Consider the following 288,358-nt stretch of genomic DNA (forward strand, 5'->3'; position numbering starts at 1 on the left):
GAAGCTTGCTGTATTTGATTTCGTATATGTGTATGTATGTGTGTGTGTGTGTGTGTTTTCTGTTTGTGTTTTCTTTCACAACATGAATAATATGGAAATGTGTTTTGTATGAATGTGCATGTATAATCCATATCAAGTTGCTTGCTTTCTTAGGGAGGAGGAAAGGGGGAAGAAAAGAGAGATTTTTGGAATTCAAATAATATTGCTTTTACATGTCATTGAAAAAAATATTAAAAACAAGTATCCACTAAGTATTCACTTTTCAGAAAGAAATTTTTATTATAAAATGAATATTCTTCATCTGTACTGTGAAAAAAGACAATTTCTTCTTTTGGCTCAAAAATCCTTTAAATTTCTTTGGGTTGACAAAGACAGGGTGCTTTAAGGTATGCCCTGTGCTCTGTCGCTCACACAATCACACAATTTTGCAAAAAACTTCTTTTAATGAACTGAATTTTTTTTAATAAACATGATTACTTTTAAAACAATTTCAAAAGTTTTTTATCTATTTTCTTATTCATATTTCTTTATAGAAGTCATTGTCTAGAAAGCATGCTGCTATATGTACAAATTGCATGTTGTCACATACTTCTTTTGTCCTAATGTTGATTTGATTCCATCTGTGTAGAGTTCAATAAAATTTGTCATCATTATAGCATTTTTGTAACCTCATTATATCCATCCATTTTTTGTAACCAAAAATAAAATAAAATCCATCAATTATATTTTAAAAATTCTCTTGATGTGGCAATACTATTAATATGTTTGCAAAGTAATAAAAAATCCTTTTCTATTACTATTTTGTTGCTTTTTATTTTCAGATCCAAATTCTCTCTCTCTCTCTCTCTCTCTCTCTCTCTCTCCTTTCAGTGTCAACAGCATTTATTGTTGTGTTGTTTCAGCTCTGTCTGACTCTCCCTTGACCTCATTTGGGATTTTCTTCACAAAGATATTGGAGTGCTTTGTCTTTTCCTTCTCTAGTTCATTTTACAGATGAAGAAACTGAGGCAAACAGAGTTTAAACAAGTCACAGAGTTAGTAAATATCTGAGACTGAATTTGAACTCAGGCCCTCCTGATTCTAGCAACATTTTTTCCCCATTGTACCTCCTAGCTGCCCTATCAATAGCATAACATACAAATGTAATCAAATGAGCATTTTAAATTTCTGTTGATTTGTCTTCTCAAAATACAAAAAAAAAGATTTTATTTTTTCAAGTAATTGATTTCAAAAAGCCTTTAGGTTTATTGACAATTCTGTTTATCATATTATCTATAAGCATAAACATTCAAAACTGTTTTGTGTTCAATTCACTAAACTTCCTTTCAATAATAGTGAATAATATTGGGCAAATTGCAACCCCTTTGCCTCTCAGTTTGTTTATCTTGTAAAATAAAAGGGAATGGACCTGACTCCAGGTCACCTAGCTGCCCCAGATAATGAAACTGCTTTTCACTTACTAAATCCTCATATATTAGAACCATCTTGCCTCCATTGTGTTGTTTGTCTTTTAATTTGAAATAATACTAATGATATTATGGAGTGATGTCTTGAATTGTGCATGAATTGGATAAAGTGAGGTAGGTTGCACAAAGTCAACAAAGTCCAGTGATAAGCCAAAAGTCCAAACAACTGGTACACTGGGTAGAATTTCTGGGGAGAATATTTGGGAGAACATAAACAAGAATTGCATATTTTGAGAAAGTATGACTGGGTTGTGATTGTATGGAAGGAATAAATACTCTGTGATATATTTTTTAGTTACATTTTATTTCTGCAAAGAGGGCCCCACATGAGTAATGAAGGCTACATCTGATAGTGATACTGCCCTTATGTAGCTCAAGGGGAAGCAGAATAGATATATCTAGCTTCTTCTCCCCTAACTTTCTCCAAGGAAAGTTCTCATTCTTACTAGGAGAAGAGGTAGAAGGATGAATCCAGATGCTACTCTCCTTTCCTCAGAGAGAGAGGGGTACTAGATTAGAATTTTATGTATACATGTATATAAATATATATATATGTGTGTGTGTGTGTGTGTGTGTGTGTGTGTGCATGCATATATTTACTCCCTTAAATATTGTTTGTCTAAGGGACATGATTGGGTTCCAGCTGACTTTTGGTTACTTTACCATTTTGGGAGGGAGAACTCCAAACTCTTTATCCAAAGCTTGAACCCTTGGATATCCAAAGTTTGATCCCTTTTCCACCAAATATGATTTGCACAATGAATATATCCATCTGAAGTGTGGTTGTTGTCTTTCATCTTCTTTCCCCAAGATGACTGAACTCTCTTTAAAAACTTGAAGCTGGGGGCAGCTAGGTGGCACAGTGGATAGAGCACTGGCCCTGGAGTCAGGAGTCCCTGAGTTCAAATCAGACCTCAGACACTTAATAATTACCTACCTGTGTGGCCTTGGGCAAGCCACTTAACCCCATTGCCTTGCAAAAAAAAAACCAACCTAAAAAGAAAAAACTTGAAGCTTGACCTGTCTCAAGGGAGACTGCTTCTGACTCTAGTCAAAGTTTAGAGGGGCAGAACCCACAGAAAGACTTAGTGAAATAATTTCCCAGTCCAAGACAACTTAGAAGTTCTGCAGGAAAGGTCTGTTTCACTGGGGCTAGGGGTTGGAAAGAACTACAGCACAGCACAGCAGAGTCAAGTGCCTGGGTCCCTGGGGGTGCCCGGGTCTGTGGCAGAGGGGGTGGTTTCCAGACCTCTTGGCCAAGGGATCACTGGGGACAGCCAGAGGGGTGGTGAGAAAACTCTGCCACACCAGAGTGAGTGGGGAGTGGAACACCAGCTTCAAATCAGCCCTTTGGTGAGAACCTGCAGAGAGAATTGGGGAAGCCACCCAGCACTTCCAAAGTGCAGCCCACAGATAGCAAGGGGGTGGGGGAGACTGCAGAGGTCTCTCTGCTCTCCCTAGAGCAGGACTCAGCTGTTTGTCCACACTCAGATATAGGCTGTAGTCTGGGCACCCATACCACCATAACCAAGTAGGTACCCTCATCACAGTTCCAGGGTAGAGGGAAGGATCTGTCGTCATCCACATACCAGAGCATAGACAAGAGAGCCGTTAGAGCCTCTCATCAGATCTTGAAGGAATTATGGTCCCTGTGGGGTGTCCCAAAGCCCCCAAAGCCTTGGAAGTGTGATAACTCAGTCATCAGCTGGCAAACAACAGAAAAAGAAGAATCTGAGAAAATTACTTCGGTCCCATGGAGGATCAAAATATATACTCAGAAGATGATAAAATTGAAGATTCTGTATCCAAAATATCTAAAAGAAATAGAAAATGGGCTCAGGCTATGGATGAGCGCAAAAAAGACTTTGAAAAGCAATTAGGGAGGTAGAGGAAAAATTGGGAGGAAAAATAAGAGTGATGCAGATAAATTATGAAAACCAAGTGAGCAGTTTGGTGAAAGAAATACAAAAAATACTGAAGAAAATAATATGTTAAAAATCAGTTTAGGCCAAATAGAAAAGGCAACACAAAAGGCAAATGAGGAGAAGAATGCCTTAAAAAGCAGAATTGGCCAGCTGGAAAAGAAGATTAAAATAGCTCTCTGAAGAAAATGACTCCTTCAAATGCAGAATGGAACTAAAGGAAGCTGATGACTTTGCAAGAAATCAGAAAGAAATAAAACTATACCAAAAATCCCTACAAAAATTAGAAGAAAATGTGAAATAACTCATTGGAAAAACAACTGACCTCGAAAACAGATCCAAAAGAGATAATTTAAAAATTATTGGGTTACCTGAAAGTCATGACCAGGAAAAGAGCCTAGACTTCATTTTTCAAGAAATAATACAGCAAAATTGTTCTGAGATCCTAGAAGCGGAGGATAAAATAGAAATTGAGAGAATTCACCAGTCACCCCCTGAAAGAGATCCCAAAAGAAAAACTTCCAGGAATATTAGAGCCAAATTCTCAAACTCCTAAGTCAAAGAGAAAATACTACAAGCTGCCAGAAACAATTAATTCACCTACCTTGGCTCTATAGTCAAGATTACACAGGATTTGACAGCTTCTACCTTAAGGGCTCGTAGGGCTTGCCCATATGATATTCCAGAAGGCAAAAGATCTTGTTTTACAAGCAAGAATCAACTACCCAGCAAAACTGAGCATCCTCTTTCAGGGGAAAAGATGGACTTTTTTCTTTTAGGTTTTTTGTTTTGTTTTGTTTTGTTTTAGTTTTTGCAAGGCAATGGGGTTAAGTTGCTTGCCCAAGGCCACACAGATAGGTAATTAGTAAGTGTCTGAGGCCAGATTTGAACTCAGATACTCCTGACTCCAGGACTGGTGCTCTATCCACTGTACCACCAAGCTGCCCCTAAAGATGGACTTTCAATGAAACAGGGAAATTTCAAACTTTCCTATTGAAACAACCAGAGCTGAACAGAAAATCTGATCTCTAAGCACAGGACTTGGGTGAACCATAGAGAGGGTGAATAAGAAGGACTAATTATGAGGGACTTAATGATGTTGAGCTGTTTGTATTCCTGCATGGGAAGAAGATACTGATAACTTATGTGAACTTTCTCATTTATAGGAGCAGTTAGAAGGAGCATATAAGACAAGGCACAGGAAAGAGCTGAATATAATGGTATAATGTAGTAAAAATGATTGGAGTCAATGGGTGATAAAGGAAAGTACTGGGAAGAAAGGAAAGGAAAGAAAGAAGGGCCTAAGATATTTCATGTAAGAATCAAGAAAAAGCTTTTTCAATGGAGTGGAATGGGGGAAGGCAAGGGGGGAATGATTGAGCCTTCATTCTCATCAGAAATGACTCAGAGAGGAAATAACAAACACATTAAGTAGAGTATAGAAATGTATCTTACCCTAGAGAAAAATGAGAGGAAAGGGATGGGATAAGGGGGAATGGGGGGGAGGGAAGGGGGGAGTAGGCGACAGAAGAGAGGGAAGATCATGGGAGAGGGTACTTAGATACAACACACTTCTGAACAGGGACAGGATGAAAGGAGAGAGAGAATAGAATAAATGAGAGTGGGGAGGAATAGAGTGGAGGGAAATACAGCTAATAATAGCAACTGTGGGAAAAATAATGAAGCAACATCTCTGGTGGACTTAAGATAAAGAAGGCAACTTACCCCAGAGACAGAGATGTTGAAATCTGTACAAAGACTAAAGTACACTTTTTTCTCTCTCTCTCACTATTGAGGTTTCTCATCTTTTTTGGGGGGGGAGGAGAGGGGGCATTATGTTTATTCTCACAACAAGATTATTGTAATAATATAAAATAAATAAACAAAAAAAGGGGGACTGCTGAGAACTTAAACGCTTTCTCTCATCAATTGCCCTCTGTTCCTCATGCAGAATAGGACCTTCATCTCCACTACTAAGGAGACAGTCTCCTACCAAGAACTTTGGGACAGGGGTTACATTCCATTTTTGTGAAGCTCTACCTTCTCTCCATCTCACTTTCCCCTACCCTCATTGAGAAATGAGAAAAATAAGACCCCCTGGTCCATTGAAATATTAAGGTAGTTTGTATTTGTTTATTGTTATTAACTGAAATCATAAAACAAATTGTTAAAGATGAAACTCCAAAAAATGCATTATAATATTACCACTTAGTATTTGGGGAGGCAAGATAATGTCTAAAATGTTTGTTTGTGCAAACAAAAAATTTAATGTCTCCTTTTCCTTTTGCTATTTGCACTATGTCTATATTTCTAAATTCTCTACCTGTATCTGAGTGTGGACAAAGAGCTGAGTCCTGCCCCAGGGAGAGCAGAGGGACCTCTGCTTATTGACAATTCTGTTTATCATATTATCTATAAGCAAAAACGTTCAAAACTGTTTTGTGTTTGATTCACCAAACTTCCTTTCACTCATAGTGAATAATATTGGGCAAGTTGCATTTATCTACAGAAATGTTTGCATTTTCGCATCATAAACCATCACTGTTTTAGTAAATAAAACTCAACAAACTAAATAACTGATTTGACTTTTTAGGAAATATACATATATTATCAATGAAATATTTAACTTTAGCAATTATTGTATTAAATGAAGTGTTTAATAAAGTCTTTATAGTCAATGACAAAACAGTTCATATTCCTGATGCTATAGAATCATAAATTAGTACTGAATGAGCTGTAAATTTCAACCTCATGTTCAAAGAAAAGGAGTTTTTTCCTCATATCTTTTTTAGAGATTAGTTCATTCTTTGTAATTTTGCGACATTTATTTTTTATTGTTTTATGATCTCTATTACTATAAAAGATACTACCATTCTCCCAGCTCTGGGAATCAATCTGGATTTCTCACTGTCTTTCATCCTGTCACCCTCACCTGACTTCCCTACCCCCTTTCCCCCCCAATTCAATCTGCTGCCAGTTTTGAATTCAACTTTGCATCATTTTAAATTTGCCCCATTCTTTTCTGGACATGGCCACCATCATCACCTGGATTATTGCACTAGCCAACTGGTGGGTCTACATATCTCAAGTCTCTCATCACTCCTTCTCCCTTCAATCACTAAAATGGTTTTTTCTAAAATGAAGGTTGAACTATATCACCCCTTAAACTCCAGGGGCTTCCTATCATCTCCAAGATCAAATAATTCTCTGGAGTTCAAAACCCTACATAATTTAACAGCTGTCAACCACCTTTCCAGTGTTCTTACACATTATATCCTTTGAGGTATTCTTCTTTTGATCCAGTGATGCTGGCTTCCAGGTTGTTCCCTAAATAAGATTTGCCATCTCTTGACATCTAGGCATTTTCTCTTACTGACCTCCATGTCTGGAATGCTCTTCCTTTTCTTTGTCAATAGGCTTTTCTTTAAGTCCCAAGTAAAATCCCACCTTCTACAGGAAGGCTCCTCAACCCCTCTTAATTCTACTGCCTACCTTCCTATATGGAGATTGTTTGTAGGTATTTGTTTACCTGTCAGAAGATTCCAGGAAATCTCTTTCCCAAGAAACTTGTTATTTTGAGGAATTACATCAATTTTGGTATTCACACCTTTTCAGTACTAAGGTACTCATTGACTATAGAACAGAAAGGAGGAGTAAAGAACTACTCCAAGTCTTCCTTTTACTTTTCATTTCACACCACCTTGGCCTCTTAGATCTCCCAGTCAAACCTTCTTCTTCATCCTTCCTCCTATTCTGCTTTTCAGCTTTCTATTAGGTATTATCTTCTCCCATTAGATTGTAAGATCCTTGAGGGAAGGGGCTATCTTTGTTATTTATATTCTTATCATTTAGTACAGACTTTGGTACCAGTTGACCATAATAAACATTTATTGACTGACCATCCTTAAGGGCAAGGTCTGTCTTTTGCCTTCCTTTGTTTCCCTGTGCTTAGCAGTGACCTGAAATTAGTAGGGTACTAATCTTATAGGCTGACTGTTCTTTCATTTTTATTCAGTCTTTCTGACCCTACTTGATGTTTTCTTGGCAAAGATAATGGAGTAGTTTACCATGTATTTCTCTAGCTCCAGCTGAGATAAATTGGGTTAAATGATTTGCTCTGGGTCACACAGCTGGGATGTACCTGAGACCAGATTTGAATTTAGCAACTATACACTGTCACTTAGCTGCCAGGTTTTTTTCATTTATGCTATTGTTAATGTATTTATTGTTTTCTTGAATTCTTCTTATTTCTCTATACATCAGTTCATATGAGTCTTATCAATTGAGTAAATCTTGGTTAGAGAAATACACTTTATAATTATTATAATGTTCTCTCAGTATCTTACATTTAAAATTACTGAAGGCAATATACTCTTCTACCTCCATTCTAAAGTTCAAGTTATTGAAATGAAGTTAATGAACTTTTAGTACAGTACCTTGCTCCTCCCTAGTAAGGATAAGCCCCATCAACAAATCAATGATCCCTGCCTTAGTCTAAAAGGATTGTTTTTGATCTACATCAACATATCTTTCATTATCTCTTTTCTGCTCTCTGAACTACCTACCCTGACCCATGTCTCTTTGTACTTCCTTCTTAAAAGCTCACCCTCTACTCAACTGAGTTGCTTATCTTCCAGTGAAGTTAGCCTACTCTGGGGAAGCATCATCCTCCAGGCAATTTTGTCTTCTAACTCCTTCTTTCATGGTGACTTGTGTTGTCCATGTGGATGTTAGGGGCAACTAGATGATGCATTGGATAGGATCGTGGAGTCAGGAGGATGAGAGTTTGAATCAGGCTCAGACATTTAACACTTCTAGCTGTGTGACCTCGAGCAAGTCACTTAACTCTGATTGTTTCACATCCAGGGCTATCTCCAGTCATACTGATTTATATCTGATCACTGGACCCAGATGGCTCTGGAGGAGAAAAAGAGGCTGATGACTTAGCACAGCAACTCCTCACTCAAATCCAATTTATGTGCTTGTCATGGCATCACCCCCTTAATGTCATGGTCTTTTTTGAGAATGAAAGACATCACCATCATCATGTGGATGCTGCTACCGGCTTTCAGCTGCCATTACTTTTTCTTTCCCTTAGCTATTGCTAACCACAGCAATACATAAATAAACCTTTTTGCCCTTAAAATTTTGTCTGGATCTGAGTCAGTCTTTTACATGAATTCTGTCATGTTCTGTCTAAACCTTTAGCCAGCTACATCCCCCCCAACAATAGCCATTCCCTAATTGATAGCATCTATTTTGTTTGAAGAAACTATTTTTGACTAGTGGAATAAGAGTCAGGGAGAAAGTGGCACTGGAAAAGAAGAATTTCAACAGGTTGAGAGGGGTGTGGGAAGTATCTCCTTCATATAGAGAAGCAAAATAGAATCATGATCAGTAGTTCATCTTAGCTGGAAAGTTGTTTGTTCAAAGGGGAATACCATAGAACAAGCCTGGGAAGCTATAGAGCCAGACTGTGGAAGAGTATCAGTATCAGGCTAAGGAGTTTCTGTTATTTTATAAACAATGGGGATCCCCTGAAGGTTTTGAGAAGGGGGAGCTATGTCATCTGACATGTTAGGAAGACTACTTAGGCAGTGAAATATAGGATAGAACTGAACAGAGGAAGAAAACTAGTTGAGACCATTTCATCTTCTAGGTGAAATTCCTGACCCTTCATTCCTCCAGATAAATTTCATTACTATTTTTTCTTGCTCTACAAAGTAATCCTTCAGTAATTTGATGGATATGGCACTAAATAAATTAATTTAAGTAGTATGGTTATGGAGGATTTTTTTCTCCTCAGGAAGTGGAGGAAGAGAAAAGAAATGCTTGCTAATTGAAAAAAAAATTTAAGTCTCTTTCAATAGTTTCGGTGAAAGGCAATTAGAGTCTAAATGTGGGTGGCAATGTGAACTGAAAGGAAAGTTGGGATTGAAGAAGTAATGTTGAAGTTCCAAAATGATAGATTGTAGAAGCTGAAGGAGGAGGGGAAAATCATAGATATGGAAACCAAGATGAAACCAAGATGACTGGTGGTGCCACAAAAGAAATTGGATTAGTATGAGAATCAGGTTTTATGGGAAAGATGTGAAATGTTTAGGGTATGGAATTGACTGGAAATTTAGGTAAAGATGTTGCTGGTGTTCTGAAATTTGGAACTGGAGTTTGGTTAGATCTGGTGATGTAGATAAGGGACACAATTGAAAAGAGATTGATAAAGGAAGCCATGGGAGTGAATGTTTGCCAAAGGAGAGAATATAGAGAAAAAATTAAGAAAAGCTGAAATTGAGGAGCATGAGAACATTGATTTAGAGCTGGACAGGAGAATGTGTTCGTTAACTTTCTTGAACTTCTGTACATGTGTGAAATGATGAAGAAGATAGCAATAGTAATGTTACATAGTGGAGACTTGCAATCAGGAGGATCTAGGTTCAAGGTCTGGTCCTGTCATTTATTAGCTTTGTGATTAAGAATGATCTCTCTGACTTAGATAATTCTTCTTCTTTTTTTTAAGGTTTTTGCAAGGCAAATGGGGTTAAGTTGCTTGCCCAAGGCCACACAGCTAGGTAATTATTAAGTGTCTGAGACTGGATTTGAACCCAGGTACTCCTGACTCCAGGGCTGGTGCTTTATCCACTGCACCATCTAGCCACCCCTCAGATAGTTCTTTAAGACTATATATATATAATAGATTTTTATTAATATCTCTTATTCTTATAATACCTAGCTCCCCCCATGTCCCTATATCTCCCATTGCCTTCTAGAGTTATCCCTTATAACAAATATTTCTTAGGAAAAAGAATTCTAATCTGATCACCACACTGAAAAAAATCTGATATAATATCAATGTTCCACTCTATGGATCCCAACTTTTGCAAAGGAATACATGAAGAAGGGTGTATCATTTTTTTTTTAAATCTCTTCTTTGGAGCCAGTTCTGATTAATTGTGAGATTGTTCTTTCACTTAAATTATTGTGGTCATTGTGTATACATTTTTTTCCCTGGCTCTAAATTCTTCTCTTTGCATCTATTTATCCAAGTTTCTCCATGCTTCTTTATATTCATCATGTGGGTTGCTTCTTACAGCATTGTAACATTCCGTTTCATTCACACCACAATTTGACTAGTCATTCCCCCTAACTGAAGGGCATCTACTTTGTTTCCAGCTTTGTTGCCACAAAAAATGCTGCTATAAACATTTTGGGGGTGTGTGTCTGCTTCCTTTCTCTCTCTCTCTCTCTCTCTCTCTCTCTCTCTCTCTCTCTCTCTCTCTCTCTCTCTCTCTTTTCTTTCTTCTTTTTTTTTTAATCAATTACCTCTGTGTCTACCAGTAGAATCCCCAGGATCTTCTTGATGTAATATTTGTCTACCAAGATCACAAAGTTGTTTTGAGTGAGGCATTTCTTTGTGTAAGTACTATAAATATGAATTATTACAATCAGAAAAGGTGCAAGACAAGGAAAAATCAGATGGGACAGATGAACCAGAGAAGAGAGATTATCAAGGAGACAATGGTTAAATGTGTCATGTTGAAAAGGGATAAGGAAGATGAGTAATTGGAAGAAGTCATTGGGCTGGGCAGTTGGTCATTAATGACCTCGGAGAGAGAAGGTTCAGTAGTGGTAGGGAGGGAAGCCAAATTGTATTCTTTCTAAAAGAGCTGAAAAGAAAGTTATTTTTAGTAGACAATAGAATATGGAATGTAGGTATTCTTTTGCTTTTGAGGCTATGGGAGACCTGAACATGATGGTTAAGAAGAGTTTGAAATTAAAGAATGGATAAGGATGCGGAAGGAAATGAATGGGATGGGAAGGGGTCCTGGGCACAGATTATCATTGGCAAGTAAAAATATCACTTTATCCTATTAGGCAACCAGTTTACCAATACCCTAAAAGGCAATGGGAAACATTTTTTGCAACATCGAGTACATTAATTTGGTTAATTCGTCTTAGTTAAATGTGCAGAACTAGGAGGGAGGGGCCGAGGCATGGCCAGCAGGGAGGCTAGAGGTGGGTGTAATCGGCCCAAGATGATCAAATTGTGAAGTCATTCTGGTTAAGTGGGAGTGCCATGCGGTAATGATACATTGCATATTCCCCGCGCCTTTGGTCTAGGAGCCTCAAAGTATTTTGCAAACATTAACGATGCATCACAATCCCCGTGAGGAGCAGGTGACTTTTTTTAATCCCCATTTTATTGAAGCGGGTTGTGGGGGCTGCCCGGCTCTCGGCACGCCCCTCCCCCCCCGGCCCTTCTCCGGAGGAGCACATGGCCGCGGCACCGCGGGGTGCGGGTCCCGGGGCGGGGGGGGGGGGGGGCACCGGACCCCGCGGCCCGGCCTGCAGCTCTCCTCGCGCCTCCTTTCCGGATGACCTCATTGCGGCCAGTAAAGGCGGGCACTCGGGGGGGTGCGTGGAATCGTTGGGCACGGAGGCCGCGGCGTGGGAGCGGCGCGCGGGGCACGCTCTGCGTCCGTCCGTCGGGGCGCCCCGTGGAGCCTGGGCTCCCTTTTTCCCCCCCTTTTCCCTCCCAAGCACGCGGCCCGCCATGGCAGGCGCGCGGGCGGGCGGGCTCGGCGCTCCCGGCCCGAGCTTTTGGCGCCGCGCGCTTCCCGCGCTCTCTGCCCTCTCCCCGGCGGCCCCGGGCACTCCGACACATGCGAGCACGCACGGCGAGCCCTCCGCGGGAGCCCAGCGCGGGGGCGGAGCAGAACTGGCGGGAGCGAGGGAGGGAGCGAGCCAAAGGCGCGAAAAAGCCGCGCAGGCGCGGCCGGCTCCCCGAGGCGGAGCGCGCGGGGGTGAAACTGACACTTTGGGCCAGTCTCTATGGGGCCGCTCGTGGCCGCACGTCACCGCGTTGCCGGCACGTCACGCCGGCTTGACGCTCCCAGTACAAAGTGTAAGTTTCAATTTTTTGATCCCCCCTCGGTCAACTCTCCCAATATTGTGGGGAGAAGCGGGAGCGAAGTCGGGGGGGAGGGGGGTCGGGGTGAGGAGAGTCCGGCCCCCGGGCCGCCGGGATCTGCTCCCCTCCCCCGTGATCTCTCCCCTCCGCGGGTGCGCGGGGGGCCGCGGCGGCGGGGCCGCGAGCTGCCCCGCTCCCCATCTCCACCTCCCCGCCGCCGATCCGCCCTCTCCCCACCCCCCCCAACGGCGCGGGCGGCGGGACCCGGCGAGCCAGGTGTGGGGCGCCGAGCCGGCCTCGCGGCCGGGGGGCGCGTGTGCGCTTCCACGCGGGGCCCTGGGCGGGAGGGGGGGGCGCCGGGATGCCGCCGGGCGCGGAGCCGCACGCGGGAGGGTTGGGGGGGGACCCCGGAGGATGGAGTTGGGGGGGGGTGGAGGTCGGCTGGGACTTGAACGTGTGTGGGGGGCCAGTTGCGGAGTTGCGCCGGGCCGGAGCCCAGGCCGGCCGCGGGGGAGGGGGAACCCGTGCGGCCGGTCTGGTCCCCTGGGCGGGCCCCCTCTGCCCTGCCCCCCGCCGCGCCTCGCCTGTGTGTGGGCGCCGTGCACTCGGCTGGGTGCCTCCTCGGGTCTGGGCTCCGTGTGTGTGTTGCACATGTGCAGTGGGTAGACCTTGCCCCCCCATCCTCCTGCCCCCCACCCCCCCACCCCACGCCGCGGCTCCTCTTCATTGTAGCCGCTGCAGTTGGCGGTGGGCTCCGGGGCTCCGCTGCGCTCCTGGCCTGGCCCTGGGGGGAGGGCACGGAGGGGAGGAAGACGTCTTCAGGTGAACCGACTCCCCGCCTTGAGATGTGGGGTTCCAGCGTGGCCCGGGGCTCCGGTGCTCACCCCTTGCCTTCCGGCCTTTGCAGATGGGGAAGGGTCCCCAGGATGGGACTTAGGGGGCTGGGAGAACTCTCCAGCCGGTTGGGAGGTGGTAGGCCGCTTTCTAGCCCCCCAACACCCCATCAGCATCGCTGCGCCCTTTTTGAGGAAAGGGGTCCGAGGGAGGAGGGTCAGGACGGCGCCTGTTGCCGGGGGGTGCCCGGGGCTGCAGGGGAGGACTGGGGGTGCGGGGCAGGGCTGCAGCTGCTGCTCGTGTCTGTCCACGGGGCCTGAGACGCGCCACGGCGCCCGGAGCCGCGCTGGCCTGCCTCAGCCAAGCCCCCGCGGGGCCCCGGAGGCAGGGCCCGGGGTGGCCCCCCACCAGCCCCGGACGCTGAAGCCACCGGCCGGGCGGAGGGCTCGCTGCCAGTTGGGTGCTCCGGGCGGCGGGGGGGCGCTCCGAGGTCCCGAGGCCTAGTGACAGGTCAGGAAGATCCAGATCCCACATGGACCTGGGGCTTGTGGACTGGACCCCGGGCTGGGTCTTCTTTGTGGCCCCAGAGCAGTTACCTTAACCCTACAGCTCCCTGGGAAACACACCTGTCAGAGTTATCAGCGGCCCAGGACTGGGCCGGTGGCACTGACAGCAGACTAGAGGGGGGGCAAGGTCCCCCCAGTCCTCCCTTCCACCATTCAGTGGTTTTTTAGGAGGGGGCAGGGGAAATCACATCTTTATCTTGGCAATTGAGTCCATTCTGGATATTATCAAACAAACAAATAAATAAACATGTATCTATATATGTATCTATACATATATATGCATACATATATATGTATATATAGACAAGACATGCATGAGTTTGGGGCTTGGAGTTAGCGAGTTTACTTGTATCCATCATATCTTCTCATGAGGGGCTCTTATTGCTCATAGTCTTGTTCCAGATATGTGGAGAGGGCAGTGTTTATTACCCTGTTTCAGTAGCTTGGTACTGCAAAGCTTGAGGTGTTTGCTGTTTGGGGAGGACTGGAGTTTGTCCATCCTGTTTGGAGGAGATGCTGACATTTCCCCATTACGTGCCCTTCATAGTCAGGCCGCTTTTGTAGATTTGTTTCAGGACTAAATATATGAATGCATTTGGAATGGGGTTTGGAGGGAGAAATGTATCCATTTAAACTTAACAAACTATTTTACAACCATGATCTTTTACTGAATTTGTGTCTTCTTTTGCTTTTTTTTTATTTACTAGGAGATTATTGTTTCTTCTCTGGATAGTGAACATCTAAAGAATTGATTTCAAGGATCTGGTAACATGGCAAAAGATGTAAGTATATGTGTTTAATGTTAAGTTTAAGTATAATGTTAATGCTTAGCTTCTTAGACTAAGCAAAAAAACAGTGGTGAATTTTAGATGATCTTGTTAACTTATTTTAGGTTGGCAGTAGGTAAATTGCATCAGCTTATGTTTTTAAGACTTTCAAAACATGAAGAAAATATGATTGAGTTAAAAATGGTCTTAGGGAACATGACAACTATCATATAGGATTGTGAGACATGTTTCTGCATCTGTGCTTATTGCTCTGATGTACCCTTAATAATATGTGGTGTTTAAATATCATTATTTTTACTTAAGACTTTTGGGTCCTATTAAATCTTTTAATTGGAATTCTTTCTGTGCAGCAAGAGACAGGTAACTATTGACTGACAATTTGAGGGATTTATAACAAGTGTAAAAATCATGGAAAATTTTTGCTTAATTCATTTGGTATAAAATTGAATAAATTAAACGCTTTGATCAATAGAAATTGGGCTAGTAAGATAACATTTTTAAGGTTGAACCTCATACAATTCTCTGAGGTACTATTGATATTCTCCATTTTACAATTATGTATATAGACTTAGAGAGATTAACATGGTCACATAGGTAGTAGGAATTAATTTGAAAGCAAATTTTATCTCTTCCAACTTGATCCCCATCCTTTAATCAAAGTCTTCTATAAAGTATAAAGTGTTTATTGTTTTTATTACCTTATTTTCTCCTTCTGAGGGGTGAATTTGAATAGAGAGCGCTGGCCTTTGAGCCAGGAAGACCTGGGTTCAAGTTTTGTCACTGACATGCACAGGCGGGTGGTCCTGGGTAAGTCAAGCAACCTCTCAAGGTTGGAGACACCTTTTTATGACTATCAATTTCCAAGAAGATGGTAACCTGCATAGTGTAAAGGGAGTTTGTCCATGATGAATGATCTGGTCTCTATTCCTATCCCATTCTTTCCACCTGACTTGCCTCTCCGAGTAAAAGGCATTGTGTTGACTGAATCTTATATTCGGGGGGGGGGGGGGGATGCCAGATGTTTACCTAGATTCCATGTTTACTATGAAACACATTTTTGTACATTTTTTCTATCCTACTGCTCCTGGGATCATAATATATTTCTGAGTCATAGATCTTGAGGTAGAAATGACCAAATAGCCTTCTAGTTCAATACTCATTTTATAGGTGAGGAAATCAAGGCAGTGATTTGTCCAAGGTAACACAGGTAGTACTCATAACTAATGTCCTCTGACTCCATCGTGGATACTTTGCCAGTCCTAAAAATTACTAGTTCACCCAAGCACCTTATTTCTTAAGGTCCTGATCATAAATATTTTTATCAAACAGACTTTGTCCATACTCAGTGTCTGGGCAAAGACTATATAGTTAGAACACAGACAAAAGCTGTAGTTGAGGTGGCCCTGCATTTTTAGAAGTATCTTTGGGTAAGTTTTCTTCCCCTCAACATAGCAAATGTTGCAGTTGTTAATAATCCCTCCAGCAATTTGATTTATTAAAAGTACTTTAGGGGTGGCTAGGTGGCGCAGTGGATAGAGTGCTGACCCTGGAGTCAGGAGTACTTAAATTCAAATCTATCCTCAGACACTTAATTACCTAGATGTGTGGCCTTGGGCAAGCCACTTAACCCCATTTGCTTTGAAAAATCCTAAAAGAAAAAAAAAAAGAAAAAAGTACTTTAATAAAGAAATATTTGATTACCTACAGTGGGCAAGAATTATACTGGAGCATTGTGAGATAGTAAAAGATAGACATATCCCTGACCTTGAGGAAGTCACACAAAAGTTGGAATAAGACACATGCAAGAAAGCAAAGAACTATCCCTTTTGATCTAGATATATATATTAGCTAATTTATTCCTTTTCTTACCCTTGATACAGTCTTTCAAGGATGTCAGTTGTTAACTAGACTAAACTAACAAATTCATGTTGTAAGTCATTGGGAATTATGGGAGGCAGAAAGCTTGGTCAAAGCAATTTTTGTGTAAAAACTTTTTTGTCTCTGTTTAAAGGGGGAAAAAGTCACCCATTTTCTTTAATTCTTCATCTCTGTTTTTAAACTATGTTAAAGCTTCTCTTTAACCAATTGCTATCTCAGGTATAGATGAAGTACTTAAGTTTTGGCAGTGTCAAGCTCTCAATATGAAGCACTGTGTGGTATATTGGAGAGTACTAGATATTGCTCCATCTACTGCTTACCTGTTATCTTTTTTATTTTTTGGGAAGGCAGTAGCCCAAGGTCACAGAGCTAGGCAATTATTAAGTGTCTGAGGCCGCATTTGCACTCAGATCCTCCTGCTTCCAGGGCCGGTGCTCTATCCACTGTGCCACCTAGCCGCCCCTTACCTGTGTTATCTTCGGTCATTTTTGTTTCTAGGCCTCAATTTCCCTCACTTGGAAAATAAGCATGTCAATCTAATTGATCTATTAAGTTACTTTCAGCTCAATCCTAAAATCCCTATGAACAAATTAAAAATTCCCAACAATGAATTCAATTTATGTAATTCAGTTGAGAACATGAATGTTCTAATTTGAATTATAGCATTGGTTCTCTTCACATATCTGCATTTTCGAAGCTACCTTAATAGAGGGAACACAATGTTTTTGTTTTTGTTTTTTTTTAGATTTTTGCAAGGCAGTGGGGTTAAGTGTCTTGCCCAAGACCACACAGCCAGGTAATTATTGTCTGAGGCTGGATTTGAACTCAGGTACTCCTGACTCCAAGGCTGGTGCTTTATCCACTACGCCACCTAGCCACCCCTCAACACAATGTTTTTATAGTGCATTTTGTAGCTATATATAAGGGACTATCTTAAGGGATATCACTTAAAAAAATTCTTTTTTTTTTCAGCCTGTACCTAATAGCCTAATTCAGTTCATTTAGTACAACAGCAGAATGATGAGTAGTTTGTTTATTTAGGACCATATTCTAGAATTGTCACCCTCTTGCTTAGATTCATTTTACCACCATCAAATACTTTAAAAAAATGCAGTTGTACTAGAGGAAGTTTGATGGTTCAAGTTTTTACTGGTGCATTGATTTAAGAAAACACTTACTGAGCATCAGCTGTGGGTATGGCTTGAGATATGAGGTCTTATAAGGGATAGAAAGATGCATTTGATAAGGTCTGTGTTCTCAAGGTCTTTACATTGTAGTGAAGATACTGTCTACTAATAACTATTGCCTTTTGTCATTATTAGATTCATGAAAATACATTAAGCCAAATAATGTGCTGGAAGGTCTAGAGGAGTTGATACTGCTGAGATTTAAACAAATGCTTGCATAGTTGCTGACCATTTGATCTGAATTTTTACCATTTGGTCAAAAGACAACATAATGATATTTAGTGAGGTTACAGTGAAGTTGGTTTAAATTTATTTATGACATTGTTATGAAATAATGTGGCCTGAAACACTTATAAATAAATTTGATCTCTTTTACACAAACTGAATATCATTTCTTCCTCACTTTAAGAATTTTTATTTCCCCCTATAAACATTTCTCCCCCCCCCCCCCCCAACTCCTGTGGTTAGGGATGATCTGCAGGGAAGGGATTTGGGGCTGGGAGAAGTATTTGTAGGGGAAAATGAAAATGACTTAAAAATGAAAACTATCAAAAATTTTTTTTTAAAAAGACTTCAAGTGAGGAAGAGAGAATAGCCAGTTTGTGGGCTTTAGGGAAGACTTAATGGATGACATTTGAGCAGAAAAAGGCAGATTTTCAGTAGGTGGATGTGGGTGGGGAAGGAGGTTATTCCAGGTGTAGAGAGAGAATGCAGACAAAGCTTGGAAGATAGAGGAGTGGGAGAGATGTTTGAGGAACAGCTGATGGTCCAGAGTAATGTCATAGAAGGATGAATTGGAAAGGATGAGTTGAGGTGTATTGTCAGGTGATTGGAATGTCCTCTTCAGGAGTTTTTTCAGTAGGCATCAGGGAGTGACATCAAAATAGTGTTTTAGAAAGATGAATCTGGCTCCAGTTGGCAGAATGGATCAGTGGAGATAGGAAGATCAAGTATGAGGTGGGAAGAAATAAAGGCTAGTGTGAATTCAATAGAAGGGAAGGATGCTAGAGGCTATATTATGAATTTGAAAGGATTTGTGTACTGGTTAGATGGAGTCCTCCAACTCCAGGGAGAAGTAAAAGAATTCTGGGTAAATGTGTACATTATTAGAAATATGGAAGGAGGGAAGAAGTGGATTTGGGAGGAAGATGACAAATTCAATTTTCAAGGTGATAATTTTGATCTGCTATTAGGACATTTAAGCAGAAATATCCAGCAGATGAATGGAAATGGGCAGGTCTAGAGCTCACTATAATTGGAGATAGTGTTAAAGGTATATTTGGGTATCCTTTTGTAAAGTTGCCTGAGATGGCATGAGATCTCCAAGACAAAGAATATAGAGCAAGTAAGAGAAGCGACTCAAGGTTGGGAGTATCCTGGATGATTACAGATTTAGAAAGGGAGGTTAGAGACCATCTGGTCTTCAAACCCTTCACTTAATAGTGGAGACTGAGGCAGGCACAGGGTTAGTGATAAGCCCACTGTTACATGGAGTTGGAGACAGTATAGGATCTCTGGTCTCTGACTCCAAGCTCAGCCCACTCTGTTTAAATATTGTGCTACTTGGTAATGTGAAGATGCTGAATTAACTGATCCACAGATGTTTTATATGCCTTACAGGCTATGGAGTGGTGCTAGATACTATAATTTAGAGACAATGAATGAACATGGAGTAGAAGAGTTGTTCTTTGTTCACAATCATCTTATCAGTTTATTATACATAAACTAACTTATACGTAAGTCTTAATTTCATTTATTTTTACTGTTCCTGGTGTCATTACCCAAGGTAATTGACTACTCTAAGGACTGAAATTACTTTTAAAATATTTTTTTAGATGTGATGAGCTTGCTATGACTAGAGTTAACCATTTAATGTGTTCAAAAGTTCTTTAGTAGTTTGCCATGAAGAAAGATGTCCATGGTGGCTAGGAGATTTCAAAAGTAAAAGCCCTGACCTACCTATAGCAGATGGAGAAATGCTATTATAACCACCATTGGAAACCGGTTAGAGTCTGAAGCTCTTTCTTGTGAAGGCATCTATGGCCTCATCATTACCGCTAGATTCCAGTGTCAGGAAGATTACATTCTTGAGCTTGTGAAATGGTGAATGCAAAGGACCTTAAATGAAAGGGGAAGCAAGCCATCCCTTGGCAATTTGTCACATTCATGCTTTTGCCAAGAACTGGGGAAAAGGTAGCAATTTGAAATGAAAGTGGTAGGTACTTCTCAGCTACCTCCGGACAGTTTGTGACATTTCTGTCTAGGAGGTAAGGAAGTTAGGCAATTGCCATGATACCCTGTCTGAAGGGCTGTTCTGTGTCTCAGGTTACTGTGCCATAATTGTGAAAGCTGTTCTGTGAGGACAGTTTTGTATCCTGGATGACTAAGAAAATCCCCAGCTGACATGTATGGCATTATGTGAGGGTTGGATGGCAGCATAGTAAAGACAGCATCAGGTCAACATTTGGATTATGATATATGATGTGACCAAGAGTATACAAATAGTAGACTGAGTGTATTTTTAAAAATGTGTGCGTGTGTGTGTACACATGTACACATATTGGTGGTCTTGTCACCCCATTTAGGATTTTCTTGGCAAAGATACTAGAATGGTTTGCCATTTCTATTTCCTGCTTATTTTACAGATGAGGAAACAGGGGCAAATGGTTAAGTGACTTGGCCAGAGTCACACAGCTAGTAAGAGTCTGAGGCCAGGTTTGAAATCAGGAAGGTGAGCCTTATATCTACTGCATCATCTAGCTGCTATATACATATATATATATGTAATATATGCATTATTAGATATTATTTTACTAGCTTACATAATAAGAATTGTTGCTGAAGAAATAAGCAATAGCCTTGCTATCTCCTTTCGGTCTTTTCCATAAATGATTTTATGAATAAATACTACCTCAGCAATTCCTGTTCGATTATTTCTTTTCGTTAAGTGCCTTTAAGCAAAAGGTTAAGAGTATACCAACTCTGGGGCAGCTAGGTGATGAAGCAGTGGATCAAGCAATAGCCTTGGAGTCAGGAGGACCTCAGTTTAACATCTGCCTCAGACACTTGACACTTACTAGCTGTGTGACCTTGGACAAGTCACTTAACCCCATTACTTTGCAAAAATCAAAGCAAAACAAGAGTTTTTGACTCTAGTCCTTGAAGGTTTAAATATTGAAGAAATTTTTCTACTTGATAACTTTACTGATTCATAAAGCTTATTTGTTTTGATAATAACAGCCAACATTTACATAGTACTTTTACAAAGCACTTTATATCTGTTATTTGACTTCATCATAGACTGAATTCTGAATTAATTTTGAATGTGTTTGAAGCCACCAGTGAAATTTGAAGCCTAAAAGTTCCTCAGAACATGAACAATCTGAGAATTAGTGGTTACTGAAAACATGAGGTATATGTTGACAGCAACACTTCATAAACTATTCACTTATGTTATTTATTTTCACTTGATATCTTAAAACCAGTTTGAAATTATATTTTTTCACTACTTAGGAGGCAATTCATGCCTGATATTTAGTGAAGGCGAATTATTGGGCAGAATTGAGAAGCAGATTTTGATTCATTGTTAAAAAGAAATTTCTAAATATTAGAGCTGCCCAAACAAAATGGATTTCCTTACAAAGCAATAGTAGGTTTCTTATTTTTGAAACTGGTCAAGTAGAGATTAGATACTTAATTGTTAGGAATATCATAGAAGACATTGCATGATTGGTTGGAAGGTTGTATTAAATGACCTGTAAGGTCTCTTCTAGCTCATAAAGTTCTAATTTTGGTAATAGTTTTGGAATGTTAGCAATTCTTGAAATTCCCTTGTGATCCCAACTTTGCTTGAGGAAATTTTATATTTGTGGGTTGTTCTTGGCTTGTTTTTTTTTTTTTGTTGCCTTGTAAATGTGAGATGCTGCTAATGTGAAATACAGCTTTCATACTTGAATAAAATCACGAATTAAATGTGTTGATGATAATAATCTTGATACTTGAAAGGGCTGTATTTCAATACCATCATAGACATATAGAGCATGATAGATAAGAGTTTGTAGTAGTTTTAGTTTTTAGGAGTTCAAAATTATATTTTTGCTGACCATTATTTTAATTAATTTTTTAAATTTTATTTGCAAAAGCTATTGAATTATCTGCCACTACACTTTTCAATTCTTGTCTGAAAATAGTTTATAATCTGGAAATCCTCTGCTCAGGTTACCTTTGGAATATTGGCATTATTATTTAGGGTGTTTTGTTTCCTTTTTTTTTAATTTAATATCTTTTTATTCTCATTTTGTACAAATAATGTTTTTTTATACATTAATAAAATATTCTTGTTTAAGAGTAAACAAAATACCCCCTCCCCCAAAAAATATAGACTCGCTTGAACGATAAACTAAAGGGGAGAGAAAAAATTAAAATTAAAATTAAAAAAAATAATAGTAATAATTGTAGGTATGGCCAGGTGGCACAGTGGATGGAGCACCAGCCCTGGAGCCAGGAGCACCCGAGCCCATATCTGGCCCTGTACACCCAACAATCACCCAGCTGTGTGACCTGCAAGCCACCCCAACCCCACTGCCGTGCAAAAACCATAAAAAGAAAAAAAAGACCTAAAATAAAATAGTAACAATAGTGGGGTGGCTGGGTGGCGGACAGAGCACTGGCCCTTGAGCAGGAGCACCTGGGTCCAAATCCGGCCTCAGACACCCAAGGATCACCCTGCTATGCAGCCCCAGGTAGGCCACCCAGCCCCATTTGCCCTGCACCCCCCCCCCCAAATAATAATAAAAAATGTGCTTCAGTCTGTGTTCCAACACCACCAACTCTGTCATGGGTGGATCATATTCTTTATGATAAGTCCATCACAAAAGTTACTTTTACATTTTTCCCACCATTGCCATTGCTGATCGCAACTCCCTCCTTTTGTATTTCTCCACTACCATGTACTATATTTTCTCTCTCCTTTCACTCTGACTCTGCTGTAGGGTCGCTGAGTGGCACAGCAGACAGCTCCCTGGTCCTGGGGCCAAGAAGCCCCGAGCCCCCCTACCACCCCTTAGGCCCAGCATCTACCTGGCCCTATGGTCCCGGACAGGCCATCCAATCCCAGCCCCTTGCAAGAAGTAAAAAGGAAAATGTGTTATATCTGACCATTGGTCCATCCTCTCCTCCTTCATTCACATCCCCACCCCTTCCCCCTGTCCCCCCCTCCTTCTTACTCCAGATGCCTATACCCCATTGAGTATATATGCTGTTTCCTCTCCTAGCCACCTCTGATGAGAGCGAAGATTCCCTCATTCCCCCTTGCCTTACCCCCTTCCACATCATTGCAATAGCTCATTGTAATAAAGAAAAATCTTATTATATGAAATATCTTGACCTATTTCCCCCCTCTCCTTTTTCTTTCTTCCATTACATTTCCCTTTTTTTCTATTGACTCCATTTTTACACCATATTTTATCTTCAAATTCAGCTTTCTCCTGTGCTTCATCTATAAAAGCTCCTTCTGCCTGCTCTATTAACTGAGAAGGTTCATATGAGTATTATCAGTGTCATTTTTCTTTACAGGAATATATGCAGTTCATCATCATTAAGTCCCTCATGTTTTCCCCTTCTCCTCCAATCTCCATGCTTCACCTGAGTCCTGTATCTGAAGATCAAACCTTCTGTTCAGCTCTGGCCATTCCAACAGGAACATTTGAAATTCCCCTGGTTCATTGAAAGTCCATCTTTTTCCCTGGAAGAGAACATTCAGCCTTGCTGGGTAGTTGATTCTCGGTTGCATTCTAAGCTCTTTTGCCTTCCAGTATATTATAATCCAAGCCCTACGAGCTTTTAACGTAGTTGCTGCTAAGTCCTGGGAGATCCTGATTACAGCTCCACAGTATTTGAATTGTGTCCTTCTGGCTGCTTGTAATATTTTCTCTTTGACTTGGGAGTTCTGGAACTTGGCTATAATATTCCTGGGAATCTCTTTCTCCGGGGGATCGGTGGATTCTCTCCATTTCTATTTTGCCCTCTGCTTCTAGGATATCAGGGCAGTTTTCCTGTAGTAATTCTCTGAAAATGATGTCAGGGCTTTTTCCCTGATCATGACTTTCAGGTATTCCAATAATTTTTCAATTATCTTTCCTAAATCCGTTTTCCATATCAGTTGTTTTTTTCAATGAGATGTTTCACATTTTCTTCTAATTTTTCTTTCTCTTGGTTTTGAAGTATTGTGTCCTGATTTCTCATAAATCCAGCAATTTCCTCCCTGAGTTCTATTCTTTGTCTGAAGGATTTGTTTTCCTCAGAGAGCTTTCTTATCTCTTTTTCCATCTGACCCATTCTTCTTTTTAAAGCATTCTTTTCCTCAATAACTTTTTGAACTGTTCTATCCATTTGACCTAAGCTGGTTTTTAGCATGCTATTTTCTTCAGCATTTTTTTGGATTTCCTTGACTACGCTGCTGACTTCATTTTCATGTTTTTCCTGCATCTCTCATTTTTTTTCCTAGTTTTTTCCTAACTCCCTCATTTGATTTTCAAAGTCTTTTTTGAGCTCTGTTATAGCCTGAGCCCAATTTCTGTTTTTCTTGGAGTCTTTAGATGCAGGAGCTTGTGCTTCCTCATCTTCAGACTGAGTGTTTTGATTCTTCTTGTGCTCACAGGCAAAATATATCTCAGTGGTGTTCCTCTTGTTTCTCTGCTTGCTCATTTTCCCAGCCTTAGCCTGTTTTGGGGGTGCTTCCTGAGCTTTTGGGACATTCCCACAAGGGTCTCAGTGTGTGAGGCTCTGTCCTCCCTCCTGGTCTGTGAATGACCATATGCGCCCCCCCCTGCCATGGGGCTGAGGTGGGGGGGGGTCCTGCTGTTCTATGGGGGGGCCTGGGCTGCGATTAGGATCTGAATGTGGTCAGAGCCCCAGAGTCCTGTTCCAGGGGCAGAGGACAGAGCTCTGCAGTCTCCACTCCCCTCCCTAGGATCAATGGACTCATGCTCTGGGGGCTCCTGCTTACCAGCTTCTGCTTCTGGTTCCTGGATCTGGACTGCCTTGGCCATGCTGCTCACTGTGTGCCCTGGGGGCTGGGCTTCATGTGCTCGCTCTGGCAGAGGTCCCCCCGCTGTTACCCCAATTTGTGCCTGGTGCTCCCTGGGGCATAGGTCAGGAAACTCCCCTGCTGCTGGTGAGCCTTGGGTTCTGTCTCTCGAAAATGTAGTTAGAGTCCTTAGTTTAGAAGTTTTATGAGAGAGAGCGCCTAAGACATGATTCTCTCTTGTTGCCATCTTGGCTCTGCTCCCTCGGTATTTTGTTTTCAAAAGAATGTTGAAACCCTGGAAAGCAACCAGAATGGCGAGGTATGTAGAGACTGGAGAAAGAAAACTTTAGACAAGATAGCTACCTGCAGTTATTGGAAGAACTGTTAGATTCATTTTGTTTGGTCCTAGCGAGAATGCAAGGTGTAGGTAGAGAGGCAGATTGAGGCTTGATATATAGGAAAATATTTCCTACCAGTTATAGTTGTCAGAAAGCAGAATGGCCCATAGGGAGTAGGTTCTTTCTCATCATAGTCTCTCACCATAGATGATCCCTTGTTGGAAGTGGTAGAGGAACTTCCTGTACCAGTATAGGTTAGACTGGATGACTCCTGACATTCCTTCTAACATTCTAGGACTCTGGATTTTTAATGGTTTTTGAGTTTGGTTGGTATCCGACACTTTCCAGTACCTTAAAACTTTTGACAGTTACATTTTGACCTTTGAAGTTCTAATCTTTTATTGTGTGTTATTCTAGTTTTCCATTTTGCAGATTTAATTCCTTTCCCATGGATTAAAAACAAAAAGCCCAACAGAAAAAAGGAGCATATGGTATAGAAATACTGCAAGGAGCTAGCACAGTCTGTTGGGTGTCAGACCCAATCTCTGAGTCACTTACTTCAGTTTCTAAGAACTCTATGCCATCATGGTCTTTGGAAGCATTCGTTGGGGGGGGGGGTCACTGTCATTGTATTTATGTAGAGACTTATCATGCTTGTTGTTATTGTTGTTTGTCCTTGTCCTTTCTCAAAGAAGACCATGACAAAACACATGAATTGGATTTGAGTGAGGGGGATGCTGTGCTAAGTCACCAGTCTCACTTTCTCCTGGAGAGCTATCTGGGTCCAGTGCCACTAGATAGGGATCAGTTCGACTAGAGATGACCCTGGATATGCTGGAAGACTTCGACCTTTTTAAGCTAGGGTCTTGAACAGCTTTTAGTTTGACTTTGGCTACACCCATTCAGTGATTAAGGTCAGAGAAAGAAACGAGACAGCAAAATTGTCTCATTAACCTAGTTAAAAAAAATCAATCCTGGTTTCTGGCAAAACACAGAAACAAATGTTATTTACATTCACTATTATCAGGACTTAAAAAGTGACCAACAGTGGGACTTAGCCTGGGACCTATTGTTGACTGGTCTATGAGAGCCTGAGTGATTTGAGGCCTGTAAACCCCAAGACTTTTTTTTAAGGTTTTTTTTTTTGCAAGGCAAATGGGGTTAAGTGGCTTGCCCAAGGCCACACAGCTAGACCATTATTAAGTGTCCAAGGCCGGATTTGAACTTGGGTCATCCTGACTCCAGGACTGGTGCTCTATCCACTGTGCCACCTAGCCGCCCCAACCCCAAGACTTCTTGCCAGGTTTCATGTGATCAAAATTTTCATTCCTTTGGGCAGAGTACCAGCAGGTAAGGGTGTGATACCCTATGTGAACAGAAAGAAGGGAGAGAAGAGGAGACACTGTGACATCATGGCATTTATGTGCAGAGTCATCATGGAGCCACCATTATGCTAGTTGGAGAACTGTCTTGGTGTCACCGAAATGTATTTATATGGAGAGCCATCATGGGACACTTTTCTTCTAAGTACTGCATTTCTCCATGTATAAGACACTTCCATGTATAAGACACATCTTAATCCTGGGGCTTGAAATTTAGAAAAAACTATTATATAAAGTCATTGAAATCAAGTTTTATTCATCCTAAAATTCCTACATTTCCTCATCACTGTTGAAGCACCCATCCACTGGCTCCTCTACATCTGTGTTTGATGATGAATCACTATGTTAGGAGAGGTTCTAACTGCTCTCCTGCCTGTGCTATGGTCTGGGGTTGAACACAAGCACTACCTGGGCAAGTCTGGTATATGGACATACGTTTAGTTCATTCCATTTCATGAAACTGAAGCACCAGTTGTGTCTTCCTTTGCAATCAGTCACTTTTTTTGTTAGCAATTCTTCTGTCCTCATTCTGAACCAACCATCTTTGTGGACACAGGAATTCCACTGACCCTTTGCTCTTCAAGCCTTCTCTTCAATTCCCTCTCAAATCAGACCATTTAGCTGACTTGCCTCGCATAGCCTTCTTCTGTCATGGCATTTCAGTTGGATTTTTTCTTTCCAGAGCCAGTCTCGGATTGTTTCCTCAGTTGGAGGAAGACCGAACTGATGTTCAGCAGCATGATTTCCATTCACTTTTGCAAACTGGATCACTTTGAACATGTATTCAGCACTGGATAAAAATCTTTTCTGAGTCATTTCTGAGCAGAATGTGGCAAATTATAATATACCAGTAACAAATGTGAAAAAATGAGTGCAAAGACAACAAGCCGAGAGAAGCAGGGCATGCAAGTAAAAAAAAAAACAATGAGCACAAAAACAAGCATAGAGAAGTGGGAAATGCATAAAAAATCTACAACCACTGTATAAGATGCTCCCAGGTTTTAGATCCCAAATTTTTCCAAAAAAGGGTATATTTTATACATGGGGAAATTTGGTACTTTGAATCTGTCTGTCATGGTTTAGCAAGTAATGAAACTTCTTTTCTGCTTAACCCAGATATGATTTCATTATGATTTTATTTAGAATGTTAAGGATAGAAATCATAGAAGACAAAATTTAGGGATAAGTTTCAAAAGGTATAGAGCAATAATGTTAAAAATTCTCATTCCTCTCTCCCTCTGTCTCTTCTTTTCATCTTCCTCTCACCTTGTCCCACTTAGATTACTAAAAAACACTGAATCATTCAGATAAGAGATGAACCTAAGTCTTGCTAAATTGTATACTGAAGACAAAGATAAAAATGGATATAGTCCCTGCCCTTCAGGGGCTTGCATTCTATGGTGTGTGTTGTCTGTGTGTGTGTGTGTGTGTGTGTGATGTAACTATAGACAGTGAGCACTGATACACCATCCAAAATGGGACCTGAGCTATTCTTGTTTTTGTTTTTGTTGCTTTTTTTTTTTTACAAGGCAAGTGGGGTTAAGTAACTTGCCCAAGGTAATACATCTAGGTAATTATTAAGTGTCTGAGGCTGGATTTGAACTCAGGTCCTCCTGACTCCATGGCTGGTGGTCTATCCACTGCGCCACCTAGCCACCCCCACCTGAGCTTAATCTTGAAGAAAGCCATGGATTCTAAAGGATATAGATGAAGAGGCGTAGAAGCATGGAAACTGGAGATGGCATATTGAATTTAAGGAACAGGTAGTAGGCCAGTTTAATTAGAACAAAGAATGGGTAAAAAAAGTAATATGAAATATTTCTGGGTTGATTGATGAAAGCCAGATTGCAGAAAACTACTAGTCTGAGGAGTTTATAGTATGTCCAAGGAACCACTTAGGTTTTCTGAGTAGGGAAATGATATGGCCCTACCTGTGTCTAGAGATATTAGTTTGGCAGCTGTGTGAAGAGTGGACTTGTTAGAGAAGTTGGAAACAGGGAGACCAATTTGGATGCCATTACAATATTGGAGAAGAGGTGGTTGGGGGGGGGTTCCTGATCAGAGTGGTGACTACTTGTATGGAGAGCTAAAGGAGTTGACTAGGAAAGACTTAACTGGAAAGTAAGGAAGAATTAACAGGCAAGGTGATGGAGAGTAATCAGAAGGATGTAGTTTCTGTAAAAGAAATAGCTCATTTTGGACAAGGAATGGGAATGTAAGAAAATGAATTGCATTTTAGAAAGGCTGAGTATTAGATACCTTTAGGACTTTGAGATCAAGATGTCTGTTAGGCAGCTGGTACTGCTACCTCTAAGTTCAGGAGACAGATGAGCCCTGGCTATGTAGTTTGGGTGTCATCTACATAGAGATAAGTGCATTAAGAGGTGGGAATAAGGAAAGGTTCCAGTAGAACCTGGCAATTACCTACATTTAAGGGGTGGGAGTGGTCCAACACCTAGGAAAATTAGGAGGGAGCTGCTTGAGGAACCAAAGGAAGAGGAAAAGATTAGGATAAACATTTATTAAGCAGCTGGTTGGTGCAAGACAGTGTTAAGAGTGCTGAGGATACAAATAAGAAAAGACAGTCCCTGCCCTCAAGGGGAAGCTGGAAGAGGGGGTAGAAGTGACAAAAAGTACCTGGCCTAGAGACATGATGAAGATCATGATGATGATGATGATGATGATGATGATGATATTGAAACCAAACAGCAACTGGTGGCAAATGAAGAGAGAAGCCTTTTGTAAATGGTGAAGCACCTGAGGTTGAAGTCGGTCACTCTGAAGATTTCTGGTGATGGGTTTATCCTGGACAGGTCATGATGAAAGTAATAAGTGAAGGGAGGGAGCGGCTAGGTGGCGCAGTGGATAAGAGCACCAGCCCTGGAGTCCGGAGTACCTGAGTTCAAATCCGGCCTCAGACACTTAATAATTACCTAGCTGTGTGGCCTTGGGCAAGCCACTTAACCCCATTGCCTTGCAAAAAAACTAAAAAACTAAATAAATAAATCATGAGTTTAAAAAAAAATAAGTGAAGGGAGGAGAAGGAAATGCTTGATCCTGTCAAGATGTCACCATTTGGCCAGAGGAGAATAGTGAGTCTAAGAACAAAACACATATTAGCAATGAGAGGGATTGGAAGCATGTAGCATGAGAGCCAACCTCCAGAATGTTGGTGAAAGCTGTGAATACCCTTGGAATTAGGGGAAGCAGGTAAGTTGCCAGAGGATACTTGGGCTCAATGGCCACTCCTCAGACCTGGGGTGGTGGCACTGCTTCCACTGGCTTGAAGGTTTATGGAAATCAGAGATTGGGTCTAAAGTTTGTATCTGGAAGTTGTCTTCTTGCTGTCCTGAGGCATTAGAGAACCCTATGTGGATAAGAGTCCGAAGGAGTAGGGGTGATCATGCATTGTGAATGTCAGCCGTTGGAAATTGTGGGCAATCTGAGGAGGATCCCAGTCCATTCAAGTCTAGCGTGCCACAGGGGGGATGCATGATTGTATGTAATAGCTGAAAGAAGTTTTTAAAAAATGATCCTGCAGAGGAAATTATATGAATGTAGGTCTGAACAATTCTTTGGTGGGCTTGTTCACCTTTGATGTTGCTAGCTTCTCCTTAGAAACTGGTGTCCTGGGGAGAAAGCCAACCAGGCCAGATAAGCAAAAGTGGGGTGTCAGATCACTTCTGAACAAAGATGGCCAGCGCCATATGAGATTTCCTGGGAGTGGGGAGGTTTTGAACTTTGTAACCTGAACATTTGTGCCCACATGAGAAGAGGGACCCCGCTTTGCTCTGTTTTTGATAATCTTTGGATTATTCTTCAATCTTTAATGGAGAAAGGGAGGAAATAGTTTCAAATTTTTTCTTTCCTAATTGTTAAAAGACTCCAAAATTAATTTTTGGTTCAGGTACATCTAATGGAAGAACTAACCAAAGCTTATAAGGCAAAGTTGATGGTCTCCACCCAAGAGATAGTGAGAGGGTACTGAAATCACAAAGCCTTTATGGTAACTAGAGAGCATCCATCCCAGAGTGAAGGAGCTTAATTAGTGGGATTATCAGCAGTGTGGAGATCAAGTGGTGAAGAAGTTCCTCATGAAGAACTTCAACTTCACTGATGGAAATAGATTTAGTTTAAAAAAAACCTAGGAAAGGTAATGGTATTTTTCAAGTTGAGAGTCTGAAAATGGTCAATCCCTGTTGGGACTGAAGTTGGAAACATCAGACTCCATTATGTTTACCTATTAGTTTTTTCTTTGGGTGTGACTCCCATTGCTTTCCTTTCCTTGTCTGGTATGATCAGATTTCTTCAGAGAAATTAAAGCATCTTCAGACTTCTTACTGTTTTTTCCCCTATGTTTTTCTGTAAATTGTTGGTCTGTTTTCCAGAATGCCCTGGTTACTCTTGTTTTGTAAAAATGGGATTTCCTGTTTAATCTATTCTTGATTATTGGACACAACCTAAATTTAATCAAAATTAAATCTTCCTGACAAGTCTTGTCATGTAACTCCCTTATTCAGAAGGCTTTAGTCCTATCACATTGTATTGTGTCTAAGTGTAAACTCCTTCCTTTGGCATTCAAAGCCTCCATGATCTTACTCTATTCCACCTTCATATTCTTATTTTGTGCTCTCCTCCTCCACATATTTTATATTCCTCTAAACCAGAAGTCCAGCTGTTTCCTGATCTCAGCATGACCTCTGTATATTTGTGTATGCCACTCCCCACGACTGGAAGGGATTCTTTCACTTCTCCACTTGCTGAAACCCCTTCTTTCTGGCAAGCCCAGGTGTCCCCTTCTCCCCTAAAGGCCCCCCCCCCCCAGCTCCGGTGAGGTGAGTACCACCTCCTTGAACTCTGCTCTTGATGAGTCCTCTTTAGAGCTCTTAGACACATCTTGAGTGACAAACTGCCTGAATGACCTTGGTCCAGTCACTCTCCCTAAACTTCAGTTTTCTCATCTGTCAAGTGAATGTTTAGACTAAATTGTCTTCTACACTCTCAGCCTAGGTCTGATGATCCAATTGGGCCTTATTTACTCAGCATTTTGTTCCTCATAGTTTTATTTCTGTATAGTTCCCCCCTTCTTTCCCATTCCCCAAGAGTGTAACTTTCTTTACCAAGGCAGTTAATGCATTATTTTTTCATCTTTATATCTTGAGGGTCTACCTAGCATGGCACTGGGTGTGTAATGAATATTTGTTGAAATGAAAGTTGACTCTTTTCATCTTGCCCTCAGGGGAATGTAAGCTCATTTTAGTAAGAATTTGAGCAAAATATAATTAGAAGGCATATCTGTATTTAATTTATTTTCACATTACTGCAATAGTCTTGTTGTAAAAGCAAACATAATCCCATCCTCGCCCCCCCCCCCCAAGATAGAGAAACCTCAAGAAAAATTAAGTGAGAGTTTTAAAAAGTATACTTTAGTGTATGTTCAGAAACTATCAGCTCTGTCTCTGGGATGGACTGCATTCTTTATCATAAGTCCATCAGAGAAGTTGGTTTAATATTTTTTTCTTCCATAGTTGCTCTTGCTAAGCTGTATTTCCCTTCATTCTACTCCTCCCCACCCCATTTATTCTATTTTTTTCTCTCCTTTCATCCTGTCCCTCCCTGAAAGTTTAGAAAGTAAATCTGGAAGAGTTACAATGAATTTTGAAATGAAATTAAAATCCACTGTTGGTAAATTTAAAAAAAGGCCAAGTACCTTCATTTTATTTTTAAGTTGCTTTTTTATTTTTCAGGCAAATGTTTTTTAAAGTCAGTCTATTTCTCCCAGTAATGTCTCCCATCAATTTAGTACTAGCTAGTATTTATATAGTGCCTGCTATGTGCTAGACGTTGAACCAGGCCTCATATCAAATATAATCTTCATTCATCCTAAGTGACTTGCCCAAGGCCACACAGCTAGGTAATTAGTAAGTGTCTGAGGCTGGATTTGAACTCAAGTCCCCCTGACTCCAGGGCTGGTGCTCTATCCACTGCACCACCTTAGCTATCCCTCGTTGTTGTTGTTGTTCTCAAAAAGGACTATGGCATGTGGGAGACGATACAAAGACATTTTGAGTTAGTCACAGTAAAGGTGTAGTAGTAGTAGTAGTAGTAGGGGCAGCACCAACCTTGGAGTCAGGAGGACCTGAGTTCAAATTTGGATTCAGACTTAATAATTACCTAGCTGTGTGTCCTTGGTCAAGTCACTTAACCCCATTGCCTTGCCAAAAAAACCCAACTTAATAAAATATGGTTGTTGATACTTTTGCTTTCTTTGAAAACTGCCTCTTATACTTTGGCTTTTTATCTATTTGGGAAATAGCTCTTAGTCTAAATATTAGCATCAATTTCTTATTTTTGTTGGAAATGAGACTTACTAGAGAAAATTGTTTAAAATATTTTTCCCAGTTAATTATTTATCTTCTAATTTTTACTACACTAGTTTGTTTATACAGATGTTCTTTAATTTTATATAATCAGTATTGACCAATCCTCTCTATTACTTATTTAATCATTAATTTTTCCTCCTAGCCATAAGTCTGAAAGATAATTTCTTCTTTATTTCTCTTATTTACTTATGATTTTTTTATATCCAAGTCATTTATCTATTGAAACTTATTTTGGTATATGATTGAGGTAGTAGTCTAAACCTAATTTCTATCTCTTCTGGCCAGTTTTCCCAGCAGTTGTTGTCAGATATGAATCCTTCACCCATCTCTTTTCATTTACCCAACACTATGCCACTATTTCTATAATTCCATATATTGTTTACTTTATCATTGAAAAGGATCAACCTCTTTTTTAGCCCACTGTTGACAAAAGTTGATCCTATATGTGCTTATAGATTAAATTCTCATATAAGAATGATGAAAACTTGTGTTTTCTGTGTTTTGAGTGACTATCCTGAGATTTCAAGAAGAAGGTATGAAATGATAAATCTGCCTTGCTGGTGAAGAGTGTAGGATGTGGGGTCCGGGGACCTGGATTTGTCTTGCCACTCACGCCCTCTGTTTCTGTAAAATGAGATGACCATTTTTCTCTTATAGCTCCAGCTCTGATTTGGCAAGTCTAAAAGAGATGTTCTAGTTTGCTCTGAAAGGAGCAACCCATGCTATAAAGGCATTTTAATTATTGTCAAAAGCAGCCAGGTTAATGCCTACTCACATCTGGTTTACTCCAAGCTCCTTTCTTATGACATGCTCCAGCTGAAGTTATACTTGATTTAAGCTCTCTTCTCCACATTAGTAGGTGGTACTTTGGCGGTGGTGGCAGTGGTGGTGGTAGATGAAATTTTAAAAAATCATAAGTTCTCAATAGTTTGATACTTGTGAATTAGGAAATCTAAATTTTTAGAAAGCAATTTATTTACCTTCATATTAAAATCACAGAGTGATAGTGCTGCTTAAGTAATCTTAAAAATGATGGAGTTCAAACACTATTTTATTGATCAGGAAACAGGCCCAGAGAAATGGAAGGTCTTAGAGCAAAGAAGAGCTGAGTCTGAGAGCAACCCAGCTTGCAGATCCTCTAGGTGGGACAAGATGGAGCTATCATTGCTCTCTTTTGTTTTTATATCACCTTCATTCTCAACCTCAAACCTCCCCTCTCTTCCTCACTCAAGGAACCATCTTTTCTAGCAAAGTTTTGGAGTGTCCTATTTTGCCATTGTTCTTGTTCTTGTTCCTCCTTCATTTTTAGAGAGGACCAGTGACATCACTCACTAGTTGGTGAATTGGATTTTTAAGTGAGACAACACTGCACAAAGCTGTCAGCCTCCTTCTCTCTGAGTCATGGGAGTCTGGACCGTACCTCATACCCAGGAAAAAGCCTTTTTACAGCGGAAGGTGGAAGGTGCCCTCTTCTTTGAACCAAGCTTAGTTATAATATGTGCTTATTTTTTTTTTTTAATTTACTTTGTTGGTGTCATTGTATCTCTTTCCCTTGTTCTGCTTAAGGTTTTCTCTGCTTTTCTAGTTATGTTGGTAGCTGTTTTGAACATAGTGGTATTCCATCGTATTTGTGAACTATATTTTGTTGAACTGTTCCTGAAATGATGGACTTCTCCTTTCTTTTCTGCACCAAAAGTGCTGCTGCAAACATTTTGATATTTATTGGCTCTTTTTACTTTGTCTTCTTTGAGTTATATCTCTAGTAGTGACTTCTTTCTATAAAAGAGTATGGGTATTTAGTCACTTAATAAAATAAATTCTACATTACTTTCCAATTTACAGCTTTACCAGTAGTGTACTGGTTTACCTGTGAGAACAGGTATTTTTAACCTTGATTTTGCAGCATCTTTATTGACGTATTGTGAAATCAATTAGAAACAAAATCTGAAAGTAAAATTGATCTTAATTTTAAAAATAAATTTTTAAATAATATCTTAGGAATAACCATGATTACCATAAACTACAAAGGAGCTTGACATTACTTGTCAAAGAGCTAGCCTATATTGGTAATGGTATATTGTTGGGAAAAGTAGAAAGTCATATGAACTTCCTTTTTCTATGACTCTGAGCTCCCCATCCAGTAAAATCTCTGAAAATATTTTCTTCTGTGATATGAAATTATTTGTATTTCTTATAGAAACTCCCTGATTGTTGGCAGTCAGTAGTATGTGGAGAGATTTTGAGTAATAGCAAAGATTTGAACCAGCTCAGGAATTGTAGATAACATATACTAGAGAGGTGGTTATATTTGTTAGGTTTATAGATTGGTGGCCCATCTCTGATGGCATATTTGCCAATTGTTAGTTGGGTCTCTCCACCTTTCATCTGTAAATTCTGTGAGACAGAAAGGGATCCCCAGAGAAAGAGCCTTAGAATTTCTGACCTGGAAGGAATCTTGGAGATCACCTGTTCAATAGGTGAAGAAAGGGAATCCTGGAGTAGAAGTGACTTGCTCAAAGTCATGCTGTTAATTAGTGACAGAAGCTAGAGTACATAATTCTCTACAATCTGTTCCAGTATTTTAAGAATGAATACTTATTGTCAGGAGATTTTGCTTTCCTCTAACACATGATCGTTTGGTGCATTTAGCCTTTGGTGAAGCCCTTGGACGTTTAATGGAGTGATTCTGCCCATTCTGCTCTGTGATTATGAGTGTAGTTTTCTTTACTCTGCTGGCAACATCCTGTTTTGGGACTAACATTTAACCCAATGATTCTGCCTATCTGCAGTAACGTTAATGAACAGCATAGTATCATTGATGCAATCTAAAATTCTTCCTACTACATTGTAATTTTGTATTATAATTGTTTGGTTTGTGGTGTTCTGCTCAATTGACCACACAAGTGACTTGGATCTGAGAAGAAAGCAACTTGAGGGGTTGGTGAAGTTTTCTCAGTTGTATGCCTTTGACCACATTCCAAGAGCCTTGTCACCAGAGCGATAGATGTTTTGGTCTAAATAAACTTCTCCTACTAAGGTGCAAGAGGGACTGTGGTTTGTTTTATGTGGTGGAGAACTTATAAGGGTGAAACCCCTTGAAGGGTCTCCTACCAAAGTTTAGTTAAGAAAAGTCAGATAATGCAATGTTAAGAGCTGCTCCCTGAATAAGAATGTACCTTATATGAAGAAAAATTTTTAAGAGGACAATGTAAAGCACAATTGCAGCTGTTGTTTCTTAAATTATTTAGTGACAGAAATAATATCTGGTATTTTACCAGGTAGCAACTGCTTTTAGACTTGGCAGATTGATGGAATGTGGAGGAAGTCTGGGAGGTGCTCTCTGGAGAGTCTGCAGGTATCATTGATTCCAGGTGTTCTCTTTGGGAGTCCTAAGTGATGGGTTATTTCCTAGAAGAACTTATTATGGGAATCCCTCAAACATGGTGTCTTGCTAAGTTTTCTGCATTAGCAATTTAGATTCCTTTGTAAGGAAAGCTCCATCCTTCTGGAATTTTAAGGCAGATTACTAGTCTGTGAACCTGCTCTCAGAATTTTCTATGACATTATTTGTTTACTGCATCACCATACCAATGTACCTCATCCTTTATTAGATTAGGAAGGTGTAAACATCTTGATAACTTTCCCAAGGTGGGAAAAATCAGCCAAAAAAGTAAAAAAGCAAAGCCTAAAAAAGTTTGCCAACCTCATTGTTTGTTTGCTGCCTGATCTTGGTGCTGTACAGTTTTGCCTTTCAGAAATTTTATTGATATTTTCCCCACTGTTAATATCAATAAGAACAATTTAAAGTAATGAATCTTAGCAAAAATAACCAAGATAAACAAAGATTAAGAAAAAAGAAAGTAAGATCAAAAGATGATGGTTTAAAGACTGTTAATGGGGGCGGCTAGGTGGCATAGCGGATAAAGCACCAGCCCTGGAGTCAGGAGTACCTGGGTTCAAATCCGATCTCAAATACCTAATAATTACCTAGCTGTGTGGCCTTGGGCAAGTCACTTAATGCCATTGTCTAGCAAAAACCTAAAAAAAAAGTTATGCAAAAATCATCCACTATACTAGTTGGGCCTGGCCATGTATGTTACTTTTAGTTTTTATGGTTGTAATTTGTTAACATTTAATAATATGGAATCAACTTTGCTCTTTTTTCTCTGATTTGAGTTTTGCTGATTTTTACTGTTGTCTTTTTGCAGTTTGGCTGCTCACTTTATTCTTTTTATTGCCTAATCTGGTGGTCTTTTTTCACTCCTTATCCTTCTTGCACTCTCTGCTTCATGTGAGCCTGTGTTTTCTCCTCCTGTTATGTTCCACTGTTTCCTCCTGGTTCTCCTTGTGCCTGCTTGACTCCACTTTTTCATTCTCAATTTCCATTTCATCATCCAGAAGGGCTCCCTCCCTTTGAGTATTCCAAAGTCCTGAGCCCCTTATCTATTCTGTCTCTACACCAGTCTTTCAGTGTGACCTCTTCAGATTCTTTCAGTCTTATTAAATCTTTTCTCTGCAGATGTCTCACAAACTAATATATCCAAGTCCTGGTCTTTTTCCTGAGCCTGAAACCCATAATCACTACCTGTTTTGGACATTTCAAACTGGATGTCTTAGAGACATCTCAAATTTGATATATTCAACACTGAACTCAGTATTTTTCTCCGCCAGATCCACCATCTTCCAGATTGCACTATTTCGATTGAAAACACCTTCATTCTTTCAATCTCCCAAGTTATATATATATTTTTATATATATATATGTATGTATGTATGTATGTATGTATGTATATATATATATATCTGACAAAGAAGAGTGCGGAGATGGGTTTTTGCTGTTTCTATCTCCATCACTGTACCTTGATCCTTTTCTATTCAAACACCCATCATCTTAGTTCTCTTAATTATTTTTGCTACCTAAAGTTTCTTCCCTATTGTGCACAAGAAGTCAGTAAAACCTGAGTTCAAAATTCTTCCTCAGATACTAGCAGTCTGATCCTGCACAGGTCTCTGGACTTAGTTGCCTTTTTTCCTCAATGAAGGGTCTGGATCAACTCTAGAGCTAAACTCCATCTTGCATACAGATACCAGATTTTTCTTAGGTACAGCTCTGACCATATTATTCCCCAATTCAGTAAACTGCAGTGATTTCTTGTTGCCTCAGGATAAAATACAAATTCCTCTGTTTGACATTTAAAGCCCTTTGCATTCTATCCCTAACTTATTCCTAGACTCATTATGCATTACTCCTAACAATCCTGCCAAACTGGTCTTATTTCTGTTTCTCACACATGACCCTCCAAGTCGTGTCTTTGTATCTTTGCTTTGGCTATCTCCCTTCCCTGGAATGTATTTCCCATTTATTCCTACCTCATGGGAATCCTTGTCTTTTTTTTTAACACATACAGTTTATATCACTTAAAAGATTTTTAAAAATTCTGATCTTAAACCAATAAAATGAGCATTTATATATATAATAGGAAAAGATTACGTGGGACCTCGGAATCTTTATTATGTATTGATTGATTTTCTTTGAAATTATACAATAAATTCAACTTGTAACTTTCAACAGGCTGTGCATTTCCTGTTGAAAACTTCAGTGATCCTTTCTCTTTATGGGGCTCTTTTCTTTTTCCTACTCATCTTCAAATTGAGGGGAGAAAGAAAAAAAAATCCTATAACAAGTCCCTTATTCCACCTTCCACATGACAACTTATCTGATCTCCAGCCTGTTGGTAGCCTCTCTGCCCTGACAGTAGGTAACATTTCATTCTTTGTATTTGAATCCCAAAGGTCTAGCACACTCTATGACTCATATTGTACCATATATACTTAATAAATAGTTGTTGATGTATTGACTGATTCGTATTGACCACTAGTATTGCTAGGTGGTTAGCAGAAAGAATAATAGTGTTAGAAAGACTCATCTTCCTGAATTTAGATCTGATCTGACACTTTGTACCTGCCTGACCCAGGTAAGTCAGTAAGTCCTGTGTGCCTCATCTATAAAATGAGTTGGAGTAGGAAATGGCAAATCACCCTGGTATCTTTGCCAGTGTCTTTGGGTAATTGCCCTCTTAATTGTATTTTTTTTGGTCACTTTGTAGCGATTTTAGATGTAAGACTTTTAGCATGATCAACCCCGTGGCCCATCTTCACTTCAGTAGACTGATGATGCTGTGTACTTTTCATCATAGGAGGCCAATATGTGGATGTTTCACTTGACTGTATTCATCTGTTAGAGGGCCAACTTCTATTTGTGCAGAAAGGGATTGCTGAGCTAATGGGCAATGGCAGAGATGCAAAAACAAGAACACTAACAAAACATTTTTAAAATAGAGAAAAATGTTTCAGAAAGGGGTCCAGAGCCAATTCTGTCTCTACTTTGTTAAAATATGCATTGATTTTTTAAACAAACTGCATATGACAACAAGATCATGGCAGTGAGGGAGTGCAGTGGAGATTGCTGAATCTGGAGCCAAGAAGTTCACCCCTGGCCTCTGAGATTTTCTTGTTGTATGACCCCCAGTGGGCCTCTGTGTTCTCACCTGACAAAAGGGAATCATAATGACACCTAGCTCTCAGGGTTGGTTCTGAGGATGAGAGGAGATGATAGTTATAAAGCACTTGGCCAACCTAAAGTGGCCTACTAGTTATTGTTATTTCTACTATTTCTTTAGTTTTTTGTGTTTTTTTTTTTTTTTCAAGGCAAATGGGGTTAAGTGGCTTGCCGAAGGCCATTATTAAGTGTCTGAGGCCGGATTTGAACCCAGGTACTCCTGACTTCAGGGCCGGTGCTTTATCCACTGCGCTACCTAGCCGTCCCTTATTTCTACTATTTCTTAAAGCACTGAAGCAGTCCGTTATATTCTTCAGCTGTTCCCCAATTCATGGACACCCCCTGATTGTTTCTAGGTTTCCTTGATATGTGTTTAGAGCACGTATAAAATATTATAAAGGCAATGAATTTTGACAGAGCCACTGTATTTTAGAATTTCACAAACTTGGCAGTCCAACCACTCTATATAAATGAGGAAATTGATGTTCAGAGGGGCCTAGTGACTCAGGCAAAGTTACACAGATTTACTGAGCATCAGAAGCAGGATTCATAACGAGGTCCTCTGACTGTACAGCCAGTACACTTTATTTAATTTACCACACTGCTTATAAATGCATGCTGCTATTAATTTTTAATAGTTGCCTGTCATGGTCTTTACTATTTGGATTTTCTTTAGAAGTGCCCTAGCACATTTTAACATTTACTAAAATTCACAACAGGATAACGACAAGGAAAACAGGAGGTTTGAATACCTTCATTTTTTGTCTGTACAGAAAAATTCAGATGAAAACAGGTGAGTAAAATCCAAAGTGTTATTTAGAAATACATATTGGTTCTAGATAATGAGAGTATCTAGAGAACATCTTCTAGACTTGATACATATTTAAGGAAATGATAAACATCTTTGCTGAGTCACTTAAAGACTTTTTATTTAACAAGATTAGCAACGATAATATAATGCTTCTCATTCTACATTTATTTATTAAACATCTACTATATTCACAGCACTATGCTGAGTACAAGAGGAGATTAAGGAGTCTCCAATCTAGCATTTAAAAAAAAAGGATGCTTACTGAGATCGCTTTCCTGGTACCTTCCTAAAAGGACCAGTCTACACTGGCTGACCACCAGAGCAAGGTGGGGAAGATCTTAGCTTAGGGACCCTCAAGGCTGGTTGCAGAGACTATGTTGGGAGCACATGCTTTCATCTCTCCCCCCTTTCAGCCAGATGATAATAATAATTATACAGCTAGACCATGAGAAGGAAAAAGGGGTGGGGCAGAGAGAACCTGGACAAGAATTGGAATGGTTATCATTGTAGGACAGTGTACCTGGCCTAGAGATAAAAGGACTAGAAGGGGACTTTATTAATCTCAAAGGTTACTCAAGTCACTGAACTTTATATCTCTTGATGTGAGAAAAGTGGGGCAGCCAGTTGAGAGCAGCTAAGAGGGCCAGAATTCTGGGAAGGACTTGAACACAGAAAGAACCTGAACCACTAAAGATTATGAGAGGAAAAAGCTATTTTATTTTTTTTAATTTTTAAAGCTTTTATTTGAGTTTTACAATTTTTCTCCCAATCTTACTTCCCTCCCCCCACCCCCCACGGAAAACAATATGTCAATCTTTATTTTGTTTCCATGTTGTACACTGATCCAAATTGAGTGTGATGAGAGAGAAAAATCACATCCTTAAGGAAGAAACGAAAAGTATAAGAGATAACAAGATCAGACAATAAGATATCTATTTTTTTTCTAAATTAAAGGGAATAGTCCTTGAAATTTGTTCAAACTCCATGGCTCTTTATCTGGATACAAATGCGGACAACTCCATTGTGGACAGTCCAGAATTGTCCCTGGTTGTTGCACTGATAGAACCAGCAAGTCCATCAAGGTTGAACATCACCCCATGTTGATGATACAGCGTTTTTCTGCTTCTCTCACTCAGCATCAGTTCATGCAAATCCCTCCAGGCTTCCCTGAAATCCCGTCCCTCCTGGTTTCTAATAGAACAATAGTGTTCTATGACATACATATACCACAATTTGCTAAGCCATTCCCCAATTGAAGGACATTTACTTGATTTCCAATTCTTTGGAAACAGGGCTGCTATGAGTATTTTTGTACTAGTGATGTTTTTACCCTGAAAAAACTAATTTTTTTACGTTTTTGCAAGGTAAATGGGGTTAAGTGGCTTGCTCAAGGCCATGCAGCTAGGTAATTATTAAGTATCTGAGACCGGATTTGAACCCAGGTACTCCTGACTCCAAGGCCCGTGCTTTATCCACTATGCCACCTACCCGCCCCTGAAAAAGCTATTTTCTTAAAAAAAAAGGGAAAAGGAAAGTAAAAATTGTCTGAAATACAGAATAATGTGTACTACTAAGCTAGGAGAGTAGTTCAAAAGATAACTAAATCCATAAAAGAAATTAGGAATGAGAATAGATAGATTAGTACTTAGACCTTTTATTGCAGAATTTTAAAATTCAATTAAATTAGAAAAACAAATGAATCCATGATGGAGAATATCTCTACAGAAAGAAATGAAGATAAACAGATTTGGAATGCAAAAATTTTGAAGTGGAGGAAAATCTGGAAGAGAAGCAAAAGGCAACAGTAATAAAAAAGAACTCATGAATCTACAATAGAAACTACAGTGATTGATCTTGACTTCAGAATGAGAAGGGAACACTTACTGATCAAATTTCTCAAAAATGAAATATCATTTATTATCTCATTTGATCCCACAAACCCTGGGAGTTAGATGATCTTCTTATCCCCATTTTATAGATGAGAAAACTGAAGCAAATACGTGAAGGGTCTTTTTCAGGGTCATATCACTAGTAAGCTATCTGAGACTGGATTTGAACTCAGGTCTTCCTGATTCCAGACCCAGCACTTTATCCATTGGGCCACCTAGATGCCAATGAAAGAACATGACATCCAAAAGCATCATTGCATAGAGAATATGAGAAAATTGCCCCAAGCTTCTAAATAAAATAAAAACAAGAATCAACAGATTTTTCTATTTGACCTACAAGGGGGAAAACATCCGTACTTCAATCTCCAAGTTACATAATGGTTACATTTAATGATGTCAATGAAAAACATTTTCTAGAAGCTACCAGAAAGACTTATACATTAAAAGAGAGGCAACCCAAGCAACACAAGATTATTTTGGATCCATAAGAAATCAAAAAAGTATATTGTGAAAAATAAAGGAGTTGAGATGGCAACTCAAAATGGCATACCCCACAAACTTGAACTTTAATCATTGTGGAATGCTAGAAATCCATAGTTCAACAAAAACAAGGCATTTGAGAAAGTTCTGTTTGACATATTTATAAATGTAAACAGAAATGTACACACAAAATTATACTGACTGGGTGGGTTATAAATTTGTTGTGGATCCCAGCTGGGTCCTTTTATGCTTTCCTTCATCTTCTTTTCCAGACCTTCTTTTCTCAAACCACGCATATAAAAAGATTGATGTTATCAGTTCTGAGCTCCTTTTTCCCAACTGTTCATGTCAAATCATTTCAACATTGCTCTAGTTTCAGAGGAAGAGTTGGTCCTGATTTTTTTCTTAAATAACAGATTTTTAGGGATTTATTTCTACATCACCAAGATTTTCCCCTGAATCTTCACTCTTCCCTATCAGCTTTTTTTTTTTTTTAGGTTTTTTTTGGCAAGGCAGTGGAGTTAAGTGGCTTACCCAAGGCCACACAGCTTTATAACAAAGAATTTTCTAAAAGAAAAGGAAAGAAAACAAGACCAGTCAACATGTTGAATTAATCTGATATTCTATACAATCTTTCATGCCCATGGGCCTTCCCCATCCATTTATTTATTTATTTGTTTGTTTGTTTGTTTTTGCAAGGCAGTGGGGGTTAAGTGACTTACACAAGGTCACATAGCTAGGTTATTATTAAAGTGTCTGAGGCAGGATTTGAACTCAAGTTGTCTTGACTACAGGACCAGTGCTCTATATCCCCTGTGCCACCTAGCTGCCACCCCCCCCTTCCCATCTTTGAAAAAAGAGTGAAGGGGTGTATATTTCTTTCATTCTGGTTGCTTGTAGTGTGTTTTCTTTGACCTGGAAGATCCAAAGTTTCTCTTCTGTTTCTACAAGTTTCCATTTTGGGATTCTTTCTGGAGGTAGCCAGTTGATTCATTCTATTTCTTCTTTGTACCCTAAGGGTTCTAAGAGATCTTAGCAGTTTTCTTTTTAAGATTTCTTGAAATAGGATTTTCTAGATTTATCTTTGGTCATGATGTTCAGAAGTCTAGTCATTCTTACAATTTTCTCTTCAAGTTGTTTTCTAGGTCAGTTGTTTGTGCTGAGGTAACAGATTATTTTCCTACTCTTTTAGCCTTTTGACTTTGTTTTAATATTTCCTGTTGCCTCATGATGTCATGGGTTTCTATTTGGTCCATTCACATTTTCAGGGAGTTTGTAATTTGGACAAACTCTTGTACCTCTAGTGTCAAACCATTATTTCTCTTTCCAGCCCCCCCCCCCCCCATAGTTCTCATTTCTTTTTCATTTTTCCCACAAGAACTTTATTCCATTTATAAAACATTTTTTGACTTTTTTAAAAAAGTTTTTTATTTCTTTTAGGAATTCTAGTTTATGCCCAAGCAGTATTTTTCTCTGAGACTCATTTGTAAATTGTTTGGAGTCATTTGCTTTTTCTGGGTTTGGGTCTGGAGTGTTCCTGCTATCCAAATAGTATCATTGTGGTGTGTATTTTTTAAACTCATTCTTCCAGTCTATTCCCTGTGTTTTGGGATTTGATTTTAGGGCTACCACATTTCTTGAGGGCAGGTCTGTTTTTCATTGACATCAGATGATGCACTCACCCATATTCTAGGTTATTCCAGGGCATCAGTGAAACCCTGGGCACTTGCAGACTCCCACAAGGGTCTGACCAGGGCAGGGTCTGAGTGCTGCTCTCTCCCTGTGGTCTGAGCAAGAATAGACTGCTGCTGCACTGAACTTCCCTTGGCCAGCTGGAAAGCTCTCTTGGTTCAGAGGCTGTCCTCTGGAATAGGATTCTTTCTCTGGTTACCCTTTTCTAGGCTGGGCTAAAGGCTGGAAGTGAGAGTCTAGGGTCTGAGCCACATTACTACTACTCTCTCCCTAATTTTCAGGTCTGTGGTCAGGGGATAGAGTGCTGCTCCTGGAATCAGGAAGACTCATTTTCATGAATTCAAATCTGACACATACTAGCCACATGACCTTGGGCAAGTCACTTAACTCTTTTTACTTTATTTTCCTCATCTGCCAAATGAGCTGGAGAAGAAAACAGCAAACCACTCCAGTAATTTTGGCAAGAAATCCCAAGTGGACCATGAAAAATTGGACAAGATTGAAAAACAACAAAAACATCAGCTCATTTTCAGTTTCTCCACCCTTATTCATTGACACCTTTACTAATGTTGTCATATATCTCCCCCATTCTTAAAAAAAACAACTTTACCATATTAAATGACTATTCCTCATTTCTCCTCTTTAATAGCTTGATTATTTTAAAATTTTTCTTTTTTTTTTGTTATGAACTTAACCATCATATAAAAAAGAAAAAATGGGGGATTGTCTTTGAAATCATGTTCTTGTTTTGTGCAGTTTGTTTCAAAAGTGTATGACATTTTAGGGCGGCTAGGTGGCGCAGTGGATAAAGCACCGGCCCTGGAGTCAGGAGTACTTGGGTTCAAATCCATTCTCAGACACTTAATGTGTCACTTAGTACTTAGACCTTTTATTACAGAATTTAAAAATTCAATTAAATTAGAAAAACAAATGAATCCATGATGGAGAATATCTCTAGAATATCTCAAAGCCACCTAGCTGTGTGGCCTGGGGCAAGCCACTTAACCCCATTTGCCTTACAAAAACCTAAAAAAACCTGAAACAAACAAAAAAAGTGCATGACTTTTAACTAGATAGTGACAGAATTGGCTTTAATTATGTCCTTTTCTGAAGTCTTTTTCTTCTATTGTAAAAAATGTTTTTCTTTTCATTTTTGTTGTCTGTCATTGCCTATTAATTCAGTTATTTTTGCAAATAGAAGCTTTCCATTGAAATAAATGAATTTAGTCAAGGAAAATTGCAACATATTGGTCACATCTAAAAATGTATGTATCCTATTTAGTCTACCACCCCTGATGAGGAGCAGCAGGCATGCTTCATCATCAGTCTTCTAAAGTCTTTAGCCATGGTGTTGATTAGAGTTCTGATGTCTTTCAGAATTATTGTTATTATATCAACTTGATGTTTTGCTAATTTTTTTCTACATCAGTACATACAAGTCTTCTCAAGAAATTATACATTTTTTACAGGACAGAAAATGCCTTCATATTCGTATACTATAATTTAGGCATTTCCCCTTTGATGAAAATCCATTTTATTTGATCTGTAGATCAGATTCAGTTATCAAGATCTAGAACATATTGGACATAGTGGCATAGAGTTCATTCACTGAGCATCAGTTCATGCAAATCCCTCCAGGCTTCTCTGAATTCAATGGGATAATTCTTAACTGAATATGGTATAGAGGTGATTCTAGAAAACAATGAATACTTTTGATAAAATGTTGAAAACTTTTTGCACAAACAACCAGAACTGGAAGAAAAACTTAACTTTATATTGAGAGCTTTGTCTTTGCCTCTCTTCTTGTATCCCCAGCTCTTAACACAGTGTGGATTCTCATTAAATACTTATTGATCAACTGTTGCACCTGATGTCTCTGTTTAAAGTATTGACATCCAAGCTATAAATAGGTAATCGATACAAATACATAATTATAATATCCGTTTCCTAAAAGATCAGTGACCAGAGGATATGAACAGGCAGTTTTCAAGTAGAGAACGAGCTATCAAAAGCCACATGTTGTCCGAGCTGACTTAGTGTTTTGCAGCCCTGACTCAGACTTTTATTTCTTACTTTGGCAGAATTTCTATTTCAGATACCAATGTATATGTCAGGATAAACTTATCTGCATGGCTGAATAAGGCAGAACATTTTTGTAACCTTGGAAAAATTAAATCCATCAAGAGTGGTTAAAAATGAGCTTGAATGAGGTAAAAGGTAAAGTCTAAAAAAAAAAAAGATTTTCATGAAAGCAAAGTGCCCAGGGAGCCAAGCATGGTTTTAGGACTAGAGCATACATACAGTAGGTGCTTAATAAATGCGTGTGGACTCGACAACAGTAGTTTCCCAGAAGGTAGATACAAGCTCTCTGACCTTATTCTGAAGTTGAGAAAGCCCAGACCCAGAGTGGATGTGATTGTGCACAATACAATGAAAGGCTTCTCTTGGATGCCTTGTCTTCTAATGCCAAGCTCTGAAACTTCCCACAGGCTCCTCTTTTGTGATCACAGCAAAAGTTTGGTCATTGTTTTGAAAACTGGAGATCAATTGTAGGTAAGACTATTGGCTTCTCATTTAAGTAGGCATAAATTCAGTTTCTTGTTAGTAGTAGACTTGGTCTTTGAGTAAAATATATTTGGTCATTTAAATTTAAGATTAATTGTCTTATTTAACATTTCATTACCCTTGGAGTACACTCAGGGTGTTAGGGGCAGTAAAAAATGTAGGATCTTCAGTATCTTTTCTTAGCATTTTTCCTGTAAAGTGAGTATCTCTGTAGCCTTTGCTAATTAGAAAGATGCCAGATCTAGGAATGAATTGTTTCAGGAGTTTTAGCAAATCTAGCAGAATCTCCTTTGTGCTAGAGTTGGGCTTCCACAACTTCTAAATGGAAACAGAATAGCTTCCTAGAACAGCAGTCAGGCATTGGAGTAAAATAAATCCATGCACTTAAAAAGATTCCCTATAGTGAACTTGCTCTGACATACTTGTCCATATTATGGGCTCAGCAAATAGTACAGATTTTACAATAGAATACAGGTTTTTTAGTACTAATGTACTACAGGGGGGAAAGTGGCTTCTTTATATCTGGAGAGGAGAAACTTAGGTATTTATATCTTCAGCATTCACACAGTTCTGGGCTTTGAAATTGTCTCCTAAGACCATAAACAAGAGGTGAATTCTATCCCATGAGATTCCATCTCAGAAACCAAGTTCCATTGATTTTAATTAAAGCAAGGTGCTCTTATAGTTAATATCAATACCAGGAGGTTTGGAATTGTGTCTAAGACAAAAGTCAGCGTTTTAATAAATATATCAATGATTGTCCACCAATAACTATCCATAGCCCAGAACATCTGTGCCCTGGAGAGTAATCCCCTCCAATAATCTATCAAGTTCAATACAAATCTGAGTTTAGAAGAATATGACCATAGGTATAGAGCCAACAGTCTCGTTACACAGAGGAGGAAATTGATACCAGCTCCCCCCCCCCACTGTTTTTTTTTCCTATTCTATCATGTTACCTAATCTAAAGTGTCCAATTAGAAGTTTATTTCCTGGTTGTAGCTTTTACAGATTCAAAATAAAGAGTACCAACATCTTTGAAAGGAAACCTGAAAATAATTAGAAATCTCAATTCCTTGAAATGGGATTGGCTTTTCAGAAATACTTTCCTGTTCTAAACAATTTCTTGTGAATCTTTTTTTTTTTAATTTTGATCTTCCTGTTCAGTTTTCTGAATTTTCAATAATTGAATGAGCTTAAATAATTCTTTTTGTCTGATTTTTGTGACAGTTGAAACTCCAAAAAGTGGAACCATCCATCTTCTAAAATATTTCCTCTTTCATTTGTTTAGTTAAAAACTAAAGGCAATAGCTCCTAGGAGGGAGGAGCTAATTGAAAAAAAAGCTTCTATCTGTAATATACCTAGAATACAGTTCATCTCAAGATAATATAGTAAAACACTTTTTAATTTTATCTCTTCTCATTTAAAAATTAATCTTGTATTGTTATATGTGTATATGTGTATCTGTCTATATCTGAATAAGAGAAAAACCAAATTCTTTCCAGCATTTCCACTCAGTAACAAATCTAAGTGGAAGTTAAGTAGCAAAATTCAGTACTTGACAGGCTGTCTCTCAGTGCTAACTTAATTCTTTGTTTAAAAAAATTTCCTGTGGTTTCTTTAATCAATCTATTTTTTGCATCTCTTTCCCTTTCTTTTTGTCTTCCTCTCTTTTTCTTTATCTTTTTCTTTTTCTTAGAATAATCCTGAGCATAAAAATATGACTTTACAAAATTTCCCTAATTGAGGGGATAAATAAAGGTAAAATAAAATAAAAATTTTTTTTTTTTACTATTTTGCATTATTAATGGGTTACAAAGGAGTCACCACATTTAGACTTTGATACCATGGGCATGTTCCCATGTGCTTTGTGAAAAAGAACAATAGATCTACAGTGCCAAAAGCTGGATTCTAACTGTAACGACTCTTGTGATTGTAGGCAATTCACTTTATTTCTCTGGGTATCAGTTTCCTCATTTATAAAATGAAGGTGCTGAATTAGGTTTAAGTTCTTTTCCCAAGGTTAAATTTATAATCCTATAATCCTAAAATGTCAGGAAAACTGGCTACTAAAGCTAGTAGGCATTGAAGAAATAAGTGCTGGAACTTTCATAATGTTGAAAACATTGATACCTTGTTTTTTACAAGATATCCTAGAGATTCCAAAATAATAGAAAAATAGAATCACACAAAGACATTGCAGTGGGGAAGAACAAAAATGCCTTTTTCATCTTTGTATTATCTTTTTGAGAATGATCTACTTATTGAGAATCTTTAATAAGGATGAGAAGTAAATAGATTTTTTGCACAAAATCCGGGATAGCAGACTACTTTTTGTTTGTTTCTTTTTTTCCAGGTCAGTGGGGTTAAGTGACTTGCCCAAGGTCACACAGGTAATTATTAAGTGTCTGAGGTCAATTTTGAACTCAGGTCCTCCTGACTCCAGGGCCAGTGCTCTATCCACTTCACTACCTAGCTGCCCTTGAAAACTACTTAAAAGTCATGCAGTTGACTGTGCAGAGAAGTCATAATTCCATTGTTTTTGTTGTTTGATATTTCTCTCCACCCCCTCAAAAAAGTTTGAATAAAATATAGTTTATTGCTTAATGCAGAGAAAACTTTATTCAGCAATCTTCTCTTGGGTATTCTCACACAAGGAATATAATTGTCAAAAATGACCTTCTAATGGAAGATATTCTCTACAGGGTCTACCAGAAGGAGAGATTCCTGAAAATAAATCCTTGTTTGTTTGGGGTGATAATTGGGATTAGGGGACTTGCCCAGGGTCACATAGCTAGTCAATGCCTGAGGTCGAATTTGAACTCAGTCCTTTTGACATAAGCCAGAGAACTATCCACCTAGCTACCTCCCAGTGACACCTGGAAAGATGAAATTTTTGAGCACTTAGAAGGGTTGTATAGAGTGCTTGCAGGGCTCTTCAGAAGGCAGAAAACAGAGGACCAGGTGGGTGGAGAGGTTCTGTTCTGAAATTTTTAAGAGAAAGTGTAGAAGTGGGGGGGGGGGGGCGTGGAACTTGGCATTTCTCACAGATGAGATGTGTAAGAAAAATAACACAACCAGGGAGGAAGGCATGGGAGGGATAGGCATCAGAGGAACCTGAGTCTTAAAAGCACACCCACAGAATGGAGGTAGGAATTCAACCACTCAGTAGGAAAACAAGTAGGAATATGGAGGAGGTTAATAAGGGAGAGATTAGCTTCTGATACCAAAGTGGAATTAAAAGGAGAAAAGAAAAAAAGGACTAGATTTTAAAAGGAGTTCTCATCAGCTGGGGAATGTGTAAATCCTACCATGTAAATGTAATGGATTATGGCATGAGGAAGAAACAACAGAAGAGAAAATTTCAGTATTTGTCTGCAGGTCCCTTTGGGTTTTAACCACTGTCTACCTTTCGTATGCCTATCTGTATACACACATCTCTCTTCAGTAGAAAATAAGCTCATTGAGGTCAGGAACTGTGCTACCTTTATCTGTGTAAATGCTTGTTGGATTTATTGAGTGACTTGGAAAAAGTTTTCAGAGTTTGTGGAACAACTTGGACAATATAACCCAGGTCTCAACTTGAGTAGGCTATATTTGTTTTAAAAATAATTGTTTAATACTCTTTTTTTCTTTATACTCTATATTTTCCTTTGTGTCCTTTCTTAATCATTATTTATATAAAGAGGAGGGGGAAAAATTAGCAAACTCCATTAACATATGGAAAAAGTTTTTATGCAAAGTTCAATGTCCGCAGACCCTGCCTCTATAGAGGATGGAAGGAAGGAGGTATTTATTACTCCTATCTTTTGGGGAATAAAGGTTGACCAGTATTATTTTGCAGCATTCAGTTTGGATTGTTTTGCTCTGGTTGCTCTTTTAATTCATTATTGTTGTAATCATTTTGTATATTGTTTTCCTGATTCTGCTTAAATTCAGTTTTTATCTGTTTGTCTCTCCTTGCTTAACTATATTTGTCATCTTTGTAATTTATTTAGAACATAGTAATATTTCATTATATTCATGTGCTACAATTTGTATAGCTACTCTCCAGTCAATGGGTATCTACTTGTTTCTAATTTTATATTAAAAAAAGTAATACACTGATTTTTAATGTTAGTGTTTTCTATGACAACAGCTTTAATTTGGCTTATTAAATTTACTCTACCAAAAGAGGGAGGAATTCTAACTGGTTGAAGATCCTTGGAATTGTTTTATTCTGTTTTATGAAGGGAGGGGAAGCATACAATGTAGTAAGTATTTGTCAGGTGCCAGAGCCTGTGCTAGGCCTTGGGCTTATGGGGAGATGAACTTGGGTGTTGAGGGAGGTTCTTGGATGAAACAGCAGTTTAGACAGTTTTGCAGTTTGGACAGTGGAGGTGTATGTGACTTGCTTGGGGTTGAGGGGGCTGGCCGCTCTAATGGGAGAAGAGGCTGATTGTCCTAGGTTCTCAGAGAAGACCCCGACTTGGGGTAGTAAGGAGGAGAAGCCAGGCTCAGGAAGGAGAGTTTGGACTGAGAAGACCAAACAGCAGTTGGATGTCCAGGGAACTGATGTGGAGAATTATGAATGTAGCTTTAATGCTGTTAAAGTCTTGTTGATGGTGGAGGCCTGTTTGCTCCTGAGATATAAGCTGACCCCCTGGACACTGTTGTTTATGTCCCGTCCCCCATTTTCCCCTTCACTTAACCTTAGCCTGCACACTGGTGCGACAGGAAATGATGGGTTGAACTTGGGGATTGAGCATCTTGGGATATGAAGGACCAGTGAGGGGCTTGCCATTGGAAGATACCTGGCCAAGGTGTAAGACCACTCCCCAAATAGCACCCTATGTCCAACTTACTTCAGAAGGGCATTTTAACAGGAAGCGCTGCTCCTTTGAGGGCTTTGCTTCTTCTGGCCTCCCATCCAAGTCTTCTTTAATGCACTGGGGGCCTCTCCCCATGTGGCTTGGTTAAGCTAAGTCCCAGGACTGCCTGCCCTTCTCTCTCTCTCTCTCTCTCTCTCTCTCTCTCTCTCTCTCTCTCTCTCTCTCTTCCTCCCTCCCTCTCTGTTTCTGTCTATCTGTCTGTCTGTTTCTCTCATACACATTCTCTCTGTCTCTCACTCTCCCTCTCTGTCTGTTTCTCTCATACTCTCTCTGTCTGTCTGTCTCTCTCATTCACTCTCTCTCACTCACTCACTCACTCACTCACTCACTCACTCACTCACTCACTCACCTGGCCTGTCCCTCAGGGTGCTTACTGCTTTTCTTATTAATTTTGGCCTGTATCCTTTGTAACAATGTTTTGCTACAGTAAAATCCTAGATAGCTGCAGATTCCTTTACTTTTTCAGTGGCCTTAAATCTTCTGTCTTCAGTCCCTAAATCTTTAATAATTGGCAACAGAATCACCCCCCCCCCCCCAAGCTTTGAGGGGAACTACAGAATGAAGCAACCACCCAGACTTGGCCGTGCCATCCAGAGAGTTGGGAGCAGAGCTGGGAGGGGAATGGCATAGCATGTTGATATTATTCGAAGGTTTGTAAAACCTGTCAGAGAAATTACATTCTTGGTTTGAAGTTGTATTTGGATAGTTAAGCATATTTTTAAAATGATAAATAAGATAATCCATTACATGGTATTGAAACCAACTAAAATAGGTAATTTGAGAATTAGAAGATTAGAAAGGGTCAAATAGAAGCTTGTCTTTGAAAAAAGTTGAGGGATAGTCAACAGCCCCCAGAATTTTTCTTTTTCTTTTTTTTTGGGGCGGGGAGAACCCTGTACTTTTCTCTCCTTCCCTTCACTGAATAAAAGAAAAACAATTTTTATAACAAATATACATAGTCAAGCAAAAATTCTCGTGATAACTGGGTCGGAAAATGTGTCTCCTATTCTGAATCTTGAGTCCCTGGGAATTTTTGATCTAATTGTTCTCAGTTTGAGAAAACACTGATTCTCTGCTAGCTTCATTAAGCTATAAGCAATAATATTATTTGTTTCATTATAAGATATGCATGTCCTAAAGAGGCTTAAAGTTTTCTCAATATATATCATTTTCTAGCTGTGTCATATAGCAGTTCCCTTTCAGGCAAACATTTAATATTTTTATTTATATCTTAGTCCATGGAAATTTACTTAAGATGTTAGTTTGTGTGAAGAAAGAGACCAAATAACAGTAAAATGAAGTCTTTTTTTGAAAAGAAGAGTGAACTTCTGCAGGGGTGAATACAAAATATTACATAAGAATAAAAAAGTCATCTGTATGCAAGGTGTATAAGTGGCAAACTGAGTAGGAAACTAACCTCAAAGCCAAGAAAGACTGGGTTCAAGCCCTATCTCAGTCACATAATTGACTTTTTGACTATGAACAAATCACTTACCTCTCTTAAAACTAAAATTATAGAGAAAAGTGTTGACTTGCTTTTGTACTCAGGTTCCTCATCTGGGGGTCCCTTGATCAGTGGTATTAATTTAAATCCTTAAATCCTACTTAAAGAAGAGAAAGAGGACATATGACTGGCTAAATACAAATGGACTAATAAAAGCCTATATATGTAGCGCAGCTGACCACTGGCTGGATGTGAGTCAGCTATTGTACTCTTTAAAAAAGAAGGTCAAGTTGATATAAGGATGTTTTAAACAAGAAATTGACATTAGTTTGGAATTAATCTCCTATACTTAGATTTGGTCAGATCTTTTTTAGACTATTATGTTGTAGGTCTAGGCTGAAATGTTTTAAATAAAATTTGGGAAAATAATAGAAGAGCAATCTTTTTAAATCAAGTATGGAAAACATGGACAAGGAGGATAGATTTGAGGTTTGGGATTTATATTGGGACCGCATGTTAAATTAATCTTAACATGATAGGATTATCTTATCAATGATACTGCTTTTTTGTTTAGTTTCTTAGAAAATTTCATTAAAATATACTGCAAATGGAGTGGAACGGGGAATACAAGGTGGAATGAGTAAGCTTCATTCTCATCAGAAATGACTCAGAGAGTAAATAACATACACACTTAATACCTAGAGAAAAATGAGAAGAAAGGGATGGGAAAAGGGGGAATGGGGGGGGGGAGGGAAGCAGGGAATAGGTGATAGAAGATAAGGAAGATTAAGGGAGAGGCTACTCAGATACCACACACTTTTGGAAAGGGCCAGGATGAAAGGAGAAAGAGAGAGAGAATAGAATAAATGAGAGTGAGGTGGAATAGAGTGGAGGGGAAATACAGCTAGTAATAGCAGCTGTGGGAAAAATATTGAAGGCTTCTCTGGTGGACTTATGATAAAGAAGGCAACTCACCCCAGAGACAGAGCCATTGGAATCTGAACACAGACTGAAGTAATTTTTTTCCCCTCTGTCACTATTCTTGAGATTTCTCATCTGGGGGGGGGGTATGTTTACTCTTAAAACAAAATTATTGTAATCATGAAATAAATAAACCAAAATCATGTTTAAAAAATTGAAATAAAATATACCACAAAGGGACTAGGACAGATGTAATTTCTTTTTTAGTCCTGCTCTTTCATATTACTGTCAGTCAGTCAATAAATTGATAACCTCATGTGCCAGTTCCTATAATAGGTTCCTGGAGATAGAGAGGCAAAAAGCAGTACCTGCCTTAAGGAGTTCCAATCTAACTGGGGAAAGAACAAGCAAAGTAACTATCAATAGAATAAATCAAAAATAATTAAGAGAGGGGAATGAAGAAAGTTGAGGGAAAGCTTTCTTTAGATGATGGAATTTTAGGTGGGTCTTGGAAGAAGCTAGTAGGTAGAGATGACAGAATGCATTCCAGAGAAAATGCCTGAAGCTGAGATAATGGAGATTTTTTTTTTTTTTGTTTGAGGAGCTGCCTGGAGGCCTGAATCACTGGGTTGACCAATAAGTGGAGGGAAGAGTTAGGAAGCCTGGAAAGGAGGCTAGGAGCTTGGAACACTGAGCAGAGGATTTTGTATTTGTTCTGAGAGGTGACAGGGAGCTACTCCACTGGAGTTTTTTAAGTAGCAAGGGTGACCACATGATTGGACCTATGTATAGGAAAATCACTTTAGTGGTTCAATGTAGAATGGACTTGAAATAATGAGTAAGTTGTTGAGTGTCCCTCTAGAGTGGTGGCAGTGTCAGAGGTGGGAAAGGTCTGTATGGCTGTTTTTGAGAGATGTCTTTGTCTACAGCTTAGATTGAGATTTCTGGAGGTTGTGCTGTTTTCTATAGTAATGTGGAGGCGGAGTGGGGGGGTGAGTAGAGAGGGAGGGGAAGGTATTCATGGAGAAAATAATGAGTTCTATTTTGGACATTATCCAGTTTGAAATGTCTGAAAGGCAACTTAGATTGATGCAGGACTGGAGGTCAGTAGATATGAGAATCATCAGTATAGAAAACTTAATTAAATCTGAGGGAGTTGATGAAGTCATCAAGTGAAGTGATATTTAGAGAGAAGTGAAGCTGGTTCAGGACAGAACCCTGTGGGGCACCTACAGTTAACAGAGTGTGATCCAGATGAAAACTCAGAAAGGCCACAGAGAAGTGGTCAGATAGAAGTGGAGAACCAGTTGTCCCAGAAACCTTGAAAGGATGATATCAGGATATCAGGAAGAAGATGATCAATAGTTTTGACAGGGTCATTGTCAGCCAAGAGGTTGAGGACAATGAGGAAAGACCACTGGATTTGGTAACTAAGATATCATTTGTTAACTCTGAAGAGAGCGATTTCAGTGCAGTAAGTTCAGGAGTCACATTGAAAGAGGTTAAGAAGAGAGTGAGAGGGAGGGAAAATGGAAGGAGTAAGTCACAAAGGGCAGAAGAGATGTAGGATGGGAGTGAGAATGAGTAGCTCAAATAGGGATTTTGCAGTAGGGAAGGAACTAAAACACAGCAAAGGAGAAAAGAAATGAAAAGTGGGGACAACAGAAAGGACAATCTGTTAGAGGAATGGGATGGAATGGGATCAAATGGTCAGGGCAAAAGAGAGAGTGGCAGAAGGCACTTGAATGAGGAGCACATAAATTGGATTTGAGTGAGGGCATGCTATGTTAAGTCACCAACCTCACTTTCCCCTCCAGAGCCATCTAAGTTCAACTGGACAGATATGAATCAGGACAACAGGAGATGGCCCTGGATGTGAGGCAGTCGGAGTTAAGTGGCTTGTCCAGGATTACACAGCTAGTAAGAGCCAAGAGTCTGAGGCCAAATTTGAACTTTTGATTCCAGGCTGGTGCTCTGTCTGCTGTCACATGAAAAACTGAATGGTTAGGGGTGTTTGAGAGTCCAACAAAGAGATGTCTGGTTATAATGTATTTAGAAGGGGAAATGGTTGAGTGATTTTCTGTAAGCTTATGAAGTTATTATAAGAGAACATATATCCTTTATATCCTCAGAATAAGAAGTATATTTAAACTATGAGAGATTTAATTGGACATAGGAAAAACGAGGTGTAAAAACACACAAGCATGCTATTGAGGTAAGTTGTGCCAATCTTTTTGGATATTTAAGGACTATTAAAGCATGTTGTCATGCTTGTAGGCATGAAGGAGTTAGATTTGTTAATCTCTGGAAAGCAATTGCTGTTTTTGATTTTTATCATTCTAATTGTTGCCTAAGTAGTCCAGTAGCAATGATATGCTTTTACAGGAAAACTAATGCATTGTTGGCAGAGAGGAGACTTATACAGCCATTCTGGAAATCAGTTTGGAAGTCAATAAAGTGACTCATGTCCACACCCTTTGACCCAGAGCCTATGAACTCCAAGGAGGTCATTGATGAAAATGTTCATGTAAGCCAGAACATTTACAGAGTGTTTCTTGTGGCATCAAAGAATGGTAATGAGAGATGCCCATTGAAGGATGGCCAAATTGTGGTACATGATTGTAATGAAATGTTACTCTGCTGGGACATAATGAACATAGAGAAACAGGGAGAGACATACCTGTACTGCTATAAAGTGAACTAAGCAAAGCCAGGAAAACACATCTACAATGACTACATCAGTGTATATGCAAAGAACAACAACAAAGCATAGGTAAATTTTTGGAAATTATGAAGAAACTTGACTCTGAAGAAGTCACCTCTTTTATGGAGTGGATATGCTCATGGTTCATGAGTATGGAACATTTCTATATAATGTCAGATTTTTGTTTTTTTTAATATATTGATCTCTTTACATTTCTAGGAAAAAAATCACTCTTTTAACTACAGAATTTTTTGCCTATGAAATTAAAAAAAAATTTAGAGGCGTGACTAGGTGGCACAGTGGATTGAGCCCTGGCCCTGGAGTCAGGAGGAACTGAGTTCAGATCCAGCCTCAGACACTTAATAATTACCTAGCTGTGTGACCTTGGGCAAGTCACTTACATTGCTTTGCTAAAAAAAAAACCCTAAAAAAATTTAGAGCTCTTATTTTCTTTCCCTTCTGCAGTCCAAGAAAACCTTTCTAAATATCCCTAGTTGATTATGACCATATTATCATTGTTACAATTTTTCATTCTACATTTTGAATCCATCCATGCTCTGACAGGGAGTAGTTGTGTTGTTTTCATCTGTAGTCCTGTGAACTCCTGGTTTATCATTGTATTGATCAGTAATAAAAGCTTTCAAAGTTAATTTTTCCTCTATAAAATTGTTATTGTATAAATTTTTCTCCTAGTTCTTTTTATTCCACATCTCTTCATAGAGGTCTTCTCAGTTTTCTCTGAAACTGACCTCATGATACTCCATTATATTTGTATGCTGTAGTCTAAGTTTTCTCTAATAGGATGATACTCCCTTAAAATTCCAATTTTTGACTACTACAAAAAGAACTGTTATAGTTTTTTATCTGTTGGACCATTTCTGATATTGATTGACCATGGTTGCTGATTTTATTTCAACTTTGTGGGGAAAGAGAGGGATAAAGGGGGATAAAGAAGAGATCTAAATCAAGTGAAAGCAGAAAATATTCATAAAATATATCAAAAAGGAATATCTTTTTTTTTAATTTTAAAGATTTTATTTGAGTTTTGAGTTTTACAGTTTTTCTCCCAATCTTAACTTCCATCTCCCCCCCCCCCCCGCCCCATGGAAAGCAATCTGTTAGTCTTTATTTTGTTTCCATGTTGTACATTGATCCAAATTGAGTGTGATGAGAGAGAAATCACATCCTTAAGGAAGAAACAAAAAGTATAAGAGATAACAAGATCAGACAATAAGATATCCTGTTTTTTTTTTCTAAATTAAAGGGAATAGTCCTTGAAATTTGTTCAAACTCCATAGCTCTTTATCTGGATACAGATGGTATTCTCCATTGCGGACAGTCCAAAATTGTCCCTGGTTGTTGCACTGATGGAATGAGCAAGTACATCAAGGTTGAACATCACCCCATGTTGCTGATACAGTGTTTTTCTGCTCATCTCACTCAGCATCAGTTCATGCAAATCCTTCCAGGCTTCCCTGAATTCCCATCCCTCCTGGTTTCTAATAGAATAATAGCATTCCATGACATACATATACCACAGTTTCCTAAGCCATTCCCCAATTGAAGGACATTTACTTGATTTCCAATTCTTTGCCACCACAAACAGGGCTGCTATGAATATTTTTGTACAAGTGATGTTTTTACCCTAAAAAAGGGAATATCTTACAGGCTTCTTAACTAGTAGAGTCACTTATGCAAGGCAGTGGGGTTAAGTGGCTTGCCCAAGGTCACACAGCTAGGTAATTATTAAGTGTCTGAGGCCAGATTTGAACTCATGTACTCCTGACTCCAGGGTCAGTGCTCTGTCCACTGCGCCACCTTAGCTGCCCCAGAGTCACTTTTGAAGAAACATTCTTCATGGATTCTTATTGCATATCTTTTTGCATGTTGTTCCTCCCCCATTAGACTATGAACTGTTTTTTGCCTTTCTTTGTGTCAGCAGGAATTATTAATGTCTGAAACATAGTAGGCGGTTAATAAATGCCTGTTGAATTTAATGTTGTAGTAATGTTAAATTTAATAATGTAGTAATAAAATTGACCTGCTTCTCCTCACTCTTCTGAATGTCATTCTATTTTCATTTGTGCATTTTTTAAACACATCGTTTTTTCATTGTTATCTTTTCCTTTCCCTTCTTTTTGTATCATTCTTAAAGATCCACTCCCTCAGAAGTTCTCTCTGAAACCAAACAGCACATTGACTATCCATTAATGTAGGCACACTTTTTGTGTCTCCAGTCCATTATTTCTCTGCCAAGAGTTGGGAAGTGCTTGAATGGTTGCTGATTAGAGTTCTGAAGTCTTTCAAAGTTGCTTTCCTTTACATTATCATGGTCTTATGTAATCTCCTGGTTATACTCATTTCGTTTTGTGTTCACTTCATATATGTCTTAGCTGGATTTTCATATTCTTATTTCTCATGGTGCAGTAATATTCAATGATATTCTTACAGCATAGTTTCTTCAGCCATTCCCTAATTGTTGGGAAGTTACTGTTTCCAGTAACTTGAGACTACAAAACATACTGCTATAAATATTTCTGTATATGTGAACTTTTCCCCTCTATCTTTGACCAGTGTTATCTCTGGGTCAAAGAGTATGACCAATCATCTACTTCATTTACCTCCTTTTATTTGTTTTACTGATGAGAAAGCTGAGGATTAGAGATGTTAAATGCCTCGGCCAATTCACAGTCATATCTGAGACATTTGAACAAGTATTGCCTAACCAAAAGAATAGGGTCAATGAGGTTTTTGAAAATGTCATCTGAATCTAATTCTTCCACTATAGTATACGAGAGTTCCATCTTTTGACAGAGTTCTCCTATGTTGATCTGAAAGAATTAAACTCAGTTGAAGCATTTTCAAAAAAACCTCACATTCACTGAACATATTTTTAGTCAGGCAATACTAGTTCAAATGGTATTGTTTAACTCTTTATGATATTCTAAGGCAAATCTCATTTCAGAGTAATGTTTCTGTTTTTCCAGATTAAATCTACCTTATCTATTGAACAAAAAAAAACTAACAGTAATCCTGAATAATCCTATTTTTGAAGTATTTTTAAATTCCCTTTATGGAAAGGAGAGTTTGCATTTCCTTTGTGGTTATGACATTCATTATGTTATGTCATCATTTCTATTTCAGTAATACTCTCTGTAGTTTAAGATAAAGTATTTTGTTTAAGATATAGTAGTTTTTAAAAGATATAGATAGTGAAAATAATCTACAGAATTATTTAACTTTTAAATCAAATAGTCTATTTTATATGTCTTATAATTTAATTGAAGGTTAGGACCAGTTAGTTCAGTTTCTATTTCCTTTATGTATAATGCTTGGCCCAGTACTTTAAAAAAATTCCATTATATGTATGATGTTTTCCTAGAAACTCTATCTAATGGTAGCACTTTGAAAGACTATTGGGTAATTCTCTTAGTCATTTAGCAGAAGCTTAAGAAATGATTAAAGCAAAGAAAAGCAACATGCCAGTGAAACTAGTGAAAAATTGGAGTTGCTTGTATTCAAATGGTTTATATTACTTAGGGAGGTAATGTTTCAGGAGAGTTTTTTATTGCTTCCTTCAGGACTGTACATTCCCATTATACTATAAAAGCAACTTTATATTTTAAAATCATTACTGGTATAAATTGTGTTTATATATTTGAAGAATACTACAAGATGTTGTTGGCTAAATCAAACATAATTATCTGCTGCATAATTTCTTTAATAGAGACCAAATCTAGATAGAAATTACTTGTCTACTCCCAGTTATTTTATTTCTTTTTTTAGGTTATTTATTTATTTATTCATTCATTCATTCATTTATTTATTTATTTTAGGTTTTTTGTAAGGCAAATGGGGTTAAGTGGCTTGCCCAAGGCCACACAGCTAGGTAATTATTAAGTGTCTGAGACCAGATTTGAACCCAGGTACTCCTGACTCCAAGGCTGGTGCTTTTATCCACTATGCCACCTAGCCCCCCCAGTTTTTTTTTTTTTTTGCAAGGCAAATGGGGTTAAGTGGCTTGCCCAAGGCCAAACAGCTAATGTACTCCCAGTTATTTTGATTGTTTGAATGTCTACATGACAATGAAGACCGGATGGTATAAAGTTTCTGATCCCACAAGACTAGAGGAGAGAAAAAGTTGAAAAAAACCTAAGTGTCTATAGCAAGACCATTTCACAATCCCTTTTTCTGTGCTTGCATCACAGCATTAGTAGATTGGTGATGGCTGCTTCCTCCCAAGAAGGTCCCTCAAGGCAAGATGGGGAGCACCCACAAGCGGTTTTTCAGGAGCTCCTAAGGACAGAGCAGGAGTGAGAGGTAGTAATAGAATAGATTCTCGATAGAAGAGTTACAAAGATCAAAAATATTTCATTCTCAATAGGCATTGAGAGTGAGATAGCTTCTGGGCCTTGTGGGCATTCTGCTATGTTTATTTTTCTTCCATGCATGTACGAAATATAGGTAAGGGCTAAGCTAGCCTCCCTGCTTTATCAGTCAGTAATACAGTACAACAGTACCATCAGTGGTTAAATCCCTTTAGAGGGAAAGACCATCATGAGGAGAGTCAGAGAGGATTCCAGATTGATGATAAGAAAATGGATAGTGTGAAAATATCACTTAAGTCAAAGAGATAAAGAAAGACCTGGAAAGTTTCAGTTTTTGGATGAGGAACCTGGATTTTAAGAGAGGAAAAAAAGGGTCCTGTGCTCCAGGATCATAATGTGTTGAACTACATCTATTTCTGGTTCCAGGAAGAAAATATATATGATGTAAGCAGTGAATTCTTATTGCAGGGCAGAAAGGTAGCATAGGTGTTCACTGTTGCCATGACCAATCAGGAAGTTATTATCTTCCTGCAACTCTTTTCCAGTATACATTAGTTTGTGTATCAAAGTACTAGTAGGAGGTTAGTAATTGTTGGACCATTTTACCTGAGAAGAAACAGGGAAGAAACATCTGGAAAGCTTTTAAAAACACTCTCGATAATGTATGCATATATTTCTGGTGGTATATGTGAGAATAAATAGAGCTTTAAGAAGAGTATGGAAGTTGTCTAATGAAACCTTAGATAGGCAACTGAATAATTTGGTGGACATAAGTTAATTTTATTCACTGCTGCCAATTAAAAGTAGAGATATTAGAACAACAAGGAGGAAGACCTGAGATGCAAAATAATACTACCTAAGATATGGGATTTGGTTTTGTGGGCTAACCTCATTAAGGTACAAGAATAAATGAGTTTTTGGCAAAGGATAATCTACACTTAATGAAAATGCAAAGAATTTACTTGACTGAAGATTTGCTAATCTGTTGGTAGTAGGCTTTAAAAGGATAGTTTGGAGAGATGCCAAAACTACTAATAAAGAAGAACATAGTGATTTGCAGGAGAAAATAACTGTACAGTAGACTAGATCTCAAATGTTAATTAATGAGCAGTGTTAGTAGGCTGTACCTTATAGCCCAGGTACCATGTCAAGCACTGGATCTGAAGTTAAAGAAAAAATAAATGGTAACTTGGAAGGGGAAAGCAGAAGTCCCAGCTGGTGGGATGAGGAGAGGTCTCTTGCAGAAGTTTGAATTTGAGCTTATTATTTAAGGAAGCCAGGGAAGCTAAGAGACAAAGGAAAAGAGCAAAGTATCCCTGATGTTTGGTAAGGGAAACAAAGGGAGAGGGTTGTGGGCAAGTAGGCTGAGTTTAGCCAGATTGTAGAGAAGAGTAAAGTAGAAGACTCAGAAGGTAGGAGACAACTGGGAGCAGAGGTTTTAATGCCAAATGGAAGAGTTTACTGGGAGCCACCAGAGTGCATTGAGCAAGGGAGTGGAGAAATGTGGAGAGACTTGACACTGGGAGAAAGTCCAGGTCAGAGGTGATGAGTATTGGAAGTTGGATTGCTTTTGTGGTTATGTGTGAGGTTAGATGGAGATGAATATGAGCTGAGCAATATTGTGAAGGTAGAAATGGTCAGATTTGGGCAATAGATTAGATATATGGAGTGAGTTGAGGAATTGAGGAGGACAAGAATATTTTGAACTCAGTTGACTGGTAGGATGGGGAAGTTTTACATAGTTATAGGTTAGGAACAGTTTTAGGAGAAGATTATGAGTTCTATTTTTTTTTTAAATTTATTTTTTTATTCTCATTTTGTACAAATTTTTTTTTACATTAATAAAATATACTTGTTTACAAGTAAACAAAATACCCCTCCCCCCATGAACATAGATAGACTTGCTTGGGCGAAAAAGTAAAGGGGAGAGAAAAAAAATTAAAATAAAAAAAAATAATAGTAATAATTGTAGGTATGGCCAGGTGGAGCAATGGATGAAGCACCAGCCCTGGAGCCATGAGCACTACCATGTACTATATTTTCTCTCTCCTTTCACTCTGACTCTGCTGTAGGGTCACTGAGTGGCGCAGCAGACAGATCCCTGGTCCTGGGGCCAAGAAGCCCTGAGCCCCCATCCCACCCCTTAGGCCCAGAATCCACCTGGCCCTATGGCCCTGGGCAGGCCATCCAATCCCAGCCCCTTGCAAGAAGTAAAAAAGAAAATGTGTTATATCTGACCACTGTCCCCCCATGGTCCATCCTCTCCTCCTTTATTCACATCCCCACCCCTTCCCCCTGCTCCCCCCTCCTTCTTATTCCAGTTGTCTATACCCCATTGAGTATATTTGCTGTTTTCCTCTCCTAGCCATCTCTGATGAGAGCAAAGGTTCCCTCATTCCCCCTTGCCTCCCCCCTTCCATATCATTGCAATAGCTCATTATAATAAGAAAAAAAAATCTTATTATGTGAAATATCTTGGACTATTCCCCACTCTCCTTTTTCTTTCTCCCATTCCATTTCCCTTTTTTTCTATTGACTCCATTTTTATACCATATTTTATCTTCGAATTCAGCTTCTGTGCTTCAACTATAAAAGCTCCCTCTACCTGATCTATTAACTGAGATGGTTCATATGGATATTATCAGTATTTTTCTATACATGCAGTTCATCTTCATTGTCTCTCATATTTCCCCCCTCTCCTCCAATCTCCATGTTTCACCTGAGTCCTGTATCTGAAGATCAAACCTTCTGTTCAGCTCTGGCCATTCCAAAAGGAACCTTTGAAATTCCCCTGGTTCATTGAAAGTCCATCTTTTTCCCTGGAAGAGGACATTCAGCCTTGCTGGGTAGTTCATTCTTGGCTATATTCTAAGCTCTTTTGCCTTCTGGTATATTGTATTCCAAGCCCTAAGAGCTTCCAATGTAGCTGCTGCTAAGTCCTGTGTGATCCTGACTGCAGCTCCACGATATTTGAATTGTGTCCTTCTGGCTGCTTGTAATATTTTCTCTTTGACTTGGGAGTTCTGGAACTTGGCTATAATATTCCTGGGGGTTGGTTTTTTGGGATCTCTTTCTTGGGGGGGGGATCGGTGGATTCTCTCCATTTCTATTTTGCCCTCTGCTTCTAGAATATCAGGGCAATTTTCCTGCAGTAATTCTTTGAAAATGATGTCAAGGCTCTTTTCCTGATCATGACTTTCAGGTATTCGAATAATTTTCAGATTATCTTTTCTAAGTCTGGTTTCCATATCAGTTGTTTTTTCAATGAGATATTTCACATTTTCTTCTAATTTTTCATTTTTTTTGGTTTTAAAGTATTGATTCCTGATTTCTGGTAAATTCATCAATCTCTCTGAATTCTATTCTTTGTCTGTAGGATTTGTTCTCTTCAGAGAGTTTTCTTATCTCTTTTTCCATCTGGCCAATTTTGCTTTTTAAAGCATTCTTCTCTAACTTTTTGAACTGTTTTATCCATTTGACCTAAGCTGGTTTTTAGCATGCTATTTTCTTCAGCATTTTTTTGGATTTCCTTGACTAAGCTGCTGACTTCATTTTCATGTTTTTCCTGCATCTCTCTCTCCTTTCTTTTCCCAGTTTTTCTTCCAACTCCCTCATTTGATTTTCAGAGTCTTTTTTGAGCTCTATCATAGCCTGAGCCCAATTTCTGTTTTTCTTGGAGTCTTTAGATGCAGGAGCTTGTGCTTCCTCATCTTCAGACTGAGTATTTTGATCCTTCTTGGGCTCATTTACAAAATATTTCTCAATGGTCTTCCTCTTGTTTCTTTGCTTGTTCATTTTCCCAGCCTAAGCCTGTTTTTTGGGGTGCTTCCTGAGCTTTTGGGACACTCCCACAAGGGTCTCTGTGTGAGGTTCTGTCCTCCCTCCTGGTCTGTGAATGACCATAAGCGCCCCCCTTTGCCATGGGGCCGAGGTGGGGCGGCCCTGTTGTTCTATGGGGGGGCCTAGACTGGGATCAGGATCTGAATGTGGTCAGAGCCCCAGAGTCCTGTTCCAGGGGCAGAGGACAGAGCTCAGCAGTCTTTCTCTCTTCATTCCCCTCCCTCAGCTCAATGGGCTCATGCCTTGGGGGCTCCTGTTTATGCTTCTGTTTCCAGGTCTAGGCTGCAGAAAGACCAAGCTGCTTGCTGTGTGCCCTGGGGGCTGGGCTCCACGTACTCGCTCTGGCAGAGGTCCCCTACTGTTCCCCCACTTTGTGCCTGGTGCTCCCCGGGGTGCAGCTCAGGCGACTCCCCCACTGCTGTGAGCTGCGGCTCCCAGCGCCCTGGGGCTGCCTCCAGTAGGCTGAAGTTCTTTGTCTCTGGTGGGCCACCCCTCTGGCGGGCCGCCCCTCCGACCTCTGGGAGTAGAGCCTTTTTGCTCTTTTCCAGGTTACCTTGAGTAGGAGAACTGCCTCACTGGGTCCCTTTGTGGGTTCTGTCTCTTGAAAGTTTAGTCCTTAGTTTATGAGTTTTTATCAGAGAGCTCCTAAGACTCAATCCCTTCATGTCACCATCTTGGCTCTGCCCCCTGAGTTCTATTTTGAATATATTGAATTTTAGATAACTATGGGGCATCCAATTTGAGATGTCCAGGAAAAAAATTGGAAATGTGTGAGTAAGGAGAGCTACTAAGACTGGCTATATAGACCTGGAAATCTTTGCATAGAGATGATAATTGATCATGAGAACTGATGAAACTATCAAATGAAAAATAGTATTCTTAAGGGAAAAAAATAAAAGTGATAACAAACTTACATAATACATAAGATAACTTTTTTTTTTTTAAATTAAAGGTGATAGTCTTTGGTCTTTGTTTAAACTCCACAGTTCTTTCCCTGGATACAGATGGTATTCTCCATTGCAGATACCCTAAAATTGTCTCTTACTGTTGCACTGATGGAATGAGCAAGTTCATTGAAGTTATTCATCACCCCCATGTTGCTATTAGGGTGTACAGTGTTCTTCTGGTTCTGTACATCTTGCTCTGTATCAGTTCATGCAAATTCTTCCAGGCTTCTCTGAATTCCCATCCCTCCTAGTTTCTAATAGAATAATAGTAGGGGCGGCTGGGTGGCATAGTGGATAAAGCACCAGCCCTGGAGTCAGGAGTACCTGGGTTCAAATCCAGTCTCAGACACTTAATAATTACCTAGCTGTGTGGCCTTGGGCAAGCCACTTAACCCCATTTGCCTTGCAAAACCTTAAAAAAAAAAAAAAGAATAATAGTGTTCGATAACATACATATACCACAATTTGTTTGTCCCCCCCAATTGATGGACATTCACTCAATTTCCAATTCTTTGCCACCACAAACAGAGCTGCTATGACTATTTTTGTACAAGTGATATTTTTACCCTTTATCATGATCTCTTCAGTGTATAGACCCAGTAGTAGTATGGCTGGATTAAAGGGTATGGCATATTTTTATTGCTCTTTGGGCATAATTCTAAATTGCTCTCCAGAAAGGTTGGATGAGTTCACAGCTTCACCACCAATGTATTAGTGTCCCCAATTTCCTACATCCCTTCCAACATTGATCATTGCCCTTTCTAGTCATATTGGCCAATCTGAGAGATCCCTCAGAAATGCTTTAATTTTTATTTCTCTAATAAGTAATGATTTAGAGCAATTTTTCACATGACTATGGATTGCTTTGATTTCTTCATCTGTAAATTGCCTCTGCGTATTCTTTGACCATTTGTCAATTGGGGAATGGCCTTTTTTTCCCTTAATATATTTGTATCAATTCTCTATATATTTTAGAAATGAGTCCTTTGTCAGAAATCCTGGTTGTAAAAATTGTTTCCCCATTTTACTGCATTTCTTTTGATCTTGGTTACAGTGGTTTTATCTGTGCAAAAGCTTCTTAATTTAATGTAATCAAAATTATCTAGTTTGTTTTTAATGTTGTTTTCTGTCTCTTCCCGCCTTGGTCATAAAACTGCTTCTTTTTCCATAGATCTGACAAGTAAACTATTCCTTGATCTCTTAGTTTGCTTATAATAATGTCTTTTATGTCTAAATCCTGTATCCATTTGGATCTTACCTTTGTATAGGGTGTGAAATGTTGGTCCAATCCAACTTTCTACCATGCTAATTTCCAATTTTCCCAACAATTTTTATCGAAGAGAGAGTTTTTATCCCAGAAGCTGGACTCTTTGGGTTTATCAAACAGCAGATTACTATAATCATTTCCTGCTATCTCTTTTACACCTAGTCTATTCTACTGATCCACCACTCTACTTCTTAGCCAATACAAGTTTTTTTTGTCCTTCATTCTTTTTTTTTTTTAGGTTTTTGCAAGGCAAATGGGGTTAAGTGGCTTGCCCAAGGCCACACAGCTAGGTAATTAACTGTCTGAGACCAAATTTGAACCCAGGTACTCCTGACTCCAGGGCCAGTGCTTTATCCACTGTGCCACCTAGCTGCCCCGAACCAGATTTGAACCCAGGTACTCCTGACTCCAGGGCCGGTGCTTTATCCACTGCACCACCTAGCCACCCCCATTCTTTTTTTTTTTTTAAGAAAGATTTTATTTATTTCGAGTTTTACAATTATTCTCCCATAGTTGCTTCCCTTCCCCACCCTCTACAGAAGGCATGCTGTTAGTGTTTATATAGGTTCCATTGATCTCAGTTGAATGTGATGATAGAGTAATCATGCCCTTAAGGAAGAAATATAAAGCATGAGATAGTAAAATTACATTATAATATAATACTTTTTTTTTCTAATTTGATGGTAATAGTCTTTGGTCAAAGTTCATAATTCTTTTTCTGGATACAGATGCTATACTCCATTGCAGAGAGCCCCAAATTGTCCCTGATTGTTGCATTGATGGAATGAGCAAGTCCAACCATCAAGGTTGAACATCATACCCATGAGGGTGTGCAGTGTTTTTCTGGTTCTGCTCATCTCATTCAGCATCAGTTCATGCAAATCCTTCCAGGCTTCCCTGAATTCCTATCCCTCCTGGTTTCTAATAGAACAATAGTGTTCCATGACATTACATATACTACAGTTTGGTAAGCCATTCCCCAATTGAAGGACATTTATTTGATTTCCAATTCTTTGCCACCACAAACAGGGCTGCTATGAATATTTTTGTACAAGTGATGTTAAGCCCTTTTTCATCATCTCTTCAGGGTATAGACCCAGTAGTGGTATTGCTGGATCAAAGGGTTTGCACATTTTTGTTGCCTTTTTGGTGTAGTTCCAAATTTCTCTCCAGAAAGGTAGATGAGTTCACAGCTCCACCAACAATGTATTAGTGTCCCAGATTTCCCACATCCCTTCCAACACTGATCATTGTCCTTTCTACCAGACAGTTTTGATGACTGATGCTTTATAATTTAATTTTAGATCTGGTAAGGCTAAACCACCTTTTGAGCTTTTTTTTTCATTACATCCCTGGATATATTCTTGACTTTCTATTTTTCCATATGAATTTAGTTATAATTTTTCCTAGCTCATTAATGTAATCTTTTGGAAGTTTGATTGGTAAGGCATAAATAAGTAGTTTAAATTAGATAGAATTGTTATTTTTATTATATTAGTTTGGCCTGTCCATGAACAGTTGATATGGTGGAGATTTAATGGATGATTAAAGAAAGGGGGGGGGAAGGTAATATAGTTAAAAAAAAATTTAGGGCAAGCATGGTGAAAAAATCCTGCGTGGGATATAGGTTTGTTTAAAAAAAAAAAACCCAAAGCAAAAAACTACTTTGGGAAACTAAGTTTGGTATCTTGGTTCTGCTCCTAATTATTAGTTTGATTTTTGGAAAGTCACTTAAGCTTTTGAACTTTAACTTACTCTCTTCTGTAAGAATGAATAAGGAAGATTGGGCAAGAGAATTTATAAGGTCTCATCTAGCTTTAAATATTCCTATAATGCTCTGGATTATACTTCAGACAACTTTTCCAGTAATGTGAATTAGGTTTAACAGTCCTTGAATTGCTATATAGTAATTTTGTGGCAGGACATAGTTGTAATGGGTGACTTCAACTACCTAGATATGTGCTGAAGGTCTTTCTTTGTTAAAAACAGACTAAACTCTGAATTAGTATTCATACAACCTGGTTTCAAATTGTGTTTCAGAAATTGCATTGAACAATAGAATCAGGTTCCAAAGAGACCTTGACAAGCCAGAATAAATAAGATGAGGTTTAATAGAGATGAATGTAATATAATTTGATGATGAAAAATCAGTTTTCAGAAAAATCAGTATCCAGACCACAGTTTTTATAAAAAGATCACTTTAATGAGCTGAAAGCTCAGTATGAGTTGACATTTGGGATATGGCAGCAGAAAAGATGCCAACCCAGTCTTGAGCTGAAATAAGACAGAGGCATGCTGCATATTTTCAGTGAAAGAGAAGTCTCACTTTACTCTGACCTTGTCAGTCTGTATATTTAATACTGTTCTGGATGCCATGTTTTAGGAAAAAACATTTTAAAAAAATGAAGCATGTAAAGAGAAGCAATGGAAGGATGGTGAATCTTGTAATAGAGGGTTCAAGACCTATAAGAACATTGGGAATGGAGAAGTGAGGGAGGAGAAATAATACATATCTTTTTCTAAATATTTTTCAATTATATGCAAAGATAGTTTTCAACGTTCATCTTTTTGTAAGTTTTTGAGTTCCTCATTTTTCTACCTCCCTCCTTGTCCTTCCCATGACAGTGAGTAATCTGTTAAAGGTTATACAGGTACAGTCACTTTTAATATATTGCCATATTTGTCATGTTGTGAAAGAAGAATCAGAACTAAAGGGGAAAAAAACATGAGAAAAAGAAAAGAAAAACATCAAATAAGTTTTAAAAAGTGAAAATAGTATGCTTTGGTCTGCATTCAAACTCCATAGTTCTTTCTCTGGATATAGATGGCATTTTCCATTCACAAGTCTTTTAGAATATAGTTCATTATAATATGTGTAATGTTCTTCTGGTTTGATTCACTTCACTCAGCATCAGTTCAGGCAAGTCTTTGCAGGCTTTTCTAAAGTCTGGTCACTCATGATTTCTTTTTTTTTTCTTTTTCTTTTTCTTTTTATGTTTTTGAAGGGCAAATGGGGTTAAGTGGCTTGCCCAAGGCCACACGGCTAGGTAAACATTAAGTGTCTGAGGCCAGATTGGAACTCAGGTACTCCTGACTCCAGGGCCAGTGCTCTGTCCCTTGCGCCACCTAGCTGCCCCTATTCATGATTTCTTATAGAATAATAATACTCCATCATATTCATCTATCATAACTTGTTCAGTCATTCCTCGATTGATGAGCATCCCCTCATTTTTCCCACTACAAAAAGAGCTGCTATGAATATTTTTGTACATGTGGGTCCTTTCCCCTTTTTTTAATAATCTTTTTGGAATACAGATCTAGCAGTGGTATTATTGGATCAATAATTCATGCCTTTTTTCCTCCCTTGACTTTTTGCAAGGCAATGGGGTTAAATGACTTGTCCAGGGTCACACAGCTAGGTAATTTGGAAGTGTCTGAACTCAGGTCCTGCTGATTCCAGGGCTGTTGCTCTATCCACTCTGCCACCTAGCTGCTCTAATAATTCATTTCTTTTAGGTAAAGGACTGTTTTAGGGAAAATAGATTAAAAATGTTATAGCATGCAGAGTAAGGAACAATGAACGAAAGTTGAAAGATATGCTTAGATTTCTTCTAAAGAAAGCTTCTTCTAGCAATTAGAATACCTCTAGAATTGAATAGTTAATCTAGTAGAGGGTGGTATCACTAATTTATTTTGGTTGAAGGTCATCCTACTAGTGTTCTGGTCTTCTCAAAGTTCAGAGCATTATCTTTACCCTTTCCTACCCTCCATCATCCTAATGGGGCTTGAACATGTCAGGACCCTCCCCTCCCTCCCCCAGACTCTAATTTATTACTTCCTCCATCAAATATAAAATGCTTTGTTTGCCTTTTAAATTTGGCCCCTTTTTTACACTAAGTTCTTCTAATATATACTCCATGATCCAGTGCCATTGTACTCACACAGGACTCTCCATCTTTATTCTTGATGGCCTTTTCACTACCTGTCTCTCATGTCCTTTTCTCCTGACTTCACACACTTTCTTCATGGTCTATCAGGTAAAATCCCTGCACTTTCTGCAAGAGTCCCCCCCCCCCCCCAATAGTTACCCTCCATTCATCAACCCCCCCCCCCCACCTCAGCCCAGGTTTCTAGTGCAATTCTTTACAAATAGTTTCTCATTTATACTGTATCTGTCTTAAATGTTTGAACATTGTATCCCCATTGGAATGTGAGCCCCTTTTGTTTTTGTCTTTCTTTGTTTTTTGTTTTTTTTCCAAGGCAATGGGGTTAAGTGACTTGCCTAAAGTCACACAACTAGCTAATTATTAAGTATCTGAGGCCGGATTTGAACTCAGATCGTCCTGACTCTAAGGCTGGTGCTCTAACCACTGCACCACCTAACTGCCCCTTGTCTTTCTTTGTATTCTCAGTGTGTAATATATAGCAAGTATTTAAATGCCTACACTGTTGATGATGATGATGATTGTGCTGTACCTAAGGGTCATGACAATATGTGCTACTTAAACTCAATAACATGATCTCCCATGTCTTCAGTGAAAGGAAAGAGTTTCATTTTCTCATCTTTTCTTCAGGACCAAATTGGTCATTATAATTAAACATTGTTGATTTTCTTTTTCTTTTCTTCTTTTTTTTTTGCAAGGCAAATGGGGTTAAGTGGCTTGCCCAAGGCCACACAGCTAGGTAATTATGAAGTGTCTGAGACTGGATTTGAACCCAGGTACTCTTGACTCCAAGGCTGGTGCTTTATCCACTGCACCACCTAGCCGCCCCCTTTCTTTTTCATTTATATTACGTGTGTGTGTGTGTGTGTGTGTGTGTGTGTGTGTGTGTGTATAATTTGTAAATATATATATGTAATTTGTAAATATTCATATTCAGACAACCTGATTTCAAATTGTGTTTCAGAAGTTTCATTGAACAGGTTCCAAAGAGACCTTGACAAGCCAGAATAAATAATGCGATCTTTGCGCTATATTGGTAAAATCTCCTTCAATGACAGTTTTTGTGAAGTTGCTATGTATAGCTCTGAAATAGGGATATTCTTCCTGTTTCCATTCCATATTTTCTGGAAGTCTGTCACATCTAACTTAGAAAATTCTATTAATCTCCTTAACTACTTACTTTTTTATTTTATAGATATATTAATATCTGAGAAGGATAAATTGAGGTCCTTCCATTAGTTTTACTGCCTGTTTCCTTCTATAGCAACTTTTTCTTTACAATTTTCAATGCTTTGTTATTTGGTACGTACATGGTTTTTTTTTTTGGATTTTTTTAATTTAAATTTATTTTTATTAAAGATATTATTTGAGTTTTACATTTTCCCCCAATCTTGCTTCCCTCCCCCCCTCCCCCCCCACAGAGAGCACTCTTGTCAGTCTTTACTTTGTTTCCATGTTGTACCTTGATCCAAATTGGGTATGATAAGAGAGGAAATCATATCCTTAAAGAGAAGAGAAGTCTAAGAGGTAATGAGATCAGACAATAAGCTATCTGTTTTTTTTTTTCTAAATTAAAGGGAATAGTCCTTGCACTTTGTTCAAACTCTGCAGCTCCTTATCTGGATACAGATGGCACTCTCCTTTGCAGAGAACCCAAAATTGTTCCCGATTGTTGCCCTGATGGAATGAGCAAGTCCTTCAAGGTTGAGCATCACTCCCATGTTGCTGTTAGGTTGTACGGTGTTTTTCTGGTTCTGCTCATCTCACTCAGCATGAGTTCATGCAAATACCTCCAGGCTTCCCTGAAATCCCATCCCTCCTGGTTTCTAATAGAACAATAGTGTTCCATGACATACATTTACCACAGTTTGCTAAGCCATTCCCCAATTGAAAGACATTTACTGGATTTCCAATTCTTTGCCACCACAAACAGGGCTGCTATAAATATTTTTGTACAAGTAATGTTTTTACCCTTTTTCCTCATCTCTTCAGGGTATAGACCCAGTAGTGGTATTGCTGGGTCAAAGGGTATGCACATTTTTGTTGTCCTTTGGGCATAGTTCCAAATAGCTCTCCAGAAGGGTTGGATGAGTTCACAGCTCCACCAACAGTGTAATAGTGTCCCAGATTTCCCACATCCCTTCCAACAGTGATCATTATCCTTCCTGGTCATACTGGCCAATCTGAGAGGTGTGAGGTGGTACCTCAGAGAAGCTTTAATTTGCATTTCTCTAACAATTAATGATTTAGAGCATTTTTTCATATGGCTATAGATTACTTTGATCTCCTCATCTGTAAATTGCCTTTGCATATCCTTTGACCATTTGTCAGTTGGGAAATGGCTTTTAAAAATATGACACAGTTCTCTGTATATTTTAGAAATGAGTCCTTTGTCAGAATCATTAGTTGTAAAGATTGTTTCCCAATTTACTACATTTCTTTTGATCTTGGTTACATTGGTTTTATCTGTGCAAAAGCTTTTTAATTTGATGTAATCGAAATCATCTAATTGGTTTTTGGTGATGTTCTCCAACTCTTCCTTAGTCATAAACTGTTCCCCCTTTCCATAGATCTGACAGGTAGACTAGTCCTTGATCTTCTAATTTGCTTATAGTATTGTTTTTTATGTCTATGTCATGTAACCATTTGGATCTTATCTTGGTAAAGGGTGTGAGGCGTGGGTCTAATCTAAGTTTCTTCCATACTAATTTCCAATTATCCCAGCAGTTTTTATCAAAGAGGGAGTTTTTATCCCAGTGGCCAGACTCTTGGGGTTTATCAAACAGCAGATTACTGTACTGCTCTCCTGCTTTTACACCTAGTCTATTCCAGTGGTCCACCACTTTATTTCTTAGCCAATACCAAACAGTTTTGATGACTGATGCTTTATAATATAATTTTAGATAGGGTAGGGCTAAGCCACCTTCTTTTGCACTTTTTTTCATTAAGATTCTGGCAATTCTTGACTTTTTATTTCTCCATATGAATTTACTTAAAATTTTTTCTAACTCATTAAAGTAATTTTTTGGAATTTTGATTGGTAGGGCACTAAACAGATAGTTTAGTTTTGGTAGAATTGTCATTTTTATTATATTAGCTCTCCCTATCTATGAGCAGTTGATATTTGCCCAATTATTTAAATCTAATTTAATTTGTATGAGTAGTGTTTTATAATTGTTTTCAAAAAGATTGTGAGTCTGTCTTGGCAAATAGACTCCCAAATATTTTATATTGTCTGAGGTTACTTTGAATGGGATTTCTCTTTCTTGCTAGACATATATAGAAAAGTTGAGGATTTATGAGGGTTTATTTTATAACCTGCAACTTTGCTAAAATTGCTAATTGTTTCCAGTAGTTTTTTAGATGATTTCTTGGGATTCTCTAGGTAGACCATCATGTCATCTGCAAAGAGTGAGAGTTTTGTCTCTTCCTTCCCAATTCTAATTCCTTTAATTTCTTTTTCTTCTCTAATTGCTGCTGCTAACATTTCTAATACAATATTAAATAGTAGTGGTGATAATGGGCATCCTTGTTTGACCCCTGATCTTACTGGGAATGGCTCTAGTCTCTCCCCATTGAATATAATGCTTGTTTGGTTTCAGATAGATAGTGCTAATTATTTTAAGGAACAGTCCATTTATTCCTACACTCTCTTGTGTTTTTAATAGGAATGGATGCTGCATTTTGTCAAAAGCTTTTTCAGCATCTATTGATATGATCATATGATTTCTGATAGGTTTGTTATTGATATAATTGAGTATACTAACAGTTTTACTAATATAGAACCAACCCTGCATTCCTGGAATAAATCCTACTTGATCATAATGTATTTTTCTAGTGATAACTTGTTGTAGTCATTTTGCTAAGATTTTATTTAGGATTTTTGCATCTATATTCATCAGGGAAATAGGTCTATAATTTTCTTTCTCTGTTTTAACTCTTCCTGGTTTAGGTAACAGTACCATATTGGTTTCATAGAAAGAGTTAGGCAGAGTTCCATCTTTCCCTATTTTTCCAAAGAGTTCATATAGGATTGGAACCAATTGTTCCTTAAATGTTTGGTAGAATTCACTTGTGAATCCATCAGGCCCTGGAGAATTTGTTTTTAGGGAGTTCAGTAATGGCTTGCTGAATTTCTTTTTCTGAGATAGGGTTGTTTAGGTATTTAATCTCTTTTTCATTTAACCTGGGCAACTTATATTTTTGTAAATATTCATCCATTTCACTTAGATTATCAAATTTATTGGCATAGAGTTGGGCAAAATAGTTTCGAATTATTACTTTAATTTCTTCCTCATTGGTGGTGAGTTCAACTTTTTCATTTATGATACTAGCAATTTGGTTTTCTTCTTTCTTTTTTTTAATCAAATTGACCAGAGGTTTATCAATTTTACTGGTTTTTTCGTAATACCAACTTTTGGTTTTATTTATTAATTCAACAGTTTTTTTTGCTTTCAATTTTATTAATTTCTCCTTTAATTTTTAGAATTTCTAATTTGGTACTTAATTGGGGATTTTTGATTTGTTCTTTCTCTAATTTTTTTAGTTGCATGTTTAGTTCATTGAATTCCTCTTTCTCCCATTTATTCATATAAGCATTTAGAGCTATAATATGTCCCCTGACCATCGCTTTGAATGAATCCCATAGGTTTTGGTATGTTGTTTCATTATTATCATTATCTAGGATAAAATGGTTAATTCTTTCCATAATTTGTTTTTTGGTCCACTCATTTTTTTTAAAATGAGGTTATTCTGTTTCCAATTTGTTCTGGGTCTATATCTCCTTGGTCCTGTATTGCATATAACTTTTATTGCATTGTGATCTGAGAAAGATGTATTCACAATTTCTGCCTTTCTGCAGTTGATCATTAGGTTTTTATGTCCTAGTACATGGTCAATTTTTGTATAAGTTCCTTGTACTGCAGAGAAAAAGGTATATTCCTTCCTATCCCCATTCAGTTTCCTCCATAAGTCTACCATATCTAATTTTTCTAACAATCTATTTGCCTCCCTAATTTCTTTCTTATTTGTTTTATGATTCGATTTATCTAGATCTGATAGCGGGAGGTTGAGGTCTCCCACTATTAGAGTTTTGCTGTCTATGTCTTCCTGGAATTCTTTCAGTGTCTCCTCTAAGAATTTGGGTGCTGTCCCACTCACTGGGCGCATACATATTCAATATTGAAATGACTTTATTGTTTATGGTACCTTTTAGGAGGATAAAGTTTCCTTCTTTATCTCTTTTAACACTATTTTTGCTGCTGCTTTGTCTGACATGAGGATTGCTACTCCTGCTTTTTTTTACTTCAGCTGAAGCAAAATATATTTTGCTCCAACCTTTTACCTTTACTCTATATGTATCTCTCTGCTTAAATGAGTTTCTTGTAAGCAGCATATTGTAGGATTCTGGTTTTTAATCCACTCTGCTATTTGCTTAAGTTTTGTGGGAGAGTTCATCCCATTCACATTCAAGGTTATGATTACTAATTCTTTATTGCCCTCTGTGCTCTCTTCCCTCTGTTTGTATTTTCCCCTTCCCCCCCCCTTTTATCCATATTCCCCAGTCTTTTGTTTCTGTAAACCACCCCCTTCAGTGTCTTTGCCCTCCTATATCACACCCTCCCCTTTCTTTCCCTTTTCCCTTCCCTTCCTTTTTTTATTTCCCCTTATTTCCCCCACTCCCCTTCCCTTTCTTCATCCCCCACCCCCTCTTTTCCCCTTTTAATACTTGAAAGGTTAGATGTTTTATAAGTTAACTGCGTATGTGTAGGTTGACTTTAAGCCAAATCTGATGAGAAGAAGATTCAGGTGTTTCTCCTCTGCTCCCTTCTTCCCCACTATTACCATAGGTTTTTTGTACCTCTTAGTGTAATGAGATTTACCCCATTCAATCCCCTCCCTCCTCCTGTCTCTTTCCTGTCCCCCTTTTTAGGGCAGTAGTGTTTTGGTTTTTTTTTTAGATCCTTCTGTCTAAGTCATAGAAATTTCTGAGTGTCTGTCCCTTCTAGTTCTGTACATTTTGAAGTGGGGTTAAAGCCAATTGCATCCCATTGGATAGTAGTCTCATGGATAGGTCATGAATGTCCATCATTTCTGGCTGGGTGTATTCTCTCTGTTAGAGTTACATTTCTCAAGGTTTATGAGAATCTTTTTTTTTTAACCCCCATGCTGGGGTTTAGCCAATTTCAACTTACTGGATTGCATTTTTTTTTCTTTTACTACCCCCTCCTTTTCATGTGTCTCTTGAACCTCTTGTTTGATGTCCAAATTTTCTGTTTAGCTGTGGTCTTTTCATCAGAAATTTTTGGAATTCTTCCATTTCGTTAAGTGTCCATCTTTTTCCCTGGAAGAGAAGGCTCAGCTTTGCAGGAAAGTAGATTCTTGGCTGCATTCCAAGCTCCCGTGCTCTTCAAAATATCTCGTTCCAGGCCCTTCGATCCTTTAAAGTTGATGCAGCCAGGTCCTGTGTGATCCTTACTGTGGCTCCTTGATATTCAAATTGTTTCTTTCTGGCTGCTTTCAGGATTTTCTCTTTTATCTGATAGTTCTGCAGTTTGGCCACAACATTTCTTGGTGTTTTCATTTTAGGATCTTTTTCAGATGGGGATCGATGTACTCTTTCAATAACTACTTTGCCCTCTGATTCCATGATATCAGGGCAGTTTTCCATTACTAGATCCTGTAATATTAAGTCCAGGCTTTTTTTCTCTTCAATGTTTTCAGGAAGTCCTGTAATTTTCAGGTTGCCCCTCCTCGATCTGTTCTCGTATTTTACATTTGCTTCTATTTTCTATTTTTTGATTTTGTTTAACTGACTCTTGCTGTCTCATGGAGTCATTAGTTTCTGTAGACTCCATTATTTTTTGGGGGGAGGAGTTTTCTTCATTAACCTTTTGTAACTCCTTTTTCAAATTGGTCAATTCTACTTTTGAAAGAGCTTTCCATTTGACCAATTGAGGTTGTGAGAGAATTAATTTCTTTTTGCATTTGCTAGTTTGAGTATCTGAGAGAATTATTCTCATTTTGTAATTGTCCAATTGATGATTGGAGAGATTTATTCTCCTTTTGTGTTTTTCTAATTGTACTTTCTACGGTATTAATTGTCTCCCCGAAATTTTTAAGCTCCTTCCTTATTTCTTCAAGGAAGTCTTTCTGTGCTGGAGACCAGATTGTATTCTCCTCAGAGGTTCCAGGTCTCTCTGAGTTGGGGTCTTTCCCTTCCAGGAATTTTTCTATGGATCCACCTTTCTGCTGACCCTTCTTCATTATGCTAAGACCTTGAGTTGGGGGGGGGGGAAGGGTTCACCTGGGCTTGGGATCTCTAAAGGCTTTACTGAGTGCAGTTTCCCTGGCTGGCCAGTAGGAGGTGCTGGTTGCCCTCTCTGGAGTGTCTGTGACCTTTGTTGAGAGGCCTTCTCCCTTTGCCTGAAGGCAGTAGTTGGAACTATTGAATTCTTTTGCCTTCAATCAGTGGTGGGCTTTACCCTGGCCTGAGGTGATTCCTCAGCTGGGCTGGTTCTTTTGCTCACACACCTGGGCCTGAGGGAGAAGTAATTTGCCTTTGTTTTAGGAAAGGCCTCTGCAATGGAGAGGTGCCCTCAGAGTTTCTCAGACCTGAGAAGCCTAGGGATGGTGTCTGCTGTTCTCCTGCACCAGAGTACTTCCCCCAGCCTGGTCCCCGAGTTCCAGGGGGACAGCACCAACACCAGTGCCTCTGCTTCGATGCAGACCCAAGCTGCTTTGGTCCAGCCCCACTGCTGATCCAGCAGGTCCTCTCTCAGGCCCTCAGACTCCCGGTTCCAATTCAGCTGTTAATCTGGCTGATGAGGGGCAGATCCTTCCTTCGAGCCCAGACTCACCTGCCTGGATTCTTCCAAGGCTGCTGTGGGAGACAAATCCTGAGGTAGCTGTTCTTCTGGCTTTTCTTTCTGGGTTTTCTGGATCGGATTTCTTTTAAGAGGTTTGTTTAATGCGACAGATGGGGAAGAGATCAGGAATCTTTAGAACTGTGCCTTCTCTCCGCCATTTTGGCCGGAAGTCCCATACATGTTTAATATTGTTATTAATCCACTGTCTATGCTATTTTTGGTAAAATAATATTTTTTCTGTTTATTTTTATTAATTAGATCACTTTTACTTTTGCTTTTTTTGAGATCATGATTGTCATCCGTGTATGTTTTAATTTTAGTTGAAGCTTTATAGTTTCTGCTCTAGGTCCTTATTTTAAATATAGATATGTATGTTTTAGTTGTGCTTTTTGTAAATAACATATTGTCAGATTCTGGAATCTAATCCATGCTGCCATCCTTTTCCATTATTTGAATGAACTTATCTTAGACCTCTTTCTATTTCTTTTGTTCTACCTTTGTTGGATTTCTACTCAGCCTTTAAAATCCAGTTTAAATATTGCCTCCTTAATGAAATCTTCCCTAACTTTTCTTTGGTGACAGAACCTTTGTTTTGTACCCCTTTTTTTTTTTAGGTTTTTGCAAGGCAAATGGGGTTAAGTGGCTTGCCCAAGGCCACACAGCTAGGTAATTATTAACTGTCTGAGACCGGAGCTGAACCCAGGTACTCCTGACTCCAAGGCCGGTGCTTTATCCACTATGCCACCTAGCCGCCCCTATGTACCCCTCCCTTTTTAAAAATTATTTTTCTATTTCAAATTCTTTTTATCTCTGTTAGAATTTTTACTCTTTTTTTTATAAGTCTTATCCCCTACTGACTGCAATATTCATGTTAGTCTTAGTCCCACTGATGGTGATATTCATCATTTGGTGATGTCCATGTGTAGAATCACCTTTGGGTTGCTGAAAAGGAGTATTTCCTATCTCTTTGCAGCCAAAGGCGGAGAAGCTCTGTACAGTAAGTTAAATCTAGATCTGGATCTGATTATGACTCAGATCATGAGGTTCTTATTGCAAAATTTGGTAGGATCTAAATAATATCCATTATGATGAATAAATGATGTGATGAATAAATTTAAGGGATTAGATTTGTTAGATAGAGGGCCTGAAGAACAATGGATAGAGATTTGTGATATTATAGAAAACATCAACAGAAAACATTCCAGAGGGGAAAAAAAGAGCAAAGGAAAGGGAAAGATATTCTTAAGTGAATGCAGAATTCCAGAGACTAGCATGGAAAGATAAGGTTTTGTTAAATGATCAATGCAAAGAAGAAAACAATAGAATGGAAAAGAAGATATTTCTTTAAAAAAAATTAGAGACAGCAAGGGAACAGATGTTTCATGCAAAAAAGTGGGCATGATGAAAGACAAAAATGGTAGGGACTTAAAGTAGAAGAGATTAAGAAGTGGTTGGAATACACAGAAGAACTATAAGATATTACTATCACTGTTAATTTTTTTATTTTAATTTTTTTCCTCTCCCCTTTACTTTTTTCGCCCAAACAAGTCTATCTATATTCATGGGGGAGGAGGAGTAATATTTTGTTTACTTGTAAACAACAATATTTTATTAATGTAAAAAAATATTTGTACAAAATGAAAATAAATAAAAATAAAAAAAAATTTGAAGAGGGAAAAAAAAGAAATAAGAAAAACAAAAAAAAAAAATAATGGTAATGAGCCAGACATTCTGGAGAATGAAATCAAGTGGGCCTTAGGAAATTTTGCTTATAAGAAGGCTCATGGAGATAATGAGTTCCATAGTTCATCATCATTAAATAGCTGAGCTATTTAAAATCCTAAAAGATGATGCAGTTAAAAAAGGCAAATTTGGAAAATTCATCAGTGGCTACTGGTTTGGAAAAGATCAGTTTATGTCTCAGTCTAGAGTAGACTTTTGAGAGTTCTTTGGACAAATAAAGAGATTGAACAAGTCAATACTTAAAGAGGTTAATTCAGATTATTCATTGGAAGATCAAATGCTGAAGCTTAAATACTTTGGCCACATAATGGGATGAGGGGATTCATAGGAAAAGACCTTGATTTTGGGAAAGATTGATGGCAAAAGGAGAAGGGAAAGGCAGAGGATGAGATGGACAGATAGTATCATGGAAATAATGATCATGAGTTTGGACAGGCCTTTGCAAGATGGTGGAGGATAAATGGGCCTGGCATGATAAGGTTCATGGGGTCCCAAAGAATCAGGTATAACTGAACAATCCTTATTAGTATAATCTCAATGAGAGCAAATATCAGATCTTACCTCAATTTGTTATTTCTAATCTCTTGCAAGATGCCATGTAACACAGTAATAAGTATTTGTTGAATTTTAGCAAAACATATATTGCTTAAATTCACTTTAGCTGGTTAGTAAAAATCCCATTCTTAAAAGCTACAATTTTTGGGTGGTATTATTTTGTTACTGATAATGTTCAGCTTATTATATCCTCCTTGGTGCCAATATAATTCTGAGGATATAAGGAGGCTTTCAATCTGTTGATTTTTTTTTTTTTTACTCTGAGTTTTCTAATGAGTTGTATGAATTTAAGAAACAATTTTGCAAAATAGTGATTCAGTGAAGTTTTTTGAAAAGTCAAATGACTATGATGAATTTTAATATTTTTGTTTATATGTTGATTTAGTAAGATCTTACGTCCTTTACCTTTGAAGATTTAGTAGACCGTAAACATGTGCTTTATCTTTTTTTTTATAGGCCGGCCTAATTGAAGCAAATGGAGAGCTTAAGGTTTTTATAGACCAAAACCTCAGTCCGGGAAAAGGTGAGAAGTCCATTTTGAAAATAATTTATATTAAAAATTCCTCAATTAAATAACCTTTTAACTTCTTTTAGAGTTTTATACCAATAGTAATTTAAATTAATTTAATTTTTGTTATAACATGAATTTTGTCACACTCATTAATAATTGTCCTTTTATGTCTTACATAATAAGAATGCAATTCATCTAATTTCAGAATTGATCATTTTTTTATTAAATTAGTTGATCTTTATCTTTTTGTATTGTTTTAATGATTGATAGTATGCAGCAAATCATTTCGTTTGGTACCCTGTGTTAGAAAGTGCTGAATGGCTTTCCCTTTACCTAATGTGCAGATGGAAACACTAGCCTTACCCCAGGACTGATTTTCACTAAGATCAACACCAAAGTTGGGCCATCTTGGATTTGACACTGGCCCAATCAAAATTAGATAGTGTATTTCTAGTTTGATTAGTGATGGAATTCCTTCTTTTTCCCTGCTTAAGAGCTTAATGACTCAATAATGTCATAAAACAAAATGATTTAATCATTTTCATTTGTAGGTACTTATTCATTCTGGAATTTTAATATAGTACATTTTTAAATTTTTTCTAGTGAAGTTTTATATGTAGTATTTGGGTTCATAGTTTGTCTCAAATACTTAATGAATGCTTAACTCTGGGGAAATCACTTAATCTTTGAGTTCTTTTGCTCATTTGTATAGTTAGAGTAATGATATTTGCATTATCTTATAAATGAGGTTGTTGGGAGAAATATTCTGTGAACTTTTTAGTTCAATATAAATATAATTTTATAATATTAAAAATTAGTTTGAAATTGACTATTAATAATGTCTTACTGATTTCCAATTTACTTACAAAAATAACTAGCCAAAGCTTTTATCAATAGGCAACCCTCTAAAATCTACAGAATGATGTGCTTTTTGATATTATCTCATTTTAATCTCATTACAACCCTATGAAGTAGCTGCTGTTATTTCAGTTGAAGAGACTGAGATATTTATGTCTTCACTCCTTAAATTATCTGATGTATCATCTATTTTTATATCTCTACTGTTATAAATTTCAACTCTTTGAAACTTTAATCTTTTTTTTTTTTTACCCAAACTTTAATCTTTATAGTACTGAAAATATTTATTACCAGATAGCCTACCTATTGGTCACTTTTTGCATGGGCCAAAAAAAATCAATCTGGAAGGGGAAGATCAAGACCCTCAGGACTTTTAACCAAAACAGAAACAATTTCTATTTACATTCATTCACTCCAAGGCAGTTAGGGTCCAACTATGACCAAGTAAGGTTGGCCAATCAATGAGAACCAGTGATTTGGGGCTGGTAAACCCCAAGTTTCATTTTCAAACTTTATATTCCTTTGGATAGAGTACCCACAGGTAAGGATATATATATATATATATATTACATTACTCTTTTTTTTTTTTGTTTAGGTTTTTGCAAGGCAAATGGGGTTAAGTGGCTAGGGCTAAGCCATCTATCCGCCCCTTATATATTACTCTTAATGTGGACAGACAGAAGAGAAAGGAAGGAAGAGAAGGAAGGGAGCTACAGTTGAACAGCTCCAAACATTCTCATAAGTTGTTTTTTGTCCTTTGTTCTTGAAGAATGATATGGGGGGGGGGGCTAGGTGGCGCAGTGGATAAGCACGGGCCCTGGAATCAGGAGTACCTGGGTTCAAATCCGGTCTCAGACACTTAATAATTACCTAGCTGTGTGGCCTTGGGCAAGCCACTTAACCCCATTTGCCTTGCAAAAACCTAAAAAAAAAAAAAGATGAAGGGGATGCTATGACATGCAAATGAATCGCATTTAAATAAAAGAGGGCTGTGTAAAGTTACCAACCTTTGTTTTATTTCTTTTTTAATCTGCCTTAATCACTGAATGGGCATTGCCTCTGTCCACCTGAAACCTCTTATAGATCTTTGCTTAAAAGGATCATTAAGGCCTTAGCATAAAAAGGTTATCCCCTGCTTCCAGGGACATCTCCAGTAGTCCTGGCTCATCTTCAGTTATCCTGATTCATATCTGGCCACAGGATGCAGATGATTTCAGAGGAGCAAGGCTGATGATTTAACACAGCTTCCGTTCAATCCAATTTACTTGCATATCGTGGTATCCCCTCCTTGATGTCCTGGTCTTCAAGAACAAAGGGCAAACAGCAAACAGCTTATTGGTGATGAGCATCCCAGCTTACTTAGTTTTCAGATAAATGATAGAGTTTGTTGCTGGGCCTACATATAAGACTTATAGCATTTTATACTGACTACCCATCAAAAATTCAGTTACCCCACAATTTGTTGAGACATCAGAGAATGATTTCTTTCCATTGTGATTAGTCTTTTTAAATGATCTTCCACTAGACTAAGCTTTTTGAGGGTAATGTTCTTTGCCTTTTTTTTGTATCTTTTATCACTTGGCTCAGTGAATGACACATAGCTAGAAATACATGCTGACTTTTCCCCTTATTTCTAGCATTTATGATTTCTGTTTTTTAATCATCTTTGTTAATTTGATGAATGCGAAGTGATTCCTCATGTGTTTTAATGTATATTTTTCTTTTTAGCGATATGGAATATTTTTTCATGTGATTATTGATACAATATATTTCTTTAGAAAACTTGTATTCTTTGATTTTTTATTTATTGGGAGATGGCTCTTTGATCTTTTATTAGTTCTGTATCATGTTTTAAAAATATTTATGTAAATATTTTCCTTAAAATTTTAAAATCTTTTACCTTTTAAGTTTTGAAAGACTTATTTATTAAAAACTAGAGATTGAACTAGGACAAAAAATGACTAATTTTTTTTCTCTTATTATAGCCATCATTAAGCAAAATGAGCATTTGCCTATATGAGATAGGAAGAAAATTGAGCATGAAACTGAATTTCTTATTATGAACAACTTGTTTTTCTTTTAAGTGTAATAAATTTAGCATGTAATTTTCTTTTTTAAAAAATTTCATTTATTTAAAGCAATGTAGTTAAGTGACTTGCCCAAGGTCACATGACTAGGCAATTATTAAGTCTCTGAGGTCTGGTCTGAACTCAGGTCCTGACACCAGGGTCAGTGCACTATCCACTATGCCACATTGTTGCCCCAACATGTAATTTTCAAAACGATCCTGCTTGTCTGTGTTTCCTTCTGAGTACAGTGTGAAGTGTTAGTCTAAACCTAATTCCTACCAGATTATCTTTCGGTTTTCCCAGCAGCTTTGGTTGTTACAAGTCCCTTTTTCTGGGTAGTTGAGATTTGTTGGTGCATAGGCTGCTTTGCTTCTTTATTCCCTCACTTCTGTATTTTGTAAATCTAATCTCTTCCACTGATTTAGCTCTCTGTTTCTTAACCACTACAAAGTAATTTTGATGATCCTGCTTCGCACCTTTGAAATCTAGTCCCATTAGTAGCTATAAAGGTAAATGTAGTAGTTCTAGAAGTCTTCTGTTCCTCTTTAAGATAAACCTTTGTTAGTTTGATAATGCACTGAACAGGTCAAATAATTAGAAACTATTGTCATTTCTATTGTTTTGGCTCATTTCATCCATGAACAATTAATATTTGTCCAGAGGCAACAAGATGATGCTTTGGATAGAGGATTGGTCCTGGAGTCAGGAAGACCGGAGTTCAAATTCAACCTCAGACACTTACTGAGTGTGTGTGGTCTTAGCCATACTAGACACTTAATAACTGCTTATAATCACTTCTCCTTTTCTAGTCATTTAGGTGTATTTCATTTTTGTAGAGAGTGATTTGTAGTTGTATTCCTATAGTTTTAGTGTGTTTGGGAGTGTGAACTCCCAAACATTTTATAAGTTCTGTTTTTATTTCAGTTATCTATTTTTTTCCTCCTGGTTTTTGTTGATAATATACAAAAAAGTTTTTTATTTATGTGAATTTATTTTATATTATATAATCCTGCTAAGGTTTCTGTTTCAGTTAATTTTTAGTTAAATTGGGGTTCTCTAGTGAGACAAGCATATGATCTTTAATAAATAATAGGAGAAAAGTTAAAATTTTTGCTTTTATCTGGAAATACCTGCATTCACCTGTTTTCTGTCTCAGTGTATGTATAGAATGTTAATTTTGTGATTATTGTCTGGATGTAGTACCACATGTTTCATCTGTTACTAAATGCTAATAATGTGGAATGTCTGTTTGGAACATAATATTTTTATATTCAAAATATTTTCATGAGCATATTTTCTTTCTTTTTTTCTTTGTTTATAAAGATTTTATTTATTTTGAGTTTTACAGTTTTTCCCCCGATCTTACTTCCCTTCCCCCACCCCCACAGAAGGCAATTTGTCAGTCTTTACATTGTTTTCATGTTGTACATGATCCAAACCGAGTGTGATGAGAGAGAAATCATATCCTTAAAGAAGAAACATAAAGTATAAGAGATAACACGATCAGACAATAAGATAGCAGGTTTTTTTTTCTAAATTAAAGGGAATAAACCTTGAACTTTGTTCAAACTCCACAGTTCTTTCTCTGGATACAGATGGTATTCTTCATTTCAGAGAGCTCCAAATTGTCCCTGGTTGTTGCACTGATGAAATGAGCAAGTCCATCAGGGTTGAACATCACTCCCATGTTGCTGTTAGGGTGTACAGCAGTTTTCTGGTTCTGCTCATCTCACTCAGCATCAGTTCATGCAAATCCCTCCAGGCTTCCCTGAATTCCCATCCCTCCTGGTTTCTAATAGAACAGTAGTGTTCCATGACATACATATACCACAGATTGCTAAGCCATTCCCCAATTGAAGGACATTTACTTGATTTCCAATTCTTTGCCACCACAAACAGGGCTGCTCTGAATATTTTTGTACAAGTGATGTTTTTATCCTTTTTCATCATTTCTTCAGGGTATCGACCCAGTAGTGGTATTGCTAGACCAAAGGGTATGCACATTTTTGTTGCCCTTTGGGCTAGTTCTAAATTTCTCTCCAGAAAGGTTGGATGAGTTCACAGCTCCACCAACAAAGTAATAGTGTCCCAGATTTCCCACATCCCTTCCAACATTGATCATTGTCCTTTCTGGTCATATTGGCCAGTCTGAGAGGTGTGAGGTAGTACATGAGCATAGTTTCTACTAAAATTTCTTAAAAGCTTTTAATGAACCCAGGCCATAACATGGTGCATTGGATATGTAATAGTTTCTGAAGTCAGAAAACATATATTAGATTCCCCAGGTGGTTTTTCATTTTCACTATGACCTTGGGCTGATCTCTTAACATCTCTGAGCCTCAGATAATCTGGACATTTCTTGCCCTAGCTATTACATCACAAGGTTGTTGTAAAGATCAAATGAGATAAGTATATGAAAGTATTTGTCAAATTTATAGTACTATATAGATGTCATGCCATGTATGGGAACTCCCTTTGCTATCAGAGGAAATAAATAGTCTAGCTGTAATTTAGTAACTTAGAGTTGGCTCATGCTTAGAGTTTTTAGGTTGCCTCAGTCCAAGACCAGGTTGTGTGACTTGACTTGAACCCAGGCTTTCCTGACCCAGTGTCAGGAACTTCATCTCTTTATGCCTTTGCTTTTCATTAATAATAGAGCAGACTAGCAATTTCTTTCTTTCTTTCAGTATATTTTTATTTAACTTCTTAAATATTTTGCAACTGAGTGGAAAATTTTGGGTTTCAAATCTCTTCCTCTTCAGCATTTCCTCTCCTTGAGAAGTGATTATCTATGTGAAACTATGCAAAGAATAATTCCATATTAACCAAGTTGCAAAAGAGAAAATAAGCCAAAATAAAAGAGGGGGAAAAAAGTAAAAAAATATGCTTGCATTTGCATTCAGCGATGAACTGGTAATTTTCAAAAGATGTGGAAACTCATAGAGAAGAGAAGTGAGTTGGGGGTGGAGCTAAGCAAATCTTGGGATACAATTTATCTTTAGTATTTATCGTATATATAACATGTGAGATTCTTGAAATGAATACCATTGTTTATTTTGCTGTTGGACCAATGGTACTTCCAACTCTGATTCTGGAGCCTCATTGCTGTCATTTGTAAAGAAAAATTATTCACCTTACTACTGTAAATCCTATGAAAGCCTTGGGGAGTCTAGAATGGAAAATATTTTTTTAATTAAAGATGTTTTTGTTTTTATTTAATTTTTTGTTTTTTTCCCCAGTTACACGTAAAAACCACTCTTAACATTCATTTTTAAAACTTTGCATTCTAAATTCTTTCCCTTACTCCCTCCCAACCCCATCTCCTCCTAGAGGAAAGCAAGCAATTCAATATAGGCTATATATGAGTAGTCATGCAAAACATTTCTATACTAGCCTTGTGAAAGAAAATGTACACAACTTCTTGCCCCCCCCAACACACACCCTCCCAATTAAAAAAATAATGTAGAGTATGCTTCAGTCTGTATTCCTATAACATCTTTCTGTGGGGTGGATAGCATTTTTCATCAAAAGTCATTCAGAGTTGTCTTAAGTCATTGTTTTAACAACAATGGTCAAGTCATTCACAGCTGATTATTTTTACAATGTTGCCATTAATTTGTACACAGTACATTTTACTTTGCATTAATTCATGTAAGTCTTTCCAGGTTTTTCTGGGAGCATCGGAATAGCATTCCATCATAATCACATACCACAGTTGTTCAGATACTTGATGAATATCTCCTCAATTTTCAATTCTTTGTCACCCAAAAAGAGCTGCTAGTAGTGGTATGGCTAGGTCAAAGGGTATACGTGTTTTTTTAGCCCCTTGGGCAAATTGATCTCCAGAATGGTTGAATCAGTTCACACTCTACCAATAGTGCATTAATGTCTCCTTTTTTCCCCCACATTCCCTCCAACATTTGTCATTTTCCTTTTCTATCCTATTATTCAATCTAATAGATGTGAGATAGCATCTCATAATTGTTTTGTATTTTTTCAAAGTTTTTTTCTTTTAAGGCAGTGGGGTTAAGTGACTTGCCCAAGGTCACACAGCTAGGTAATTACTAAGTGTTTGAGGCTGGATTTGAACTCAGGTGCTCCTGACTCTGGGGCTGATTCTCTATCCACTGTGCCACCTAGCTGCTCCTCATAATTATTTTAATTTGCATTTTTCCAATCAGTAGTGAGTTAGAACATTTTTTCATATGACTGTAGATAGCTTTGATTACTTCATCTGAAAACTATTCATATCTTTTGATCATTTATCAACTGGCAAATACTTTTTATTCTTTTTAACCTGACTCTGTTCTCTATATGTTTGAGAATTTTTTTTCCTTGTTTCTTTTATGTGAGGCAATTTATCCCATTCTACCTCTCCCTTTCCTTTTCTTCTAGTACATTCCTCCTTAATTTTATTTTTTAGATTTCATCCCTTCATCACCTGTGCCCTTCTATGGAGTATATATTCTATATCACTTTCCTAATAATGGGAAGGTTCTTACGAGTTACCAGTATCATCTTTCCATGTAGGAATATAAGCATTTTAACTTTATTAAAGTCCCTTAAGAGTTCCCTTTCCGGGGAACAGTTTATGACTAAGGAAGAGTTGGAGAACATCACCGAAAACCAATTAGATGATTTCGATTACATCAAATTAAAAACCTTTTGCACAGATAAAACCAATGTAACCAAGATCAAAAGAAATGTAGCAAATTGGGAAACAATCTTTACAACTAATGATTCCGACAAAGGACTCATTTCTAAAATATACAGAGAACTGTGTCATATTTTTAAAAGCCATTTCCCAACTGACAAATGGTCAAAGGATATGCAAAGGAAATTTACAGATGAGGAGATCAAAGTAATCCATAGCCATATGAAAAAATGCTCTAAATCATTAATTATTAGAGAAATGCAAATTAAAGCTTCTCTGAGGTACCACCTCACACCTCTCAGATTGGCCAGTATGACCAGGAAGGATAATGATCATTGTTGGAAGGGATATGGGAAATCTAGGACACTATTACACTGTTGGTGGAGCTGTGAACTCATCCAACCCTTCTGGAGAGCTATTTGGAACTATGCCCAAAGGGCAACAAAAATGTGCATACCCTTTGACCCAGCAATACCACTACTGGGTCTATACCCTGAAGAGATGAGGTAAAAAGGTAAAAACATTACTTGTACAAAACTATTTATAGCAGCCCTGTTTGTGGTGGCAAAGAATTGGAAATCCAGTAAATGTCCTTCAATTGGGGAATGGCTTAGCAAACTGTGGTATATGTATGTCATGGAACACTATTGTTCTATTAGAAACCAGGAGGGATGGGATTTCAGGGAAGACTGGAGGGATTTGCATGAACTCACACTGAGTGAGATGAGCAGAACCAGAAAAACACTATACACCCTAACAACAGCATGGGAGTGATGTTCAACCTTGAAGGACTTGCTCATTCCATCAGTGCAACAATCGGGAACAATTTTGGGCTGTCTGCAAAGGAGAGTGCCATCTGTATCCAGATAAGGAGCTGTGGAGTTTGAACAAAGTCCAAGGACTATTCCCTTTAATTTAGGGGAAAAAAAACAGATAGCTTATTGTCTGATATTGTTACTTCTTAGACTTCTCTTAAAGGATATGATTTCTCTCTCATCACACCCAATTTGGAACAAGGTACAACATGGAAACAAAGTAAAGACTGACAGAGTGCTTTCTGTGGGGGGGAGGGGGGAAGGAAGCAAGATTGGGGGAAAAATGTAAAACTCAAATAATATCTTTAATAAAAATAAATTTAAATTAAAAAAATAAAAGAAGCGTTCCCTTTCTTATTTATCTTTTTATGTTTCCTCCTGAGTCTTGTATTTAAAAGTCAAACTTTGGGGGGTGGAGCCAAGATGGCAACAAAAAAGGATCCTGTCTTAGGTGCTTTCTCATAAAACTTATAAACTAAGGACTCTTATTAAATTTTTGAGAGACGAAACCCACAGAGGGACCCAGTGAGTCAGTTCTCCTACTCAAGGTAACCTGGAAGAGTAGAAAGGCTCTGCTCCCTGGGGTTGGAGGGGTGGTCTGCCAGAGTGAGAGAGTTTCAGCCTCTGGGAGGCAGTCCCAGGGCACTGGGAGCCATGGCTCCCAGCAGCAGGGGAGTTTCCTGATCTATGCCCTGGGGAGCACCGGGCTCAAATTGGGGGAACAGCGGGGGGCCCTCTGCTAGAGCTAGCACCTGAAGGCCAGCCCTCAGGGCACATGCAGAGAGCTGCATGGCCAAGGCAGTCCAGATCCAGGAACCAGAAGCCTCACACACTGAGACCCTTGTGGGAGTGTCCCAAAAGCTCAGGAAGCACCCCCAAAACAGGCTAAGGCTGGGAAAATGAGCAAGCAGAGAAACAAGAGGAACACCATTGAGAAATACTTTGCCTGTGAGCCCAAGAAGGATCAAAACACTCAGTCTGAAAATGAGGAAGCACAAGCTCCTGCATCTAAAGACTCCAAGAAAAAACAGAAATTGGGCTCAGGCTATGATAGAGCTCAAAAAAGACTTTGAAAATCAAATGAGGGAGTTAGGAAAAAAACTGGGAAAAGAAATGAGAGAGATGCAGAAAAACATGAAAATGAAGTCAGCAGCATAGTCAAGGAAATCCAAAAAAATGCTGAAGGAAATAGCATGCTAAAAAGCAGCTTAAGTCAAATGGATAAAACAGTTCAAAAAGTTATTGAGGAGAAGAATGCTTTAAAAAGCAAAAATGGCCAGATGGAAAAAGAGATAAGAAAACTCTGAGGAGAACAAATCCTTCAGACAAAGAATAGAACTCAGGGAGATTGATGAATTTACGAGAAATCAGGACAAAACCAAAAGAATGAAAAAAATTAGAAGAAAATGTGAAACATCTCATTGAAAAAATAACTGATATGGAAAACAGATTTAGGAAACATAATTTAAAAATCATTGGAATACCTGAAAGTCATGATCAGGAAAAGAGCCTTGACAACATTTTCAAAGAATTAATGCAGGAAAATTGCCCCGATATTCTATAAGTAGAGGGCAAAATAGAAATGGAGAGAATCCACAGATCCCCTCGAGAAAGGGATCCCAAAAAAACCAACCCCCAGGAATATTATAGCCAAGTTCCAGAACTCCCAAGTCAAAGAGAAAATAGTACAAGCATCCAGAAGGACACAATTCAAATACCGTGTTGCTGCAGTCAGGATCTCCCAGGATTTAGCAGCAACTACATTAAAAGCTCTTAGGGCTTGGAATATAATATACCAGAAGGCAAAAGAGCTTAGAATGCAACCAAGAATCAACTACACAGCAAAACTGAATGTCCTTTTCCAGTGAAAAAAATGGTCTTTCAATGAACCAGTGGAATTTCAAATATTCCTGTTGGAATGGCCAGAGCTGAACAGAAGGTTTGATCTTCAGATACAGGACTCAGCTGAAGCATGGAGATTGGAGGAGAAGGGGAAAATATGAGGGACTTAATGATGATGAACTACATGTATTCCTGCATAGAAAAATGACACTGATAATACTCATGAACCTTCTCAGTTAATAGAGCAGGTAGAAGGAGCTTTTATAGTTGAAGCACAGGAGAAAGCTGAATTTGAAAATAAAATGTGGCGTAAAAATGGAGTCAATAGAAAAAAGGGAAATGTAATGGAAGAAAGAAAAAGAGGGGGAATAGGCCAAGATATTTCATATAAGATTTTTCTTTATTACAATGAGCTATTGCAATGATATGGAAGGGGGGAAGGCAAGGGGGAATGAGGGAATCTTCACTCTCATCAGAGGTGGCTAGGAGAGGAAGCAGCATATATACTCAATGGGGTATAGGCATCTGGAAGAAGAAGGGGGGGCAGGGGGAAGGAGGTGATGTGAGTGATGGAGGAGAGGATGGACCATGGGGGGAGAGTGGTCAGATATAATGCATTTTCTTTTTTACTTCTTGCAAGGGGCTGGGATTGGATGGCCTGTCCGGGACCATAGGGCCAGGTGGATGCTGGGTCTAAGGGGTGGTATGGGTGTTCGGGGTCTCTTGGCCCCAGGGCCAGGGATCTGTCTGCTGTGCCACTCAGTTACCTTACAGCAGAGACAGAGTAAAAGGAGAGAGAAAATATAGTTCATGGTAGTGCAGAAATATGAAAGGAGGGAGTTGCGATCAGCAATGGCAATGGTGGAAAAATATGGAAATAACTTTTGTGATATGACTTATCGTAAAGAATATGATCCACCCGTGACAGAGTTGGTGGTGTTGGAACACAGACTGAAACACATTTTCTATTACTATTATTATTATTATTAGTAGTAGTAGTATTTTGGGGGGGGGTGCAGGACAAATGGGGCTGGGTGGCCTGCCTGGGACCGCATAGCAGGGTGATCTTTGGGTGTCTGAGGCTGGATTTGGCCCTGGGTGCTCCTGGCTCAAGGGGCAGTGCTCTGTCTGCCACCTAGCTGCCCCTACTATTATTACTATTTTATTTTATTTTGGGTCTTTTTTTTTCTTTTTTGGGGTTTATGCGGGGAAATGAGGTTGGGATGGCTTGCATGTCCCACAGCTGGGTGATTGTTGGGTGTACGGGGCTAGATATAGGCTGGTGCTCCATCCACTGAGCCACCTGGCCATACCTACAATTATTACTATTATTTTTTTAAATTTTAATTTAAATTTTTTTCTGTCCCCTTTACTTTATCTCTCAAGTGAGTCTATATTTTTGTGGGGGAGGGGGCATTTTATTTACTCTTAAACAAGAACATTTTATTATGTATAAAAAATTGTACAAAATGAAATATTAAATAAAAGGAAAAAAATTAAAAGTCAAATTTTTTATTCACCTCTGATTTTTCATCAGGAATGCTTGAAAGTTTGCTTGTTCATTGAATGTCCAATTTTTCCCCCCAAGAAGAACTATGCCATCCAGGGGATTAAGGTTTATAGTCCTAGCTCATTTGCCCTTAGGAATATCATATTCCAAGAACTCTCATCCTTTTTTTTGTGTGTCTTTTTTTAAAAAATATTTATTTATTTTGAATTTTACACTTTTTTACCTAATCTAGCTTCCCTACCCACACAGGCAAAGAAATCAGTCTTTTTGTTTTGTTTTGTTTTTGTTTTTGTTTTTGTTTTTGTTTTTGTTTTTGCAAGGCAGTGGGGTTAAGTGGCTTGCCCAAGGCCACACGGCTAGGTAATTATTAAGTGTCTGAGGCTGAATTTGAACTCAGTTACTCCTGACTCCAGGGCTTGTGCTCTATCCACTGCGCCACCTAGCCGCCCCTCAATTCTAATCTTTTAAAAGTTATTTTATTTGTTTTTCCAACTATATATATTGAATGTATTGTGAGGGAAGAATTATATCCAAAAGACGGAAAGAAAACATTACAGAAAAACAAAAATACATAATGCATGAGACAACTTTTAAAAATCGAAGATAATAAGCTTTGGCCTTCATTTAACCTCACCAGTTCCTTTTCTGTGTATGGATGGTATTTTCCATCACAAGTCTTTTAAAATTGTCTTTGATATTGTATTGTTGAAATGAACAAGTCCGTCATGCTTGATCACCCCATGTTGTTGTAAGTGTGCACAATGTTCTTCTGGTTCTGCTCATTTCACTCAGTATCAGGTCTTACAAGTCTTTTTAGGCTTTTCTCAAACCCTGTCCCTCCTGGTTTCTAATAGAACAGTAGTGTTGCATAAGGTGCATATACCACGATTCCTTTAGTCATTCCCTGATTGATGGGCATCCCCTCAATGTCCAATTCTTTGCCTCTACAAACAGAGCTGTTATGAATATCTTTATACTTGTTCGATTTTTATCTTTTTTCTTGATCTCTTCAGGATATAGACTTAGTAGTGGTATTGCTGGATTAAAGGGATCATACACTTTTATTGTTCTTGGCCATATAAATTTTAATTTTTAAGGAATTTTTTTCAGTGAGTTTTTGTACCTCCTTTTCCATCTGACCAATTCTCCTTTTTTAAGATTTTTTTTCTTTTTTGCCTTTTTCAATCTGGCCAATTCTGTTTTTTAAGGTATTTGTCTCATTGACTTTTTGTACCTCTTGTCATTTGGCCTAGTTTTTTTTTTTAGGTTTTTTTTTTTTTTTACAAGCAAATAGAGTTAAGTGGCTTGCCCAAGACCACACAGCTAGGTAATTATTAAATGACTGAGGCTGCATTTGAACTCAGGTACTCCTGACTCCAGGGCTGGCGCTCTATTCACTGTACCACCTAACTTGCCCCCCCCCCCCAAGTTTGTTTTTAAGGTGTTATTTACTTCAATATTTTTTGTTTCCTTTTCCAAATTGCTTGACTCATTTTTCATAATTTTTCTTGGCATCATGTTCATTTCTTTTTCCAATTTTTCCTCTATCTCTCTTACTTGATTTTCATAATACTTTTTCGGATCTTCCATGGCCTAAAACCAATTCCTATTTTTCTTGGAGGTTTAGGATATAGCAGCTTTGACTTTGTTATTGTGTTCTGAGAATGTGTTTTGATCTTCCTTGTCACTGGAATAAATTTCTGTTGTTTGCTCATTTTTCCAAGTCAAGTAGCTTTTATCTTTTTATTAAAGTAGGGCTCTACATCTAGGGTGGAGGGTACTTTCGCCAAGCTTCTGAGCATTTGGGCAGAGATACTTCTAGTGACCTGTAAATTTTCAGTTCTTCCAGAGTGATATGATCTGGGCTGCCCCAGAACTGCAAGGAGCATACCCACTTCCCAGTGGCTTCATCCTAGGACCCCTGCCCAGCTCTGTGGCTTAGATCTGAGTATAGCAAAGCATATGCCTCAGTGCTAGCATAGAGATCCCTGTAATCAGGTTCTGACCTGGTATTTGACTCCCCTTACCACCTGCTCTGGAAGTAACTGGGACTGGGCCTGTGCTGACCTGTGCAGCTGGACTACATTTCTCTCTCAACTAGGAGCTGCAGACTGTTCCTGTTGACCTTCTAAGTTGTCTTGGACTGGACTTTCATTCCATATTTTTGTGAGTTCTGTTGCTATAGAATTTGCTTAGAGTCATTTTTTTAAAGGTATCTGCCATCTTGGCTCCCTTTCCATGATGTGTCTAAAGTTTTATTTTTCTACCTCCTTTATTTCTGAGTATATCCCTCTCTTTCCTTGCCTGTGAGCCCATCCTTTGCAACAAAAGAATAAAAAAGGAGAAAAAGAATTATTTAGCATATAGCTTACCTTTTTTTTTATCTTGTGTATTAGACAGATAGTTACTTTAAAATAAGTTCCTTTGTATTATTACATCATTAACTATTATTTTTGTGACTCAAGACCCTCCCAGAATTAAAAAATATTTTGCTATTTTGCAGTTTCCACAAGAAATGTTCCACTTCTGTCATTGTCAGGGTTGAGTTCTATTATCTCTGAGCCTTGTTGGCTATCAGACCTGTAAACTTGGTTGGTCGTCCCCTCACTGGGCCTTTGCTCCCTGTTCCTCTGATTCCCCCAAAGTCCTCCCCTCTTCCACATCTTTGTTACTCTTGTGGCACCACAACTCCCAGCATCTTTAACCTGAAGTTAGGAAGACCTGGGATCAAATCCATCCTCAGACACTTACTGTATGGTCCTAGACATCACTTAACCTTGTTTGCCTAGGTTTCCTTATTTGTTAAATGGAAGTCATAATGGTTCCTCCCTCATAGTATTGTTGTGAGAATTAAAGGAGATAATTTTATTTTATTTTTTAAATTAAAGATTTTATTTATTTTGAGTTTTACAATTTTTCCCCCATTCTTACTTCTCTCCCCCCCAACTAGAGAAAGCAATTTGTCAGTTTTTACATTGTTTTAAAGGAGATATTTTTAAAAGGGCTTTGCCTAGCACATAGTAATTTCTATCTAAAATATTATTACTGTTAGTTTTGTGGTACTGTATATTATATATATGTATATTTTATATCATTAACAATAACCTTGTTGTGAGAGTAATCATAACCCCCCCCCCCACTTCCCCAAAAGATTAGTAACCTCAAGAATAGTGAGAGAGGAAAAAAAAGTTTACTTCATTCTTGATTCAGATTCCAATGGCTCTGTCTCTGGAGTGAGTTGCTTTCTTTATCATAAGTCCACCAGAGAAGTTGCTTCAAGATTTCTCCCACAGTTGATATTACTAGCTGTATTTCCCTCCACTCTATTCCTCCTCACTCTCATTTATTCTGTTCTCTCTCTCCTTTCATCTTGGCCCTGTTCATAATTGTGGTGTATCTAAGTACCTACTCTCCTGATCCTCCCTCTCCTATCACCTGTTTCACCCCCCCTTCCCTCCTCCCGTTCCCTCTTATCCCATCCCTTTCCTCTCATTTTTCTCTAGGGTATGATAGATTTCCTTCTGGTATTAAGTGTGTATGTTATTTCTTCTCTGAGCCATTTCTAATGAGAATGAAGGCTCATTCATTCCCCCTTACCTTCCCCCATTCCACTCCATTGTAAATGCTTTTTCTTGACTCTTACATGAAATATCTTAGCACCTTTCTTCCTCTCCTTTCTCTTCCTCCCAGTTCTTTCTTTGATCACCCATTTTCTCTCCATATTTTTACTCTATTATACCATTATATTCAGCTCCTTCCTGTGCCTTGTCTATATATGCTCATATGAGTTATCAATATCTTCTTCCTATGCAGGAATACAAACAGTTCAATATCATTAAGTTCCTCATAGTTAGTCCTTCTCATCCACCCCCTCTAAGATTCACCATAGTCCTGTACTTGAAGATCACACTTTCTGTTCAGCTCTGGTTGTTTCAGTAGGAAAGTTTGAAAGTCCCCTGCTTCCAGAGTATCATTTTGTAAGCCCTACGAGCCCTTAATGTAGATGCTGCCAGATCCTGTGAATCCTGACTATGGAGCCATGGTAGTTGAATTGTTTGTTTCTAGAAGCTTTTAGAATTTTCTCTTTGATTTGGGAGTTTTGGAATTTGCCTATTATATTCCTGGAAGTTTTTCTTTTGGGATCTCTCTCAAGAGGTGATCAGTGAATTCCCTCAATTTCTATTTTACCCTCTGCTTTTAGAATCTCAGGCCAATTTTGCTGTATTATTTCTTGAAATATGAAGTCTAGGCTCTTTTCCTGGTTGTGACTTTCAGGTAGTCCAATAATTTTTAAATTATCTCTCTTGGGTCTGTTTTTTGAGGTCAGTTGTTTTTCCAATGAGATACTTCACATTTTCTACTAATTTTTGCGGGGTTTTTTGGTATAGTTTTATTTCTTTCTGGTTTCTTGCAAAGTCATCAGCTTCCTTTAGTTCCATTCTGCATTTGAAGGAGTTATTTTCTTCAGAAAGTTTTTTCATCTCCTTTTCCATCTGGCTAATTCTGCTTTTTAAGGCATTCCTGTCCTCATTTGCTTTTTGTGTTGCTTTTTCCAACTGTCCTAAACTCGTTTTTAATGTGTTATTTTTGTCTGTATTTTTTTGTATTTCTTTCACCAAGCTGCTGATTTGGTTTTCGTGATTTATTTACATTATTCTCATTTTTCCTTCCAATTTTTCTTCTATCTCCCTTAAGTGCTTTTCAATGTCTTTTTTTTTTTTTTTTGCATCCATTCATAGCCTGGGTCCATTTTCTATTTCTCTTAGAGAGGCTTTGGATACAGAAGCTTCAACTCTGTCACTGTCTGAATCTTCCATGGGACCAAAGTAATTTTTTTTTTTTTTTTTTTGGTAAAGCAGTGGGGTTATGTGGCTTGCCCAAGGCCACATGGCTAGGTGATTATTAAGTGTCTTGAGGCCGGATTTGAACTCAGGTACTCCTGACTCCAGGGCCTGTGCTCCATCCACTGCACCACCTAGCTGCCCCCAAAGTAATTTTCTATGGTCAATTTCTTCTTTTTTCCTATAGTTTGCTCATTTCCTCAGTCTATGACTGATTTACCACATGGGGGTTTTTAGGACCCCCAGGGACCTTAATTTCTCCAAGGTCTTATGAGAGTCTTTGACTGCTCTCTTGTCTGTGCTTTGGCCCTCTCCTCTGCAGTGTTGCTGTGAGGAGGGTCCCTACTCAGCTATGGTGATGTTGTGGGGGCCCAGACTGCAACCTGGACCTGAGTGTGGGCAAACTGCTGAGTCCTGCCACAGGAAGAGCAGAGAGACCTCTGCAGTCTCCCCCAACCCCATTATGGTCTATGAGCTGAGAGCTCTGGATGTGCTGGGTGGCTCTGGGGATTCCCGCTGCAGGTTCTCACTGCAGGGCTGCTCTGAGGCCAGAGCTCCACTCTGCACTTACTCTGGTGCGGCAGAGTTTTCTCACCACCCCTTCCAGCTGTCCCCGATGATCCCTGTGCTAAGAGACCTGGAAACTGTCCCCTCTATCACGGAGACAGGCGCCCAGCCCAGCTGTGCTGTGCAGGGGCTGCACTGTGGTTCTTTCTAACCCCCAGACCCAGTGGAACAGACCTTTCCTGTGGAATTTCTACGTTCTCTTGGACTGGGAAAATTGTATCATTCAGTCTTTATGTGGGTTCAGCCCCTCTAAATTTTGGCTAGAGTCCTAATTTAATTACTTTTGGAGGTTTGGAGGTAACGAGTTTCTGGGATTTTCTGCCTTCACACCATCATCTTGGCTCTGCCCCCGACTTCTACTTCTTGACAGTAAACTGCCTGATGTTATAATTGTTGTAGTTCAATTTTTTTATGACTCCATTTGAGGTTTTCTTGCCAAAGATACTAGATTTGCCATTTCCTTCTTCCTTCATTTCCTTCATTTTACAGACGAGGAAACTGAGAATAGAGTTAAGTGTTTAGAGAATGAGCTATTCCCCCCCCCCCCCATATATATGTTGCTCTTTCTCTTTTCTTGAGACATTGAAATTATTATTATAATTATTATCATTATTTACTTGTCATATTAATGAAAGTATTATCATATAGATGCAAAGTATATACTTAATAGGGGGCATCTAGGTGGCGCAGTGGACAGAGCTCCTGCCCTGGAGTCAGGAGTACCTGAGTTCAAATCAGTCCTCAGACACTTAATAATTACCTAGCTGTGTGGCCTTGGGCAAGCCACTTAACCCCATTGCCTTGCAAAAACCTAAAAAAAAAAAGTATATGCTTAATATATACATGCTTCTTATCTCTATTCACTTGTTTGTTTTTCTGATTTTGCTCAATTCTGCATAGTTTTGATTACTTCTTTATCATTATTGTTTCAAAGTCTTGGGGGAGGGCTGGTCCTAAATCTTGTGAACTGCTAATCCCTGTCCATTAATTAGTATCTAGGGATTGACAAATGCAACAATCTTGGAGATTACCTAAGTGTAGCTCATTTATTTTGCAGAAGAGGAAATCAAGAACTGCAGTGACTTTTTGAAGACTGAATAGCAACACCTCCATTATTTGAACTCAGGTCTTCAGATTCCCACCTTTAAGCTTTATTAAAAAAAAAAAATGGAACCCTTGATATTTTTCCTGCTTATTCAAAAACAAACAACAGTAACAACAAAAATTGTTTTGTTGTATCCATTCCAGAAAGAAACATTTTTATTGACATTTTGGAGTTAAATTTAAGGACTATTTGCAGTTTTTACTGGTTTGGTACATATCCTTGAATTCTAAAAATTCTTTGTTGTTGTTGTTAAACCAGTGAAATTTTTAAGCTATTACTATCAGATTTTGGGATTAGGTCTGGAGGGAGCCTTAGGAGACCATCAAGTTCAGCTCCTTCATTTTGCAGATAGGAAAATGAAGGCCTAGAGTGACTTGCTTAAAGTCGAACAGTCAGTTAACCAAAAATTAATTTTTTTTACCTTTGTAAAAATACTCAAACTGCAGAGACTTAGACAAGTCTTTTTATAAAGTCATTGCTTTGTTTGCTTGAATACTTTTAGAGAGGTTTATGACCTCTCAAAACACCCATTGAACTTTTGCTTCGCTTTTATTGTTATAGGAAGTCATTCTTTACATCAAGCCTAAATTTGTCTCTTTGGGACTTCCACCTATTGTTCCTTGTTTGACTAAATAGAGTAAGTCTAATCTGTCTTCCAGATGACAGTTAGTTAGTTGCTCAGGTACTTGAAAGACGTCTATCATGTCACCCTATATCTTTCCTTCTTAAGGTGAAGTACCCCCAGTTCATTTAATTTATTTTCATGTAGTGTGATCTTAGTCCCTTTATCATCCTGGCTGGTTGCCTTCTTCTCCAACTTACCTTTGTTTTTTCCCTGAACTATGGTGTCCACCATGGAAAAGGTATCCGTCTAGAAAAGCCCTTTCTCAGTTGATTTTTGAATATCATCTCACACCATAGGCTTGGTTAGAGCTTGAATGGATCAAAGATTCACTGAAATATTGAACCTGATGGTGTGGGCACATTTATTCCTGCTCTTCTGTTTGTTTTTACAAGTTGAGATGGCATCAGACCTTTGGGGACTTTTTGTCTCCGACTCGGGGAAAATAATGGTAGAAGTTTTTTTCACTTTTTTCTTTTGTGGTCATTATAAAAAGCAATTTTTAGTCAAGAAAGGGAAATCCCCCCCCCCCCCTTTTAAAAATGCTTTAATTTTTGTGTGAGGTTTCCAGAAGCAACATCGAACAATGAAAGAAAGACTTCTCAATTTTTGCCCCTAACTTATTATTGTTGTTTTCAATGTCTGACTCTTTGTGACCCTTTTTGGGTTTTTCTTGGCAAAGATAATGGCATAATTTGCCATTTCCTTCTCCAATTCATTTTACAGATTAGGCAAATTAGGCAAACAGGGTTCTAAATGATTTTCCTATGGTCTCACTGATATTGAGTATCTGAGGTCAGATTTGACTTCAGAAGTTTTAGTCTTCCTAACTCTTGAGTGACAGACACTATCTATTCCATCTAAGTGCTCCCCTGAAGTCTTACAACCATTCTAACCATGGGCGAGCTACTTAAATTTCAGGGGTTTCATTTTTCCCTATGCAAAAAATGAGGGAATTGGACTGACTTGGTAGTGCCTGAGACCTTCTAACTATGATCCTGTAATCTCACTCTGATCCTGAGAAAGAAATTCTCAAGGTTATCTGGATGGAGATAAAATAAACCTTAGAGGCTATTTAATATTAAGTACATCCCCATGGTATGAATCTGACCATTGTTTTAGAGGAAAGACTGAAAAAGTTACATTAGAGGTTTTTTTTTTAGCCATGAATGAGTTATATTTCATTGAGGACAAGATATATGTCTGTTGAGATGGATGTACTTTTTTTTCTTTTTTCTTTTAATTTTTATTAAAGATATTATTTGAGTTTTACAGTTTCCCCCCATCTTGCTTCCCTCCCCCCACCCCGAGATGGACGTACTTTTGATATTGTTTCCCTTGAATTCTTTAAATAAATCCTTTCAACATGAAAAAAAATTTCAGAATGTGTTATTGTTTTTGATACTATTTCTTCCAGTATTTTAGTGTATATATACATATATATATATTCATAAATGATTTCAAGGTATGAGTTTCCTTTTTTAATAATGTCTTTACTAGGTTTTTAAAATCAAAATTGTATTAGCTAATAAACTTTTTTTTTGCAAGGCAATGGGGTTAAGTGGCTTGCATAAGGCAAGGCTAGGTAATCATTAAGTGTCTGAGGCTGGACTTGAACTCAGGTACTCCTGACTCCAGGACCAGTGCTCCATCCACTGCGCCATCTAGCTGCCCCTAGCTAATAAATTTTTAAAATGCCTATTAATCATCTCCTCTGTGCCCTTATTTGCCCTTTAAGAAGATAGTGGAAGAAAAGCATTAATGCAAATACATTCAGGCCATGGAGGCCTCCAGATAAGGGCTTCCTCTTGTTTTTCCTTGGTAGTCACTTTCAATTTGTGCCCTTTAGTAATGTATGTTATCCAAATCAATGCATTGATCTTTAGTTCATTGTTTCTCTATAGTGTGAGAAAAAAAGATAATAAATATTTTGAATGCATTGAACTAAATAAAAGTGCAGGAGACAAAATAGAGCAGTATTGCTACTAACCTTATTATACACATTATTTGTTACTACTTATCCATATGTACTGTGTCCCAAAAAAATCTTTAATAGCTTAAAGCATAAACTGTGTCTGATTTATATGTCTATATCACACATACCTGTGTATATCTATATACATATATTATATACACATACCACTCATAAACTATATATATACATAAAGTTCATATTTTTCTATAATCAGTAAATTTTAAGTGCTTCTGTGTCTAACAAAAAGGAAAAGTTAAAAAAAAGTCTCTATTCTGGAGAACTTAGGTTCTAAACTAGGGACAACGTATATATTACTAGATATATACACAAGGAACACACAGTAGATTGGGGTAGCCCTGGAGGGGAAACCCTAATATCTGCATATATTAGGAAAGACCTCCTGTAAAAAGGGCTCTCTTGGAGGGAGCTAGGGATTCTGAGAGACAAGAGGTGAGGGGGAGGGCCAACATTCTAGCAATGGGGCATGGCCAGTGTAAAGAATCTAGAGATTGATGTGTGAGGAACGAACTCCAAAGAGGACAGTATGACTTGATCATAGAGTGAATGTTGGGTAGAAGACTAGGGAAGGAGCAGGGTTGAAGAGTTGAAAAGCCAAAGCAGAGGAGTTTTTAATTGATCCTGGAAGTAATAGGGAACCATAACAGTTTATTTAATAGGTAGTAAAGTTTGACAAGAGTATTTTAAGAAAATGACTTTGGGAATGGCAGCTAGGTGGTGCAGTGGATAGAGCACAGTCCCTGAAATCAGGAAGACCTGAGTTCAAATGCGACCTCAGACACTTAATATTTACCTAGCTGTGTGGCCTTGGGCAAGCCATGTAACCCCATTGCCTTCCAATAAAGGTGGTTAGATGAAGAAATGTCAGAATTCTTTAACATGAAGTGTTGGAACATTTGTAGAGGCTGTCAAAATCAAAGGTTGACTGTTTTTGCATATACTTGAGTAGTTGCATGGTTTTGTTGTTGATATAAAAATGCTGATGGTTTAAGTGGGTTTATTTTATATCCTCCTACTTTACTAAAATTATTGTTTCAAGTAGCTTTTTTAGTTCAATCTTTTGGATTTTCCAAGTATACCATCATATCTTCACAGGAAAATATTTTTATTACCTCCTTAGCTATTCTGATTCCTTCAATTTCTTTTTCTTCTCTTATTGCTATTATTAGAATTTCTAATGCACTATTGAGTAATATTGATGATCATGACTAAACTTGTTTTCAAGCTGTGTTTTCTGAGATTCTCTGCTTGTAGATGTTTTGAAGTCATTCTTGTCCTCTGGGCTTGTATTCCAGTCACTACGGTGGTTTTATGATTTGCTCCCAAGGCTTGCTTTCTTGATTGTCTTATTTCAGTCTGGTAGCCAAATGGCACAATGGATAAGATTACTGGCCCTGGAATCAGGAGGATGGGGGTTCGTATCTGGGCTTAGACAACTGACACTTAGTAGTTGTGTGACCCTAGGCTAGTCACTTAACCCTGATTGCCTTGCATCCAGGACCATCTCCAATTGTCCTGATTCATATCTGGCTATTGGACCCAGATGGCTCTGTAGGAGAAAGTGAGGCTGATGACTTAGCACAGCTTCCCCCTCACTCAAATCCAATTCCTGTGCTTCTCATGGTATCACCTCCCTGATACCATGGACTTCTTTAAGAATAAGGATCATCACTGTCATCATCATCATCATTGAGATAAAGTGGAAGAGTGGATGAGCTAAGAGTAGATAGAGGAGGGACAGAGTGGCACAATGGAGTCAGGTGGATCTAAGTTTAAATCTGGCCTCAAACATTTAATAATCTTAATGGTGTGATCTTGGTCAAGTTATTTAACCCCATTGCCTTGCAAAAACCAAAAAAAAAAAAAAGAGTAGCTAGAGGAACTGGGAAGTTTGAATATTTAATTGAACATCAACATTTATGTTGTAGTGTCCCTGGTATCAAAGAAGGATTGAAGGTAATCCTCTTTGTTCTTCTTCTTTGTATACTGATATGTTTAGATTTATTCATTATTGTTTGGTTTAAAAGACAATTTAAAAAGAGCTAAGCCTGGTCCTGTCTTGGGGAAAACCCTGATACAGGCAGCCCAGATTTCCTACCCTCCTGCCTTTTCCCTCATATTACTGGGTTTTTCTTGTCCCCCATTTGTCCTTCACCTTAATCTTCAGTTTTTCCCATTATTTTTTTCTTTTAGGTTTTTGCAAGGCAAATGGGGTTAAGTGGCTTGCCCAAGGTCACACAGCTAGGTAATTATTAAGTGTCTGAGACCGGATTTGAACCCAGGTACTCCTGACTCCAGGACTGGTGCTTTATCCACTACGTCACCTAGCCGCCCCAATTCCCATTATTTCTTGACTGCCTGTCTATACCATCCTTGAAAAATCCTTCTTAGATCCCATGGTCCCTACTAGCTATCATCTTACATCTCTCTTCCCTTTCTGAGACAGACACTTTTCAGAAGCTGTCTTTTTTTCCACTTTCTACTCCAAGGGTCTTCTTCCTTTCTTCTCTAGTCTTCTCTACTATTCTTTTTTTTTTTTTTTTTTTTTTTTTTTTTTTTTTTTTTTTTTTTAGGTTTTTGCAAGGCAAATGTGGTTAAGTGGCTTGCCCAAGGCCACACAGCTAGGTAATTATTAAGTGTATGAGACTGGATTTGAACCCAGGTACTCCTGACTTCAGGGCTGGTGAACTTCTACTATTCTTGACCACCCCTATGTGTGGGCAGTAGCTGTGTGACTCTAGGCATGTCACTTTCCTGCCCTGGTTTTCCACATCATGAAAATGAAAGTAATAATGGCACTTATCTCACAGAGAACAAATAAGACCCAGCATTTATTGTTTTGAACTCTGGAGGTATATAACTGACAATGACATCCCCCCGCGCCCAGCCCATAGATCTCTTCTTTATCTCATTAATCTTGCTTTTTCTTTCAGCAGAAAGGCCAACTTTTATTTTTTATACTCTTAAATACTTTTTTACTGATATTGTTTTTATATTGCCTTCATTTTCTGGTCTGTCACTCCTCCCCACCATGAGAACCATCCCTCCTGAAAAGGAATAAAAAAAGAAACTGACCCACACATCAATCAAATCTGACAGTATATGCTGTTCTGCTTCATAGTCCCCTACCTCTGCAAAAGAAGGGAGGGGGCGTTGTTTTCTCTTTCTACTGGGCCAGGCTGGATGATGATGATGATGATGATGATGATTATATAATACTCAATTTCCATTTTTGTCTCTTTTATTTATGTTGCAGTACTAATTTTGCATATTGTTTTCTTCTATTCACTTTAACATTTCACATGTGTTTGTTTCTTTTTCTCATTCATTTAAAATCTTGGTGTCTATATGTGCAGGATACTTTGATGGTCTGAGATAGATTTTTAGGTGAGACGTAGTCCCTTTTTTTTTTTTGCAAGGCGGTGGGGTTAAGTGACTTGCCCAAGGCCACACAGCTAGGTAATTATTAAGTGTCTGAGGCTGGATTTGAACTCAGGTACTCCTGACTCCAGGGCCCGTGCTCTATCCACTGCGCCACCTAGCTGCTCCCCATAGTCTTTTTTCATGGAACTTTTTTCCCTCATAGGATTAAGAGTGAGGGGGCAGGGCAACACTAATTCAGGTAAATTTAATTAAATGAACATCCCATGGTTAAGTCCACAAGAGAGTTACAGACCAAATAGCTATATGAGACCTGAGGGAGAAGTTCACAGCAAGCTTTCTGAAGTGTTTAATATAAAATATTGATTGTATTGGATTGGTTTGACCAGGATAGCTGACTTCTTCTTTTCAACAGTGGTATAAGCCCATGTAGGGGAAATCTGTAGATAGAGTTTACCTTAGATTTTAACAAAGCACTTGAAAAGCTGTTTTGTGGGACAGGAAGGTATTTGATCCAGATGATAATAAAACTGATGGGTTAGAATTGCTTTGGTGACTGGACCCAAGGAGTTGTGGATTCAGAGTGGGCTTGGAAGGTCTGCAGTAGTGTCTCAGGTTCCTATGCTGTTTTGCATACTTTTATTAGTCACTTGAATAAAGAAATAGATGACCAAAGCTGGGAGAGATAGCTAGCACATTGAGTAATATAATCAAGTAATCAAGATCTATAAAGGAGGCCAAGGGTGGGGAGTATTGGACTTTGAAACAGGAAGACCTTGGTTAAACTAGAACCCTTTTACACTTATCTGCGTGACCTTGGACAAACCCCTTGGCCATCTTAAACAAGGTCTGAGGACAGCTGGCACCTCTGCGGCTCTGGTCTCAGATACTTGATACTGGCAGTGTGAGCCTGGGCAGGTCACTTGACTGGGTTCACCTCATTTCCTCAACTGTGAAATGACCTGGAGAAGGAAATGGCCAACCAGGCCTTCTCTCTCTCCCCTAGTACCTGGTGCCAGGCCTGTTGTAAGCATTGAGGAAATTCTTCTTGATGGGTGTATAGAACAGCTCAATTTCATTCAATAAAAAGGTGGTTTTGCTCTCTAGCCTTTGGGAATGCACTTGAATTTAAAAAAAAAATTCAAGATGACTTCTGCTCTGGTTGGGGGCGAGGGAGGGGATATGCCAGGGCTGTCCCATTACCTATCAGAAAGAAGAATGGATGCCACAAGGGAGGGAGGGGGCCTGGGTTAGGGGAGGGGGGGGTCCTGTCTGCTCAGGTGATCTGAGACCTTCCTGCTGGCCCTGCAGCACTCCCTTTGTGCTGTCTGTCCTGGAGGTCCCTGCAGAGGAGTCCAGGGGTTTCTGCTCTCCTCCTCTGGGTGCTGGTCACCATGCTTCATTTGGGCTTTCCTCTCTGGCTGGAGCTGACTAACCCCGAGGGTGAGTTGCCAGGACTTGACCAGGCTGCAGGGGCTAGGGAGAAGCAGGAGCATATTTTGTCTGTTGGGCCAATCTCAGTCATTTTGTTTATAGAACATTTATATCATTGTATATTCTAGTTCTCTCTTCAGTCTGCATCAGTTTATATAAATCTTCCAGGGCTAGTCTGAAATCATGCATTTTCCATTTACATACAGCAGATTGTTTAGTCAGTCCACGGTTAGTCAGAACCCACTTTATTTTCAATCATTTTTTGTTAGATAAAAGTGCTGCTGTGAATATTTTAATAGCTATAGGATCTTTCCTTTTTGTTCTTTGTTCATAGACCATGTATTCTCTTAATGCAGGGGCAGGAGCTTCTGGCCTGCCCAAGAAATCATTTGGTCTGGTGTTGCCATGGCAGTCACAGGTGGGACTCAAAGTGCAATAAATCTAGGAGCTTTTTAGGCGTGAATTCATTAAATGTTGGACCAAATATAGCAGGCTAATTTTTAAGTTTTGACCCTTGGCAGAAAAAAGGTTCCCCACCCCTATCTTAATGTATATGCCATCATCAGCAATGGGATATTTAGGGCAAAGGTAGACACTTTAGTCACTTTTTTGCATAGTTCAGATTATTTGAGTTAGATTGACTCAAAAGAGGTTTACCAATTGCTTATTAGATTCCTGTTTATTTAAATCTTGCAGGGCCTGAAATCTGGTGTCTTGCCTCCCACTCTTCCTTCTGTGTGACACAGCTCATAAGAAGGTCCTAAAACACAAATGGGAAACCTTTATTCAGATTATACTAGTTGACTTTCAGCCAAGTTGGTTCATGTTAATTCAGCAAGTGTTTATTTAGTTCTGCAGTTCGGGGAACTAGGCATATCAAGACTAAAACCAAGCAGATCCTGCTCTGGAGGAGTTTACAGAAAGGTTTTGGTGGAAGATTCTTCATTTATTCTCACAGGCAGCAGGGAATACAACTTGAGCATCCACCACCTTAGGGCTCACCCACCAGAGACTAATGACTTTTCTCTAAATTGACTTAATTGTGCTTTTTTTAAAGCGTCATTGTGCATTTTCTCATCAAACCTTTAAATGTTTAATAATGAGGTTGTGGTTGGTGGTGGTTCAAGCAAAGGTAAACCAAATAGACCTTCAGTCAAAACTACCTTGTTATAGAAGTGAGGGGGTACTCAGAAGAGGAAGAAGCTAATATTTTAAGATTGTGCCTTAATTTATTCCTTAGATTTTAGGTTAATATAGATTCCCAAATTTTGAGCAAAGGTTTGAAACTTTAAGGAAAGTCTAGCACAGAGTAGATGGCACAGTTAGAGTAAATTTTATATGAGAAAACTACTTTGTGACAAAAAATATAGTTCATTCTTGGGATTAGAGGTATTATGTAAAGAATTTCTCTTTGAAATCTGTGTAAATCACCCCCTTTTAGTGATGTGGCATACATGTATTTCACTTTGGAGTTAATTTGTATTTGGAAGTTACACTTTTATGATTTTTTTTTTTTGGTATAATTGTAAAGGGAGAGAGTTTTTTCTATGGAGTTGAAAGGTTTGGAATAGGATTCATTCTTTCCTATGAATAAAAAGAACATTTTCTCAGTGCTAAAATACTTTCAGAGAAAATTACTTTTTGGTTTTAAAGACTTCCTGTTTTGATAACTTGCACAAACATCACTTGTAAGTGTAGTTGTCCAGTAAAACTGTGCAATTCTTTGGCAATGAACCTCTTTAGCCATGGAAAGTAAGGAAAGGATAGAAGTTTTTCTTACTGCAGAACCTAAATCTTTTTGCTAAGAATTTATAATGTATTAAGAATTATTGAGCTGCTTCACAGAAAAGTGAAATAAGGGATAACTAGGTGGCGCAGTGGATAGAGCACCAGCCCTGGAGTCAGGAGTACCTGAGTTCAAATCTGGCCTCAGACACTTAATAATTGCCTAGCTGTGTGGCCTTGGGCAAGCCACTTAAATAATCACAAGATAGGTTTATTATGGAACACTAGATTACTATAGTCATTTACTTATTGTGTAATGTAAATATAAACTATTTTTCTGATCTACCACTCTATTTCTTAGTCATTATCAGGTTTGTTCGATGATTAGCACTTTGAAATCTGAAACTATTGGGTTAGTAGTTTCTTTTTTTTTTTGTATTGATTTCCTTAATATTCTTGATTATTTATTTATTCTTCCAGATAATTTTGTTACTATTTTTTTCTATATAAGCTCCTTTGGTAGTTTTGATTGGTATAGCTTTTTGTTGTTGTTGTTGTTCTTCATTTTTGAAGAAGACCATGACATCAGGGAGGTGATGCCATGACAAGCATGTGAATTGGATCTGAGTTAAGGGGTTGTTGTGCTAAGTTAACCAGCCTCACTTTCTCTTCCAGAGCCATCTGAGTTCCAGTGGTCAGGTAGGAATCGGATCACTGGAGATGACCCTGGATGCTAGGCCATAGGTTTAAGGGACTTGCCCAAAGGTCACACAGCAATTAAGAGTCAAGTGTCTGAGGTTCAGATGTCTTCCTAACTCCAAGACCAGTGCTCTGTTCACTGTGCCACCTTGTTGTCTTGATTGGTATAGTATTGAATAAATAAATTAACTTAGGTAGAATTGTCATTTTATATTGTAGTGGCCCAGCCTAGCCATAAACATTGAACATTTCTCCAGTTGTTTAGACCTGTCTTTATTTATATGACAAGTGTTTTGTCATTATGTTCATATAATGTTGTTCATATAATTATGTTCATATAATCTTGGTGGATAGGCTCCTAAGTATTTTTATGTTATATGTAGTTATTTTAAATTGAATTTTTCTTTCTCTTACTACTGGGTTTTGTTGGTAGTATATAGAAATGCTTTTGTTTCGTGTGGGTTTATTTCATATCCTGCAACTTTGCTGTAGTTGTTACTTATTTCAAGTAAGTCTTTAGTTGATTCTCTAGAGTTCTCTAAGTATAACAAAATCTGCAAAGAGTGATAATTTGGTTTCCTCTTTTGATTTCTTTTCCTTGTTTTATTGATATAGCTAGCAAATTTAGTACAATATTGAATAATAGTGGTGATATTAGGCATCCATGCTTCATCTCTGATCTTAATTGGAAAGGCTTTGAATTTATCTTTGCCACAGATAATCTTGCTCTTAATTTAAGATAGAACATAGTGATCATTTTAAGAATAATTCCTATTTTAATGTTTTTGAGAGGAATAGGTTTTAGTTTGTCAAAGGATTTTTTGTATCTGTTGATATGATTTTTGTTGTTTTCTTATTGATATAGTCAATTAAGTTGATAGTTTTCCTAATATTGAACCAACTGTACATTCCTGATGTAAATCCATACATTATGTAAATCCATACATGTGTGTGTGTATCTTTTTGATATATATTACTGTAATGTTCTTGCTAGTATTTTACTGGTTTAGGTATCAGCATTATATTTATGCTATAAGAGGAATTTTTTAGATATTTTTTCAAAAGTTTATATAGTATTGAGATTAACTGTTATCTAAATATGGATAGAATCCACTTGAAAATCCATCTGGTCCTGGGAATTTTTTTTATTAGGAGCTCATTTATGACTTGTTCAATTTCTTTTTTAAGATAATTATTTAAATATTCTATTTGCTCTTTTGTTAGTCTAAGCAATTTATATTGCTTTAAACATCTATTTCACTTAGAATGTCAAATCTAGCATATTGTTGGGTGAAAAATTTCCTAATAATTGATTTAATTTCATCTTTATTAGTGGGGTATTCAATCCTTTGCATTTCTGATACTATTAATTTGGTTTTCATTTTTAAATCAATGCTATATTTATTTTATTGATTTCACCCCATAAAGCTGTTTATTAGTTCAAAGGTTTTTTTAATATTCAATTTTATAATCTTTAATGATCAGGATTTCCTTTTTGGTGTTTTATTAGGAATTTTTAGTTAGTTCTTTTTCTAGTTTTTAAATTAATTTGTAGCCGGGTCATCAATTTGCTCTTTTTCTCCTTTATTTTTTTAAATTTAAATTTATTTATTGTTTCAACTATATACACAAAGACAATTTTCAGCATTCTTTTTTTTTTTTTTGGTAATATTTGGAGTTCCACATTTTTCACCATCATTTCTCTCCTTCCCCTTGACAGCAAGTAATCTGATATAGGTTATACATGTATGACTGTTAAATATATTTCCATATTAGTCAAGTTGTAAATGACAAATCAGAATAAAAGGGAACAAAAAACTGAATGTTTTTTTTTTATCATTGTAAGCATTTAGGGATATAAAAATTTCCCCTAAGCAGTGCGCTATATCCCAGAAATTTTGGAATGTTGTCTCATTCTCGTTAGGGAAATAATTGTTTTCTTTGACCCAGTCAGTCTTTTAAGTGTAATTTTTGTTTCAAAGTTTGTATTTAATATTTCTGCTTTTCTGAATTTAGTTATATTTTTATGCCCTGATATGTGGTTATTTTTTTGAAGGTGCCAGATAGATCTCCATTAAATTTTCCCCAGAAGTCTATCATATCTAATTTTTCTAAGATTTTTATTCATCTCATTGACTTCTTTTTTATTTATTTTGTAATTAGATGTATCTAGCTCTGAAAGGGGAAAAGTTGAAGTCTCCCATTTGTATATCTTTACTCCCTATTTTCACCTGTGATTCAGTTAATTCTTTCTTGAAAAATTTTGATGCCATACTATTTAGTGTATGTATGTTTAGTATTGATATTGCTCATTGTCTGTGGTTTGTTTTAGCAAGTTGTAGTTTCTCTGCTGCTTAACTTTTCTAATTGTCTATAGCTTTAGCTTCAGCCCCTTCTTTTAACTCTTGTATGTGTCTCTCTGTTCCAAGGGTTTTTTGGGGGAACCACACATTGTTGAATTCTGCTTGGATTCTCATCCACTGCTTTTGTCTTCTGTTTTATGGGTGGGTTCATTCCATTCACATTCACAGTTATGATTACCAACATTGCATTTCCCTCAATTCTATTATCTTCTGTTTATCCTTCTCTTTTTATCCTGTTTCTCTTTTAAAGTCAGCTTTGCTTCTGACCACTGCCACTTTTTATTTGCCATCCTGTTTTTTCCACTCTTCTCTCCCTCTTCTCCCACTTCCCTTTTTTTGTAAGATTATTATTACTAATTGAATGTGTGTTATTTTTTTCTCAATTTTAGCTAGTTTAGATATGAATTAGATTCAAACATTGATTCCTCCATTTCCCTTTTTATTGTAAAATCTGGGGGGGGGGGCAGAGCCAAGATGGCAACAGGAGAGCAACGTCTCTTAGGCGCTCTCTCATAAAACTTATAAACTAAGGACTCTAACTAAATTTTCAAGTGACAGAACCCACAGAGTGATAGAGGGAGGCAGTTCTCCTACTCAAGGTAACCTGGAAAAAGAGCAGAAAGGCTCTGCTCCCCGGGGTCGGAGGGGCGGCCTGTCAGAGGGGTGGCCTGTCAGAGGGGTGGCCCGCCAGAGCGAAAGAACTTCAGCCTCCCGGAGGCAGCCCCAGGCCCCGGGGAGCACCAGGCACAAAGTGGGGGAACAGCAGGGTGGAGGGGCCTCTGCCAGAGGGAGGATGTGAAGCCCAGCCCTCAGGGCATACAGCTTGCCATAGCCTGGATCCAGGAATCAGAAGCAGGTGGAGCCAGTAAGCAGAAGTCCCCAGGGCATGAGCCCATTGAACCTAGGGAGGGGAGTGAAGAGAGAGACTGCAGAGCTCTGTCCTCTGCCCCTGGAACAGGACTTTGGGGTTCTGAACACATTCAGATCCTGATCGCAGTCTAGGCCCCCACACAGAACAGCAGGGCCCCCTCCACCTCAGCCCTATGGCAGAGGGGGGCACATATTCACAGACCAGGAGGGAGGACAGAGCCTCACACACTGAGACCCTTGGGAGTGTCCCCAGAGCTCAGGAAGCACCCCCAAAACAGGCTCAGGCTGGGAAAATGAGCAAGGAGAAAAACAAGAGGAAGACCATTGAGAAATAATTTGCCTGTGAGCCCAAGAAGGATCAAAACACTCAGTCTGAAGATGGGGAAACACAAGCTCCTGCATCTAAAGACTCCAAGAAAAACAGAAATTGGGCAAGGCTATGACAGAGCTCAAAAAAGACTTTGAAAATTAAATGAGGGAGATAGAAGAAAAACTGAGAAAAGAAATGAGAGAGATGCACGAAAAACATGAAAATGAAGTCAGTCGCTTAGTCAAGGAAATCCAAAAAAATGCTGAAAACAGCATGCTAAAAACCAGCTTAGGTCAAATGGATAAAACAGTTCAAAAAGATATTGAGGAGAAGAATGCTTTATTGTAAAAGCTCTTCCTTAAATCCCCTCTTCTATGTAAAATAATTTTTCCCATTCTTCCTTTCCTTTCTCCTTCTCCCTTCTCCTAGGAGATACCTCTTTCTTCATCTAATCATTTTTTTCAACAACCCAACATAACTGACTAATTCCTGCACCTCTTTTTTGTAGAATCTTTCTAACTACTCTGATTATGAAAATTTCTTAGGACAGAGGTATCACCCTTCCATATAAAAGGTAAACAGTTTAACCTTTTTGAGGTTCTTAGATATTTCTTTCATGTTTACCTTGTTGTGAGTCCTTTATTTCAATAAATATCCATTTTTTTAAATCCATTTTTTCCTCTTGAAGGATTACATTTAATTTTGCTGGTTATTCTTGGTTTCGATACCAGGTCTATTCCCTTCCAATATCATATTCTAGCCTATCATTTTTTTAATGTGTTAATTGGTAAATCATATGTTCTCAATTGGTTCCATGGTATTTGAATATTATTTTTTTTTTCTTGACTGCTTGACCTGGGAGCTTTGGAATTTGATTCCTGGTAATCATTTTGGGATTGCTTTCAGGTGGTGATTGGTAGTTTCTTTTAGGTTCTATTTACCTTCGGTTCAAGGTTATCTGGGCAGTTTTTGTGTTTTGTTTTGTTTTTAACAATTTCTTGAAATATACAATCCAGGTCCTTTCTTTAAGATGGTTTTCAGATAATCCAATAATTCTTAAATTATCTCTCCTTGTTCTATGTTCCAAGTCAGTTATTTTTCTGATGAGATACCTCTCATCTTTTTTTTTCATTCTTTTGCTTTGTTTTATCATCTCCTAATGTCTTATGGAGTCATTAGCTTCTACTTGCTCAGTTCTAATTTTTGAAGAATAATTGTCTTCAGTGATCTTTACCATCTTTTGGCCAATTCTGTTTAAAGTGTTGTTTTCAGTATTTTTAAAATGTGTGTGTGTGTGTGTGTGTGTGTGTGTGTGTGTGTGTGACTTTGTGTTGTTATCTGGTCATTTTTCATTTGTGTCTGACACACTGAGCCCCTTTGGAGTTTTCTAAGCAAAGATAGAATTTCCTTCTCCAGATCATTTTAGGATTGAGTAAACTGAGACCAGTGTTGAACTCCAAAAAAATGACAGGGGCCAGATTTGAATTTAGAAAGATGAGTATTCCTCACTCCAATTCTGGCACTCTGTCCATTGTTTTATCTTTTCATAATTTTTTTTCCTTTGTTTTCATTTTTTTAAATGTTATTGGTTTTCATTTCTTTGTTTGAATTTTCTTCTCCACTCCTGATTTTGCAAGTTCTTTTTTAGCTGTCCAAGGAATTCTTTTGAGGGGGTGAGTCCAATATATATATATTTTTAAATTTATTTTTATTAAAGATATTATTTGAGTTTTACATTTTTCCCCCAATCTTGCTTCCCTCCCCCCTCCCCCCCACAGAAAGCACTCTGTCAGTCTTTACTTTGTTTCCATGTTGTACCTTGTTCCAAATTGGGTGTGATGAGAGAGAAATCATATCCTTAAAGAGAAGAGAAGTCTAAGAGGTAACAAGATCAGACAATAAGCTATCTGGTTTTTTTTCCCTAAATCAAAGGGAATAGTCCTTGCACTTTGTTCAAACTCCACAGCTCCTTATCTGGATACAGATGGTACTCTCCTTTGCAGACAGCCCAAAATTGTTCCCGATTGTTGCACTGATGGAATGAGCAAGTCCTTCAAGGTTGAACATCACTCTCATGTTGCTGTTAGGGTGTACAGTATTTTTCTGGTTCTGCTCATCTCACTCAGCATCAGTTCATGCAAATCCCTCCAGGTTTCCCTGAAATTCCATCCCTCCTGGTTTCTAATAGAACAATAGTGTTCCATGACATACATATACCACAGTTTGCCAAGCCATTCCCCAATTGAAGGACATTTACTGGATTTCCAATTCTTTGCCACCACAAACAGGGCTGCTATAAATATTTTTGTACAAGTAATGTTTTTGCCCTTTTTTCCTCATCTCTTCAGGGTATAGACCCAATAGTGGTATTACTGGGTCAAAGGGTATGCACATTTTTGTTGCCCTTTGGGCATAGTTCCAAATAGCTCTTCAGAAGGGTTGGATGAGTTCACAGCTCCACCAACAGTGTAATAGTGTCCCAGATTTCCCACATCCCTTCCAACAGTGATCATTATCTTTCCTGGTCATACTGGCCAATCTGAGAGGTGTGAGGTGGTACCTCAGAGAAGCTTTAATTTGCATTTCTCTAATAATTAATGATTTAGAGCATTTTTTCATATGGCTATGGATTACTTTGATCTCGTAATCTGTAAATTGCCTTTGCATATCCTTTGACCATTTGTCAATTGGGGAATGGCTTTTAAAAATATGACTCAGTTCTCTGTATATTTTAGAAATGAGTCCTTTGTCAGAATCATTAGTTGTAAAGATTGTTTCCCAATTTACTACATTTCTTTTGATCTTGGTTACATTGGTTTTATCTGTGCAAAAGCTTTTTAATTTGATGTAATCGAAATCATCTAATTGGTTTTTGGTGATGTTCTCCAACTCTTCCTTAGTCATAAACTGTTCCCCTTTCCATAGATCTGACAGGTAGACTAGTCCTTGATCTTCTAATTTGCTTATAGGATTGTTTTTTATGTCTATGTCATGTAACCATTTGGATCTTATCTTGGTAAAGGGTGTGAGGCGTTGGTCTAATCTAAGTTTCTTCCATACTAACTTCCAATTATCCCAGCAGTTTTTATCAAAGAGGGAGTTTTTATCCCAGTGGCCAGACTCTTTGGCTTTATCAAACAGCAGATTACTATACTCCTCTCCTGCTTTTACACCTAGTCTATTCCAGTGGTCCACCACTCTATTTCTTAGCCAATACCAAACAGTTTTGATGACTGATGCTTTATAATATAATTTTAGATAGGGTAGTGCTAAGCCACCTTCGTTTGCATTTTTTTTTCATTAAGCTCCTGGCAATTCTTGACTTTTTATTTCTCCATATGAATTTACTTACAATTTTTTCTAACTTGTTAAAGTAATTTTTTGGAATTTTGATTGGTAGGGCACTAAACAAATAGTTTAGTTTTGGTAGAATTGTCATTTTTATTATATTAGCTCTCCCTATCCATGAGCAGTTGATATTTGCCCAGTTATTTAAATCTGATTTAATTTGTGTGAGAAGTGTTTTATAATTGTTTTCAAAAAGATTCTGAGTCTGTCTTGGCAAATAGACTCCCAAATACTTTATGTTGTCTGAGGTTACTTTGAATGGGATTTCTCTTTCTAGCTCTTCCTGCTGTTTCTTGCTAGACATATATAGAAAAGTTGAGGATTTATGGGGGTTTATTTTATAACCTGCAACTTTGCTAAAATTGCTAATTGTTTCCAGTAGTTTTTTAGATGATTTCTTGGGATTCTCTAGGTAGACCATCATGTCATCTGCAAAGAGTGAGAATTTTGTCTCTTCCTTCCCAGTTCTAATTCCTTCAACTTCTTTTTCTTCTCTAATTGCTGCTGCTAACATTTCTAATACAATATTGAGTAGTAGTGGTGATAATGGGCACCCTTGTTTGACCCCTGATCTTATTGGGAATGCCTCTAGCCTCTCCCCATTGAATATAATGCTTGTTGATGGTTTCAGATAGATACTGCTAATTATTTTAAGGAACAGTCCATTTATTCCTACACTCTCTAGTGTTTTTAATAGGAATGGATGCTGTATTTTGTCAAAAGCTTTTTCAGCATCTATTGATATGATCATATGTTTTCTGATAGGTTTGTTATTGATATAATTGAGTATACTAACAGTTTTCCTAATATTGAACCAACCCTGCATTCCTGGAATAAATCCTACTTGATCATAATGTATTATCCTAGTGATGACTTGTTGTAGTCGTTTTGCTAAGATTTTATTTAGGATTTTTGCATCTATATTCTTCAGGGAAATAGATCTATAATTTTCTTTCTCTGTTTTAACTCTTCCTGGTTTAGGTAACAGTACCATATTGGTTTCATAGAAAGAGTTAGGCAGAGTTCCATCTTTCCCTATTTTTCCAAAGAGTTTATATAGGATTGGAACCAATCGTTCCTTAAATGTTTGGTAGAATTCCCTTGTGAATCCATCAGGCCCTGGAGATTTTTTTTTTTAGGGTGTTCAATAATGGCTTGTTGAATTTCTTTTTCTGAGATAGGGTTGTTTAGGTATTTAATCTCTTCTTCATTTAACCTGGGCAACTTATATTTTTGTAAATACTCATCCATTTCACTTAGATTATCAAATTTATTGGCATAGAATTGGGCAAAATAGTTTTGAATTATTACTTTAATTTCCTCCTCATTGGTGGTGAGTTCACCTTTTTCATTTATAATACTAGCAATTTGGTTTTCTTCTTTCTTTTTCTAATCAAATTAACCAGAGGTTTATCAATTTTATTGGTTTTTTCATAATACCAACTTTTGGTTTTATTTATTCAATATTTTTTTGCTTTTGATTTTATTAATTTCTCCTTTAATTTTTAAAATTTCTAATTTGGTATTTGGGGATTTTTTATTTGTTCTTTCTCTAATTTTTTTAGTTGCATATTTAGTTCATTGATTTCCTCTTTCTCCCATTTATTCATATAAGCATGTAGAGCTCTAATATATCCCCTGAGAGTTGCTTTGAATGAATCCCATAGGTTTTCATACGTTGTTTCATTATTATCATTATCTGGGATAAAATGGTTAATTCTTTCTATAATTTGTTTTTTGGCCCACTCATTTTTTAAAATGAGGTTATTCAGTTTCCAATTTGCTCTGGGTCTGTATCTCCTTGGCCCAGTATTGCATATGACTTTTATTGCATTGTGATCTGAGAAAGATGTATTCACTATTTCTGCCTTTCTGCAGTTGATCATTAGGTTTTTATGTCCTAGTACATGGTCAATTTTTGTATAATTTCCATGTACTGCAGAGAAAAAGGTATATTCCTTTCTATCCCCATTCAGTTTCCTCCATAAGTGTACCATATCTAATTTTTCTAACAATCTATTTACCTCCCTAATTTCTTTCTTGTTTGTTTTATGATTTGATTTATCTAGATCTGATAGTGTGAGGTTGAGGGCTCCTACTAGTAGAGTTTTGCTGTCTATGTCTTCCTGTAATTCTTTCAGCTTCTCCTCTAACAATTTGGGTGCTGTCCCACTGGGTGCATATACATTCAATATTGAAATGACTTTATTGTCTATGGTACCTTTTAGGAGGATAAAGTTTCCTTCCTTATATCTTTTAACACTATCTATTTTTCCTGCTGCTTTGTCTGAGAATAAGGATTGCTACCCCTGCTTTTTTTTAATTCAGCTGAAGCAAAATATATTTTGCTCCAACCTTTTACCTTTACTCTATATGTATCTCTCTGCTTAAAATGAGTTTCTTGTAAGCAGCATATTGTAGGATTCTGGTTTTTAATCCACTCTGCTATTTGCTTATGTTTTGTGGGAGAGTTTATCCCATTCACATTCAAGGTTATGATTACTAATTCTTTATTGCCTTCTGTGCTCTCTTCCCTCTGTTTGTATTTTTCCCCCTTTCCCCCCTTTTATCCATATTCCCCAGTATGTTTTTGAATACCACCCCCTTCAGTATGTTTGTCCTCCTATATCACACCCTCCCCTTTCTTTCTCCTTTCCCTTTTTCCCTTTTCCCTTTCCTTCCTTTTTTTTTATTTCCCCTTATTTCCCGCACTCCCCTTCCCTTTCTCCATCCCCCCTCCTCTTTCCCCTTTTAATACTTGAAAGGTTAGATGTTTTGTAAGTTACCTGAGTTTGTGTAGGTTGACTTTAAGCCAAGTCTGATGAGAAGAAGATCCAGGTGTTTCTCCTCTACTCCCTTCTTCCCCTCTATTACCATAGGTTTTTTGTACCTCTTAGTGTAATGAAATTTGTCCCATTCAATCCCCTCCCTCCTCCTGTCTCTTTCCTGTCCCCCTTTTTGGGAGGTAGTATATTTTTTTAGATCATTCTATCTAGGTCATAGAAAATTCTGAGTGTCTGTCCCTTGTAGTTCAGTATATTCTATTGGATAGAGTCAAAATTCCTGAGAGTTTATTAGAGTTTTTCTCCCAAGTGGGGTTAAAGCTAGTTATATCCCATTAGATAGCAGTCTCATGGATAGGTCATGGATGTCCATCATTTCTGGCTATGTGTATTCTCTCTCTTAGAGTTACATTTCTCAGTATTTATGAGAGTCTCCCCCCCCCCCCCCATGCTGGAATATAGCCAGTTTCAACTTACTGGATTGCATTTTTTTCTTTTACCCCCCCCCCCCTTTTTTTTTTACCTTTTCAAGTGTCTCTTGAACCTCCTGTTTTATATCGAAATTTTCTTTTCAGCTCTGGTCTTTTCATTAGAAATTTTTGGAATTCTTCCATTTCGTTAAATGTCCATCTTTTTCCCTGGAAGAGAAGGCTCAGCTTTGCAGGAAAGTAGATTCTTGGCTGCATTCCAAGCTCCCGTGCTCTTCGAAATATCTCGTTCCAGGCCCTTCGATCTCCTAAAGTTGATGCAGCCAGGTCCTGCATGATCCTTACTGTGGCTCCTTGATATTTAAATTGCTTCTTTTTGGCTGCTTAGAGGATTTTCTCTTTTATCTGATAGTTCTGCAGTTTGGCCACAACATTCCTTGGTGTTTTCGTTGTAGGATCTTTTTCTGGTGGTGATTGATGTTCTCTTTCAATAACTACTTTGCCCTCCGATTCCATGATATCAGGGCTGTTTTCCATCGCTAGATCCTGTAATATTAAGTCCAGGCTTTTTTTCTCTTCAATGTTTTCAGGAAGTCTTATAATTTTCAGGTTGTCCCTCCACGATCTATTCTCGGTCAGTAGTTTTGTTGATGAGGTATTTTACATTTGCTTCTATTTTTTCTATTTTTTGGTCTTTTCTAACTGACTCTTGCTGTCTTGTGGAGTCATTAGTTTCTGTAGACTCCATTCTTTTTTGGGGGGGAGGAGTTTTCTTCATTAACCTTTTGCAACTTCTTTTCCAATTGGTCAATTCTACTTTTGAAAGAGCTTTCCATTTGACCAATTGAGGTTTTGAGAGAATTAATTTCTTTTTGCATTTGCTCATTTGAGGATCTGAGAGAGTTATTCTCATTTTGTAATTGTCCAATTGATGATCTGAGAGATTTATTCTCCTTTTGTGTTTGTCCAATTGTACTTTCTAAGGTTTTGTTTTCTTGTTGCATGGTATTAATTGTTTCTCCCAAATTTTTAAGCTCCTTCCCTATTTCTTCGAGGAAATCTTTCTGTGCTGGAGACCAGATTGTATTCTCCTCAGAGGTTCCAGGTGTCTCTGAGTTGGGGTCTTTCCCTTCCAGGAATTTTTCTATGGATCCACCTTTCTGCTGACCCTTCTTCATTATGCTAAGACCTTGAGTTGGGGGGGGCTGGTTCACCTGGGCTTGGGATCGCTAAAGGCTTTACTGAATGCAGTTTCCCTGGCTGGCCAGTAGGAGGTGCTGGTTGCCCTCTCTGGAGTGCCTGTGACCTTGCTTGAGAGCCGTTCTCCCTTTGCCGGAAGGCAGGAGTTGGAACTATTGAATTCTTTTGCCTTCAATCAATGGTGGGCTTTACCCTGGCCTGAGGTCATTCCTCAGCTGGGCTGGTTCTTTGGCTCACACCTGGGCCTGAGGCAGAAGTAGTTTGCAATTGTTTGTTTTGGAGGAGGCCAGTGCAATGGAGGCATGGGCTCACAGTTTCTCAGACCCTAGTAGCCCAGCGATTGTGTCCGCAGCTCTCTTGTACCAGACCTCTCCCCGTAGCCCCGTCCCCAAGCTCCATGGGGACAGCACCAAGACCAGCGCCTCTGCTTCCCCACGGACCCAAGCCCCTTTCGTCCAGCCCCACCGCTGATCCAGCAGGTCCCACTCTCCAGCTCAGACTCCAGGTTCCAATTCAGCTGTTACTTTGGCTGATCCGGGTCTGATACTCACCCGCCCGAATTCTACCTAAGCTGCAGCGGGAGACAAATCCTGAGGTAGATGCTCTTTCTCCTGGTTTTTCTTTCTGGGTTCCCTGAGTCAGACTTCCTCTAACAGGTTTGTTTCATGTGATACATGGGGAAGAGATCAGGAGACTCTAGAACTGTGCCTGTCTTCTCTCTGCCATCTTGGCTGGAAGCCCAATTCATATTTTTTCTTTGTCCTTTGCTTATTTTTTTTTGGGGGGGGGGGCAAGGCAGTGGGGTTAAGTGACTTGCTGAAGGTCACATACAGCTAGGTAATTCTTAAGTGTCTGAAGTCAAATTTGAACTCAGGTCTTCCTGTCTTCCAAGTCTGTGACTTAGAGCTTTTTTGAATTAGTGTTTTTGTCTGAGTTTGTGTTTTTGTCTTCCCTGTGCCATGGTTACTTCAAATGGTCAGGTTCCTTTTTGTTGTTTGTTCATTTTGCCACCATATTTATTGATTTGGAACTTTGTGTTAAACTTGGGCTCAGTTTCTGGCATGTGGCATAGTGGGATACTGTTTTAAGCTTCCGACTTTTGACATTGTTGTTTTCCAAGCTAGTTCTGGAAATTTGGAAGTTTGTGTTTCTGAGGTGGTTAGCTGAGGGCGTGTAGTCCCTCCTGTCCTCTTCTGAGCCCTGGTCCTGTCCTCTTCTGAGCCCTGGTCCTGTCCAGGAAAGGCCCCTGATCCTCTAGAATTGCAAGTGACAGTGCTCCTAGTCCCCTGGGGCAAAAGAGACCCTGCCCTTCAGGTTCCCTTTTATTCCCTGTTGACCAAAACTACCCTTTATAGCCCTGAAACTATGAGCAGAAGGTGAATATGGACAATGGAAGGGAATGTTGGGTGATCTCAACTGATTACTTCCCTATTTCTTCATCTTGATCCTGAATCCAGATGGCTGCTATTTATCCTTTTAAGTCTAGTATGTTTTCATTGCTTTGTCTGTGATCCTCTACTTTTGAGTTACTGAAGTATTAAAGATTTTACTTCATTTCTTTATGTGTATTGTGAATCCTTTTTTCCTGGTCATGATTTTCAGGTAGCCCACTAATTTTAAATTATGTCTCCTGCATCTGTTTTCAATGTCAGTTCTTTTTTCCAAGGAGGTATTTCACATTTTCTTCTAGTTTGTCATGCTTTTGATTTCCTTTTGTTGTTTCTTGATTTCTCACAAAGTCATCAGCTTCCTTTGGCTCTATTCTGCATTTGAAGGAACTGTTTTCTTCAGAGAGCTTTATTTTCCATTTCCACCTGGTCAGTTCTGGTTTTTTAAGGCATTTTTCTCCTCATTGACCTTTTGGACTGCTTTTTTCCATTTGACTTAAACTGTTTTTTAACATGTTACTTTCAAATATTTCTTATAAAATCATATTATTGGGGATTTTTTCCTAATCTATTCTGCTCTTTTTTTATTTTATCAGTGATTTTATGCTTTTTTTTGTTCACATTTATGATTAATTCTGTATTTTCCTTCATTTCATTTTTGTATATTTTTTCTTTTTTGTCACATCCCTCTTTTTTTTAAAGTAGTTTCTTTTAATGACTCCTGTGCATTTTTACCTTTTTTTTTGTTTCTTTCAAACTTGCATTTGCAATTCAAAGTATTTCTCCAGCTCTTTTTGTCTTATCTTTTGCCTTCTAGAACAGGAGTCAGCAAATTCTAGAATAGAATAGCAAACTACATTTTACTGCATAAAAATTGTATTTAAAAACTTAATTAGTTTTCTAGAGTCATGGACTGTGCAGAAACCAGCGCTGAGCCAGGCAGATTGAACCTGTGGATCATAGTTTTGATGATCCCTGTTCTAGAATCTCTTGCTCTAGACTTTCCTCTCCTTTATAAAGTTGTGGTTATAGGTTTGAAATGATCCTAACTGGGCCTCCTTGAGAACTGAACTCTTTCTAACTTCTTATTACAGTTTTTCTTTGACTTGAAGCTTTGGATTTTGAGGATAACAATCCTGGTAGTTTTCATTTTTGGATTTTAGGAGGTGAAATCAGTGATGCCTCATGAGGATGTCTGGAGAAAAGGAGATTTAGGGAGAATGTGGTATCTTCCCCCCAAAAAACAATGGAATTAAGTGACTTGTCCAAGGTCACACGGCTAGGTAGTTAATTATTAAATATCTGAGGCTGGAATTTGAACTCAAGTCCTCCTGACTTCAAGGCCGGTGCCCTATCCACTGAGCCACCTAGATGTCCCTGGAATATGGTGTCTTTTCTTCAAGTATTTGGAAGTCTCATTGAAAGATGTGATAAACTTTGCTCTCCATAGGCTTTAGAGGGGTTAGAACATAGGCAGATGTGGCAAAGAAGCAGAGTTAGATATGATGCCAGAAGTTTTCCAAAAAGTGCAATAAGTTGATTTTAAGAGGAGAAAAGCAGAGGGTAAACAGTAGTCTCCCCCCAAGTCCTCGAAGTGGCAGCAGTAAGAGAATAGAAACAAGTATATGAGAACAGGGAACTAGATAAGATATAGCCAACTTTGAAAGCATAAGAAAAAGGGCCCATGAAGGAGTAAAAGACAGCATAGAGGCTGGCATTTGTTTTTTAAATGTAATGTGAGAAAATATGTGCAGAGTAGTTTATAAACCTCATAGCCCTGCCCATTGTCAGCTCTTATTATTTATGAAACAGTTTGCCTATTTTTGTACCTTTGGGGAGGGAATGGGTTTACTTAAGAGCTTGTTTCATAGGAAGTTAATTTTAAATGCTTTCAAAATGTTCAGTTGCCACACTAATACTTAAGTATTTTCATAAAGAATAGTTATCAAATTTATATTTTTTGTTTTCAGATTATAAACTATGTAATTAGCTGATTAAATAGACTGAGTGGGTACTTAGAACTGAATATTAGCACAAAAAATAGTATAAAAGTTACAATTTTATTTTCTCCAGCATTGGGTCGAGGCACATTTTCTGATATATACTGGAGGTAATAGGCATGTGCTTGGATTAGGATACTAAGCTATTTCTAAAGGAAAACATAGACTATAAATCTAAAAACCAGCAACAAAATATTTTACTGAAAATATGGTACTGTTTGTCACAGCAAATGCCAACTGTGGCATTTGTCAAACTGAAAATGCTATTCTTTACCCTAGATAATAACTAGCCCTTTTTGTTTTTTGTTAATATTAATTATATTATTAATAAGCCTTTTGTAAATTGATTGAGGTAAGACAAAATGTTTATTCCTCTAAAAAATGCTATCAGAAGGAAAATTATTATTTTCTGAACTATTTTTACAGTGACATAATTTGGAATGCCTGAATTAAAATGTTTAATTTAGTTTTCTTTGTACTAAGAGCACATTTAAACTGAAATTCATGTGAAGATATTATTGAAACTTAGATAGTCTAAACTTCACTTAACATTCGGAAACTGAGACCTAAAACATTAAAACTTATTAAGCATCTAAAGCTGGAACTGGTGTCAGTCTTTATCTTACTACATTCAGCTTTGAGAACGTAAAGAAGATTCATGGAACCCTAAGACAGAAGTAAATGTGCCTTTTTTTTTATTGAAAGCTATGCTTCAAAATGACTTTTGAAAAAGTCCCCAGTTGTGTCATTCACATAAATGAGCATTATTTAACAGACTCAAAGAAAACTCTATTAAGGGGCTAGTCGTGCAACAGTAAGAAAGATTTTATAATCACATCTCTCTTTGATACTATAAAAGTTTTTGGTTTTTTGAGTTTTTAAAAGATTTAGTTCTTAAAGGTAACATTGTTTTGTGACTTTTTTTTGTTTGTTTGTTTGTATCCTAGGAGTTGTTTCATTAGTAGCTGTTCATCCTTCTACAGTTAGCGCTGTTGGGAAGCAACTCTTGCCAAAAACTTTTGGACAGTCTAATGTCAACATTACCCAGCAAGTGGTAAGGAACTTTTCGGTGGAGGGTGGAATGTTACTTTGGCATATATATTGGATTCATTACAGATTAATCAACATAAAGATTAGTCTTTATACTAATGAATTTGACAGTCTCATTTGGAGATATTATCCTTTTTAACTTTATTGAATTAAGTAGATTTTGTTTGAAAAAGAATTGGTATTTTTATTTGTTGGTTTTCCCTCCAAGAGATCTTAATGGCAATAATGCTTTCTGTTTATGTGCTGCTTCAAGTTTCTCAAAATACTTTGACATCACAATGACTTCATGGGGAGATAGGCCAGATATTGTTCTTTATACATGATAGATGTGGATTCAGAAACAGAGGTTGGGTAGGGAACTTTGCCTGGTTAGGGACAGATAACTTGTCTTTCTCTCCAGTATTTATACTATTCTACACTTTTTTAAATTAACTTTTCCTGCATTATTTTACTATTTGAAAACTTTTTATAAATTCTTGTTTTGGTCTTTGATAATTTATTGCTTTTGAATTAATGATTATTTATTGTACATTTATAATGTTATGAATTGTTTTGCACATACAAAGAGCATACCAACTAATTTTATTGAGACTAAAAGGTGGAGTTCTCAATAGATTGAAGTTGAAATGATGTTGATGTTCACAATATTGAACCAGGTTAGAATTCTTTGAATAAGTTAAAAATACTAAATGAAATTTCAAGTAGAAGCAGGAAACTTTTTTCATTCAGTCGTGGATTATGGAAAATTATAAAAGGGGTGGAGATGTAGAAGTAGAGGAAGAACCAGATCTTTTAGAATCCAGTGAAATATGACATAGACCTCAGCAGTCAGCTGGAATAGGAATAATTTCAAGTTGTGGATGACTTTGGAAAACCCCTAAATGATTCTGACCAAAGTGTCAGAGAGAATGATTATTTGTGTCTTTTGCTAAGTGATTATAAAGGAAATAGAAAAGAATAGATTATAGTATTGTCGAGGGATAAGCAATACCTTTCAGAAAATATCTGTTCATTTTAGTAATTGCTATTTTTCTTAGTAATAAGCTGTTTTTGCCAAATGACATAAGAACACATCGTTGTTTTGCTGATTTCTTTTTTGTTTCCTTTCACATTCAGCTCTGTCCCTTTATCTTTTCTAACACTTTTTACAGATTATAGTCTATCCCATAATTAAGTGGGCCTACAGTACTTATTTCTTGAATCTGTTTTGTAAGCATCTTCTCTAGATAATCCTTGTTTTACTGTCAATAAAATCATGATACACTTGCTCCATTTTCATATCCTTTTTTAAATAATATTTTTATTTATTTGTTTTTCCAACATGAACAAGTTTCCACCAATCATTTTTTGCAAGGTTTTGAATTTTTCTTCGTTCCTCCCTTGCTGTCCCCTTCCCCCTGACAGAAAGCAATCTAATATAGACTCTACATGTATAATTATGCTGAAGATAGAATCATATTTATCATGTTGTGAAAAAAGAATGCAATCTAAACGGAGGAAAGAAACAGAGAAAAAAATGCAGAATAAATAAGACAACTTTAAAAAATTGAAGATAGTAAGCTTTGGTCTGCATTTAAACTTCATAATTCCTTCTCTGGATATGGATGGGATTTTTTTTATCACAAGTCTTTTAGAATTAACTCTGATCATTGTACTACTGAAATGAACAAGTCCATCAAGGTTGATCTTCACCCCATGTTGTTAACGTATATAATGTTCTTCTAGTTCTACTCACTGCCCTTGGCATCAGTTCATGTACGTTTTCCCAGGCTTTTCTGAAGTCCAGTCCCTCATGATTCCTTATAGAATAATAATGTTACTTCATATTCACATACCACAATTTGTTCTGCCATTCCCCAGTTGATGAGCATCCCCTCAATTTCCAATTTTTTGCCAACATGAAAAGAGTTGCTATGAATATTTTTGTACATGTGGGGTTTTTTACCCTTTTTTTGTGATCTCTTTGTGATACAGACCTAGTAGTGGTATTATTGGATCAAAGGGTATGCACAGTTTTATTGACCTTTAAGGCATAATTTCATATTGTTCTCCAGAAAGGTTGGATCAGTTCACAATTCCACCAACAATACATTATTGTCCCAATTTTCCATACCCCCTCCAACATTGATCATTTAACTTTTTGGTCATATTGGCCAATCTGATAGGTGTGAGGTGATGCCTCAGAATTGTCTTAATTGGTATTTTCCTAATCAGTAGTGATTTAGAACAACTTTTTTTCATAAGACTATAGATAGTTTTAATTTCTTCATCTGAGAATTGTCTTTCCATATCCCTTGACCATTTTATCAATTGGGGAATGACTTATTTTCTTACAAATTTGTTCATAGTCTTTAAAAAAAAATCTCCATCTATATCTCTTTCCAAGCTGCTTTTCCCCCCCTTAACTCTTATTCCAATATCTTTCTTAGGTCCCAGTTTCCATAGTATGATTTCTTTCATACTTCTTGTCTAGAATATCTTTACAACTTGTATAATAGAATTTCCCTTATATCTCTAGCTATCTGTTTTATGCCTACCTTGTCCACAGACTACTTGCTAATTCCATTTTATCCTGAGAATTTATGGTTCTGTACTTTCTCACATATAGATTGAATATTTATCTTATTTACAACTTTTTAATATTAACTTAAATTATGGTTTGTATTTATCTGTAAAATAATGAATAAGAGTTTAATTTGTTATTTTCAGTAAGATTTTTATTCCCTCAGCTTGTTCTATTATGTTTGTCAGTATGAATAGGTGGAAACATTTTCAATGATGAGAGGATCCATTTTGTCAAATAGTTTTAGGTTTAACATTTTAAAGTTTCTTATAGCTATTTGAATTGTTCGATCTTTCATAGTTATATGCAGAAAGATTGCATAATTATGGATTAAAAATGAACAGAAAAATAATAAATTTCAGCTAAGCTTTTTAATAATCAAAGGCTATAAACTTGTTGATTCTGTCAGAAGTTGACTTAATGAACCCTTTTCTTCATTTGCTCAGGCTTTTTTTGCTTTTTGGGGAGACAATCAGGGTTAAATAACTTGTCCAGGAACACACAGCTAGGTAGTGTTAATTGTCTGAGGCTGGATTTGAACTCTGGTCCTCCTGGCTCCAGGGCCGTGCTCTATCTGCTGTGCCACTGAACCCTTATCTTTAACAGAAAGTTGTGGTTGAAGTGAGCTAGTGATACTGTTTCCCAAATTTTGTGATGAATTAGATTTGGTAATGCATTAGATCACTCTTGGAGGTGACTCTGGCTCAATATAGACACTAATTGAACTATTATTTTTTTCTCTACTTAGTATAATACCTGGCACATGTTTAAAGATGTTTGTTGACTAGAATTGGAAATCCATAAAATAAGTGCTTCAAATTGTACTTTCTTTTCCATTCCCAGAGTCCTTACTAGCTTCACAAGATGTTCCTTCCTCCCCACTTATGCAGAGAGAAAACCCACTGTATTCAGAAGCTGCCGTTTTTGAGCTTGCTCTAAATTCTTTGTTATATATGTTGCCCTTAGCCATACCCAGAAACGAAATGATGGTATTATTTTCCAAGCCCATAAATTTTTTTCTTGCACTTATTCTCTTTCTCTCACAGTTCTTCCTCTTTCATATTTCTTGAAACTGTTGCTTTCTTATAAAAAATCACAATTATTATTGTAATTAAAGAAAAGTGAACTATAAAGGCAAAGATAGATTTTAAAACCACCATATACCTATACCAGGATGTTTTAATAAAATATATGGAGTACTTCAAGTCAACCTTTCCTATGGGGAATTCAGGGAATGAAGCCAAAGCAGAAGGAATTAAGCAAACAAAATGTCTCCACAGCCCAGGGAGCTGGGACCCTCCAGCTTTGACCCAGGTGTCCAGACTGGAGCTCAATTCACTGTGTCAGAAACAGCCAGTTAAGTGGGAGAAAAGGGACTGTTGTGTTCAGATTGAGAGAAAGAATTACTGGCTGCCTGATAATTGATAAAAGCTATAAGAAATCTATACAAAGATGCCACAAATATGTGAAAATTTACACAGTTTGGGGTTGGTGTAAGGGAAAATCACTCCTGATCAGAATGAAATTCCAAGAACATCACTGCTTGAGTTATAACATAATAGAATAATTGACTTCCATAAAAATCACTAAGAATAACTAAGAAAAAAGATTTTTTTTATGTGTTGTTATGTTAATGGCAGGATATCCATCTGGAATAGCCAAATTGTTATAAAAAATGTTTTGATGCTTTAAGGGATAAGCCCTTAACTATTTGGCAAACTTATCAATCTAACAACAAGACTTCTGAACATTTTTTGGTGCCTCGGATCCCTTTGTTAATCTGGTGAAGTCTGTGGGCTTCTTAGAATATACTTTTAAATGCCTAAAATAAAATAAATAGGATTACAAAGGAAACCAAGTTGAAATTTAGTTATCATAGTATTTTTTTTAGTGGGTTTTTTTTTTTTTTTTTTGGCAAGGCAGTGGGTTTAAGTGATTTCCTGAAGGTACACAGCTAGGTAATTATTAAGTGTCTGAGATTGGATTTGAACTCAGGTCCTCCTGGACTCCAAGGCCTGTGCCCTATCCACTGCACCACCTAGCTGCCCCCCCACCAAATATTTTTTAAATGTAAAGTTCTCAACAGCAGTACCTGACATATGATGAATGCATGTTGATTGCTATTATTTTCAATATTGCTAAGAAAAATTACTCCCTCTCTAGAAAGCTATCCATGGACAATCCCTTTTCTAGAAGAAATCATTCCCTGATGATCCTATCAAGCTCAAAATTTACTGTTTAGTTTCCTGGCATCCAATGTTTTATTATTTCAAATGAAGAGTTATTAGAAGACCAAGATTGGACAGGGATGGTGTTTTGTCCTAACTTTTCTGTCATAATAGTGGGTGTACAATGAATTGATTTTATTTAGGCTCAGTGAGTATACATATGTTTAGGGGTGTTAGCTTTTTTTAAAAAAAAACTGGAAATGCCATATGAAACAGTAGAAAGTAAGGGCAGTGCAGTAGAGATCAGTTGTCATAATATTCGAACTATGTTTTCCCAAAAATGTTTACCAAGGAATAAATATTAATTAAAGCACTTTTCCATTATATGTTGCCATATAATTTAAAAGGTATATTAATCTAATGTCCCCCAATTAGAAATTTAGTATTAAACTAAGAAGGCTAATAAAAACAAAATGCCTTTATTCCTTAATCAGAATGAATTAACACATTGCTTATGAGAAGTAGTTTTTTAAGTCCAAAAAAAATAGATTCTTTATATAGGTTACAAAATTTATATTTAAAATTTAGTATTTAGATGAAATGAATGTTGCCTCTCTGTACAGAATAACAAGTATTGTAAGGATATCATTAATAGAGAAGGTCCTAAGATTACTTTCTTATGCAAAGTGCTTGGTTTGGTAAATAAGATTTTAACATTAAATTATACATTAAGAGCTCAGGGTTAACCCCATGAACATATATTATTGAAAATTTAAATATTCTTAAAAGGTAAAAGTGAAAATTCATTTCAACTTTTTTTTTTTCCTTTCATGGACCATAAACTTGGTGTATGAACCATTAACATTGAATGAGGTCACCTGGACTTAAGGAAGATAATAAAAAAAGCTTCTCTGTCAGCTCTTAATGGTGTCATATTAGGTAATGCATTTATCCAGTTAAGAAGGGGAACAAAAAGGGATCGCAAGCTTAAAATAACCATCTATATTATCTAGGGTGAATCTTTTTTAATGATATATTCTTTCTCAGGTTTTTTTTTTTTTTGGAACCTTCATCTAAATTTAATATATTTTGCTGAAGTTTTTCAATATATTGACTAGAAGTTTTGTAACTCCACAATTAAACTTAGCTTAAGATAAAATATGAGCATTTATTCAGAAATATTTGAGAGTAATACAATAAGTAATATAATTTCTATAAGAGTAGAATTTTAACTGTTGTGGAATGTAGCTTTTGTTACATGTTAATATTGCAGCACTAATTGATGTGTAACTTCAAAGTTATCAAAATAGGTACAACAATTACTTGTTCATTGAACATTAATTTATTTGGCTTCATGTTTTAGGTCAGAATGGAAGAGATTATGAGAAGGGGTTTGTGTGTGTGTGTGTGTGTGTGTGTGTGTGTGTGTGTGTGTGAGAGAGAGAGAGAGACAGACAGACAGACAGACAGATAGACAGACAGACAGACAGACAGACCCAAGGAAACTTTGATTCTGTCCATACATTTAAGCTATTGGTTTCTGTTTGCTGACTTTGTTGAGGATGCGAATATGTGAAAATGGGGTATATTTTTGAGTCTGGCATTGTGATTATGCATTTTATATAATAGTATAATTTATTCCTTTGGCACCATGATTAATTGTTCTCTTGCTTCCTTGTTAACCTCAATGCCTCCTCTTTCCTTCCTCTCAATTTAGACCTCCAAAGTTGCATTGTTATCCTCTTATGACTTAAACTGTTGGTCTCTGCACAGATGATGATGCCCAAATTTGTTGTTAGCCCAGCCTTGTACCTTGAGTCCCTGGCTTGCTTTTCTTATTTCCTGCAGGATATTTCTACCCAAATCACTCCAGTTTATCAAATTCAGCATGTCTAAAATTGAATGCTTCATTTTCCTCCTAAAACTCCTTCCTTCTAAATACTTTTTTTTTCTAACAAACAACACCATTACTCTTCTAGTCACCCTGTTTGAAATGTTTAGTTCTCTTTGATTCTTCAGTCTCTTGGCCTCTTATCTAATCATTTAACAAGTCTTGTTTGAGTCTGTCCTTCTTTCCCATTTTATCTCTTCTCTTTATTCCCACTGCTACAATTCCAGTTTAGTTAATCTTGAATGGAGAGTGATAGCAGCTAGCAAGGTGAATACTTTGAATCTGGGCTGCCATTGTGACCTTGTTAGAGCTGCCCCTCCAGCTGTAAAGTGAAGAAATTGAATTAGATGACCTAAATTTTAATCTTTTTTAATGTACAACTCAGACCACATCCCCTTCTCTGAAATCCTCAGGAAAGTCCATTGTTTTCTTTGAGCCCACCTTTTAAGCCTTGTCTCCTTGTGCTTTTTTTTTTTTAGATTTTGCAAGGCAATGGGGTTAAAGTGGCTTGCCCAAGGCCACACGACTAGGTAATTATTAAGTGTCTGAGGCCAGATTTGAACTCGGGTACTCCTGAGTCCAAGGCCAGTGCTCTATCCACTGCACCACCTAGCCGCCCCCTCTTTGTGCTTTTCATAAGTTTAATCGCAAATATACTGAAATCCTAACAATCCTTCAAGGCCTAGACCAAAGACTGTCTTCAAATAACTTTTCCTCATCTACACTCCCCCCCCCCCACACACACACCAGTTTTATGTCTCTTGGTTTGTATTCTATTTATTTGTGTACACAATTTATTCCAGTCTTTTAGATCAGCCAGTTATGACCTTGTATGTTGTACATGTCTGTACTTAACTTCTGAATTTTCACTTTTTTGCCTGTTTTTTAGTACTGTTAAAGCTACTGTAGTATTCTAATCATTCCTCCTACTTCATCCCACCTCTACCCATAAAATAATTATATGAACAAACTTACTAATGCTCCCTCCTCCCCCTTAAAAAAAACTTTTGCTATTTTTCAACTATGACTTGTGTTAATTTTGATTTTTGGTTTGCTTAGACCTTAAGATTGTTGATTTTTTTTTTGTTTGTTTGTTTAAAGTGGTAAAGGAGTTAAGACTTAAGAAAAATAAGTTTGTTTTTAGAGGGGATGGTTTTGTAGTATTCCTTAAGAGCCAGCTGTGAGCTTGATTGTTTTAGGCAGTTTCTTAGCTGACATCTTCATAACATGGGAAATGTCTAATTCTATTTTGAACTGTCTTTTTTAACTGTAGGTAATTGGTACACCTCAGAGATCTGCTGCGCCAAATACTATCCTTGTAGGAAGTCCACATACGCCTAACACACATTTTGTATCACAGAACCAGGCTTCAGACTCCTCACCTTGGTCGGCGGGGTGAGCAATATTCCTCTCAAATTATAAGTTTAAAAAATTTCTTAAGATTTTAATCATAAATTTCTCTGTCTTGACTAAATGAACATTTTGTAGTCTTGCAATGAAACTAAATATATTAGGACTTCATTTTAAATTTATTTTTATAGCTCTCATTATTCTAAGATATTGAAAAAATTAAAGACGTGGAAGTTTGAGGTTATTCCTAGAATAGATATAAGGTCAAGACCATACTTTCACTTTAGTGTCTAAGAAATCAGATTGTGGGGAAGCAGTCCAACAACAGCTCTATCTACATTAATGTGCTAGTTACATACTTTAAAAGTTTATCATTGCTGAAGATGAGGAATTAATGTCTTCTTCAATTGTGATAATGTTAAAACTTTTCATTGTCTGTACTAGAAAATGACATCTCAGGAAGTTCAGTATCAATTCAAAGACTATAAACCTTTTAGAAGGGGATAATGTATCCTATGTTATATAACACACTTCTATTTTTAACTTTACCCATAATCTTCTTGAAATAGTATTTTTTCACTTGAAGCAAAAGGTCACTTAAATAGATTTTTAAGTAGAATTGCCTTATGATCAAAGTTGGCATGTATCTTCCCTGTAAAAATATATATGCACCCCTGAGTTTCAGGGTTTTTTGAAAATAGAAACCCAAATAATTATGCCTTCTTTTAGAAATCCAAAATCTCTTCTGCTAATTTGACACAAAACACTAGAAAGTTTTATAACGATTGGGAATCTTATTTATTTTTAAAATCATGCAACTTACCTTTATAGACAGACATCACTATTGATGACCATTATGGTTGTTATGCTCATAATTTAAGGTTATTTTTTCCTTTCTTAAAATTCAGTTCAGATGAGTAGAATTTTTATATTGAATGCTGCTTTCAAAAACTTAATATGTAGGATACAGCTTTTGCCATTTATGATTTCTCACAGTATTTTAATAGTGTGAGGATATGTGAGATTTGACTCTTGGAATGTTTATTTTCCCTCCTCAAATTTCCCTGGTATATTTAATAGTTTTCTACCTTGATATGAGGAGGTGTGATTCAAGTTGAAACCATCTGGTAAGATTCTCTTGCTCTAGTTGCACTTTTTAGATAAAGATAGACTTTAGTTGAAGGTTGATTTTAGGTAATATTATTTTGCTTTGTATTTTTAAGGAAGCGCAATAGAAAAGGAGAGAAGAATGGCAAGGGATTAAGACATTTTTCAATGAAGGTTTGTGAGAAGGTACAGAGAAAAGGAACCACTTCATATAATGAAGTGGCTGATGAATTGGTCGCAGAGTTCAGTGCTGCTGATAACCACATTTTACCAAATGAATCGGTAAGTATGATGTAAATGAGTTCATTTTTTTCTAAAAGACCTGAAAGTTTCCCTTTGGGGCTTTTGATTTATGTTTTCTTTCAAGGACTGTCAAGCTAATTATAATCAAGTCTTTAGGAGAGATCAATAACATTAAGTTAATGTATTGACACTTTCTGGCTTACTCTTTTGGGAATTTGATTTTCCCTTATCTAGGGCAGGAGGAAAGGTATAATGAATTAATTTTAGTAGTCCAGTGTATAAAACAAAGTCTATCTTACCTCCTTTTGAATTTGCTTACCTACCTTAGGTCTTTAAACACCAATTTCACAAAGTTTTTAATTTCTTCTCTAATGCATAATGTCTTTAGCAGGCTTATGACCAGAAGAATATAAGACGAAGAGTCTATGATGCCTTAAATGTCTTAATGGCCATGAATATTATCTCAAAAGAGAAGAAGGAAATAAAATGGATTGGTCTACCAACCAACTCAGCTCAAGAATGCCAGAATTTAGAGGTATGAATGATGTTTTCCTCTTATTAATTTTAATTTGATTTAATCTGATTCAATCCTACTTATAGTTGAAAGGATAAAAATCTGGTAGGAATTTTTATATTTTCATTGATGTCATCTAGATAATTATTACTCACTTCTTATCAGTTGATTCTTCTTGTGAAACAAATTACATAGGCAGCATCCCTATCTCCTAGGATGTTGTATTTTAATTCTATGACTCAAGTGATGAAAGGACAACCTTGCTTCTTTTTTTACCCATCCACTTATCAATTCAACTGTCTGTCTTTCCATGCCTAAATCATAATACATATATGTAGGTAAGAGCTCAGTAATTGAACCACCAGTTACTGTGTTATTGATTTTCATATTTAATTGAAAATGCGAATCATTTCTGAAAAAAAAAATTTTTTGAAGGAGCGAAGTGGTGCTTATGCTCCAATATAATCCTCATGTAGCAAATTAAGAGTCTATATGACTCAGTCTTTGAAGCTGCCTCCTGGGTTCTTCACTGTCTTCTGTTCAGTATGTATTCTAGAATTCTGGAGGAGAGAAAATCATCCTCTTTGATCCACCCCCAGATTCTTTTTGGTTTCTGTGAGTAATTAATTGCACTTATAATGTCCTTTCTAGCTGCCAGTTATCCTTTACAGTGAGCATACCAAGGCTTCAGCTTTGTTCTTGGGAAAATAACTGGAAAGTTTGCAACGTTGGCTATTTCCTAAATGGGTCTACATTTGTTAAGGATAATGGAATCAGGTACAATATTAGGATTACTGCTGCTGCATGAAGTCATTGAATGATGGTGGTGAAAGACAGAGAAACATGCTTTCTTATCTTTAACCCTTTTAAAGAGGGTTTTCCTTCATTTTTACATATCTGTTAGACTCTGAGTCAGAGAACTGAATGTATGGACCCAAATCTAATGTAGCAGTACTGTGGCTGTGGGCAGGGTAGCCCGAATAACATTGAGTTTTTCTGATTTTTAATGTGGATAGTTAGCTTGCCAAGTGTTAACTTGACCAGGAATTTTATTACCTTAACATAATGGGAAAGTGAATCTTAACCTTTTTTCCCCCTCTCCATAGTATATATCTTCATAAATTGTATCTCTTTATTTCAGAGTTCTTTTTATTTAATGAATATAGCAAGATCCACAGACTAAAAGTCTGATACTTAGGAGCTTTGTGACCCTAGGAAATAAATTCTCTGGGCCTAAGTTTGTATATAAAATGAAAGAGTTGGGTTCTAAGGTCCCACTAGCGCTAAATCTGTGCTCCTGTAATAAGTGACATCTTCATGGCATCAAACCAATTAAAGTTGTAAATTATGTGAATATAGACAATATTAAAAGGAAATTGAAATTCATCTTCAAAAATACTTGACAGGTTATATTTAGAGTCTGAATGAAGCATCATAGAAACAAACATCAAGAAGTCCCTTGAAGTCAAGAATTTTATTTTTTCCATAGTAGAATTAGTGTTGAATTATAAAAAGTTGTTTTGTTAAATTGCTTTGGAATCCCGAGATTGCTTTTATCTATATCTTCTATAACTTCTTGGGATGATTCTATGAGATGATTTTTGTGTGTGTCTTATTTCTAAAGGTAGAGAGGCAGAGAAGACTTGAGAGAATAAAACAAAAGCAGTCTCAACTTCAAGAACTTATTCTACAGGTAATGAAATACATCATTGTGTGTGGCAACAATTTCTGTTCCCTTTATTCATTTAATATCTTTCAAAATAGCAAAATACACTCTAGTTTTAAGTAACAATGTCTAAGTAGTTAAATTTTGGTAGTATGTCATAGCACTAAAGAATGGCAGACATAGTTTGTACTTCAGTTCCCAATTACTTGCCATGTGACCTTGGACAGACCACTTAACACCTGAGCCTCCTTTTTTTCTTTTATAAGGACTAAAAATATTGACTCCAGTAGATCACTTCCACTGTCATCCCAACTCTCTTATTTGAAGCTCCTCTCCTGCTGCTGTATCTCCTCCCTCAGTAAAAAGTAATACTCACTTGATCTTATTGTTCCTGCTAGTTACCATCCTAGAGCTTTCCTCCCCTTCCCTAAACACCTTAAGAAAGATGTATAAATGTCTTTGTAAATTCTTCTGTTTCCCTCAACTCTCATTCAATTATAAATCCTCTTCATTTTTTCTTCCAACATTCATCATCTAAATTGAAATTTCCCTCTCTAAAAGTGCCAGTGATGTCTCAGTTCTCAATCTCCTGGTTGTTTCTCAATCCTTATCCTTCTTGACCTTTCTGAGGTCTTTGAAGCTATCAGTCACCTCCTCTGCTTACTTTCCCCTTCCTTGGTCTTTTCTTCAGTTGCTTTACTGGTTCTTTGTCTGTGTCGCACCCACTCACCATGGGTAACCTTAAAGCTCTGTCTCTGAACTATCTCAATTGATAATCTCATTGGCTCCTCTATGCAGATGATTCCTGAATCTGTATTAACTCTCAGTTGGTTCCCCATTATGAATTGCCTTTCATACATGTGCCATTGGATGTCCTCTAGTCAGCCGACTCATCCATGTCCAGAACAGACCCTGTTATCTTTGCCTCCACCTCCTCCTCTTCTCTTCCCAGCTTCTCTACCGTCATGAGCACAGCCACCCTCTTGGTCACAAAGACTTGTGACGGTGGTAGTGTCCTCTCTACTCACACCCAGTATACCGCCAAATCTTGTCCCTTTTTAGAACACCTCTTGCAGATTCTTCTTTCCACATGCACAGCTGTCCCCCTACTTCAGGTCCTCTCTTCTCACCTGAAGTATCTAGATAGCTGTTGAACTGACCTTCACTGGGATCCATTCTCCATTCAATACCAAACTTATTTTCAAAAGGACAAATCCAACTTTATCCCTTGCTGTCCATTAAGCTTCACTTGTTCCTTGGGACCTTCTTTGTGTGGCATTTAAAGCTCTTCAGAGCCCGAGGCCCTCTTCCTACCTTTCCTCTCTTCCCACACTGCTCCTCTTTCTGGTGACACTGACCTCAACCCACCTCCATCCTGGGCTCTCTCTCTAGCTCTTCCCACTTTGCTTAGATGCTGTTTCCTGGCTTCTCAGCTCAGTCTGCCTGCTCCAGGGGGTCTTGGCAGCTGATATACCCCAAAATGTGAGCTGCTTGTGGGCGGGAGCTGTCTTTTTGCCTTTCTTTGTTTCCCTACCACTTAAAATAATTCAGTGGCCCATGATAACTATGTAAGAAATGCGTGTCCACTTGAACTGACTTTCCTTACTGGCTTGTTGTGGGAAAAAAGCCTTTAAGGAACCTTAAAGCACTGTGAAACTGCAAGATAATTTTATTGATAATGTTAATTGATATGTTAAACACTGATATTTCAGTGCTTAATGTATTTTTTGTAAGAAGAAAACTTTCAATTTGCCTGCATTTGAAAATTTGAATATTAGGGACCTATTGTGTTTTATGAGGTAAGGAAATAAAAAATGAATAAAACACGTTTTTCAGACATTATTATGTAAAAGGAAAGATTAAATGAGTATGTAAATAGCTGTGGTGTGAATTCAAATATGGCATTTTCCATAAAGGAAAATCTTGGAGGGCTGGGGTGGCTATTCTGTTGGATGGAGAATTGAGGAAAGCTCTATAGAAGAGAGATTTTTTTTTTTTGATTGAAGTGTTAAAAAGATCACTAAGATTTTAATTGATATAAAGGATGATAGAAAGGTATATATAAGTCCATTCAGTTGGAAAAACATTCTGAATACAGTTCTACAAGTGGGAAAGTGCTGGATCAGTTTGGGAAACTGAATAATTGGATTAAACCTATAAGGAAGTAGTCAAATAAGACTACTACACTATGTGAAATTATAGCCTCAGTATGGCCAGAACTGTGTTTTATCACTTATTAGTAGCAATAACACCTCATCTTTATACAAAGTGTCTATACTTCCAATACAACGGCATCGATTATTAACTTATTTGATCTTCAACTAGATCTAAAAGGATCTTCAGCAAGATCTAACAACTTTGTAAGATATCGACTATAGCATTTTATAGATGAGGAAGGTTACTTTCTTGCCCATAATAATGTGCCTTATGAGAATTGGAGGGGGGGGATTTGGAAGTCAGGTATCTTCTGAGTTAACTCTTAGGCTCTTTTCAGGGACCATGATTTGGAAAATGACCTTGTTATTAGTATGGATTGGGGAAAGATTAGAGTCAGGGAAATCAGAATCAAACTATTGGTCTTATTTAGGAGGAAATAAATGAATACCTAAACTTAGGTGGAGACAGTGGGATTGAAGAGAGAAGCTACAGTCCTTGACAACTGGTTGGATTGTAAGAACTAAGAAGAACGGGGCAGCTAGGTGGCACAGTGTATAGAGCACTGGCTTTGGAGTCAAGAGTACCTGAATTCAAATATGACCTCAGACACTTAATAATTGCCTAGCTGTGTGACCTTGGGCAAGTCACTTAGGAGTCTCAATTGCCTTGCAAAAAAAAAAGAAAGAAACCAAGGAGGGGTTGAAGGTGAAGTTATAAAGAATAGAGAAGGGATGAAATGAACTGATTTTGGGGAACAAGATTTATTATGGACATAATCGGCTTTGAGGTAATGTTAGTATACCCAGGAATAGGTCTTTGGAAATGTGGAGTCAGAATCTTGGGAAAAAAGCAAAACTGAGTTAGAAAGGGAGATTTAGGGGCGGCTAGGTGGCTCAGTGGATAGAGCACCAGCCCTGGAGTCAGGAGTACCTGAGTTCAAATGTGACCTCAGACACTTAATAATTACCTAGCTGGGTGGCCTTGGGCAAGCCACTTAACCCCATTGCCTTGCAAAAAAAAAAAAAACCACAACTAAAAAAAGGAGATTTAAGAATATTGGCCATCATGGAATTAATACAGAGACTGTCATGTCTATTATTGTCAACAGTGTGACATGTTTGCACTAATAGAAACTTAAGTTTTATCAGTGAAGGGAAGTGGTACTCTCCTAGTCATTTTGCATTTGTTAGATAGTTATTATTAGGAATCTTGTGTTCATTTCTGAGAATCACATTTTAGAAAGGACTTTTGACAAATTACTATGCTTCCAAAAGAAGGTGAACAGAATGATAAAAAGACTTAAACTATACTCTGAACCAAAGATAGGTTAAAAGAGCTAGGGTTGGTTATTATTAATATGTCTTTAGGTTTTTGAAGGCTTGTCAAGGGAAGAAACACAGTATCTGAGCACTGGAAAGAACCTTTGTAACTTTTTTTAGCCAGTTAAAGAGAAAATGTAGGGAAACATGATTGATAGCTATCTTCAAGTATTTACTAGTCTTGAATCAGGGAACAGACTAATTTGGTTGGCCTCAGGTGGCCAGAGGAGGAGCAGAAGATAAAATGTGTAGAGAAGCAGATTTTTAGGCTCAGTTTTTAGGCTTAGGACTGATTTAATAAATGGGGTCTGCCTGGCCTAGTGAAGAGTGTTGGGTATCTTATTTCCACAAATTGCCTTCAAGACTTTGTTGCAGGGATATTGGCAAGCAGAGCAGCAAGCTAGTTGACCACCATCTTCGAAGACCAAGAATAGCTGGGTTTAAATCCCACCTCATACATTTTTTCTTACATAATATGAGACTAATGTTCGCCTTTATTTCACAGACTTTTTGCAAGGCTAAAATGAGATCATATCTATAAAGGGCTCTGCAAAACTTAAACATTATATGGCTGTGAGCATCTGGTAGAGTTAGAGCTGGGAGATAATGAGCTCCCTGATCTTCAAAGTTTCAGCAAAAGTTTCATGAAACCTTGTGCTAAGGAAGAAATGCCTACTCAGATCTCATCTGGTCTTGATGGACTTGGAGGGTCCTTTCTAACTCTGAGATTGTTTGATTTTAAAAAGAGAACACAAAGACAAAGAAGGATTGGGCTGTGAAAGAACAAGATTTCAGGAAATAATAAATGAAGAAGAGAGAGGAATAAGAGGAAATGAATGGAATTTGGAGAGTGCCCTCTAGTGCATTTTAATATTTTCCCTTTATATTTTCAGGGAAATAGATAGAAACAATAAATCATACCCTATTTGGAACATTTACATGCAGCATTGTGGTCTGCTGCATGGTTTTCTCCTGTGGTAGTACTTTATCTTAGGTTTGATTACCTGATTGTACTTTACAATTTTTTCCTTAATATATAATCATACCATTACTATACTATGCAAACTTTTTCAATTAATGTTCACTTAAGTATCTGACTAAATTTTAGGACCTTGTTTACAATGATTAGGATCTAATGTTTACAATGAAAAGTTTTTCCCCAGTCATGTGTGGACAGAGGGGTGGTGAAACAACGAAATGGACTGTGACTTTAAAAAAAAATAGCTTAAAATTTTTTTATTGCATGGACTCTTTAAAAATTTAAATGATATGATAAATAATCTGCATATTAGGACACTTCCTAAATTCACAGCAATCCTTTGAGTATTTGATTTTCAAAAGGAATTTTCTTTATAAGGATTATGAAGTTTTCTAAATGCTAAAGAGGTCATATGAATTAATCATTATCAGGAGATTTCTGATGTCTTCTTTAAAAGAGGCTAAATTTAAGCCTTCCCTCCTGATTGCACAATGCAATTTAGATTCTAGTCCCAACTCAGAGGCTTGTTAAGTTGTGTGACCTTGGTTTAGTTGCCTCACTTCTCTTGGACTTCACCTTTAGCATATATGAAACAAGAAGGTTGAACTATACAGCCTCTAAAATCCTTGCCAGCTCTGACATGGGATTTTTTTACCTCCCAGTGTTATGAGTATGAAGAGTTCTTCTAGAGGACAGTATTATATTTCTGGATGAGGTCAAGATATATTTAGTATCAAAAGTTAGTGACTAACATGGTGAGTCTATAAGTTCATATATCTTATTTCAGCAAATTGCCTTCAAGAATTTGGTACAGAGAAATCGCCAAGCAGAGCAGCAAGCTAGCCGACCACCACCTTCCAACTCTGTCATACACCTACCTTTTATCATTGTGAACACCAGCAAGAAGACAGTGATTGACTGCAGTATTTCTAACGACAAGTAGGTTGCTCATGGAAAAGAGAAGTTTTCCATCCGTCCTTTTGCTTCAGCTGTGAGTTTCAAGTCAAAAATGAAGAAATCCCATAGTTGGTTTTGTTAAAGACAAAATATCCATACATCACTTCCTTCAGTTTATTTTTGTTAGGGATGGGATTAGAGACTAGATCTGTGATTTCTCTTATGAGAAACTCATTGGGGGTGCATATTGTCAGCATCTTCTCTTTAGCTTGCCCAGAATCACAGAGTCTGGATGTAGCAACAGCAGCAGGAGTTCCAAAACTGGCTACATCACTTTGCTTCTACAAATTTTTGTTAGTAAATAGGGTCCAATGACATCTCTTTGTTTTTATTATTAAAGCATACATGTTGCTTTTTTTGCCTACCAGTTACTTATTTCAAAGGAAAAATTAACCTCAAAATTCTATAGATGTTTAAAAATACAAGAGGAAGAATAATAAGGTCAACAATAGGCAGGTTTCCAAGTTGGAAGAGCTGTGTTCAGGTCCAACTTCATATATATATATATATATGTGTATATATATATATATACACACTGATTCTGTCACCCTGGGCAAGTCACTTAAACCACTGGGTTCTCCAGCCTTAAAAGAGGCTAGTTCCATAGGGAATTGTCTTCATTGGGAGATTTGGGATGCCTACATCAATATTTTTTAAGCATTAAAGACAGAATTCTCCTTTTGGAGGAAGAATGGAGCATTTCATCAAAGCTTAGGACATGGGGATGATTCTCAGCCTTTCAGTTTTCTGAAAGATTGTACTGGAAAACGGGAGAAGTTGATTATGCAAATTTTAGATGTTTGTACTTCTCACTCCTAGGAAGCATATTCTCTGCTTTATAGGAACACCAGTCCATTTCTCTGGCTTTCTTTCCTTCATTTTCAAGAGCAGTAATTCTCTGAGGCATATGTGTGGTATGTGTTCATCTGCTGGCTGTTTTCCTAACCTTCATCATCTTTTAATGATGAAATCTTCCCTTTCAGATTTGAGTATCTATTTAATTTCGACAACACATTTGAGATCCATGATGACATAGAAGTATTGAAGCGAATGGGAATGGCTTGTGGACTAGAATCTGGAAGCTGTTCTGCAGAAGACCTAAAGATGGCTAGAAGTTTGGTACCTAAAGCTCTGGAACCTTATGTGACAGGTCAGTGGGACAATAGTTAACTGCCATGATGCTTTTGGACAGTGTTCAAAGACAAGTTACAACAAACTGAAGTTGTTGAAAGTGGGTTAAAGCTTTCCTTTCTGAAGGATTCCAAATACAAAACACCCAGGGATAATAGTGAAATGAAAAGACTGGACTGAAAATCAGAAACTAGGTGATGTTGTGCTTCATGAGTCACAGAATGCTCAAGTGCACTGAGCTTGTGGTACAAATTCAGTTCTCTTATGTCATTTCAATCCCGTGTGTGGGATAAAAATTCGCTTAAAATTATATAGAGACTCCTTTGAACAAAACAAAAAAATTAATAATTACCTAGCTGTATGGCCTTGGGCAAGCCACTTAACCCCATTTGCCTTGCAAAAACCTAAAGGGAAAAAAAGTTTATTTTGGCTTTTCTTGAGAAAAGGGCACGCTCCAAGTCTCACAAAGGTAGTGAAGATCAAAGAGCTGCCCTGAATTGACAGTCAAGCAGGATTATATGGCCTAACATGATCCCCTCCTCCTCCCTATCGTACCTCTCTATCGACTCATTGGTTAGTCTTCAGAGTTACATTCTACTTGTGAAAATCTACCCCAGCAACAAAGAAAAGAATGCAAGGTTTTCATAAAATATTACCTCATCTTCCAGATCGTGGGATTAACCTTCAGGATTATAACTATTTTATTGAAGTAATGTAACTTGTCTTGGAATGCAAGGTCTCTCTCCTTCTTTCTTCTAAGAAAAAAGTCTAAGAATAATAGTCTGTCATTGTTTTAATGATTTTTAACGCTGAGAGGACTTCACTAGGAATATTAACTCACATGTATCCAATAAAAGGCAACTTGTTCCTCTTAGGGTGTTTGGTTGTGTGTTTTTGCATCCAGTAACTTGAAGAGAGAGAGGTTTGTGATTAGAATCTCTTTCTGAGAAGTTTGACAGGTTGTCCTTGGAAGTGTGGCTTGAAGGTGTTCTTTCAAACCATGTCTTGGAAAATCCTGGTAGAATCTTGAAAGATGTCTCCCTACCACACAAGTTAATACCCTTTAAAAACTTCAAATGTAGAAAACTCATCAGTGGCATTAAGAGATAAGTAAAAGAACCTGACCCAGGTAATTCTTACAGAATAATTAGCTTGCAAAGATCAATTAGCCAGCCTGATGTCCTGGACCTTTTTCCTTCCCTTCATCTTGTCTCTCCCCCTCTATTCCTCTGTCAACTGGAGTCTGGAGAAGTTTGAAAGGAAATGGTCATAGAAGATTGTGGAGCCTTGGGAGAAAATAGAAGGAGTACACTAGAAATTCTATGCCAAAGAAAATTGATTAATACAACTTGGGGGGGCCAGTCAATGGAAAACGTAACAGGGGTAGAAGAGAGTATATGGCTGAGAGGCTTCCCAGAAGTAATCCTTCTAGAGTTATCCTGTGGGACGTTTTCTCTACTCCATATCTCCCTTGATCGTTTCACAACCAGCTCCTGTGATAAACAGGATTTCCTTTTCAGAAAGGACAATGGAACACAGAAGGGAGACTGGGAAAAGTGAAGAATGGTCAATGGACATGGTATGTCCCAGGCTGACCACCTTCACCTTTAGATAGGAATGAGACATCAACCAGACTGTGGAGGGAGCCAATTTGAAAGCACAACCCCAGGGCTCAGGGAGAGGGCACAAGAACATTAGACCTAAAGAGGAGAGATGGTTAATAACCAGCACTTTTACAGCAAGAATACCATCAAAAAATCAAGTCACTGTTTAAAATTAATTGAGAGGGGAAATGAGTAAATGTTTGAAGAAAAGAGCCAATTTCGGTGGATTTTGTAATAAGAAATTGAGTCATACAATTCTACCCAAATTAAATTACTTATTTAGTGCCATGGCAATCAAACTACCAAATACTCTTTTATTAAGCTAGAGAAAATAGTAACAAAATTCATCTGGAGCGACAAAAGGTCAAGAATATCAAGGGAACTGATGGGAAAAAAAGGTAAAGGCAGGTGACCGAGCTTTACCAGATCTAAAATTATACTTATATAGCAGCAGTCACCAAAACTGCCTGGTACGGCTTAAGAAATAAGAGTAATGGATCAGTGGATTAGAATATAAGTTCAAAAGAAACAGTATAAATGATCACAGTGTCTATTGTTTGACAAACTCAAAGACATTAGTTTCTGGGATAAGAATTCATTATTTGACAACAATTGTTGGGAAAACTGGAAAATAGTATGGCAAAAATTAGGCAGACCCACAGCTCATACCCTATACCAAAGTAAGGTCAAAATGTGAATAGGATTTAGACATAAAGAGTGAAACTTATAGACCAATTACCAGATGAAGATATACTCTTATCTGTCAGATCTATGGAAAGGGGAGAAATTTATGACCAAGCAAGAAATAGAGTACATTATAAATTGCAAAAATATGATTTTGACTATATAAATTTTTGCACAAATAAAACCAGTGCTGCCAAGATTAGAAGGAAAACAGAAAGCTGGGAAACTATTTTTCACAGCTAGGGATTCTTTTAAAGGTCTCATTTCTAAACTATATAGAGGATTGCATCACATTTATACGGTTTCAAGTCATTCTCCAGTTGATAAATGGTCAAAGGATGTGAACAGGCAGTTTTCAAATGAAGAAATTAAAGCTATATATAATGATAAGAAAAAATGCTCCAATCATTACTGATTAGAGAAATGCAAATTAAAACAACTGTGAGGTACAATCTCACACCTATCAGATTTACTAAGATGAGCAATGTTGGAGGGGTTGTAGGAGGTTGGAACATTGTTGCATTGTTGGTGGAGTTGTGAACTGACCCATCCATTCTGGAGAGCAAGATGCAATTATGCCCAAAGAGCAATAAAACTAATCATACTCTTTGATCCAGCAATTCTAGTTCTAGGACTAGAAGAAATCATAAAAAAATGGGAAAAATCCTACATGTTTGAAAATATTCATAGTAGCTCTTTTTGTAGTGGCAAAGAATTGGAAATTGAGGGAGTGCCCATCAATTGGGGAATGGCTGAGCAAGAAGGTAAGTGAATATTCTGGAATACTGTTGTTCTAGAAGAAACCATGAATGGTCTACCTCTAGAAGAAACATGGAAAGAATTACAGGACCTGATGTTGAGCCAAGGGAGCAGAACCAACAGAACAATGTACACATTAACAACAACATTGTGAGATGACCAACTTTGATGGAAGCAGCTCCTCTCAGCAGAGAGCTAGGACAACTGTATTAGTCTGGCTATGGACAAAAGAGCAAGATAATGACTGGTTAGCACTGAAGAGGAGAGGGGAGATTAGAATTTGGGGGAGTATCATTAAGAGGGAAATACAGAAGAAAAAGTAAGATTTAGTTCTAGCCAGTGAAAAGGAATCATGATCCCAAGGAGATAGGAGGAAGGGAATAGATAAGAATCGTGTACATTTGAGAGGATAGCTACTGGAGACAAAGTGATACATTTCAAGTTGCTTCCATTGTCAAAGAGAAGATCTTTGTAAATCCTGGAAAGTCAGTACTGAGAGAAGGTAGAACTGTGCTGGAAAAGGACAAAGATAAGATTAGCCCTGCTTCCACTATGGAACACTTCTGGGGGCGTGTGTGTGTGTGTGTGTGTGTGTGTGTGTGTGTGTGTGTGTGTACACATTTGTATATTCATGTCAAGTAATTAATGGAAGACAAACTCCATAACCATAGGGCTACACGAGCTTAATTCTAAATGGGAAAAGTTAAGTTCTTCACAGTAACAAAGAAATAAATATGAAAACAAAACTCAATTTGTTGCTGACCAGAAAACATAATTAAAATGATTGAAGAAAAATATTACAGGGATGAAGCAAAACTTGTCATGGTTCAGGAACCTTAGAAAAAGGAGTCCCGGGGCGGCTAGGGGGTGCAGTGGATGAAGCACCAGCCCTGGAGTCAGGAGTACCTGGGTTCAAATCCGGTCTCAGACACTTAATAATTACCTAGCTGTGTGGCCTTGGGCAAGCCACTTAACCCCATTTGCCTTACAAAAGCCTAAAAAAATAAAAATTAAAAAAAGGAGCCCCAATTCTACTCTCCGATAAGCTAGCAATAAAAATTGTTCAAGGCTAGGTAGACTGATGTTTAAAGGCACCATAGATGTTGGAAAATATTAAATATATATACATCAAATGGCAATTTGATTAAGCAATTAAGTTCTGAGAAGATAAGTTAATTGTAAAAAGATAATTAACTATTTAGTGTTCCTCTAAAAGTGAGATAAATTGAACAAAAATATAGAAGAGAATGAACTGTTACCTGATTGTTGCCTGATCTGTGATGAATTGTGAATGGATATGTTGAATAATATACTGTTTCTCTTTGTGTGTAAGGCAGTTTTATAAAAGTTCATTCTATGCTAAGGTATAACGACGTAGATCTTACACAAACCATCAGACGGATGTATTTATAATTGAACATTTTCTGACATTTAAAGGGTCATCAGTACCTATGCCACTAAAAATATTCTCCACAATAAAAACAGAAGGTACATTAACAAACTTTAAAAAAATAAAAACATACCACTATATCACCCGTATTATTGTTCATTGTGTCCTTGACCCCCCACTCTCAAAAGAAAACTTAAGAAGAAAAAAAAGTTCAGCAAAAAGTGAAACAGCATATTGAAAAAGTCTGTTTTGATCAGTATTTCACACCTTGAAGCCTTCTGTTCCCCCCAACTTCTACAAACTAGCAAAAAGAGATTTCATTTCATCTAACTTCTTGGAGACCAAACTTGATCATTCTAATCATACAGCCTTAAATTTTAACCATTTGTTGTTGTTGTTTTCATGTTGGAATTAATTAGAAATGGAAATAGTACTAACATCCAAAAAAGCAGAAGTAGAAGACAACTAACTAAATTAGTCTTAGTAACAAACATTTATGTAAAATTTTAAAGAAAATCCTTAGCAACTAATTCAGTATGTTCATACCAGGAATACAAGTATGGTCTGACTTTAGGAAAACATTATTTATGTGTGTGTGTGTGTGTGTGTGTGTGTGTGTGTGAAAAATCATGATTATTTCCATATATTCAGAACAAGCTTTTTGACAAAGTATTGCACTCATTTTTTAAAAACAGACTAAAGTAAAAAAGACTATTAATGACACAATTCTATAATTGTAGTAGCAGGAGGACAAAATGAAATATTCAAAAGAAGACAAAAACTTTTGCAGACACTATAATAGTATAAAATCCTAAAGAATCAGCAGAGGGATTGTTAAAAGTGATTAATAGATATAGCAGGATAGTAAAATAAGTTCATAATAATCACCAGCATTTTTAAACAATTCTAACAAAAACAAGGAAGAAATGATGAGAAATTTCACTGAGATTAAATGTAAAATGCACCAATTATGTAGATGCTAACCTATCAAGGCTTGCATCACATTTACATAACAACAACAGTGTTATAGAATGGGTTTGATGTCAGGAGACCAGTTCAAATTTTGCTTCTAATTAATTACCTGTTAGACTTTAGAAAAATTATGTAACCTCCCCTGGCCTCAATTTCTTCATTTGTAAAAGGAGGAGATTGGATTAGCTAGCTTGTAAAGGTACTTGCTTTTCTAAATCTAAGAACCAATGAGTTGTGTAACATGCTAGAGAAATAATGGGAGATTTACATATAAATGAAGATATATTCATTGCTTATTCTTGGACTATGCTATTATAATAAAAAATGACTATTTTCTGAATTAATTTGATGGTTTATCCTTATAGTAGTTAGATTACCAAGGAAATATTTTTCTGGAGCCCAGACCAAAATGATGATTCATTTGAAAAAACAAAATTCTAGAATCTTAAGGAAAGAATGAGAAAAAGCACATATGGAATTGGTATTCAATCATGTTATAAATCTGTAATAATTAAATCTATCTGGTCTTGTTTAAAAACAGAAAAGTAGATCAGTGGAACAGACTAGATAAATAAGAAAAAGGAGCAATGGGCAACAGTAGATCCAGTGTTTCATAATTTAAGAACATAAATTATTGGGGGGAAGAACTCAGTTTGTTAAGAACTATTGTAAAAAATAGATTTCGATTTGGCAAAATTTAGATTTATCCCATTATCTCACACATTGTTTCATGAGATGAAATTGTCTACATGACTTGAAATATAAAAGATCTTATCATTAAGAAGTAAGGAAATGAAATAGGTACCCCTCACAGCTGTGACTAGGGAAGGAATTAAACGGGACAGAGGGACAAAAGAGGAATGGGGTGACCATGAGTAAATGAGTATCATTATTAAAAAACCATTGCAGGACATCTAGGTGGTGCAGTGGTTAGAGCACCAACCTTGGAATCAGGAGGAGCGGAGTTCAAATGTGACCTCAGACACTTAATACTTAACCTAGCTGTGTGACCATGGGCAAGTCACTTAACCCCATTGCCTTGCCAAAAAACAAAACAAAACCAAAAAAAAAAAACCCTTTGCATAAATAAAAGAACTGCTCCTGTAGAATCAGAAAAGCAAAAAAAAAAAAGTGGCCAAAATATTTGCTTCAGATACCATTGATTCACATCTGATACTCTGCATATACAGGAATATTGCACAAAATGGTCTTTTCAAATTAATAATCAGAGGATTTGAACAATTATCAAAAGAAATGTAGTAGACCCTAAGTGATCATTTGAAAAAAGCAACTTTGAATCTTTGCATCTCTGCCAAGCAGACTGACAAAGATGAAGGACTTTTGGGGGCCAGGCATACTGATGTGCCACTGGCGACCTTGCAGAATGAGGCAACCATTCTCAATTTTAATTTGTATTCTTGGAAATAAAGTATCTCTACAGTCCCACTGAGCAAGCCCCTCCTGAACATGGTCCCCCAAGGAGTGTAAAGACAAACCATGCTCAAGTCAGTGTATTTGGTATATGCATCCCACTGATGGTGGAAGGACCCTTCAGTGAGGAGGGGCTGGAAATTCTATGGCAAATGAATATGACAATTGTTTTATGCCTAAATTAACAGATAGAATTCAAAGAAATATGAGGAGGTTTATACAGGATAAAGTAATGGAACCAAGACAAGCATACACAGTGACACAATAATGCAGTTGAACAGATCTTTTGAAAGAAAAATGAGTGAAAGGTCTGGAACAAGAGAAGTCTGGGCCTATCAGGATGCAGAGGTGTATATGCATTGTCAGATGGCTCTGGGTGGAATGGTTTAGCTTCATTGTTTTTCTTTATCACTTAGGAAGGTTTTAATGAGGGAAGATGGAAATGACTGATATGAAGGCACACCATCAATAAAACTTAAAGGCATCAACTGGAAAAAAAATAGACTAGGAAGGATTGACCCTAAAGAATTAGTTTATTGCTTACAGTTGGGCAGAAGTTGACCAAACCATCCTTGAGAAAGCAAAATCTGTTTTCAAAAAAGTAAAATACTTCATTGTTCTTTTCTTTTTGACTTCCTGATTTATTTATATCCCTCATGCTAGTTATTTTAAATCTTTTCCTTCTGTTCTCTTCTTGGTGGATATTAGGAATAATTGATCACCATCATTCATATAATTCCTTACATATTTGAAAGCTAGCATTAAATTTCTACCTCTTAGCCTTTTCTCCTTTTTTGTGTGTGAATAATCTCAGTTTTCTTTGCTCTTTCACATTTTTTTTTTGCTTATTTAAAAGTTTATTAAGTGACTTATTTTCCTTCTGTTTTTCAGAAATGGCTCAGGGATCAATCAGCAGTGTATATGTCACATCATCATCAGGTTCGACTTCAAGTGGCACAAGGTTTTCTGCCAGGTGAAACCAGTTTATAAAATTAATACAAAAGAGTATAACTTCTTTATTCATTTTGAAATTCAGATGATAAGTTTATTTTTTTCTAATTGCATGCAAAGATAATTTTCAACTTTGATCTTTTTGTAAGGTTTTGACTTCTACAGTTTTCTACTTCCCTCCTTTCTCCCTCTCCATGATAGCAAGTAATTTGATACAGATTATTACATGCACAGATTAAACATGTTTCCATGAATCATGTTGTGAAAGAAGAATCATAACTAAAAGGGGAAAAACATGAGAAAAGAAAAACATAAAGCAAGTTTTTAAAAGTGAAAATAGTAGACTATAACTTAAAAGAACTATATTTCCCTTTTTGTTTTCAGTGTGACAAAGTACTGTTAAATGCAAAACTGATATATTACTCAGACATAAATAGTTTGTCCAGTTGTGCTACGTCAACAAATTAGATATCAACCTCTATGGTTAATTATTTATCTAACTTGCCTGTAAGTTTTTCTTTACTCATTTCTTTCTTTTCTTAACAAATTACCCTCAAGTTGTATTCTATGTTGGACTCAATGAATTTAGGACTTTACTTGTTATGATAATAATTATTCATGTTTGTATAGCATTTTATGGGTTACCATGAACAAAATGTCCATTGCCAAATGTCAGCCTGTTGTTGATATATTATTCCTTACTTTACTAGACTGACCCTTGGAAAACAGACTCCTTTTTCTAGGGCCATACTTGAAATATTTTAGCATGATAGAACCTGCCAAACTTTATGCTTTGCAAATATAACCTTCAAGAAATTGCAGTTATCGTCAAAGCATTTGAGCAGGACTTTGTGGAAGATACTTCTCTATGTAAATGAAAACAGAAGAAAGAAGGAAATTCTACTTCAAATGGAAAAATGACTCATCCATGTATAAAAAGGGATTGGAGAAATGGGTTTGTTTGATCATATATCCAAAGACAATAAGAAACCTTAGCTTGTGTGGAATATCACATATTTCAGTATTAATAAGTTTTTACAAAAGAAATCTATCACAGAAGTAATTACAGCTTAACATCTATCCCTTATATTTCCTAAGAATGTAAAAGCAGAGATTCTCTAAAGAACTCATTTAGACCCTCCTAATCAATATATTCTCTGACTTTGGTGCAAAAGCAGGAAAGTTGAGATGGTGAAAAATATATAGGACAGCATCATTCAGGAAGAAGGAATGAGAAGGCTAAAAATATAAATTAAACTAAAGCCTCATAACTTTATATCATGAGTTCTTTATTTGAGAAAACAAATGATTGATGTTAGAAATATGAGTACTAAATATCACAAAAATGAAGAGTCAAACTATAGTGACTTGACACATTTAAAGTTGGAATGAGTATAAACCAAGAAGAAAGATTAATGATGAGAAAAAGATTTATGATTAAATTGAAATAGCTGAATTCTGGCAGTCAGAAATGCCTAAAATGACACCAGAAACAGAAATGGATAATATTGAGCATGATAATTTTATATAGGCATTTAACTTATGTAAATTAATTACCACAACAAGGAGACCAGAATGTCAAAAACAACTGAATTATTTACTAACTCAGTTAGATGAATCTTTTTGATAGTCATCTGAACATGACTCAGAGGCATCTTGGGGGAGGTTTTAAGAGAGAACAAGTAGGTTTTCATAGTTCAATAGAAGGCCACATCTTACCTTTCACAACTGACTCAAAAATGTTTACAGAATATAAGTTCCTTATTTTTATTATTGATTACACTTCTACTTCTGTTTCTACCCCCCACATCCCCTTTCTACCCCATAAAGTATTTTAGTGTCTGACATGTGTAGGCACTACTATGTGGAGGCACTCAGTAAATTCTTTTTGGTTTGATTTTTTAATAACAAAACATCATTATATGGCCCCCTTTTCAACATGAGATCTACCATCCATACATTAAAATCATTCCAGATTCGTTGGAAGTTATAACAGAAATAAGACTGTTCACTGATCCTTTGATGCTAAACATCAGTTGAATCATAAAAGGGAAACTTTATGTTCCCCCATGATAGATGAGATATAGCACAAAGGACAAGCAGAAGTGGATTTCCTAGGGGATGATATTTTCTTGATGTTCCTTTAGGTGGCTGGCATTATGCCGATTACATCAAGCTCTAGAATATTGTTTCCTGGGGAAAAATGTGTAATTAATCAGAAGAATTTGGGTTCGCCATCCACACAGGAAAAACCTGTGGGTGAAGAGTGTCCATTGTCCACATTGCAACATGGATTTGGAAGGACTCTATAAAGTTTGTCAGTGTGTATATCTGTGACAGATCAGATAGTAACCCTTGATTGGGACAGAGTGGTTGTAATGTCCCCAGAGCAAAGGCTCATCTTTTTCAATACCACCAGCATGGTGGTACACCATGGAACTTGAGATGCTCTAAAGAATATCACAAAGAAGAAACAAGAGGCAAGCATGTACTAGGTTTGTAAAATTGTTGCCATTATCTTCCCTCAGTCCGTTCTCCTATAGAGGCAGCCCAGGACCTTGAGCCTCAAAGCCCCAAGAATGGCAATGGTCCTCCCCCTTCCCATCCCATTCAGTTCTCAAACCATAGGCCCTACATCTAGTCCAGCCCCCTCAGCCATCATCCAGGGGCTTGATTCTTAGGGAGATGTGAACTACTCCTGCAGGGATCATAGCTCCTTGCTTTGTCAGCAGCCTTAACTGCTTAAGACCCAGCAAAGAAGTTCTTGTCACCAGAGTCCATGGTTCTGTTGAATTCATCATAAGAAATGTTATTTTAAACATGGAAATGACATTAAAGAAGATTTTCCAACATCTGCTTTACCACCGCCCTGTAAGGACCACTGTATTTGTCTCCCTGGGTTGCAACTAAAATTTCCTAATTTTAAAATATATGTATGTGTCATCTCTTCTTGAGAGTAAGAACGTATTGTGCTTTTCCACTTGTATTCCTAGGGATTTGCACACAGAAATTTCTTGACTTTTTTAATTCATTTCATTCATCTTTATCTAGTTCTTTGATGATGATGTTTCATGATTCATAGCTGTCTATCATTACCCCCAAAATACTTGTGTTTAAAAGATAGATCTTTGCACCAGAAGAGAACTTGGCATCTCTGAAGCCTTGTGCAAGTTTCATAAATACAGTCTACACTGCTTTTTTCCCCATTTGATTCTGGGTCCCAGCTCATCATCTCTCTGTGAATAGCTCCATGATGGAGTATTGTTGATGGATCAGTTTACTGAATGACTTGTTTGGCCACACATTACAATCTAGACAGTTGTCATTCTTCATCCACTTTGATTTTCCTGTGTGGATTATTAGGCTTTTTTTTTCTTTTGAATGGTTGTGGATCTGTCTCATTGAGGAGATTTCAGTGCTTAATATATCCAGCACAAGACTATCCCTTACAGGAATATCAGGTGGACTTCTCTGTGAGAAAACTCTGTTCACTTTGGATTCTGTGCAGTCCCCATACTTTAAGGACAGTAGTGAACATCTTTACTGAGTATACACTTGTAAGTTTTATGGCTTTGTTGATAATTGTAAGATCATCAATAGAAATATCTCTTGATATATATATATATATTTATATACATATATATATATACATATATATATATGTCAAGGAGTCTGATGTAATTTTAACATTTACATGAGATGTACCTTATTAGATGAAAGTCTTTAAAAATCCAACTATTTAGATATGTCCGTCTCTGAGAAAGGGGTGGGGAGGAAGTAACAGCATCTAATTATCACTATTTCTTTGAGATGTTTAATTTGCATAAAACTGTTGCCATGATAGGAAGACCAAAACAGTCCTGAAAATATCACCAGTTTGTAAATCTATTAGCCTGCATTAACACTAATTTTGATTATAAAACCATTCACAAAATATGTTGAGGAAGGATTGGACAAAAGAAACCTACAGCCTAGCTTATGACTTGGCAGTTGGATGGAAGCCCACTGAGTTATTTAAGTACATCCATCTTAAATGGGGTCTGTATGTGACTTAGATGAACTGAATAAAAGCAGATAGGCAGTATTATACTGGGACAGTGATGCAGTGTTTTCCACATTCTCAGACATTCTCATGACCTATCAAATTGTTGGTTTTGTTTATTTCTAACACTACCATTCTTCTGCTGAATATGATTGTCATTCATGGAACACCATGGTCACTGGTAAATAAAAATCTTAGTTGACTGAAAGGGCATGGGAGAAAGAAATCCCGTGATAATTTTACACCCCTCTATACTTTCTCATATTGCCAACTATCACTTGTATGTAAGAAAAGGCTTCAAAGCCATCATCAAGGAAATTATCAGAGATTGGCTAACACTAGAAGAATGAGAGGTGGACAGCCCAGCTCCTACAGTGGGATTCACAAAATAGTAAAAGACTAGAAGCTCCCAGGTAAATCCTTTATAGGGAATTTATTTAAGAACATGAACAAGAATCTGTCGGTCAGAATGACAAGTTTGTAAATAGGTTGCATTTTTTTTTTTTTACCATTAGAGGAGTTTCTTACCTAAGGAAGCAACAGAATTAAGCAAGCTTTAATGATGATAATGAGTCCCTCTGACAGACTCATATCTGTTCTGTCTTGGGTCGTGTTTAGGACAGGGGTCTTAATAAAGGAAGAAACATGTTGGAAGTCAAAGAACCATCTTTGAATGCTTGACTGTGCTGCTTCTGATTATCTTCATTACCAACTAACATTTATTGTTAGCATCTTCTGCAGCATGTGTATTGGCCATATCCTTATATTTGGGGGCCTGCCCTTGTTAAAGTTTCTAGTTTTTTTTAAATACTAATTGACAGTGTTATGAAAGTTCACAGATACCTTTGAATGGCTTTCCAAAATGGCTGAAGAGTACCAAAGATATCTCAGGATTGTTGATTCGCTGCTTTGAGCATAACTCAGGTTCTTGACTCTTTTGGGCCAAGGGATCTTCTTGCTCTGGGCTGTCTTCATGGTTTCAACCTGAACCAAGTAGATTGGAATCTCATAAATGTTCTAGAAACCCTCCCATCTAGAGAGGCCCTGCTGCTGGGAAGGTGTGGAGCTCTCAAATAAAGGTCTCCTCTTTTATCCCAGTCATGGAATAACTACATCCTGACAAGGTCTGCACCTGGGTAGACACCCTAAAGGTCCTTTGGCAGCTAAGGGTTCAGTAGTTAGAGAGCTAGAAGTAAAGTCAGGAAAACTCGCCTCAACCACTTGACCCTGAGCATTATAGGATATTGGTGAATATCAAATAGATTTGTAGCATATTTTTTAAACCCATAATAAAAAATTGTACTTCTTATGAAAAAGTGTCATTTAGATACCATTCCTATTATGATTACTATGTAGTCTTGAATAAGTCTCCATCTTTGGGGAGTTTGTTTCCTAACCTGTCATCATATTTTCATAAGAATATTGTGGGAACAAATATACCACTGTAAGTGAAAGTTCCTGGAAGGAAAAAGATTCTACATCAAGGGCAATTGATTTATGTATTTACATTTCTACCTTCAATCCTTAAAAACTTACACTATGAATGCTCTCCCTACTGCCATTCTTAAACCATGATTTAGTGGGTTAAAATAAATTTCATCTTGGGAACTACAATGACAGCTGTTATTTTTCACCCTCCAGTGATTTTACCAATGGTACAGATGGAATGTTGGCAACGAGTTCCAATGGCTCTCAGTACAGTGGCTCCAGAGTTGAAACTCCAGTATCTTATGTTGGGGAAGACGATGATGATGATGATGACTTTAATGAAAATGACGACGAAGACTGATTTCTTGGCGTGTAGACATTTCCCTCCCTTCAAATTCAGCTTCAGGAATTAAATTGTTCTAGGGAAGAGAACTTTTTTAAAAATGTGGATTTTTATTTTTGATCCTACCCCTAAGGAAATATTGGTAAACTGTTGAATTTAGAAAGTGCGGCTCTGATAAGCAAGCAAAGATTGTTTTTCGTAGGATTTTTAAAATGTGGTGTGAATGTGTGTTTTGATACCAGTGTGCTAATGCAGATCCTTTATTTACTTGGTAGGATTTTGTGTTTTGTTTTCTAATATTTTTTACTTGAAGGAATGTCCATTTTGCCCCATAACAATTCTTGCTGAATTTGTTGAAGAAACTGTACTTCATCCACATCAATGAAAATAAAAGGCTATCCTTTTGAGGAAAATGGTTCACTGAATGGCCATTTATTTGAAGAGTGTTTTGAGTGGTGGCACTAATTGATGGATAGCAAGATGATATGTTTTTATGTTGCTAAATCATGCAATGTCCAAAGAACCAAACAAAAAAAGTTTTACTTTTTTAAACATTAAACTCCATAAATGTTATGAATTTATTTCCCTTAAATTATATTTACTGTTGTAATTCCATCAAGTTTATATAATTTCCTCTATATGTTGGTATGTATGGATTAAAAAAGGTTTAAAAAAAGTTTTTTGTTTGGCAAAAGTTTACTGCCATGCTGGTGCAGCTATATAAAAATATCTTGAAGGTTTGGAATGATTTATTGCTTATGTAAAATTTGCCTGATTTCTTACAGGCAGACTTTGGAAACTTTTTATTATATAGTTGTTTACATACTTATAAGTCTATCATTTAAAGACATGTACAGAAACAAATGTTTGTATTTGTTTCGTAAGCATCTTCCTGTAATCTATTATAAAGTTGAAATTAAATATAGAAAATGTTTTAACAGTTTTTTAACTCAAAATTTGTCAATCATTTTTAATAGTTCATTTTTTTATTAAAAAAAGGCATTTCAGGCAGGCGGTGTAGTCTCTTTTTAAATTTATTCACAAAGCAAAATTAACTGCACAAATGCTGTCAGCTGCCTGTTAAAAGACAATAGTCTTTTTATTGAAACACAAATAAACTTTTCTGTAATATTTTATGGAATTTAAAGAGACTTTAATTGTTTGACTTGTTTAACTTGGCACTGTTAGTTTTTATTAATAAAACGCGCATGGGCATTTTAAACAAGCTCTGTGTTTTTCTAATTCAGGATTATTCTGTCTAGAATTTTTTTGGTCTGGCTTGCTTTAAAAATTGAGTAACATTTAATTGCCAGGACCTAAAAGATATACCCTGGTGATAAACTTTGTGACACCCTTAATTCCCAGCATTGCCTTATTGCATTTGTGAGGGGTTTTATTTCTTGACCTCCCATGCTGATTATACCTGAATCCGGTACTCACCTGTATGGGGTGTCAGGGCCAGAAGAACCAGTGTTCTTCTTACTAATTCATGGAAGACTGAAGGAGATAGAGAATACTGTATATAATATAAAAGATGACTTTATATTCTAGTAGACAGTAATTTTTACAGTGCCCTCATAATTGGGACAGGTTTTCATCTTACCATCATAATAAGATAATTGAAAGTGACTTGCAAATTTTATTTACTTATATGAATAACAACATTCATCTCAGTCTCTGCGCCACTAATTTACCATGTATTCATTTTGGGTTACGTAACATCATGACATTGGATTTTTTTAAAGTTTCTGATCATTAGAAAACATGATCCTTTGAGGAGAAAGTGTAAATTATAGCTATTTTCTTAATCTTTATTATCCTTTAATAAATGAAATAGGTTAATGAAATTCAGTAATGAAGAAAATTGCAAAAGTTATCCATGTAAATAAATGTACAGTCAACTTTTGATCATTCAAGATAAATATCTCATGTATAACACCTCTTATTTTTTTGTTTGTGTCTTTTGACAAATCTACTTATAAACTCCTTTTAAGGGAATAAACCAGGGAATGATGAAACTCAAATCAATTAATCAACTAGTTTCAGCACAGTATTTGGGTAAAGAAGTTGGAGTAATTTAACTAAAGGAACTTAACATTTGTTTTTACACACTATTCTGTTCCCCTTTTGCTATACATAATTAAGACAACTTTAATTAGAAGTATGCTTCTTATACTTTATACTTTACTTTAATCATCAGAAGACCTCTCATATTTCTTAAATAACATCTTTGTATGCAGTAACATAGTGGAATCAATCATTCAAGGAATATATTTTATATATCAAGGAAATATCATTGGCACCTTTCATTTTACATATCAGAAATTGATTAGAAAACATAACTGTTAATGGCTAATGTATTAGCCAATTCTTCATTACAAGTGCTTTTAGAAGGGAAGAGAGGAGTAGAAAATTCAAAATAATCTGAAAATCTTCATTTCACTAAAAATACAGTCAAAATACTTGCATATACACTGCTTATTCAGTCTGTCATTCACAACCCATTTATCAGTCACATGGAATTCTGTCTCTTGAGCGTTATCAATGACAGTAATGCAGAATATAAAAGGGCACTGCAAATTCCACTCCTGCACCTTTGTGAATTGTTTATCTACAACCAAAATAGTCCCTTGCATTGAAGCTAGAACTTCTAAGTCATTGGACATTTACAACTATACTTAAACCTTAAATTTTAAGACTATGTACCACTGCATTTCAATCCAGTGATTTATAAAGTTGGACTGAGGATTTAATTTAGAGATGTTCTTATTCCTACATCATTTTTAACAATGGGTGAATGTTTGAGCTCAAACATTAGTTAAGTGGTTTTTGGGTTGACTATCAATGCTAAATTTGTGGCTAGTTTTTATTGTTATAGAAAATTGACAAGGGTTCCCCCCCAGAGTAGAATGTATTATTAAATTATTGATCAGGTCAATCTTATTGAATGGTTTTTAATGTGTGCCTTCATATGCAATTTATAATTCTTTCTTTCCTGTTTGTTTCTGATTGTTTCTCAAGCTCTGATAATAGGTCAAGATTGTAGTGGTCTTTTCTGAAAGAGGCTATATAGTCTGGGCAAAAGAATCTTAGCTCAGATTTCTAGTTATAATTCAACTGTTTATTTCTTCCTTTGTGACCTTGGCCTAGTGACTTACTATACATCCACCAAACTGGCAATTATATCTATGCTTTCATAAACTCCCAGGTTTATGAAGTAAAAGAAGTAAAAAGGCTTATAGTTGAAAGAATGGGGATTTGTGGACATAATGGCTATCTTCAAGTGGCTATCTTCTGGGTATGTAGTTAATAAAACTTCTTTTGCTTGATCCAAGATTAAAAACTCAAGGAATAAATGAGTTTGAGTTTTAGCCTGTTATAAGGAATTATCTACTAATATCAAAGTAATTCAAAAGTGTGAGGCAGCAGAGTCTAATGGAAAGATCAATGGACTTGGAGACCTCTAGACAAATTGAAAACAGGAGTTGCTAATCTGTACATAAGTATCTCTACAGGCTGCCTAATGACTTAGTTTTGAAATGTAATATTTCCATGTTTTATTGTTTGTTTTCCAATTATATTTTAATCTGGTTTAGGCTGCACTTGAGTGTTGTTGGCTACATGTTTAGTACCTCTACTTTAGAAGATTCGGATTCATATTCTGACTCTACTTGTAAAATGAAGGTGTGGTCCTTTATGAAATAGGTTGTCAATAGAGTTTAAACACTGCATTTCTGGCTGAGTTTTAAGTGTGGTCTGGCAACAAAGACCAGTAGAGATGCTTATCACCAGATGATTTGTGATATAAATATTTTCGCCTTCAGCAGCTCACCAAAACAGTCTACAAAAGTGTGGAGAAGAGTTACATCCAGGAGTAGAGGAAGGTGAGCCAACACCAGTGTCATGATGGATCTTGGAAGTGTTTAGTTTTGCAAATTTTCTGTTATGAATTAATTCCTTGGGGTCTGGGAGACATTCTTTACTGGTTTTTTTTAAAAAGCCCAACTGAAGCCAAACCTTGTAGTATTTAATTGGTTGGCCACTTGTTCTTTTAGGTTAACATGCTTGTGTTCACAGGTAAATAATGAATTTTTAGTTGTTAATATTTATGTTTTGTAATTCTCTAAAAATCAGTACAGACATTTAAGTACATCAAAATGAAAGTTGAATTTTCACATCAGTTCATTTTTTTAACTCAGAAAATAATCTCAATGAAAGTTGTAGATGTCCAGTAAAAAAAATTGGATAACTTGGATATACCTCTTAATATTTCATATTGTTACTGAAAGCAAGAATGTTTATTGTTGCAAGTCATTTTATGCCACGGTTAATAACTTTTACATTAATCGATAACTGATAAGTGACTACAAAGATGGAGATGTCAGTCATGATGTCCTTCACTAAATTTTTTCCGGTCAGGGCTGCTGTTAATGGACGAGCAAATCTTTACTATAGCCACAAAGCCTAGCAAATGGAGCTGGGAGCTGTAGAAATATGCACGTTATAGGAAATACCCAATGACTTTCACCCAGTTGCCTTTCTGAAATTATTAAGTTGACTTCAGCATTGATATTGAAAGAAAAAAATTGATGCTAATTTCACATGGGATGGAAGTAAGCAAATCAGTACAAAATTGAAAGAGTCTTCACCTGGAGTACTAATAGTGCTTGTTTCACTTGTGAATTTTAAGCTTGAATTCCACTTTTCCTTCATATGGGTCATGAGGATTGTCGAAGCTTACATTCTCTGCAATGATTTTACACACTATGATAACTTCTTTATTCTTGGGAATGTTGAGGAATTTGGCTGCTACTAGTGGGTTGCTATAGTGAGGCTGGAAGGGAAGCACAAAATGGATAATTATTTTTAGGTTTCCTGAAGTTGTTTTTGTTTAGGGAATAAATGTAAGAAAAGAGAAACATAATTTTAGAGGAGTTGGTATTGGAAAGTCACTATTGAGGAAAATTATGTCATGTTCCCTACAAAACTCCATACCATGCTGTGCTTCAGACATCTAATCCTTCTCAGGTTTATTTTAGAAGCATTCACTATTAACTTTTAGATATCTTCAGTTTAAGATAAATATATTTAAAGCAAGATTTTAAAAAGTGGCTAACAGGGGCAGCTAGGTGGCACAGTGGATAGAGCACTGGCCCTGGAGTCAGGAGTACTTGAGTTCAAATCTGGCCTCAGACACTTAATAATTACCTAGCTGTGTGGCCTTGAGCAAGCCACTTAACCCCATTGCCTTGCAAAAAAAAAAGTGGCTAACAGGTTTCCAAAAGTTTTCCATTCCCCTTTTTTATTAAAAGAAAATGAATAGATCATATCTCTCCACAATCAAGGAAAAGGATGATTTAGGATGTTAAAGGAGGATTGGTAAAGAAGCATTGGGTTCCCTGATAGGCAAAGATTAGTATTAAATAATGCCTTTTGTTTTTCTACATATATTTTTTTTACCTGACATCAGAGTCCACATCAGTAGTTTGATACTTCTATTCCTCAAACATTGATTAACCATTAGTTATTTGCCAAATATTGTGTCTAAATACCAGGAAGAGATATCACAGTAATATCTGGAGAGGATGGGATTATGGTAAATTGAGATATTTTATAGAGAAAGTGGCATTTGAATTGGACTCTAAAGACTTAAGTGGGAATTAGAAATAAAGAGAAGGGAAGGATATTTTAAACATAGAGAACAATTAGAAGTGACACAGTGATGTCTGTATTGCAGAGTATTCAAGAACCAGAATAGTTTAGCTTGGTTATAGCATAAAATAGTGGGGAATATGAAACAAGACCAGAAAGGGAGAGAAATACTAGATGGAGGACACAAATTTAAATTTGATTCATTAAAGAGCAGGGAGCAGCTAATTTGTCTAATGAATGACAAAAGATCTACAACTAAGGAAAGTCTGCCATTTCTCTGAAGGCTGGATTAAAGACAAATGATGGTTGTCCTTCATTCTTGAAGATGATGACATCAGGGATGTAATGTCACGAATTGTATTTGAGTGAGGGAGTGCTGTGTTAAGAGATTATCAGGGTTAAGTGACTTACCCAAGGTCACAGTGGCAAGTGCCTGAGGCTGTATCAGAACTCCCCATCCTCCTGACTCCAAGATCAGTGATCTATCCACTGCAACATTAGCTGCCCATTAAGAGAATGTGGAGGCAAGAGGAAGTCTAATTGAGGTAGCTATTGAAACATTCTGGCTGTATGACAGGACCTTACTGGGAGAGGGGTAGTGGGAATAGAAAGGGCAGGACAGATTCAGAGATAGAATCAGTAGAATCTCGTTACACAATGTGAGAGTGAGGACATAACCAAATAACAAAAATTTCTAACCCGGGATATTGGTAAGTGGTAGTACATATAGACTTAAGCTTAACTGTGGACATGTTAGGTATGTTATAATGAAAAGATGGGAACATCTAAGCAGGAATATCCCATAAGCAAATGGAGACTCAGGTCACAGGGGACAAGATCAGGGCTTGATATGGATTTGGAGATCAACACAGATATTTCTTTAAACCATAAAATTGAAGTTTCAAAGGGAGAGTACTGCAAGCACAGTAGAGAAAGACAAGTATAAAACTCCAAGGAAATCCACCTTAAGATAGCAAGGAGTCAGTGGACATGGCACTGAATTAGAGACAAGAGTAGAACCATAGAGTGAGTTATATAAATCTGAAACCATAAGAGCATCAGTTCATTAGAACTCAGAGCTACTTCAATAAGAGTATTAGGTACAGAAATGAGATTTGAGGAGGAAATTGAGGGTGGAGAAGCAAATGAGTTAACAATGAAGTGAAGATTAGGGTAGGCAACTTTTTCAGTAGTGATAGTAGAGGGAATAAGGTAGATGAGAGATGAAAATATATCTTGGTCCCTTTTTTGCCTAGAAGGGAGTTAATAGACTAGAATATTGAAGGTTTTGTCAGACTGTTGATATGTTAAATTGTTGTTTGTCCTTCATGTTGAAGAGGACCCTGACATCAGAGGTGTGATTCTATGACATGCACATGAATTGAATTTGAATGAGGGGGGTGGTTTTGGCTAAATCACCAGCCTCACTTTCTCCTCCAGAGGATACAATGATCAGAGTTGAGAGAAGGAAGCCCTAATCTTTTCAGTGAAGTGAGAGGCAAAGTCATCTGCTAAGTATTTGAAGACTTGACAAGATAGTTTTGTAGCATTCATTGGAAGATGCCAATATAAATAGAACACTTTGAGTACATCGTGTCATTAGTGTAAGAACTTCCTTCATGAACACAGAACCTTAGCAAGCCTAACCTTAGTTGCCTAAAGTTAGACTTGCCTTTGGCTTCATATCTAGTAACAGGTGTGATTCTAACTGAAGTCTTCCTTACTCCAAGGCTGGAGCTCCATATGTATCAGCTGTTTCTCTAAGAATTCAATGATGTCAGGATGATAAAGTATGAATTAAAAAATATACCTGTGCTTTTTTCCCATAATAAGGGAAGTAGTGTAGACTAAAGGTACCATTGGATGGATAGTAGTCCACTTCTAGAGGTTTGAAGTCTTTGTGGTCCTCTTCCTAAGGGCAAGAAATAAACCTTTAGTCCAGTTACTTGGGGTAGTGGCAATTTGCTTATTATCAAATTTATAATATAGCTCATCAGATAAGTGATAATAAACTATTTACTCCTAATCAATTTGTCTTGTGAAATTTAACTGAGTGTAATAGTTCCTAGTGTACAATCCTGAATAAATTGCTTGAAGAGAATTTAGATTTTGTCATCCTGAGGTATAGACAAGCTAAAATATATTCATAAGCAGATAAATTTCTTTTTTTCCTGCATTTTCTGCATTTAGGAATTTGTGACTATGTGGGAGACCTTTTCATACCTTTTTCAGAATTCATTAATAACTACCTGATTTATTTTTGTTTTTGCTTTTGTTAACAGGATCAACAAATTGTCTAGTAATGGATCTTTGGTTTGGAGGGGGAACAGATGAAAGATATTTATATATTATATAACATGACCTAACTGGGCATTTTTTGGGGGGGATACTTTTTTTTTCAACTAGTCCACAAACTGGGTAGGTATGTTTAAACTAAGCTAACACAAAAACCTAATTTTTAGCTTGAGAATAAATGATGCAAGTTTTAAAAATAGATGGCAGATAAGATTGATGGAACTAAATATAAATATATTATTGATTATAGTCTATATACTTGCTGATGTTAAGTTGGTAATGTGTGGTAATTATTGGCAATGCGAATTCAACTAAACTTTATTTTCATAATCATTGAATAAAAATTAAGGCAAATAATGCACCAAGACTAGTATTTTAACATTTAATAATCTATTTTATTAATCATATCAGTATTTTTATTAATTAATAATTTAAAATATATCACACTATTATATATTAATGTTATTTTAATATTAAGTTTATTAATTCAGAAAAAGTGAAATTGTACCAGTTTCCTAGGGTACTTACATTTTAAAATAGAGAACATGAACATATAGGTATGTTCAAAATGAATTGTTATTGTTTTAGAAGGAAGTAAAACTGCCTTGGTTCCTCAGAATTATCACCAAGCATTTTGAGTATTTTTCTCAAGGTAATGCTAAGTTGGATACATTTGCTAAGCAAGGTAACATTAGCCAATTTCTGCCTTCATCATATGTAGCTTTTTCCCTTTAACTGACCTATCTTGAAACAATATATATATTTTATGCCTTTAAAAATTAATTTATTAAGCAAAGGGATAATCAAGAAAATTTGAAGTTATTTTTCACAAATATAATTCTCTAACAGTGTTAATACATTTAAATCTGTCAAGAAAACTAATTTCTAGCAGTTATTTTCTTTTTTAAATTGCTTTTTGTCTGTGAGATAGGACTTAAAATCATAGAATACCTGTTAGAAGAGCCTTAGAAGTTATCTTGTTCAACTCTAACCTACACATCTTCTAGCAAATGATCCTGCCACATCTGTTTAAAAACAGGTGTCTAATAAATGCTCATTAAATTGAAATATAGGATGCTCTTCTTGAGGCAAACCCCTTTTATGGATAAGGCAATGAATCCAGAGTCAATTACTTTCTCAAAGTCAAACATTGTAGAAGGGATAACCTCATGATTTGAATCCAGGACCTCTGACTTTTAATTCAGTAATCTTGCTACTACACTGTCTCTCATTTTTTAATAGTTTTAATTATTTGGAACTTTTTTTTCTTTTAAGTTAGGATCTCTGTCATTGTTCTGCAGAAAATTTGTCTAATATCCCTCTTACAGAAGAAATCCTAATAAATAATTGATAATTTCATCATGAATCCTTTGGAATCATGGTTTGTACCTAGACTGATCAAATTTTGTAAGTGTTTCAAAGCTCTTCATTTTTACAATATTGTTGTCATTGTATTAATTGTTCTCCTGTTCTGTTCAATTCATTCTTTACCATTATATAAATCTTTTCAGGTTTCTCCAAAACATGCTTTCATCATTTTGTACATCATAATAGTATTCCATGACATTCATATGCATAAAGTGTTTAGTCATTCTCCAATTGATAAGCATCTTATCAGTTTCCAGTTCTTTGCCAGCAAAAAAGAGTTGTTTTAAATATTTTTATACATCTTTAGAGTTTATTTTGCTTAGGACTAAGCCCTCTCCAGGTAAAGCCTCCTTAGTTATTTTAACCCATCCTCATGGTACAAGTTCCAGCCCTCTCACTGCCCTTGTCACCATATTCTTAATGTACTCCAGTTTACTGATATCCTTCTTAAAATATGGTATCCAGGTGTGAACATAGTTGCTCTCTTATTCTGTTTAGGGCTATCACCTCTCTTCAACAGTGTGTTGATTAATATAACCATTGGTCTCCTTATTATCATATTCCTCTGGCGAGTTTGCATTTGATATTGGGTACATTATCAATCAACAAAAATTAATTTAATATCTTATGTTTGCCAGAGATTGTGCTAGGTGCTAATTATTGTCAAAATAAGTATGAAAAAGGAAAAAATGTCATACTTACTAGAAATGTGCAGTCTACTCTGGGAGCAGTATTGTTGTTGCTAGGGAGAAAATTGACTATCTGGGAAAGAAAAAATATTTCTGTTAAACACATTGAAAATAAGCTACTTATTTTTTTCTTAGCTTTTTATTTTTCATGTGAACTTTTAATTCTGTTCTCACTATCCCTTCTTCACTGAGCAGCAAATTAAAAAAAAAGACTAAAACGGTTTTTTAAATCCTTAAATGAATGGCTGAATAATATAGCAAAACAAAATTTCTCATAAGTCTTTTTTTTTTTTTTTTTTTAGCTTTTGCAAGGCAGTGGGGTTAAGTGGCTTGCCCAAGGCCATACAACTAGGTAATTATTAAGTATCTGAGGCTGGATTTGAACCCAGGTACTCCTGACTCCAGGGCCAGCTATCCACTGCACCTCCTAGCAGCCCCTATAAGTCTTGTCCATAAATGTTTCTCTCACATTTTAAGTTTATCTCCCTTCTATTTAGAGGTGAGTAATGGGTTTCATTTTCATCCTTTTGTTTTTTTAATTGATATTTTATTTTTCCAGATACATATTTTGACATGTTTTGGACATGTGTTATATATTTGCCTTGATCACAATTCTAAAGTCTTTCTGGGGTCGGCTAGGTGGCTCAGTGGATAAAGCACTGTCCTGGAGTCAGGAGTACCTGGGTTCAAATCCGATCTCAGACACTTAATAATTACCTAGCTGTGTGACCTTGGGCAAGCCACTTAACCCCATTTGCCTTGCAAAAAAACCCCCTAAACCTAAAGTTTTTCAAAGTTGTTTTTCTCTATAGTATCATCATTGTATAGATTGTCCTACTTCTACTCTTTGTAGCTAGGTGGTACAGTGAATAGAATGCTGGGCCTAGAGTCAGGAAAATTTATTTTCCCGAGTTCAAATTTGGTCTGACATTAGCTATATGACCCTGTACAAGTCACTTAAACCTGTAAAAGACCAAATAATCTTCCAGTTTTTTCTGAAATTATCCATTCTACCTTACTTATGACACAATAATTATATTCATATACTACAATTGTATAGCCCTTTTCCTCCTTAATTTGAAATTTTGGGCTGCCATGAGAAGAGATGCTGTAAGTATTTTTCTACATAGAGATATTTCTCTTCTTTCTTTGATTTCTTCAAGGTTGATATTTGGTGTAGTTGGTTTAAAGAGCATACATAGTAAGAAAATAAGTTTGTTAGGGTTTTGTTTTTTGTTTTGCCATGCATCCAGAAAATGAATGGGGTCATTTCTGTATTCATATGAAAAAAAATACCTGTTTTAAAGGTTATTTTACTTGTAATTATAAGGGAGAAATTCCCTCTTTAAAATGTTCCCCTTAAGAGTCCTTAAATACATAATATTTACATATTTACATTTTGTGTTGCAGTTGTTGAGTTTCACCAATATGTGATTTGGGATGAGTGTGATGAATAATCTTGTTTAGATTAAAATTTGAACTTCACAAAGACCATAGCAATGATTAATCTAACTTCATTTTTGTTGAATGATTTGTTTCCAGATAATGAATTAATGAATAACTCCCAAACTGGTCTTCAGTGTTTAACCAATATTCACTGGGCAATCTGGTCCTTAAAAACTTTAAATATAAATTCCAGCTGTTCTTTCCCTACTCACACTTCCTACTTCTTTGGCCAAAGCAGCCAATTTTCCATCTCTTGATGACAGATTTTATTACTTCTTTGCTTTTCCTCATTCACCAAATTCTCCCCATTCCACCCCACAATCCAAAATTCCACCCACCAGAACCCTATCCTTCAGGACTCAGCTCCTATTCCAAACTTTCCTGAAGGCTTTTGGGATCAAATGGAGGAAATGGCCCATCCTTTCTTTGACCTATATTGCTCATCCTATTTGCACACATTTAATCTTCCCATCAGGAGGCCTTATAGGTGTAGCAGGGAGAGCTCCAGAATCAAAAGCCAAAAGCTTTAATAAGTCTCTTAGCTTCTAAGTTTTATCTATCACATTCTGACAATCAAAAGAACATCAATATATTTTCCCCCAGTATCATCTAGCTGCTTATTATGATTTTATAAAATTTATTTATATCCCCTACAATGTTCTGTAAATTTGTTGAATGTATAATGGCACATCACATATATGTGTTATATCTATATAAATACAAGTGAAGTAGAAACATCTATGGCTCTTAAACTCTCTTTGCTAGTATTTTGTGGAATGGTTTTATTAGGAGTTGAACTCTGTTTGTAGTATCCAATAGTGTTGACCAGAGTGCCAACCACAGAATGGACATAGGACAGCTATTTGTTGATTTTGTTCACTTGTAGCAAAGGGATAACAGGCAGGATCTTCCTGACCTGAATGTACTTTAACTTGGGAGTAGGTTACATACAAGGATTCCCATCATTCCTTGAGCTACACCTCTGTCTTATACTTGTTGAATCTTAATACTCATAATTATCAGTGACCTTTTGGAAACTCAGTACTTACCCTATTCATTTTAATGATGAAACATGGTTTTCCTTCCTCAAATCCAAAATTAGGGTCTGTCAGGCCTGAGCAATTTTGAAGCATATCTGTTGTGAACTTGCAGGAAAACTTGGTGTGGTTTGGAGCATGAAATTCTTTTTGAATGAAGTACTGTCCAAAGGAACAGTTTATATTTTCCTCTTGTGCAACTGGAGAGTAAGCTGTAGTAGGGCAAAAGTGGCAGACAGTGACTTTCACCAGCCTTGGCTCTGGTGTCACAAACCACCTCGTATATTTGTGTATCACCACCCTCTCTACTCTCACTAAGAAATTGCTCTCTTAGCTCATTCTCTGAGGAGGAAGGATTTTTCATCAGAGTGACATTCAGTTTCATAAAATGTTAAATTCATACACCTTACAAATCAGATTTCCTTTTAAAAAATAGTCCTACAAACCTTATAGGTCACAAGTCCAGATCCAAAAGAGGGAGAAAATATCAAATCATATGGAGACAAATCAAGTCATAATAGGATATGATTTAGATTTTCACTATATTCTACACATCTATTCAAAGGGCTTTTTTTTTTGTTTATTTAGTTTCTAAAGGCAATGGGATTAAGTGACTTGCCTAAGGTCACACAGCTAGGTAATTATTAAGTGTCTGAGGTCAGATTTGAACTCAGGTACTCCTGACTTGGGCCACCTAGCTTCCCCTTATCCAAAGAACTTTAACCTCATGAGATCCTGAATCCCCCTTTAATGAGTAGAGGGATTTGTCCAAAGTTACAGGGTATCATTAAAAGATCTGTGACGAATACAGGTCTCTTTGTAGACACAGACTCATAGATATAAACAGCTGGAGTGCAAAGGAAATCAAGCAATAGTTGCATAATCCAGGCCAAAAAATCTCCCCAACTGTGGCCTGAAATGATTAAAATGATTCCAGTATTTTTCATGGACATGTGAAATCAGGGTCTGGAGAGATAAGGGGGTAAAATGGATAAACACCCAACTTGGATCCTAGAGACTTGGGTTTGAATTTTTCCTCAGATAATTAGGGGCTTTGTGCTAGTGAGCAAGTCATTTGCATTCTCAACCTGTTTTCTTTATCTCAAAAGTGAGGATAGTAATACTTGTGATATAAATTTGGCATAAATTTGGCTTTATTATTTTTCCTCTTGGAAAGTCAAAGTTAAAGAAAAAAATAGGTTTTTTTAACTTTACCTGACAAAAACATATGAAGTGTTTGGGTAAGATCCCTCCAGGAAGATTTATCAGAAACATTGTAGACAATTTCTAGACCTCTTTCACCGTAAACATCTGGCCTTAATGTCACCCCTGAGGAGGAAAAGAAAATAATTAATGTTTCTTCTTTGTCTTCTTCAAACATAAACTCAGGAATCTAAGTTTACACCAGTATAGCAGGAGAGATAGGCAATGCCATTCTTATTTTCCTGATGAAGATACAACCCACACATGAGTTACTTTGTCCCAAAGTTACACAATAATCATGTGGGGAAGCTGAGATTAAAAACCTTAGCATCCCCTGAGCAGAGGCAGGTTGACCAGGCTTCCTCTCTTTAAATGTTTCAGGAGATTTAATTAAATTTAAAGTTTGTTTGAATATGACCCCAACCTGATTGAAATGCAATTTTTAATACTTAAAGTTCAATGTAAATTTGAGTTGTTATATATCATATATCATCCCCAGGGAGCTAGGTGGCACAATAGATAGAGTGCTGCTCCTGGAGCCAGAAAGACCCTCAAACAGTTCAAGTTAAAATTTCCTAAAATTTACACAGATATTTGCTAGCTGTGTGGATGAGTCACATAATCTCTCTGGACTCAGTTTCCTCATCCATAAAATGGGAATTCTGATAGCATCCACTTCTCTGGGTTATTGGGAGGATCAAATGAAACACTGTGTAAAGTACTTCACATCTCTTAAAGCAGTATATAAATACTAGCGGCTATTCCATCAAAGGCATCATTTAATAGCATAGTGACCTGTAGGTGCAAAGAGGAGTTAGACTATGGAGACAAGCTGATTGGAGCATATTATGTTAGAGAAACTAAATATATGTATAGTTAGTTCTGGATCTGAGGTATGTTTATTCCTTACACAGCAACAGTAAAGGAGGCCTTTATGTTTAATGAGTCAAGTTGGCTACATTCCATTTTCTTTCCCTGCTGCCCCCAGAATGTCTCTTTTTTTCTCAACTCTGGACCCCACTTCTTACTTAATCTACTATGGATTAGTAATGGTATTGCCAGAGTGAAAGTGGCATTGAGGGAGCAGGGAATGCCTCTTCATTCACTACCTTAAGTAACACTGTTTTTGTTGTTCAGTTGTTTCAATTGCATATGACATTTTGTGACTCTATTTTGCAAAGATACTGGAATGGTTTCCTTCTCCAACTCGTTTTACAGAAGAGGAAACAGCTAAATAGGGTTAAGTGACTTCCCCAGGGTCACACAGCTAGTAAGTCAATGTCTAAGGTCAGATTTGAACTTTGACTCCCAGCCTTGTGCTTTATCCACTGGGCCACTCAGCTGTCCCCTAAGTGACACAATGGACTTAAAAATTCAGGCAGATCTGACTTCAAATCCTGCTTTGGACAATTCCTAGCTATGTGACCATGGGAAAGTCACTTAATCTTTATTATTCCTTTTAAAGCAAAAAAGTCAAGTATTGTGATAAGCACAGATGAATTCAATGATAGAAGCAAAACAGTCCTGTCTCAGGACTAAAAATGGCAACTATTTATATGGTACTTTATGTTAGTGAAATGTTTGCACAGTACCATATATCCCATGGGGTAGGTGCAGTCATTATCCCTGTTTTACAGATAATGTCTTTGTGCCTCGATTTCCTTATCTGCACAATGGAACCAGGGGAAACAAAAGGATTCTAAGATTTCTTCCAATTCTAAATCTATGAGCCTGTTACTTACCCTCAGTCACATTGGAAGTTGTGAGGCAATGATTGAACCAGGTCTTCCTGGCTTCATGCCTTAGCACTTGTCTTCCATATTATGCTGCTTACTTGCATTCTCTGTAAACTAACATTATGTTGAAGCAAGCAAAAAGGTGGCACAATGGAGAGAGCTCCAGGTCCAATCACACCCACATAATCACAGATCATGTGATGATAGGATCACAGGTCTAGAGCTGGATAGAGATCTCAGAGGCTATCTAATTCAACCCCCTTATTTTACAGATGGAGAAACTGAGACCCAGGAAGATAAAGTGACTTGCCCAAGGACACAGACATTGTAAGCATCAGAGATTGGATGCTTGAAACTATGAAAAATACTAAAAGTACTTTAGTACACTATGAAAGTACTAAATGGTGATAATAAAGTAGAACAGAATTTGCAAATGATTTTTCAATTGAATAAAGTTCCAGTGTCCATGCAACCTTAACTTAGTTATCTCCCTTCTCTGGGTCCATCCTCATCTGGAAAATGAAATGGTTTAGACAGGTAATATCTAAGAACACTTTCATCTCTACATTCTATGACTGAGAACCAAACGAAGAGCTGTGAAAAAAATTGAGGAAAGGATAGGTCACTTTAATTGGTGAGGTGAGAAGGCTCTTTTTTTCAGGATGTTTCTGTTTTGTTATTTAGGAGGCTATTCACTTGCTTTTCAAGAGTGCTTTCTTGCTATTTAACAAACATTTGAAAACTACCATAGTCATAGATAATTTGGTTAGGATTTAGAGTCAAAAGAAAGTTTGGGGGCAGGGAAGAAAACCTTAGAAAACATCCTGTACATCCCCCTCCTTTTATAAGTGAGAGACTGAGGTCCAGAAATGTGTGAGGCGCTGTGCTATTTGTTGGAGACAAAGATGAACACAATGTCTACTATGAGTTTATAAAAATGTGATTAGGGTTTGGGGTAAGGGGAGTGTAGAATGGGGAGATGGAATAGTTACCTAAGCATGATATAAAATGAAAGGTCAGGGGCAAAGGAGAAGCAGTAAGTGGACATGGAACAAATATTGGATTCCATCATCTCTGCAGCTTACTATTGGTTTAGCTTAGTTCCCCAAGTGAGAATCAGTTTGTTTTTCTATAAAATGAGAGGGTTGGACTGGGTAATCTCATGGAGCACTTCTAGCCACAGAGAATTTTGTGAGCCAAGCAGAGTATGAGGAGAGCTCAGAGGATCCTAGACCTTGGCCTGGAAAGGACCCCAAAGAATGTCTAGTCCAGTTCCTTAATTTTACAGATAAAGAAGACACATAGAGATTGACTTGCCCAAGGTCACAGTAGTCAGTAGCAGAGCCAAGAACTGAACCTCTGATCTCAAATCAAATTTCCTTTCCACTAACTGGAGAGGAGGTCACCTTTGGGGTGTGTGTGTGTGGTGTGTGTGTCTGTGTGTGTGTGGTGTGTGTGTCTGTGTGTGTGTGTATAGGGGTGTTAAGGGAGGAGATGTTCTCTTTAGGTTTTTACAAGGCAAATGGGGTTAAGTGGCTTGCCCAGCTAGGTAATTATTAAGTGTCTGAGACCGGATTTGAGCCCAGGTACTCCTGACTCCAAGGCCGGTGCTTTATCCACTAAACCACCTAGCCACCCGGGAGGAGATTTTGTATAGAGTTCAATTATCTCTAAAAGTGTTTCTATCAATTTGTTTAATAATTATAGCTAACATTCATATAGTACTTTAAAGTTTACAAAGAGCTTTAAAAATATTAACTCATTTTATCTTCACAAGATAATAGAAGATAGGTACTATTATCCTTATTTTTCAGATAATGAAAGTGAGACAGACAAGTTAAATGACTTGCCAAGGGTCATAGCTAGTAAGGATTTGAGGCCAGATTTGAACTTGTGACTTCCTGACTAAGGTCCAACACTGTTTTACCACTTAGCTACACAAATATGATATGATATATAGGATGTAATATGATATAGTATAACATTGGATATACAATATAATGCTACTTTTATGAAATCTAAAATAGTTCTATGATATAACAAATAGTGGGGATGGCTAGGTGGGGCAGTGAATAGAGTACTGACCCTGAAGTCAAGAGTACCTGAGTTCAAATGGGGCCTCAGACACTTAATAATTACCTAGCTGTGTGGCCTTCGGCAAGCCAATTAAACCCCATTTGCCTTGCAAAAGCCGAAAGAAAGAAAGAAAGAAAGAAAGAAAGAAAGAAAGAAAGAAAGAAAGAAAGAAAGAGGGCAGAGCCAAGATGGTGGAGCCAAGATGGCAACAAGAGCGGATTGTGTCTTAGGCACTCTCTCATAAAACTTTTAAACTAAGAACTCAAGAGACAGAACCCACAGAGGATCCCAGTGAGGCAGTTCTACTCAGGGTAACCTGGAAAAGAGCAGAAAGGCTCTGCTCCCCCGGGTCGGAGAGGCTACCCGCCAGAGGGGTGGCCTGCCAGAACAACTTCAGCCTCCCAGAGGCAGCCCCAGGGCGCTGGGAGCCGGGGCTCACAGCAGCATGGGAGTTTCTTGAGATACGCCCTGGGGAGCATTGGGCACAAATTGGGGGAACAGCTGGGGGACCTCTGCCAGAGCCCAGCCCTCAGGGCACACAGAGAGCAGCATGGCCAGCCCAGTTCCAGGAAACAGAAGCAGGCAGATCCAGTAAGCAGGAGCCTCCAGGGCATGAGCCCATTGAGCTGAGGGAGGGGAGTGAAGAGAGAGACTGCAGAGCTCTGTCCTCTGCCCCTGGAACAGGACTCTGGGATTCTGACCACATTCAGATCCTGATCACAGTCCAGGCTCCCCCATAGAACAGCAGGGCCCCCCCCCCCCCACCTCAGCCCATGGCAGAGGGCTGTGCATATGGTCATTCACAGACCAGAAGGGAGAACAGAGCCTCACACACTGAGACCCTTGGGGGAGTGTCCCCAAAGCTCAGGAAGCACCCCCAAAACAGGCTAAGGCTGGGAAAATGAGCAAGCAGAGAAACAAGAGGAACACCACTGAGAAATATTTTGCCTGTGAGCCCAAGAAGGATCAAAACACTCAGTCTAAAAATGAGGAGGCACAAGCTCCTGCATCTAAAGACTCCAAGAAAAACAGAAATTGGGCTCAGGATATGACAGAGCTCAAAAAAGACTTTGAAAATTAAATGAGGGAGATAGAAGAAAAACTGGGAAAAGAAATGAGAGAGATGCAGGAAAAATATGAAAATGAAGTCAGCAGTGTAGTCAAGGAAATCCAAAAAAATGCTAAAGAAAATAGCATGCTAAAAACCAGCTTAGGTCAATGGATAAAACAGTTCAAAAAGTTATTGAGGAGAAGAATGCTTTAAAAAGCAAAATTGGCTAGATGGAAAAAGAGATAAGAAAACTCTCTGAGGAGAACAAATCCTTCAGACAAACAATAAAACTCAAGGAGATTGATGAATTTACAAGAAACCAGGACTCAAAACCAAAAAAAATGAAAAATTGGAAGAAAATGTGAAACATCTTGAAAAAACAACTGAATTGGGGGGAAAGTTGTAAAACTGAAATAATATATTAAAAATACATTTAAAAAAAGAAAAAAACAACTGATATGGAAAACAGACTTAGGAAAGATAATTTAAAATTTATTGGAATACCTGAGAGTCATGATCAGGAAAAGAGCCTTGACATCATTTTCAAAAAATTACTACAGGAAAATTGCCCTGATATTCTAGAAGTAGAGGGCAAAATAGAAATGGAGAGAATCCACCGATCCCCCCAAGAAAGAGATCCCAAAAAACCAACCCCTAGGAATATTATAGCCAAATTTCAGAACTCCCAAGTCAAAGAGAAAATATTACAAGCATCCAGAAGGACACAGTTCAAATATAGTGGAGCTGCAATCAGGATCACACAGGACTTAGCAGCAACTACATTGGAAGCTTGTAGGGCTTGGAATATAATATACCAGAATGCAAAAGAGCTTAGAATGCAACCGAGAATCAGCTACCCAGCAAGGCTGAATGTCCTTTTCCAGGGAAAAAGATGGACTTTCAATGAACCAGGGGAATTTCAAATGTTCCTGTTGGAATGGCCAGAGCTGAACAGAAGGTTTGATCTTCAGATACAGGACTCAGGTGAAGCATAGAGAGTGGAGGAGAAGGGTAAAATATGAGGGACTTGATGAACTACAGATATTCCTGTATAGAAAAATGATACTGACAATACTCATATGAACCTTCTCAGTTAATAGAGCAGGTAGAGGGAGCTTTTATAGTTGAAGCATAGGAGAAAGCTGAATTTGAAGATAAAATATGGTGTAAAAATGGAATCAATAGAAAAAAAGGGAAACGTAATGGGAGAAAGAAAAAGGAGTGGGGGGATAGGCCAAGATATTTCAGATAATAAGATTTTTCTTTATTTCAATGAGCTATTGCAATGATAAGGAAGGGGGGAAAGGCAAGGGGGAATGAGGGAATCTTTGCTCTCATCAGAGGTGGTTAGAAGAGGAAACAGCATATATATGCAATGGGGTATAGGCATTTGGAGTAAGAAGGAGAGGAGGGGGACAGGGGGATGGGGGTTATGTGAGTGATGGAGGAGAGGATGGACCATGGGGGGAGAGTGGTCAGATATAACACATTTTCTTTTTTACTTCTTGCAAGGGGCTGGGATTGGATGGCCTGTCCGGGACCATAGGGCCTGGTGGATGCTGGGCCTAATGGGTGGTAGGGGGGCTCAGGGCATCTTGGCCCCAGGCCCAGGGATCTGTCTGCTGTGCCACTCAGCGACCCTACAGCAGAGTCAGAGTGAAAAGACAGAGAAAATATAGTACATGATAGTGGAGAAATACAAAAGGAGGGAGTTGCGATCAGCAATGGCAATGGTGGAAAAATATGGAAGTAACTTTTGTGTTGGACTTATCCTAAAGAATGCGATCCACCCATGACAGAGTTGCTGGTGTTGGAACAAAGACTCAAGCACATTTTTTATTATTATTATTTGGGGGGGGAGGTACAGGGCAAATGGGGCTGGGTGGCCTGGCTGGGGCCTCATAGCAGGGTGATCGTTGGGTGTCTGAGGCTGGATTTGGACCCGGGTGCTCCTGGCTCAAGGGCCAATGCTCTGTCTGCCACCAAGCCACCCCTGCTATTATTACTATTTTATTTTATTTTGTGTCTTTTTTTTCTTTTTTTGGTTTTTGCAGGGCAGTGGGATTCAGGTGGCTTGCATGTCACACGGCTGGGTGATTATTGGGTGTACAGGGCCGGATATGGGCTCAGGTGCTCGTGGCTCCAGGGCTGGTGCTTTGTCCATTGTGCCACCTGGCCATACCTACAATTATTACTATTTTTTTTAATTTAAATTTTTTTTCTCTCCCCTTTATCACTCAAGCGAGTCTGTATTTATGGGGAGCAGGGCGTATTTTGTTTACTCTTAAACAAGTATATTTTATTAGTGTATAAAAAAAATTTGTACAAAATGAGAATAAATATTAAATAAAAAATAAATAAAAGAAGAAAGAAAGAAAGAAAGAAAGAAAGAAAGAAAGAAAGAAAGAAAGAAAGAAAGAAAGAAAGAAAGAAAAAATAGTGTTGGATAATAAGTTAGGATCCCCAAGTCCTAGTTGCTCTCTAATTAGTTGTAACCATTTACTGTTTTTGGAAAGGATTGCTTCTGATGGTCACTATGTGTCTTTGAAGAAGTCACTTAATTCCTTAGGTCTCAGTTTCCTCATCTGTAAGATATCTGATGGCCTTAGATGTCTTTCAACTCTCTAATTACTATCACTTAACTGTGCTGTATCTTAGTCTTCCCATCAGAAAAATGAAGAAATTGATTAAGATGTTCTCCAAAGTCTCTTTCAACTCTTAACAATTCCAGGATTCTCTGTTTCTGTTATTCCTGAGTTTTGTGTTGCCAAATGAAGCAGCACCAATGCTGGAAGATTGGGGTGGGGGGAGTGGAGAAAGGAGGAAGGGGATAAAGGTGAACAGCTCATAAAATGTACCTTTCTACTGTAGGGTGATTTGACCCTGTGACATCCTTGATCCAGGATGAATCAATTTGAATCCCCTATTGTTTGACCATGCTAATAAAATAAGATGTGATTCTAGTGCACAAAAGTAGAGCTTCTATATAAAATTATTTTTTTTAAAGCAATATATTTTCTAGGAAATTATAATGACCAAACTTATCCCCAAAGAAATGATGGGGGATTATGAGTATGAAATACTGCTAATGATGTCATATGTTGGTCAACTTTAGTGAACTATTGTATTCTCATTTTTATTTTTTGTTTAAGGTTTTGCTTTCTGGAAGGGAAAGATAGAAGGACATATTGGGAAATATAGATGATGTAAAAACAAATACATCAATAAAATTTATTTTTAAAAAAATCATCATATTTGAACCTGACCTCATTAACACTTGTGCAGGTTAAAATATGTGGTACTTTGAAAGAAGATATTTTTAGAGTGTAAGTAGAATCAAAGTAAGATCCAAAGAATGGAGTGATGCAGGGAGAATGGAATATCATAGGAAGCTTTCCTTAGTACTGTGTCCAATATTTTATTGATGATTTGATGAAGGCAAAAATATTATAATATGCAGATACTACAATGCTGATGGCTTACACAATGAATGAAAAAATCAAAATTTCCTCACCAAAAAACTTTAATGAGAAAAATTAAATCTAATCTTATTTAATGGATTTATTGAAGAAAAAATGCAAGTGGATCTATAACCAAATTATAATGTATGCTTATCTTGCTTTCCTGCTTATCAAATATAGTTTTATCATATTTGTGATTTTGTTGATCTGCCAATAAACTCCCAGTGAAAAAGTTTCTTTCAGGGCAGATCAGCAACTTCTTTGCAGCCTATAGTCACAGAGAATTTCTGGGCTGAGGAGTTAAATGATCAGCTCAAGGCCACACAATCCTTATATTAAAGGTAGGAATTAACATAGACATTTAGGTATCACAGAATGCTTTGGCCTGGGCCTGGCACTCAGGAAGATCTAGCCTCAGGTGCTTACTAAATGTGACATGAGCAAGTCACTTCATCTTTGTCTGCCTCGGTTTAACTGTAAAATGGAGATAATAATAGCACCTACCTCCCAGGGCTGTGAAGACAAAATGAGATAATATTTGTAAAGAGTTTTATATGTATATGTATATCTGTATATATGTGTGTGTGTGTGTATATATATATATATATATATATATATATATATATATATATATATATATGTTATAGCTATTATTATTCCTGACTGAAATTCTTTGCCACTGTAGTTCATCATCTATTTTGTATCTTATACTCAAGAGATCTACCCGGGACACTGAGTTTAAAACAAGCGTCCAAGGCCAACTCCACTATGCCAAGCTATCTGTCACTTGCCTATATATTTAAATACAGGCAGCTAGGTGGTGTGGTGATAGAGCACTGGTCCTGGAGTCAGGAAGACTGAAGTTCAAATCCAGCCTCAGACACTTGACACTTTTTAGCTGTGTGACCTTGGGCAAGTCACTTAACCTTGATTGCCACACATCCAGTGACATCTCCAGTTATCCTGATTCCTATCTGCCCACTGGATCCGGATGGCTCTGAAGGAGAAAGTGAGAATATGGTGACTTAGTACAGCACCATCTCACTCAAATGTAATTTATGTATTTTGTCCTCTCATCCCTAATGTCATGTCATGGTGTTCTTTGAGAATGAAGGACAAACATCATTATTTAAATACATATATTAAATTCCATGTCCACATGCTCATTTGGGGCACTTTTTAATGGAAGTCATATGGAGATGAGATTGAATTCCCAGAAGTCCTTAGCAATAAATAACAAGGTCAGTAGTTGGCACTGCCAGTTGATCTTCCCTTTCTAGTATTTATAGTCTTATTCTCTACTTGCTTTCCTATTTTCCTATTCCTATTTTCTCCTCAGATTATAAAAATTATAAACTCTTAGAGAATATGAAGCAAATAGACTTTCTGTTTTAAAAAAAAAAGACCTTCTGTCCCCTCCTACTATTCCCAGTCTGCTTTTTTTTCCATCCAACCCTGCTTAAAATTTGGGCCAGTAGAGATGAGAAACCAGGAACTGCAAGAGATGATTAATAGTGCTATGCACATACTTGGTACATTATAAATATAACTGGATCTGATTTTTTCTAATATGGAAAACTAAACCATGGAGATAAAATGAAGAATTCAGACATCAGTATAAATCATGTTTTTGATATTGAGTTGAAGCAAGTCAAATCATATATTTACCTGGTGACTTTAATTGATCTTGGTAGTCTGGTGTATACGGATCTATTGTCCACATTAAAGTGTAGATGGCAAGGGCAAACAGCCCAGTCATCACCACATAGAAAGCCACATAGTAGAGACTAATCCACACTGTGAAGAGAAAAAAAAAAGGTTAAAAGTAGCCAGCCCTATTAATTTGGTCCCTGTTGCTTTGCTAGGAAAGCAATGAAATTAGCCAGGTAAATGTACTAAGGTTAGCACAGTTAAATATTAGGTTTTATAAAGATCCTTCTCCACAACAATCCAGGAATGATTAATTAAATAATTCCATTTTACAGGTGAGTTGAAGGCTAGGCTGATAGTCTTTTAGCTAATATCCAAATGTCTTCCCACAACACCATATTACTGACTACCCTTATAGAGTGTCCTTGAATTTCCTGTTCAGTGACAATTCAAGGGGAGCATAACTTAGAGGAAGTTCAAGATGACATCTACAAATTTGAAAAGTCAAATACCTACCCAGTAGTCTTTGGGGTTATCTGAAAGTTTTGTACTTTTCAAGGAGAGAAGATAAGAACAGCAGGTACATACCACCCTGATAATTTTGACATCCTGAAAATTTGCCCAACCTACTTTATGGATTTCAACAAACTCTGCGTAAAGTATGAGTAAGAGGGGCAGCTAGGTGGTGTAGTGGATAGAGCACTGGCCTTGGGGTCCTGAGTTCAAATCCAGTCTCATACACATACTAATTACATAGCTGGTATGACCTTCGGCATGTCACTTAACCCCATTGCCTAGCAAAAAAAACCAAAACCTAAAGTATAAGCAAGAATGTCTGTTGTACACTCTGATATTTCTTTATATTTTTTTTAGGTTTTTTCCCAAGGCAAATGGGGTTAATTGGCTTGCTCAAGGCCACACAGCTAGGTCATTATTAAGTATCTGAGACCGGATTTGAACCCAGGTACTCCTGACTCCAGAGCTGGTGCTTTATCCACTGTGCCACCTAGCTGCCCCCTGATATTTCAAAAGAGGAAATAATACGTGATGATTTGATTTTCCTGTCTTTTTTTAAAACTATCCAGGTGAGTAGGTTGAGAGTGTTTATTTTTGTTTTTGATTTCATTCTTTTGATTTAGTGACTAAATCCTGATCACTTAATTACTTGGGATCATTTTCTCTTTATCTTAGAATTTTCAAATAAATTTTAAAAATTATGTTAAAGCAGATAATCTTTTTTATCTCAAAAACTGAAGCTTCATGTGGTAGACCATGAGCTTCTGTTGGTTATAATTTTTTAGATAAGGTAATAAAAGAACTCCAAGCTTTTCTTTCCTTCACAAGTTTCTTGGTGACTGGGTGTGGGCACCAGGCACTGACTCAGTCTCTCCAATGACCCAGAGCAGCTTTAAAGGCCAGGAGCCAAATGAATTTAGTGTGGGAGGAGGCAAAAGGAGCAGGTCAAATGAGCAGCAACTTGAAATATCATATATTTAAAGCCTGAGTTTATTTGCTGGTTCTACTTCCCCAACTGGCTGGTCAACTCCAGTTATGTCTGGACTCAATTTTCTCATCTGTGATGTGGGAATCAAAACACTGACCTCAGACTATTTATCACACTGTGAAAAAAGAACAATAAACCATTTGTCACAGAAATGCTGACCAATGACCATAACAACACCCATTCAGTTAAATTCAGCAAACACTTATTGAAAATCCACCATATGCCAGGGCCTATGCTGGTAAGCTAGCCACACAGAGACAAAAACGAAATTGTACCTGCACTCTAAGAATTTATATCTAAAATTTTGTAAGTACCTTGTTCTTCAGATTAATGTGCAAAGGTAGACTTTTCATACCTTCCTCAAATCAGAATGTAATCTTATTGAGGGCAATGAGCCAATGCACAGAGTAGGCAGTTTAATAAATGCTTTGATTTGATTTGATAAATTGATTGATTTCACTCTGACCTTCAGCCTTGTCCACAGCCAAATCCTGTGTTGACTTTTTGTTCCAGGAATGCTACTTTTAATTTCTTTGTTGGACTGTTACAATTTTTTATGAAACAGGTGTTGGCCTCCCTCCATGGATATCTCTCAGTTCAGTTAAAACAAGAGATGAGGAAAAGGAAAGAATTCTGATTATGAGAGTTAATATCAGTTCATAATTGTGTCAGTTAAAGATTAAATGTTTCATCTTCTCATAAATTTAGAACTGGAAGGAAGGTTAGAGGAAGATCATTTATTTTTTAAATGAGGAAATGAGACCCAGAAAGATTATGTCACTTGCTTACAGTTATTTAGGAAATATGTGGCAAAATTTTAACCCAGGTCCTTTGCTTCCAAATCTAGCTGCCTTTGTACTGTATTAGTGATCACAAAACTTGGGTCTTTTGACTTCCAGGTTGCTTTCTTTTGCTATATAATGAGGGTCCACATTAAGTGTAACTTTAAACAACTTTGAAACACCAACCATGATTTCAGGGTACCAATGATAAAGCAAACTACTAGCTACTTCCTGAGAGGTATGGACTGACAAGGAAAAATAAGATACACATTTTCAGAAAAAACCAATGTAGGAATTTTTTTCTTGACTATCCATATTTGTTTCAAGGGTTTTCTTTTTTTTTTGCCCCATTTTCTCCATCACCGCCACCCCCATTTGGGAGCAGTGAAGGAAACAGGAGTATGAGGAAATGTAGCAGTAGTGCAGGGGATAGAGTGCTGGGCCTAGACTTAGGGAAACTTGAGTTCAAATGTGACCTCAGACATTTACAAGCTGTGTGACCCTGGGCAAGTCATTTAATCCTGCTTTCTTCAGTCCCTTATCTGTAAAATGAGTTGGAAAAAGAAATGGCAAGAAAACTCAAAATGGGGTCATGACAAGTCAGACATGCATGACTGAAATGATTGAATGACAAAAAGGCAGAAAAGAAGGGAGAGAGAGAAAGAAAGAAAAAGGAGAGAGAAAAATGATTGAGCATTTTGAAAAATGCATAGAAGAGACAAGAAGGCAGGCCAGAAAGAGTCACAGACAAGCAGGACAGCTTTGAAGGTTACATGCTGAATTTATTATAAATTTTAAAAGTGAACTGTACATAGGAAATTCATAGTTCATGTATATGCCTTCTCTTTTACTGTACACAGACATGTCCAATTTATTGAATATTTGTTAAGTTTAGAAAAAAATTGATATTTCAAAGATAATTTTTAAAGGGGAGGAGAAATGTGATCAATAAATAGGTAGGCACCCCAAATAGCATAAAACTCGACCTGTGATATCATTGTTATAATTACCACCTGAATTCAAATGTGACCTCAGAAACTCCCTTCACTAATGTAGGTGGTGTAATTTATAGTCTTAATTTCCTGGAGCATTGAGAAATTAACTTTGCTAGAAACACTGCTAATGTGTGATAGAGATGGCATTTGAGCCCAGGTCTTCCTGTTTCTAGTATCAGTTGGCTATCTATTATACTAAGCTGCCTCTCTATCCAACCTTATAAATATTTTGCTAAATTACATCAGGGAATCTGTGTCCTATATCCAAAGAAACAATTGTTGTAATTTTTCAGTCAAATCTGACTCTTCATGACTCCAGTTGGAGTTTTCTTGGCAAAAAATGGTTTGCCATTTCCTTTTCCAACTCATTTTACAGATGGGGAAACTGAAGCAAACAAGATTCAGTGATGTGCATAACTAGTAAATGTCTGAGGTCAGACTTGAACTCAGGGTCTTCCTCCAAGCTCTCTATCCACTGTGCCACTTGGACTGTGTCCAAAGAAACATACAGAAATGCTTTAACCAAAACCTGTTTGGAGATAGAAAAATCTTCACCCCTCATGTTTATAATGTTTTCTTTTTTTACTGAATCAATGAAAAGAATGCTAGGTTTGAAGAGGAAGAAATTCCACCTCTACTAAGGACACTGGATAACCTCAAATGAGTCGCTTCACTTTTCTAGGTCTCAGTTGCCTTATCTCTAAAATCTATAAATTTAAATCCTTCTAGGGTTGCCTCCTAGCTCTGTGCCAGTGCCTGACTTAGGCAATGTAGACACAAAGATAAAATTTAAATTGAGTTCTCCTTGGGCACAGATTTGGGAGTCTATCCTCAGTGTGCTTCATCCTGTGAAGGTTTAGACCATTTAGAACATTCAGGCTGGACCAGTCCCAGACCAGCAGCTGGGGTAAGGTAGGTTCCCAGGACATTTTAATGGGAGTGCCAACACCTTGAGGCCCCTGTGGGTAGATAGAGGGTGGCTGATCAGTTCAACCCCACATTTTCAGGAGCTGTCTGGTGCTGGCTCTGCCTCTGTGGGTAGAGATAGCAGCTTCATCTTCCTGTGTAGCTGAGCAGCTGTCTCCAGGGACTGACCTCAGATCACATCACCCCGGGAACTAATCTGCAAATGGCTGCCAGCTCGTTTAGATGAGCTCAACCCTTCTTTAAATAACAACTCCAGTTGAGAGATAATTCCTTTTTCTCCCCTCCTCTTCCCTCTCCCCTCCATCCCGATGAGAGGATGTGGGGTGAAAGGAGGCCAGTGGCTCACTGTGCAAAGGTCAACTAATGCCAGTAAGCTAAGGAAAAATGAAATCATTTTTAAATGAAGGGAGAAACAATTCCCAGATGTTTGTGGCAGAAATGACTCCCCCTAATTCCAGTCTGAGATGAAAAGAGATTCTGAAGGATTTTGTTTAGCACAGTGCCATTTGTATAGGAGATAGCACAAATCTGCCAAAATGTTGAATTGAAATTAGGAGCCCTGTTTCTAAATCATAATTATTATGTGATCCAAATTTTGTTGCTTAAAGAAAGGCATTAGGTTATGATGGTTAGGAAGATAGAATCAGTGCATTTTGTTTATGTGACCCTGGGCAAATTGCTTAACCTTTGAATGGCAGGGGACCACTGCAAAATTCTTAAGTTGCAGAGAAACAACTGGATTACATCATCCAGGAATTCCTGATATCAGTGGAATCACTAGTTCAATTTTAATTCAATTTGTACCTGTCTCCAAATCTTGCCATAAGGCCTTTGGGGGTTAGACTTGTAGTATAAAGAGCTATTTTGGGGCATACTCTCTCTCTCTCTTTATTCCATTTATTTTTTGCCTTGTCCAAGGCAATTCCCAAGGATTTGCAAAAAAGTTTCCAGGTAGTAAGGGAGGGAAGAGTAAAGAACTATACTGAGTATTGTATTAAAGAGGGAGAGTGAGTTTGGAAAATGAGCTGAGTTTTTGATGTGTTTGAGTTGTTGAGACAGTCAGTAGTGTTATGAAATAGACACTTAAAAGTGTGATGAGAGAGAGAGGGAGAGGGAGAGGGAGAGGGAGGGAGGGAGGGAGAGAGAGAGAGAGAGAGAGAGAGAGAGAGAGAGAGAGAGAGAGAGAGAGAGAGAGAATCAGGACTACAGACACAAGGTTGGGAGTCCTCTACAGAGACATAGTTGAAATTATATAAGTGGATATCACAATATTGGAAGAGACAAAAAGAGGTCTAAAGACTCCATGAGGGGCATGGAAGAAGAAGTGAACCTTGTGAGAGACTGAAGAATCATTTGTAAGGAAGGAAAATCAAGAAAATAATTAAAATGTCATAGAAGTCAGCGGAGATGAGTGTATTCAAAAAATAAGGAGGTAGTTGATATTACAGGTTGAGTTTTCCCAATTCAGTAGCTCCTGATACCAGAGGCATCACAATAGAATAATAATCCCAATAAGCTGCTGAAAGATCAAGGAGGCTTGGGAACTCAGAATTGGTTGGTGGATGTGGCCCTTTGGAGGTCATTTGAAAGCATAGTTTCAGCATAATAGTAGAGCCCAACAAGTGAAAGGAAATGGAGAGTATGTTCACAGGAAGCTGTCACAGAAAGAAGCCCAGATTTCTCTGGGTGTGGTTAAGGTGTCCTTGTGCAGTGGTAAGAGCACTAGACTGGGACTCAGAAGGTCTGGATTTGAATCATTATTTCTACCATTTTCTGAGTGACTATGTACAGATTGTTCAGCCTCTCTGGACTTCAGTTTCCTCGCCTGTAAAAAGAAACTTGCCCAACCTCTGTTAGAATGTGGCTTCCCCTTGCTCTCCCATATAGAGAATGCCTTCATTAATCCTTAAACTTTATGGAGAAAACCTGCTGCCAATCATACATACCCCACTTAGACAAGGTCCTTCCCAACATCTGTCCTGTGTCTGGATTCCAGCAGTAGTGACGGAATTCTTCCATTCTTTGACTGCAGGTCTTTTTTTCTTGTAAAGCTGCCATTTTCCCCAACCAGAAGAGTCCCCTGATCTGTGATAATTACTGCCCCAAGAGTCAGAAAAGAAAAGCCCTTTCTTCGATTTATATAGTCTCCTTTTCTAGAGGTCAAAGGAATTATGGGTAGTTTTATTCCAAAGAAAGCACCCAAAGGGGGTTATCATACCTACCTCAGCTATCGTCATAGACAAATATTGTGAGACTGTTCTATGTTCCTGAAGGCAGTGGAAAGCTAAACTGCTATCTTGTGCCCTTTGCCATTCTCCTCAATTCCTCCTTCAATTTGTGTGGTTATATAGTCAGTGCTGCTCACATAACTATTTGCTATGCCCTTGACCAGCCTGATCACTTCAATGGTTTCCAGAATAACTAAGGAAAAATGCTCCCCCCCCCCCGTGATTGATGGGACCATCTGTGGCCCAGACTTTACTCACTTCTATTCATTGACTGGATTTAGACAAGAAGTACTTCTTTTTTCTTTCCTGCAGCTGCCATAAAATCAAGTCCAAAAGACATAATTTAGATTACACCCTCATATATTTGTATGTGGGACTTATATTCCTTTTCGTATTGTATGTGCATGATGTTCAGTTCTCCTAGTGATCAAAAGTTCTAGGAGAGCAGGGACTGTGTCTTATTCACCTTGTCTTTCTCTATTGCACACTGTTTTCCTTCTATGTCATAAGCAATTCATAAATGCTTGTTAATGAGTTTAATTCTGCAATATTATATTTGTGATCCCGTGAGATGTGGAAATCTTTAAGGACTATTTGCCACTTGGAGCAAGAAACTTTGCCTGATTACCTAGTTATTAGTGTCTCCCTCTATCACTGTGTATTTTGTGGGATGTTTATGTTGTATTTACTTATCAGTGAATATATCCCCATGGTAGAATGTCCAATGTTCATCTTTCATTTTGCCAGTTGTATCATTGTATATAATCATGTCATCTCTTTTGATAAAATATAAGATCCTAGTGGTCAGGGACTGTTTTACTGTCTTTGCATCTCCTAGTGTTTGGCATAGCCTCAGCAGATGCTTGTTAATCAGTTAATATCTATTTTCCCTCTCCAGTAGGTAGGATCGATGACTTGTACAAGCAGGGTGAGCTTAGGAAATACTTTATACCCGTTCTGTGGATCTCATATTCTTGGTCTTCTGCAGTCTATTTGTAAGCAGATTATAAAGATCAGCATTATGTAGATCTTCTGGCTGGTCACAGAGAAGATTCTATTCAATTCAGTTTTTTTGTTGTTTAGTCGTTCAGTTGTGACTCTTTGTGACTAGATTTGGGGTTTCCTTTTTTCTCTCTTCATTTTTTTCCCAAAGCTTTTGAGTTGCATATTTTTCTACTACCCTCTCATCCCTCCCCCCTCCCCATGGTAGCAAACAATCAAATATAGATTGTACATGTACAATCATGTTTAACATATTTCCATATTGGGCATATTGTGAAAGAAGAGTTAGAATTAAGGGGGGGGGAGATCATGAAAGAGAAGCAACATAAAAGAAGTTTTAGAAAGTGAACATAGCATATATACTCTACTCTGTATTCAAACTGCATAGTTTTCCTCTGGATGTGGATGGCATTTTCCTTAACAAGTCAATTTTGTCCCTGATCACTGAATTGCTAGGAATCTATCCATCACAGATGATCATCTCACAGTGTTGCTGTTAATGTGTACAATATTCTCCTGCTTCTACTTATTTTACTCAGCATTAGTTTATACTAGTCTTTCCAGGCTTTTCCAAAGTAATTTGGGGTTTTCTTGATAATGATACTAGAGTGGTTTGCCATTTCCTTCTCCAGCTAATTTTACAGATGAGAAAACTGAGACAACCTGGGTTAAAGTGACTTGCCCAGGGTCTGGATTTGAATCCAGTTCCTCTGACTCCAGGCTCAGCAATCTCTCCACTGAACCACTTAGCTCAACATTTAAAAAGCACCTATTATGAATAGGATATTAAATAGAGTCCCTGCCCTCAAGAAGCTTATCTTCTACAGGGGTGACTCAATAACAATACATGAGGAAAATTGAGGCAGAAACATTAAAAATTGTGACGTTGGAGAAGGCTTCAAAAGGGTATAACCTGAATCTTGAAGGAAGCCAGGGATTATGACATGGAGAGGAGTGAGTATGTTGTAGTCACCTAGGAGCAATTTGTATGGATGTATAATGATTTGGGATGGAGTAATAACTCCCAGGAAGAGCTAATAATCCAGTTTAGCTGGAATATAGAATTTATGAAGGGAAGCAGTATAAACTAAGGTTGGAAGAGGTAGATGGGTCCAGATTATGGAGAACCTTCATTTTTTATCCTACTTGCAATGTAGAATGACACAATTATTCTTGTGCTTTAGGAAGATTATTTTGGTATCTCTGTGTACTGTGGTTTGGAAGAGGAAAGATTAGAAGCAAAGATCAATTAAGAAGCTAATACAGTTGCCGAAGTGAGAGGTGATGCAGGTGTTAAGAAGCTAATACAGTTGCCGAAGTGAGAGGTGATGCAGGTGTCTAGAATAGTGACTGTATGAATGGAGAGAAAGAGATCATGAAATACAATGGGCATAGAATTGATAATGTTTAACAATCAGTAAATTATCTGGAGATTCACATTTAACTCCGGAGAACTCTGAATTTATGAACCTAGGATCCTGGAAGGATTCTATATTCACACTGGAAATCTAAGAACAGTTTTATAAGAAAAACAATCTGTTTTCTTTCAGGCACACTGAATTTGAGATGTCCTTGGGATTTCCAGCAGACAACTGATAATATATGACTAGAGTTCAGTAGAGAGAATAAGACTGGATATATAGATTTGGGAGTCACATGCACAGAGGCAATGTCTGAATTTATGGGAAACGATGAGCTCTCTAAGAAAGAGAATGTATTTATATATGTTTATTTATTTATTTTTTTTAGGTTTTTGCAAGGTCACACACCTAGGTAATTATTAAATGTCTCAGGCCAGATTTTGAACTTAGGTCCTCCTGACTCCAGGATCAGTACTCTATCCACTGCACACCTTGCTGTCCCTAAGAAAGAGAATGTAGAGAAAGAAGAGGAAATGGACCAATCTAGAGTCTTAAAGGAACATTCCTGCTGAAGAAGAAGGAAATGGTTGATGCTCTAACCAAAGAGACTGAGAAAGACTATTCACATAGTAATGAAGAAAAACAGGAGAGAATGGTTAGGGAAATCAAAGGAGTAGAGAATATCTAGTAAGAAAGGTATGGGCAAGAATATCAAAAAGTCATAAAAAAAAGTCAAGGAGATTAAGGTTTGAGAAAAGCTCATTGGATTTATTAAGAGATCACAAAGTGAATAGAACACCAGCCTTGGAGTCAGGAGTACCTGGGTTCAAATCCGACCTCAGACACTTAATAATTACCTAGCTGTGTGGCCTTGGGCAAGCCACTTAACCCTATGGCCTTGCAAAAACCTAGAGAGAGAGAGAGAGAGAGAGAGAGAGAGAGAGAGAGAGAGAGAGAGAGAGATCACAGGTAAATTTGTAGAGACTAGTTTCAGTTAAGTAGTGGAATCAGAAAATAGGCTGTAAGGGACTGACAATGAGTAGGTGATAAGATAGGGGAAGCTTTCAGTGGAAATGATGTTTTCCCCCCAGGGGAAGTGAAGGAAGAAGAGAGAAATAAGAAGTCAGCTTGATAGGGTGGCAAGGTCAAAGATTAGGGAAGACCTGGACAGTACTGTAGGGAGTGGGAAGGGAAGAGAGAGACAGACACTGAAGAGTGAGAAAGTGAAGAATGGCAGAGAAAGAGAGAGAGGCAGAGAGACTGATGAGAGAAGAGATGAGAGAAAAAAAGAAAAGAGGAGAGGTAGGATGAGAGTAGGAAGGGAAGAGATCAAAAGTGATGAGAATGAGATTGAACATCATAAGGAGAATACCTGTTTTTTTCCTCAGAAATGAGTGAAGGAAGAGAGAATGAATGAAGATAGAGAAAAGTTTTGAGGTATGCAAAAGGAGGGAGTACTGGCTGATGACCTCTATTTTCTCAACAAAATAGGAGTCAAAGACATCTGTTGAGAGAGGGGGATGGAGCAAGCACTGGGGACTGGAGAGAAGGAAAAAGTTTGGAATAGCTGCTGAGAGGAATTGAATAGAAAGTAACTTAAAAAGTTTTGAATGGGGAGCAGCTAGGTGGCACAGTGGATAGAGCACTGGTCCTGGAGTCAGGAGTACCTGAGTTCAAATCCAGCCTCAGGTACTTAATAATTCCCTAGCTGTGTGGCCTTGGGCAAGCCACTTAACCATTGCCTTGCAAAAACTTAAAAAAAATGTTGTGACTACTGAGGCTTGAGTTTTATGCAGTAATGGCATATGAAGGTAGATAAATCAAACTCCCTTTGAAGTTATTGGAGGTTTGAAAATACAAAGAACTTTTTATATTATTTATTCTTTCTACCTCCACCTCTCTACCACATTTTCCTTTGATTTAACTGATGAGTGATAAATCTGGGAAGAGAGAGCCCACAAATCACCATTTATTTTCACTTGGAAGATTTAAATTTAATATAAAACAAAATATTAAAATGAATGCTTTAAAACTTAAGTGGAATTAATCTGAAACAATCACAAATAAATAGATGAGTAAGGGACCTCAGAGAACATCTAGTCTAACTCCCTCTGTTTTGCAGAAGTAGAAACTAAAGCCCAAGTAAATTAAGTAACTTGTCAAGGTCACCCAGGTACTAAGTCTCTAAGCAGTATTTGAATTTAGGACCAATTCACTATCTCCATTGTATAGTAGGGGTCTTTTAACTTCTCAATGCATCAAAATAGCCAGGTTTCCCCAGGTATTATTTTTATACTCTTGAACTTTGTTTGGAATCACTATATACACAGAAGAGAAGGGGAAAGCCTTGAATCCTGATAATACTCAACCTAGGGTCAAGGACTTCAGCACTTTAATGTTAATGACATTAATTAATTATTGTGTGGTCAAGTAGAAGCAAAAGAGATTTTAGGGTCAGGATTAAGGTCAGAATTTATAGTTAGGGTTAGTGTTAGAATTTAAGGATAGAAACGATTTTAGGTTTAGATTTAGAATTTAGGGTAAGGGTTAGAAATTTTGAGTTAGGGTTAGACTTAAAGGTTAGAAATGAAAATGGGATTATGGTTAGAATTTAAGGTTATAGGTGGCTAGGTGGTGTAGTGGATAAAGCACTGGCCCTGGAGTCAGGAGTACCTGGGTTCAAATCCGGTCTCAGACACTTAATAATTACCTAGCTGTGTGGCCTTGGGTAAGCCACTTAATCCCATATGCCTTGCAAAAACCTAAAAAAAAAAAAGAATTTAGGGTTATGTTTAGAAACAAATTCAGGGTTAAGATTTGTTTAGGGTTAGGCTAAATAACCTTTTTTATGTTCTCTCTCATGTGCATATACATAGTGAGGTTGCTCCTGAAATTGAATGTTGTCCATATCTGATACCAGTGAAAAAGACTCTAAAGGGCAGGATTAGGCCTCAGAAGGCCATTATACTGATGTGTGAAGCTCAAGGACTCTTTCTATCCTCTGACACTCCACTGGTTTCCATCAATGGCAGCCAATTTCCAAAGAAGTCATCCTGAAAAGTTAATGTCAACTTCCTTCTGTTTCTCTTAACAGAAAGGTCCTTCCTAAGTCATTTTCCTTCTAAGCAAAATATCCCCTGATTCTTTGGTGAATATGTTAAGATTTAGTCTCCCCTTGCTATCTTATTTGTTGAATATCTAGCCCTAAAGAGGTCCCTAGGATTAGTTACAATGCTTCAAATGAGGTCTGACCAAAGCAGGATCCAGCAGGACTCCCTTTCAACCACCCTCTTAATCTGAATGTCAAACTATAATTTTTACCTTGGATTCTGGGAGGCCTATTTGAACTACCCTGTGACAGATCCATTGTTGGATTACATGGCATCAATTATAAGGATCCATTTTCTTTGTTGGAGAGGTCCCCAAGTGACTGGTTCTATCCTGGTTCAACAGGGAGAGAAAAAGTGTTGACCTCCAACATCAATGTCACCCCTTCCTCTTGGCTGTACAGGGTCTACTTATTAACTTAGCCTTTAGAGCCCCAGACGCTGATCATGTGTGCTGATTGTGTGTTATCAAAATGACCTTGCTTCTTGTAGTTATCTTCTATGAAAGGAGAGGTAGAGAAGGAATGACGACTTTGTGCTATCTCCTCCCTGTTTCTCTAGCCTACCAGATGGAGAGTCTCTTTGTGTTCATTGAACTCCATAATAATTTGGTAATAGGACAATTGAGACTTCCCTTTCCTTACCCTGGGGCATCAGTCCTTTTCAACAGTCTTAGCCTACAATCTCCCTCTACTTTAGGTCAGCAAATTAAACCTCCTTATTTTATAGGTGAGGAAATTGAGGTATTAGAGAGCTTAAGTGATTTGCCTAGTGTCACACAGTTATTATGTATGAGGCAGGATTTGAACTTAGGTCTTATCTCCAAGTCTAGTACTATTTCTAGCCAATTCACAAATCATTTTCAAATATGTGATTTCGTTTTGTTGGAGGTGGCTCTAACATCTTAATTCAGGTTCAAAGTTGGGATGAAATGTAGCACTTAAAGTCATTGAACAATTAACAAAAGGAGATTTGCTTTGTTGTGATGTGGCCAAGATATGCAATAAGGGCTCAGTGGCACTGGGCTCCTTCCCTTTCATGTGGAAATATATTTGGTCATCAGGGTGAAGGATATGGTGACAATACTTGGCTTTTGGAAAGCCAACTCTTTAGTTTGTCAGGGAAACATGGGACCTCTTTTTTTTTTTTTTTTTTTTTTTTAGTGCAACTAGATGGCAAAATAAATGAGTGCTAGACCTGAAGTCAGGAAGACTCATCTTCCTGAGTCCAAATCTAAGCTCAGTTATAGCTGTGGCAAGTCACTTACCCTGGGCAAGTCACTTAACCTTCTTTGCCTCAATCTCCTCACCTGTAAAATGAATTGGAGAGTGAATGGCAAACCACTTCAGTATCTTTGCCAAAAAAAACTCCAAATGGGGTCAAGAAGAGTCAGACATGACTGAAAAACAACTGAACAACAATAAATCTCTGTCACAGGAAGAAAGAAGGAAGGGTGAGTAACTAGGTGGGAAAACATTTGTGGATTTTAGTTCAATGATAATATTAGATCTTCATTACAACCTTGTAAAAGATAGAAAGGGCATACTTTATTCGCCCTTTTACAGATGAGAGAATGGAAGCTCAGAAGTCAGTTAATAAAAGGTAGTTAGGACTAAAACTAGATTTCCTAATTCTAGTGGTCTTTCCATTATACCACACTTGCCATGCTCCTTACAATAATAACTGATATATATATATATATACATATATATATACATATATACATATATATATATTTATATATGTCACTTTAAAGTCTGCAAAATATTGTATATCTTTTCTCTCATTTATCTAGACAATAAGGGCAGCTAGGTGGCATAGTGGATAGAGCACTGGCTTGGCAGCAGGAGAATGGGAGTTCAAATTCAGCCTCAGACTCTTGGCATTTACTAGTTGTTTTGACCTTGGGTAAGTCACTTAACCCTGATTACCTCACATCAGGGCCATTTCCAGTCATCCTCATTCACATCTGGTCACTGGATCCAGATGGTTCTGGATGAAAAAGTGAGGCTGGTAACTTAGCACAGTACCTTCTACTCAAATCCAATTCATTTGCTTGTTATGGAATCACTTCCCTGATGTCATGGTCTTCTTAGAGAATGAAGAACAAACATCATCTAGACAATAACTCTATGAGACAGGTACATAGGTATTATTAACTCCATTTTACAGATGGGAAGATTGAGATTCAAAAAGGTTTGCCCTTGCTCATGGCTGGTATGACAAGCTTTGTTTGAACCTAGGACTCCCCTATTTCCAAGTCCTGAGACCCTTTCTGCCAAACCACACAGTCTCATCAGTCTCTTACAGAGAAATGTGAAAAATCAAAGGAACTTTCCTCTCCAATTATGATGAAGGGTACTGATTAAAGGTGTAGAGCTGATTAAAATAAATGACTAAACTGAGTTGGGGGTGGTGATGTCTTAAATGCATTTGTATTATTCATGCTGCTATGCCAGTCAACTCATGTATAATTATAGTGTTGACATCTTTTGATGATTCTTAATTTGTATTCCTATCCTAAATCAGTTGGGTGGCCTACTAGAGAGAGTATAGGACTTAGAATCAGGAATACCTGAGTTCAAATCATGTCACAAATACCTACCTGTAATCCTGGGCAAGTTACTTAACTCCTGTGCCTCTGTTTCCCTATCTGTAAAATAAAGGGGTTGAACCTGACCTTTAATATCTCTTTCAGCTCCCAAATGATGATCCTATGACTTATGCCAGAAGGACTATACAGAAGACCTGTTTTCAGGGGTGACATTATTTAGCCAGGGCTTATTTTCATTCTTTCCCTTTGGAAAAAGTTAGAAATATAAATTCAAGTTGTTGTTTAGTTGTTTTCAATTGTATATGACTTTTTTGTGATCCCATTAAGGTTTGTTTGATGGTTTTGCAAAGATACTGGAGTGGTTTGCCATTTCTTTCTCCAGCGCATTTTACAAATAAGGAAATTAAGACAAACAGGGTTAAGTGATTTTCTCAGAGTCACCCAGCTAGAAAGTGTCTGGCTATATTTGAACTCAGGAAGATGAGTTTTTCTGACTCCAGGCCCAGCACTCTATGTATTGCAACACTTAGGTTGCCAAATACAAATTGGAAAGTACTTATGAAATGGTCTCTGCTATCTCTATCTGGTCAAATCCTTTTAAGTCCTAGGTCAGATGTTATGATCTCTTCCATGAAGCCTTCCTTAATTTTCCCAGCTAGAAGTAATCTTTGCTTTTCCCTATTTTTCTTACTCTATTATTTGAACCTCTCCTATACATTTATCATGCAGGAATGTACAAAACATGTTATTTCATTAGTATAAGGAAGTCCTTCATTAGGAACTCTTTCCACCACAAAAAAATTGCAACTCATCTAAGATTTAGTTGATATGTCCTGAAAAGTTGCTTGAGACACACACAGAAAATCACCCCTCAATAATAAGTGCTGATATTTATATAATACTTTACAAATACAAAGCATTTTTCATATATTATTTGATGTATTATCATATCTTGTTACTTTTAAATTCATATCATTTCCCAATCCTACTCTAGATCCTCTCTATTCTTTCTAACTTAACTCTCCAGCCCATTTCTTTGTTCTGTAGATCCTTTATTCCTGAAATAATCTATAAAACCTTGATCTCATCACCAAACTACTATCCTCTGGAAAGCTTTGTCTATCTGCTTCCAAACACAGTATGGACAAACTGCTATACTGGTGACATTTACTAAAGGGGAGGTTAGAAATAAATGTGTAGAAATCATTCTCCAGAAGTGTTCTTTGCCAATTCTTTTAGTGATTTAACTCCTTTTAGTGATGGTGTCATTTATGTTATCATCAGATGTGTTCTCTCAACATTTGTGTTGTTAAGAAGAATTTTATTCTTTTATACTTTGATCTCCTTGGGGCATACACCAAGAAGTGGTTATGAGCTTAAGCAGTATGAACCAGTTAGTGATTTTTGTCAACTAATTCCCAATCCAATTCACAGCTATTCTAACTCTGTATTTGTGTGCCTATTGTCCCTAACACTATTTCCAATTTTAAAAAATCATCTACAAACTTCATCCTTGCAATATCCATTTTATAGGTCATAAGATCAGAGATTTATTGCTGCAGGGAACCATAGACTTTTTTTTTTTATTTAAAGATTTTATTTATGTTGAGTTTTACAATTTTCCCCCTAATCTTACTTTCCTCCCTGCACCCCCCATAGAAGGCAATTTGCCAGTCCTTACATTGTTTCCAGACCATGGACTTCTAATCTAACTTCCTCATCTCAGAGATGAGGAAACTGAGGCTCAGCATAGTTAAGTGACTTGTCCAAGGTCACACAAGTGCTGGGATCCGTATTCAGTTATGGGTCTCCTATTTCTCAGAAGTCAAAAACTCAAATGTTGTTCTTGTCACTATCAACACCTGTATAAAGTGCGTACTCTGTGCTTAGTACTGTGCTAAAGGCTGGAGCATTATGCTTTACCTTTAAATTCCGGACATTTCCATGAAGTGGTTTTGTATATTTAAAAATATTATTTTCTCAAGACTTCTTTTCACTGGTTTTTCTTTTGACTTGCTTCTTTTCATAAAAGTAAAGTACAGAAATAAAAATCCAGTTAGACAGGGATTCTGATTAGTTATGTTAATACCTCATTAATTGGATTTTCTTGCATCAAAGTATTTAATCTTCTGTGTTTATTTAACAACCCTCCTCCAAAAGGACTCAAGACTCTGTCTAAAGAAGTTTCAAATATGCTAACTTTCTTTCAAAACTGGAACAGCTAGGTAGAGAGTCACTATGTTTGTCCAAGCAGAATGCAGAATTGGAGGGGAAAAGTGTTCTAAGTATTTAGAACCTCTTAAATGACTTTGCAGAGAATATCACAGAAATATTCAGATTTTTCTAAACAAAAAAATAAATATTATCTCTAAGAGAGAGGGCAACTAGAATAATTATCTGTCTAATCAGATAAGAAGTTTACAAGAGTTGATGACTCAGGAGGATTACCTTTTTCTGTCCCTTGTTGATCACATCTAATTCAACCTCCACCTATATCTGAGAATCTCCAGGATTAGTATTATTGCTGATCTTGCACATTTCCCAGGACCCTGGGGATCTGTTTGCTTTTTGCATTGCTTGCCCCTTGATCATTGTGCAGAACAGGACAGATCCCTCGTCCCTGTGAGGGCAGGAGGGTGCCATAGGCCAAGGGCAACGGGTCAATCCCAGAAAACCAGTTCTCAGGATCCTGGTGGACTCTTAGAATTCAGCTTTGATTCATGACTTCTCATGTGTGAGCCTGGTGACTAAACGGCCTGAAAGATGGATTTTGGATCATTGGAGACTGTTGTGGCCAATTCTGCCTTCATAGCAGCCCGGGGCAGTTTTGATGCAAGTGGTAGTTCTCATTTATCTCGGGACAAGAAGTACCTTTCAAAACTCAAACTGCCTCCTCTCTCTAAATGTGAATCTCTTCGGGACACTCTTAACTTAGACTTTGAAAACATTTGCTTTGAGCAGCCTATTGGCAAGCGCCTCTTTCAGCAGTTCCTAAAGAATGATGAGCGGCATATCCCTGCAGTCGAGTTATGGAGGGACATTGAAGACTACGACACTGCCGACGATGATTTTCGCCTTCAGAAAGCCCAGGCCATTCTTACTGACTATTTGCACCCCAAGGCCAAACTTTTCTGCAGCTTCCTGGAGGAGGGGATGGTTGAGAAGGTCCAGGAGAAGCACTCAAGTGTCCCTAATGGACTCTTCCAGCCTCTCCTTCAGGCAACCCTGGTCTACCTGAAGGAGGTTCCCTTCCAAGAGTACTTGGAGAGTTTGTATTTTTTGAGATTCCTGCAACGGAAGTGGCTAGAAGCCCAGCCCATTGGGGAAGATTAGTTTTTGGACTTCAGGGTCCTGGGAAAAGGGGGTTTTGGGGAGGTGTCAGGTTGCCAGATGAAAGCCACAGGCAAGATGTATGCTTGTAAAAAACTGAATAAGAAGAGGCTGAAGAAAAGAAAAGGGTATCAAGTAAGCAGCAATAAATAGGTCCCAGCAAAGTCCAAAGTAAATGCCTTTGAGATTCCCAAGCAGGGCTGAGGTGGGAGTTGACAAAGTGTGGGGAAGGGGGCATGACAATACATTTATTAGGATGTAGAAATTTTGTCACTCTCTTTATATAAGCCTTAGTATTGAGTAAAGGTGGCTGGCTTGTGTTTTGGGAATAGAACATTCTGACTTGGAGTATTAACAAAACTTTCCATGACTAGTGTTCTAGTCAATTTATAATGAGAAATAACCATGCTGCAGAGAATAGAGCAGTGGCCTTTGAGTCAGGACAGCCTGGATTCTAGTCTCCCTCCCTTCACCCCCCATACATACTGGCTGTGTGACTCCAGAGACATTTAAGATAAGTTGCAGAACAGTACTGCTGTAGAGTGGAAGAGGGAGTCTTCCTACTTAAGAGCTCCTGCCCAGATGAAATCACAGTTTCAGACCAAAAAATGTATGTCATATCATTTAAATGAGCCATCTTTACCTGGTGACTGCAGGAGCTGAGTTTTGATAATTGATGACACTGAAAGCTAGATCATTAAAGGAGGAGAATGCATCAAATGACCTCTTAACAGTCAAGTGATTATATGATTCACCTCCTCCAGTTCTGTTGTTGTAATTAATTTTTGTTGTTTTAAAAGTAAACTGGGCATTCTCAGACTCTGATTGGTAGCCAACCCATAGAATACATTGATACAGATATCATCTTATATTTGTGAGTGGTTTTAAAAACCACCACTATCGAAATATAGCTATAGGAATGCCTCATTCTTCCTGCTGGTTCAGCCTGGCTTGTGGAAATGTGGCCAACACAATAGTAACTTTGTATTCTAAAAAGAGAAGCACAGCTTTCCACAGAGTCTAGGGATAGGACCTAGACCTGTGATTTCATCAGAATAGGAAATCCTGGGTGAGGAAACTCCCTCTTTCAATATATATTGACATTTTCCTGCAACTTAAAATTTATTTGTTAGAAAGCATTGAAGAATTAAGTGATTTGCCCAGAGTTACAAAACTGCATAAATATGTCAGAGGTAGGATGTAAACTGAGGTCTTCTTCCTAGCTATAAGGCCAGACATAGATACATCACACCACATCTGCCTCTTATGACCAAATATGCAGTGAGAATCACTCATAATATTTGGTAGGCTAATACTAACCTTTACTTTATAGAAAATGGACATTGTATCATCATAACTTTTTTTTTGCAAGGCAAATGGGGTTAAGTGGCTTGCCCAAGACCACACAGCTAGGTAATTATTAAGTGTCTGAGACCGGATTTGAACTCAGGTACTCCTGACTCCAGGGCAGGTGCTTTATCCACTGCACCACCTAGCCACCCCTCATCATAACTTTTAAAAAATTTAGTTGCTACATGTCATTATGGGGTTGCATGGAGTCCACTGCACCTTCACTTTTGCCAGTGTTCCATTTGAGAAAAAAAATCTTTAAAATGATTTGTAAACAATCTTATTAGCCTTCCCATTTACCTTGATCTATACCAGATGAAGTGAGGTACTGTGTTTTCTTCCAAAGGTTTCTCAGGGCAACTAGTACTATCACTGAGGCGCATTTCAAATGAAAGAAACTTGTAATCTGTGACTTGTTTAAAGAACAAACAAATTGCATACAACTCAATAGAGGGGATGTCTGAGATTGTTTTTTTTTTTTATTTGGGTTTTTGTAAGGTGAATGGGTTAAGTGGCTTGCCCAAGGCCGCACAGCTAGGTAATTATTAAGTGTCTGAGGTCGGATTTGAACTCAGGGACTCCTGACTCCAGGGCAGGTGCTCTATCCACAGCCACACCTAGCCACCCTGAGATTGGTTTTTAAAAAGAAGCAAATAGTGCACAACTAGATGGTGTGGTGGAGACAGTCAATGATAGGAAGAAAGAAAAAAGAAAGCAAAAAGAAAGAAAGAATGAAAGGAAAAGAAAAGGAGTCAGGAAACAAGGAAGAAAAAGGGAAAGAATTAGCACACAACTAAATGGTATTATGACATTATGCTTGGTATGGCATATTGATGTCGGTATGATCAATTGATCTGAATTGAGATTAAAGAAAAAATATTAAATCAATCCAGGGAATATGAGTTATAAGGAAAAGTCTATAGAATTCTGATGATGGGGTCTGAGAAAAGTAATACATATTTCATTTACCTGTCCAAGAGAGGCATTTTGACATAAGGGAGAGAGGACTGGCTTTGAAATCTGAAGACTTCTTCCATATAATATTTGAGTGATCCTGGGTAAAACACTTGACCTCTCAGTGTACTAAATCTAATCAGCTTTCTAAGACTATGAGTTGCAGAGTAGGTGCTGACCTACTAAAGAGAGTTTCTTCAGATGAGAGTTCCTTATCTTAGTGAAATCCCAGGGCCAGTCCCTCCCAGTACTTATCAAAACACCTTCTTCTTCTTCCAGATCAACAAACTAACTAGGGATGGGTAAAAATGAAGTAAAGTTTACATTTTTTTACCCCAGTATAGCTTTACACACAGGCCTTTCTGATGCCAAGTTTTCTTTCTTTCTTTTTTTTTCCTGAGACAATATCCTCTTTCTAGTTACAAATCCAAGGTTAACAACAAAATTGTAAAAACATTTAAATAGAAAGTGAAAAGATTTTAAAATAATGATATTAAACGATTTGGGAGGACACTGACCAGTTGCTCTCCATCTCTGCAGAGGCCTGAACAAGAGGAAATGGGCTGACATTGCAGCAAGAGAGAGTTCGGTTAGACATAAGGAAGAACTGCTTGACTGTAAGGGGATGAAACACTGGAACAGGCTGTCAAGGGAGGTTGTGGAATTGTCAAATCTGGCTATCTTTTAAAAACAGAATACAGCAACTTCTAATCTGTCTTTTTTTAGACATTAATCTTTCTGGAATTAGGGGACTAGACAGGATGATCTCTTTAAATCCCTTGTGCCTTTATGATTTTATGAGATATCAGTTTTTCCATATGTAAAATGGGGCTAGTATGTGTTAATGAATTTCTTTGAAATTGCTTGTTGCTAACTAAAGACTAAATATTTTTAATCATTGCCAGTGATATGCCTGGAGAAAATCCCTTGGAGGGAGGGGTGGTACAGAATGTATAAATATTATTTTCTCTTATTGAGTTTGAGAATTTATAGAGAATGTGTTCTTTTTTTTTCACCAGCAAATATGTGTGTACTTATTCAAAGTTTTGCTTTCTAGGGTGCTATGGTAGAGAAGAAGATCCTAACGAAGGTCCATAGCAGGTTTATAGTCTCTTTGGCCTATGCATTTGAAACCAAAACAGACCTCTGTTTGGTGATGACCATTATGAATGGAGGAGACTTAAGGTAAATTGAACCCTTGGTCCAAAGTGGGAGATAGGGTTGCAATGAGCCAAAGTGATATGATAGTAGCATTCCATGAAAAGTGGTCTTGTAGTAAATTGTCTCTGTGATGTGATCTGACAGAGCCAGGAAGACATAGGAATGGGTGGTGGGAACTCCCCACTGACAATGCTGGTTGGTACCTTTTCTATAACCTGGAGTCCTAAAAAGACTTTTGGGAGATTTGTCCAGGACCAAACAGCCAGGATGTGTCAGAGGTAGGTTAATTATTCCTGGTTCTCTAAACAGTCACATCATGTTTTCTTTAGCTAAAACGAACCAACCAAAACATAGCTCTTACACTGCCTTTCTGTGTTGCCTGGAATTTGTTAGAAGATTCTTTCCTTAGACTCTCAGCTAGCATCAAAACCGTTGGTGAAGACAGCATATTTACATGTTTTGTATTTTATCAATTTTTTCCTCAGGAGAAGTACCTGAGACTATGTGGGCACTGAGTTGTTAGGGAAGAAAGAAAAAGGAAAAAGATGAGTATTATAGAGGAATAAGAACACTAAAAATAAACTTTGCTAATTTCATAATTATTTTTCAGATGGGAACCTTGAGAGATATGCTAGAATTATTACTTGGCTAGAGATAACTTGTTATTGTTGTTATTCAGTTTTTTCAGTCATTTCCAACTCTTTGTTACCCCACTTAGGGTTTTCTTGGTAAAGATTAGGGAGTGATTCGCCATTTCCTTTCCCAGTTCATTTTATGGATGAGGAAACTGAGGCAAACAGGGTTAGTGACTTGACCAGGGTCACCCAGCTAGTAAGTCTCTGAGTCCAGATTTAAACTCAGGTCTTCTAGGGAGAGGAAGGGAATGAATACATATTTGTTAAGCTTTGTTCTAGGCACTATGCTAAGGGATTTACAAACATGATCTCATTCTATTTTCATTTTACAGTTGAGGAAATGGAGGGGGGCAGAAGGGGATTAAGTGACACAGGTCTTAAGTGTCTGAGTTGGGAGTTGAACTCACATCTTTCTGACTCCAGGTCAATTGCTCTGTCTGCTGCATCTCCTAGTTTCTCTAGTGTTACTTCATTCCTTTGTTAGTTTAGCAAATCACTTAATTCCTCTGGACCATGAGTTTCTTCATCTGTAAAATGAGGAATGATGGACAAGATGATCTTTAAAGTCCATTATGGTGTTCACATTCTGTGATTCTAACAAGTTTAACCAACTAATGCCCCTTAGTATTTCTGGTTAAAGGCTAGATTGGGAAGAAGCTGAATTGAATTCTTAGATTTATCTATAACTTTCATTCCATTTGTCTGTGTTCTTCATTTCCCCAGGGGCAACTGAAAACTGGGATAAAAACTGAACAAAATATTTTTAGAGATATCCAGTAGTGAGATATTGTATTTTTCCCCTAAATGTAGTAATCATCCCTTGATGATGATTTTGTTTTTATTTAAATTGTGGATTTATAGTATACTCACTAGCCATGTAACCCTGGGCATGTTTGTTATTCAGTCTCTGGACCTCCATTTAGTCATCTGTAAAATGGGATTAATAACAGCACCTAGTTCACAGGGTTTTTTGAGGATCAAATGAGATAATCTCTCATTGTGACCCTCATAGAATGTCACCTCGTAATATGATTGTAGATAGGCCCCCATGAGGTGCCCACTGCTTCCATGGTTTTCTGCTCTGCCAGGTATCACATCTACAATGTCAATGAGGAGAATCCTGGTTTTGAGGAAGCAAGAGCCGTCTTTTACATTGCCCAGATCATCTGTGGCATGGAACACCTCCATCAGAAGAGAATTGTGTATAGGGATCTCAAACCAGAGAATGTTCTCTTGGATAATGATGGTGAGTGGATTCAGGGAAGGGAGGCCTCTGATCCAGTCTGTGCATTTAAAATTTTGAATTGTGTCTCACTGATTCACAGAATCTTTTTTTAGGGTTTTTTTTTTTGCTAGGCAATGGGGTTAAGTGGCTTGCCCAAGGTCATACAACTAAGTGTCTTAGACTGGACTTGAACTCAGGTACTCCTGACTCCAGGGCTGGTGCTTTATCCACCGTGCCACCTAGCCACCCTGATTCACAGAATCTTTAGGAGGAATGGGCTGATTTTTTGATATGCTATTACAGGGTATTTTTGTGTATGTACCTTAAGATGAATTTGAGGTCTAGGTTTCCATCTTTTTTTTTTTTTTTGCTTTTTCAAGACAATGGGGTTAAGTGACTTGCCCAAGGTCACACAACTAGGCAATTAGTAAGTATCTAAGGCCGGATTTGAACTTAGGTCCTTCTGACTCCAGGGCCTGTGCTCTATCTACTGTGCCACTTAGCTGCCCCTTAGATTTTCATCTTGAAACAAAATTTTTCAAATGGGCATTACTTTTTACCAAAGGATTGAAATTGGGAAGATAGGTACAGGTTACAAGTCTACAAGTCATACTTGTTCAGTCATTTCCATCGTGTCCTATATTTTTTGTAACACCATTTGGAGTTTTCATGGCAGAAGTAGTAGAATAGTTGGCCATTTCCTTCTCCAGCTCATTTTACAGATGAGGAAACTGAGGAAAAATAGTTAAATGACTGGCCCAAGGACACACAGCTAGTGTTTGAGGCTGAGAATGAATGCAGGAAGCTTCCTCTCTCTAGATCTGGTGCTCTCTACTGAGCCACCTAGTTGTCCTATATAGAATCACTAGGGACTATTTATGATTTAATGGTCAAATTTACTAATAAATTTTTTACTTTCTGTCTATGATGTCCAATTATAACTGCCCTTTATAGATACCTTTCATAAACTCTATATTTATCTTATATGTGTTTTCTTTATGTATATGTGATTTGTCTTATTTGAATATAAACTTTTTGAAGACAGGGACATTTTGCAGTTTTTTCATCCCCAGCATTTAGCACAATTCCCAACATATAAAAAGCACTTATTAATAACTAACAAATGGATTTTTATTGATTAGTTCAGACTCACATCAGAGAGCTCTTAAAATGCAGCCCTAAACATAAACAAAATGGATTTTTGACTTTCTTTAAAACTAAATTTTTCCTTGGCAATCATGACATACTTTTTTCTCTGGGGATGAGGACTGTTTCATTTATTGTCTTGGCATGAACAATCAGTGTCAAGGTCAAGACATTTAATAAATGCTTATTGAATAATTACTAAGTCACATGGTTATTAAATCCACATGTAAATTTAAGAATGGTACAAATATTTAGCTATGGGAGAAATTATCTTTGCAAATGCTAGGTGGTTTTGGAAGACTGAAACTCAGCTTTAGTTTCATTTGGACATGGCTAAGGTCTTGTCAATGGAGAAAAGTAAAAGGGGTTGTTTTTGAGTCGTCTTTGACCTTAGACCACTGATTGCCTTCCTGGGCGGGTGTGTACAGAGTACTGCCTTGTGGCTCCAGCAAGGTGCTGGGTATGCGAACTTCCTTTTTATGTTTGGCCTCATCTGACCCCTTCTGATATTTGCTTTTCAGGCAATGTTCGGATTTCTGATCTTGGCCTTGCTGTGGAACTGAAGGAAGGACAGACAAAGACAAAGGGTTATGCAGGCACCCCAGGTAAAGGCCCATGAGTCTGTAGAGAATAGGGTGGTGGAAAAAGGCAGAGGAATTGCTTGGCCATGTCCTTACTCTCTTCCTCAGGAGGAGAGAAAGTCAATCTGTTTGGTCAATATAGAAATTGTAGCTTTCTTAAAGAAAGACTTTTCCTCCCCAAATTGGTAGGATCATAACTTTAGACCTAGAATGATTGAGTGAATGAATGAAAAGGAAAATACATTTAAGTGCTGCCTATATGCCAAGTGCTAAGTGCTAGGGATATATAAAAGAAAAGACTAGGCAGTCCCTCTTCTAACTGGGGGACCCAGTATTTGTAAGAACAATCAAGTCCTTACAAGATCTCCACAGGTGGGCGTGGCTTCCTGCTGTGCTGCCCCATAGGCTAGGAAGGGGTATTTGAGGGTAATGATTCCACCCCCCCTCAATTACAGACAAGGCCCAGTGGGGGTGACTCACTCAAGGTCACAGCAAGGAGAAGTCACTTAGGAGATACTGGAGGAGGGGGGCTGTGGGTTTGCCTCTCAATTTGGTACTGCTCCAGTACTCTTCATCTCATGGATCCCATTGTGTCCTCTAATTAATAATAATAATAATAATAATAATAATAAATAGACATTTATAAAGCATTGGAAAGTTTGAAAAGTCTTCTACTTATATAATGTCATTTGATTCTCATAACAACCCTGATAAGGTCCATTATAACCCATATTTTACAGATGGGCGAATTGGGGCTAAGACACATTAAATGACTTATGTGTCCTGTGTTATGTAGCTAGTAAATATCTGAGGCAGGTTTTAGGTTTTAAACTCAGGTCTCCTTGACTGCAGTCAGTGCTCTATCCATTGTGATATCTAGCTGTCTCAAAAGGAACTTAATCTGAAATTGTTTTGTTGATGCCTTATTAACCAAGGGACTTCCTATCCTTCATCTATGGTCATCAGAAAACACTGATTAGCACCCATTATGAGCAAGGCAGAGGTTCCGTGCCCTCTGTGAGACTTTCTTCGGGTAACACTTTGAAGTTGAAAGCTAGGGTCTAGCAGTTGATTTCCAAGCTATATTTTCTCGAAAACATAGTGGTTTGGGGTGGCTAGGTGGCACAGTGGATAAAACACCGGCCCTGGAGTCAGGAGTACCTGGGTTCAAATCCAGTCTCAGACACTTGATAATTACCTAGCTGTGTAGACTTGGGCAAGCCACTTAACCCCATTTGCCTTGCAAAAACCTTAAAAAAAATTAAAAAAAAAGAAAAGAAAAGAAAACAGTGGTTTGGACCAGCTGCTCATCCAAAGCTTTCATACTGAGAAGGATGCTTGAACTTTGTGGCTATGGTTTAAAGTTGGGTTTCCTTTAAGGGGGAAGGAAGTCATGCCATTAACTTTATGCTACTGTTAAGTGGTTTTGCAAAACCCTTCAATAATTACACAATGCAGTAAAGCCCTTTGGAGCCTGCTTTGTCATGGCATGATTTTAATATATAGGAAAAGAAAGTCAGGTGGCACAGTGGATAGTAGACCATTGGGCTTGGAATCAGGTCACTCATCTTCATGAATTAAATACAACCTCAGACACTTACTAGCTGTGTGACCCTGGGCATGTCACTTAACCCTGCTTGCCTCAGTATCCTCAACTGGAGAAGGAAATGGTAATCCACTTTATTATATTTTTTTAAAAAAATTATTTATTTAAGGCATTGGGGTTAAGTGACTTGTCCAAGTTCACAGAGCTAGGCAATTATTATGTGTTTAAGGCTAGATTTGAAGCCAGGTCCTCCTGACTCCAGGGCCGGTGCTCTATCCACTGTGCCACCTAGCTGCCCTACTTCATCACCTTTTGCCAAGAAAACCCCAAAATGGGGTCACAAAGACTTAAAAATGATGGAAATGACTGAACAACAACAACAAAAGATATATGAAATCATATGATCACTCTTATCACCTAAGAAGATATAATCTGGGACATGTTTATCATATATTCAAATTATAAAAAATAATGTGGTACTGAAGATGGGGTCAGAGAGAGGCTATCACAACACTTGGTTTATATTTCCATTTTGCCCCGATCTCATTTATTACATAAATCCTGCCTCTTGCTTGGGTTTTCAGGTAGCTCACCCAGAAACTAAATGCGACTCAACATTTATTTTTTTCTTCCATAACTAGATGGCTTCTGAGATTCCTTCCGATTCTAGATTTATGTTCCATAGTCTTATTATATGAAGACTTGAATCAGGAATTTTATGAAACTCAATATACAAATGGTTCTATGATCTCATATGTGGAAGTTCCTTCTAAAAATATAGCACTCTAATTCTTCTTATTATATATTGACACTTGTTCATGCCTTCCCAAAAGTTCATCACCCATATGCTGAAAGGTTCTTCCTTGCTTTTTCTTTCTTTCTTTTTTTTTTTTTTTTTTTGCAAGGCAATGGGGTTAAGTGGTTTGCCTAAGGCCACACAGTTAGGTAATTATTAAGTGTCTAAGGCCGGATTTGAACTCAGGTACTCTTGACTCCAGGGTCAGTGCTCTATCCACTGTGCCACCTAGCTGCCCCTTCCTTGCTTTTTCATAAGATCATATGACTATATATGTGCCAATGAAACCATTCTGACTACATGCTATTCTGGCTTCTTTTTATTTTTTTAAGCCATACTTCTCTTTGATGACCTCTTTGATTCCAGTGTTTATAGGATTGTAGCTTTAGAGGGGAAGGGACCTCAAAGACTATATAATCGTACTTCCTCATTTTGCAGATGAGTAAACTGAGGTCCAGGGGGAGGTAAAGCAACTTGTCTCAGGTCATTTATGTAATAAGTATCAAAGGTGGAACTGAACCCAGATCTTTTTCAAAATCACTTATTTGGAATATGTTGCAGTTTAATTCTTGATATTGTAGCATTCTATGACTTGAGTCCATATACCACAATTGAAATTATTATTAAATATTAAATATTAATTTTATTAATATTTAAAAAGTAAGCCTTGTTTTAGGGAGAAGCTTAGGGAGTTACTAAAATAACCTTTCAACCCCCCCCCCCCAAGACAATTGAATCTATTCTCTTCCTTCTGTTTAAAACATTGTAAGGTAGGGATAGGAATAGGGAAAGAGACTGGGCTTGTGATTTCTTTGTCATGGAGAACTCTCAGTTAAGGAACTTCTCTGTGGATGCAAGTCAGCACCTCCTCTGCAATGAAAAGTCTCAAAAAACCTGTCTAAATCAGTGTTGTCAAACTCGGATAAAAACTAGTCCCATCAAGGTGTTAGATACATAAGGATCCCTGCAAGTCGCATACTGACTTGGAAAATGACATATGTTTATATATATTCCTTCAATACCTTACAATCATATAGGAACTACATTTTTAAATGGTTCAGATTAGGAGTGTTGTGGATCACATGCAGGCTATGGGTGGTGTGGTTGACACCTCTAACTAAAAATAATCAGAGGTCAAATGATTTTCCCAGGTCACAAAGTTAATATGTGTCAGAGGTGGGACTTAAACCAGGTCCTCCTTGGTTTCCCTATCCTTTATCCCTTAGGGATTCTCAATATGAGATGATGATCTACATTATATCAGAAGGGAAATGTAAACAGTTGTCTGACACACAAAATGTTACAGAATTTAATCAAACTTTAATTTAATACAACTTAATAAAAACTGAATCAAATCCAAATGTTAAGATGGCATTTGAGACCCCTCATTTTGGTAGTGAAAAGCTCTGATTTTGCTCATACATTAATAGTCATGACCACTAGAGGGCCCTCTATCATTGCCATGAAGATGAGAACTAATTTTTATATATATATATTATGAATATTTTGATTTCCAATTATATAAATAGTAATTTCTACTTATAATTTTTTGGTAAGGTTTTGAATTTTACACATTTCTTCCCCCTCCAAAGGCAGTCTGATAATCTTCACATTGTTTCCAGAGTATTAAGGTTTTTCACTTGGATAAATGCTCTGTATTTCACAGCAGCTAGAAAGTCGGAGATGGAAGAGGCTTCAGAGATCCTCTCCAGTTCCCTTGTTTGACAGATGGGGAAGCTAAATGTACAGTTCCTGGGAAATCACTTCACTTCTCAGCCACAATTCCCTTATCCATAATAAGAGAACTTACCACCTGGATAGACTATGCAAAGCACTATGTAAATGCTAGCTTTATTATTATTGTTATTATAATAGAATGGGACTAATTCTTCATGTGAGGTACTGTACTATATATCCTTCTCATGCTTATGAGATAAATTTGGAACTTCATTTTGCTTCAATTCACAGTTGTTTGTCATAGAAATGTAGGATTGTGGGCTCTTAACATTTTTTATATAGGTAAAATTTGGTTCAAATGAAAAAGAAAAGAAGGGGAGATTTCAAGAAAGGACCACATCAAGTGGTATGTGGAAATAAATTGTAGCCAAGGGCCAATGCCCCCCTTTCATGATGATTAAATTCCACTTACATCCATTTTCTTCCCCCTCTCCCATCCTTTCTTAAAGCACCAGTTATTTAGACTCTTTCTTTCCTTCTAGAGGAGCCTGGCATTTGATGTAGGCTCCTTAGGGAGCAGCTGCATGGCCCAAAGCATCAGATCCTGGACTAGGGCCTGTAATTGCTGCTGTTACTGATTATCCTTTTATGGACATAAAAGGAAAATAAACAAGAGGAAGTCACTTCTTAGGCCAAACATAGGACAAACTAACTTTCTTTTGTTTTTCTTTGCCCCCCCCCCCCCCCCCGCACAGCTGTCAGTGCAGTGCCTGGCACATCTGTACTTAAGAAATGTTTATTAACTATTTACTATACCTGCTTTCATCACCCATTCCCAATGGCTCCCAACTGATACACATACAGAAAAGAGGATATTTCCTCTTTTCTAGTGAATTCTGGTGTGATATTTTTGTCATTTCTCCAATAGGGTTACATGTATACTGAGGTGGGGAAATGAGAATTCACATCATATCCTCTATGTTTTTGGTTTCATTAAAAGTATCATTTCCATGATTGCAAGTCTCAGGATAAGTGCGTACAGCTAGTACACTGCAATCTCTGGATTTGGCATTCAGCTGGTGCTAATGTCTTTGCAGGTTTCATGGCGCCAGAATTACTTCGGGGTGAGGAATATGATTTCTCCGTGGACTACTTTGCCTTGGGGGTTACATTATATGAGATGATTGCAGCCAGAGGACCCTTTCGAGCTAGAGGAGAAAAGGTATTAGAATCTGCTCTCCTGGCAGATTTTTATTCATTTATGATTACACTGATGGTCATTTGGTACTAAATCTTATTTACAGTGGTGATAATGAGGATGGAATGTAGAGAAAGGATTATGTTAGGCAAAGAGACACCTCTATGTATTTTGGGATTGCAGCTTTAGTTTTCAAGGACTCATTTTCTTTTTTTTTTTTAATTTAATTTTTTAAATTAAAACTATTCTCTTCTTACTTGTTCTAGCATTTTTTAAAAAAGAAAAAACCCTTGTAACAGATATGCAAAGTCAAGCAAAATAAATGCCCAGATTTGCTATTTCTAAGAAACATAGGTTTCAATCTGCACCCTGAGTTCACTCTCTGTCAGGAGGTAGCAGGGAGCATGCTTCATTTCTGGAATCATGCTGGTGATGGCATTGACCAAGACATCTGAAGTTTTCTAAGTTATTTGTCTTTACAACGATAATGTTATTGTATCAATTATTCCATGATATTATTACTATTGGGCCTGGAGTCAAGTAGATTTATCTTCATGGGTTCAAATTTGACCTCACACATTTCCTATCTGTGTGACCCTGGACAAGTCACTTAAACCTGTCTCAGTTTCCTTATCTATAAAATGAGCTGGAGAAGGAAATGAGATCAAAGAGAATGGGATATGACTGAAAAGTGACAACAAAAATTGTTACTGCATAAATTATTCTCCTGGTCCTCTGACTGCAATCATCTCATATAAATTATTCTCTCTAGCTCACTTTACACAGTATCAATTCATATAAATCTTTATTTCTCTGAAACTGTGTTAAGGACTTGCTTCTTTATGTTAGTGATTATGTTATGTTAGTGACCTTGGTTGAGTGATGTCTCTAAAGCAGGTAATTTTGGGCAGGTAGGTGCTACAGTTGATAGAGCACTGGCCTTGGACTCAGGAGGAGAGGAGTTTGGATCCAGCCTCAGTAACTTGACATTTGCTACTGTGTGACCTTGGGCAAGTCATTTAGCCCTGACTGCCTCCCATCCAGGGCTAACTCCAATCATCCTGATTCATATCTGGGCACTAGAGGAGAAAGTGAGACTGGTGATTTAGCACAACACTCCCTTACTCAAATCCAATTCATTTGCTTGTCATGGCATCACCTCCCTAATGCCATGTTCTTTGAGAGTGAAGGCCAAATGTCATCAAAGCAGGTTAATAAATATCTGAGGCAAGATTCAAACTAATGTCTCAGAATGGTTCTTGGTGCAACAAATAACTTCTCATATATAATAAGATAAAGTGTCTTCAGATAACTAATACATCTTTGTATTCCTCTAAAAGTTCAGTAAATTTAACCCTTAATTCCATTTATATCTCTCTCAATCCCTCAATCCCACTAAATTTTCATTGGTTTGCCCAAACTTGAGACCATGGAACAAGATTTAAACTATATTAGTTTCTTCTGCCTTCCCCTCATTCTTCTTTAACTTCTATTCTTGGGCAAGATTTTTGGAAGATTTGGGACAGGATTTTGAAAGATGGGTATTATTTAAATAGGCAAAGAGAATTGGGGGCAAAGCCAGTTTTTCACCATAAGAGAAAGTTTCTCCAGTTGTCTCTCAATAACAAGAATTAGAGAAGGCCCTGAATTAATGATTGAATCCTTATTACCAGGGGTGGGGGGTGGGGGGGGCAGGTGTGGCTTTCTATGGTCCTGTCTCCTTATCTTGTTTATGATAGTTCATAAACTGTCATAAGTCTGCCATGAATTGGAACTACTACAGAAAGAAACTCCCCAAATTTAACAATGAAAATCTACATCTCTTTCCCTTAGTAAAGTTGAAGAAACAAATCTTATTACTCAGACCACTAAAGTAAAATACTAGCAATCCATAACTATTAAGGAAGTAACTGGTTCTTCCAGGTTCCAATTTAGAGGGATAAGTAATTTTATCAATCATTTATTATCATTTATCTTTATTGGAAAAATTTCAGGTCCTTTCTTAAGACTGGGGTTATTAGATTTAGAACAGGGAAATACCGCAGAGACTTTCTGGTTCCTCACCCCCTCATTTTGACACATAAGGAAATTGAGACCCAAGTACATGAAGTTACTTACTTAAAGTCACACAGGTGATAAGTGACAGAGGAGGAATTCAACTTGAATTATCTGACTCCAAATTCAGCAAGACTTCTTTCCGCTACCCTTTGCTGCCCTTTCCTCCATCCTGTCCTAAGAATAGATTTTGGTAGAATGGATGTAAGGGAGATAGTTCAAGTATAGTAGAGATATAAATAGATTGAAGATAGCACAAATTTAACAGCTTTACAATTTTGCTTATGGTCAGCCACTAGTGATTTTGGCCTGTCTGTAGAGTTTAACTTACTGCAATGTTTTTTCTCCCCCTGCCAGCTCGAAAATAAAGAGCTCAAACAGAGAATTCTTTCTGAGCCTGTGAAATACACAGAAAAATTCAGCAAAACCAGCAAGGACTTCTGTGAAGCCCTTCTTGAAAAAGATCCCGAGAAGCGCCTGGGATTCAAAAATGGCAATTGTGATGGGCTCCGAGCCAACCTCCTCTTCAAGGACATTAACTGGAGGCAGCTAGAAGCAGGTACTGTCCCCAAGGACTGAGTATATCCATGCTTGGAAAGGAGTAAAGTGGTTGACTTGTGGATAGCACTTGAAGGTGTGCAAAGAGCTTTACCAATATCTCATTTGATGGCTATTCATGTATTTAACAAGCAATTGCTTTTGTCTATTTTAACTCTGCTGTGTTCAAATGATCAGCATTGGGCCACACTGACTACTCACATTTTGCTAAACATGGGAATACAAATATTCTTTTTAATTTTTGTTTATTTAAGGCAATGGGGTTAAGTGGCTTGCCCAAGGCCACACAGCTAGATAATTGTTGAGTGTCTGAGGTCAAATTTGAACTCAGGTGCTCCTGACTCCAGGGCCTATGCTCATTCTACTGCACCACCTAGCTGTCCCAGAATACCAATATTTAAAAAATATATATTTGTCCTCAAGGACCTTATGTTCACTGGTGTGTCGGGAGAAGTCATCTCAAGACAATATATACATAGGGCAACCCAAAAGCCTTAATGCAGTTACACATACATCAGCCATTCTTTCCATTTTAATAGTGTACTAAGACTTCTGGGACACTGCATAAAATATGCCTATTTTTTGTTCAGTCATTTTCAGTCTTGTCCAGCTCTCTGTGTCCCTCTTTGGGGTTTTCTTGGCAAAGAAACTGGGGTGACTTGTCATTTCTTTCTCTTTACTTTACATTAGAGGAAACTGAGGCAGAGAGGATTAAGCAACAAGTCCATCTAGTAAGGGGCTGAAGCTGGATTTGAATTCAGCTCTAGGGGACTCCAGGCCAGCCAAGTGGTGTAGTACTTCATTGTTCAATCACAGAGCATCTCTTAAGTGGTGCAGGCCTGGGGCAGGAGCCCAGCGAGGACAGGCCTACCCCTGGGTCCCCTTCAGGAGTGGGAAAGAGGCCAAGCCAGTTAAGGGACCTGTCCAGGGTCACACCACTAGCATCTGAGGTCACAGCCCCAGCCCAGGTCCCCAGGGGCCCTTGGCCTGGCCTTCCCCGCACTTTGCATGCTGGCTGGGGTGGGGGCAGGCAGGGGCCCCTACACAATCCAGCCTGTCTCTCCCTGGAAGGCCCTGGGGTGGAAGTCTCCTCCAGTCTCCTCCCTCCTCCCCAGGCCGCAGCCCTCCCCTGCCCCCCACAAGGCCTCCACCTTCCCACTCCTGGGGGGACCCAGGGCTCCTGCCCCAGGCCCCGACTGAACAAAACATTTCCTCTTCCTCCTTGTGCACAATGACACACTAAGCCCCATGGCCGCCTGGAGTCCCCTAGACCTGAATTCAAATCCAGCTTCGGCCCCTTACTAGCTGGACCCAAGCTGAGAAAGGAAACAGAGAACCACTCCAGTTTCTCTGCCAAGAAAATCTCAAATGAGTCACAAGGAAGCCGACAACTGAAACGACCGAATAACCGTGACATTCCATCTAGAACATGACCTACATTAATTCTGGGCTGGACAAGGAAGCCCGAGCTACATCCCAGTACTCCGTTTCTGATCCAGGTGGACATGTATCCTAGGCACTGGGCAACAGCTCCAGTCAAAATAACTACAACAATGATTATTTCAGATATTTGAAACCCAATAAAGTATTTAGTTTATTTCTCCTTAGCTTCAGGTTGGCTATTTCTTTCCTTAGTCTGCCTTGGCTCAGCCATTCTTAATTTCTTTTTTTTCCCCCCTTGAACAGGTATGTTGATACCTCCTTTTATCCCTGACTCCAGGACTGTCTATGCAAAGAACATCCAGGATGTTGGTGCCTTTTCCACTGTTAAAGGAATCGTCTTTGACAAAACAGATACTGAGTTCTTTCAGGAATTTGCAACTGGAAATTGCCCCATACCCTGGCAGGAAGAGATGATTGAAATGGGTATTTTTGGGGACCTAAATGTGTGGCGCGCTGATGGTCAGATGCCTGATGACATGAAGGGGATAGTGGTGGAAGAGCCACCCTCATCATCCAAGTCAGGAATGTGTCTGATCTCCTAGAGGAAAGCTTATTGAAAACCTGAAAATCTTTTTTCAAAGGAAGCAAAATATTGGGAGACCAGGCCAAGAAAGAGAGGAAAAAGACCAGTCTACTTAGTAAAACCAAATAATAATGATTTAATATCTGGAAATCTCAGCTGTACTCAGATATCAGTTCATTTCCTTGATGATTGAGATTTCATTTCCTCTTAAGAAAGTAGGATTGCCCCCTTAAGCAGTGTAGCTAATCATTCAGTAATTTTTCTACCTGGAACAAAGAAAAAGCAAGGATGCATGCTGAAGAATGGTCTTGCTGGACCAAAGTGTAATAATGTTCTAATCTATAAGAACAAATTTCTTTTGAGCTCCTAATGAGTTAGAATAGAATAGTCAGAATTACCAGCAAAGCTATTACTAGCAACTCTGGTCTGAGGTTATATTTGAACTCGGGTCCTTCAGACTGCAGGGCTGCATTTTGTCCTCCCCCAACACCAGCCCAATCACCTAAGTCCCCCAACCAGCAACCCTTGGCCTGACTTTCTAGGTGGCCCTCTTCCCAGGTGGTGCTGCTCATCTAATCGGCCTATAGGAACCAGGTCTTATAGGGAGAAAGACCCTGAAACAGCACTCCATGGGAGGAAAACAAAGACTCTGAGCTACTGTGCATGGTGTATGGTAGGGTGTAGAAAAAGTGGAAGTGTTCATGTGGGAGCTATGATGAGGAGCTAAAGGACCAGAAGATGTGAAAGGAGCCAAAGTTAGGAGGAGGAGAAAACATGCTATTCTAGATATATGACATCCAGGGGCAAAGCCTCTCTTGTCCCACCCTTATTTATGACTCTTTCTCTCCAGGAGAAATGGTATAGACTTCTCAGAATGTATCTTTCATAGAAATGGCTGGGGAGGAGGGCAATTTTTGACAACCATAGAAAAGTTTGAAGAAAATGTTCTGGCATGTTATCAGTATCTATAGTAAAACAGATTTGCTGATGGAACTCTGAGAGCCATTTAAAATCCTTCTCAAAATCCCCCAAACCTGCAATTCTTATAATAAAGATTTAACATCTAGCCCAAGTCAGAAGGCTCAAAAAGCACTAGCTGGGGGCTATTTCTCCCACTATGCTCCATGCCTTATTTGCATTGAACATGGTTATTTGCACTTTTTACCTTTGGTAGGATTTCAAAGTACTTTAGCATTTTAACTTTATGGGTTAAATTCCTGTATCATCAACCTCAGAAGTGTGTCTACTTCTAAGTTAAGAAGGTGATTTTTGACCTGCCCCCCATGATTGGGGGGGATAGAAAGTTGCTTGCCGCTCAAATTCTAGACAAAGAGTAAATACTATCAACCATATTGCCTCTCTGTTGGAAAGACTCTCAAGTCAAGAAGACTGGCCACACTTTCCTTCCTGTTGGGAATTCCAGTAGGCCAGGGAGAAGGTGGCATGGCCTGAAGACTAACCGTTGGATGATAATGGACTTGTGCTCATGAATTTCAGAAGAGCAGGTAGTGCAGGTAGCTGTCTTTTCAGAAGGATGAAATCTTGTTTTGTCTTTTACTGGAAAGAGGTTGTTTTAGATGTCATGTGACTTCTCTTAAATTGAGAATATGTACTAAAAATGACCTAACTGAGCATACCCTTTATTGAGTGATACTAGGATTAGGCCTATGGTCCAAAAAGATCAGAGAAAGAAGGGGTAGCTAGGTGGTACAGTGATCCTGGAGTCAGGAGGAACTGAGTTCAAATGTGCCTTCAGACACTTAAAACTTAGTTATTTGACCTTGGACAAGTCACAACCCCATTGCCTTGCAAAAAGAATTTTTCATTTTTTAAAAAGATAAGAGAAATAAAAACCCTTCTATATAATAGTATATATACATCTCTTCATGTAATGGCAAAGAACTAGAAACTAAGGAAGTGAACAAATTATGGTATATGAATCTGCCAAAAGAACTATTTAAAGGGAGTGTTTCAGAGAAGACCTATATGAACTCAGGCAGAATGAAGTGAGCAACCCCAGGAAATAATTTATACAATAACAACATGATGATGGCATATAATTTTTTTTTTAGGGTTTGCAAGGCAAATGGGGTTAAGTGGCTTGCCCAAGGCCACACAGCTAGGTAATTATCAAGTGTCTGAGACCAGATTTGAACCCAGGTACTCAACTCCAGGGCCAGTGCTTTATCTACTGTGCCACCTAGCCACCCCTATGGCAGATAAATTTGAAAGACTTAAGAACTGTGATTAATGCAATGATCAACCAAATTCCAGGGAATCAATGATGCTACCTACTTCCTGACAGAGAAGTGATGGACTTGGGCTATACAGTGAGATATTCATTTTTGGACCTGGTGAATATGGCAGTTTGTTTTGCTTGACTTTGCATATCTGTTTCATGGGTCATGTTTTTCTTTTTTTTTCCAAGGGGAGGGGTGATGGAAGGGAGAGAATAAATGCTTGATAATTTAAAAAATGAAATAAAAAGAGATGACATGTGGCTGTATATGTACATCTCATTCAGCCACTTGTTGCCACTGTAGTGAACTCAAAACTAGCACAGTTGACAAACTTGCCCATACAAACAGCCAGAGTGCGCTTGCTCATATTCTCTCTCTCTCTCTCTCTCTCTCTCTCTCTCTCTCTCTCTCTCTCTCTCTCTCTCTCTCTCTCTCTCTCATTCTCTCTCTCTCCCTCCCCCTCCCTCCTTCCCTCTTTCTATCTGTTTCTATCTGTTTGTCTCTTTTTCAAATAGATAAATAACACAGTTATTACCTGTATCCCATCCCATCTACGCACAAGAAAATAGAGTCGGATTAATGGCAGGCCATATTTGCATGTCTGCCAACTCCTCTGATTGATTTCCTGAGTTCTCTGCTACCTCCAGTTCAGATTGTACATAATTGGAATTTGCATATTCTTGGGTCTTAGTCTAAGTCACTGAAAGACTACCTAATCCCTTAAGTAGTCTCAACTTAGTGCATCAACTATTGAAAAAAGAAACAATATTTTCCTTTAAATTATTGTATGTATTTTAACAGTGTGTGAACTTACATGAACTGATGCTGAATGAAGTGAACAGAACCAGAACATTGTACACAGCAGCAGTAACATTGTGTGATAATCAACCATGATAGATTTAGCTCTTCTCAGCAATGCAGTGATCAAATTACAATTCTAAAAGACTTGTGATCCACATCCAAAGAACTATGCAGATCAAACTATTTTCAGTTTTTAAAATTTGCTTTTTCTTTCTCATCATTTTTTCCCTTTTGTTCTGATTCTTCTTTCACAGTATGACTAATATGGAAATATTTGTAACACAAATATGAGTGTATAATCTATATCAGATAATTTGCTATCTTAAGAAGGGTGGGAGAGAGAAAACTTTACAATAAGGAATGTTGAAAACTATCTTCACATATAATTGGAAAAATAAATTAATTTTAAAAATTTAAAAATAAATTAAAGACATGTATTTGGGAAATATTTAACAAATAAATAAAAATATTTTTTAAATGTTAAAAAACTATCTCTACACATGAGTGGAAAAATACTATTAAGATTTTTAAAAATTAAGCAACAAACTATAATACAAAAAAAAAACAGTGAGTGTGTGAGTGAATAGGTCATTCTAGAGCTAGAACTGTATTCACAATGGCTTTATCATAGAATGCATCTTAAACCACTGCAATAAACTGTATTGAAAATACCTTCCTTAACTCTATTCCTGTTTTTGTTTTTGAGCTTTCTCTAATAGGTTTTTGTTTAACAAACTAAAAGAGGAAGAAGAGAGGAATTTGTCTTAGCTATAAAAATTTCAGGTCTATCAGAACAATAACTTCTCTATATTTTATAGTATTAGAGGTTGGGTCAGGACTGCACTGAAAAGTCAGTTTAGTTAGTAAACGTTTATTTGCTTTGTCCACTGTGTTAAATGTTGGGAATAGAAATATAAACAAAAAAAAAAAGACAGACCCTGCCTGCAATGAACTTATATTCTGACAAAGAAGACATTTTCTTACTTTTTTTTTAAAAGAAAGATTTTATTTATTTTGAATTTTACAATTTTTCCTCTATTCTTGCTCCCCCCGCCCCCCAAGAAGGCAGTCTGTTAGTCTTTACATTGTTTCCATGGTATACATTGATCTAAGTTGAATGTGATGAGAGAGAAATCATATCCTTAAGGAAGAAGAATAAAGTATAAGAGAGCAAAATTACATAAAATAATGATGTTTTTTTCTAAATTGAAGATAATAGTCTTTGGTCTTTGTTCAAACTCCATAATTCTTTCTCTGGATACAGATGGTATTCTCCATTGCAGATATCCCAAAATTGTGTCTGATTGTTGCACATCACCCCCATGTTGCTGTTAGGGTGTACAGTGTTTTCTGGTTCTGCTCATCTCACTCAGCATCAGTTCATGTATTTTCCTCTGGGCTTCCCTGAATTCCCATCCCTTCTGGTTTCTACAAATGATGTTGTTTTTATACATTACAAAATATTCTTGTTTAAGAGTAAATATAGTATCCCCTCCTTCAAAAAAATATAGATCCTCATGAGCAATATAGTAAAGGAAAGAGAAAAAAATTTAAATTAAAATAAAAAAAAATAATAAGGAGCAGCCAGGCGGCATGGTGGCACCAGCCCTGGAGCCAGGAGCACCTGGGTTCAAATCCAGCCCCAGACACCCAACAATCACTCAACTGTGCGGCCCTGGGCAAGCCACCCAACCCTACTGCCCTGCAAACCCTCTACCAAATAATAATAATAATAATAATAAATGTGCTTCAGTCTGTGTTCCATCACTACCAGCTCTGTCGTGGGTGGATCACATTCTTCTCCATCACAAAAGCTACTTCCATATTTTTCCACTGTTGCCATTACTGATCGCAACTCCCTCCATTCCTACCTCCCCACTACCATATATACTATATTTTCTCTCTCTCCTTTCACTCTGTCCCTCTTCTTAAATGTGCTGTAGGGTAGCTGAGTGGTGCAGCAGAGTGATCATCGGTTCTGGGGCCAAGAGGCCCGGAGTCCACCCATACCCCTAAGGCCCAGCAACCACCTGGCTCTGTGGTCCCAGACAGGCCATCCAATCCCAGCCCCTTGCAAGAAGTAAAAAAAGAAAATGTGTATATATCTGACCTCTTTCCCCCATGGTCCACCCTCTCCTCCATCACTCACATCCCCCCCTTCCCCATCCCCCTTCTCTCCTTCTTACTCTAGATTTCTATATATACCCCATTGAGTATATATGCTGTTTCCTCTTCGAGCCACCTCCAATGAGAGCAAAAATTCCCTCATTCCCCCTCATCTTCCCCCTTCCATATCATTGTAATAGCTCATTATAATAAAAAAATCATATTATATGAAATATCTTAGCCTATTCCACCTCTCCTTTCTCTCACTCTCATTACATTTCCCTTTTAGCCATTGATTCCATTTTTACAATATATTATATCTTCAGATTCAGCTCTCTCCTGTGCTTCATCTATAAAAGCTCCTTCTACCTGCTCTAGTAAATGAGAAGGTTCATATGAGTATTATCAGTATCATTTTTCTATGCAGGAATACATGTAGTTCATCATCATTAAGTCCCTCAAAAAAGACATTTTCTAAAACAAAGTTGAAGCCAGGATGGGGTGGAGGTGGGAAGCTATTAATGGTAAGTATCCTGGTAAAATCCAGATAATGAAGATTGGTTGGTCCAGACCCTTCCCAAAATGTAGACTATTGGAGTAACTCACCAATATGAGAAAGCAGTTGAATTAAGTGAAACATCTTGCCCATTTTCACATAGCAAGTGTCAGACACCTTGTATTTGAACCTGGGTCTTCTGGGCTTAGAATTGCTTTCTATCCATGACATACCACTATTCTTTCTTTAGAGTGAGATAAATTGACTTCCCTAAAGATTCCCTAATGATATAGATGAACTCTATATAGACTTACATCATCCAATCTCCAAATCATAGAGTTAGAAGGGACCTGCAGAAGAGGTTATCCAATGTGCACCTGACCAAGAATTATCTCTCTAAGAGGCTATCTAGTCATTTCCTTTTATTTTTTGGCAAGACAATTGGGTTAAGTGACTTGTCCAAGGTCACACAGCTAGGTAATTATGAAGTGTCTGAGGCTGAATTTGAACTCAGGTCCTCCTGATTCCAGGGAAGATGCTCTATCCACTGTGCCACCTGGCTGCCCCCTAGTCATTTCCTGAAGACATCTAGTCTTTAGGTGTAGATGTTATCTGATACCTTCCAAGGCAGACTGAGTCATGTTTAGATAGGGCTAATTGTTAAGTATTTTTGTTTTCCTTAAATGAAACTGACATCTGCCTTCCTGCAGCTTTAATCTGTTGTTTCTATCTTGCTGTATAATAGTTCTTCAGTTATTTAAAGGTAGGTATCATACCTTGCCAAGTCTTGTCCAGGATAAATATCCCCCATCCCTCAACTAATTCTCAGAATGTTATAATTCCAAGGTCATTCCCAGCTTATCAATGATTTTCTTAAAATGTGGTACCTAGAACTGGAAACAATGCTCTAAATGTGGAAAATGTTCTATTATATTCTAATCTGTAAAACTTCTCCAATTTATGTTTACTATTTGCTTAGATAAACAAGTTTACTTCTTATTCACTATTTGTGTTTTTTTGGGAAACCAGCATTTGGTAGGAAGGAGTCAAACTGTCAAGTATATGCTGAGGAACTTGCTTTTTTGTTCTACCTTAAAATTCATGTCCCTAGATCATCAATAATTAGAGAACCTATAGATATAGTTTTAGTCCAATATCCCTCTCGCAGCCTGGAGGTCAAAGCACCTAGCCTAAGTGACCCTTCTCTTACTTTCCTCAAGACAGGAATTACAGTCTCCCTTGGAAGTGTGTAGGCCAGATTCCAGAGCTACATATCAATGTCTCCCATGAACTTCATTTAGACAGTTTAGAAGCTTGGATGGACACATAACCACAGTTCAAATCCCACAATTAGACACTTACTTGACACCAAGAAATTCACTTAAGCTTTATCAATCTCCTTTTCTATAAAATGAAGATAATAGCACTTTCCTCACTGAGTTGTTGTAGGCATCAATAACATGTATTTGGAAAACCTTAAGTGCTATATAAATGCTAGCTATTATTTGTATTGATAGCAAAAATGATAGTAATAATAATAATAATGATTATTGTTGCTTTATATATGTTTTTGACTCCTTACATATATACTTTTTCCCTTTTGGATGTGAGATTTTTGGTGGCAGGGACTGTTTTTGTTTTTGTATTTGTATCTCTAGCACTAATCACATTGTTTTATATATGTTAAGCACTTAATAAATGCTTTTTGATTCATTCATTCATTCATATTTTCTTTCTAGCTCTAGATTTAAGAGCCTATGAATATACTCTGGATGTGGCAAAGAATTAAAATGTTGGAATTTGCTTTCTTCACTGATGATTTTTTACTTTCTCCAGGTTTGCTTGCACAGGAATCTGAGGGGAGAGAGATTGGATGTCCACTGTAATATGTTAATTCTTCTGGTCTACTAACTGCTATTAGAAAGCTTACTGGTTGAATGATTTTTTTTTATACTTGAATGGAATTCAGATTGGATATTATAGGTCATGCTGGCAGAGAATGTTAATGATTGAGCAGTTTAAGAACACTCAAGGACAAGAAAGCAAATTTAGGATTTGTAAGGCAATTTTGATGTCAACTGACTGGGGAATAATGTCCTAACTTTAGAGTAAGGAGAGAATCGTTCAAATTGACACTGCCCTACCAGGGTAGCAGACTATTTTATTCATGTCTTTTAGGAAATGCAACAGAAAAGAAGTAAGAAACAGTCAGTCTTACTTTCCTAAAAATTAATCAGGCAGTTAGACGTAGCTTTTGTGGTATGGTGGATAGAGTACCTGAAACCAAAATAAACTCTAGTTAACATACTACCTCAAATCCTGAGCAAGTCACTTAACTTCTGTCTGCCTCAGTTTCCTTATCTGTAAAATAGCGATTAAAAACATCTGATTCCCAGGGTGGTTGTGAAGATAAAATGGGATAACACTTATAGAACATTTTACAAACCTTAAAGTACTATATGAATGTTAACTGCTGTTATTAACAATAATAATAAAAATTAAATTATTCTAGAAATAAAGAAAAAAATGGAATTCACTTGTTTGAGTAGCTTTTAAAAAATTTTTCAGGTCCCTCCTCTTCTTCAATAGGATTGTCAGAGTATCTTAACATGGAGTTCACAGACAACCCCAAAGAGCCTGTAGATAGATTTTAGAAGTGTCTGCAACTTGAACAAGAAAAAAAAATGACTATTTTCACTAATATGAAATTTAACATTTTCTTCAGTTGCTTAAAAATTTTTTGATAAAGGTCCATATGCTTTGCCAGACTGCCAGGGCGGGGGGTCCATGTGGTTATTTATTTATTTATTTTAAATATATAAATGTTTTATTTGTTTTCCAATTATATACAGTAGTTTCTACCTATCATTTTTTGTAATGTTTTGAATTTTACAATTTTTGTCCCACCCTCTCTTCTCCACCCACCCAGAAGGCAATCTGATAATCTTTACAGATTGTTTCCAGGCTATGCATTGATCAAAACTGAATGTGTTGAGACAAAAAAAAAAAACCATTATCTTTGGGGAAGAAATAAAATATTAAAGAGAGCAAAATTATGTAGTACTACATAAGATGACTTTTGGTCTTTGTTTAAACTCCACAGTTCTTTCTCTGGATACAGATGGTATTCTCCATCACAGAACCCCTAAAATTGTCCTTGATTATTCCACTGATGGAGGGAGCAAGTCCATCAAGGTTGATCATCACCCTTCTGTTGCTGTTAGGGTGTACAATATTCTTCTGGTTCTGCTCACTTCACTCAGCTTCAGTTCATGCAAGGCTTTCCAAGCTTCTCTGAAATCCCATCCCTCCTGATTTCTAATAGAACTATAGTGTTCTATAACATACATATACCACAATTTTGTTTAGCCATTCCCCAGTTGATGGACATCAGTGGGGTCCATGTTAAAAAAAAAGATGAAAAAACCCCTGGTTACAAAAGGACAGAGAAATTTGGGTCAGTAATAGGAGTGAATTTGGAAGGTAAAGAACACACAAATAAGGACTATTTCCTATGTATCACTATTTATCATTTTTTCTTTGTCTATCAAATGAACTTCTCTCATTGCTGACTCAGGGGTCTCTCCCCTTGCTTAGTTCTGTGGAGCAGAATATTCCCTCTTAAAGACAGGCAAGTTGCTTTCTGTGGGGGTGGGGGTGGGGAGAGGGAAGTAAGATTGGGGGAAAATTGTAAAACTCAATATCTTTAATTAAAAAAAACAATAGGGGCAGCTAGGTGGCATAGTGGATAAAGCACCGGCCTTGGAGTCTGGAGTACCTGGGTTCAAATCCGGTCTCAGACACTTAATAATTACGTAGCTGTGTGGCCTTGGGCAAGCCACTTAACCCCATTTGCCTTGCAAAAACCTAAACAAACAAACAAAAAAAAACCCAATAAAGACAGGTAAGACCTCTTTTCTGAGATTCTTCCCTAAAGGCAGGAAGGTCACTGAGATGGATAATGGGTGAACTGGATCATTGAAGTGGATTTAATAAAGTTCTGCTTGTAGGCAAGAACATGAGATTTAAGACCTGAGAAAACTCAGTTTCTGGTCTTTTCTCTCATCTTCTGAGGAAGCTGTAAGACAGGGATTCTGGCCCAAGAAATCTCTGAAAGTCTATGGTGCCACTGGGAATAGCAGTGCATTTTGGTAAAAACCAAATAAATTTTTAAAAATGTGATGAATGTCTGGGTAGGAGGCAAGGTTTCAAAAGTTTGGAAAGGGGACTACAATGATTTGGGAGAATACATCTCACTGGATTATTTTGGGGAGGGTTGTGCTTTTTAGGGAGGAGGAATGGTAATCTCATAGCTCTAGAGTTATAAGGGACCTTGGAGGCCATCTAGACCCATCCCCCTCTTTTTTCATATGAAGAAACTGAGATTCATGGAGGTAAAAGATTTGCTTCAAATCAAACTGTAAATATCAAAGATAGAATTTGAATTTGGATTCTCTGGACCATAATGCATCCAAAATATTACCCAGAGAGCTATAGAAAGGCTCCTGTGATTTCATAGAAATCCTGGTCTGCCGAATTAGACCAAAATTTATCTATTTTTTGACAGCTAGGTCTTCTAGTGTTTGAGGTGCATGAAGGTTAAACATCCAGAGCAAGGGTGAGAGGGAAGATCCATAACCAAGTCTTTCTGGCAACAAACCCAGTACTCCTTGCTAAGGATTGCATTGATTGACCTCTGATGTTTCTTCCAGATCTGAATGTATGACCTCATGATCTTATGTAGATCAATGTACACAGAGATATTACCTGAGATTCCATCAGCATCATCCTCAGAATATGGAGACCTGCTCAAGGCACTTTTTTCCATACTGAAAACAGCAGAGAAATGAGCCAAGTGTCTAGAGATTGGCAGGTTCTTCAGGGTACTCAAAGCTTTCAGAATAGATGTGATATAGCAGCAAATTTGGGGGAAAAGGAAAATAATATTTTGAAACTGATATTGCACATGCCTGGATGTTAATGCACTCAGTCTTTTTACCTTGAAATCCAAACTAAACTGGAAGAAGTAAGAAAGTCTCAGAAACCACAGAAGGTGTTTAAGAGACAGTTTGGTAGAGGATGCATGCCAGGGAATTTTGGGAAGACAGAATGGAAGGGTAATTTATTTTTTGATTAATTAATTACTTTTTCCAATTATATGTAAAGATAGTTTTCAGCATTCATTTTTGTAAAATTTTCTCCCTCACCCACCTTGATAACAATTAATCTGATGTAGTTTATATGTGTACAACCATGTTGCACTTATTTCAATATTAGTCTCACAGTGGAAAAAAGAATCAGAACAAAAGAGAGAAGCCACTAGAAAAAAAAAAAAAAAAAACTAATTTAAAAAAAGTGAAAATTGTTCGTTTCTTTCTGCATTCAGACTCCATAGTTCTTTCTCTGGATGTATATGACATTTTCCATCACAGGTCTTTTAGAATTGTCTGGCATCATTGTATTGCTAAGGAGAGTTAAGCTCATCATAGTTGATCACACAGTATTTCTGTTGCTGTGTATAGTGTTCTCCTGGTTCTGCTCACTTCATTCAGCCTTAATTAAGTGTTTCCATGTTTTTCTGAAATTCACCTGCTCATCATTTCTTATAGTACAATAGTTTTCTATTACATTCGTTTGTCACAACTTATTCAGTAGCTCCCTAGTTGATGGGCATCTTCTCATTTTCGAATTCTTTGCTACCACAAAAAAGTGTTTCTATGACTATATTCATATGGGTTTTTGGAAAGGCAATTTATGACTAGATTGTAGGGAGATGAAAAAACTAAAATTGGGACATTGCTTCTTTTAAGGAAATCAGGGCCCTGAAGGAGAAAAGAGACAGTTCTATCACGCTCGGGAGTAAGAAAGGTTGATGAACAGTGGAGCAGGGAGTCAACAGCACTACCAAAGCCCCAACAACAGCCCCAGTCTGTCTCTCATTCTGAGACATGACCTAGAACTTCTGTGCTGATGCTTCTTGAGGAGCTAATTGTCTTGATAGGAAAGTGAACAAGAGAATTCAATGAGTCTTCTGTCAGAGCAATACAATTCTAGATTGGTTTGCTTTCAGTTCCCTGATATTGGTATTTTCTTAAGAGAAAATGTGTGCTTGCTGAGGTGGTTAGAGGTCTTGAGCACAGAGCCCAAAGCTAATTGTGATACCTTTGGCTTAGATCATTAACCCTGACAATGCCCTTTGAACTCTCTAAGAGGCCATCCTCTACCTCATTTTTTTCTTATCTGCCTTAATCAGGCTGAGTCCTGTTAATGACCTTAACTTAAAAAGGCCACATGTCTCCCGCTGCATCTCCAGTCATAATGATCCATATCTGACCAGTGGACCCAGATGGCTCTTGAGGAGAAAGTAGAGATGGTGACTTTGCACAGCCCTCCCTCACTTAAGTACAATTCATTTGCATGATGCGATATTACCTCCCTGATGTCAGGTCTTCTTCAAGAATGAAGGACAAACAACAACAATTCTCTTGAGAGTGTTGTATCAGAATCAGAAGCAATTGGGGCTCACAGGACCCTGACAGTAGCACTAGGACTATTAATTCTATTTGTCCTCCAAGTCCCCCTCCCACAGTTTCTATAGAATGTCTAATTCTGTTCAACATAACAAACATTTATTGATCAATTAAAAAACAAGTGACTATTATGTGCTAGCCACTGTACTGAATCCTGGGGGTACAAAGAAAAAATTGAAAGTTTCTGACTTCACATTAATTATATTTTATGGGAGGTGGAAAGAGGAGACAACAGGTACCAAAATGAATATTTATATAATAAATGCAAGGTAATTTTAGTTGGAGGTGAGGATGAGGAAAAGTATAGATAGATTTGTGCTGCAATGGATAGAGCCCTGGTCTTGGAGTCAAGAAGACTTGAGTCCAAATCTCACCTCAGACACTTACTACTCAGTCACTTAACCTCTGTCCACCTCAGATTTCTCATTTGCAAAGTGGAGATAATAATAGCACCTACCTTCCTCCTGCCTCCCCCCCCACCCCAGATTCTTGTAAGAATAAAAACAAAATAATATTTGTGAAGTACTTGACATATAGTTGATACAAAAAAATGCTTGTTTAAAGAATAAGAAAGTAGAGGGTGGCTAGGTGGTACAGTGGATAAAGCACTGGCCCTGGAGTCAGGAGTACCTGGGTTCAAATCCGGTCTCAGACACTTAATAATTATTACCTAGCTGTGTGGCCTTGGGCAAGTTACTTAACCCCATTTGCCTTGCAAAAACCTAAGAAAAAAAATAGGAAAGTGGTAAGCAGAAGCGAGAAGAGGAGCCAGAAGACGGTGTTCTTCAAGCACCAGGGACAGTGAGTGCAAAAGCACAGAAAGGGGACTATGTGTGAGAGGAGCAGCAAGGTCAGTTTGACTGGACCAGAGAATATGCTAAGGGTCAATATATATAATATGGCCAGAAAGAAAAATTGGAGTCAAGTTGCAAGAAGCCATATAAATAGCAAATATAGGAATTCTTATTTTATTCTAGAAGCAATTGGGAGCCATTGAACTTTATTGAGCAAGGTATTGATGTAGACAGATCTGGGCTTTAGGATAATAACTTTGGCAGCTGTGTAGATGATAGATTTTTTGGGAGAGGGGAGAAACTGGAGAGATTTCAATTAGAGTGCTGTTGCAATAGTGCAGGTAAGAGGTTATGAGGTGATGAAGGACTGAACAGAGAGAAAGGGCAAAGATGCAAGAGATGTTATGGAGATAGAACTAACAAACCTTGCTCTGGACTGCATAGGTGGAGTGAGGAAGATTAAGGAGTAGAAAATGATTCTGAAGTCTATTATGTACTAACCATTGTGCTGAATCTTGGGGGTTCAAAGAAAAAATTGAAACAGTCTCTGACTTAAAATTACTTATATTTTATTGAGGGGCCTGAAGGATTTTGTTGTTCTTTTATTTCAGTCATGTGCAACTCTTCATGATCCCATTTGGGGGTTTCTTGACAAAGATATTGGAGAAGTTTGCCATTTCCTTCTCTACTTCATAATGGTGATGCTTTGTCCTTCATTCTCGAAGAACATGACATCAGGGATGCAATGCCACGAGAAGCACGTGAATTGGATGGAGAGGATATTATGCTCAGTTACCAGCCTTACTTTCTCCTCTGGAGCTATCTGGGTCCAGTGGCCAGATACAGATCAGGATGACTGTAGATAGCTCTGGATGCAGGGCAGTCAGGGTTAAGTGACTTGCCCAAGGTCACAGGTGTAAGTGTGGGGCATCTAAGGCATGATTTGAACTCAGGTCCTCTTGACTTCAGAACTGACACTCTTTCCACTGTGCCATCTATTTGTAACTCACTTTATGGATGAGAAAACTGAGGTAAACATGGTTAGGTAACTTGCCCATGGTCACATATCTAGTAAGTGTCTGAGGTCAGGTTTGGACTTCTAGACTCCAGACTCCAGGCTCAACTCCTCATGTACTGCAACACCTTGTTGCCCTTGGAAGGATTATACTCAACTAACCAGCTGTGTCCAAGACTGTCATGGAGGTTATCTGAGGGTTGGCTAAACATTTGCAAAACGTGCAAGGAGTCTCAGCTAGTGAGGATAGGACCCTCCCATCATGGTGATTATAACTCCTATATGCTATTTTGTTGGGGGAGGAGACACTGTCAGTCAATAAACATTTATTAAGTGCCTACTATTGTTAAAGACTACATTTGAAAAAGGATTATGTAAGAAACTTCAGAATACTCTTGCAGTTGTATGTCAATAAACGATTTCATGGAAGTGAGAGTAAGTTCAGGACTCAGAAGAGTGGGAGATTTTGAAAGGCAAGAGAAATAGAGCCCTTCATAGGAGGCGCCAGTGATCAAGGACAAAGTTATCAGGGTTGACAATGTATGGGATATCAATATTTACCTTCAGAACTCAAGGGGATGAGGGAATTATGACTTTCTTTTTACCTGGTCTACCTCAGTTGTCCCTTCATAACATTTTCTAGTCACTTTCATTTTCTCACAAATGTGCCTGTCAGGAGCCATGAGACCCATTATGCAATTGGTTGCATAATGCCCCCTGGTGATGGGTTACTATTGATGTTGAGTCATTTCAGGGATGTCTGACTCTTTGTGACCTCATTTTTGGCAAAGATATTGAAGTGGTTTGCCATTTCCTTCTCCAGTTCATTTTACAGATGAGAAAACTGAGGCAAAGAGGTTTAAATGATTTCCTGGGAGAGGGGAGGTCTGAGTTATTAGGTATCTGAGGCCAGATTTGAACTCATTAAGTCTTCCTGATTCCAAGCCTAATGCTATATCCCTATGCTACCTAGCTGCTCCCCTAGTAATAAGAAAGGTGTTCAAATACCAATGGAACTCAATAGAACAAGTGATGGGTCTAAATTTCCATTTTTGCTTTTATCCTTTCATAAGATCAGCAATCCTTTGAATTATCCTATTCCTTTAAGAGGTCTAACAAGTATAGACAATGTTGTATGTGAAACCTTTTAAATATGTGCTATATGAATATTTTCACAGAGTAAATTTGAAAACCTGGAGACACAATGATTGATAATAATTATTAAAATCACTTCTCTCCTCCAAGGTACTTTGTCTGATTAATAGTTTTTGAGGTACTCAGCATTTTGGACCATGACATAATGTCTTAAAATGGTTGTTGGTAGATATCACTCTTACACTTTAGGCTTTTTTCAGAATTGTTCATCCTGAAAGTGATAATTACATCAGTATGGGAGAACCAATTATCTCAAAACTGACTTTTCAAGCAATTAATAATTATTTAAATGAGCCATGATTCTCCTTGACAGTGGGATGTTATTTTTTTTAATTTCAATTGGAAAATGAACTTTGGAACAGACCAAAGATATCTCAGAGTTGATCTTTTAAAAGTTTCCCAACTTTAAGCCATCTTGAAAAGTTGAACTGTTTTTGAGTGGGCCGTCCTGTTTAGGTGAGACTATCATCTGGCATGTTCTCACAAAAGTTACTTGAAGAAGGAGGAGATTGCTTTACAAAAAAAATATCATAATCTAAACTCACATCTAAAAGAATTTTTGTTTTGTGAAAGTTATGGATATCTTGCTATGATCCAGGATACTATATCATTTCCTGGGCCACTTTATGACATGTTACCTGGAACTATTACTTCCTCCTCCATCAGTAACCTGGACACTACCTTTGGGTCCTGTGTCTCTGATAGGCTAGTTTCTGCCATTTTTTTATTGACTTACAGGTCCCTGTGCTACTTTTGGACAATTTCAAGTCATTTTGCTATTGAATACTCCTTTTAGATGAAGAGAATTCATACTTCAGTGAGTAGTTGGACAAGATCCTCTCTGAGGTCAATACTACCAAAAAGAATTTATAAACAATAGGCATGAAAATGGGGGATGCATTTCTTGACATTCCACCTGAAAAGGGCTTCTTCCATAAAGTCAGGTCATACTAAAAAACAGTCAACCCAGTTGCTTGTTTACATCTTTCTGACAGAGTATTAGTATTAAAAATCTAGGCTAGAGCTTTGAGGATGAGAAAAAAAAGTCATCCTTGTGATTAAACATCTGAGTATAATTCTTGTTGTAAAAGGGAGATCAACTGCCCTTTATGCCTATGGCAAAAAGGTTCTAAAACTAATGTTAAGAATGTAAGGTCCTTGAAGGTAAGGACTAATTTTTGTTTGTTTGTTTGTTTTGTCATTTGACTACCACATATGAATTGTAGCATGTATGACCTCATTGTGAGAAACTCAAATATCTTTGCACCTGATGGATGTAGAGGCTAATCAAGCATATTCCTACCAGTGGAAAAGATGAGAGAGGACCCTGGCTTCCAAAATACTAACATGTTAAATTTGAAAATAGCCTTAGATTATGCATATTTACTATGTAGGAAGTGTAAATAACCATTGTTTTCTGTTCTGGCCAGAAACTTTAAGGGTCTTCCCCTTTCAGATTGATATTTTTGTGATGGTAAATTTAACCATCTCTTGTAAATTAAGCCATTTCTTATCTCAGTTCTTACCTCAATTCTTACTAGATAAGAATGGCCATTACCTTAGAGAAACTGAGACCTTGGAAAGACCTTAATTTAGAAAGACCATGATCATCCACTTCATTACTGCCATCAATCATCTTGTCTTTTGTCTTACCACTGGACTTTGGTACTTTAGAACAGAGAGTGAGTGTGATGACTTTGAACAGCTCAGGCTCGCTTAAATCTAGTTCATGTGCAAGTCTAAACATCACCCTCATGATGTCACTAGTCCTCTTTGAGAATGAAGGACAAACATCCCACAACTAATGAATTAGGATTCATGCCAATTAAAAATTTTATTTGCACCAGATGGGGATTTGTGTTGATTTCTTATAATGAAGTAATATACACATATATGGAGTCAATGTAGGAAACTTTGCTAGAACGTATCTATGCTTAGAAAAATTAGGAAGGGGGGGCAACTAGGTGGCAACTAGGTGGCGTAGTGGATAAAGCACCAACCCTGGAGTCAGGAGTACCTGGGTTCAAATCTGGTCTCAGACACTTAATAATTACCTAGCTGTGTGGCCTTGGGCAAGCCACTTTAACCCTGCTTGCCTTGCAAAAACCTAAAAAAAAAGAAAAGAAAAAAAGAAAAATTTACTTGAGGCACAGAAACGTTAAAAGGTTTGTCTAGTAATACACTGAGGTTTGACTTAAATCCATTTCTTTAAATTCTAAATTCATTATACCTTGAGACTTATAATGAAGAACTGAGGTGGAAGTGGAGCCAAGATGACAGTAAAGCAGGTAGTCACCTGAGCTCTCCCGTAAACCACTCCAAATATCTCTAAACAATGATTCTAACTCACAAAAAGACTGATTGAAACAATTTTCCAACTCAAGACAACTTGGAAGAACCCCAAGAAGGGGCTGTTGCACCCGGATTAGAAAGGGCCCACAGTGTGACTTGGCCAGAGTGAACTGGCTCCCAGCCATCCAGTAACAGCCCAGGGGTCCCTGGGAGTACCTGGGTCGCTGACAGCAGTGACAGTTTCCAGACCTCTCAGTCCATGGATTACCAAGGACAATTAGGAAGCCCAGCAGGAAATCTCTCCCACACTGGAGTGAAAGCGGAGCCCAGTTAAGTGCAGGCCTCAGCACAAACCGGGCACCAGGGGACTAGGAGCAAGGGGAGCCACCCATCAGGGAGCTACCCAGCTATTCCAGAGCGCTCAGGGCAACAGACAGTGAGGGAGTTGGGGGAGACTTCAGGGGTCTCTCTGCTAACCCTGAGGCAAGTCTCCATGGCAAAAGCTTGTTCCACTTTAACAAAGAATTAAAATTAAGTCATAAACTGGGGAAATGAGCAAACAACAGGAGCAAAAAAATCCAACCATAGACAATTACTTTGATCCTATGGAGGGTCAAAATGCAAACTCAGAACATAACGAAGTCAAAGCTTCTTAATCCAAAGTCTCCAGAACTCAAAAAAAAGATTTTGAAATCAAGTAAGGGAGGTAGAGGAAAAATTGGGAAGGGAAATGAAAGCAATGAGAGAAAATCATGAAAATTAAGTCAGTAGCTTGGTGAAGAAGATACAAAAATACTGAAGAAAATAATATCTTAAAAACTAATTTAAGTCAAATGGGAAAATCAGTCCAAAAGGTCAATAAAGAGAAGAATGTCTTAAAAAACAGAATTGACTGGATGGAAAAGCAGATACGAAAACTCTCAGAAGAAAATAATTCCTTAAAATGGAGCTATGGGAAATTGATGACTTTATGAGAAATCAAGAAATAATAAAAAAAACACCCAAAAGAATGAAAAACTAGAAGAAAATGTGAAATATCTCATTTTAAAAACAACTGACCTGGAAAACAGCTCCAGAAGAGATAACTTAAAAATTATTGAACTGCATGTATTCCTGCATGGGAAGATGATACTCATTTATTAGGGCAGTTAGAAGGAGAATATGTAGATAAAGTATAGTAGGGAATTGAATTTGAAGCTAGATAGCACAGTGGATAGAGCACCAGCTTTTGGAATCAGGAGGACAGGAGTTTGAATCCAGCCTCTGACCCTTACTAGCTGTGTGAACTTGGGCAAGTTACTTAACCCTGATTGTGTGTGTGTGTGTGTGTGTGTGTGTGTGTGTGTGTGTGTGTGTGTGGTTTTATATATACTTTTTTTTTTGGCTTTTGCAAGGCAAAAGTGACTTGCCCAAGGCCACAGAGCTAGGTAATTATTAAGTGTCTGAGGCCGGATTTTAACTCAGGTACTCCTGACTCCAGGGCCAGTGCTCTATCCACTGCACCACCTAGCTGCCCCTATACATACTTTTACAACATGACTATTGTGATAATGTTTTTCATGGCTACACATTTTTAATTGACACTTTAACCAACTTGCTTTCTCAATGGGGGGAGTAGGGTGGGAGGAAGGGAGAGAATTTGGAACTCAAGGTTTTGGAAGGAAATGTTGAAACTTTTGCATGAAGCTGGGGGAATAATTTAAAAATTAAAAAAAATTTTTAAAAGAGTGTAAAGGTGTCTTGGGACAAAGAAGTTTGAGAACAAATAATTAGCTTCTAGATATAAATGGTGAGTTATTGCTAGGGGAAATTGTAAAGATAACCTTTACAGGAATTTGGACTTCTTGGTTGATATATATTTTGAATAAAATGGTGAAAATTGTGCGAAACAACCCTACAAGGGCCAAAAAAAAAAATGAAGCACTAACTAAAAACTGCCATTTGACTAAGCCAAAGACCTCATATGTTTAGTGTTCTTTAAGCAATTGTTGCTGAAAATATACATATAGGTCATGAAAAAATTGTTCCATTTTTGAATGAGGAACAGCGGGTCTAGATGCATAATCCTACAGCATATTTGTCTGTAGTTGAGAAATCAGGGGCTCAGAGCTGTTCTTTAACCATATGTTATTAACTTAAACAGAAGGTCTTTGGAATGAATGATATTCAGGCTCTTGACATTTCATTGAATTATAGTGGTATCATTATTATGGAGGAGTTGCAGGAGCCAAGTGTCAACAGATGAATCATTGATCATTTTTAATAAAGAAAGGTTGGACTTTTTTCTTTTTGTATTTTGGAAATGATAAATCTCAAACTTGGATTTCTAGTTCTAACTCAAAAATTCTCATCACATCTTTGGGGGTGGTAACAACAATAGTTTCATTTGCTGATGCTCCTCCCTCCAAAAATACTGTACATTTATTTGTTTATGTTATGATGTATACTTCTTGTCTTCCTTTAAAATGCAAGCTCTTGGAAATCAGGGTTTGTTTGCTTTCTCCTTTGTAACTCCATCTGGTATATAATAGACACTTAATTTTTTTTTTATTGATAGCTGTGCTAAGAGATTTTTCAGTTGAAAATAATGCCTTTTCAAAGTTTTAGGCTTCAGGGGCAGCTAGGTGGTGTAGTGGATAAGGCACTGGCCCTGGAGTCAGGAGTACCTGGGTTTAAATCTGGTCTCAGATACTTAATAATTACCTAGCTGTGTGGCCTTGGGCAAGCCATTTAACCCCGTTTGCCTTGCAAAAAAACCTAAAAAAAAACCCCCAAAAGTTTTAGGCTTCAAACAATTATTCAACTTCTTTTTCTAGAATAAATAATGGTAAGACAGAAGTATCTCATTATTTTAGACCAAAAATCTTGTTTCAGTGTCCACATCATTTCATAACTGAAATGTCCAATCTTTCAAAACTATGTTAGAAAAGAGATTTTTCATTAAAAAATATAAGCATTTAAGGAATTATAACATTTGATCTGATTATCTCATGATGTTGTTTTTGATTGAAAATCAATAATTAAACATTTAATAAAATCCAGACATTGGGCTAACCAGGGAATAAAAAAAAGCAAATAAAAAAATAAAAATAAAAAAGCAAGACAGTTTCTAATTTCAAGGGGTTTGCTTTCTAATTGAGGAGAATAATAAAGGAGAGTAAGTGGGGAAAGGGTATTTTGTTTATCAGAGTCACAAGTTGGAGACTGGAGACATAGATCCACTATGTCCATATGTCCACTAGATCTACTAACTGACATGTCCTTTCCAGGGGTGGCAGTACTCTTCTTAGAGCTAAAGATGGAATGAGGAAGGGAGGATAGGTGTGGTGACTTGGCATGAATATGGATTTGGATTGAGTTAGAAATTTGATAGGAAAATGAGTGTCTGGTGAGATAGGGAAGATGAACTGGAAGAAAATATGGTGGCATGGAAAATGCTATATAAGTCTTTAAAAGTGTTATGATGTTTTTCCTTTTTTTCAGAGCAATTAAAATGGCTTTTATTAAAATATCTTAATAAGGGGGTGGCTAGGTGGCACAGTGGATAGAGCACTGGCCCTGGAGTCAGGAGTACCTGGGTTCAAATCCGGTCTCAGACACTTAATAATTACCTAGCTGTGTGGCCTTGGGAAAGCCACTTAACCTCATTGCCTTATGAAAATCTAAAAAAAAAAAAAAAGATTATCTAAATAAAATGGCATACCTCCCTCTTTCATGGTGGGAAAGAGGGGCCTGTCCTTCATTTTTGAGGAAGACCATGACATCAGGGAGGTGATGCCATGACAAGTACATGAATTGGATTTGAGTGAAGGGGGCTGTACTAAGACACCAGCCTCACTTTCTTCTCCAGAGTCATCCTGGGTCCAGTGGTCAGATATTAATCATGATGACCAGAGATGGTGCTGAATGTGAGGCAATCAGGCCACACAGTTAGTAAGTGTCAAGTATCTGAGATTAGATTTGAACTCCCTTTGTCTTGTCATCATCTGGGATCTTGGGATGCCTTAAACCTTATTGAGTCATGGGTTCCCCAATTTAAATTTATTGCCTCATTTTGCCAAGTTAGGTCCTATTACTTATTATTTATTTATATTATAAAAGACTTTGCTGGGGTGGCTAGGTGGTGCAGTGGATAGAGCACTGGTCCTGGAGTCAGGAGAACCTGAGTTCAAATCCGGTCTCAGACACATAATAATTACCTAGCTGTGTGGCCTTGGGCAAGCCACTTAACCCCATTGCCTTGCAAAAACTAAAAAAAAAAAAAAAAAAAAAAAAAAAGACTTTGCAGACCTGTGTGTTAATGTTTCCAATTCCTTGGGAAGAGCTTTACATGATAATATCTGCTTCCTGTTGGTTTGTAATTAAACAGTCATTACAATTCTCTTTTGAGGCATTCTTCAGTAACAAAATCAATAAAAAGTATTCTGTTTCAAGGAGAATGAGATAATGGAATTAATGAAAGTATTAGTTTGAAAAGACAGTTAAGGGGTGGCTAGGTGGAGCAGTGAATAAAGCACCTGCCCTGTAGTCAGGAGTACCTGGGTTCAAATCCGGTCTCAGACACTTAGTAATTGCCTAGCTGTGTGGCCATGGGCAAGCCACTTAACTCCAATTGCCTTATAAAAAGCTTAAAAAAAAAAAGACAGTTAAAAACACTTTCTGAAATTCTCTTGTTGAAATGGAAGGACTAGTTGAAGAAACTGGGAAAATTTAGATTGGAAGAGAAGAATTGGAGGGGGCATAGTCACTGTCTTCAAGTTGGTGAAGGATTGTCATATAAGAGAAAAAAATAAATTTATTCTATTAGGACTTGTGGACAATACTAGGAGTGAAGGGTGGAAGTTGTAGAGAGGTAGTTTTAGGTTCAATTTAAGGGAAAAGTTCCTATTCAGAAGTCAAATTGTCAACTTCATGGAATAGTGGATTTCCTATAATAGTTGAGAAGATTCCTATTCAATTGTATGTAAGACCAGTTGGTTTCTGAAGTTCTTTTCAAAGGAGAATTTGTGAATCTGAGTATGTTTGACTAGATGACTTCTGAAGGATTTTCTGATTCTGAAATCCTGTGAATGTATGACTAATTGGACTAAAATTAGAAAAAAATGAATTAATGTACAAAAGGACTAAAATCATCCCAAAGATAATTTATTAAAGATAGGAATTTTCATAGAAATGTGTTCCAACTACAATACTGTCAAAGACCATAGAAGAAAGGCAAGCCAAGATAATTCCTAAGATTTGCAAATCTAAACACAAATTCCAGAGGAGGAAGTCCTTTGTTCTTCCCTTGTCTCATTCCAGACCTTCTAAGTTCCCCAATGGTCCCTGAACAAAACTTGGGGAGAATTGGATCATGAACAAAGAGAATGAGGATTTAACAAATTATTACCTGAAATCACTGCTGATTTAAAAAAAATTACACTTAACCTTTCAATAATCTTATAGCTTGTAACTATTTCATGTACTGTCTGTGTGTTTAATTAGCAGTAATATAAAAATTCTCATATAAAAACTAAAACTAACATTGCAACTATCTCAGACTGGATTTGAACATAAGTCCTTCTGACCCCAGGACCAGTGCTCTGTCCACTGCACCAGTTAGCTACTTCCAAGTCACATGTTACCTGGTGAAAATAGAAATAAAAATGAAAGTGTCTACTGATTTCAGAACTACCTGAAAACCTATACATATGTGAACTATTATTGCTATTACATTTTAAATCGACTTGTTTTCTCCCAATGGATACTTACCTTTTAAGCCTTACAGCTCATTGAGATATGATAATGTCATCCTTTTATAGAAATATATAGAAATGTCAAAGACATTCAGGGCAGTTAGGAAGACTGTAGGCAGGTCAGGGGATTCCCTTTTCCTGGAGTCATACCATGCCATTTACAGGTAAAGTTGCTTGACCTTCTCTTAGAAAGACTGAGCTATTTAGTCAGGAATCAGTTCCTGCCTTGATCTCTTAAGGAGGCAATGAACTGGAAGAGGGAAGATGAAGAGTCTGAGAAACAGAAGAGAATTGAGTTATAAATAGCTCTCTTAGCTTCATGGCTGAAGAATGGTTTTTGGGGGCATGACCTAAGGTTTGTGGGTGGGCTGTGCATTTCTGTGGGGATAAAAAAGCTTAGGAAAGGTTATGACTTTGTTCAAAGAAATTCTCAGAAGAATTTCAGAGACTGCGTAAGTACTCTGATCTCTAACTTAGCTTGGGAAAGGTTGCCAGGTCTAACAATAGCCCTGATTCATTTTCCCCCTAGAATAATGGACTCATTTTTCAAGGTATGTCTCTTGGTAGGGCTCTGAGAGGTCAACTATGAGAAGGATCACCAAGGAAAGGGTTTGAAAAGGGTTACTGATCTGTGTTCTTGGTCAGAAGTGCCAGACACCAATTTCACTCTACTTTACAATGTGCACTAGGACTAATCAAGGGAGGAAACTAGCAAGTGAGAGAGAGAGAGAGAGAGAGAGAGAGAGAGAGAGAGAGAGAGAGAGAGAGAGAGAGAGAAACAGACTTTGTAAATATAAGACCTTATTAATAAGGAGAAGGAGCCGTTTTCTTCCTTCCCCTTTGTAAACATACCAAAGGAAACCTTGACATTTATTTTTGTATCAGAGGGAGAGTCAGGTCTATTAAGACCAAAGTAAATTATCATAGATCTTCATGATAGCATTTGGGGATTTGGCATCTTGCAATAGTGAAAACTTAGTTCAGAAATTCTGCACTTCTAGCTATGGTTTGTCTGTACTGATTTTGAGTTTGAGAGGAGATGGGCATTGAGGTAGAAACACTGGTAAAGGAGACAGAAAAGACCAAATGGAGACTAAGAGGCAAGCTGTGATACTGGTTTAGTTTTCAAAATTATATTTGCATCATAGAAGAGTTTGGAAGAGTCTTTTCTTTTTCCATTTTTTTTTCCTGAACAGTAATATTCATTTATACATATAAAATTTATAATAATTTTTAATATTAAAATTAATTGTTCATTGTATTAAAATTTGATAAAATTCACTTGTAAGTATTTGGTCCTATAGATTTTTTCTTTGGAAGTTTGTGGCTTATTCAATTTCTTTCCTCTGATATTTATTCTACTGTTAACTTCGGAATTTTGTATTTTTTGTAAACATTCATTTCATCTGAATTAACATCTGGTTGCCATATATTTGGACAAAATATTTCCTGAAATCTTTTTCTTTTTTCCTTTTCAATTATGAATTTTTTTCTCATTTTTGATATGAACAATTTTATTTTCCTCTCATTTTAAAGAAAATTAGGTGCTTATTTTATTGTTCCCCCCCTTTAAAAACCCAGCTTCTAGCTTTATTCAATAATTCTTTTTTTCTTTCAGTTTTATTCTCTTTGATGTTCAGATTTTATATTTAGATGTTTAGCTGAGATATTTTGATCTTTTGCTTTTCAATTTTTTTCGGTAACATGACTAATTTTGTGATCTATTCTCTTTTGGTTATAAAGAGATGCAAATGAGAGATACAAATAAATAAGAGATATGAATATTTTGTTAATTTAAAGTTTTAAACTTTCCCTCTGGACTGCTTTATCTGAATCTTATAAGTTTTGGCATATTGTCTCATAGTTGTCATTTTATCAGATTAAATTTTCCACTGATTAGTTCTTTTAATCACTAATTCTTTCATTAAGCTCCTGGAAATTCTTGACTTTTTATTTCTCTATATGAATTTACTTACAATTTTTTCTAACTCATTAAAGTAATTTTTTGGAATTTTGATTGGTAGGGCACTAAACAGATAGTTTCGTTTTGGTAGAATTGTCATTTTTACTATATTAGCTCTACCTATCCATGAGCAGTTGATATTTGCCCAGTTATTTAAATCTAATTTAATTTTTAATTGTTTTCAAAAAGATTCTGAGGGTTTATTTTATGAGGGTTTATTTTATAACCTGCAACTTTGCTAAAATTGCTAATTGTTTCCAGTAGTTTTTTGGATAATTTCTTGGGATTCTCTAGGTAGACCATCATGTCATCTGCAAAGAGTGAGAGTTTTGTCTCTTCCTTCCCAATTCTAATTCCTTTAATTTCTTTTTCTTCTCTAATTGCTGCTACTAACATTTCTAATACAATATCCAATAGTAGTGGTGATAATGGGAATCCTTGTTTCACCCCTGATCTTATTGGGAATGCCTCTAGCCTCTCCCCATTGAATATAATGCTTGTTGATGGATTCAGATGGATACTGCTAATTATTCTAAGGAACAGTCCATTTATTCCTACACTCTCTAGTGTTTTTAATAGGAATGGATGCTGTATTTTGTCAAAAGCTTTTTCAGCATCTATTGATATGATCATATGATTTCTGATAGGTTTGTTGTTGATATAATTGAGTATACTAACAGTTTTCCTAATATTGAACCAACCCTGCATTCCTGGAATAAATCCTATTTGATCATAATGTATTATCCTAGTGATGACTTGTTGTAATCGTTTTGCTAAGATTTTATTTAGGATTTTTGCATCTATATTCATCAGGAAAATAGGTCTATAATTTTCTTTCTCTGTTTTAACTCTTCCTGGTTTAGGTAACAGTACCATATTGGTTTCATAGAAAGAGTTAGGCAGAGTTCCATCTTTCCCTATTTTTCCAAAGAGTTTATATAGGATTGGAACCAATTTTTCCTTAAATGTTTGGCAGAATTCACTTGTGAATCCCTCAGGCCCTGGAAGATTTTTTTTTTAGGGAGTTCAGTAATGGCTTGTTGAATTTCTTTTTCTGAGATAGGGTTGTTTAGGTATTTAATCTCTTCTTCATTTAACCTGGGCAACTTATATTTTTGTAAATATTCATCCATTTCACTTAGATTATCAAATTTATTGGCATAGAGTTGGGCAAAATAGTTTTGAATTATTACTTTAATTTCCTCCTCATTGGTGGTGAGTTCACCTTTTTCATTTATGATACTAGCTATTTGGTTTTTCTTCTTTCTTTTTTTTAATCAAATTGACCAGAGGTTCATCAATTTTATTGGTTTTTTCATAATACCAACTTTTGGTTTTATTTATTAATTCAATAGTTTTTTTGCTTTCAATTTTATTAATTTCTCCTTTAATTTTTAGAATTTCTAATTTGGTACTTAATTGGGGATTTTTGATTTGTTCTTTCTCTAATTTTTTTAGTTGCATGTTTAGTTCATTGATTTCTTCTTTCTCCAATTTATTCATATAAGCATTTAGCGCTATAATATATCCCCTGACCATCGCTTTGAATGAATCCCATAGGTTTTGGTATGTTGTTTCATTATTATCATTATCTAGGATAAAATGGTTAATTCTTTCTATAATTTGATTTTTGGTCCACTCATTTTTTAAAATGAGGTTATTCAGTTTCCAATTTGTTCTGGGTCTATATCTCCTTTGCCCAGTATTGCATATGACTTTTATTGCATTGTGATCTGAGAAAGATGTATTCACTATTTCTGACTTTCTGCAGTTGATCATTAGGTTTTTATGTCCTAGTACATGGTCATTTTTTGTATAAGTTCCATGTACTGCAGAGAAAAAGGTATATTCCTTTCTATCCCCATTCAGTTTCCTCCATAAGTCTACCATATCTAATTTCTCTAACAATCTATTTACCTCCCTAATTTCTTTCTTGTTTGTTTTATGATTCGATTTATCTAGATCTGATAGTGGGAGGTTGAGGTCTCCCACTAGTAGTTTTTCTGTCTATGTCTTCCTGTAGTTCTTTCAGTTTCTCCTCTAAGAATTTGGGTGCTGTCCCACTGGGTGCATATATATTCAATGTTGCAATGACTTTATTGTCTATGGTACCTTTTAGGAGGATAAAGTTTCCTTCCTTATCTCTTTTAACGCTATCTATTTTTGCTGGTGCTTTGTGTGAGATAAGGATTGCTACCCCTACTTTTTTTATTTCAGCTGAAGCAAAATATATTTTGCTCCAACCTTTTACCTTTACGCTATATGTATCTCTCTGCTTCAAATGAGTTTCTTGTAAGCAGCATATTGTAGGATTCTGGTTTTTTAATCCACTCTGCTATTTGCTTACGTTTTAAGGGAGAGTTCATCCCATTCACATTCAAGGTTATGATTACTAATTCTTTATTGCCCTCAGTGCTACCTTTCCTTTGTCTGTATTTTACCCCCTTTCCCCCCTTTTATCTATATTCTCCAGTCTTTTGTTTCTGAAAACCACCCCCTTCAGTGTCTTTGCCCTCCTATATCACACCCTCCCCTTTCTTTCCCCTTTCCCTTTTTCCCTTTTCTCTTCCCTTCCTTTTGTTATTTCCCCCACTCCCCTTCCCTTTCTCTGTCTCCCCCTCCCCTTTTCCCCTTTTAATACTTGCAAGGTTAGATGTTTTATAAGTTAACTGAGTATGTGTAGGCTGATTTTTAAGCCAAGTATGATGAGAAGAAGATTCAGGTGTTTCTCCTCTGCTCCCTTCTTCCCCACTATTACCATTTGTACCTCTTAGTGTAATGAGATTTACCCCATTCAATCCCCTCCCTCCTCCCATCTCTTTCCTGTCCCCCTTTTTAGGGAGGTAGTGTTTTTTTTTAGATCATTTTATCTAAATCATAGAAAATTCTGAGTGTCTGTCCCTTCTAGTTCTGTATATTCTATCAAATAGAGTCAAAATTCCTGAGAATTATTAGAGTCTTTCTCCCAAGTGGGGTAAAAGCCAGTTACATACCATTAGATAGTAGTCTCATGGATAGGTCATGAATGTCCATCATTTCTGGCTAGGTGTATTCTCTCTGTTAGAGTTACATTTCTCAAGGTTTATGAGAATCTCCCCCCCCCCCCCCCCCCCCCCATGCTGGGATATAGCCAGTTTCAACTTACTGGATTGCATTTTTTTTCCTTTTACTGCCCCCCCCCTTTTAACCTTTTCATGTGTCTCTTGAACCTCCTGTTTGATGTCCAGATTTTCTGTTTAGCTCTGGTCTTTTCATCAGAAATTTTTGGAATTCTTCCATTTTGTTAAATGTCCATCTTTTTCCCTGGAAGAGAAGGCTCAGCTTTGCAGGAAAGTAGATTCTTGGCTGCATTCCAAGCTCCTGTGCTCTTCAAAATATCTCGTTCTAGGCCCTTCGATCCCTTAAAGTTGATGCAGCCAGGTCCTGTGTGATCCTTACTGTGGCTCCTTGATATTTAAATTGTTTCTTTCTGGCTGCTTGCAGGATTTTCTCTTTTATCTGATAGTTCTGCAGTTTGGCCACAACATTCCTTGGTGTTTTCGTTTTAGGATCTTTTTCTGGTGGGGATCGATGTTCTCTTTCAATAACTACTTTGCCCTCTGATTCCATGATATCAGGGCAGTTTTCCATCACTAGATCCTGTAATATTAAGTCCAGGCTTTTTTTTCTCTTCAATGTATTCAGGAATTCCTATAATTTTCAGGTTGCCCTTCCTCGATCTATTCTCAAGGTCAGTGGTTTTGTTGATGAGGTATTTTACATTTACTTCTATTTTTTCTATTTTTTGATTTTGTTTAACTGACTCTTGCTGTCTCGTGGAGTCATTAGTTTCTGTAGACTCCATTATTTTGGGAGGGGAGGAGTTTTCTTCATTAACCTTTTGCAACTCCTTTTCCAATTGATCAATTCTATTTTTGAAAGAGCTTTCCATTTGATCAATTGAGGTTTTGAGAGAATTAATTTCTTTTTGCATTTGCTCATTTGAAGATCTGAGAGAATTATTCTCATTTTGTAATTGTCCACTCGATGATTTGAGAGATTTATTCTCCTTTTGTGTTTGTCCAATTGCATTTTCTAAGGTTTTGTTTTCTTGTTGCAAGGTATTAATTGTCTCTCCCAAATTTTTAAGCTCCTTCCTTATTTCTTCAAGGAAGTTTTTCTGTGCTGGAGACCAGATTGTATTCTCCTCAGAAGTTCCAGGTCTCTCTGAGTTGGGGTCTTTCCCTTGCAGGAATTTTTCTATGGATCCACCTTTCCACTGACCCTTTTTCATTATGCTAAGACCTTGAGTTGGGGGGGGGGGCTGGTTCACCTGGGCTTGGGATCACTAAAGGCTTTACTGAATGCAGTTTCCCTGGCTGGCCAGTAGGAGGTGCTGGTTGCCCTCTCTGGAGTGTCTGTGACCTTGCTTGAGAGCCCTTCTCCCTTTGCCGGAAGGCAGGAGTTGGAACTATTGAATTCTTTTGCCTTCAATCAATGGTGGGCTTTACCCTGGCCTGAGGTCATTCCTCAGCTGGGCTGGTTCTTCTGCTCACACACCTGGGCCTGAGGCAGAAGTAGTTTGCATTTGTTTGTTTGGGAAGAGGCCTCTGTGCAATGGAGGCATGGACTCAGAATTTCTTAGACCCTAGGAGCGTAGGGATGGTGTCTGCAGCTCTCCTGCACCAGAATACTTCCCCTAGCCTGGTCCCAGAGCTCCAGGGGGACAGCACCAACATCAGTGCCTCTGCTTCTCCGCGGACCCAAGCCCCTTTCGTCCAGCCCCACTGCTGATCCAGCAGGTGTGGTTCTCCAGCCCTCAGATTCCCGGCTCCAATTCAGCTGTTTATCTGGCTGATCCTGGGCTGATCCTCCCTCTGAGCCCAGACTCACCCACTGGAATTCGGCCAAAGCTGCTGCAGGAGACAAATCCTGAGGTAGATGTTTTTTCTCCTGGCTTTTCTTTCTAGGTTTTGTGGGTCAGATTTCTTTTAAGAGGTTTGTTTCATGTGATAGATGGGGAAGAGATCTGGAGACTTTAGAACTGTGCCTGTCTTCTCTCCGCCATCTTGGCCGGAACTCCCACTAGTCTCCAATTAATTTTTAATTCTTTCACCAAAAGCTCTTTATTAAATATAAATATATTGTATTGTTTTCAGTAAATGATGTGTTTGGTATTTCTGCTTTTCTGCATTTTTGGAGGAGATTTTCAATTCTTCAGCAAATATCAAATTTTTATAAAGGGTCATACACTGTATGTGAACTCCTTATGTTACCAGTAATCACCAAAGTTCTAACAACAATTTATTAAATGTTTCTAAAATTCTATTTCCCTAATTTATCTATTTATTGTTTATATTTTTGTTATATTTGTCTATATCTTAAAAGTACCTATGGAAGTATCTAAATATTACTGACTTTTTTTGGTCTATTTCTTCCTGTTTCTTTCTGTATTGCTTTTCCTTTAAATATTTAGATCCTATGTCATCCAAGATCTATATGTATTGATATTAATTTATCATTTATTTTACCTTTCAACAAAATACAGCATAGTACTTGTTTCACTCTTCCACCTTGCCCACATACCTGTTACCTACTCCTACCTTCCACTTTTCAGTTTTTTGGGTATATATATATTTTTTTCCATTAGATTGTAAGTTCTTTAGAAGCAGGAGCTATCTTTGTATTGTATCCTTAGCACTTCGTACTCCAGCACATAGTAGAAGTTGTTTATTGACTATTGACATTTATTTGTTTTATTCACATATTTTTATTATTGCATTGACTAAGATCATAATTGCAACCTTGCTTTTTCTGAGTTCACCTGAAGCATAACAGAGCTTGCTCCTTTTTAGTTTATGTGTATATTTATGTTTCAGTTGTATTTTTTGTAAATACTATATTGTTGAATTCTGCTTTTGAATATCCTTTTCCATTTCATGTGTCAGTTCATGCCATTCATAGTTCTAATTATTAATTATATATTCCCTCTATCTTGTCTTTTACTTTTTCCTTCTCTTTACCTTCCCCTCCTTCACAAATAAAGAAGTAGTAAAAGAGAAATTTGTTTAACAGTTGAGATGAATAAATTAAATTATCCAATTCTATTCCTCCTCTTTTCTCTGTTCCTTGCTCTGACTTCTTACTCAGTCTTGGGTTTTTTTTTTTAATTCTTTCAAACTCCCTCTCTGACACTGGGGTTTGCTTTGATTATTACTATTTCCTTACCTATCCTGTTCACTACATTTCTTTATTGAATTTAATGTGTAGCTAATCATACTCTTTCTCTTTTTCTGTAGACGTGTGTATCTCTGTCTCTCCTTCATTTGTCTGGTTCAGATGAAAGTAAGGTTTATCAGATGCCATCCTTTTCTCTATATATGAATGCTTTTATCTCATGTGCCTCTTTTTCTTCCTTTACTTCCCAATATAGTTCCATATCACTCCTATTTGTCTTCACATAGCACTATCTGTACAGAATGAAATCTCCTCTATGCTTTTTGTCTATTTCATTTTTTTTCCCTATGACTCTTGAACACAAAGGAGTTCTGAAAAGATTTCTTCTCCATTACGTTATAATTCATCCCCACATATTCCCATTCCAGTTGATCAAATGTATATAAATGTTTCTTTTGATTCCCATGTTCCTTAGTTTTGTTCTTTTCATCAGAAATTCTTGGAAATTTTCTATTTTATCAAAGATCCAGTTTTCTCCTATAAGTTTGTATTCTGTTTGTCCAATAGATTATTCTTGGTTGCAAGTCTTTGTCAATTTGCCTTTTGGAATATTGTATACCAAGCTCTCCTGTTCTTTATAGTAGTAGTTGTCAGGTCTTATGTGATCCTGACTATGGCTCCTTTGTACTTACACTCTTCCTTTTGGATGTCTTATGTTTTTTTTTTTCTTTTTGACTTGGAATATCAGAATTTTGACTACAATTTTCTTGGAAGTTTTCATTTTGTAGTTCCTTTCAGGAGGTAGATCCTTTTCACTTGCATTTTGTCACAAGATCCTAATAGATCAGAGTAATTTTCATTTGATTTATTAAAAAAGACATTGATTTTTTTTGGTTATGATTTTGAGATAGATTGATGATTCTTAGATTCTCCTTGTTCTGTTTTACAGAACAGTTATTTTTAATATTATATTTCTTACATTGTTTTTCACTATTTAAATTCTGTTTTTATTATTTCTTATCTCATTTTAATTATTTTAATTATCAGGGCATTAAATTCTTAAACTACCTATTCTAAATTGTTATTTTTTTCACTTTTCCTCCCCTTGCTAGTTCATTTTTTAAAAAAACTCTTGTTTAATTTCTTCTAGGTACTTCAAGATCTTATGAGGATTTCTGTTTTTTGCTAAGGTTCTATTTCAAATTATGGAGTTATTCTCTTCTCATGGGTTTATTCCTTGGACATCTTAGTCCAAGGTACTACTTCATTATACTTGGAGTTTCTCCCATTTACTCAATTTGGGGGTTAGGAGTTTTTTCTTGGGGTAACTCTTGTCTAAGCTTATTCTTTAAGATGGAATTAATATTTCTTGTTCTATGTATTTCTGATCAGAAGTTAATCTCTTAACTTTTAACTAATAGGTATAAAATGTCAGTCTGCTATGTAAGGTCTGTCTCCTATAATGATGACTTCACTGTGTCAATACTATCTGGTCATCTCAGTGTTAGCACCTATATATTCCTTACCTGATCATCAAAACTCAAGATAAGAGACATCTTGGATGAGGAGAGAAAATGCTATTGTTATTTGTAAACATTTACTCTTCAGCATAAGTGGAATTCTTGTCAATAGGAATTTTAAGGAAATATTATAAGATTTGAGAGAATCATATTGTAAAACCATGTCATCTATATGAAATCTCTCATTGGTTGGCCACTAAAAGTTTTATGATTCTTTGTTCATTCTGTCTAAATTGCCCTCCAAATTTTTTATCAATGTTGTCATTTGCAAGGATGTCATCCATCCATGGATTTTGATAAGATCCTAGAGAATTAAATTTCAATTTTAAACTAACTTTGTTATTTCATTATTAGCCTAAGGAAATTATAGTTAACATTCTATTTTCACACTACTGATGGGTGTGGGCAGGTCCTTCCTGGTCTGGAGTATGGTGGTGAAGACTTGGTCCCACTATCTGCAGAAACTGCTCTCATCTCTGTTTCTAGGCTCTCTGAATTCTGGGCTGTTTGGACTTGGGTTGTCTATCTTGTTATCTGCTGTGGTGTGCATTGCAAGGTCAGCCTGTGCTATCTGCTGATTAGAGTTTTTCTTTTGCTAGGGTTAGCTGGAGTGTGAGACCAGGCTGTATTTTTTTTTTTTTTAACTATTCTGGCTTATCTCTATTCAGAATTTCTATAGGATTTTGGAAGTTTTTTTGTGTAATCTTGGCCTAGTAAGATAGTTTCATATCTGATACTCTTTGCTTTTGTTCTGATTGTTCTGATGACTCTCCCTATCCTCTCTGTCTTTAGTGAGAATTGTACAACTTAATACACTTCTTAGATACATCCAACTAGAGGGCATATGGCAGCTAGGTGGCTCAGTAGGGCAGCTACATGGCTCTGCAGTGGCTAGTGTGCCAGGTCTGAAGTCAGAAAAACTCATCTTCTGGACTTAGAAACTAGCTGTGTGACCCAGCGCAAGTCACTCAGTCCTGTTTGTCTCAGTTTCCTCATCTGTAAAATGAACTAGAAAAAGAAATAACAACCACTCCAGTAGCTCTGCCAAGAAAACCCCAAATGAAGTCACAAAACATTGAACACAAGTGAAAATGACTTAACAACAACAGAGTTCCTAATAACTATAAGATTCCAAGAATGACCATGTGCGATGTGGACACTATAATAAGTACAACTAAAGAATTCAATCATGGACAGAATTATTAGCCAATAAAAATAATCAAGAGAATATTCATAACTATCGACTCACATTTTCTATTTTGTCATCTCTGTTATTTTTTTAGAGAATGATCTTAGTTAGCAATCATCCAAGAAGCATTTGTTAAGCTCCTTTTTTGTTCAAACCATTGTACTAAGTTTTTGGAATACAAAGATGAATAATGCAAACCTCCCTGCTATTTAGAAACAATATTCTATTGGATGAGATACTATGAACATATATAAATATTTTCAGGGTCTTCTCCTCCTAGATCAATTGAAAAAAAACTTTTATTTATTTATTTATTTATCTATCTATCTATCTATTTATTTATTTATTTATTTATTTATTGACAAGAGGTCATCTTTGCTTCATTTCTTCTCCTCTGCCTTATTTACAGAATGGGCATTACCTCAGTCAAACTGAAACTTGTTAAAGACTTTAGCTTAAAAACTATCTATTATACAATGCTGACACCTCCCTCTTTTATCCAGGTTTATCTCCAGTAATCTTGATCCATATCTAACCACTGTATCCAAATGGATATAGAGGAGAAAGTGAATCTGGTGACTTTTCATAGCTCTCTCTCATTTAAATTCAAGTCATTTGAATATCATGGCATCACCTCCTTGGTGTCATGGTCCTTTTTGAGAATGAAGGACAAACTACAATGATGAAGATGTTTTTTCATCAACTATGTAGCAGTCAAATGCAATGTAGTTGGGGAAGAAGGTTGCCTAGTTGTGCCTTAAAGGAAGTAAGAAATTTTATGAAATGAAGGCTGTTGTGAAGGAGTCCATTTTATTCCAGGCATTGGGGCAGTCAGGACAAAGGCACTAAATGGGAAGGGGAGTGTTAAGAGTGAGAGAGATCAGTTTGGTTGAATAGTGAAACACAGAAGGAATTATAGACAAGGAGGCTAGGGAAATAAATTACCATTAGGTTAAAAAGACTTCTAAAAGGGGAGTTTATATTTTATCTTAGAGGCAGTGGTGAGTCACTGGAATTGAACAGGTAGAGGAGTAACATGGTTAGATATTTGTTTAAGGAAAAGTAATTGGATGACTGTTGAAAATGGATTAGAGTGAGGAAAGAAGTGAGGCAGTCAGATCAATCCAGGTCAGAGTTGAGTTCCCTTAATAAAAATATAAGAAAGAAATTGGTAAATAGGAAACCAAATGTTTAGAACTATAAAACTGACTGAAAGGTACAAAGTTTTAATATCTTTTTGAATATTTTAGTTGTTCATTATTTCAAAAAAATACATAGAACAAAACAATCTAAAAGATTCTCCTTCAAAAGGGGGTCAGTTTTTGTATAACTTTTAAATCTCTGAACCTCAAGTTCTTTAACTGTAAATAAGAGAATTAGACTTAAACGTCTCTGAAGTATTTGATCCTAGGACTGTGTGTCCCAAGAGGCAGAAAAAGAATTTGAACCCAGTTCCAGAACTATCTATTATACAATGCTGACACCTCTCATTCATCTGTCAAAATAATACAAGAATTCTCAAAAGATTTGTTTTTTTTATGGTTTTTTGTTTTGTTTTGTTTTTCTTCCTCTGGATGAATATAACATTGTCCATAGCTAGTCTAATACAATTGTCCTAACTCTCCAGACTACTGAGAGCAGCTATTTCCATCAAGGTTGTTCATCTCACAATGTTGTTGTTAATGAGAACATTGTTCTCTTGGTTCAGCTCTCTTTGCTCAGCATCATATCCTGTAAGTCATTCTGTACTTCTGTAGAGTTCCTTTTTTTTCCTTCTCTCTCTTTTTTTTAAGTTTTTGCAAAGGCACTGGAGTTAAGTGGCTTGCCCAGGGCCACACAGCTAGGTAATTATTAAGTGTCTGAGACCAGATTTGAACTCAGGTACTCCTGACTCCAGGGCCAGTGCTCTATCCACTGCACCACCTAGCTGCCCCATTTATCTTTTCTTATAGAACAATAATATTTCATAGCATTCATGTACTATAACTTATTTAGCCATTCCCCGATTGATGGGCACTCCCTCAATTTCCAGTTCTTTGCCAAATCAAAGAGAGCTGCTATGAATATTTTGGAACAGATGGAACTTCCCCAATTTTTATGATTTCTTCTGGATATAGGCCTAGAATTGGAATTGCTGGGTGAAAAGCAGTTTCATTGCTCTTTGGGCATAGTTCCATATTGTTCTCCAGAATAGTTGGATTATTTCACAACTCCATCAGCAAAGCACCAATGTCTCAGCTTTCCTACAACCTCTCCAACATTGATCATTTCCCCTTTTTTCTCATCTTGGCCAATCTAATAGGTGTGAGGTGATACTTCATAGTTGTTTTAATTTGTATTTCTCTAATCAATAATGATTTGGAGCATTTTTTCATCTGACTATATATAGCTTTAATTTCTTCTTTTGAAAACTGTCTATATCCTTTGACCACTTATCAATTGGGGAATGACTTATAATCTTGTAAATTTGATGCAATTCTCTATATATTTTAGAAACGAGACCTTTATCAGAACTTTGTTTGATATAATTATGTAGTATTTTCAAAGATCCCAAATTGCTCCTTCGTATAAATCTATCTTTTAAACACTTTTGTTTTTCTGGCAATGCAATGGCTGCAAATCTTGAAAAATCAAGAGTGTTTTTTCCCAGCTTTCTGCTTTCCTTCTAATTTTGGTAACATTGATTTTATTAATACAAAACCTTTTTTTGATATAATATAGTCAAAATCATTGATTTTGCAATTTATAATATACTCTATTTCTTTTTTGGTCATAAATTAGACTCCTTTCCATAGATCTGATGATAGAGTATTTCTTGGTCTATTAATTTATCTATGGTGTCACCCTTTATATTTAAATCCTGTACCCATTTTGACTTTATTTTGCTATAGTGTATGAAATGTGGGTCTATGCCTAGTTTTTGCCATACTATTTTCCAGTTTTCCCAAAAGTTTTTGTCAAATAATGAGATTTTATCCCAGAAGTTGTCTTTGGGTTTATCAAACAGTATATTGATTTAGTCATTTGCTGTGGTTTCTTTTGACCCTTTCCTAATCCACTGATCCATTACTTTATTTCTTAACCAGTACCAGGCAGTTTTGATGACTGCTGCTTTATAGTATTAGTTTTAGATCTGGTAGAGCTAGGCCACCTTCCTTTACATTTTTTTTTCATCAGTTCCTTTGCTATTCTTGACCTTTTGTTACTACATTTTTTCTAGCTCAGTAATTTGATTGGCATGGTATTGAATAAGTAATTTAATTTGTGCAGAATTGCCATTTTTTAAATATTATCTTGACCTAACCATAAGTAATTGACATTTTTTCCAATTATTTAGATCTATCTTTTTTTTTTTGGCAAGGCAATGGGGTTAAGTGACTTGCCCAAGGTCACACAGCTAGGTAAATATTAAGTGTCTCATACCAGATTTGAACTCAGGTCCTCCTGACTCCAGGGTCAGTGCTCTATCCACTGTGTCACCTAGCTGCCCCTTAGATCTATATTTAGGTGAGAAGTGCTTTATAATTATGTTTATATAGTTTCTGGGTTTGTCTTGGGAGGTAGATTCCCAAATATTTAATGTTGTCTATAGTTACTTTAAATGGAATTTCTCTTCTTTCTCTTGCTCTTGGGCTTTGTTGTTCATTTTATATATATATATATATATATATATATATATATATATATATATATATATATATATATATATATATGTGGTATTGGTTTATGTGGGTTTCTTTTATATCCTGCTATTCTGCTGAATTTGTTAATTGTTTCAAGGAGTTTTTAAAAATGATTTTCTCAGGTTCTCTAAGTATATCATCATATCTCTGCAAAGAGTGAATTTTGCTTTCTCATTTCCAATTCTGATTCCTTCAATTTCTTTTTCTTCTCTTATTGCTACAGCTAGCATTTTTAATACTATATTGAATAGTAATGTTGATAATGGGCATCCTTATTTCACTCCTCATTTTATTGGAAATGCTCCAAGTTCATTCCCATTACAAATAATTTTTGTTGATGTTTTAGCTAGATGTTATTATTATTATTTTAAGGAAAACTCCATTTATTCCTAAACTTTCTAATGTTTTTAGCTAGGTTTTGGCTAGATTTTTAGCTATACTCCTTTGGAGTATGCCAAATATGGGAATTTCTTGTGTAATCTTTCTTTAAGCAGATTAAAGACTCCTTTGTTTTTACAAACATTACTGCTTTAACCTACAATGGTCACCATTAAGAACAAAGGCATTATTTCTTTTCTTTCCAGTCTTTCCCAGAAAGTCCTGTTTATTTCCCAGTAACTCTGTTAATCTCTGAAATAGACTGCAACCTTTGAATCTTTAATTTCTATAAAATAGGAGTATATAACAGATGTAGTTGAATTATATAATCATATGCCACTCTTTGACAGAGAAACCATCTAAAACATGAATTTTAGAACAGCAAATTTTATTTTTTTAGCTAAGCAATCAGCAAGCATTTACTGAGCCAGGGACTTTGCTAGGTGATGAGTGTACAAATATAAAATTGAGACAATCCCTGTCCTCAAGGAGCTTTCACTCTACTAGAGGAATATAATGCAGATGGTGTCCAGTAAACAGAACTTTAGTTTGTGAGCAGTCAGGAAGGATTGAGAGGAAAGTCACAGGGCAATAGATTAGCATGACCTTTCTAGTAGCAATATATGATTCTGTTTTCTGAGTAAAAGGTGAAAAATTTAGCAGTGAGTATGTTGAAAAAGACCAGCAGGGACAAGACAAATATTGAATGACTTATTTAGATCCATTCTCTCTTATTTTATGTCTAGATGTGATTAGATTTGATCTGGGTATCAGAGGTCAGCTAGATAGAAGTGACCTATGTAAGGATTAATATATTTATTATCTAATCTAGGCAACTCCACTAGGAACTGAAAGGATTAACTTCCTTAGGTGGGGAAGCAGATTCTCTGGAAGGTTCCAGATCTGAGCATTGTTATTCCTCATGATAGGAAGAGGGCGAATGTCCAGATGATGCTGGGGTGGGGGGGGGCAAGATGGAATAAATCATGGTCTGTGGGTCTGGGACCAGTTAGGATGGATTCAATCTCTAATTCAGGCAACTCCATCCTGGGAGAGAATACAAACTGAGTGCTTGATCAAAGGGTGGGAAAGGGTCTCTGCAGGTCTGGGTACAGATAGCTTCTATTCTTTTTTTTTTTTTAAGAAAGATTTTATTTGAGTTTTACAATCTCCCCCCTCATTTTGCTTCCCTCCCCCAACCCCACAGATGGCAGTTTTTCAGTCTTTACCTTGTTTCCATGGTATACATTTATCTAAGTTGAATGTGATGAGAGAGAAATGATATCCTCAAGGAAAAAAAAATAAGAGATAGCAAAATTACATAAGATAATGTTTTTTTTATATTAATGGTAATAGTCTTTGGTCTTTGTTCAAACTCCACAATTCTTTCTCTGGATACAGATGGTATTCTCCATCACAGATAACCCAAAATTGTCCCTGATTGTTGCACTGATGGAATGATCAAGTCCATTAAGGTTGATCATCACTCCCATGCTGCTGTTAGGGTGTACAGTATTCTTCTGGTTCTGCTCATCTTGCTCAGCATCAGTTCATGCAAATCCTTCCAGGCTTTCCTGAATTCCCATCCCTCCTGGGTTCCAATGGAACAATAGTGTTCCATGACATACATATACCACAGTTTATTAAGCCATTCCCCAATTGAAGGATGTTCACTTAATTTCCAATTCTTTGCCACTTCAAACAGGGCTGCTATCAATACTTTCATACAAGTGATGTTTTTACCCTTTTTCATCATCTCTTCATTGCTGGATCAAAGGGTATGCACATTTTTGTTGCCCTTTGGGCGTAATTCCAAATTTCTCTCCAGAAAGGTTGGATGAGTTCACAGCTCCACCAACAATGTATCAGTGTCTTATATTTCCCACATCCAACATTGATCATTGTCCTTTCTGGCCATATTGGAGATGGCTTCTATTCTTAATGGAAAGGGTTGGGCAGCTGTAGAGTAGATGATAATCCATAATTAAAAATTTTAAAAATGATTTTGTATTAACTTCTTTGCTTACTTCTTAGGCAAGCCAAAAATGGTGAAAATAAAAGATGAATAAATGAAGAAGCATTCATGCTGTGCTGGGGGGGTACTAAAACAAAAATCAGCCATCTGTTAGGTATGCTTTGGGAATCAAACAAAGGCAAAAGTCCAGTTCTTGTTTTCAAGAAGCTTATATACTAATAAAGGAAGACAACATGTATAATGGAGAAGAGTGTATTTTATAATAAAGACAAAGGAAGGGTGAGTAGCTTCATAAGAAAATTGATAGGCACATCTATTATAGGATTGATAGTGTTGATTTGATTATTGTTCATAAAGCAAGAAGTGGAAAGTAAAGGAGGAAAGGAAAACAGGCAAAGAAAGAATGCATATGAAAAAATGGCAAGAAGAATGGGATGGAAGAAACCATGTTGGGTATGGGTCCTAATGTCCCTAAATATGGTGAATTCTCACCAATCAGACTAATGGCAGTAGGTAAAGTATCTGAAGGGATATAGTAGGCAGAGTGTTGTAGCATGCCATAATCATGCCCAAAGAGAGAAAAAAGCAAGAGGGCCAAATGCTTTGATTATGACACATTTCTTTGTTTTGCAGTTAGAATGTTTCTGGCACAAAAGGCCTACTCTACCACCCCTGTGGTCCCTGCCCTCCCTCTCTTTTCTGTCTCCAGGACATGGTTCAAAGTATTCCCCACTAATATTTTGCTGTTAGCTTTATTCTTCTTGACCTGAGTTCTCCCCATTTACTGTATCCCATCAGAAGAGGAAATGAATTTTTTTCTCCAGTTTTAGTCTGGGAAAATAGTTCACAATCTTATTCACAAAGGGAAATAAAGATGATAAAGTAAGAGACACATAAAGTTGCGGATTAGTCAGTCATGTTCAACTCTTTGTGTCTGCTTGGGGTATTCTTGGTAAAGATACTGGAGTGGTTTGCCATTTCATTCTCCATTTGACAGATGAGGAAACTGAGGCAAACAAAGTTAAGTGACCTGCCAGAGTCACACAGCTAGTAAATGCCTAAGGTCAGATTTGAAACTCATGAGAAAGAGTCTTCCTGACTCCAGGTCCAGCATTCTATACATTGCACTACCTAATTGCCTCACTGCATCCCTACTCCATGGGGTTGTTGGGAGCCAGGGTCTCTAAGCTGTTTGACACAGTCGCAGCAAGAAGACTCAAGGCAATCACATTGCCTGATGGAACAACATTTCCTTCTTCAATATATAGATAGGAATTCCATGCATACCCATATTTATAGGTTTTTTATTGATTGCAAAACTTACTCATCCTAATAGTGGAATGACTATAAAGGAAGGATTTCAAAGAAATTCCTTGAATAAAACAGATTGTGAACTCTGTCCAAATTTAACAGGACTGCCTCCCCCTGAGACATACAAAAGGCTTCAACATTATGAAATCTCTGGAAAACCCAACACTGGGAATTCCAAGGAGATGTCAGAATATATATACAGGAAAAACAGATATAAGACGGGTCAGATAGAATTACAGGGAAATTAATAGTTTTGCCCCCCTTACCATACACAGGAATATATGAAAAAGATGGTGAGAAAATAGTTAGTACAGGTGACCGGTAAGTGAACTCCAGCAGCCTTAGTTTCATGGGAAAGAATAAAAAAGTCACAGAAACTGTGGTTTCTACCAACGAGGCCTGAAAGAAAAATTGATTATTGTAAGAGTTAACAGATGGGTGGACAAGCATAAAGACCCTCACTATAGATTGTTAAGGAAGTGTATCAAAAAACATTACTTACACAAAAAATATAAAAAAATTTCCATTAAAAGAATTGCTTAATTAATAACTTTAAATGAATGAACAATTATACAGTGTAGTAATAAATAAGGTAACAGACAGGTTAAAGTCATCATGGTCTGAGTAGGGATAAGAAATTAATTAACTATATGATTATTACTTAAACTTGTAATCACATGATTAAAACTTGTAACCATATATGATTGATGATGAAAATTGTACACTTTTGTAACCAAGGAAATGATCTTAGCTTGCTTGCTTGAAACATACATGATTCTGAGGCTATAAAAATAAATCCAAGCAGCTGACAGTCAGTCAACCTGCTCCTGCCTTTACCCACTTGTTGACTCAACTCATTTCGCCGACTCTATCCCTCCTGTCAGGTTACAAGGATGCCGCGGAGGCTGGACCCCCACAAAGGGTCCTCCAGAGTACCAGGCACATTGAAGTTACTTAATATTTACTGATGGATAAATTATACACTTCCCCCAAACTTGAGCCTCCAAGAATATGATATCTTTGATAAATGAGTTTATGTTTATATATATATATATATATATATATGCATATATATGTGCTATATTTTTTTCATCCATCCATTAGTCCATTAGAACTTTGAAGATGGGTTCTGTGAAAAATTTGGATAAATGGTGTGTTACTTTAGAGAAATCAGACTTTTTTTTTTTTTTTTTAGTTTTTGCAAGGCAATGGGGTTAAGTGCTTGCCCAAGGACACACAGCTAGGTAATTAATTATTAAATGTCTCAGGTACTCCTGATTCCAGGATGGGTGCTCTATCCACTGAGCCACTGAGCCACCCCAAAATTGGACATTTTGAGTTGGTTATTGTACCCTGTACAAGGAAAAATGAATACATTTGAATGTCAAATTATAGAGACATTATGTGAAACTCTTTATTATATACACTATGTTCAGATTGGTCTTGGTCTTTTCCTGTAATTACCAAAGATAACAAAATTCATTGATAACCTTATAATGTTCTTATAGAGCCATGAAATATTAATAAAGGAAATAGTACAAATTCAAATCGGACTTTGACTGAGAAGTTCAAAGCTAGAGTCACCTTTTGAAGTTTAAGCAATGTGAGAGCCAGTAATGTACTGTAATGTAATAAGGTTTTTTAGTTAACGTAGGTTGGGGAGCCAGCTCTCTTTGATTGCTTAGCTTATCATCGATAGGATGCTTAATCAGAAAAAAAATAATTTTGGCTTGTCTCCTATCTTCTGAATATTTTTTGGTTTTCAGCTGCTGACTTCTTTCTCATTTTAATAATGTGTACTTCGGTTGTCTTCATTTACGTGGGGGACCCTGGATTTCTTCTGATGACCTACAAGATCATTTGCAGGACCAGTGCATGAGCAAAGTAAAATTAGTTCTCTGTTCTGGAAAGGATCAAATACTAGCATTCATGACAGTCTTGATAGGAGAATGATGAGAATGGCTCCAGGTATTCATGTACAGGCATGAGTTAAGGCAGAGGTGTCAAGCTCTTCTAGCCCCATTTGACTAGAACCAGGTTAAAATGTAACTGGGAATTATCTAATCAAATAAATAAATATACAGTATAGGTAATTTTGGCAGGGGATTGTTCTCTATTTGAGTCTAAGGGACCAGGCAGAAGGTTGCAGATAAGTGATGATGACTTCCTTGTGCTCTTTGTTTCTTAAGCTTATACCAATCACTAACTCTTTGATATGTAGTCAAGTCATATGTTGGCAGCCAGATGAACCTGGATGACCTGGATATCAGCCTCAGATGCTTACCAGCTGGATGACCTTGGACACAACTCTGCTTCAATTTCTTCAGTTATCAAGTGAACTGGAGAAGATTCAGACACAGATAAAAACAACTTGAACAAATCAAAGGTGCATCTTAAATTGGGAGAAATAGAATCCAATCACACCAGTTTCCTTCTTCTTTCTTTTTTTTCCTCTAGGACTCTTATCAATCAACTTACAAGCACCAACACTATACTAGGTTTTGTGACTACAAAGATCAAAATGAGATAGATCAAAATTTGGAGAGATAGAATATAACCAAAGATAAATACAAGATTTATATGAAATAAACAGTGATTTTCTTCTCTGGTTCATTTTATAGTTTGAAGCAAATAGAATTATGTGACTTGCCCAAGATCACCCATCAAGTGGTATCTGAGGCTGAATTTGAACTCAGGTCTTCCTGACTTCAGGTCAGGTGCTCTATCCACTATGCCACCTTAGAAGGTAACTTAGTAGATCTAAAAAATAAAGGGAAAAGAGACATTTAAGACAGGGAGGTGGTAAGGAGAATGTGTTTGGAGAACAAAAAATAAGACAATTTTGCTGGACCACAGAGTCCACAAGGAGGGAATAGTATATACTCATTTTGAAAGATTGTCTAGAGCAAGATAGTAAAAGACTTTAAATGCAAAACACTAAATTTATTGAACTGAGGAGTGACATAGGCAGACCTGCACTTTGGGAATGAATTAATCAATTAATTAGTGAAAACATTTATTAAAGATTTATGATGTGTCAAACACAATGTTGAGTACTGTGGATACAAATAAAAAAAAAAGGCAAGAGAGTCCTGGTCCTTAAGGAGCACATACCCCAATTAGGGGAGACAGCACATCTGTCCCTGGACAGATAGAAAAGCCTTATTGGTGCAGTGTCAATAGAATTCATAAATAGGTCAAACAGGGCAGATAATAAAGTCTGGAGGACCTTGGGAAAAAAGTGGGAAGGTAAATGAATAAGGTGGTCCTCCATTTCACTGGAAGGAATAAAGTTGTTGACTTGCATTTCATCTAAATCACAGAAAATCTGGAGAAAGAAAGAGGGAAGAACAACCTTGGTTGTGGCAGAGCTTTACATTTGCTGGGGATGTGGAGAATATATCACAGGACTGGGCAAGTGGATTGAGATGAACCAATTAAGAAGATAATCCAAATAAGAAGTGATAAGAACCTGAACCAAGATGGTTGTTACTTGAGTTGAAATAAGAAAACTCATTTGAAAAATTGTGAAGAGATAAAATAGACAAGAGTTTGTAAGTAACTGGATATGTGGGGTGAGGGAGAGTAAAGACTTGATGCTGATATCCTGGTTGCGGATCTGGAAGACTGCAAGAATAAGGGTACCCTTGACAGACAAAAGAAAAATAGAAAAGGTAGGGTTAGGAGAACTGTACCAGTTTTGGACAAGTTGAGTTTGAGATTCCTATAGGAAGAAATGTGTAGTAAATATTAAACAACCAGCTCTCCAAAACAAAACAAAACATACCCAAATTAACAAATCAAAAATCTTATAGATAAACTTTTAAATTTAATCTGCAAATATTAACATTTTCTCTCAAAAATTTCTTGAGTCTAGACAATCAACAAAATAATAAATCAAGCCATGATTTATAGAATTTGCTGATTTCCAAAGTAAAAATTTAAATGGAAACAATTGGTTCTCATGAGTCAATATGAGTTAACTGAAGACAAGGAACTTAAGGGAAAAAGGTTTAAGTGCTTATATTTGAGAATCATTTCATAGAGATGATAGATACATCTCAAGAAGCTGATTGAGGAAACTGAGGAAAACAAGGTTAAATGACTTGCCTGGGGTCATACAATGGTGTCTGAGGACAGATTGATTTAACCTCTCAATGAGTCAAAGTCACTCAATAAGTGACTTTCTGTATCATGTCTTTATGGAGACAACTACATGGTGCTATGGATAGAGTGTTGGATTGACTTGGGTTCAAATATGGCCTCAGATACTAACTATGTGACCTTGGCAAGCCTCTTCACTTCTGGTCCCATTTCCTTATCTGAAAAATGAAAGCAGGGTTGTGTTGATGATAAAATGAGGTAATATTATGTAAAGTACATTGCAAACCTTAAAGTTCTATATAAATGCTAGTGATGATGATGATGATGATGATACTTGTTTTAACCTTTTTTTTAGGATAGTGAATGAGTTATAGAAATGGGACTACTTTTCTATCTCAGGTAATAACTGCCCCATACATACAAAGCTGCTCTCTTCCATCTTTTACTCTCCATGACTCCCTAACTCCTGGAGGAGTCTTGAGTGGATGAGGGTGGCTATGATCACTATCCCAACTTCTTGCAATAGTAGCCTGTGGGTTCCCACTACTCCTCTTATGAGTAATATGTGTATATGGTGGAAGCCTATAAAGGTGGCATCCAATAAAATGCTGCTGAGGGTTTTGGTGGATTTGTAAGCTTTGAGTGTCTTCATTCCCATATAGTTTTATAGGGAATAAAGGAGGTAAGATGGAAAGTGGAAGGAGTGCTGACTCTCCAATCATATGATACAGGTTCAAATTCCACCTTGATCACATTAAATGTATGATCTTTGAAAGGTTTCTTAACCTTCCTGGCCCTCAATGTCCTCATCTGTAAAATGAGACAATTGGACTACATGGTCTCTAAGATCCCTTTATGTACTTTGTTAATATGGTAAATCTATGATACTAATGTTGTCCAATCTGTGAGCCTTTATTATTTATAGGTGAGGCAAACAGTTGCCTGATACAGGGTCTAAGGAGTACTGGGAAAATTCTCTTTCTCCAAGATATTTTCAAATAAGCAGTATAATACCTAAACTTCCACTGCTATGAATTGAGTGAAGAAACTTTAGAGTAACTTGAATTTGCATTGCAGCATTAGATACATTTCCTAGAGTTCTCCAGGTCATCCCTGTAGGGCATATATTTCTCAGCACAAGCTAGAGTGCATATACACCACCATGAAAGTGCCTTCCATTATATGGACTAAAGTCTTTTTGCTAGAATCTCATCAAGTGTATGGGGATATATAGTTGTTTTTGTTTACTAGTTGTTTCCATTGTGTCTAAGTCTTTGTGACCCCATTTGGGGTTTTCTTGACAAAGATCCTGGAGTGATTTGTTCTTATCTTCTCCAACTCACTTTACAGATGAAGAAACTGAGGAAAATGAGGTTAAATGACTTGCCTGGGGTCTGAGAACAGATTGGACCTCAGGTATTTCTGGTACTCTATTCACTATACTACCTAGCTACTCCTAGATATGTTCATTGACACCCTTTCTTACTCTGTCACATCTTCCTCCCCCCTTCCCCAATCTGATTGACCTGAGTTTTGCTGATACAGATTTCTGGTATAAGGATATATAAGGTCCCAACCTTAAATAGTTGCTATTTCTCAGACTTGATGGATGCCTGACACTATACTTTGATGATCCCAATCCATTCACTGGGCCCTTCCTGATCCCTCCAATTAGTAACAATATTTTCCTCATGAAATTACATCAAAATATTTTGTATATGCATGTATAAATTTCTATACATGTATGTCAGTAGAATATCCACTCTTGGATGATTGGGGGATATTTCATTTTTGTCTTCCTATCACCTATTATAGCATCTTTAACATTATAGAATGGATTCATAATAAACATTTATTGAATTGTATTTTCAGAATGGGAAGGAGTCTGAAACTTCAGTTTTCTTTAATTCCTTTTTTTGCCTGTCCCTAGTTTCATCCCTTAATTCAGCATATAATAAGATTAAATGGCTCAGTAATAGGAACTCTGAATAAAGAATTGTTTGAAGGGTAAGGGAGTGGAGGGAAAAGTTCATTTTAAAAAATCATTAAATCTTTTTATCTAGTCATTTATGTAAAGATAGTTATTTAAAATGTTATCTTTAGCCAGAATCTGTTTCAATCTTCTCTCCCCCCATATCAATAAAAGACTTTCCCTCCAAATACTCATTTAGATTACTAAAAATTGTTGTTACCTCCATAAGCACTTGGTAAAAATGACTCTATTTACAGCATCACAGAAAGGTTATTCATTACATGATGCTTGGCTACCCAATAGATTTTATCTTTCAGGGTTTTATACTCTAGAGTGAAAGACCATCCATTTCTGGGTGTGTTTAAATACATAAATGGGTCAAAATTGGGCATCAAAAGAAAGATTACAGACAGCATTTCCTCTAACAGGAGAGAGAACAATTTTCATGAAAGCATGAAATTTCAAAAAAAGAAGAGGAAATGGCCACTTGGGCTAACTGTTTCTTTTTTGCTCATCCCAAATGAATAGAACAAAGATTTATTTGGTTTTAAAAACAAAACAAACATTTATTTCTCAATTTAAGGGGATGGGGGATAGGGAATTTGTAAAAGTCCAAGCTGTGCATTTTTTTGGGGGGGGGTTAAAAAAAACAAATCTTTTTTATTATTTGATTGCAAGTAATACAAATATTCCAAAAATATAAACAGACACTTAATGGCGTCAAACATTTCAAGTTTTGGAATAAAACAAATTTCTCCAAGAAACCATTAATCTGTAACCAGGGCAGTCAGAATCCTACATAACAGATGATGTGGGGTATAGTCCCACTTCTACCTCCAAATCCACCATTCCCTCAAGTGGAAAAGCAGCACAAGTTAAGATTAACTCTCACTCTTAGGGCCCTTCCCAGCCTTTGAGGCTGGCAAAGAAAGGTGTATCCTCTTCGGTGAAGAAGGCTTGGATTTACTAGAGAAGGGAGATAGCCAACTAGCACCCACTGCAGAATCCAGATTTGTGTGAGGCTGACTGCTTTTTAAAAGCATGCTCTTTAGGAGAGATTGAGTTATGAATAATTCCATGATAGCCTGGGACTCTGCAGCAACAAATAAGCCAAACCACCTTGTGTTCCCCTTATTCTCCCCAGATACCCTGGAGACAGTGGGAATTGTTTAGAGGTACTTAGTCTCCAACTTTCCCAAAGCTTACTGGTTCAATACAAAGGGAGATGCTCTACCCATGTGTGGAGAATTCTTTTAATATGGCACAAGGGGCTCTCAGGAGAGAAGGCATTGGGGTGGGGCAGGGCAGGGCCAGGAGGCTGGCTACTTTTTTAGACTTTCCATGATTAGCACATCCAAAGTTTCTGGGTTCTTATATAAAACAGTAAAGGTAAATTTACAAGCTTACAAAATAGTCAACATCTTTGGGAGGCAGGAGGGAGCTAAAAAAGTCCCAGACAACTCTCAAGGCAAATTTATCCAAGGATATTTCTTTCCCTGTTCAACAATTAAACACTTGAATTCATGGTACAATTCTCAAAAATCTTTCAAGTCCAGGACAGTGCTTGTTTTGCCTCCCAGCCTGGGATCCACAGGCCTCTGAAGAGAATCCTCTATACAATGTGCAGAGTTGAGATGCTTAACCTTGACCCTCTCCCAAACTGGCCTTTTGTTTAAAGCTGCCCCCTATGAGAGGGATGTGAACATCAGGCTCTTTCTAAAGAGAAGCCCAATCAGAGACAACTATTGTCACTGAAGAGACAACTTAAAGAACAAAATTTGGCAGAAGGTTATAGTCCTGGAATGGTTGGCCTACGTGTAGGATGGTCTCTCTAAAGCAGCGTTAGTGCTATAGCTGAGACCTAGTTTAAATGGGGCACCCTGGCTGAGCTCCACTCATAACTGGGTGAGGTAAAGAAATTTGGTCACCCTTGGTTGAGAAGACCTCCATTTGCTTAAGGACTCGACCTCTTTAAAGTAGGGGGTGGGGGTAAGGGGGTAGGTAACTAATGGCACCTGTTGGAGAAAGAAAACACTTTTTCCCTCAGCCCTGGTTCATTCCAAGAGTAAACTTGCCATTACTTCAGTAGTAATGCCTCTTGGGACCAGAATTTGAAAACCCTGTCAAACAGACTCTAGCCAAACTACTTTTGGCTGGTCCAGGCTGGCAGAAGGTCTCATTCAAATCTGGCTGAGTGACAGTTTTCTAAGTGAACATGCTTTAGCTGGAAGACCATGAAGAATGGATAAAGGGGCCAGAGCACATGTCATATGTATAGCTGAGTAAAAACTAAGGGCTGAAGCACAGGTATGTGAGGTCCATAGGGCTTTCCTATGAAAGACAGTGAGTGTACGTACCAGTGGACCAGGGAGCATGGACGTTTGTTGCTGGACACTTAAAGGGCATCTCAGTAGAGGCTATACAGAATGTCAGCATGACCTCTCCCCATCTTTCATTATTGCTCATGGATATTTTGGGAGACTGAGGTCTCAAAGCCCCTACATAGCAAAGGCAGGTGGCAAGCTGTGCATTTTCAAGATAAGTGAGTGGAAAGTTTGAGTTCAGGCACAGGTTTTTATAAGTAAAAACTGATGAATTAAGCTTGGAGTTTAATGAAAACAAGTGTGTAATCCTGTCTGGCAATCAAACCCATTCTGAGTTGGGCAAACAGCTCCAGTGTCTTCTAGGAAGAGTAAAAGGCCATCCTATCTCTCTTTTCTTTTGTACTTCAATATTTCATCTGAACCTCAGAGCCAATTCAAAACAACAAAGCCAGATCCAGTATCCTAAACTGCAAAAGGTCACAATTCTCCTCTTTCAATAAGGTAATGAAAAGAGACTGATGGACAAAGCCCTCTCTGCTAGTGCATGTGTATAGGCTATGGTTCCAGTACATTTTAGAATCATTTGTTTGGTCAAACCATTGTTCTACACCAATCAATTACCAAAATCAAATGCAGAGCATAAAGTTCCCATTGTCCCTGAGGATTGGGCTCCAGAAAGCAAATTTAAAAAAATTTTTACACTTTACATTAGTCAGAGCTTTGCCTTTCAAATTTGAGATGCAGAGGCTTTGAGCTTACTTTTCTGCTAGTATGTATTAGAGAAGTTTGGGAGATCATAATTACAAATGTCTTTTAGTGATGCTCTTAGAGTGCCATAGTAGGTGGATTTTTTTTTTTAAATTCATGTAGCTCAGAAACTCTTTTCCCCTTCCCCCTAACCTCCTCCCCACCGTGGTCTGTTCATTTCCTTAATTGCAGGATCTACATTATTTATTTGCCAGACTTCATTTCATTGGTTATTTGGTTACAAGCTGGGTTCATATTTTGCCATCAGAACCACACCAAGTGTTCTGAGCCTGAGAACTAATCTTTATAGAGGATGTGTGTTTAAGGGAATTTACTTCCTCCCTTACAGAGGATGACATGGGGCAGGGAACTTGGGAACAGACAAAAAGAGCGAGTTAGGCATGTAGCTGAATAAGTTGATTATTCTTACTTATGGAATTATTTAAATAAATGGATTTTTACTGGCAATTTTCCTCTTTCTTAGAAAGATCTGCATCTCCTTCAGTACTTCATGGGATTGGTATTCTCAATAAGAATATTACTACCATCCAAACCTTGTCATTATGGCGGCCACTCCTCTGAGACTTTGACTAAGACCATTAGCCTATAACCTACTTGAGTCTTAGTCTACAAAATGAGTGGGGTCAGATAAATGCTGCATAGTCATAAATCTTAGAACCTTAAAATCTCAGCAGTGTTAAAGTTGTGGGTGACCCAAAGGTCAATGGAAGTGTATATGCCTATGTATATATATCTATATCTATCTATCTATCTACTCATATACATAGGCATGCATATATATGTATGTATATTCTTGCCTACAACAAGATTTGAAACACTGCAGAAGCCTGCCCTGATTCTGAATATTAAAACTAAATGGTCAGGGGGTAGCTAGGTGGCACAGTGGTTAGAGCACCAGCCCTGGAGTCAGGAGGACCTGAGTTCAAATCCGACCACAGACACTTAATAATTGCCTAGCTGTGTGACCTTGGGCAAGTCACTTAACCCAATTGCCATAAATAAATAAATAAAAGTTAAAAAAAACAACCCTAAATGGGCAGGATGTTGGCTCCAGGATCCAAGGAAATGTGTTGTACTTTATTCCTTCCCTAACATTGAAATAGGTTGCAGTTGAGGTGACACAAAAGTTAATACTTATCTGTTCACTCGACTGTCTTATACCTAATGCTGATATTGACATGGAATTTTGTGTGCTTATGTCCCTTCGAGGATTCTTTTTCATCTTCTAAATTTGTTTTTTTTAAATATTTTTATCAGTTTATGAAATAAGTTTTCTACAATATAATTACAAAAGATAGTTGCATATAAAACTACAAATCTGTTAATATACAACTTGCTATTCCTTTAAATATATAATAAAGTTATCCTGTAAATTTCTTTTTTAATTTTTCTTTTTTCTTTCCTACATCCATCCTGACCTAGAGATGGCTACCATCAGACATACACACATATGCACACACACACACACACACACACACACACACACACACACAAATTAATCTACACATCTAGTTATTACTTCTTTGAATGAAGATAGTATCTCATTATGTGTCCTTTATTTAATTTAATTTGTTTTTAGATCTTTGCAAGGCAAATGGGGTTAAGTGGCTTGCCCAAGGCCACACAGCTAGGTAATTATTAAGTGTCTGAGACTGGATTTGAACCCAGGTACTCCTGACTCCAAGGCGGGTGCTTTATCCACTATGCCACCTAGCCTCCCTTGTGTCCTTTATTTTTAATTTATCAAATGACTTAGTAGCTCAGAGTTTTTCTTTTTTCTTTTTAGTTTTTGCAAGGCAATGGGGTTAAGTGGCTTGCCCAAGGCCACACAGCTAGGCAATTATTAAGTGTCTGAGACCTGATTTGAACTCAGGTACTCCTGACTTCAGGGCTGGTGCTCTATCCACTGGCTACCTAGCCGCCCCTCTCTAGGATTTTTAATAGGAATAGGTGCTATATTTTGTCAAAGGCTTTTTCGGCATCTACTGATATAATCATATTTTTGCTTTGTTATTGATAGGGTCAATTTTGCTGATAAATCCTACCTGACCATGATGTATTATTCTAGTAATAACTTGCTGTAATCTCTTTGCTTTTCCCATGCCTTTCTAAGATAATTGAGATATTAGCACAGTAACATTCAGTCTTAACCATATACCACAACCTGTACAATTGTGAGGAATAAGAGTGTTTGGGTTCCACAAGATTATGAAGGGAGAATTATTAGTTTACATTACAAAGACTGGGGTCTGCCTATATTGTTGCCTGTGGGCAAGTAGTCTTAATATGATCAAAAACTGAGATTAGGCTAGGTCTGCTTCACCTCCTTCTAAATTAAGCTAAGGTCTTCGACCTTCTCCTTTGGCATGCTTGAGGAGGTAGCTGTTCTTCTCATTAGTATAATGAGCAGGGCTGGGAAAATGTATGGGGACCAATGTATTGATTACACTGTGACCCCAACCAATGATTGGCATGAAGGGGTGGGAACAAGGCCTTTCAAACTGAATAAAAGACTTTACATTTCTGGGATCCCTTGCACCTCTCCCACCTTGAGAGAGGTGTGCTACTTATTAAAATGTTTTCAGAAAAGCCATTTTAATCACTCTGGACTAAGTATTCACAAGCCATTTATAACACAATCATTCCTCAACTGATAGGATCTCTGCAATTTCCACTTCTTTGCCACCAGAGAGTTGCTAAAAACATCCCATTCACACTCAAAGTTATAATTTTGAATTTCTTTCTCAGTCTTTCTCTTTACATTATCCCTGTTACCCTATTCCCCACACCATCCCAATCCTCATCCTACCCACCCCTCAAAGTCTCTCTGTCCCCACTCTCCCGCATCCCAATCTACAAACCTTCTAAAAGGTCCTCCTTGTCTTTGGCCACCTCTATATGTTCAGAAGACTTCTACATCCTTGCAGATGTACTAGAGGCCTCAGGTCCTCTTTACTGATATTTTCTGAATTCTGACCAGGGAGACAGATAGTCTCAACCTCAGGGACTCCCCTCTGGCCCTGTGTCACAGTCAGAACCCGGGTCATGCTGATCTGAAATGTCTTGCTCTCCGGAGCCTGTGCTCCTTCACTCCAGGAGCCTGTGCTCACTCCTTGTCCACCCCCACAGGCTGGGATTACATCTGGTCAGCACCACCAGGAGAGGTTTCTCAAAGCAATGGGTATTCTTCAATTTTCCCCTACCCAGTGTCTGCCATTCCTTAGATGAAAGGTAAAGCTTGCAAGGTAAATTTTCTTGTGGCAGTGCGTGAGATGAAAATTGAGAAAATTGAGGTGAAATTTCTTGCAGCCCACTCTTCTTCCAGAGTTACTCCAGGGCCTGTTGCTTGTTGGTTCAAGGGAGACAGCCTGGAGGAGTCTCTACTAAACCTCAGCCCCTGGAAGCTTCAGGGTTCAGAGAGAGGTTCTCTCAAATCCTGCCAGGAGGACAACTGCTTCACCCCTTTGTTTTTGCTACTCTGCTTTCATTTTGATTTTCAGGCTGTTTGTGGAGGAAATCTGGAGCGCCTGGAATGTTTCCTTCCTCTGTGTGATGCAGTGTTAGAATGTTAGTGTACTGATTACGGATCAAAATAATCCTATTACAGACACAAAATGAATAGAGCATTCAGTAACCATAAAGTGCTATATATTTGCATTGTAATTCAATTGACATTTGTTAATCTTTGATTAATTGATTACTAATTATATGATTGATAATTGAGTCATAATAATCAAAATATGATTTCTATTTGGAAAATTTTAGACATTGGGGCAGACTCAAAGAAGATATAATTTGGGGCAGGTGACCCTTCTTGTTGTTCACACTACACCATTTAGGTAACCATTTACTGGTTACCATTCTACAAAATTAGCCCTAGCTCAGCTGGGTGGTGCAGTGGGTCCTGGAGTCAGAACACCTAAGTTCAAATCTCATCTCAGATACATATTAGCTGGGTGACCCTGGGCAAGTCAATTAACTCTATTTGCCTCAGTTTTCTCATCTGTCAAATGATGAATGGGAAAGGCAAACTACTCCAGTATCTTTGCCAAGAAAACCCCAAATGGGGTCAGAGTTGGACACCTGAAACAAATGAATAACAACAAAACCCTGAGAAATATTATGTTTATATGGTAAATCTTATAAATGATGTAAATAGATCATCAAGCATTTATTAAGTGCCTATCTTATGACAGGTGCTGCACTAGATGCTAGGCCACAAACACAAAGTGTAAGACAGTCCTTGCCTTTGGAGAGTTTAGTGTTGTATAATCACTGGACCTCAAAGTTACTGATGAATGGAAGGCCAAGAGTCATTTGAAAATTTGAAAATTTCAAAAATCCATATAGACTGTCAACAAATGCTTGGAAGTTTCTTCTCTGGTATTTTCCTTATGGCCCCTTGCTTCCCTTGAGGTAGCTAATTGGCACTGTGGATAGAGAATTGAACTTGGACTCAGGAAGACTGAAGATCAAAAGTGACTCAGGGGGCAGCTAGGTGGTACAGTGGTTAGAGCACTGACCCTGGAGTCAGGAGCGCCTGAGTTCAAATCTGACCTCAGACACTTAATAATTCCCTAGCTGTGTGGCTGTGGGCAAGCCACTTAACCCCGTTGCCTTGCAAAAAAAAATAAGTGACTCAGACTTACTAGCTGTGTAACTTTAGACAAGTCATTTAACCTTAGTCTGATTCAGTTTCCTCAGCTATAAAATGGGGATAGTGGTAATACTTGCCTCACAGTGTTAGGATAAAATAAAATACCATTGTAAAGCACTTAGCACATTGCCTATATCATAGCAGGCACTTAATAAATGCTTATTACCTTCCCCTCTTGAATTGTCAATGATACTTGAGGAATATGAAAATAAGTGACTCAGACTTACTAGCTGTGTAACTTTAGACAAGTCATTTAACCTTAGTCTGATTCAGTTTCCTCAGCTATAAAATGGGGATAGTGGTAATACTTGCCTCACAGTGTTAGGATAAAATAAAATACCATTGTAAAGCACTTAGCACATTGCCTATATCATAGCAGGCACTTAATAAATGCTTATTACCTTCCCCTCTTGAATTGTCAATGATACTTGAGGAATATGAGTAGTATTACTTGCCTCATATTTTATTTGAGACTTTTGAAAATTGGTTGCTGGGCAGCTAGGTGGTACAGTGGATAGAGCACTGGTCTTGGAGTCAGGAAGATCTGATTTCAAATTTAGCTTCAGACATTTAATAATTACCTAGCTGTGTGACTTTGGGCAAGTCACTTAATCCTACTGCCTTACAAAAAGCAAAGCAAAGTAAAAAAAAAAAAGAAAATTGGTTGCTTTAAAATAGTGATTATAAATTAAGTCAAAATGTAATGTAGGACAAATTCTGCAGACTTGAGCCAAATGTAAATCCATTACAATTCCTCTAAGTCCTTATTTAATGGAGGGGAGCTGGATGTTTCAAACAAATCTCATCCTTGTTGCTTTCTAGGTTCTTTATTCAGAGAGACCAAAGGAATGCTGAGAAGGTTTGGAGAAATTTATATCTCTATAATGTGTAACTTTGATGCTGGGAGGCTACGGAGTCAAGTCCACATATATTTCAATCTGCAGAGCCCAAGTTTGCTTATCAATTTCCCAAATTTCTAGTCCACATCTCCCGCTGTCCATTAACTTTCCACCATTGCCTGACCCAGGATGCTCCTGTATGATCCTCTCTCACCACAAGCAATCCAATACCTGACCACAAGCTCCTGTCCTATCTTCTAACCTGGACAGATATGGTGGCATAGAACAAAGCTGGCCTCATGCCAAATCTGAGATTTACGTAAGTATCATCAACCATAAACAAGGTGTGTAATGACTTCCATGCCCAAGTAAGGACTGATTGTTCAACTTTAATTATATAAACATAATCTCCAAATATAGGCCTTTTCCAATCAGGCTGGACCACTGTGATGAAGGGAGATTAATATTCACATCTGGGCCAAATGGTTTACTGTGAAATGGTTTTACCCATTGATGCATTTCCCCCTACCTTAAAGAGTAAGGACCTCATCTCACTCTAAGACAATATTAAAAACAAGACAATTTAAAAAAGAAATTATTATTATTATTATTATATCATATTGTATTATTTAAAATCTCCTCTTTGGAAAGAAGGGGGAGAAAGTGTATCATTTTCTTCTCTCTCTCTATTCCTTGGGGCCAGACTTGGTTATTATCATTTCAAAGCTTTGGTTCAAGAAGGTGGGGGGAGGGGAGAGAGGGAGAGAGAGAGAGAGAGAGAGAGAGCGAGAGAGAAACTTCTCTTTGTACCAATTCATATAATCCTTTCCTTTTAAATTTTTAAATTTTTTTATTTTTTTTCTTTATTTTGAATTTTTTACAAATTTTCCTTTAATCTTGCTTCCCTCCCCCCACCACAGAAGGCAGTCTGTTAGTCTTTACATTGTTCTCATAGTATACACTGATCTAAGTTGAATGTGATGAGAGAGAAATCGCATCTTTAAGGAAGAAAAATAAAGTATTGTGCCTGATTGTTGCACTAATGGAATGAGCAAGTCCATCAAGGTTGTTCATCACCCCCATGTTGCTACTAGGGTACAGCGTTCCTCTGGTTCTGCTCATCTTGCTCAGCATCAGTCCATGCAAATCTTTCTGGGCTTCCCTGAATTCCCATCCCTCCTGGCTTCTAATAGAACAATAGTGTTCCATCATATATGTATACCATATTTTGTTAAGCCATGCTCCAACTGAAGGACATTTACTTAATTTCTAATTCTTTGCCACCATGAACAGAGTTGCTATGAATATTTTTGTACAAGTGATTTTTTTATACATTGCTAAAATGTTCTTGTTTAAGAGTAAATATTGGGGCAGCTAGGTGGCATAGTGGATAAAGCACCGGTCTTGGAGTCAGGAGAACCTGGGTTCAAATCTGGTCTCAGACACTTAATAATTACCTAGCTGTGTGGTCTTGGGCAAGCCACTTAACCACATTTGCCTTGCCAAAAACCTAAAAAAAAAAAAAAAGAGTAAATATTATACTTTCTCCCCCCCCCCCCCAAATATAGACCCTAATGAGAAATAAAATAAAGAGAAACAGCTCTATCTTGGGTGGATCATGTTCTTTATGATAAGTCCATCATAAAAGTTACTTCTATATTTTTCCACTGTTTCTGTTTCTGATTGTAATTCCCTTCATCCATTCCTACCCACTACCATATATTATATTTTCTCTCTCCTTTTACTCTGTCCCTCTTCTAAAATGTGCTGTAGGGTAGCCGAGTGGTGGAGCAGACTGATCACCAGCCCTGGGGCCAAGAGACTCCGAGCCTATATACCACCCCTGAGACCCAGCAACCATCCAGCCCTGTGGTCCTGGACAGGCCACCCAATCCCAGCCTTTTGCAAGAAGTAAAAAAGAAAATATATTATATCTGAATATTCTCTCCTATGATCTATCCTCTCCTCTATCACCCACATCTCATCCTTCCCCCTTTTCCCACTTCTCTCCTTTTTACTCTGGATGTCTATACCCTATTGAATGTTTATGCTGTTTCCTCTCTGAGTCATTTCTGATGAGAGTGAAGTTTCCCTCATTACCCCTTGCCTTCCCCCTTCCATATCATTGCAAAAGCTCATTGTAATCTCTCTCTCTCTCTCTCTCTCTCTCTCTCTCTCTCATCTCTATCTCTATCTCTATCTCTATCTCTCTATATCTAATCTATAGCTATCTATATCTATATCTAATCCATATCCATATCCATATCCACATCCATCTATCTATATCTATATCTATATCTATATCTATCTCTATCTCTATCTCTATCTCTCTATATCTAATCTATAGCTATCTATATCTATATCTAATCCATATCCATATCCATATCCATATCCATATCCATATCTACATCCATCTATCTATATCTATATCTATATCTATATCTATATCTATATCTATATCTATATCTATATCTATATCTATCTCTATCTCTATCTCTATCTCTATCTCTCTATATCTAATCTATAGCTATCTATATCTATATCTAATCCATATCCATATCCATATCCATATCCATATCCATATCCACATCCATCTATCTATATCTATATCTATATCTATATCTATATCTATATCTATATCTATATCTATATCTATATCTATATCTATATCTATATCTATATCTATATCTATATCTATATCTATATCTATATCTATATCTATATCTATATCTATCTATATCTATCATCTATATCTATATCTATATCATCTACATCTAATCTATATCCATATATATATATATATCTTTTATATGAAATATCTTAGCCTATTCCACCTCTCCTTTCTCTTACTCCATGTGCATTTCCCTTTTAGTCATTGACTCCATTTTTACAATATATTATATCTTCAAATTCAGCTCTCTCCTGTGCTTCATCTATAAAAGCTCCTTCTACCTGCTCTATTAAATGAGGAGTTTCATATGAGTATTATCAGTATCATTTTTCTATACAGGAATACATGTAGTTCATCATCAAGTCCCTCATATTTTACCCTTCTCCACTCTCTATGCTTCACCTGAGTCCTGTATTTGAAGGTCAAACTTTCTGTTCAGCTCTGTTCATTTCAACAGGAACATTTGAAATTCCCCTTGTTCATTGAAAGTCCATCTTTTCCATATTTTTCCACCATTGCCATTGCTGATCGCAACTCCTTCCATTTGTACTTGCCCACCACCATATATTACATTTTCTCTCTCCTTTCACTCTGTCCCTCTTCTAAAATGTGTGCTGTAGGATAGCCGAGTGGTGCAGCAGACAGATCCCCAGCCCTGGGGCCAAGAGGCCCCAAGACCACATTCCACCCCTTAGGCCCAGCATCCACTTGGCCCTGTGGTCCCCCACAGGCCATCCAATCCCAGCCCCTTGCAAGAGGTAAAAAAGAAAATGTGTTATATCTGACCACTCTCCCCCCATGGTCCACCCTCTCTTCCATCACTCACATCACCCCCCTTCCCCCTGTCCCCTTTTCTCCTTACTCCAGATGTCTATACCCCATTGAGTATATATGCTGTTTCCTCTCCTAGACACCTCTGATGAGAGTTTTTTGGGGGAAGGAGTTTCTAGGAAATGCTACCTTCATGCTGCCATCTTGGCTCTGCCCATTCCCCATGTTCATTTTTAATTTCCAAATTAACTCTTTTCTTATCCCAATTTCCCATCTCATTTACTTTCCACAATTTACTGAATCATTCTGTGATTATTGGACATCTAATTTGTTTCCAGTTCTTTGCTACCACAAAAGGGGACATCAGCATTCTTATTCATATTGTACCTGCATTTGATTTGCACACATATGGACTTAGTTAATCCATATTCTATTCAGGAGCCATTTTTCTTTTTAGCCACTCTGTACAATTTATAAAGGTAATCAGGGAAGGTCCATAAACAGCTACACCTCAATGAAATGCAAGAGTTCCTATAGTTTCTGGATATTTCCCAATTTAGGCCATAGGCATGTTCTCTCTCTTTTTTTTTTAAGATTTTATTTATTTTTTGAGTTTTACAATTTTCCCCCTAATCTTACTTCCCTTCCCCCATTCCCCACAGAAGGCAATTTGGCAGTCTTTACATTGTTTTCATGTTATGCATTGCACAGGCATGTTTCTAAGAAGGATGAATAACTTGAATTGTGTTAAAGGTAGCTCAGCAAATAGAAAAATCCTATAATGAAAATTATTTTGAATTTTAGAATTTTTTTTTTTTAGATTTTTTTCCAGGCAATGGGGGTTAAGTGGCTTGCCCAAGGCCACACGGCTAGGTAATTATTAAGTGTCTGAGGTCGGATAGAAATTTTTTTATAAGCTTCTTCTCTCTCTTTTTCCCCTCTGGCAAATTGAAGATTGTGTTTATATAAAGTGAATATTCATTCCTGAATTTGCCAGTTTTGTACATATGTTTACTTGAGAGCAAGAACTATTTAGTCCATTTTATCTCTATATCCCAATAACCTAGTACAGTCCTGTACTTAGTGGATTCTTAAAGTTGTAGAAATGAATTATATAAATGTAAAACTAGATTTTCATGAATGGAAAAAATCTTCCTATCTCAGAAATTTTGGGATTCTCAGATTCTTGGGAGTGAGACTCATTCATCCTGGCAGAACTGGGTAGATGATTAATAGAGCACTTATTGTCATGGTGATCCCACCTGCTAAGGATGAGGAAAGAAGAGGGAGTTTGGGATTAGGGTTAAAGAAAGGGAAGAGGGCGGCTAGGTGGCGTATTGGATAAAGCACCAGCCTTGGAGTCAGGAGTACCTGGGTTCAAATCCGGTCTCAGACACTTAATAATTGCCTAGCTGTGTGGCCTTGAGCAAGCCACTTAACCCCATTTGCCTTGCAAAAAAAAAAGAAAGGGAAGAGAAACAGGAGGAACAGAAAGAAATAAATTCAGAGTTAGCTTTCAAAACTGCGTGATAGTTATTAAGAAGACTCTATGGTGGGTGATGTCTTTGCAAAAACACCACATTACTGCATTTTTTCTTAATATTCATAGGAGGAAAACATTCATCAGGTAAGTAGATAAAGCCAGTTTCCTAGACTAGTGTCTGAATTTTTCCCCCAAATGCAACTATTCTTTGGAATTACATCATATGGGTATTATGGCTTTGGGCAGAGAGGAAAGACTTATTTGCTGTGTCATACCAGAAGGTCTATTCCTTTTCACCAATGATGTTTATGGCATGACCTCAGAGAAGTCATGTTGCTACTCTCCCACTTTAAACTTACCACTACTTCACATTTTGCATTTCAACTAAAAACCATTTTGATGTCTTAATTCCCTTTTTTAAGAGGGAGGACAAATGCAAAAATCCTGACCCCAGTTCTGAAAATCTTCACTTTGTATGGAAAGTGAGGTTTTTCAAAGTCAGGAATTTTTGATATGGCACGTATATAAAATCAGTGCAGAAATTCAGGCTAGGGAGATGGAGGGCAATAATCTTGTCTTTGATTAATCTTGTTCTTGCTTAGCTTTATTTGATTGCTAATCAATAAAGATTTTTTTTCCATATGGCTTCCACATGACCACTCTGGCTCAGTGGTAGTAGTAGTGGCAATAATAATAGTAGTAGTAGTAGTAGTAGTAGTAGTAGTAGTAGTAGTAGTGATAGTGGAGGGTAGTGGTAGTGGTGATGATAGTATAGTGGTGTTGATAATAGTAGTAGTTTCTGTTGTCATCATTTTTGTTCTTTGAGCAGTCTCCAAAATAGATTTTAAGGGGCACAGAAAAACTCTCATCAGAGGTTAACATGGGATCTATAATTTCCTAACCATAAATCAGATAATAGTCTGGAACTATGTAAAAATCAGCACCAAAATCAGAAAGTTAAAAAGAATAGACTGGCATTAGCTTGGGATGGTCTGATAGGCTTTTGTTAGTCATTCTGTTCTGAAACAAAGTAGTCTCAATTTGTCCTTGTGAAATAAAAAATTTCTAGTCACTGCATCTTAACGTATGATAGCTAAGAGCCCAGAAATAGCCCTAAAGAGCTGAACCCCAGATGCTTAAATCAGAGAGAAGTTCAGTGACAACCAGAGAGCAGCAAAATGATATCCACCAGAAGACTTTAGCAGAATCTGGAATATCAGAGTATGAGTTAATTGCCTTATAGCTCCTTGTGTCCTTTATGTCCAACATGGGTATTATCTGGCCATGTGGGGTCTTAAAATACACTTTTTTATACATACTCTTTGGTTTCAAGTTTGTGTGTGTTTGTGTGTGTGTATGTGTGTGTGTATGCGCCTCTAACTGAACATGTGAATTGAAAAATCTGAGTTTGAAAAAAAGAGACCATATCAATCAATCAATCAATCAACAAACACTTCTTAAATATTCATGTGTCAGGTAACATAAAAGACTCAAATAAAAAGACTAAAATAGTTCTTGACCTCATGAAATATAAATTCTATTGGGGAAACAATACTCATATATAAATAAGAACAAAATATATGCCAAAAATTGAGGGAAAGTTCAGCAAGGTACCAGTTACAGTTGCCTTTCCTATTTTATCCTCCAAGGTAGCAGAATTTTCTTTAGATCTCTTGCTGTGTACCTATTGAGCTTTGATAACTTCTGTATATTATTCTATAATCCTCTTTGGCTATGAATCCTATTAATATTGGCAATTACTCTGTGCAGCCTTGGGCAAGCCACTTATCCCCATTTGCCTTGCAAAAAACCTAAAAAAAATACCGGCAGTTAATTACTTGAACTTGAAGAATATTGACCTTCAAACCAACCCTCTTAGAATAAGTGGTTGAGAATGTCTCTCCCCCTCTCTCTCACACACTCTCTCTCTCTCTCTCTCTCTCTCTCTCTCTCTCTCTCTCTCGATTGCCCTCCCCTCTTTAAGTAACCCTTATGAACTCTGAGTGCAAGGGAGGAGGTTCTTATCCCATGTCCCAGTCACACTAATAAACCAGGTCCCACAGATCAATTTTCGCTAGATTTTACTCTTAGAGTTCTAGGAGTAACCTAAGGTGTTATGGCAATTTTGCAAATGCTATCAGCTCAAGACCTCATTCTGGTTTGTTTTCACCAACGGGGGAAATGTCCCTTATAGACCTAATTGATCCAGTGATTTTTATTCTAATTTCATTTAACCAACAATATAAATTAGACATACAAAGAGATATTTGCTGAGAAATTAGCAAGAACATGGGATGGCTAGGTAGTACAGTGGATAGAACACTGGCCCTGGAGTCAGGAGTACGTAAACTCAAATCTGACTTCAGACATTTAATAATTACCTAGCTGTGTGGCCTTGGGCAAGCCACTTAACTCAATTTGCCTTGCAAAAACAAAAATTAGCAAGAACAGAATTGTATAAGCACATCTTCCCAAACCTGAGAACCTCTTTCCTCTATACTAGGTTGTTCAATAGGGATGGTCAGCTCAAACTTAATGTATCCAACTCAATTTGCCCAAACAAGATCATTTACAAATAAGGCAGGGAGGGAGGGTGAAACATATTCTTGAATTCTGGTTCCTAATCCATTCTGGTATACACTTCCATTTTTCGGGTGAGTTCATCCATTCAAATTCAAAATTATGATTAACTTCCAAACTTCTTCCACTCTCCCATCAAGGACAAAGAATATGAATGTGCAGTTTTTAAAAGAAAAAGAAAACAAAGCTATCTATAGTCATATGCAAAATTGCTTTTAAATCACTCTTAGAGAAATAGAAATTAAAACAAACTTTGAAGGACCAGCTCAACTACCTGATTGATTAACATGACAGTGAAGTACAATATCAATGTTCGTGAAATTCCTGTATAGAAAGGGGTCCCTCCACATCTTTCTGGGCCCTGAGGAATTCCTTAGAAATACAAATTTGGCCAGGGGTTTGGGTCTGAAAATAAGACTCAAGTACTTGACCTGGGGATCCAGGATATACCATAAAATTGTTTGAAGAATCACAGAGCACCCTCATCAGCCTAATTGTCTTGTGTATCTGTTAAATTCCAGGACTGCCTCCCACTTCCCCAGGTGTGGCTTGTAAGGGGATAATAGACAGAGTATGTGGCCATGAGGAGTTCATCCTGAGAGTCATTGAGACCTGGGACAACAGGAATGTCCATACCAGAGTGCTCTGAACTCAGGAAGGAGCTCTGGCCCTTCTCTCTCTTTGTTCTCCTGCCTTTCATCCTTATCTTGTTGAATATTCTCAGGAAGGACCTTTTGTTGTTATCCCTCTGCCTTTCATCCTCATATTGTTCAACTGTCCCAGGAAGGAGTTCTAGTCCTTATCTCTCTACCTTTCATCTTTATCTTGTTGAAGATTCCACATTTTTCCAGGATACAGACCTTTTGTGGCATACCCGTTATACTTCCACAGGCCTGGAGATGAGGGATGCTGATACAAGGGGACTAGGCTTATATATACCCTTATTTCAACTATGTGAGTCAGAGATGTAGCATATACCTGCAATAAACTCCTTGCTTATCTCTCACTGGCTGACTTTCATTATTGAACATGCGGGACATGTCCGGCAGAGCTCCCCGAAGAGTTGTGTGAATTAAACTGAGACCCGGCTGCCCTGAGTGGACCGCAACAGTGGCTGGAACAATAAGATAGTAAATTCCTTGAACCTGTAGGAAGCTCATGAATATGTGACTCCCCCCATCTCAGGAAATAAGTTCAAAGACCCTGTCTGTCTATACTGAACCCCATATTTACATATGCTTCTGTATCCTTCCTGCTCTCAGTAACCCCTCCCAAATGCTATAAAAACCCTATCCCCTGAACACTCTGGTACTGTTTTATTTGGGTATTCAATCCCCAGACAGTCCCTGGGAATAAGGAATAAGGGAATAAAGATCTCCACACTTATCAAATTCTGGTCTCATCTCACTCTTTGGGTTCAACATTTGGAGGCCACAGAGAGATCTTGGTGTTTTGTGTCACCAAAGGAGACTACAGGATCCTTGAGTTTAGGTGTGAATGGACTGTCTCCCCCTTTCTTAGGGGAGCTGGCCCCTGATGATGTTCCAGGGCCCCAGGACCTGGTAGACATGGTCTTAGTATGAACCTCTCCTCGACTGCAATCCCCCATTCAGACTAAGAGGAGATACTGTTACACCTCCAGAGGTAAGATTGTTCTGGTTATGGGGGGAAGACATTTGGTTGAATGGGAATTCTGTATCAGACGTGATGTCCTGGTCCCCTCTTTTGGGTGCTCCTTGCAAGGAATACTTTTGGTCAGTATGAGAAATGTAGGGTGATGGTCTTCACAGGGTGTGGAGGGGAGCCCTTAGGGAATCCATTACAAAGGGGGAATGGCCCAGCCAATGACAAGACTGGAAGAGTCTTCCTAATCCCATTCTAGGGATACTAAACCCCAATGGTCAAGACTGACCTAGAGATCTCGACCTAATGCTACTGAGTTTGGGCAATTAGGTAATTGAATATTAACCCACACACACTCCCTGTGACGATTGGGGTTCTTTTAGCATATCATGCATCTGATGATGTGGGGGGGCATCATATTAGGGGCATGTCATGGAATGGGCGGACCTTTTAGATTGTAACTCAAACTCTGAGAGCCTATGAACATCCAAGAGGGAGGGGAAAGAGTTTCTGAGGACAATAAATTACCTGACTCCTAAGACTAAGGGGTGCTTCACCCCTGGGAGTGAATGTAAGGTGTATCTTGCAAGGTTCGTGAAGAAAATGAACAATTTTTTTCTCACTCTAGCAGGTTTTTCCTTTTCATTTATAATGATTTGGGGGCTCTTCTCAGATCTTCAGAACACCTCAAGGAAGCCCCAGAAGAGACCCGGGGAAGGAGGCCTCATAGCTTGATTTCAAGCCAGATCCTCATTTCTTTTCCGGGGTTCCAACCCTGCCATTGATGGAGAGAGTGATGGAAAATTGTGGAAATGACCCAGAAAGGTAGGGAAACTTTGGTTTTTATCTTTCAAGGCTGATTCTAGACAATTCCAAGAAAGGAAGTCCTAGATGGGAGGCCAGGGGTTGAAAAGGTGCCTCAGGGAGGGGAGGAAGAGACTCCCACTATCCAATACCCAAGGAGAGTCCTTTGGGTAGAAAATGAGCTAGCTGGGATAGTGAGGATGCTGTCCAGGATAAAGAGAAAAAGTAAGTTCTTCAGATACTGTTATTCTGAATGGCCACAAATCCCCATCCAAAGACAAGTCTGTCTGGTGGCCAAGGTATGGGTCTGATGAACAGTGAAGTGAGCCATAAGGTACCTTTAAAGAGGAGGTGGAATATGTAGCATGCTGGATAATTGGGGATGCTAAATTATGTCTAAGCAAGTTAGAAAAAGATAAAAAAAAACATAGGTGGGATCCTCTGGCCTCTCTTAGAGAGGAGGAAGCTAACAGTAGGGCCCAGGAGGAAAGGGAAAGTCTGGAGAGAAGAGAAAAAGAAATGTTTTCTAAATTAAGGAAGCCAACTGGATCCAATACTGTGTGAGTGAGTTTGAATGTTCCTGAGGGAGTGTGTGTATTTGTTCTATGTCTTGTGTAAGTATCTCTTTTAGGGTCTGAGGACCCAGCTCAAGTTTTAAAAGAGGGATGGCTGGGAGTTGGGCCCAGGAGTTTCAGAAGGTGGGGGAAAAGGAAGTAGTATGCAGTGACCCCCATGTGGGAATCAGCCCCTCCCTCACCTGGTGGTACTGTGGTACTTTGCTAAGTGTGCAGAATTAAAGAAAGGGGAGGGGAGTCTTAGAGGAAAAAAAAAGCAAGTTGTGCTTTGGGGAAAGAATTTAGCAGAAGTTCAAGAGAAGAAAGAACCTTTTAGGGAAAGAGTGAAAAGTTAGAGGAGGGAAGATTTCCTATCCATATGCTTTCTTCCCAGGTTGGGGGAAGGGGTGGTGGGTTGAAGGGGTGGTGGGTTGGACACGTGGTGGTCTTGATCCCATCGCCATGTGGTTAAGACTTGAACCCTAGACTGAGTCTACCTAAGTGCCCCACCCACCCGTTGAGGGAGGGGGTAGAGACTGGAGAGCTCAAGTGCTTAAAATGAGTGATGGAAAGAAAAAAATTTAAGATCCAGGGGTTAAGAGACTCCTTTATTGAAAGGAAATCATGTTTAATGAACATTTGCTGGCCATGTGGCCTGAGTGATAACTTGTTTTTAAAGTTTCTGAAGTAGAGTTTTGGGAAGGGCGCTGAGGGTTTTAAAGAGGGATATTAGTGTTGTAACATTCTGACAAAGTTTGTGCAGAATGGGAGGAATTAACCTAGATTTGAATTATTTTGGGATTAAACTACTTTTACACTACTGTAACTTTTTCAAGGAGTTATGTGGTTTGGGATTTTAAATTCTATTGTAACACCTTTGGATTAAAGAAAAGTGGTACTGGGTTAACTAAGAAGAGAAATACCTAGGTTATCAGGGATGTTTACTAATTTCTTTTGGGGAAAAGCTCTAAATGGTTTTAATGTTTAATAGTTCTATGTTTAATGGTTTTAATGTTTAATAGTTCTAACAATTGTACTTTTATTTTGGATAGTGTGAGTGCTGGAGTCTCTGTATAACTTCAAAGTTTTTATCAAACTAAACTGTTGGGAAGTTAGTTGAATTGTAATTGCATTAGGGTTTTAAATGTATCATGTATGAGATTGGATTCTGAGAATTTGGGTAAAGAGACAAAAGTGTAAAGAACATGGGATATTCATTCTCTTGTTCAAGGGAAATGAAATGTTTAAATAAAAATCTCAATGTTTAATATATATTAACAATGCATGTTTAATTTAAAGAAGTTAAGAATGTGGACTTCTCTCTTGGTAACTGCAGGTAGCTGATGGGGGGCTCTGAACAAATTGCAACTGTGGTCCCTATTGTAAGGTAACTAATTGATGAATCAAGATTTTTATCAGTTATGTGATTCTTTTGTAACCACAAGGAGATCATATTTGCAATATTTAGTTATCTTTTGTGAATTTTTTTTCTTAAATACTGTATTGTTAAAGCTTGGGATTAATGTGATTACTTTGAAGGGAAATAAGGAAAATTTTCATAAAAAGTATGAATATTTCTGGGATAGATCTGTGGGTTCATGAATAATGTAATAATGGAGGGATTGCTTTGTACAATCTAGTAATTTGTGTGTGTGTTACTCTGTTACTCTTATTGTTGCTCTGTTATAATGAAATTAATAATAACACATGTTGGAAATTTAAGTCTACCTAAGATGTTTTAATAGTTTTAAAGAACTCTGAAAAGTAATTTGTATGTTAGGGTGTGGCTAGGTTGCTCAGTGGATAGAGCACAGGCCCCAGAGTCAGGAGACCTGGGTTCAGGTCAGACCTTGGATACTTGGTGATTGCTTAGCTGTGTGACCTTGGACAAGTCACTTAACCCAATTGCCTCTGGAAAAATAACCATTTGTATGTTGGATGGTTAGTAGGTAAACAAGTTTATAGAAGTTTCTAGCTATGTATGTGAATTGGGAATATTTTGGATTTATATATGTATATTCCAAAGCAGTGGTTGTTTTGAAGTAAAAGCACTATATAATACAGGAAATATAAACACAAGATAATTTGATGTTTCTCAGCACAATCTCCCAGACAAAGGAGGCATTTATTTGTTGTAAGATACAACAAGCTAGAAGGAGGTTTCTCTAGCCAAGGGGAATCTGATATACCATCTTTATATACAGATAGAGTAGATATGATTTCAGACAAAGGGATGTCTCTAATAAGAGGTAGGAGACAGGCCTGTAGGGCCAGTCATAGTTAAAATACCAGGTTTTTAGGCAAAGACCCAGAAAGGATAATTGAGGTAGGGGTTTCATTAATTGGGGCTCCATTAAGGTTATAATTTAATTAGTGAATTGTATTCAGTGGAAGTTCTAACTAGGTAAAACTATATTAGATCACAGGACATTTAATTTTCTCTTATGTCAGATACCAGGATGGTCAACAAAAAGAAATGCTACTGGGTAAATGTCATGTTCTTGGAGCCAAGGAAGCCAATGGGCCAAGGATGTCAGCTGATAGGGATGGTCAGCCGAAGGGGCAGCTTCTCAGTATGGCTGTGGCTGGACCCCTTTGACTGGATTTCCCCAAAATGACATTTGGATAATATCTCACCTGGAAGAATAAATTTGGCCTAAGAAATTTGACTAACCCATGACCTGCCTGGAGACTGATATTTAATACTTATATTTGTAAAGGAAGTTTCCTTTAATGTCCTGGATCTTTATGGTTATTAAGCAAACTAAAATAAGAAATTTTAGGTGAATTTAGGTAAATCTAATAGCCAGAGATAGGTTAGGTGTGTGGCTCTGACACCTGCTAACAGCTACATGTTAAGATAGGAATTAAGTTTCTTTAATTTTTAGAAGGGGTATTTAGGTAAGAAGAATGGGAAATTCTTAGGATAGTTATAGTTTTAAGGCTTAGCTTAAGGAATGTGAGTTAGATAAGTATATCAGGAAAAGGAAAATCAATGTTATTTTTGAGAATATTTTGTAAAATTTCATTCTGATTAAAATTGTTTGAGCCATTATTGTATTAAGAGTAAAGGCTAAGATTGTTTCATTTTTAAACCATATGCTGAGTACTCTGAACTAAGATGATTGCTGAATGTATGTTATAAGCTTAGATCAGGATAATTTTCATTGGGAGTTTGCTCATATAATAAAACACTAATGAAAGTTTATTGTGTTAAAGTATGTGCATCAGTATGGCAATAAGGAAAAATGTAAATTGCAATAAGCTCTAATCTCATTGTCTTGTGAAGAAAACATGTGTTTTGATCTAAGTAAAATGTTAAGCAAATTCTTTACCAGAAGACAAAGTCTGAACTAGTCACTTGAGCTGGAAAGGACTTTTTGGAACAGATTCAGAAGATGCAGAAGGACATCAGAGGTCTCCAGGAGAGAAGAGAAGAGAGGAGAGACCCCGGAACAGTTCATCTCTACCATTTTTCACCTATGTATACATTGTGTAGTCAAGCGGTCTGTTTTTGTAACTCCCCTTTTGATTCTGTAAGTATGACACCCCTAACTTATACCCTTCTCATTATGAAGAGTAGAGGCAGGTTACAGATGTTCTCCATTGAAAGAAAAGGCTATTGGGTGATATGTTTATAACCTATCTAAGGAGAGTCTTATCTCTGTAGCTGGACTGAATAACTTAGAGATAGGTGGATTGAGATGTAATGATGCTACTTGGATCTTTTGTAAAGATGCTTGTAGTTTATGCTTGTCCAGGTTATGAAGATAACTCAAGGGTTTGAATTATTTAAAAAAAATGGGGAATGAAGTACAATATCAGTGTTAGTGATTTCCTGTATAGAAAGGGGTTCCCTGACATCCTTCTGGGCCCTGAGGAATTCCTTAGACATACAAATTTGGCCAGTTGCCTTTGGATCTGAAAATAATAAGACTCAAGTATTTGACCAAGGGATCCAGGATATACCATAAAATTGTTTGAAGAATCACAAAGCACCTTCATTAGCCTAATTATCTTGTTGCATCTGTTAAATTTCAGGACTGTCTCACCCTTGCCCAGGTGTGGCTGGAACAATAAGATAATAATTCTTCGGGAAGCTCATGAATATGTGACTCTCCCCATCTCAGGAAATATGTTCAAACAAAGACCCTTTCTGTCTATATGGAACCCCATATTTACATACGGTAAGATGATCTTTGCTCTGTATCCTGCTTGCTTCCAGTATTCTATCCCCCCAAATGCTATAAAAATCCTATCCCCTGAACACTCAGGTACTGTCTGATTTGTGTATTCCATCCCCAGACAGTCCCCGGGAATAAAGATCTCCACACTTATCAAACTCTGGTCTCTTTGGGTTCAACAACAGAAAGAGAAAGTGCTGGAGAAGATATAGAAAAATAGGGCTAATGCACCACTGGTTGAGTTGTGAACTGATCCAACCATTTTGGTGAACAATTTGGAACATGCCCAAAGGGCTATAAAATTATGCATATACTTTGACTCATCAATACCATTACTAGGTTTGTATTCCAAAGAAATGAAAGGGAAAAAGGAACTATATGAACAAATATATTTATAGCAACTCTAATTTGCATTTCTCTAATCAAGTATAATTTAGAGCAATTTTTCATATGAACTGGGAATTGGGGGGAATAACATATCAATTGTGGAATGACTGAACAAGTTGTGGTATATGGTAGTGATGGAATACTATTGTTCCATAAGAAATGATGAGCAGAGGGCTGCTAGGTGGTGCAGTGGATAGGGCACTGACTCTGGAGTCAGGAGTACCTGAGTTCAAATCTGCCCTCAGACACTTAATAATTACCTAGCTGTGTGGCCTTGGGCAAGCCACTTAACCCCATTGCCCGGCAAAAAAAAAAAAAAAGAAATGAGTAGGAAAGTTTCAGAAAAATCCGAGAAGACCTATATGAATTGATGAAAAATGAAGTGAAAAGAAGCAGGAGAATATTGTACCTAGTAACATCCATATTGCAATGATGATCAGCTGTGAAAGACTTTAACTACTCTGAGCAATACAATGATCCAAGACACGTCTGAAGGACTCAACCAAAAATGCTTTCCACCTCAAGGGAGAACTGATGAACTCTGAAGGTAAATTTAAGTGTTAACTTTCTTACTTTATTTTTCTTTGTCTCTTTTGGTGACATGGCTGATGTGGAAATATGTTTTGAATGATTTCACACATATAATTGATAACATTTTGCTTGCCTTATTCTCCATGGGTGGGGAGGGATTGGAGGGAGAGAATTTGGAATTCAAAATGTTAAGAATAAATAATAAGGGGTGGCTAGGTGGCCTAGTGGATAAAGCACCAACCCTGGAGTCAGGAGTACCTGGGTTCAAATCTGGTCTCAGACACTTAATAATTACCTAGCTGTGTGGCCTTGGGCAAGCCACTTAACCCCGTTTGCCTTACAAAAAAAAAAACAAACCTAAAAAAAAAATTAAAAGCTAACAGATGTTGTCCTCCTCCCGAAAGCAGCTAGTTTCTAGTTGATCTTGTCCTAGTTCAGTTCCACCCTATTCTGCTCCCTGTTCTTTTGTGAAGGCCTCCTCAGTAATATCTCAAGGTATCACATCTCTTTTATGTCTCAGGGCCTTTGTCAAATCCTAAGGTGGGAAGGATAGTGTCCTGTTTTCTCTCTGTGCCATATCTCAATTATCTTTTAAGTTGAAATGAGACAGTATTCATGCTGCTTGCCCTGGGTGGGATTGCTAATTATGACTCTGGTAGATGTAAGTAAAATGTAGAGTAAAGAATAGTGGATCAATAATCAAGAGCTCTGAATTCTAGGACATAGAGATATGTTGGAATCTATTCTAATTGGTGCCAGAGAGCAGATTGTTAAATTTTTAGTGTAATCATTTATACCTCAGTAATCAGCAAGCCAACACCACAAATCTAGATTTCATTTATTTTTTGATAGTCTAGACTTAAAAAACCCCATTAAATTTAATAATGTGCATACTTTTTTGGGGGGAACCTACCATAAATGTTGTTAAAACATTTACCAGAACATACCTATTAATACCAGACTTGCTATCACCAAAGAATTACCTCTTTTCACTGAGCATTATTTTTCTCATCTATAAAATGAGGGCATTAGATTAGCTGATCTATAAGGTCTTTGCTCATTCTAATAGTCTCTGTGGCTAATTGCTATTATACCTTAAGCTGAACTGTCTTTGTGAAATTGGATTCTTTAGAATACTTTGCCTTCAAACCCTGATTCAATAGAGCCTATATTTATTAGTACTTTATAGACTTTTTTATACTTTGCCTTTTATGGATTTTTATCTATAGGATCGGGGTTCAGTTTTTTCAATGTTCAGAGATGTTCTTAGATCTGATTTATTGGCATATATCATTGCTTCTGTGATGGAACAATAGATTGTATGCACAGAGGGACATAACAC

The 288,358-nt window shown here is 37.5% G+C and overlaps 3 protein-coding genes across 4 annotated transcripts; 2 read left to right on the forward strand and 1 right to left on the reverse strand.

Annotated features, from left to right (window-relative positions):
* Positions 1 to 12,183: 12,183 nt before the first annotated feature.
* On the forward strand, positions 12,184 to 162,077 carry TFDP1 (transcription factor Dp-1). 2 transcript variants are annotated; one of them, XM_074192107.1, is made up of 12 exons: positions 12,184 to 12,290; positions 14,404 to 14,478; positions 81,565 to 81,631; positions 125,372 to 125,478; positions 133,370 to 133,491; positions 134,670 to 134,835; positions 135,185 to 135,331; positions 136,935 to 137,003; positions 142,219 to 142,370; positions 143,372 to 143,538; positions 151,251 to 151,332; positions 156,994 to 162,077. In XM_074192107.1, the coding sequence occupies exons 2-12, from the start codon at positions 14,467 to 14,469 to the stop codon at positions 157,139 to 157,141; spliced, it is 1,239 nt and encodes a 412-aa protein (XP_074048208.1). In that variant the 5' UTR covers positions 12,184 to 12,290; positions 14,404 to 14,466; the 3' UTR covers positions 157,142 to 162,077. The 2 variants fall into 2 exon arrangements, with proteins under 2 accessions (XP_074048208.1, XP_074048209.1); XM_074192108.1 differs by having other exon boundaries at positions 135,188 to 135,331.
* ATP4B (ATPase H+/K+ transporting subunit beta) lies at positions 161,626 to 187,079 on the reverse strand. The gene is made up of 7 exons (XM_074192109.1): positions 186,942 to 187,079; positions 180,806 to 180,934; positions 170,826 to 170,939; positions 169,623 to 169,822; positions 167,141 to 167,200; positions 164,586 to 164,687; positions 161,626 to 161,957 (listed from the first exon to the last, which is right to left on the reverse strand). Exons 1-7 carry the CDS (start codon positions 187,051 to 187,053, stop codon positions 161,796 to 161,798), a joined length of 879 nt encoding a protein of 292 aa, XP_074048210.1. The 5' UTR covers positions 187,054 to 187,079; the 3' UTR covers positions 161,626 to 161,795.
* A 10,931-nt stretch (positions 187,080 to 198,010) lies between these two features.
* Positions 198,011 to 215,444, forward strand: GRK1 (G protein-coupled receptor kinase 1). Its single transcript, XM_074192658.1, is given in 7 exon segments — positions 198,011 to 198,712; positions 201,939 to 202,066; positions 203,766 to 203,923; positions 205,570 to 205,653; positions 210,746 to 210,870; positions 213,259 to 213,460; positions 215,146 to 215,444. Coding segments are annotated over 7 exon segments (1,698 nt in total).
* The last annotated feature ends 72,914 nt before the right edge of the window (positions 215,445 to 288,358 follow it).

This window comes from Macrotis lagotis, chromosome 6 (assembly GCF_037893015.1).
Source record: "Macrotis lagotis isolate mMagLag1 chromosome 6, bilby.v1.9.chrom.fasta, whole genome shotgun sequence".
NCBI classification, from domain to species: Eukaryota; Metazoa; Chordata; class Mammalia; order Peramelemorphia; family Peramelidae; genus Macrotis; species Macrotis lagotis.

Bases quoted from the DNA above. Each gene is read 5' to 3' on its own strand.
- ATP4B (XM_074192109.1), bottom strand. From the start codon at position 187,053: ATGGCAGCTTTACAAGAAAAAAAGACCTGCAGTCAAAGAATGGAAGAA. The intron at 170,940-180,805 runs GTAAATATATGA...TTTCCTCCTCAG, and splicing joins AGATCAATTAAAGTCACCAG to GGGTGACATTAAGGCCAGAT. The intron at 167,201-169,622 runs GTAAGTACTGAG...TTTCTTTCCCAG, and splicing joins TCATCATTAAAATGAATAGG to ATAGTCAATTTTCTCCCTAG.
- TFDP1 (XM_074192107.1), top strand. The intron at 133,492-134,669 runs GTGAGCAATATT...TGTATTTTTAAG, and splicing joins TCCTCACCTTGGTCGGCGGG to GAAGCGCAATAGAAAAGGAG. The intron at 134,836-135,184 runs GTAAGTATGATG...TAATGTCTTTAG, and splicing joins ACATTTTACCAAATGAATCG to CAGGCTTATGACCAGAAGAA.